Source organism: Canis aureus, chromosome 3, assembly GCF_053574225.1.
Source record: "Canis aureus isolate CA01 chromosome 3, VMU_Caureus_v.1.0, whole genome shotgun sequence".
Taxonomy (NCBI): domain Eukaryota; kingdom Metazoa; phylum Chordata; class Mammalia; order Carnivora; family Canidae; genus Canis; species Canis aureus.
Window position 1 is genome coordinate 71,480,736 of NC_135613.1, and position 288,358 is coordinate 71,769,093.

Genomic DNA, 288,358 nt, shown 5'->3' on the forward strand with positions numbered 1-288,358 from the left:
AGGTGGCTTCAACACCTTACTTGTATGTCCTCAGTCTCATGCAAGAGAAATCCCTGAAGCCCTGGCGGGTCTCCCCAAGAAAGGCTCTGAGATGAGATACGGTGGGAAGACGCTGGGCTTGGGGCCTTAGGTGTTCCAGTGACAGCTTGTGCCCCGCGCCCCCCCCCCCCCCCGGGGAGTTCTTGGCCTTGTCTGAGTCTTGGTTAGCCCCTTCGAAAATGGGGATTCCCACCAACAGGATAGGTGAGAGAATCCTGTAAGAAAGCAGATGGGAAAATGCTTTATAAACCATAAAGTGCTCATGAAAGTTAGCTATTGCTGCTGTGTTCCCTTGTAGCAGTCACCAATGAGAAGCATTTCAAATCAAGATTTCTAATACAAACTAGGGTTTTCTACCTGGGTCATAGAAGCCCACCACAATTTCCGTCCCCAAAAGGCAATAGGGCTGCTAGGGCTTGGATAGCTAGCTCTCGGCTCTCTTGCAGGCATCCACCCTCACTCTCCTCCACACCTGCCAGCTCTAAGACCTTGGATAGTGACCTAATCTCTATGGGTCTCATCTTCCCTAAGCTTTGCTAGCGCTGACATTATTCGCTGGAAGACGGACTCCACTTATCTTCTGTGATCTCTCTCCACCCCTGCATTTCTTTCCCATCCTGCCCGGAAACTTTTTCTCCTCTTCCCTGGGGAATGTACTTTTGCCTTCCGGGATCTTCTCTTTGCTACCCCCCATCCACACACCCCCCTTTTCTCTTTGGTCTTCCCAGGTTTGGACAAGAGAGATCTGTGTCCTTCCTCAAGAGATGTCCCTGCGAGTTCTTCAAGTGGCTGGGAAGGGAAAAGGATCTCATGTATTTTTGGTACCAGAGATAATCAGATAATTGTGCAATTAGCAGTAATTTTATCGCTCCTGTAATTTCCTTTTAACAAGAGCCCCCTTAAAAAAAAATAAGAGGGATTTCTTCCTTTTATTTTTTTTTTTCCCCTTGTGTTGTTTTGTCTGGAGTGTCTGTCATCAGGAGTTTGGTGGGACACCCACGCGCTCTGCTAGGAAGCGGGAGAGAAGGGGAAAGATGCGGGAGCAGCCCTCCGGGGGGGAGAGAATCTGCGGTGGGCGCAGGCCGGGGGAGCGGGCCCGGCGGGCGGGAGGGGGCTCCTCTGGTCCCCAGGGACCGTCTCCCGTCTCTGCACGCCTGTCTCCCCGCGGTGACCCTGCGCTGGGAGGGATGCTCGGGGAAGCCTCCAGAGGCCGGAGGGTGCAGCGGGGCTCACGCGGGACTCGGTGAGCAGGAGGGGGCACCCGCCGCCCTCCTCCCGCCTCGTGGGCTGGGACACAGCGGAGGCCGACACCCCTCGGGTCTCGTGCCAGGTGATTACCCAGCGCACCCCCGGCGATTTCCTCTCCTCCCCCGGGCAGTGCCTGCGGCGCGTTCCCTGATTCGGCCCGGGCTGCGCAGTCGGCGCCGGGCAACCTGCGGGGGCAGCGTCTTCGTGCGCAGGTGCCCGGGACCCTGCAAGGTAAGCGCTCGCCGCCCGCGTCCCCCGCCCCGGGTGCGCACCGCGAGCCCGCGGACCCCCCCCCCCCACCCCGCGTCCCGGGCCCCACGCTGGGTCCGCGGGAGCCGGGGGCTGCGGGGCGCCGCGCCGGGCCAGGGGGAGGGGGAGGGGGAGGAGGGGGAGGAGGGGGAGGAGGGAAGGGGAGGGGGAAGGAGGGAAGGGGAGGGGGCGAGCTCCGGTGCGCGGAGCTCAGACCGCAGCCGCTCTGCGTGCGCTCCCGGGGCCCGGCGTGGAGAGGCTGGCGGGGACCGGGGCGACTTGTGGCAGGAAAGGGGCCACCTCGCCACGGCCCCAGGAGGAGGAGGAGGAGGAGGAGGAGGAGGAGGAGGAGGAGGAGGCCTTTGCGGGACATGGGACCCTCCCGTCCCTTCCCTCCGGTGGAGAGGCGCCTCATTGATGAGCCTTGTCATCATCCTTCAAGTGTAATTTTTTTAAATTGCAAAAATCTTACAGAGCTATTAACCTCAAAAGAGTTTAACATATGGCAGACCGAGTCTCCCTCTTACCCTAATTATAAGGCTTGCAGTAATGGGGCTGTCTTTTAAGTTACAGCTGCTGCGCTTTTGGCTTTCGCTAACATTACATCCTATTAAAGAGCTACATTAAATGCATGCAAATTGCCGGAGCGACCGCGCTCTCCCGACCAATGAGGGGGACGGATTGCAGCCCAGGCGGCGATATCGAGGGTCAGACTCACCCTGCTGCGAGCGCCATATGATCTATCAATCAAACTCCTCTCATTAATTAACTAATTCATTAAATATCTTTATATATGAAGGCCCGGCCAGGCGGAACATTGTGTTGACAGGGACGTCCCGTCAGCACTTAGCCCAACGTGCGCCCCTCCCCTCCCGCACAAATCACCAGATGACTAAGAGAGGTCAACTTCACAGAGTCTGCAGGGATCCCACCCCCTGGTGCCCTCCTTGGGCCTCTCTGTGTCTGATGCCCCCCCGTGTCCCACCTTCTCGTTGTGCACCTGTCCTGCACTCACCAGGCCATGGTTGTCATGAGCGCTCTATGGGTCTGGTGCCTCATCTTCTCTGATCCCCATAGGGGCCCGGGACTGGACCGGCTCTTGCTCATCTCTTACCCCCAGTGCCTAGCACAGAGCCTAACACATGGTAGGTATCCCCAGTGTTTGTGAAATGAAGGAAGACATGCTGTAATGAGTGTTTCCCTCTCTCCAGTACCCCCAAGGAGGCACCTACCTGGCCCTACCAGGTAGGTACCTACCAGGCCCTCCCTTGCAATGCTCTTTGGGTAGACTGGTCACTCTAGGGAGGAGAGGATGGTGAGTGAGCCGGTGGCATCTGTAGAGAGGGGTCGGGGAAGAGAGGAACTCCTGAAGTTCAGAGCTGGTAAGCCATGTAGCCACAATTCACAGCTTCTGAAGCAAACCCTTACCGGAAGAATGAATGTATGCCATTCTATGAACAGCAGAGACGGTTTAGAACCAATAGTGGGCTTGGAATGAATAGTGGGCTTCCTTAGTTCTTTCTACAGACACACACACTTATGTGTATGGGTATATCTATTTGCTGTGTATACATACATAAATGCATATGTATTTCTGTGGAGCAACTGTTACAGAATCATTCTTTTCCTGTATTTATCTCATTCAATATTGACAACTTGGCCAGGTGGTTATTTTTACTTCCAGGCTACAGGAGAAGAAACAGAGGCTCAGAAAGCACGAGTAACTCATCCAAGGTCAAGCAGCAGAGCCCAAATTCAGACGTGGGCTTGCTGGATCCAGGACCAGTGCCCACTGGTGTGTCATCAGCACGTCAGAAAATGCCTCGGGGTGGGGTGGGGGGGATCAGTGGATGCGCTGCTCTCCTGGGGGCCTGCTGTTCCCCTTTGTCCACACAGTTGTCTTTCTCTCCTTGCATTGCAGCAGTCTCTGCACCACTGCCTTCTCTGCCGGGCTGGTAGGTTTTTGCTCTGTTTGGGAAGATGGATGTCACAGCACACCCTGTGATCAAGGCTGCTGGCTCTTGACTGACTCGGAATGATTTTCCATATAGGACACCTAGGGCGGACAGAGCAGGCTGTCTTATAGCAGTGTGTCTGCAAGGATCTGTGCCCTGAGCCACTGGGTACAAGGAATGGGGATGGGATGGGCACCCCCAGGCCGGCTCCTTGGAGAACACTCCCCAAGCGGGCTCTGGCCCCTGTCAGAAAGGGCAGTGGCAGGTGAGGGCTGCAGGGTCAAAATCATAAGGGTCTGTACAGGCGTTAGCTTTAAGTCCTGCTATTCAGCTCATGCAAGTTCCCAACCCACCCAAATGAAATGAGATGTGCAGGCAAACTTCCAAACCCTAGAAATACCAGGGGGAAAACACATGCCCAGATCTTTTATGCTCCTCTCTCCCCGTCTCTCTCCATCTCACTCTCTTGCCCTTCTGAGACATGGGGCTAATGGACTTTAGCTGTTAGCGCCTGTGAGGTTGGGCACCAACCTCGCCGTGGGCCTCTATAGCTTCCTCTGGCCCCCTTGGATCCCAAGAATAGTTTTGGAATGGGGCATGCTGTGCTAATGGGGGTTAATGCTAACCTCGGAATCAATTTTCCCTCCCAGAAGAAAATTCTCCTGGCTTAGGCCGCGCAGACCGTAATAGTGAAAATGGCTCTAGATTTGAAAAATTGGCACGTTGTAGTCCAACAAGGCAATTTTTCAATTGTTCTGTGCGGCTGTGTGCCTCTGGATGCTATGCCGTTTGTGTCCTGGAGCTATAGGATGGAGAACGCTTTCCAGCCAAAAAACAGCTCAGAGGTGGCCTTTACGTCTCCCACACCAGCCTGAATTTGTTTGGCTTTTTTGTTGTTGTTCTTGTTCACTTGCCCACAATCCTTGGAGCTTTGTCCTCTCTACCCTAGCAGCGACCAGAGCTGTTGGATGAGGAAAGAGTGTTGTGGCTCTCTGCAGGACCTCACTCCTGAGGGCAAAGGGCCAGAGGAAGAGGGGTTCATGGGTCTGTGCTCAGGCAGCAAGGAAAAGCCAGCCAGCCCAGGAGCCCAGCTCCCAACCAGCTTTTCCTGGTCAGTGTCATACCAGTGTCCTGGCCTTTCTCAGGCTCAATGATGAGAACCCAGAAGAGGAAATGTCTGTGATCATTGTGCAGGACCCTTGGTTTTGATGAGCTGGGTTACCTCTATTATAAAATGCAAATCATTTTGTCTTGTTTTCATGAACATTACAATGCAAAGCAAGGCATCTTAGAATAAAAATATAGGATATGTATCTCAAATACGAGAACTTCAGGATGGGAGCACTGCAAGGCAGCTTACCAGTTCCTTAGTAAATGTCCTCATTGTACAGATGGGGGGGGATGGAGGTTGCCCAAGGTCACACATCTGGTCGGTGGAGAACATGCTGTCCCGCCGTGTTGGGTAATGATCCACGTTGCCAGGGAATGCCGTGGTCGGCTTTCTTTCTCCTGTGGCCACAGCTCTCGTCTTTCAGATCATTTGCCCTTCCGTGAGTCCTCTTAAGGGTGCGCTTATTTGGTGACTCAAGATCAGAAGCGTGTGACGTGTTGAAATGGAACACGGGACAGGGCTGAACTGAGACCTGGCGGCGGGCTGGTGTCCTACCGCCGGCGGTGCTCCCCTCTCCCCCGCTTCCCACAGCACATCCTGTCATCTCCACCGTGCCGGGGATCACGTGGTCCCCTTACTTCTCCATGCAGCGCAGGCTCCCTTCTGTGGCTTTCCCCGTGGTTCCCCAGGTCTCACGGCCACTTGCCTTCTCACCTGCACTGCCCTGTGTCCTCCCCTCACACCCAGGTAGCCCCTCACACAGACGTTTCTGCATTTCCTTACGTGCATCTTGCCTTTGCTCACCTTCACAGTCCCTGTTTGCCTTTGCACATTCAGTTATCCCCTCCTCCCAGAAGTACACACCTCCCTGGTCCCCATATGCCCACCAGCCACGCTCGCCTCCCATCACCTGGCTAGGTCCAGATTACCCTTCAGGCTCTGGAAATACCAGTTTCTCTTCACTGAACCCCAAGGTCTCTACCAGCCGCTCTTCCTATGAGCTCCTAAAGCACGCCTCGCTTCCCCTGGGCTGTCACTTATGACCCTGTATTGCGATTGCCTGTTGACCAGTTTGAATCTTCCATTAGAATGGGAGCTCCCAGGGGGCGGGGCTGTGCCATGGGGTCACTGTTTTAGGCGGGTGAAGATGGCCCGGCTCAGGGCAGGCCCTCCTTGCGTAGTGGAATGGCTTCTGTAGAAACCGTGCTACTACTGTTAGAACAAGTAACAGCAGCTGATGCTTAGTGAGGCTTTCATGTGCCAGCAACTATGCTAAGTGCTTTCTGTGCATCATCTAATTTATGTTAGTTTCTGTATGAATTGAGTGAGGCGAGAGACAAGGGTTCTAATTCTGGCTCTGCCACCAGCTGACTGTGTGACTTTCCACAATTACCGTGGTTTTCTCATCTTCGGAATAAAGGAGAGAGAAAGGGGGCAGCCCAGACTTAATTTCTCCGTTCTTTTTTTCCCAGGCAAAGAGGGAGCCAAGAGTCAGTCGACGTGGGCCTAGGGGACTCAGGATTCAGAGAACCAGCAGACAGAGGGTCAACTTTCTAGTCTGGGAGCAGGAGGAGAGGGACATGGCTGAGAGGCTGGGAAGGGCAGCGGGTTGCTCTCTCATGCTGTGGTGGAGCTTCCAGATAGAGAAGCCCGCTGCTAGCTGAGTCATTAACGCTGGTCTCCTCGCCGTCACCTCGGGCATTGTCTGATTTAAGTGTAATAGCTTGTTTGGTGGATTTTGCCTTCTATAGAAATCCCCCCAAGAGTGAAGTGCTTCATTCAGCCGGGAGAGCACAGGCCTTTGTGTGCTGATGGCCTGGCCTCGGCTGAACGTGTTTGGAGTTGGTTATCAAAGGGGAGGATAAATTAGAGCTCAGAGCTGAAAGGAGAAGGAAGAGGGGGCCCTTTCATGAGCAGGGCTGAACACTTAGGCAGCTGACTTGGGGCCGAGAAGCCCCAAGGCCAGGCCTCTTGCCTTTTGGCAGGGGTAGTGCTGGAGGCAGGCCTGGCTGGGCTCTGGCAAAGCCCAAGCTCAGACTCAACCAGGCCCCCGCAGCTGGAGGAGGGGTGGCAAGTGAGGTTCCTAACAAAATGGCCTCTGGTACCTGGAAGGCTCGCTGCTTCCCCCGCCCCGGGACCCCCCTCCCCCACCCCGCCCCCCGTGCCACTCACCCTGGTGGCCCTGTTCACATAGTTCATTTATTGAAATCATATTCCGATGGTGCCCAAGGGTCCAAGGGGCCTTGTTAGTCTGTGGGGCCCCATTCCGGGGCTTGGGCCCTCTCTTTATTGACCTATCCCCATGTGCCTCCCTCTTGTCCCCCAGTACTCACAAACAAGCTGGTCCTCAGGATGGTTTTATGGAGTGCACCGATCAGCCAGGAATATGGAGCTCCTGGGCACCCATCCCTCTCCACGGATATGGCTTCTGCTGTCCAGATTCAGAGGCGACACTGGGCACAGCTGTCAGCTGAGTCACAGGCAGGGCAACCTAAATAGGAAATTGCACTGAGTGCTCAGGTTTTTCCTGCAAGAATGCCTCTCTCTGGTTTTTGGTGGGTCTTCTTCTCCATCAGTGACAGGTGCTTGCCACCTGAGATCTAGAGCCACAAGGTCATTCCTCAAGACACCAGAAACCTACCTGACTTCCGTTTGCCCATTGGCGACAACGTCTTATCTGTTTCCGGCAGGAAGGAACCCAAGACACCAAGCTGTAGATTTGTTTGGAGTTACAGACATTTTAAGGGATTGTCTGAGAGTGATGACCCCGCACCCCAGCAAAGCACATAGATTCTCACGCAAACAAAATGCAAATGCATGCACAAAATGCATACCTGCCGTTTAGGGGATGGGGTACTTCTACCCTCCAAATCTATGAATACATCCCACCCTGGCTGCACATTTTACAAAATTCTGAGGTCTGAGCCTTAAACACAGAGACTCTGACTTAATCGGTCCAGGATGGGGTTTGGGTGTTAGTATTTTTTTCTAGAACCCTCTAGGAAATTCTTATGCTGCCAGGATTGAGAATCATCACCTTAGGGCCTCTTAGCAAACCACCCCCCTCAGATTACGAACCCCAGCTGTGGACAGTCAATGCTTGTGCAGAGAGACACATAGGAAGGCGCATGCTGGGGCAGTTGCAGGGAGTGGGTTATACACCATGAGCAGATTTATTATTTTGCCCACTGTGTTTAAAATCCTTTCCTTCTTTCTTCACCCCTTGAGGGGTGCTTCCTTGGTGTTCACTTAAAATAATTTAAGCACACCACAGTGGGAAGGGAGCCTGGTTGCCTTGATGTGCTTCTGTCATTTCAAGGAGCTCAATAAAAATTTAGTTTCGGTGTTCGCTCAATGCAACTTCCACATAGAGGTCTTATGTTGCAAACCAGATTTCTCTTTTCATCTGGTCACCCCCCGGGGAAATTGTGTATTTGAAATTCAAACAATATTTGGGCAAAAAGAATTTCTCATTATATGTGGTGGGGAAGGCCAATGAGAGGAAAGCACTGAGAAATGATTGAGTGACATTTCTATTTGCTGGTTTGACTTTTCCACCAGTGGCAGCCGTGCTTTGGGGCTGCCAGAAAACTCCTGGTGTGGACTGGAAATGCCAGACCCCTGGAAAAAATAATTTGGAAGAGAAAAATGTGAGCAGGCGGTTAGACGTGGGTTTGAAGAGTCAATATGACCTCCAGCTGACATCATCCACACCAGTAAGTGTAAGATGGAATTCTGTGTTTTGCATTAAGGTCTCTCCAGGGAGGAGGTTCCTTGAGTTCTAGACTCTCAAGGTTGAAGGGAACTGAGAAGTCATCTGGATCTTACCATCTTTGGTAAGTGAATCTCCTCTCTGCCATCCTGACACTGGTCAAGCCTTTGAAGTAATTGACACAAAAAGCATTTATCGAACCCCAGCAACGTCTGGCACTTGGCATGGTGTGTACGGGAATTCAGAGACTGATGCTTAATGCCTCCCCTAAAGTGACATTCGGTTTTCTGAGGACCCAAAAAGCCCAAATGGCGGGGAGAAGTGGTAAATGCTGTGCCGTCAGGAAGCAGAGGTGACCTTGGCTGAGAGTCCATTAGGAGTCAGGTACTCTCCCCAGATGACTTTCTTGAATCATTACAACAATTTTGAAAGTAAGTACTATTATCATCACCCTCTTTTTACAGGCAAGGGAACTGATGGTCAGAGAGGTGAATTTGCTTTCTTACGGTGACAGAGAATGAGCATTTTGACCTGGGATGTCTGAACCCAACGCTTTTGCTGTTATAATAATCTGCTTTCCTAAAATAAGGGAACGGGGTTCAGAAAAGGGCAGAATGGCTTTGGGTGGGGGTGGGGTATGGCAGGGAGGGCTTTGGGCAGGTGGAAATGGCTGAGAGAAGATGTGTCCAGAGCACAGGTACCCAGGCTAGACAGTGCTCGGGGAAAGGAGGACCTCCCCTTGGGCTGGAATGCAGTCCTAGGGGGAGACGGAGGAAGGTAGGTGGCCTAGCACAGATTTTTGAAGGCCTGGAAGCTAAGGATTTAGGATCTGTGACAGGACAGGCAGTGGGAAGTCCCTAAGAAGTTTCTGAGGAGAGACAGAGTATAGAGTGATCATTGCTACTCCTGATTTAAGATTAACAGGGGAGCTTCCCAATCCTGGTGCTCATTGCCTAGCTGGGTGATTTGAGCAGATAATTTTATTTCTATGTGCCTCCCTTCCCCCATCTGTGCAATGAGAATGATCAACAGTGGTCACCTCGTGGAGCTGTTGTAAGGATCAAAGAAGTGATGTATAGGGCAGCCCCGGTGGCGCAACGGTTTAGTGCCGCCTGCAGCCTGGGGTGTGATCCTGGAGACCTGGGATCGAGTCCCACGTCGGGCTCCCTGCATGGAGCCTGCTTCTCCCTCTGCCTGTGTCTCTGCCTCTGTCTCTGTTTCTCATGAATAAATAAATAAAATCTTAAAAAAAAAAAAGTAATGTATGTGAAGCGCTTAGGATAATGCCTGGCACACAGGAGGCTCTTCCTGTAGGTTAGATATGGTTTTTACCCTTTGGGGAGGTGATTCTGATAATGGTGTGTGTAGGAAGTGGGGAGAGAGGTGGGCCTGGAGTTTAGCCAGGAGGCCACTGCAGTGGTCCAGGCCAGAGAGTCTAAGGGCTTCACCCTGAGTGGTCAGGGTGGAACTGCAGAGGGGACAAGAACACGAGGGTCAGCATTACTCTGCCTCCCATCGGCGGTGGGGGTGCCCCGGGAAGTGCAGAGAGATCTCTGAGCTGGGAGAGCAAGAGTGCCAGCACAGACCTTGGCCCCAGAGGAGCTGCCGGCCAGTGGGGAAAGATGAGAAATTGATCTTAAGCTTATGTTAACCTGGAGTGAGAAAGCAACCCTGAGAGGGAACAGGGGACCTGGGAGGACAGTCTAGCCTTGCCCTTGGCCTCATTCCGCATGGCTGCTCTGCTTCTTTGCATCCCCATCCCCATGCTGCCCTTGACTCCTCTGTTCCTGCCTCCATCAGCCCTACCTGGGCTCCCCACATGCCTGTGCCCTCTACAGCTGCTGCCCAGGAGCTCGGGGCAGGGGGACCCCGGGTCCCCATAAAAGCAGGCCAGTTTGGGGATCCCTGGGTGGCTCAGCAGTTTGGCGCCTGCCTTTGGCCCAGGGCGCGATCCTGGAGACCCGGTATCGAATCCCACGTCGGGCTCCCGGTGCATGGAGCCTGCTTCTCCCTCTGCCTGTGTCTCTGCCTCTCTCTCTCTCTCTCTCTCTCTCTCCCTGTCTCTCATGAATAAATAAAATCTTAAAAAAAAAAAAAAAAAAGCAGGCCAGTTTGGATGCGTGGGTCTGACACCAGGTCTGATGCTGGCTAGAGGGATGGGTGGGCTGACTCCCCAGGGTGTGTGTTTAGGAGGCAGAGGGAAGGATTTAGGAGATGGTGGTAGGTAGCAAAAGGAAACAATCCTGCCTTAGGAGGAGGAAATAGGTGAGTGACCAGCTGTGCAGCTTTCAGGGTCTTCCCGCTGCCACAAGAATCTCTGCATGTGACATGCAGTGCCCTCCAGTGCGCCCCGAGCCTGCGCCTGTCTGATGCTGCTTGTGTGGCATTGGGAGGGGCGGCGGGTACAGTGACAGGCTGGGAGCGGTGCCGCCGGAGGCAAGGTGGCCTCTGGTGAGTCGAGGGTGCTCTGCCTGGAGCCCCCCATCCCCGGCCCCCCATCCTCCAATGGATCGCATCCTGCCTACCCGCTGCCTTGCTGCCGCCACCACCATTGCCATGGATTCAAGTGGTTCCTGGCCTTGTGCATCAGACATTCAGAGAAAACGAGGCCTGCATGGGGAACGGGGCGTCTTGCAGCAGCATCACCAGCCTGCTGTCAGCCAGGCGCTCTGCCTCTGCAGAGCAGACTCCAGACAGGTTGCTGTGTGTCAGGCCGGGCCTGCCTGGGCTTGGCAGGGGGTCTTGTGGACAGGCACAGTCAATTACCCAGAAAGGTTCCACTTAACTTCCCCAGCTATTTGCAAAGCCTGTCCTGGCCTCCGCGGCCGTGCTGGCCTTGGCCAGAGCTCCATCAGCCTGTGCTGGAGGCAGTTGCCTGACAACCCTGTCCTCAGACGTGTCCAGCGCCACCAGTTCAGGGGCAGGGGTTGGGAGGAGGCAGTGGGTGGGCAGACTCGGGCCCTCGTCAGCTCTGGGGTCACCGGTTCTGGTCCCAGCCAGTGGATTTCCATTTCTGCCCTGCAGACCTCCTGGAATCATCAGTGGAGGCTGCCTCCCCTCCATGTCCACTTTTCTTCTCTGGCAGGCATCCCATGCGCTCTCATCCTTCCCAGTCACTTGTCTAGCCCAGCGGATGATTACAGTCTGGGCTCTGCAGTCACACAGCCGTGGGTTTGAAGCCTGGATCAGCCACATACTGCTGTGTGGCCTCGCATTTCATCTGTGAAATGAAAATTAATAATAATAATAATAATAATAATAATAATAATAATAATAATAAATCTCTCATGAGATAACTACAGGGATCAAAGGAGATATTGGGTGTTAAGTATCCAAAGTACCCAGCACAGGATAAATGCTCAGCTAATATTCTTACCCCCTTCCTCTTCCTCTCTCCTCTTCTTCCCTTCTCTTCCTATTTAATTCTTTAAGAACCTCACTTATCAGGAAGTTGGCTGTTTGTTTCCTCCCTTCTGCTATAGAAACCTGAATTAGCATAAAACCCAGCCTCTAGCCCAGCCTTATCTACCACATCTCTCCATACGGAATTTAGTCTACAATTCCAAAATATATCATGAAGTGAGGCTGTGTTTCCTCCAGCTGCCTAATGCGTGGGTCCAGGACTTTGGGATATTTAAAGTCTTGATGGTTCTACCTGCTTTCCCACTGAAGTTTTGTATTTCCCGGGCATTTCCTCTCTGGGCACCACCCCCAACCAGCCCAGTCATCTCCCAGATGTTTGCTATTGGGCAGAAACATCCAACAGGTGCATGTGGGGCTCAGCAGGTATTACACGATCCTGAGACTTCAGCCTGAAACATGCGTGCTATGGCCGGAAGGCAGAGAACGCTCAGTCATTTGGTCATTAAGTCATTCAACAAACATGGAGTATCCACTATGTGCTGAGGGTCTAAGGCAAAAAGACGCAGCCCGGGCCCTGAGGTGAGCAGTCTGATGGGGAGGTGGAAAAGCATGCGGATGATTGCAATACAACATGCTAAGACCGACGTAGGATAGTGTGGCTGAAAAGGGGTTGGAGAGGCTTGTGTGTCTAAATGGGAAGCCAAGTCTGCACGGCGAGTAGGAGTTAGTTTAGATAATGGGGAAACCCAAACCATCCCCCCAACCTTTGGTGAGCAGCGCTGTAGCTCCGAAGGGAGCAGCTGACCGAGTCCAGTGTAGCCGCCAGGGAGCTTTCCCAGCGTGGACTCGTCTTGCAGCCCGTTCACAGGGCTCTTCGTCCCAGGACCGACCCGCTGCTGCTGGTGACGCGTGGCCAGTGCAGGAGGCTCCCCTTGCGTACATCTCAGGTTTGGGGCGGTGTCCCCCACCCCCTGCCTTGCTCTGGAGGTGGGCTGTGAGGTGGGACTTGCGGATTCCGGGAGCAGTGGCTGCACCCCAGCACTATCCTAATTGTGCCAGACAGAGCTGTTTAAATACCACCAGATAGAATATTACTCAAATTAAAATGAGGCCTTAAATGTCATTATTTGTGTCATTATTAATAGCCCTTAATTGTGTTCTCTAATCATCATGAAATTATGTTAGTATTAATATTCACGTCAAAGCTGCCTAGGGAACTTGGAAGATTTCAGAAAAAAATTATACCATATGTCAGTTCCCATGAATGTGAAGCAAATGCTGGTTTAGAGCTTAGTTGAGGCCGGAGATGAGACGGCGTCCTCGACACCTGGGGGCCGCGACGGACGCCAATGGCCAAGGTCACTTGGTTCCTGCTCCCTGGGTGGTGGCCTCCCGGACCCCTGCACCCAGCGGGACCCCTCGAGGTGTCAGTAGGATCTGTTCTGGGGGACCCTGCGCAGGGCTGGGGCCAGCTGCCCCGGCTGCTCAGGGGATCGGGGTCCACTCGGACTGGCGGGTGTCCGGGGCCTCCTCTCCTCCTCTCCTGGCGGTCTCAGACCTCCTGGGTGTAGACACCACAGGAGAGGACCGCGGCCACCCCGCCTGTCCTCCCGCTCCACCGCCTCGCGGACCTCACCGCGGATTCTGGGCCCGGCCCAGAGGGCCCGTCGTGGCTCGGGGAAGCAGTGCAAAAGGCGTCAGGCTGACTTTCCCAGGGAAACTTCTGCACAAGCAAAAGAACTTTGAGAAAGTGAACTCAGAGACCTGGAATTTGAAAGGAGTGTGTATGGAGTGTCCCTAAAAATCTGGAAACAGGTGAATGGCTCTGTGTCCTCGGGGATGTCTTTCTACTGTAAGGAATAAAATAGCACCATCCGTGTTTCCACGCTTTGCGGACAACCTGTGCTTTGCCCCCCGCCAACCTTGCCGGGGCTTCTTTGGGGGGTGGCGGGGTGGGGGGGACACTACCTCCCAGTGTAAGGACAGCAGTCCCTTCGGATGCTTTCTTTTCTTATCAGAGGCTTCAGGAGTGAGAGCCTCAGTTGGGGAGGAGCAGGATCGTGCCTCTCCTCACGTCAAGCGGGACTCCAGCTCTGCCTCTGCTCACAGTGACACCGGGTATAAGAGGTGGGGTGGTGACAAGGCAGGCGATATTGCCAATTAGACTCTCCCTCCCTGTGGGGATGTGTGGGGCGAGTGCCCTGGGACCCCCAGAGGCATCAGCCTCCTGCTGACATCACTCACTGGCTCCTCTTCATCATTTCTACAACATTCCTTTAGGCTGCCTGCCTAATGCCTCAGTCATCCGCTAATGGAGTCCACGTGACCACGATGTGTCAGACAAATCTGGGGCAACCGCCTCACTCTCTTCCCAGAGCCCTTGGAATTCTCTGGAACTGAGAATATTCAAATGCCTTTCTTGGTGAAACAGCAGGCTTCCAACCCCCCAAATATTATGACTTGAGTTAAATATAACCCAGAGCATGAAAATAACGGCACAACACTGGGCTTGGAGAAGCCACGGAGGGAGCGGCTCATACACAGTCACACTCTCTGTCACCCTGGGGGTGGCGGGCTGTCCACAGGACCCGTGGCCACGCGGGCAGAAGCCCACAGAGACACACGGAGGCCTCAGGGCCTTCTGGGCTGGTGAGTAGCGACGTTAGCCGGGCTGGGCCTTACAGGCGTTGGTTGCTGGATATATTCTCTCTCTCTTCTTCTAATTAGACGTGTGACTTCAAGGATGGGGAGGAACTGTCTTAGCTGTGGTGTGGAAAGGGAGACTTGCCAACTTTGTAAGACGCAGAGGAGGCCAGCGTGCCAGTGGGACACCAGGCCAGCTTGCCGATGCTTATTTCCCAAGCCGGAGGGACGACGCCATGTGCCCTCCGTGGGCACTGGATTGCCTCTCAAGATAACCCAGAAGGAGGGGAGGCTGGGGAGATGCCATGTTTGGGACCCTGAGCCAGGTTCTCCAGCCTGCCTCAGTTTCTCTTGTAACCGCACGCAGAAGTGTTCGGTGAGAACTCAGTGGGTGGTAGATAAGCACCAGGTCATCTGAAAGTCAGACTCTCTGAAGTCCAAACCCAATGATCCCAGTCATCATTGGCCTGGAGCTGGATGTGAACCCGTGACCCTAGAGTAGGATGGTGGACTAGGCCCCCACTCAGGTCCACACTACCAGCCGGTTACCCAGCAACATGGCCACATGGCTGGTCCTCTCTCTTCCACTTTGGGCCAAACAGCAGAGAGCTCAGGCCAGTCCAAGAGAGCGGATAAGTTGGCATCTCCTTTGTGTTACGGACGCGTTCTGCGTGTGGGAGGGTTGACGGCATTCCTTTGGTCCCTGGAAGGCAAGCAGGGCAGATATAATTACCCTCTACTCTGCAGATGAGGAAACTGAGTCTCAGCACAGGTATGAGCCCAAGGCCATATGGCTTACAAGCGACACAAGTGGAGTTGACCCCCAAGTGTTCTGATTGCCAGGGCTGTGTTCTGAATTAGGTACATCCCTCTCCAGCCCCAGCCCGCAGCCCCACGCAGAGGCCGGGTGGGAATTCCGAGGAAAGTCTGGGGGCTGGCTCACTGGCCCATGAATTCTATCAAGACGGCAGCAACAATGTTATTAAGCTCTCTGCCTTTCCCCAAATCTTTGCTTTTTTCCCAGCTCTCTCGCTCAGGCGTGCATGGGAGGAAGTCCAGAGCAATGTGTGGGAAGGTGCGAACGCGAGGTGGTAAGAAGGACTCTGTCCTGTCAGGGTCTTTGCTTTCGTGCTCTATGGTCCTTTTCTTGAAGACAGCGGAAGGAGGCCCTGCTCCTCTGGGGTCTGAGAACAAAACCACAAAGGCACCTCCTCTCCCCACTGTGCCCCCCACCCCATCACCAAATCCTGAGATGCCTTATCCTGAGAGGGAGCTTGGGTGATGATAAGGGGATTCCTACTTCCCCTGGCTGCTGGCCTGAGGGTCTTAGGTGATGACAAGAGCCATGGTGGGATAGCTCCCCTGGACTCACACGCAGAGCTGCCCGCCCTGCTCCCTGCATGAGGAAGTAGACCCCACGAGCTGTTCTGGGGGTGCACAGAGCACCTCCCTCGTCCATCCTGAGACCCACTGTCCAGCTCCCCACCTCTGGGCCCCCCTAATCCTTCCTCCACCCCCATCTTCCGCCGCTACAAAGCCCCTGCTAGAAGTTGACAAAGCTGACTGGCTGTTTAATGTGCCACAGGTGTTGTTGCTAGGCAACCACCCCACTCGGTAGCTCAGACTCTGTCAGCCCAGATCAAACCCCTGGTAGCACTTAACCCCATAACTGCTTACCGCAAATGCTAATTACCCAGGCCCACCGAACAGCAGATTTAACAGTGTTTATTTATTTATCAAGGATTAGGAGGCTGAGTTCTCAGCCAACACTCCTCACCATGGAGCCTTGGGTCAGGCTGCCCCAAGCAGGATGTGGAGGCCTCGGGCTTGTAAGTGTCTTCTTTTCTGGCCATGACCGGTGGACGTAAAATGGCGTGTTGGCCACTTGACTCCACAGGATAGGATTCTCCCTCAACCAGCCAAATGCCTTGACTACTCTCTGGTCTCCAGGGTAGAGGTTGCAGAGCTGGTTCCTACATTGTTGACTACTTCCAGGTTCACGTTCTTGATCCAGAGCCTCATAGTTATGAGTGGAAGTCATTTCTTTGGTGTTGGTACTCAGCAGAGTAGGGGATGATCATCAATTTTTGACAATTCTTCTAATACCTGAGTGTTTTTATGCACTCCTGTTCTCGGGTTTCACTTCCACAGGAGGAGATAACTCACAGTTCTTTAGCTCGACCAGGAATTACGGGAAGCTCTAGACATACATAGATAGATATTTACACTAGATATACATCAAACTCTAGTAGAATTGATCTATTCTGGAGCTGGCCTCCCTGTCTCAGGCTGTGACCACCCCGCCCAACCCATGATAGGTCCTCAGCAACCACTGTTGGATGCATGAACACAACCACGTTTCTAATTATTTCCTAACCCATAGAATAGGGTTGGCAGGAACAAGAGAGACCATCAAGTGCCGGAACAAACTCCTCTGTCCCTTTTTCCCCCCTCTCCCCCAAGAAACTAAACTCTGCCCATAAGCCAACTTGTAGGAGACTCCCCTGTGGCACTGAATCTCCCTTCTGATGGCGAGGTGCCACACAAGTGTAGTCCTGGTTGTGAGGGATAGGTCTAGGCCTACTGGGCCATGGGAGTGGAGCATTCCACATATTCCCAAAAGGCAGTTTCTCCCAAGAGCATGTTGGCATCTCCCTCTAGAGCCCTGGAATAAGTTCCAAAGCATCCCTAACTGCTCTCCTGTCTAGCTAAAATAAAAGTCAGTGAACCCTTCTGTTGCTGAATGTTGTCTAGTTATTTAGGGTTGGAGGGGAAGGGAGACCTGACTTCTACTGAGCACTCATGTTCGTTATTTAGAAACAGATAATTCAACCCCGGAGCCCCATTGTGATGTAGGTACCATGCTCCTCGTGAATGCGTTATGTCAGGTGCCGCACTAGTGCCTACATACTTAACCTTTACTGTAGCTCCAGTATGTAGATCTGTCTCTATCCTGCATGTGAAAAACTGAGGTTCTGAGAGGTGAAATAACCTGCTCAAGTTTGCACAACCAGCAAGGGACACAGCTGGCACTCTGTATCACATGATCTCCTTTGAAAACCACAAGTGGGGGGAGGTTAAATGACTGGCCAGAGACCCCATGGCCAGGGAGTGATGGGACAGAGTTCTCTCATTGCTCTGACTCTAAAGTTCTTTTCATATTTTGACCTCTACAGTTTTTAAGAGTTGTCCTTCCAGTTTCTGTGTTGGATGGTGAAAAATTCATGTGTCTAGCATGGAGGAGGAGTGGGTTCTAGGGAGCAGCAGAAAAGGCTGTATCCTGAAGTCAGATCTCTTGTCTGTCTCTTTCCTGTGGCCTCAGAGGGATCACATTGGAGAGAGCTGAGAGGGGAAGAGAGAGAAAGAAGAGAGATGGGGAGGAAAAGGGGGAGGAAGTGGCAAAGGAGGGAGGGAGGAAGGGAAAGAGAAAGACACGCAGAGAGAAAGATGGAGAGGAAAAGGAGGGGGACAAGGAAGGGAGAGAGAGGAAGAGATGAGATGGAGGGAGAAAGAGAGAGAGAGACAGGGAAAGAGAGATAGGAAAAAGGAGGAGAGGAGGAAGAGGGAGAAAAGAGGCGGCAGGGAACGGGCACACGTGCACATGGACGTGCACACATACACACACGCAGGCCTGCTCCCAAACCCCTATGGCTCCCTGCTTCCCTCCAGCATCTGAGTCAGCAATGCCTTGGCTTTGGGCTAAGCCACGGTTGCCAGCTGGTGGCATTAAGAGTTGGGATTGCCAGTTCGGTCACAGGTGACAGGATTGGGAACATCATCATGGCCCTGGCTCCTTCCCAATAGACCCAATGGGTCATGGAAAACCCCAGTTGGGGAGTGAATTCGGGGGCAAAGAGAGACGCCATATTCCGGGTCCCAGTCCGGAGAGGGGGGTGACGGGCTCGCCTCATGAGTTTAACACTTTCCTGCAAGTGGTTTCTCCATAAAGTATTAATAATGTTCCTATAATTGATACTTCAGGGCAATAACCTCTGACAAAATGGCCCTGATTAGCAGATAATTGAGTGTGTTGGATTGTGTCCTGAGAGAACTGAATGCCAGGCAAGGTCCATTAGCCCATCATAATGACCCCTTTTGCCAGGTATTAGTGTCATTAAGAGCCTGCTCTCTGAAATCAGTCCCTTTATTTAACTCTTTTCCCTAATTATATGGATCATTTTACAAATCAAAGCAAATGTTTGCATACAGCCCTGGTCATGCGGTGGAGTGAGGGGCTGGAGGAACAGGCTGGAATCTCTGAGTGAGTGGAGAGTCCTTGGTGAGGAGGATACTTGTGGTCACGAGGAGTTTCCAGAGGAGATGAGCTCCCTGGGGGAGCTTGCCACCAGGGCTGGCCCACCTTGCCGGCTCAGGTGCTCGTGTGGGGGAACACCTGGATAGGGGGTGCCTTGCCAAGAGAGCTTGCAGGCCACACGTAGGCCAGCACCTGCACACTGAATCCATCTTGGTGAAACATCTGGCTTCCTGGACTCCAGAGAGCCGGATCCTTGACACAGAGGATGCTAGGATGGAACAGGTGGACCCCAGGGTCCAGACGCAGGGCACCCAGAGGACACAGAACACCTGGGTCGATCATCAAGTTATGCTCAGAGCTGGCTCACATCTCTATCTGGAAGCAGGAACCTCTCTGGAAGCGGCCAGGGAGGCCAAGGAAGGTCCACAGCCTCCGATCAGGGAACATGTGGCCACAGTGGCCGCGCGTCCATGCTTACAGCTGGCAGCTAGGTAAGCAGCTACTGCTCCTGGGACTCCCAGGGCCTCAGACTCTGATCAGCCCCCAGGCCACATGCACAGAAGCTGACACAACAGCAGGCTCAGGGGACAGGAAGCTGCTTCTGACCTGTTCTCCCTAGTGCCTTCTCACTCATTAAAAAGTATGGACAGTTTCCCATTTATGTGAGTCCACTCACTGCTTGACACCTGCCCACCCCCCACCCCCCAGCTCTGTACCAAGCTTTTTATCCCAGGGCCTGCTCAGTGTGGGGGAATCAGAAAGCGGTCCCGGTGTCTAGCATGAATTGCTTAGAGATGAGGGGCTGATAGGTTGGTTGTTGGTAGCTAAGAAGGGTATTTTTTTATATATACCAAAGATGAAGCACAAGGGATATCATTTGTCACTGGCAGGCCCCAGAGGTTGCCGAGCTGGGGATAATTTATTTATTTGGCCGAGTGATGGGTGGATTTCCGGAGGAGAGTGAAAGGCCTGCCGTGGGTCCTGGGCTGCGGCGTGTGTGTGGACCGTGTCTCCTATGCCGCCCCCTCTCCACAAAGGCAATGCTCCTTGGGTTTGCTCTCCCTTGTTTTAATCACAGAGGAGCTTGTGCTCCTGTGATTTGCGTTGGGCCCAGTGGATTTCCCAGCGTCGGCCTTGGGTGGAGAGCTGCCAGCCGTGCAGAGAAACCGCCGGGGTTTCTGCCGAGGAAGCAGAATTTCGGTGGTAGAGTGTGACATTCCCCTCTCAAAAATAATACCTTTCATTTAAGGTAGGAGAGAGGGTTTGACGTCCCGTGAAAATATGATTTTCAGCCCGGTTCTGCTTGGGGCCGACTTTTTCTTCAGGGCTTGCATTGCTGAGGCAGGGCAGGGGAGAGAGCCTGGGAGCTGCAGGTGGGAAGAGGCCATCCGGGCACACGATGAAGGAGGCCTCTGAGAGTGGGCCTGTGCGGGTGGGAGCCCTGCTCCCTGGCCGGGGCTCCCTCGGGGGTCCAGTCCAGTTCTGCTCGAGCTCCCAGGAATGCTGCTCCCAGGGAACAAAGTGTGCACCTCACCTCACCAGTCAGAATGCGAACTGAAGCTAGAGTGACATTATGTGTGTTGAGACAAACAAATGAGCAACTATTCTATGTCACAGGCGTTTCTGAGGATTAGCTTAGAACTAACCCGATGGGGCAGCCTGGGTGGCTCAGCGGTTTAGCTCCGCCTTCAGCCCAGGGTGTGATCCTGGAGACCTGGGATGGAGTCCCACGTCAGGCTCCCTGTATGGAGCCTGCTTCTCCCTCTGCCTGTGTCTCTGCCTCTCTCTCTCTCTCTGTGTCTCTCATGAATAAATAAATAAAATATTAAAAAAAAAGAACTAACGCGATGTTCATTGACAGATGTGTCTTGAACATTATACTGCCCAGACCCTGATCTAGGTGCCAGGGGGACCTAGATGAGCAGGATATGGAACCCGCCCTTGAGTAGCTCACGGTGTCCAGGCTGTATGTTGGTGGTGGTGGTGGGCCATGCACAGACACCGAAATGGAAGTGTGGGCTGGGTGTTCTAGGAATGCACAGCAGGAGAGAGAAATAACCCCCTCTGGCAGGGAAGGAAAGGGAAGGCTTTTCTGAAGGTGTAATACTAAAGCTCAGATTTGAGAATTTGTCAGATAAAAAAAAAAAAAAAAAGAACTAAAGCATCACAACAAAGAGCAGCTACATTTATTAGGGATTCCAGTCTAATAATCATAATACCTAATCTTATAGAGCAATTACTGTATGCCAAAACACTTTGCATAATTTATCTCATTTAATCCTTACAGCAACCCTGTGATAGGTATTATTGATACCCCCACTTTCGAGCGGAGGAAATGTAGATTTTGAGGGAATTTGTGGAGATTAAATACTCTGCTGGGACCATGCAAGTTTGTGAGTGTGGGGAATCAAAGCTGAACCCAGACTTCTGAAGTCAGAGCGCATGCTCTTTTACATGCATCCTCCTGACTTTCTACACACTGCCCACATGTAATCCATTTGATCCTCACAACAGCTCAGAGAGGCAGGCATCCTCCTCCTCACTTCCAGGTGAGGAAATTGGGAATGCAGGAGATTTAGAGATCCGCCGTAGAAGAGGTGAAAGAGGCAGAGTGTATTGGGGGAGCTTTCAGAGGTAACTTATGGTTTCCTACAGATCCCCATTCGTACAACCCTGGATCTTTAGAACAATGGCTGTACGTCTCACCATGCTTGTGGCTAAAACATGAAGTTGGGAGTGACAGGTGGAAGGAAGTGAGCTAGGTGATAGGCAGGATAATGGTCCTCCAAGGCTAGCTACCTCCCAATCCCTGGCACCTGTGAATATGCTGAGTTACACGGCAACAGGGTTGCATGTGGAATCAAGGTCGCTGATCAGTTGACCTTGAGATGAAAGATGACCTCGGTTTGTCTAGACGGTCCCAGTGAAATAGGCAGGGTCCATAGAAGTGGAAAGGTGAGGCAGAAGAGAAAGAACTGCAGAAAAGGCATGAGAGAAGGACTCCTCTGATGTTGCTGGCTGCGAGGATGGAGAAATGGGGTCAAACGGAGCAAGTGACTTCTAGAAGCTGGGAAAGGCAAGGAAATAGATTGTTCCTTAAAGCTTGCAGCAAGCAATGCAGCTCTGCCACCATCTTGATTTCAGCCCAGTGAGACTCCTTTGGGACTCCTGAACTCCAAACTATGAGATAACAAATTTGTGTTGTTTTAAGCCACTACATTGGTGGCAACTGGTTTTAGTAGCAGTGGAGTCGGAAAGCAGAATAGGTCAGCCTGAGGATGGCCTTGTATAGTGGACTCATGAGTATGGTTATTGATTAATCCATTTTATTTATAAATTTTATTTTATTTATTTTAATAAATTTTATTTTATTTATTCATGAGAGACACACAGAGAGAGGTAGAGACATAGGTGGAGGGAGAAGCAGGGAGCCTGAGGCAGGATTCGATCATTCGATTCGTCGAATTCGTTGATTCGATTCGTCGTCCCAGAATTGACGCTGGGATCATGACCTGAACCAAAGGCAGATGCTCAGCCACTGAGTCACCCAGGTGCCCTGATTAATCCATTTTAAAAAATGAATAAGGAGACCTCAACTCTGCTGAGTTTGTCTGTGACTCAGAGTATGTCATATGTCAAGATCATATGTTCTTTGTAGAACAAACCCAGAAACAAAAGATCATTGTCACTTGGTCATAAAAACATTGGCACAGTTCAAGATGGTGGGCACATGGTAAGCCAGTTCTCTTGCAGGCTGCATCCGCTCCTCATGGAAGGCATATGGGCCAAGAAGTTATCTTTTCATTGGATTTAATACTTATTGACTGGTGACTTATTATATACCAGATACTGTAAGTGGGAGATACAATGGTGACCAAGCAAATACTCCACCATAGTTGTCATGGAGCTTATGGTTCTGTAGGAGTCAGATATTCAACAAGAAGTCAAAAATAGATATGTAATTATAAATTGTCGTAAGCGCTACAAAACAGAAGAGTAGGGTGTGATGAGACAATACACCAGAGGGCCTTGTTTATATTGGAGGTTTTGTGAACGGTCTCTTGGGAAGTGACATTTAGGCAGAGAACCATGCATAAGAAGGACTTTGTGGGGTAAAGGGTATGAAATGAGCATTTCAGAGAAAGGGAATGGCATGTTTGCAAGTCTGCATGTAAGAGCAAGCACCTTCAAGGACCTCAGAGAAGACAGGTGTGGCTGGAATGTGGTACATGGTGGGGAGCATGGCACAGGATTTCGCTGGAGAGGTGGGCAGGGGCTAGGTTGTGGCCCCTTGAACAACCACTGAGTGGGAGAAGGAGTGGCATGATCTGATCTGCACTTTGGAGAATGTTCTAGAAGACAGAGAAACCATCTGGAGAACAAGAAGGAGGCTGTGGCAGTAGTCTAGGCAAGAGATGATGGTGTCTTTGCTAAGAGTGACAGGGCTAGTGATACCAGGGCAGATCTGCCATTATTTTGAAGATAGGCTCATTCAGATGTGGTGATGGGTCAGATATGGAAGCAGAGGGAGGGGCCAGGAATAATTCCCAGATTTCTGGCAGAAGTGGCTAAATGGATGGAGGTAGAACTTGTCGAAATGCGACAGGTTGGAGGAGGAGAGAGGTTGTCATGAGGGAAAACTCCAGGGGTTTTGTTTTGAATATGTTAAATTTCAGAAGCTGTCGATACCTTTTGAAAGCTGTCATGTAAGCAGTTACACAGATGAAACTGGAGCTCAGCAGTGAGGCCAAGCTCTGGGCTGAAGGGATGTGTCTGTGAAGTCTCATATACAGACCCTAAAGCCATGGGAACAGACGAGGATGGAGTGACACCAGATGAGGCTGGAGAAACTCCAACATTAAAAGTTGACTCTTGCAGGTATAGCTACCCCAGCGAACATGCCATTCACTCCCCAGTGTTTCCCTCCCCACCTAGTACTTGTTCAGTGAAAATGAGAACACCCACGTATGATTTTTCTGTCTTTCCCCTTCCTTCCTACAGCTATAAGTTGGTGGGGCCTTTATGGGTCTCTGAGTGACTGCATGGAACCCGTTCCCTGCAGAGATGTCTTGGATCCAGAGCACAAGATGGAAATAATAGCTTGTTATATTAAGCTACTGAGATCTTCAGGTTGGTTGTTATTGCAGTTTGTTCTCTCCTAACCTTATTAATGCAGTCAGGTAAAGAGACAGCATCGTGTAGTGATTAACAGCATAGAACACAACCCAAAATGTCTGTTTCAATCTTGCCTTTCACTAAGATTTCTAGCTAAGGAAGCTAGGGGAAAGTTGCTCTATGTGTCTTCATGTTCTCCTCTAGCAAATGGAGAAAACAGCCTCTGTATCACAGGACTATTTTGAGAATTGAAATAGTTAAAAATATAAAGCACTTAGAATTGGATAAGTAATAAGGAGTCTATAACACTCATTCAGGAAGGAGGAGGCTGCAAAAAAGCACAGCAACAGAGTTAGGGAAAATGTGAACCAGGACCAGGAGAATGTGACATCACACAAATCACAGGGAGAAGGCCTTCAGGAGGAGGGAGGGTTAACTGGTAGGTGCTGTTGAAGAGAGGCAAGAGGATGGAGACACCGGAGAGTGTACATGAGATTTAGTGACCTGGAGGTCATGGGTGGTCTTAGCGAAAGCATTTTCAGTGATGTGTGTGGTGTGTGGTGGGCGGGTGGGGCTGTGGCAGACACAGTGGAGTGGGCTGACATAAGAAGAAGGGAAAAGCATCTGTATACAAGCTTTTGGGGGCAGCTTGGTTGGGAAGAGACTAAATGGAGAGATAGGAGGGTAGAGGTGGGTATAGGGTCTATGAAGATTTTTGACTTTAAGATGAAGGATTCTAGAGCATAGTCAGAGGGGAAGTTGAAAATTTGACAGTTCGAGGGCAAAGTCAATGCCACAAGCCCTTGAAGTTGTGTTGAGGTAGTGGGGTCAGCAACACAGGTAGAAGGAGTGGCCTCTCCCTCCACTGGGATGGGAGGTGGGCGGACAGGATGGGTGCAGGTGATGGGCACAGGTGCAGGGAATGTGTGGGGTCTGGAGGCACGAAGAAGGGCGGGGCTCTTCTATAAAGCATGGAAGTGCACGGAATGGGAACATTTGCTCCTGCAGTGCTTAAATGGTCGTGTAAGGCTCCGACTGAGAGGTGAGGAGTGGTCCTCAGGAGGGAGGCAGGACGGGAGCTCTGCTGCTGGTGGAGGGTGGGCATCCACTTGGAGATGCATTTGCCGCAAATCTGTGTCTGAAGCTTATACGTTAATTCAAACCCGAGATCCTTCTCTCCTCGGTAGGAAGAGCTAGGACACGGTTCTCTGATAGAACAGGGATCAGCCTGGGACTCTTCAGTGGGGTTTGGTCCTCAGCTTACATTTTCAAACAGGTTTCCCATCTGTGTAGTGTCTCCTGAGCATTTTCTTTGCCTTTCTGATCAGACCCCCTGCCTCATGGGATTTGACCCTCCTGGAATGTCTTCTGCACCCATCTCCTCTTAATGAACCCCAGATCCTTCTAAGCTAACCTCGAGTCCCGGGACTTTGGTGAAGCTTCTCCATCCCTTCATCCACAGTAACCCCCACCCTCTGCCCCCACCATTTGTGTAGTGCCTAGTGTATACCTCCTCCAGCTGTGAGTACCATGGTGGTGGGCATCACTCCCAGGGCCATGTGCTGTGCTCCACATGCCCAGGAGTTGTTCGGTTCACACCTGGGTAGCCACTGCCATGCCGGGGATGTGTCTCCTCAAAAAAAGTCTGGAGGACAGGAACCTTGTCTCACACATCCGTGAGTCCTCTGTGATGTCTCTTCCATAATAGATGTTCACTAAATGCTGCTTGGTGGATTTGCAGCAGTCAGTAGGTGTGAGAAGAGCTCAAAGGTGAGGCTGCCAAGGCTTCACCTGGATTTGTTCTCTAAATGGCAGCATTTTCCTTAAGCTCTGAGCCTGGATTGTAACATCTTCAATTTGAGAGAGGAGTAACTCTATCTGGACCTCCCTCACCCCCAAGGAGTGGGCCAGGAGAGGATTCTTGTGGGCAGGATCTGTGCTGACCTTGGGCAGAAAGGCCTGGGGTGATGGGAGAGGTGAGCAGTGTTAATATGCTCTAGTGCGTTGCTCCGGGCTCGCTAATTGCCAGCAAAGAATGGGAATGGGCAGGCGGATGGAGGCAGAGAAGAAACCTGTTTGTGCAGAGTCAGCAGCAGGATGTGGGTCCCCCTCAGCTGTCAGGCTGAGATCTTGTCCTCTCCGCTGGCTTCCCAGCCGAGATGCTCCCTAGGAGTGCTGTGTGGGCGTGCAGTTTAAAATAACACTGAGTGTCTCGGGTTTGTTTGGCTTTGAATGCGGAGCCCTGGAAATCTGTAGCCAGCATGCCCACCTGGAGCTTGTCTGGGGCCCGGAGTCATCTCCAGGTGAATAAATCGATGCAGGTGAGCTGGGGGAGCTATCCAGCTCTGCCCTGGCTCAGCCCCGACCTTCAGGGACCATGAAGGTCACCCAGTGCAAGCTGCACTACAGGACGCACACTGATGCCAAGGACAAAATCATGTCCGGCAAAAGGCTGATCACCAACTAAAGGACATAATGTGCATCACCCTCTCCTTTGCTTACATTTCTGCCCCGGCCACTGCCTCACTCTTCCTCCTTCACTACCCAGAGCCATTGTTCTCCTGAGGTGGGATCCTGGTAAGAGAGAAATAGGCGTTGTTGCAGCAAGGGAAGACGTCCTCAGTAGTGAGGGGAAAGAGGGAGGAGGCACAGAGTTGGGGCTCAGTGACTTTGCTGCAATGGCCTGGGGAAGGCGCAAGGGGTGGGCTCCGACAGGACTGCTGGCTGTCTGGAAGGGGTTCCTTAAGAAGGGAGCCAAAGGAATCGCTGACTGGGGATTGTAAAACCACCCCGTTAGTTCTTTCAAAGAGAAGTTCTTTCTGCAACTGAGACCCCACTGGGAGTGAGAAGGGCCAGCTCAGCAAGGTTGTGGGGTCAGGCCGTCTCTCCCCAGCCCATTCCCCCTGCTGATGGCTTCCTGAGGCTGCCTCCCTGCCCTGCTCCCCCTGTACCCACAGGTCATCAGGCTGTCTCTTATATTTCTGTTTTAGCTGTCGGGCAGTGCCCGGGCAGGTTCCCTGCCTCCCCGGAGGACTGTTGTGTCCACACTGAAACTGCCTCTGTTCTCCTTGGAGGATCCAGAATATAGGAGAGTGGGCTCTTGGGACAGGGGGGACAGTCACAGGGCGTGGCTGATAGGGAATCACTCAGATTTGGGATGAAGAGGAAAGGGCGTTTGGATCACAGTTGGAAATTGCTTACATTTCTGTCCTTCTCGATCCTTCACACACTTGAAAGGAGCAGAGAATTCTGAACTCGTCTTTTCTGAGAGGCGCTCCTGGTGAACTAGCTGCCAGAGTCTGAGAGCCACAGTTCGTCTGAAGCTTGGAATTCAATTGCCCAACAGTGAGGGGCCTTGAGGGTAGGCTGGGGGAATTCTTTGGGGATTCGTTGCCCATGCTTTTCCCTGCTTCTCCATCCCTGCCCACCTGGGAGCCTGAACTGTGTTTTGACAACGGGGAGCATTCTTTGTGTTCTGACCGTAAGGGGCGATTTGTGGGTACCTTGACCTCACCTCCACCATCACTGGCCCAAAGAACAAAGCAGACAGCAGAGGAGATAGGAGGGGAGATGGGTGTGTCAGAGTGAGGTCAGGAGTGCCTGTTTTCTCTGTTCCTCCCACAAATGACCTCATTCATTATGGAAAAGGTTTAACTGATACGGAGTCATAACGTGCAAGAAGAAACAGCCCAATCGATAGCTCCGGAGCACCTGGGGTGGTGGATTGCTGGGGGTAGTGGGGTGGGGAGGAAGCCGAGGGGAAGGAGGGAGAGTATTTAGAAAGTGATCTGGCTTCAGAAGCAGCTCTGGAGCATCTGTGCTTCTGTTAACCGTGGAACATGAGCATCTAATCCCAATTAACTTCTGCCACCATCTTTAGTCTCCGCTTCTCTGTTCACGCCAGTGACAAGACGTTAGCTGCAGGCAAGGAAGCTGGGAAGACCTCATGTTACCTAGGTGGGAAGAATCAGATGGTCCCTGTGTGCTGGGGCCTTGGTGGTGGTGACGGAAGTGGCAGAAACAGTACTTGGGTTATCATCAAAGGGCTTATCCAGGCCTCCAGCTCTTCCTAATTCAAGCAGAATCTTTGGCCTTTGTCCTCAGGCCGTGTGTAGGGACTATTAACATTTCTGGATGTGGATCCCCCTTCCAAGCACTGTTTATGTACCAGAAAGCCATAGTAGGATCGAGTCTTAATGAGCTGCTCATGTAAGCCAGCGTCTGAGCTTGGGTGATGTCCAAAGGCTGCTTTTCCGGGCCTCAGTTTCCTGGGCCGGACATAGAATTTCAGTAGATGACCTACAGCTGTACTGTCTCATATGGTAGCCACTCGCGCCATGTGGCTATTTGAATTTGAATTAACTGAAATAAAATTTAATTAAAAACTCAGCTCCTCAGTCACATTTCAGATACTCCACAACCCCACGTGGCTAGTGGCGACTGTGTCGGAAAGCGTGGATATGAAATATTGCGGTCACGGGGACCATTTCTATTGGACAGCACCCATCTCTAATGTGGCTTCCTAGCCTGCCATTGCTTTACTCTATAATCGTGTTATTAAGAGGCCCTCAGAATTATTTCCCTGAGTTTCCTCCTCCCACCAGCCACTATTCCGCAACCGCATACACAGCACACACGTGCACACACATGCGCACACGCACAGAGCCCATGCACACTGCTCTCTTCCATCAGGAGAGTGTGGAAAAAGCTGATAGCCTGTGTCAAGGACAACTGCCTAACTGGGTGTTGCTCCTGACTTCTCATGAAATGTTATGGACCTTATGGGATTACGCATTGTATACACATTTCCTGAATGCCCACTACGTGCCAGACATCGTTCGGAGCATTGGTGGAGTGCGCAGTTGGGGGAAGGTCCTTTATTATATACAACTCCTTTGCCTGTAGAGGAGGCACCATCACCAGGAACATCAGCGATCGCCTTTGGCGTCTACTTGCTAGCTGTGCAAAGAGAGCTCTGCAGAGGTGGCCTCGCCCTGGAAGGACTGGCACTGTACAAACCACTCTCTGACTGTATAAATACTTGATAGAAACAACTAGGGAGGCTGTGAAGAGTTAATGGTTGTGGACTGTGGTAAGTACTCGGCTGGAGGCATGGACAGTGTATCCTGGGACAGAGGAGAGGAAGGTGCACCCTCTCGGGCCTCAGTTTCCCCATGTGAATGGAGGGGCAGGGTCCGTTGACCTCCGAGGCCTCTTCACTGCTAAGATGTTCTCTTTCGGGAGTCTCGATGTCTGAGAGCTCGTTAGAGGAAAAGGCTTTCTCTGTGCCAATTTCAGGTTGCACAGGTTTTTCTGTATCTCCCAACGGCGGTGCCCTTTACTTCGTCTAAATCCTGAGGAGGCCTGGAGGCGCCTTCCCTCCCCTGCACCCCTCCCTCCTCCCAGGTTGCACAGCCCCAGCCTACTTCTTGTCATATTTCCTACTGGATCGGGTGTTTAATTAAAATCATAATTAAAATTGATCTCCTCATTAGCATGCACCTGCTCTGCCTCTCATATCCTTGTGTTCCATTATCCACTGAAGATGTCAGGTCTGACAGGCGAGAGCCAGACCCCAGGCCAGCCCTGCCTGATGGGGTTGGCCGATGACAACATCTGGACAGAGAGGACTTTGGTGGAGAAGCTGCATCTGCAGAACAACACACAATTAGCACCAGGTGGGCTCTCCGGGGAGAGGCCAGGCCTTGTGATGGCCTGCAGGCAGCTGGCTAAATCTAGTGGTCCTGTGGGAAGGACACCTTCCTCGTGTGCTTTCCTGGCCCACACACGCGTACGTGCACCCACAAGCACACCTGCAAGGGTGATGTGTGACAAGCCAACAAACTCCTTGCCCAAGAGAATCCAGAAAGTGAAAGACGAGGGGGGCTTCTAATTTCCCTGGGGTGAACCCTGGCTCTGCCCTCAAGGAGCCTCTAGCAGGGCTCTGTTTCCACTGCCTCGGGGACTTGCTGTATTCCAGGCCCCTAAAACAGAACCTGGCATACAGTATGCACTCACTTTAGTTATTGAACATTTGTTAAGTTAAGGAATACCTTTCACTCCTGGAAATCACTAAATGAAATAAGATTTTTCCACAAGGGTGGTGTGGATATGCATGTGATACGAAATGTGATATCCTGCCTGCTGTACCTTTTTGCAAATCCTGTGCAAGGTCCTTATTAAAGGCTAGGTCAAACTGACCTCACATCAAAGGGAAGTTTTTTTTTTTTTTTTGTAAGGATTTTATTTATTTATTCACAAGAGACACAGAAAGAGAGGCAGAGATACAGGCAGAGGGAGAAGCAGGCTCCATGCAGGGAGCCTGATGTGGGACTCAATCCTGGGACTCCAGGATCATGCCCTGGACCAAAGGTGGCACTAAACCGCTGAGCCACCCGGGCTGCCCTCGAAGGGAGTTTTGACCACTGTAGCAGGAATTTAGGCTTTGGGGTTAGATCTCATTTCACATCCCAGAGCTCTGCCTCTCATGGGCTATATGGCCCTGGGTAATTTACCTCTCTCAACCTCAGGTGGCAAATATGCAAAATGGGACTCATGAGGCCTGCCCAATTGGGTGGTCACAAGGAAGAAATGAGGCAATAAGTTCCAGCAACTCATGATTCCCTGTCTTGCTTTTCTTCCTTGTTATTCTAAAACTCTCATTATAACATCCTGCAAGTGCCAGCACCAGGACTTACATTGTCCGTTGGGTTAAGTACATCATGTCTGTCTGTCCAGCATTCTGTATGTGATACTGCACTTGGGAGGGAGGGGGCTCAGCTACGGAGGCCGGGGTGCCAGGGGAAGGCAAGGCCAGGGTGAGGAGGACAGCTGGAGCTCACAGCTGCAGCTGCCCTGAGCTGGCTTTGCAGGAAGAGTGGGGGGAGCCTGACAAGGCCAAGAGAGTTTCCTGAAGTGGGAGGCATGGCCTGAATGTCAGGCTCCTGTGTCTGTACCTCCTCCCACCCAGTGGAGGCCACTGAGAGGGCCTGAGCAGGGGCAGAGCAAGGTGAAGGCTGGTGAGGACCAGCTGGGCTACAGAAGAATGCGTGGAGATCAGCCAAGGAAAAAGAGCCTCCACGCCATGGGGAAGTTCTTCCTCTGGGCTACTTGAATTCCTTCTGCTGGAATCTTAGTTTGTTTTCTCTTCTGCAGTCTTTGGGGGAAGGAGAGAAATGCTAATGACTCTCCTCCATTACCCAGCATTGATTTGTGGGAGGGGAGCTTTGCCATTGCCTGGTCTTCCTTTCCCCGGCGCATCCCTCTGGATGTACTAACAAGGGCTTTACCAGAGATGAATAAGCGCCAAGCAGTCTTAGCTCGCAGCGCTTCTCCAAAATTCCTCCTCCCTCTCCTCTCCCTCCTTCCTCTCCCCGCTGCTCCTCTACCTCACCAGTCCCTGTCCTTGGGGGGCGCTCAGGGCAGAGGTCCCCGTCCTGGGGGAGTCAGTCCCCGCAGCCCTGCCCGGGTGGGCTCACCTCTGCTCCTCCCCGGGAGCCACCAGCAGACAGCCCCGGAGCCCTGGGAAGTCAGGTCAAACGCAGACGATGCAGGAGCAAGAGCCACGGGGAGGCGGGTTGTCCACCAGGGAGGTGATTAGCTCCACGGCGCCTCTAATAATAATCTGCGAGGCTAACAAACAGCACGGAGGAGGAGGCGGCGAGGGCAGGCTGTGTGCCGGCTGCCTCTGTCCTTGTTAAGGTTAGATGAGGAGGGAGCCCTCGGTAATTGCAGACTTCGCCTGATTACTACCAGCTCGCAGCCAGGGAGCCGCGGGAGGCAAGGCCAAGGCTCAGTGAGGAGCCTGGGAGCAGCGAGAGCCTGGGGGGGTAGGGTTTCCCCCTCTGCTCTGGGGACCCAACTTGTGAAAAAAGCCTGGATTCACAAACTCAGTTCGTTCATTGGTCAGTATTGACCGGCTGCCGTGGGTTCTATAGAACATTCAAAGTAGAGCTGAATTTCATTTTTTGAAGGATAGGAGACGAGCCAACAAAGATGACTCTCGGGGCGCCTGGGCAGCTCAGTTGGTGAAGCGTCTGCCTTTGGCTCAGGTCATGATCTCAGGGTCCTGGGATCGAGTCCTGGGATCCGGCTGTCTGCTCAGCAGGGAGTCTGCTCCTCCCTCACCCTCTGCCCTTCCCCCCGTTTGTGCTCACCCTGTGTCAAATATATAGATAAAATCTTTAAAAAAAAAAAAAGATGACTCTCCAGCTATCTCATCAGAAGACTCCCTGCTACCACACACACACACACACACACACACACACACACACAAGCAGTCATGCACAGACACTCTCACCCTCACACACGCTTGGTTCTGAGCCCTCTATGTTAGACACTATAAATATCCAAGGCTCGGAATTAAACTTGAATTTGCACCTCGGGTGAAGGGATGCGGCTGTCCTCACTCTGGCTTCCCTGGCCCCTCTGCTGCTCAAGCCTGTAGCTGGCTGGGGAGGAAGAGAGCACAGGGTGAGGTGGGAGGACCTTTCTCAGTTAGGAGGTGGGTAAGGCCTCTGGGAGCCAGCTGGCTTACCATGAGGGGCAGGAGCAAAGGCAAAATAAAGGCCAGGCTGGGAGCCAGGGGCTGGGAGAGTGAGGACAGGACACCACACCCAACCTCAATGCAAATTCAGGGTTGGATCATGACCAGAGCAAGAACCCTGCTTAGCCTCCTATAGACATGACCAGGTCAAGCCCCATGAGCAGGAGCCGAAATGGCTGAGTAGGGGGATGACATGTAGGCAGTGGATGTTGCCGGATGTTAATACGGGCAAATCTGGAAAATGCAGTTCTCTGAGGCTAGCCTCTGACAGAGAATGAGTGAATCTTACCCCAGTGGATTATAATTTAAAGACCTCAAAGGGGCTCCTAGAAATAAGAAGCTTTAAGGATGATGCTGGAGAGAAATAGGTAGAATTTTCTCCCTGTTGGGTGGAGGTTAGTCTTGTGCAGAAATCGCCTCATCTAACTGCCTCTTGTATCTGGCCAGCACATGGGAACAGCATGACCCTGGGGGTTCTGAACTGCCCCGTCAACTGCTTAGACTTCCCCTTCCTCCCCTCTCTCCCTGGGCAGCCCTCCCTTCTCTGCAGACCTCACTGCTGCCTGCAGCGGCCCGGAACCCATCTCTTTCCTCGGCTTCCAAATCTGACATCGTCTCCAGGATCATTCTTGTGGTAGTAGGACCAGGAGCAGTTCCATTAAATAATAATGACAATGAATGAATGAATGACAATTTATTAGGTTCTTTGTACGTGCCAGGGCCCTGAGCTAAGTGCTTTAAAATGCCTTGTTTCATGTAATCCTTTGAATAATCTCATGAAGGATGATTTAATCTGTTTATGAGACTTTGCACAACTTGCCCAAGGTCTGGAGAGGACTGGGAAGCGGGGAAGGCTTAGTTCGGGCTCTTCCTTCTGAAGTCCCAAGGGTTTAGGGTAGCTTATCCCCCAACCCTCCAGTCCCACCTCTGGCCCGTGCTGGCCAGAGCCTACTTTCTTGGTCTTGGTGCAAAGTACTTCCTTCCCTTGGTCGGATAACCAAAAACCCACCACCAATGATCATATGTGGCTTTTGTCTGTTTCTTATGAAACTAATGAATACAGACTTTGGAGGAAGTGACTTTAATCCTTCAACCCCCCCCTTGTTTTTATAGGGGAAAAAAAAATCTCAGAAAGTATGTTCTGCAAGGACACCAGAATGGGGCATGGGATTCTTTTGTGCAATTGGCCCCCAAGGCGAGAGGTCCCAGGTAGGAGCCTCTCTGGGGAGTCCCTCTCCAGGCTCCATGGCCTGTCCCCCGGGACCCAAGTTCCTTTAATACTTTTCTCCTCACTTCCCAGCCTCTCGCTCTGCTGGCCCTGCCCTGAGAGATCATGAGTCATCACTGGCTCAGAGCAGGTGAAGGCGGGGAGAGGCCGCCAAGCCGGGAACTTCCCCACAGCGCCCTCCTGTTCCCCCTGCGCTGGTTTTCCTAGTTCCCTTTGACAACGGTGGTTATTGCTTATTGAACAGTTGGTGCTGTTCTGATGTCTTACTGCTATCAACTCATTTCATGGTCACATTAATCTGTAGGGTATGTGTTGTGCCCATTTTGCTGATGAGCAAATGGTGGCACAGCAACATCAGTAAGTTGTCCAGGGACACAGCATGGAAGTGTCGGCGATAGGGCACGACCCTCCACAACCCTTGCACAGCTCAGACTCCTACTTCTTGGTACTGGATGCTGGGGACAGTTATACGTGACTTTTGTTTTCTTTTTTTCTTGGCAAGCTGGCCTAGGAAACTTTCTACTATGAATAGCAGCACTCTATATGCCAAGTTCCTAGGAGCTGACGTGCTAATGAGTAGAGCTGTGGCCTGCCTGCCTTTTTGTGTCCCCCTCAGACTTTGAACAAAAGACACGCTCCATGGGTGTTGGGTGGGTGGTTGATTGATTGAGTTTTTTTACCTGCGGGAAGCTCCACTGGCTTCCACAGCTGCTGAGGTCGGAAAAAGGAAGGAGGGGAGGAGGTGTGGCAGTCGGTGTGAATGGGTCCCCCATGGGGGCTGCGCCTTCCCGGAGTGCATGCCTGGCCTCCTCCTCAGGTAGGTATTCAAGGCAGACACTGTGGGTGGCTTGTGCCCCCACCTCTCTTTCCCAGTGGACACCCCGTTCCTCTCTGTGAGCCTGGGAAGCTGGCCGCCCTGGGAGTTCACCTCTAGGATGAGCTGAATTGGCCTTTACTCAAGGAAGATAATCCTTGGGGCCAGCTATGCTTGCTTCTCTCTGCTTCTCTAGGGCTGGGGCTGCCATGGGTGGGAGCCCCCATAGATCTCCTGGGCCCCCAGGCAGCAGGGGTAGAGCCAAGGAGGCTGGGCTCCTGGCCCCCAACCCTGGGAGGGAGGCCGGCCTATGTGCAGAGACACACCGGTTGTTTTTTTCCTTTTTTAAAAAGATTTTATTCATTTATTTGACAGAGAGAGAGCAGAAGCAGACGGAGCAATAAGTTGAGGGAGAGGGGGAAGCAGGCTCCCCACTGAGCAGGGAGCCCAATCTCAGGACCTTAAGATCATGACCTGAGCCAGAGGCAGATGCTCAACCACTGAGCCACCCAGGCGTCCCATAGGGTGGTCCTGACAGGCATCTGGGTTCCACCTCCAGCTTGGGGGTGAGGGGCAGGCCCTCCCCTGCTGCTACCTGTCCAGGTACCCCACCTACTAGAACTCCACCCCCGACCGCCTGCCGTGGGGCAAGCTGGGGAGACCAGGGGCAGACAGAGCTGGGAGGAGGGGGAGGAAGATGTAATGCACCGAGCCGAGAGCACACTTGGGGAAATAAAAGATCTATTTTTTTTTTTCCGTTTGTTCTCAGCAAACATTTGTCATTTAATTTCTTCCTAATTACACAATTACGTAATTATGTAGTATTAGTAAAATAAAGCCTAAAGACGTTTGAGTAAAGAATTACTTAAGTAAATAATGTCTGACTGAAGTAATTATTTCCTGGGTTTTCTTTTTTAAAGTCGAAGTGGATGAAGTTTGTTCAGGCGTTGTTGTGGAGCTGAGTGCGGGTGGGGGCCGCACAGCCAGGGCGGCAGCATCGGGCTCCCCTCGGCCCCCTGGGCTTTAGTCCCTGGTACCCTGGCACCTTCCCCTCTCTCTAGATGGGACTCTGATGGCAGATTCCAGCTCTGTGATTGGCTGCATGGCTGGGGCCCTGGCTTCTGTTTGGAGCCTCCCTGGGCCTGCCAGAAGCCATAGTTCCTACCTTGGTCGGGGGACAGGACGAGGAAGAAGCTCAGGGCAGAAGTGGGTGCTCAGTTACCGAAGGCTGTGCCTTGGCCTCCCCAGCTTGGCGAGCAGCAGCAGCCACACAGGAGGCCACCGGGTCCACAGAGAGACTATGCCAGCTGTCGGATGAAGGACGAGGTCCCAGGACCTGCGTGGTGACGTGGTCGCAGACGTGGAGGCAGTGTTTCAGGCTGCAAAGCAACCTGGAGACCTGACGTGGGCAGGCCCTGGAGTCAGGCCACTGTTGTCCTGGGTGTTTTCTTCTTGGTCTGGAGGGTGCAGAGAAGACAGACATATTCAGGGTTGGCCTTCAGCTCTCCAAAGCCCCCAGGGGCCCGAGCAAGTTCTTTGGTGGACTTGGACCTGGTAGTGTGCTGGAGCGGTGAGGAACCAGTCCTCCTGGAAGAGCTGTCCTGGCCTGGGATTAAGGGTGCCACCCTGCCTCCTGGATGCTGGCCCAGCCCAACCCGGGAGGACAAGAGGCCAGCTCTCAAGCACAGGAACCCACTTGGAATGTGATGATGGAATGACCCAGCACCTTCTGGAATCAGGCCAACCTGTGCCCCCTAAATCACTCTCCTATTCCCATCCTGCCAGAGCTTGCTCACCCTTCAGAGATTCCTTCATTCCATTGATCCTGAAGGCCCTGGACAGGGTAAGTCCTTGACTTCTCAGCTTTTTCCTTAGGGCAGTAGAACCAATATATTCCTCCCCCGGAGCCATTTTGAGTTTCCTGAGGCCTCGTGGTTGCTGCTAAATCCCTCCAAGGCTGAGATACAAGCCCAGAATCCTCAGTATCCACAGAGGTGGTGCGTGTCAGTGAGGGCTGACACCAGCTTGGAAATGCAGCAGGTAAGGATGACTCAGTCTTCTCAAGGGGCCGTGGCTTTGGGCCTTTGATGGGCAGCTCACCTAGACCAGCATGCTGTGGGAAGAGGACAGACACCACAGAAGCTTCTGGAAACTGACTGGAGCCACCAGGACAGAACTGGAAACGATTGCTGACACAATCTTTCAAAAGCCAGTTAAAAACATCAGCTTTTCTTGAGTGCTTTATCTGTTCCCCAAGCAGCAAAACTTTGGCAATATTTAGTAAAATTGAAGATACATTTCCCTGCAATCCAGCAACTCTACTCCAGGCATATGTTTGGGAGAAATGCATATAAGTGCATAAAGAGACATATACCAGAGGAATCATAGCAGCATTGTTTATAATAGCAAAAAAAAAAAAAAAAAAAAAAGAAGAAGAAGAAAAAAGAGAAGAGGAAACAACCTAAATTTCCACCAACGGGAAAATGAATACGTTGTAGAATATTCATCCAATGGAATTCTTTCCAGTAATAAAAGTAAATGAAGTAGAGCTACATGTATCAACATGGGTGATCCTATAAAACACCATGGAGCTAAAAAAGCAAGTTCCAGAAGAATATATATGCTGTGATACCACTTATACAAGCTGTAAACTATGCAAAACCATACTATGTACTGTTTATGAATAATACATAGGAATATAAACACCAAATTCAAGATGGTCAAATGCAAGACAGTAGGAATACAGGGTAGGAAGGGGGGTTTCAAGGGAGGGGATGCACTACATGGGTATCCAACTATGTTGATCATGTTTTATTTATTAGGCTAGGAGGTAGGCACAAGGGTATTTATCATACTATCCTTTAAATTTTTTGAATGCTTGAAATATTTTAAGAAATGTTTTACTGCAAAATAAAAATGTGAAAATCCAAACAACAACCAAAGATCCTGTGGGCTCTCCCCCAGAAATGCCGGAATGTGGGGTGTGTGTGTGTGTGTGTGATGGCAGAGGTGGGGGTGACAGTTGGGGTAAGGGGTGGTGGAGAAGACCTCAAATAGAATAGGCCACAACTGGCTCCTGGGAAGTTTTCTGGGTTGAATACTTATTCAGTAAAGTTCTTCTCTTCATGCAATATTTGCCTACGTAACAAGCTAAATATTCATTGAGTAATTAGCCAGTTCAAATTTGTGGTATGAAAAGACAATTCCTTCTAATTATAGGGATGTCAGTTAAAAGATGCCACACTAGGATGCCATTCACTGCCAAGAGAGCCTTAATAAAATTCTCGCTGTGATTTAGATTCAAAAAGGTAAAAAAAAAAAAAAAAAAAAAAGGACACCATTATTTTTGATAATTAAATATTTACCGGAGCTGAGAAAGTAAGTCACACTAATGTTTCAGGCTAATCAAAAGCTCTTTTTAAAAAAAGTCCCAGTAAAGATATTGTTGCTCTCACAGCTTTGCCGCCGGGTTCTAAGATTTCTGGGCTAAGACCACGGCCAGCTTTCCTGGAGAATCCGCAGCAGGGCTCCGACTTCCTTGCACAGTCCTTTGTGTCATGACTGCAGATCTGTGTCTTTTATAGGGGGCAAAGGGGAGGAGGGATGAGGAGGAAGGGTATGTCATCGGGAACCCAGTTCTCTCTGGAAGGGAAGCTCAGTAACCGCATAACTACTGTGTTAGCTCGTGTGGTGGAAGCTGTGCCCTGACTTGAGATCCAGCTCCCATGCTCCCCAGCTGTGAGATGTTGGGTGAGTTACTTACCTTCTCTCAGTCTCAATTTTGCTTCTGTAAAATGGGGATATTGCATAACGGCCTTACAGAACTGTGGGGAAGATCCAATGAGGTAACAGCTGTGGAAATGATTGGCATGTTGTAAGGTGCCGCACAAATAGAACGCATTATGCAAAATAAAATACCACTATAGATGGCAGTGATATGTGCCGGGAATGGGGAGATAAGGGAAGTGAAACCCATCCCTTCTTAGAGTAGATTCATGGATGTTGTCGACATCTGAGACCTGCCACCCCTTCCTCTGCAGGCAGCGGCCAGCGTGGGAGCCACACTGTCACCCCTCAGCTCCTGGCCTTTCTTAGGTCGTCGTGTGGCCATGACCACAGCTGTTTGGTCCAAGGATAAGGCTCGGCCAATCTGAGTACTTTCCATGAATTTTGCCAAGAACTGAGGAAGCTAGGCAGACCATCTCTGCTTAAAGATGCTCTAAATGGGGAGCATCCTAACTGCAGTGTAGCTGTTGAGATTAGACTTTGCTGCATTTACCTGAACCCCCTTCCCCCTCCCATGCCACAGGGAAACAAAACTAAACAACAAAAAAGTTATTAAATAAAACAAACATATGTGTCCCTCTTATGTAAAGAAGTCCCAGAAGTAGGCAGTGCAGGGCCAGCCAGAGAGCTCCGAGGTCAGTCTCCCATCTGGATCAGACTCCTTGGATGGAGTCAGGGTCTCCATCCTCAGCGCAGTGCCCCCGCCCCCCCAGTCATCTCCGTCTCCCCTGCCAATAAAGGTGCAGGGGTTTTAGTGAACTTATTTGCATGCCAGGCAGTAAGAAGGATTCAAGGGAGGAAAAAAAAAACAACAACAAAAACAATCAAAAACCCTGCCCCTGGGTTTTCAGGACTAACTCTTCTGCTTACCTCTCATTGGCCAGAACTTAGTCACATGGCCAAGCCTAGCTGCAAAGATCGCTGGGAAATGTAGTCTTTTAGCCGGGGCCCGACGCTGCCCAATAAAACCGTAGTTCTGTCACTAAGGAAGAAAGGGAGAAAGGATGTTGGGCGAGGCTACTCCTAATCTCTGCCGCGGGGAGCAATTCCCGCAAAGGGACCAAGTTGTTCTGTTGTAGCATCTCAGCATTTCCCACGGTTTGATTAGTCAGTCTTAGCTCTGATTATAGGAAATATTCAGGATCCTTTTAATAAATTCCTTCTTTTCTTTTATTAAAAAAGTGTCAGTCACAATTGTAAGGGTCCTGATATTCCTGTCCTCCAAGACTCCTTTACAGCTCCTGGTGACACGCGATTTGGGAAATGGAGGACTTTACTGGTATTCAGAGTTTCTTTCTTCTTTCTTTCTTTCTTTCTTTCTTTCTTTCTTTCTTTCTTTCTTTCTTCTTTTTTTCTGTCTTTTTCCTTCTTTCCTTCTTCTTTCTTTCTTTCTTTCTTTCTTTCTTTCTTTCTTTCTTTCTTTCTTCTTTTTCTGTCTTTTTCCTTCTTTCCTTCTTCTTTCTTTCTTTCTTTCTTTCTTTCTTTCTTTCTTTCTTTCTTTCTTCTTTTCTTTCTTCTTTCTTCTTTCTCTTTTTTTTCAGAGCCCTCAGGACGCTGGCAGTGTCACACTAGACCTGGTAGGGAGGGGCACTAGCAGACCTCGGACTCCTGTCTGGGGTCATTTGCCTAACGTGGTGGTGCTTTGTCCTTTGCCTTAAGAGCTGCTCCCTGCTTCCATAGGTCCTTAATCCAAGACTCTGTGGCTCTCCCCTTGGCTCTGAGTCCCAGAACATTGCAGACAACTTGGAATTGTTTCTGCTTCCTCGTTCCTTCCAATGTTGTCTCAAATCCCTGTTGTCTCCCTTCTCGGCTCAGAAGTGCTTGGACGGAACTGGAGCTCCAGTGACTCAAGCTATAAACTGCTTCCTCTCCACCCGCCTGGCAGAGGCCCAGGAGAGGCCTCTAAGAAGTTTTCTGTCTGCCTGATGGTGCCAGGGATCAGCACACCCTTAACTTGGCAAAAAGCAAGGTGGGAATACGGGGGGAGGCTTCCCTTGGCATGTCTCTGGAGAGTCACTTATACCACAGCTCTGGTGACATCTAGCCTGAGGGCTCAGTTGACTTTGAAAGAGCCTGGAGGCAGGTTTTGGGAGGATAGCTAGGCATTCTGTATGTTATTTTTTCAAACCCAACAACTAACTTGAAGCAGAGCTCACCTCCTCCCACCCCTACACCCCATCTCAGGGAGGCTGGAGGTGGAGCTCAGAGCTGATCACGGGATTTGCAAGGGCAGGTCATTGTGGTTAGTTGATGGACATTTGAGAATGCATTTTGTGCTGAGTCGATGGGTAAAAAATACTTCTCTATGAGCTGATTTTATTGCTGCAATGAACCTCATCTCTGTGAGTGAGAAGGTCATCCTCTGTAGCAATCATGTGACTGGGAATCAGAGAAAAGAGGAATAGACAGGCCTCCACAGAAGTAATTTTATATGCCTCTTCCACTATTCCATTAAACCCAATTGCCTAGTAGCTAACCATTTTTGAGCATTCACTACCCGCAAGTACTGTGTTAAGAGCATCATTTTATGTAATGTTCCCAACAACCCTCTAACTCAGTAATGCTTAACAGTCCAGTTTAGCAGATGGGAAGACTGAGGCCCAGAGTCATTCATGAAGTAGACAGAGCCCGGATACAACTTTAGTGTTGGTTTGATTGCCACACCCGTCCTACTCGACAAGCTCTACCACCATCTGCAATGTTTACTGGGGGTTCAGGGTACAACCCCGAGTTGCTGGTTTCTAGATGCCAGCCCCTTCTCAAGGTTGCCATACCCATCTCCTGGGAAACCCATTTCATGCTTCCCTTACTGTGAAGTTCCAGAAGCACATTATCACCACCCAGAGCTAACACTGAACAATTCAATGGAAATATAATGGAAGCCACCTATGCATTTTACATTTTTTAGTAGGCACATTAAAAAAAGAAGAAAAAAAAGAACAGGCACCACTGTAACTCATGCTGTTTGCATGAAATATTTAAATAATCACATTATAGTGGTAGATAGGTACGCAGGAAACAAAATCCTTCAAACTGGATCAATCCATTGACTCCTACGTGATCCGTGATGTGTCCTTAATACTAGAAATGATTCATTTTTCCAATACTCATGCCACAGTACAACAATAATATCTTATGGAACACCATGGCTAAAGCGAAGTGTGGTTCAATCAAAAAAATAAAGGTGTATCTAATGCAGAAATACTTTACATTGCTTCTGCTTTTTAATTTAAATTAAATAATATTTTAAACATTCAGTTCCTTGGCAGCATTGGCCACGTATTCAGTGCTTGATAGCTGCATGTGGCTGCTTCAGATGGCACAGGCCTAGCAAGTCACTAAAATTCCTCATCCTGGGCAAGGAGAAGAATAAATCCCTCTGGAAGGAGATCTCTGTACAGAAGAGAAGCAGAGGCTGGAATGGCATAGGGGCCCAAGGGAAAGGAAAACCACCATCAAGTTTGGAAATAGAATAATATAATGGGAATGGTGCTTTAATGAGATTAATCTGGAAGCATTGAGCAGAATGGGCTGTGGGGGAACAGATTAGAGGCAGGAAGATGACGGGGAGGGGAAGTGGTGAAGCCGCGAACACGAGAGTAGCCAGAAAAGGAAAACAATATGTCTGAGAAACACGGAGAGTGACCATGAGTCAGTGGTTGGCTGCATAAGGGGAACCAAGGGAGAGGCGAGAGTTGGAAGGGCCTGAGATTTTAGCCTCAGACAATAGAAAATGATAATATCACTGACAAAACAGGGAAGTGAGGAGGGGAAGCGAACTGTGGTTGGGGGGGGGGGCGGCTAAGGGGGAGCCTACCGTGAGCTCAGTTTTGCTCCTCCTGCATCTGTGGTGAGCTCTTCAGAGGTCTCCCTCCTTGACTCTCCTCTTCCTTCCTTCTCTGTCTTTCCTTTCTTTCTTCCCATTTTTTTTTGCCTCGCTTCCCCATCCCGTTCTTCTCCTGAGGTAGATGGAGCACCTGCCATGTGCTGGAGGCCAGTGGGTTTACCAGGCACTTCCCAGGCCTGGGGAGGAATCATTGAGAAGGGGGAGTGGGTGCTCCTTCATCCAAGGCAACAAAATAAATGTTGTCTCTCAAACAGCCCCTTTTGCCACTGCTGGGCATAACCATGGGCATTTGGCCTGGTGTCTGGAGTGCAGGGGGAAGCATGAAATGAGGATAAAAATCATTCGTGTTTCCTGGTGTGGGTCAGGTACACATCTTGACATTTATGAAGAGCGTTATTATTTCCCAGCAGACAGGTGTGGGAAATGAGGCATAGAGCCATGACGCGACTTACCTAAGGACACACCACTGAGACGTGGTGGGACAGGATTTCACTCCTACAGGGTGTGTGGGATACCCACTGCGAGCTAGTTGGGTGAAAAGGCCAGTCCCCTTCCCTGTGTTGTGGGCTGGTGTTCGTGTCCTCTGCAGGATCCATCTGTTGAAGCTCTCTACCCACCCCCTAGTGTGATGCTCTTTAGAGGAGGGAAGTTTCGATGAGGTCAGAAGGGTGAGACCCTCCTGATGGGATCAGTGCCCTTGTGAGAAGAGAGAGACTGAGAGATCTTGCCCTCTCCACCACAGGCACCCGGAAAAGGCCCTGTGACCGCACAGCAAGGAGGTGGCCATCTCGCTTATGCCAGGAGGTGGGTTCTCACTAGGAACTGAACCTGCCCACACTTTGATCTTGGACTCCCAGTCTCCAAATCTGTGAGAAAGTAATGTCTGTTGGTTAAGCCCCCCATTTTGTTAAAGCAGCCTGAGCGGACCAAGACATCCCACATCAGGGGTGCATCGCCTCTCCAGAGCTTTCTGAAGGGGAAGCTCTTCACAGAGTGCGTGGCCCCCATGATGCCTCTGCATGGCTTTTCCTTCCACAGGTGGGGTTGGTGGCCAGCAGGCCAGGGAGCTTGTGTGGGGAGCAAAGGACTGATGCCCCTCTTTCTAGGGGAGGGAGATGCAAGATGGGATGGGGTTAGGGGGATATACTCCTCAAGTAGCTTTTCTCATTGTTCATCAAGTGACTGTTCCCAGGGATCTGTTTTTCTGCTCTAAATGCTATGTTTTGATGGTGTTGTTCTAATATAGTCACCCACCTTCAAATACACACCAAGAAAAAAAAAAAAAGACCTTCAAATGAAATAGGAGCTGAGGGAAGCAATGGAGGGAGGAGAAGATGGGAAATATTGCGCTGCTCCTGTACAGCAGCTCAAGGGATTTACTCTGGGCTTTCAGAGCCAAGTGAATATTGCTTATTCATGTGCAATCTAATCCTCCACACGGCCCAGAGGCTGAGGGCAGCAGGGATGACCTGGATGCAGAGGGGCGAGGAGGGGCTGGTGGATCTGTCCCTGAACATGAGCACTGTGGGTCGGAACAGGTGTTGCGTGCTCTGGGAGGGCCAGGGTTGGAAGAAGTCGTCCCTTGCATGGCTTGCATGGGTGCAGGGGTGATGTCAGGAGGAAGTATGGGCTGGAGGTGGGATTGGTGATCAGATACAGGTTCCGAGGGACTGGTGCAGTGTGTGGCTCCAATGTCCAGGGGGATGGAATTGCCAGGCACCCCGCAACAGTGCCCCCCCCCCAAGGACAGCGGAACCACAGATTGATGCACACTCCCAGGCAGAGAATGTCTTAATAACCCACTCAGTGGGTGATGGATCATCAGAGGAGGAGCAGCAGAGCTACGGCTTGGCCACCCCGAAGCTCTGACTTGATAACATGTGATAATTCACTTAGGGGCCCCAGGAAGAAGATTTCCCAACTGCGGCTAACCAGTGTTGAAGACCTGAAAACAGCCACTTGGGACTGCTTTTATGTTCAGCTGTCGGCTTAGAAGCAAATGTCTAAGAGAACCTGGACACGGATCAAACAAATGTGCTGGGAACCGCATGCAATGCACAGATCTGCTATTATACCCTGCTGAGGGCCTGTGTGCCCGGCCTGCTCCCCTCCAGCCACCCGGGAAGAGGGAATCAGAGCAGGGAGGATCTCTCTGAAATATTTGATAGGGCTCCTCCTGCATCTGGCCTGGGCCTGGGGGACAGTTCTAGCATAGAGACATCATGAGCGGTAGGCAGTCATCTTTGTAGTGACTTGAGCGGATAAGGTAAAAGTGGCCCTTTCTTGACCAGTGGAAACAAAAGGGCAGAGGCCTGCTCTCTGGCCACAGGGGCCTTTGACAGTCTAGGTGTGGGGAGCCAGGGTACCCGCACCAGAGACCCCTGTTTTCCATGGGGAAAGGAAGGGATCCCTAGAGCCGCCACACAGAAGAAAAGAAGAGAAGACATCTTGCCAATCCATCCATCTGTCCTTCCTTTTCTCTGCCTCCTGCCAACAAAATAACCTACAGTAGTCTTGTTGAAACCAAACACTGAGTTCACTTGGTGGTGGGGGTGGCATAGGGCTGGGATCCTGTGGAATCCTTTAACAGCACAAGTATAAGAAGAAGAATAGGAACACCAGCAGATGCCATTATGTCTGCCATGCACCAGGCATTGTGCTAAATGCTTTGAGAACAGTCACCTCCTCCTCCGTGAGCTCCTAGTGTTGACATAGACCTCCTCTGACTCACTAATACTTGTAACCACATTCCCTCGGACTGAAGTATCTGGGGACTCTTGCCAAAAATGAACCCAGGTGATCTCTGAGCAGGTGTGTTACCTTGGGTTGGCTTCAGATGAATTATTACTCTGTTGCTACCATTATTAGCTGGCTCATGGCAGGTGGGGAAGAGAAGCAATAAAACAACTGAACAAGGTGAAAGGTGACAAGATACCTGACCAAGAGTTTCGGTACCGCAGCCACACCATGTAGTTCATAAACAGTAGCTTGTCCTGATGGAGGTTTTCTAGGGTGGCAGAAGGACAAAAGGGAGGTAAAACGTCTCAGCTTCCACTTTACATATGGAACAGCTGAGGGTGAGAGGGATAGAGTGGTTGTTCCAGAGTCGTGTAGCAAATGAGTTACAGAGTCAAGATTTGGACCCATGTCCACCTGCCACCACAGCCATGCACGTCTCCTGCTAGACCAAATCCTAACTCAGAAGACGGCATCCACAACATCCAGACCAACAGAGTCCACACTTTATGAGAGATATTGCATTGGGGATGAGTAAGAATAGGAAAGGGGTTTATTGCTGTAATGGAAAGCACCTTTAGAGTTTTGGAGGGTCACTTCCTAAACCAGGTGCTCTTGTCTTTGGATAAAAGTTATAGCTAGGGCAGCCCTGGTGGCTCAGCGGTTTAGCGCCACCTTCAGCCTGGGGTGTGATCCTGGAGACCTGGGATCGAGTCCCACGTTGGGTTCCCTGCATGGAGCCTACTTCTCTCTCTCTCTCTCTCTGCCATGAATAAATAAATAAAATCTTAAAAAAAAAGTTATAGCTATAGCCTCTCAGAGGTAGAAGGGATGCTGGAGGAGATGCCTGATTTCATCCTCTCTTTCTATAGAAGGAAAAGAGGCCCAGACAGAGGAACAGGGTTGTTCAAGGTCACACAGCTAGTAGAAGACATGGTTGAGTCTAGAATTGAGTTTTGACTCTTAGCCTATGCCCCTCCACTGTTTCATGAACATTCTTACATCTTTGGGTTCTTCCCACCATGAAGGACACATGGCAACTCACCCTAGTCTTACTTAGTCTAAAGATGAAACTTTCACGACATATTTTTCTACTCACTCCCTACCTCATCCCCTCCTCCCACCCAGCTAACTGGACAGATGGTTTAGAATCAGCACAATCTACCTGAGGCCAGGAAGGGGGCACCCATTTTCTCAATGCTTAGATTGGGAAGATATTGGTGTTGGTTTTAAAGAAACGTATCCTAAAGATTTACATAAAAGTCTAGTAACAAAGATAGTGTGCTACAGATGAAAAGGTAGACCAGATACACCACCCACCTGAACATAGTACAGGCTAGAATCAGGCCCCCACACATATTGGGCCACCTATTTATGATAAAGAGAACTCTGTAGTATTGTGGGGGAAAGGATGATCTTTTTCCATTAAGTGGTGCTACGTAAACTGGATATCTTTATTGGGGAAAAAAAAAAAGAAATTTTAATCCCTGACTTATGCCAAACAGATACATTTTAGTTTCAAATGAAAAAGGCAAAGTGATAAAAGCTTTTAGAAAAAAGAACTCAAACCATTGGAAGATATCTTCAGGACCCAGGCTAGATAAAGATTTCTTAGGACATAAAAACCCTAAGCATAAGGGGAAAACATTGATTAATTGAACTACATTAAAATTAATTACTTCAATTAATCAAAAACACAAGTTAAGAAAGCAAAAGGGCAAGCCACAGAGTTGGAGAAGATATTTGCAAAACATATATCCATCAAAGGACTTACATCCGGAATATGTGGAGAGCCGTACAAATCAATCAGAAAAAGGCAGACAATTCAAAAAGAAAATGGGCAAAAGACTTGAAATGGCCTTTCTCCAAAGAATATCTCCAAGATCTCCAAGCCATTTGGGTGGCTCAGCGGTTGAGCGTCTACCTTTGGTTCAGGTTGTGATCCTGGAGTCTTGGGATTGAGTCCTGCATCAGGCTCCCCATGGGGAGCCTACTTCTCCCTCTGCCTACGTCTCTGCTCTGCCTCTCTCTCTCTCTCTCTCTCTCTCTCTGTGTCTCATGAATAAATAAAATCTTAAAAAAAAAAAAAAGAAGAAGATCTTCCAGGGACCAATAAACATATAAAAAGGTGTTCAACTCTGGTAATCAGGGGCACATCCATTCAAATCACAGTGAAATATCACCACATTTTCAGCAGAATGGTGAGAATAAAACGGACAATACCAAGTATTGGGGAGGATGGGGAGCATTCAGAACTGTCAAACGCTACTGGTAGGAGAGTGAATTGAAACAACCACTTGGGAAAAGAGTTTGGCAGTACTCACATACGGATGTCATGGCTAGCTTAGACGTGTGTGCATTTACCAAAAGACACACACGTGATGTCCCGAACAGCACGTTAGTTAGGAGCTAAGTGCTGAAACCCATCCAGCTAGCTATCAACAATGGAATGGACAAATAAACCGAGTATATGCACACTCTGGGGGTACTACATAGACGGGAGAGAATGAATGGGAGCCAATGAGAGGCATGAATGCATCTCACAAATACAATGGTGAAGAAAAGAAACCAGACCCAAGAGAGGACCTGCCGTATGATGCCATTTACATGAGAGTCAGAGCCGGTAACGCTAGCCTACAGTGTGACAAGTCAGGTTGGTGGTCACCCCTACCGGGGATAGTGAGTAGGGAGCGGTTGGATGGGGAGCCTCTAGGGGAGGTGGGAGTAGAAACGTTCTGCTCCTTGGTCTAGTTTCCAAACACATGGATGTGTGCATTTGGCGAAGAGGCACTGTTAAACTACAACCAAACATCTTCAGTTTTTTTTTGTTTTTTTTTTTTCTCTTCTAAAGTGGAGAAAAGCGAGGAGGGAGAGAAGCCACGTCTGTCTGTACATGGTTCAGGCCTGCCACCATGCCAGGCTGTCAGGTGAGAACCCAGGTAATCCTCCCAACCCCCCTAGGACGTGGTGGGAACGTCGGTTTTGCAGATGGGAACACAGAGACACAGAGAGAGGAATTGTCCAAGGCCATGCCATTAGCAAGTGCTAGCACCACATTTCACTTAGGCTTGGCATCCGCGTTTGTCCGGAGCTCCTTCTTCTTTCCTCTGCATGGTGGTGCTTTCAGGGAACGAGCACGCGTGTTGGAGCCCGGGAGTCTGGATTTGAATCCTAGCGGTCACTCCCCTAGTGTATGACCTTGGGAGAAACCACCCAATTTGGCCGGTTCCTGATGTTCCCATCTGGGGTTTGGGGAGCTGGGGCTGGGGAGGGGTTGGTAGGGGGAGAAGGTGATGCTGGTGCAGGGCGGTGGTGGTGATCACAAAAGCACTAAGGGAGCCCAGGACCAAGCAGGTGCAGAGTACATGCTGCTTCGCCTAGAGCCGGGCTGGGCATTCCTGCCCTTCCCAGCAGGGCTGTGGAGCTGCAAGCAAAATCCGCCAGGCCCCTCTCCCTGGTGTCACTGTTCTAGTGAAATCAGACGAAAATGATCATCAAGAGCAAGTTTGGTGGAAGAAAGGAGCAATGTTCAGCCTGAGGGCGTGCGTGAAAAGTGGGCAAAAGGCTCTGCTTTGGTGTTGGGGGAGTTTACAGGCGGAACTTATGTAAACACGTTTTCCATTTACTGTTCTGACACCAGCTGGCAGAGCTGAGGCCATTTTCTCCCCTTGAGTTCTCTCCTTGAAGGAGAGGGTGGGACCGTGGAGAAAGAACCCCCCAAACCCACTAGAATCACTTTCTTAAACACAGGGGATCCAGCAACCTCCTTCCACGGCAGAAATGAGTTCAATTTTTTTTTTCAAATTTTTTTTTAAGTCCTCTAAGAATAGTCAGGAAAATGGATGGAAGGTAAATAGCAGCTGTATTTGCTCAACATTATGTCACCTGTCCCCAGGTTTCCTGTGTCTGCTGAGGAATTGGGGGCTTTGGGGTGGGCGGGGGTGGGGACGTGAGTTTAGGTGGTGCCCTTCAGGGCAGGACATGCAGATGGGATTTTATATGAACTTATTATGGTCATGGTCACGTTCTATACGTGAGGCACATGAAAAGAGGTGCCAGTTTCTCGCCTGGCCAAGGTGAACGTGGAAGAGCCGTCCTTCACGTCCACGGCTGAAAACCGGCTCTTCTCCTTGTAAAGGCTTGGACATCACGACGGGGCGGGTGGAGGCAGGTGAGGGCAGGTGAGGTTTAGCAGGGGGGCCTGTGGGGCCCTGAGTCGGAAGCCAGCCCACTGCCTGACTGCCCCCACCCTGCCCCCCCGAAGCTCACCAAAGTCTTCATTTCTCTGTTGCTAAATTGCACACATTGATCTGATGTGTACAAAGTTGCAAAGCAAGTTGGCAGGAGCACTGGAGTGTATCAGGTCTACTAGGGAATAAATATACTTGGGTTTTTAGTTTAAATGTGTTGAGAGTGAGGGAATGGCTTGACAGCCACGGGGAGCCCAGGCGTCTGTTCCCCACCAAACAAGTCCCTTTGTAAGTTGGGGCCTGTCAGTCAACACTGCCCCATGGGTACTTGCCCCTGGGGACAGATGTCCCGGCCCACGCTGCTGGCCTGCCACTGTGCAGAAGAAGTGTGGGCAGGGAGGAGGCCGAGGTGGTTGGCCGTTGGGAGGGCAGGCTTTGAAACACTGCTTTGACCTCTCCCCGATGGAGGTCTGATCCCCAGTGCGTGAGCCTTTCCAAGGGAGAAGGGGAGGGGCGTGTGGGCCTCAGGACAGACCCCGGCCCCAGCTCCGGGCTCTTCACCCCACAGCAACCTGGGGACGGCCCGTCTGCCCTGCTACCTTTTCTAATATTAATATCTTGATTAATTCTAGACCAACTGTTCTTTTTTTTTTTTTTTTCCTTCTTATTTCCTAGGCTTTGCCAACCACCTACTCCTCTCGGAGAGTGACTTTGATTGAAGTTTGAAGTTTTCAGGTTCAGCTGTTTTCTAGTTACTTGTTATTAGAAAATGTAGCAATTTCCCCCCAGTAAAGAGGAAAGAGCCCTTCCTCCCTCCCCTCTTCTTCTCCCCCTCCCCCTGGCACCCCCCCCCCCACGTTTCCTGGTGTGTCATCACTTAAAAAAGGCCTGCGTGATATAGTTATTCATTCTTCTCCATCCTTCTCTCCCCTCGATCTTGGGCTGAGGCCAAAACTTGGGGGAAACAAAGAAGCGGTCATCCGAATAGTCTCCTTCCAAGCCTGAGTGTTTTATTTGTGTGACCGTGGCCCTCCAGGGTGGGGGGGGCACTAGTGGGGAGGTAAGGGGTCGCCGGGGGTGCGCTCAGCCGCCTCCGCTGCACGGGCCGCCCCGTAACCCGTGGCCCCGCACCGAGTGGCCATGAAAGGCCCCCTTGTGCTGGAAGCAGTCCGTCCAGAGGGAGCCTCCTTGGAAGGTAATTGCCTCCTCCCAGGGTCGGCCTGGCTGAAATTTATAGCTTTGCTCAATACGGCGATTGTGTGGCTCCTCGGGCAGCCACGGGGGTGGATTAGTGCCGGGGCACCGGGAGCCCAGGCAGGGCTGGCCCCCAGCCAGAGAGGTCAATGCCCGCCTCCCCCACCCCAGCTCCCACCTTCCAGGCTGTGCCTGGTTTCCGAAGGAGGCTCCAGCGACCTGCACATGCTGGGAAGCTCGGCTCTGGAGGCTGCTCCAGAGATGAGGAGGCCTCAAAGGGAGCACTTGCCTAGAAGGGATGGGTGCAACATGCTGTTCGCTGGAAGAGAGCGGGGTGCTCTCTCCCAGATCAGCTCCACATCACGGAGAGGTCAAGCCAGAGGTTATTCCCAACCTACTGATACCGGGGCTCTCTGCTGCTGATTTATTTTACTGCCATTCACACACACACACACACACACATACACACACGCCAGCAACTCAAAGGCATAATGAAAAAATGATTGGTTTCAGAAAGCTGGGGAGGTCAGAACACAGGCCCGAAGCCTGGAGTTTGCCTGCAGGGTGCACAGAAGCCCAGGTGACCACCACCCCCCCCACCCCGACTGTTGCCCGGCCTTCCTCCTTCCTCCACCATCGCTCTGGTCTTCTGAGAGCAGAGCTGAAGCCACCAGGTGCTGCCTGGAGCAGGCAGCTGAAAGCCTGGTGGCTGGGGCCGGGCTGGGGGAGGTGAGGTGCTGGGGAAGGTGAGGTGTGGGCCCAGGACTGCCACAGGCTTGGGTGGGAGGCCCAGGGAAGGAGCGCTGGCGGGGGGGAGGGAGACAAGGTCCGAGGCTGACCCCCAGAGGGGAAGACTCACTTTAGGTGTAGGGAAGGATGGAAGGCCCCATCCCAGCTCCAGGGGGCCTGCCTCAGAGTGGCCCCCTTGCATGGGGGTGGGGAGAGGCCCCCAGAGGGAGCCCAACCAGTTCAGAGGAGCTCTGGGGGCCCAGAGCTGGCAGGAGCTCAGCCCCTGGTAGGTCTTGCCATTATCAACACATATTTGTCTCCGGACACAATGAGGCTCAAATTAACCAGTCCTGTCTCAAAATTAAAAAGGAAAAACTATAAGCGTTCCCACCGATTCCTGAGTTCTGCTCCGAGCGGCTCAGCTCCCCCAAGGGGAAGTCACAGGGCATTCCCGTCTGGGGGTTCAGGCAGAGGTGGCCTGTACTTGTAAATGCTGTTTCCTGTGGCTGATTTGGGTGTTGTAAGGGGTATATTTGTTAAATTCTAGTCGATTTCCAAGGGGCCCCGTGTTTACTCCATTAGGAAACCAGATAGAGCTAATCAATGCTAGAAGGACTCTAGTTAACTCCTGAGGGAAGGCAAATATAAACAGCAGCATTCAAATCGATGTAAAATGACCCCCACCCCCCGCATTTGGTTAGGGTGGCTGCCAGCAGGCCTGTGCGGCAAGCTCTGGCTGTCAGGGGAGGCAGGCTCCGTCCTCCTTGGAGGGCAGGACTGAACGGGGGACCCCCTGGCCATCAGGGTCCAGCTGCATTCTGGCTGGGTTCAGGTTCCACAGAAGCCGTGGCCTTGGGCAAACTAGGGGCCCTCCCTGGCCCTCAGTCTCTTCATCAGAAAGGCACTCCCTAACATTGAAATGCACTTCTGGTTCATCAGAGGCTTTGAGTATCTTCCTTGATACTCCCCACCTTCTCAGGTGGATATCATTTCACTATTTCCACTCCGCAGATAAAGGAAATGCAATTCAGAGAAATTAAAGGACTTCACTCGGGCCTTAGGCAGGGAGAACAGGAGGGTCTTAAATCCAAGTCTTGTGACCTCAGGTCCCATATGCTTTCCTCTAGGCCCTACCATTCTGTGAAGAACTTCACATAATATTACCTCGGACGATCCATGTAAGCCTGCGAGATAGTTGCTATTGCTACTACCTGTTTACCAATTAAGAAGTAAAATCCCCAGGTTCAGAAAAGAGACCGATCCAAGGTCACATAGATTGTCCGAGTTCCCATCCCTGCTTGCGCAGATCATTATACCTCCCATACCACCATGGTCACAAATTAAGGTCCAGTGCCACTGGATGGAAGGACAGTGAGAAGGAGACATGGAGAGGCTGGGCCTGGGGTGGCCCCAAGGGGAGCCACACTCTCTCCATGCTTTGCTGCTGCCCCACGCTGCCCTCTCCAGCTGAGGAATATCCTTTTCTGGTCTGGAGACAGCCCCACGGGAACAGCAACTGTCCCTTTAGGGCCATCTGCAGAGATGGTTGTGGAGCATCCCAACCAGCATCCTGGAACCCTGGCTGGGCGTCGGATCTGTGGCTCTGTGACCTTGATTAGCTCCCCCAGGCTGAGATGACTTATTTTGCCAGCGGTCAAAGATTGCTCCTGAGGGTGAGTTCACCGTACAGTAAAACTCTGACTGTTATTCCAGCTACTTCTGAGCTTGAGTCCCTTATCTGTGCGGTGGTGGCTAGTTGGATCCAAGTCTCAGGGGGGAGACACTCCCAAGATTAAGGAGAGAACATTTCTCTCCCTCCTTTGGAAAGGGGGGCAGTCAATAGGTATCTCCTTCTCCAACATCATTTCTTTCTGTTCATTTTATACCTTGCATAGGGACACCGGAAGAGTTAGCTAGGGCTCTCTGACTATTATTAATAGTGATTTATTTTTTTAAAGATTTTATTTATTTATTTGAGAGAGAGAGAGAGAGCAAGCAGGGGAAGGGGCAGAGGAGAGGGAGAAGCAGACTCCCCTCTGAGCACGGAGCCGGACATGGGGCTCGATCCCAAGACCTCGAGATCATGACCTGAGCCAAAGGCAGATGCTTAACTGACTGAGCCACCCAGGTACCCTGATTTCTTACTTCTGTAGGTTGTTGCACATGTAGTTTATAGACAGCCTTCCCCCCAACCCCAACGATATCCATCTACTCCTCAGAATCAGTGTGGGGTATGAGATCATTTTAATTCCTGTCCTACAGATGGAGAAGTCCAGACTTAGAAAGTCCAAGTGACTTGTCCGAGGTCATGAACTAGAAAGATGCAGAGTAGAATCTTCCCAGCCCTTAGTCCAGAGCTTTGCTTCCTCAAACTGTCCTTTGGAACCCTTTAAAGGTGTCCTGGGGATCTGCCTCCTTTTTGTAAAAGCACCAGCTGTGGCCTGAGAGGTAATAGGTCTTAGGGAATGCAGGAGGCACTGGGGTTATTCCCGGGATGTAGGGCAAGGCTTCTCACACAGGAGGCTCCTGTCCATGTTTGATGTATAAATGAATGAATGAATAATTAAATAACCAGATCTCCGCTTTCCCAATTCCTAGTCGAACACGCCTCCCAGTACACCTCTCTCATTCCTGCACGTTCATTGATCAGAAAATCTAAAAATCAGTTTTCAGCCTTCAGAGGGCCCTTTGCCCAGAGAAGACATAGCAGCAGTTTGGGAGCAGGGAGGAGAGATTTTCCAGGTGAAGAAATCGAGGCAGGGCTGGGCTTGGTGCACAGGGAGCTGCCCTTGAAGCCTGATGCCCCTGACTTCCTGATCCCTGGGGAGGAGGAGGCCAGAGCCAGCCCCATCCTTCCTGCAGGGCCTGGTGGACACGTCGCCTTTGGCGTCCAGCCAGCGCCCATGCTTCAGAACAGAGGACCACTAAGCAGGAAATGTGGCTGCCTCGTTCAAAACCCCTCCTGAATTTCATTTGTGACAAACCACTCTTCATAAACCCCCGAAATGCCCAGCGTCACCAGGGTGAGGCAAGCAATGCTGCGGAGAGGGGAAAAACAATTAGAAATACAATTAATGTTATAAAAGCCGGTCATAAATATTTGAGTTCTCTCTCCGGAGAGGAGGGACAAGATGACAGCTCACAATTCCTTGTATTGACAAAAGAGGAAACAGTCCATGAAACTGGTCATTTGCCTGGGTATTTTTATCTATCAGATCCAAGAGTCGGAACAAGGGAAGCATGAATGATTGGATTAGCTGCCCGGCCTTTATGTGCTTTTGCAGCATCAGCAATATGCAATTACTGCAGCCCTCAGACAGACGTGGGCATGTACACACAGACACACACGCAGGCCGATGTGGGGTGGACACACTCCCGTGCAGTTGGGCAGACGTGACCCCAGGTTTACATGCTGCCATCCGGCAAGACAGAAGGCCAGATGTAGAGCCCTTCCTCTGCACTCCTGGAGAAGTACGATGGAGCCCAAGGCATCAGATAACATCTCGTCTCCCTCTCAAGGGCCCAATCCCCTCGTGATGCCCTTTGAGTAGGTACCCTTTGCGCCTTGGCCCTTTCCTTCCAAGTGCCCATTTGGTTGTTCCTTGGGTGGTCTTGGCTCTGCAACATGCTGGATGCGGCGAGGCCTGTTCATTTGGCAGCCCCAGCCCCTCCAGTGTCTCGGCTCGCCCTTCCCATTCTCTGCAACTCCCTGCTGCCTCCACGCCTCTGGTGGGACTGGTGTGCAGTAAGCAGGGCAGAGACTTAGCATGGGAATTGCAAGAGCCCTGTGCCTTTTGGGACAAAGGTCCCCCCTTTGCAGGCATATGCAGCCACCTGGAACCTACGCCCACCAGCAGGAAGCACAGCTCCCTTTGCTGGGGGCACCGTGCCAGCGTGGCAGATGGGCATGTGTGTCAGCTGCCAAGGGACCTCAGATAGGATCCAAATAGGTCTGCATTTTTGGAGGGCAGGACATTCTCTCCTTTGCTCCCCTTCTCAATTGCAGGACCAGCTGATGAAACCATCTCTCTACGTGAGGCCTTGGTTCCCGTGTGCATGCATTTCACGTACCCCCATTCTTGGCGCAACTAATGGGGAGCGTGAGAAGATAGATGGGGCCTGCTCGCCTCTTCCAGGCTTCGTGTATACCTACGTCTATTCTGAAGATGGGCACCTCTGTACTGAGAAGCACGAGATCCCCAGATCTGCTTGCTGGGGCGTCGCTTTGGCTTCTCTAACAGTTGATTGCACAGTGTCAGCTTGATTACCCAAAAGTGGTGGGATGCCCACTGCCTCATGGGCAGCTCCTCCTTTGCTGGACAATTTTATTCTGTAATACAAAATCTACATCCAGATTAATTCCAGCTCTGCCCTGAAGCAACCGAGAACAGATCTGTCTTCTCTTCCTGTATGACAGCTCTTCAAATATTTTAAACCAATGCTCACATCCCAGAAGAGCCTTTACTTCTCTAGGCTAAGTATTTCCTGTCCCTTCAATTCCTATAGTCATACCTTGAGTGACATAGGACCCAGATTGCTTGTTAGGATTGTGTAGTGGAGTCTTAAAAAAAAAAAAAAAAAAAAAAAGGTGCTGAATGCAGACACACCTGAGACTGAGTGAGTCGCCTTCGTCCAGTGGGGCGGACCAAATGGAAGCCTGGTGTTCCCAGTCGTAGCTGCTATCTGCTGCATCTCTTCACCCACATGTTTGGATTAAATAGCATTTACGGGACTGTAACGATGTGATAAGGGATCTATCCTTATTAAAAATGGATATTATTTTAAGAATGAAAAAACAGATGCGACCTAGCTTCTGTTGGGTCATACAGCGAGTCTCTGACAGAGCAAGGGTATGAACTTATTATGGCTTTCGGCTGATTCCAAGTCAAGCAGGCTTTCATGACTAGAGATTGAGCAGGGTACTGGAAATGCATGTGATGTGCATAGGTAAGCCTGTATGTTCGTGGTGTAAGGCTATCCAACAGCTCTCAACAGACCACGCCTAGAGAGGGGGTGTGGGCACGGGCAGGTGTGATGGAAGGGGGAATTCCACTCTCTGCTCTCTGCATTCTTTTATTGTTTGAATGTTCTTAAGAATACAACATATCTAAGTAATTCCCATGTATTTGAAATGCAAATAAGATGCTTATGATTTAGACCGTAGCTGTAAATTGGATAAAATTCAATGGGTGAGCTAAAATATACTCAAGAATAAAGAAAAGCCCCCAGTGTGAGAGGCGGTATGGCCTGGTGGCCAAGACCATGGCCACTTAGAGATCTGAGGCCTAGATGCCAGTCTTGGAGCTACACTTTGCTTGCTTGACCTTGGACAAATCCATCGTTCTACTCCTTTATTTACGCATCTGTAAAATGGTAATACTAATTTTTAGTACATATCTTCTAGGTTATGTTTGTCAAGAATAATGAGCTCTTGGATTTTTTTTTTGATTGAAGTATAATTTACATCAGTGTAATGAACCCTTTCTAGCATAGATTTATGAGTTTTGACAAATGCATAAGACCACGAAACCACTCCCACAATAAAGATATAGAACAATTCCATCAAACTCCCCCCCCCCCCCACCAAATTCCCTTGCGTCCTTTGTCATTTGCCCACCTGCAGCCCCTGGCAACCACTGATCTGTCTTTTGTCCTTATAGTTTGCCTTTCCCAGAATATCTTATAAATATAATTATATAGTATATAGCCTTTTGAGTCTGGCTTCTTCACTTAGCATAATATATTTGAGATTCATCCCCATTGTTCAGTAATTCATTCTTTTTTTATTGCTGAGTGAGATTCCATTGCACATGAACTACAGTTTTGTATACCTATTCACTAGAGAAAGAACATTGGGGTTGTTTCCAGTTTGGGTGATTATGAATAAAGTTTCTATAAACAGTCACACACAGGTTTTGTGTGCGCATAAGTTCTTTTTGTATGGTGAATACTTAGACTGGAATTACTAGGTCATATGACAAGTACATATTTAACTTTATAGGAAACCGCCAAACTGTTTTCCAAAATGGCTAGATCGTGTTGCATTCTCACCCACAAAAATAGAGTTCCGGGTGTCCCACATCCTCCCCAGCACTTGGTATTGCCAGGTATTCATTTATTTATTTCTAATTTCAGCCACTCTAATAGGTCTTCGGTGGTATCTGATTGTATTGTGATTTGTATTTCTCCAATGACTAAAAATATTGAATGTCTTTTCATGGGATTGTCTGCCATCTGTGTATCTTTTTTGGTGCAATGTCTGTTGCTCTTTTTTTTTTTTTAATGGATGATTTGTTTTCTTATTGTTGAGTTTTAAATGTTCTTTATGTATTCTAGATTGAAGTCCTGTGTCAGATATGTGTTTTGGAAATATTTTCTCCTAGTCTGTGACTTGTCTTTTAAGTGTTTTGATAGTGCCTTTGAAAGATAAGTTTTTAGTGTTGATAAAATCCAGTTTGTCAATTTTTTCTTTTGTGCATAACAATGTTGGTGTTACCTAAAGCCCAAAGACTTTTCTTTCATATTTCCTTCTAAAGGTTTTGTAGTTGCAGATTTTGCATTTAGGTCTCTGTTCCTTTTGGGTTGCATTTTATATACGGTGTGAGGTAAGATTGAGGGAGGCCTCTCATGTGATGGATGCTGCTGGACTTCTCTGATCCTCCATCTTCTGGTCAGCCAGGTGGTTTGTATTCTTTAAAGACCTTTCACATAATGCCTGTGCTAATATTTACATACCTGCTTAACTAGGCAGGGCATTGGCAACCCAAGAGCTGCACTTCAGGTATTTGAATGCCCTGGGCATTTCTTAGGCTCAAGTAGGATGGAGTTAGTCTTTCTGAGCTACTCAGTAGCTATTTCCCACCATATCACAAAACATGCTTCATGTGTGCAGGCTGCCGGGGGTTGGGAGATGTCTAGTGAAAGATATGCTGGGTCTAGCCCGGTCCTAGATAACTCATGGGTTCTAGTCTTGATGTTTGGTTGGTCATGGTGTTTACTGGCCTGGGGCAGGAGAATTCAGCTGTCCTGGGCCTTGCACTCTTGGTTATGACCATCTGAAGAGAGCTGCCTATCAACCGACATTGACGTTCTGAGAGGTGGATGGTGGGGAGGGGAGTTGAATGTAGTCAGGTCTCTAAGAAAATGTGTGCCAGTGGAGTAAACACAAGAGTCTCTTAGCAATAGCCAGTTTTCCCTCTCCCCCTTGCTGATGATTGTAAAGACTGACAGCAGTCCTACAGCACCTGAAAAATGCCTGTGGTCTACTGTGCCCTCTGTTCTGTCCACTTTTCTCACCAGGTTGTCCCTTTCCCTTCCTGTGTGCCAATATCTCAAGCAGGAAAACAGAGGAGATGAACAAAGTAGTTCAGGCAAAGCTTTGAGGCTTTGAAGTGTGAACTCAGCAAGGGCTCCAGATGTTCGTGTTTCTACCCAAGGCACCAAAACAAGATTTAGATGCCTAAGCTTGGGATGGAAGAAAATAAGATCATTGGAGTCCTTAGCCTGAAGAGATTCTTAGAAAATTATTTTGTCCACATCCTCCAGCCTCTGATCAGAATCTCACATGCATTGTCCCAGATAGAGGAGCCCAAAAGAGATGGTTCCATCTCCCTTGGTTACTATCTCTGGCATTAACCTTGATGTAGGCATCTTGGTATTGGTGCTGGCATTTGGGCAGATGGTATCTGTAAAGACGGTGTTAGTTGGCAGGCAGAGGCAGGCTGTGGAATCAGGAGGAGGCCAGAGATAAGGTGGAGATGGGGATGGCGAGAATGAGAAATGGGAAATCCAAGTGCCTATGCTCTTTAACACCCCAGTGATTCCGAACAGTGAAAGTACATGCTCTGGAGCAGCTCCGAGGTTCTGCTCTTCCCTTGGTCAAATTACTGCATTGCCCTGGGCTGCTGCTTCTCCTTTGTAAAATGGGGAAATAAACCACCACCGCCACCACCACAACTAATTTTTGGGAGTGTCTACTATTTGGCAGGTTCTTTTTTTTTTTGGCAGGTTCTTCATATGTATTTTCTGCTTCCATCCTCCTCACGACAACCTGAGAGAATTATTATCATCCCCACTTTACAGATGAGGAAACAAAGGCACAGTGAGGTTAAGTAAAGTGCCCCAAATCCTACTTCTACTGAACCCCCACAAAGGATGAAATTATGTAAGTGGAGGTGCCACCCACCGTTTCTTTGTTTTACAGGTGATCAGTGCATACCGATGTGAGGATGAAGCCCAGGCTGGCTAATGGGCAGTTACTTAGCTTCACGGGGTTCAACGAAGGGCACAGACTACAGGGAGTTAGGGGCCCTGGGTTCTCCCTCTGGAACATGCTCTAAGTGGCCAACTGATCCAGGAACTAGACTGGCCCTCCCTGGCCCTTCATTTCCTTTATGGAATATAAGGGCTCAGCAGAGATGATTTCTCTGGTTCCTTCTGGTGCTTACCTTCATCGTTTTATGATTCTCATGTATTCATTTTTTTATTCGATGCCTTCACATTCACAAAGGGATATTAGATTGGGCCCAGTCCCTGCGGACTGGCTTCACTGGTCCTGAGGGAAGAAGCAGAAGATACAGAGTCAGATTTCAGTGAAAGGGACAAAATTAAAAGGACTGCTTCCTCCACTTCTTTCTGCAACTCTCTGTCTTATGCATCTTTCAAGACTCTGAGCTCAAGGCCCATATGGCCTGGGAGGCCTTCCAGTACCAGCTTGGTAAATGCACTCCTTTGTAAATATAATCTGTGTGTGCAGCACAGTTTGAGTCGCATTAATTAATTTATTAACGTACTTACTTATATCTGCCTTGTGCCAGAGAGGAGTGATGGTGGCTTACACAGATATATAAAATGGGGTGAGCTGATATACCTTGGAAGCAAATGGGAAGAGGGGATAGAAAAACAAAGGACTATTCCAGGGGATCAAGAGCGAGGCTGATGGAGGCGTACACAGGGCTTGCAGCCCTAAATGCCTACCCTGGTAGGCCCTAATTTCAGCTCCAGGGCATCTGGCAGCCAACCCGGCCAAGGTAAATGGGACAGGCTCACAATTCATCGTGCCTGTAAAATAGGGGAAAGCAAGAAGAAAGGAAGAAGAGAGGGACAAGGCAGGAGAGAAGGAATGGAAGGAAGGATGGAAGAGGAAAAAAGGAAGGAAGACAGTTAAGGAGAAACCCAACATTCCTGGTGCTGTGTGGGCCCGGGGCTTTCCTGAGGGCCTTCCTGTGTGCGCCCCCAGGAGCCGCGTCCTCAGCAACACCATGCAGTACCCGCAGCTCCTCACATCTTTAGGCTGCCCCCTGTCGCGTCATCTGTCAACACAGACCGCACTTCAATTCAGAAAAACAGGGGACCAGAGGGGACACGGTCCAATGGCTAGCTCTCTGCTGACCTGGCTTAATCCTGTGGCCACTGTTAATATTTCTGGAGGGATGGATGGACTGCATACCCTTCAGGCAATCTTCCGTACGCTTTCTTTGTCTCAGCTGGGTTTTTGATGGACACTGCATGGCAGTGAGTTCGAGACTATATTCCCTGCCAAATACCTGAAGTGCAGCTCTTGGGTTGCCAATTAAATACGGACCCATATGCCTTACAAACACACAAACAGTTGGAATCTGCCAACCCTGGGGTAGGGTTGTCATTCTCTTATGAAAATTGATGCGCCTACCCAGAACCTGGACTTGATCAGAGAGCCACCCCCTTGGCTCTGAGCTGAGCTGAAAGAGTCTGCAGGGTGTTTGAGCCCCTCCTTGACCATGTCTGTGCTGTAGGGAAGAGCGACTCCTCCAAGAATGGAGACCCTTGGATGCTGTCATTAAATGCCTAAAATGAGAGGCATTGTCTCCATGATTTCCAAGTTCCCTTCCAGGCGAACATTGCTAATTCCAGAAGGAAAATGCTCCACGGGAGGAGGGCTGTTAAACACTAGAAAATTCTACCATAGGAATGGCCAAATTGCCTGCCTCCGAGATGTAGAAACCCATGCTGTCTGGGGTAAATTGAACAGATCTGCCTGGAGGCAGGGGGGTGGCCAGGATGGCCTCTGGAATGCTTATCAGAATGTTCCAGGTGGTGAGTACTCATGGCTTATCTGTCTGTCTCATGAGTGTGCCCGCCCTGACTTCGGTTACTTGTGTTCACTGGGCACACATCCCCTCCGCGTGGGGAGACACGCGCACGCACGCCCGTCCCCGACGTTGGTCTTACCCCTCCCCGCTTAGCAGCGGTGACATCGGGAGCCCCTTCTGCAGCATCTTTCCTGAGAAATGCATTAGGGCTGCGCAGCATTGCCCTCATAAAAATACAATAAACGGCCCTGCAAGCGGTCCGCAGAGTAATGACTGCAACCCAGTGGCGTTCTTGGAAAGGGCCTCTTCAGAAGGAAAGCCGAGAAGACTTAACAGAAATCTTTGGGGTAATTAGGTTTCTGGAGTACACAAACCTCTTAAATCATTGAGAGTCAGAGAAGACTTGGTCTGTAAATCATACATCATCAGGCCAGGCTGAGCCCGAGGCCTGCCTCCACTGCCCCCTGCCTTACCCCTCCTGAGTGGGCTGGTGGCCATGGGGCAGCCCCACTTTCATGTTGGTGGCAACTTCTGACCCTCCGTGGGGACCCACCCTGACCCACAGAGGAAGACTTTCATTGCTGAGAGGCACAGGGAGGCCGAGGCAGAAAGCTGGTCTTGGTGAGGCCTCACAAGGTGAACGGATCCCTGGCTCCAGATGGATGGCTGCGATGTTTGAACAAAATTTTGTTCAGACTCATGATTCCTTGTCAAGGATGGAAAAGAAAACTTTGCCACCTACTTCCTTCTAACTCCCCAGAGAGCCTTTCCCCACCCTCGCCAGGATGCCGGCCTCAGGAGTGGTTGGGAGCCCAGTAGCCTGCAACGGGGTGCAGAGTGTAGACAGTCCGAGGGACCAGGCCAGGCTGGCTTGCCTGCTTTTCCCAGTGAATCCTCTGGCCCTGCCCTCCAACCTTCCTCACCTCCTCCTGGATGGAGAGGGAAGGGGGACCCTCCTCCCCTGTGCTCCTGGGCCCCCACCCCGCCTCTCCCCCTGGGGGTGCTGGGGGTGGCCAGGCTAAAAGGCCGATTCCCAGCTGCGCTGCCTGGGAGCTGGGTCAGGTGGCAGGGAAGGAGTGGAAAGCAATTGGGGACTTCTGGGGCCTCTGTGGCACGCACGCCTTCAGGGCATTTAGGGAAAGTAGATTAAGAAATCTTTTTCCAGATAAGAGAGGCCTGTAAAGAGGCCGAAGAAAGGGAAAAACACCCCCCTTTGATCACAGGGGATTGTAATTACTCAGATATTGATTGGGATAATAAGTTTGCCAAAACTCCAGAGAAAGAGAGATATTCCTCTAGGTATTTTGCTTTTGCAGGATTTGCTGAGCTCCTCTGTGAAGTCAAAGTCAATTTGAAGGCCTGGCCTTGGCCCTGAAGCCCCCGGAATGGGAGTCGGAGGCCTTTTCCTCCTGTAGCCAGTGCAGTGCACGCCCTGGTGCACTGTCCTCCCTCCCACCTTCCGGGGCTGTCCCCGCCGTCCATATCAGCATGATCATTGCTGTTACTCATAACCCTTGGGGGCTCATTGGGTTGAGTGGCAGCAAGAACTGAAGCTGTTCTCAAAAAAAGAGTGAACCCCTCACCCTGGACTCCAGAATCTTCTGTGGCAGTTTGCTTGTTTCTCGGCTATAAGCCTTCTCTCTGGTTTTCTCTTGCATTATGCCCCCATCATATGTGTGTGTGTGTGTGTGTGTGCACACACACCCACCCAGGCCCACACACGGGTTTGGGCACGACCTCCCTACACACCTCAAGCACATGTCTTTCCTGCGGTGTCCACATGTCCCCATCCATCCCCACCCCACTCGCACAGTGTGTGGGGTCAAGGGCCCTGGCTGTGGGGTCAGATGGACTCAAACTCAAGGCCTGCAATCCTGAGCATGTCCCTTTATCTTTAGGGGTGTCAGAGTTATCTGTAGAATGGGAATACTGGCACACCAACGCCATCTTGCACGGTTGTTGAGAAGAGCAAATGAGATGGTGTAAAACGTTTGGTACAATGCTGCCTTGTTGCAAGCACCCAATGGAAGTGTTGGTCATTGCTTATTAGGCTCCACCGTCCCTCTGAGATTTTTGCACGGATAACTGCTCCTGTAGAAGCTTCTCTCATCATAACTGCAAACCAAGGCTCTTTTTGACCTGCAGGGCCTAACTCAGACCTCAGCTTTGCCCTAACCTGCACCTCCCCCTTTTGCTCCCACTGTGGCCGTATGTACCTCTTAGGGCTGTCACCACGGCTCGCTGTGAATTCTGAAGGCTTGGAAATCGAGGAGGGCAGGGGTGTATGATTTCTTCGTCTTTCAATCTCCCCTGCTTCAATCTAACATAACACTAACCACACCTAATGTATAGTCAGGATGCAACACATTTTGGTTGATCTTTTATAATCATACTGAGCATTTAGTGAGCAATTACTATGGGCCAGCCTCTTTTCATGATCACACTTGATCCTCCTACCAACCTACATTTTATAGATGTGGAAAGTGAGGCTGTGGGCAGATGCAATCCCTGTGTGGTCACACAACTGATGTGTGGCTAGGCGTTGCTCCAAACGTGGGGTGGTCTGTTTCCTCAGCCCACAGTTACCTAGGACGAGGCCGACCCAGCACATCTTTTGATGGACATCTCCCAACCCCCAGGCAGCCTGCACACGGAGCAGCTTCCAGCTCTCAGCGTGCTCCGCGGGAGGAGCAGCAAACAACTACGGAATAGCTTGGAAAGATTGCAACTCCATCCTGCTCGAGTCTAAGAAATGCCCAAGGCAGCAGAGGCCAGCCTAGTTAAGCAGGGATGTAAATATTAGCACAGGCATTACGTGAAAGGTCTTTAAGGACTATAAACTGCCTGGCTGAAGGCAAGGTGGAAGGTCTGTGAAGTCCAGAGGCAGGCACCGTGAGGCCTAGGCTGTGCTGAGGGGCCAGGGCACCGTTGCCTGTCGATGAAGGACCCCTCACATATATCTAGGCCTCCAGAAGGGGAGAAGGGCGGCTCCTATGGAGCATCAGTGTTGGTGGGGACCTGGCATCAGAGCTACGGAAGCGTAGCCTCAGAGTGCAAGCTCACTCCTTTCTCTCCTTCTGGACTGCTGACGCCAACGGGACCCCACCCCTCTCTGATTCTTTCCATGAGCATTATTCCATGCCTGCTCCAGGGCTGCTGGCAGGATGGGCCCTGCGGAAACAAATGGAAACTTGGCACTCCAACCTGGAGGGACTCGCCGTCGGGTGAGGCACAGGACACATAAATCACTCCAATGTGTCATTACAGAGGATATTCAAGTGTTCTGGGAAAAGGGAGGAAGGCTTCAGGGAGGAAGCAGTATAGGGGCTGAGGAGACTTTTAAGGACAGAAGAATTCAGGGAGGTGGCATGTGGTGGGGACACTGAGCAGAGGTCATAGTTTCTTTTCTTTTCTTTTTTTTTAAGATTTTATTTATTTATTTGAGAGAGAGAGAGAGTGAGCACAAGTGTCAGGGGAGAGGGAGAGGGAGAAGCAGACTCCCCGCTGAGCAGAGAGCCTTATGCAGGACTCGATCCCAGGACCTGGAGATCATGACCAGAGCCAAAGGCAGATACTTAACCTACTGAGCCACCCAGGAGCCCCGGAGGTCATAGTTTCATACATGCTCGGAGGCATGAGAGGCTCTGCTCCATCCACGATGGGCTTACGGGAGAGCCCCGGGTGTCTAGGGGTAGGATATGTGAGCAGCTGCAACAGAGAAAATCTGAAAGATATGGTGGGACACAATCGTGAGAAATCAATGAAAGACATGTTGTTGAATCAATCAACAGATTTATTTATTGAGCATCTGCTATGTGCCAAGTATGGAATCTGTCACTGGGACTATCATGGCAAGCAAACCGGAGTCGGTCTCTGTCTCCTACATTGGATGGCCATATGTCCCAGTTTCCTTCTTGTCTTGGAGTAAGTACTACTAAAGCCTCCTTTTACTTTCAGAAACGTTTCTGTTTACACTACCATTTGTGTGGTCATTCATTCTACCTATAGAGCTTCAGTCTAGGGCAGAAAACAGACATTAACAAACAGGCCCTCGGATACAGAACTTTCCGACCGTGCTGGGTGCTGTGAAGGCAGGGCGCAGATGGCACTACGCGTGCCCCGGGGAGCAGCTCCAGCCTCCGGAGGAAGTCTGACTTCTCTCAGGCAACACGAAGACATAGAAGGTTTTTAGGTTGAAAATCTCAGCTTCAGAATTCACAGGATCTCTACATTTGTTGAAGATGTTTCTCTCTCTCTCTCTCTTTTTTTTTTCTCCCTCAGTTAGTCACAGTAAAAAATTGAAAAAAAAAATAACACTTTTCATTACAGAGCATTTCACATCATAAATGAGCCTCCCGGGTATATTTTTCTCATCAGGGAGGCAGAGAGGAAGTGCAAAGCCAGCGAGTCGGCCGAAGCTCGTTTTCCGCCGTCCTTGCTCTTGCCTCAAACCAGCGGCCTGATGATGTGCAAGTTCCTACACCCGGCTGGCCTCGGCTTCATCGTCTCTAAGAAGAGGGGTGGCCTTTCCCGCTTCCACAGAAGGGGGATTGGGAACACTGGAAGCCGGGCGAGTGAGGACACTCGGGGATGCACACAGCAGGCATCCTAAAAGGGAAGCTGTTATTAGATTATCTGAGCTTATGATTGTTTAAGAAAAGGTACCATGCCTGGTGGAGAAATGTATTTAATTAAAAACATAGTAAACTGGGGATAATGTGGAGGTCAGTGGACAATGAAGGCAAAGGCCCATGGGGTTTCAGTCACTCGATGGAAATCAGGTTGAGAACAAAAGTCTCCAGTTGTAACCAGTGCCCCATTGGGGAGGGGATGTTAATAAAGGGGCGTGGGGCAGGGGCTGTGCGTGTGTCAGGCAGGAAGTATGTGGGAAATCTCTGTATCTTCTTCTCTAAAAATTAAAGTCTTAATAGAATTCACAAACAGAACAAACACATACCCACCGTTTCCAGCTGGACCCTGCGTGGGCCTTAAGCACCAGAATCGGCTTGCTGGGCAGCCTGAGAAGAATGGGAGAGAGGTTTCTCGAAGAGTAGATCCTGGAAAACCCACAGTGTCCTGCAAAGCCAGGCCGTGACAGTGGATGCCTGTGACATCAGACAGCGAGGCCTTGACAAGAGTATCTGAGTTCCATCTATTTTTTGCTCTCCCACCTTCCTCTGGCCTGCACGAAACTCCCTCTGCAGGGGGAGGGTGGCTGCTGAGAGCAGTGACACAGTCCCAAAGCCCCAGAGCGGGGACAGGCCAGCTGGGTGGAACGAAGGAACCCGGGGACTGTTCAAGAGGGTGAGGGAGATCCAAACTCTATGGGCCCCTCGATGTTGCAGGATATTCGGATACTCCAAGAGCTAGAAGTGTGTTAACTGCCTCCGTCCAAGTCTGGCCAGTGTCTGGACTGGGAGACCAGACTTCTGGGGTCTGCATCTCATTTTCTTTCTGATTCACCTCTGCTGCTGTTCTGCAGTATATTTTTGGGGGCTGCCATAACAAAAGTACCAGAGCCTGGGAGGCTAAAATGGTAGAAATTTATTTTTTCCCCCATTCTGGAGGCTGGAATGTGAGCTTGAGGTGTGGGCAGGACTATTTCTTCCCTTTGTGCATGTCTGTGTCCTCATCTCCTTCTTTTAAAGAACCAGTCGTATTGAATTAGTGCCCACCCTAATGACCTCCTTTAACCTTAATGATCTTTTTTTTTTTAAGATTTAAAAAAGAATTTATTTATTTATTCATGAGAGACACACAGAGAGAGAAAGAGGCAAAGACATAGGCAAAAGGAGAAGCAGGCTCCATGCAGACAGCCGGATGCAGGACTCGATCCCAGGACCCCCGGGATCAGAACCTGAGCCAAAAGCAGACGCTCAACCACTAAGTCACCCAGGCGTACCTTAATGACCTCTTTAAAGACTCACATCTCTCAATACAGTCACATTCTGAGCGACTGGCAGGTTAGGATTTCAACACATGAATTTTGGGGGGACGTAGTTCAGCCTACAACGTACAGCCAGGCAAGTGGCATCCCTTGGCTGAAGAGGAAAGCAGGTTGGTTGTTGGTTGGCCTAGTGGGGCATCCTTCCTTGGAGAGAAGAAGCACTGAGAGCCCGGTAGTTTTGGGGAAGGAAGCAGGGTAAACCCCTGTCTGAAGACTCCCGGCTTCCCCCAGGTCCACTGGACAATTCACTATTGGTGTGGTTCCCAAACCCCATCCTCTTGCCCCCAACATCCTTCTGTTAGGAAGGGGATCTGTTTTCTGTTTCTGGCTGAGGAATAGGTGTCTTTTCTGAGATCACCTGGGACTGTCCAAATGTATTGGTCTTTTGCCGAAGCTCCTTTACCAGGAAAGGACTCTCAGCCCCGGAAGATCCTGTGCAGAAAGCTCCCCTTCTGTGAGATAAGAGGGCCAAGGAATTTACTGTGTTTCTTTCCTCTTACCCCTTCCTTCCTCTGCAGGCGAAGGCAGGAGACCACACCTGTGTTTGTAATCTCACACACATGCTGAGATCCACAAATGTGTCATTAGCCCACCAGGCTGGCACAGAACAGCTGCATCTGAAGGTGATTTAGCACAGGTAGGTCCCCACTTACGGATGGGCCGGGTTCCAAAGATTTGCTTGTAAGTTGGTTACCATGAAGTGGGAATGTTTTTCCTCTCAGAGAAAAAGTGTTAAATGGAGGGGAAGGTTTTCAGGGAACTCCTTGAAAATCTATTAACTCACACAGAACGAAAGTAGTAAATAAGGCTTCCGTCCCTAGCACCTAAATGCCACACACACCCCAGCAATTCAGTGGGAAAGGGCGTTCTGAGTTCCAACTCTGTGTATCAGGTTGATGCTTTTTCGTCATCCATGAAGCCGTTCTGACAGCAGCCATGTGGAAAGGGGACTTAATCTTAAGGGAGGGAAAGAAGGGGAATATTGGGCCGGGTGCATGTGGACACCACGAAAGCAGGGCATAAAAGGTGCAAAATAGGCACATTTTTCAAAGCATGCACATGTAGTTGACTCTACATACGTCTCACAGTAACCTTGCAAGGTAAGTGTTACGATGTCTGCTCTAGAGCAGTGGAGTGTGGGACCCAGAGATGTCAACGGAGTTCTTCAGGGTCACACAGCAGAGACAGTTGCAGCTTTCAAGAGTGCAACACGTCTCACATCTGCATCTGATGTTCTGGGTCAGTGCCTCTCCAGCTCATCTGTGCCAGAGAATACAGGCCCTGGGTTTTAATGAGTCTGGAAGTCCCTGAATGGTCCACCCTGGCAGGGAGCAAAGGCCTGCTCTTCTTGGGGAGAGGCCACGACCCTGAAAAGGGGTAGGAACAGGGCATCCCGTGCTGCTTTGTGAGGGGCCAGGCAGAGGTTGGGAGTTGGTGGCAGCCCGTGCAGATTGCAGAGATTTTAGGATAAATGGTGATTTTCTTCCTTGGTGATTTCCCAAGGCTACTGAGGCCTGACAATTCTGGCAGGGAAACCAAATTTAAATGAGTCCCTTTTCAAGTCTGCCTGAGGGGTAGGCATTAGTCAGAGAACTAACAACCTCGCCTCACTGTTTCCTGTGCTCTGCGCACTGTGTTAGGGGGTCACGAGGAAACACAGTCATTGTTCCAGAGGTACTTTGTACGTGGACCGGAGAAGGCAAACAAACAAACAGGTCTTGCACAAACTGACAAAGGAAATGCAGAGCGAGCCTGGGTAAATTCCTCTACACTGAGAACAGAACTACAGGGGGGACCTGTGGTCGTCAGAGGAGGGGCAGGTGCACTCACATAAGGCTCCTGGGCCGGTCACGAGGAGCCCCAAGGGATGTGAGAACTGGGAAGGTGTCTGCATATTTGGTCCACCACACGGATTTTCAGATGGGAAGTGGAGACTCAGATGGCTAATGACTGGCCTGAGGATCGAACGGTGAATAAGAGAGTCCAGATCAGAAGTCAGGTGCCCCCTCCAGGGTCTAGTTGCTTTTATAATTACATCTGAAGTGTGGGGGGAAGAACCAGCTGAAAAAGATGTCAGAGGAAGGGAGTAGGGGGAGAGGACTGCATGGACGGGCGTTCACACCGAGCAGAAGTGAGAAATTGGAGGGATAAGGTTATGGAGGTCATGTGATCGAAGACCTCGAAGGCCGAGAAGACTACCTTTGTGTTTTGTGTTTTGTAGGTTTTTTTTTTTTTTTTCATGATTGGCAGTAAGGTCTGGAGGATAGACTCCCTCTAACCATCTTCTAGGGCTTTCTTCTGCTGATATTATTTGTCAAAAGGATTATTCTGCGAAGGCTCCTCCTTAAATCAAAAGCTCAGAGTCTTTTGGCTTTTAGAGTTCACCTGGGATGGGAACCTGGGTCAGAAATTCTGCACTCCCTGCTCCACACTGGAAGGTAGGGCAGAAAGGCCCAGACCTCGAGGGCTCTGCACATGGCCAGAGATAAGGATTCGTTTTGTAACCCGGTCAGAGATAAGGACTTTTGCTGCCCAGAACCGGATCCCTGTTGGCCAGGTCTCAGCCTTCTCCATGTCATCTCGGGCAGGACCCCACCGGGCTCCTTGAAGGGGTGGCCTCGTGTGTGTGGATGCTTGGATGGGGCAGGAACGGGAGGGAGAGGGCAAGGAGCCTGCCGAGGAGGCCAACGGATGCAAGGCTCGCCGCTGATCCGCAGCTTGCTGCCGTTGGGCTGTGGATCCTGCAGAAACAGGACTCCAGCACCAGGGGAGACTGTAAGGGTCAGGAACTACAAATTGTCAACCACAGTGAAGTGAGATGAATCAATCTGCAGTGACCTAATAGACAGGAGGAAAGCCTGCTAACAGGAGGCTCAGAAAAGGCTCCCAGGATGTGCGGGGCCGCAGGAGGTCACGACCAGGCAGCTCTGGCCACTCGGACAGCGGGCTCGGGCAGCTCCGGTCACAGGCTTGTTGGGGTAGAGCCAGGCCAACGGCGGCCCACAGCATTCCCCCGCCCCCTCCCCGCCCCCGCAAAGGTTGGGTCTGAAGGTGGTCCCAGGGAGCAAGTCTTCCTTCTCTACTGTGGTCAAGGACCCTGCAGAGAAAAACATTGCTTTTATTCACATGGCTGTCATTCTTTTCTGGTTATAATACATCTTTTGTTTTTCTTTTCTTTTTTTTTTTTTTAAGATTTTATCTATTTATTTATGAGAGAGAGAGAGAGGCAGAGACATAGGCAGAGGGAGAAACAGGCTCCCTGTGGGACTCGATCCCAGGACCCCAGGATCACGCCCTGAACTGAAGGCAGATGCTCAACCACTGAGCCACCCAGGTGCCTATAATATCTGTTTCTTATTGGAAATATGGAGATATCTATAGAAGGATGTAGGTCAGCAGTCACGATACGCCACCAAAGATAGTTTCTGTTAATATCCCCCCCCCAGGTATACACAGCTTAAAATAAGATTGGAATTATATTATATTTATATTCTTAATGATCTTTGTCATGTAAGATTATATCATGAGCCAATTCCCATCCCACTAAATATTATTCCATAACATGTTCTAAAATACTTGATAGTGTTTAATTCTGCAGACGTATGTGTATTTAGGTGACCAACTATTGCTGGATACTTAGATTATTTGCAGATTTGCATCACTGTGAATACTACCACAGGGAACATCTTTGCATCATGGTAATGTTTGACCACACTCCTGATGATTTCCTTCGGGCACTTTCCTAGAAGTGGAGTCCGTGTTTCCAGGGCTCTTGTTGCACATTGGCTAACACCCCCCACCACCTGGAATGTGATGCCGACTTGCTCTTCCATTCATCAGGAGCTATGACAGTGCCCGTTTCACTGCCCATTTGCCAATAACTATGAGTTACGACATTCTTTTGGATGGAAGGTCATCTCTTCCAAGTCATGCTCCGCTTGCTGCCAGCGCGAGCTTTGAACACGGCAGCTAACTTCTTCATGTTTGCGGGCAGCGCTCACTCAACCCCCACGTGGGGAGAGTCAGAAAACTTAAGAAGCTGGAGGCTGAACCTGATCACCAGGTGCTGGGGAGGGAAAGGAGGGGTCCCACGGATGAGGTGAGACTTAATTCATCCTTCTCCAAAACTCAGAGTGCATTGAACTGCCATGCCAAACCCCTCCTCCCTGAGCTCTTGCCCAGGAATGCTCCCTGGCTGATGAGGAAATGAGAGAACAAAGCAAGCCTACACAAAGGCGGGCTTAGTGCTCTGGAAGGCCAGCGATGTGCAAAGCCCCTGACGCTAAGCAGAGATGAAAACGTTAATGGTAAGACATCCAAAGGAAATGTATTCCATATGTACAGCCCGGCTGGCGGCAGAGGAATACAAATGCACTTGGAGATTAGCAGAGGTGAGCGAGACCAGCAGTTGGACTTCCTTCCCAACACAGTTAGGTCCATTTTAGCTGAAGGTACTGGGGTGCTGAATTTGACCATCTCCTTGACTCTGGTAACAGGTAAACTCCTCAGATGGCAACTTATTTTCAATAATCACAAGAGCCACAATTTATTGGGTGGGCCCAGTAGAGTATGAGGTGTCTACTGTACACTCATGGTACTTGCTTTTATGCAACTCATTGGATCATCTGAACAGGCCTGAGAAGCAGCAACCATCCCTGTATCCCAGATGAGCAAATGGATGCACCATGGGATGAAGTAAGTGGCCTAATTCATCTGACTGGAAGAGCCTGGATCTTAAATCAGGCCTATCGGGTCCATGGCCTATGTTCTTTCCATGGTGACGCCTGAGTAGGGCCTGGTTTTCAGATTCCTGGAGGTGAGGAGATGGGGGTCAGAGGGGCCCTCACAGTTTGGGAGCCTGAGAGACGAGGCCTTGCAGCCATTCTGCAGATTGGCTGTGCTGGCTGACAGAAGACCATGGGCTTCCCATTCTGTCGGCCTCACATTGCTAGTGGTGACCTGCAAAGTAGGGTGGTTATCTTTAGGGTAGAAATGGCTAAAACAGGTTTTAGCATGTCCTTCCGGTGGCCGGTGAGCCAGGGCCTTCAAGACATTCCCAGACACTGCCTTGGTGATGGGTGGGTGGCTGGTATTATAACCTAAGTTTTCCTTCCAGAATCCCTGAAAGACAGGCCCTCAAAGAAATGGCCCCAGTGTCCATGGGAGGGCTATGATTTTCTGCTCATCAGACTCCAGACTGTCCTGGGAGAACTGCTTTTCCTGCATCTGGCACACCTTAAGACTTCTGGTTTGCCTTACACGTACATTCCATAGGTGGCAAGGAATGGAGTAGATGTGGAAGGAACGAGGAGCTCCTCTTAAGGAATCTCTGGGAGGCCTGGAAAATTGTCTAGTGCCTAGCCACCCCTAACTTCCTGTCTCATTAGGGCCTCCTCAAACTCCCCCAAATTGTCCCGCTGCAACATATGTTTTGCTGACCATGGAGAAATCTTAGTGCTGACTTGCTCTTTTGCTGGAAAAACACTGGACAGACAAGAATAGGATTTTTTTTTCTATTTAAAAAACAAAACAAGACAAAAACCAAAGCACAAAGCTTTTAAGTAAAGTGCTAGGGGATTGACTGTTCAGGGCAAAATGGGGAATGGCTATTATCTAAGTGAGAAACTCTGGGTTTGCTAGTCCAGCATGGAATCAGTCTCGGATTCAAGGTGACCCGTCTGTGCTTTTACTCAGTCTTTTTACTCAGATCCTGAGGCTACAAGGTGTGGTGTGCCTAGGGAATAATAATGTTAGCAGCATTTGCTGAGTCCTTCTATGTGTGAGCCACAGGGATTGAGTGCTACATATGTCACCCCATTTAGTTCTCTGGACATTGCCCTGAGGTATCATGCCCATTTTGGAGATGGGGACACTGAGGTTTACAGGGACATGATATTTCATCATGATCATGTTTATTCAAGGCCAGAGCCGGAATTCAAACCAGGCAATCCAAGACCAGAGTACATGCCCTCCACCACCTCCTTCCCTTCCAGGGATCAAGGGCTTCCACTCCAGGAAAGAATATATAATTTTCTTTTCCTTGGTCATCGAGTATTGCAAATAAATAGCCATGACAAGGCCTCTGGGAGGGTTTTTCAAATCAGCTCCATATGATTAAAAAGGATCAATAGGACCCAATCAAACAATCTATTTGTTTTCTTGACTGTCCCTGAGAGGGGACAGGTGGCCCAAGGTATGGCACTGATTTGTCTGCTATGTGTCCCTGCTGCCATCACTGTGTTTGAGCAGGGTTACTCCAATGAGTAGTGTCCACCCTCCTCCCTACCCCACAGTCTAACTGTGAGTAGATTTGAGAGGAAAATCACTGTTTGGCTGAAGTAGGAGGAATCATAAAAACACACTGGGCTTTAGAAATGTAAATATCTGCACAGTTCGATGGATGAGGACGATGGAGAGGTGCCAGAGGAAGCCTGGATGTGAGAATCTGGCAGACAGGGATGGATGTGAAGAAACACGGGAGTGAGAGAAAAGCAGAAGGCAAAAAGCCACATGCATGGGTGGAGAGGGAAACTTTGGGACGGCCATGGGACCGCGAAGCAGCAATTCAGAGGACAGGGAGAGGCGAGCCCAACTGGCCTCTGTAGGCTGGGGGGTAAGGGAGGCACGGCTCCTTGGGCAACACACGCATGGGATGCAGCCAACAGAAAAAAGAAGCTCTGCTTCCTGCATGCCCCAGGCTGCTTGGAGAGGTTTAGGGAAAACTTGTGGAGTCGTTTTTCCCAAGGTGGGGTTCCTGGACCAGCAGCAACAGCATTGCCCGGGAGCAGGTTAGAAATGCACGCTTCACGCCCTACACCAGACCCCCTGAATCAGACACTGCGGGCCCGTCCAACGGTGTGTATTTTAGCAAGCCTTCCAGGTGATCTGATGCACGTGGGAGTTTGAGAACCCCTGGCGCAGAGGGATGGGGAGAAGGAGGCACTGAGGTCAGGAGTACGTGGACGTCTCGCTCAAATGCAGGTGTCAGAGGGGAAGAGATAAAGAACAGTTTCGTTCTAGTGGAAAAGTGGACTGTGCCTGGGGATCACAGAGGTTCATCGGAGGAGAGTGGGAGAGGGGGAGGAGCTACCTGCAGTCGTTCCTGGAACCAGGCGGGATGTGGAGGGAGGCCGAGCAGCCAGCGGAAGGCTCGTGAGCCAAGCTAGTGACAACACAGCCTGTTAGAGGCCAATGACTGGTCTTAATGGTGCCAGAGCTCTAACTGTCAAGTTTCCAGAAACTTGTAGGAGAGTGGGGTGGCGGGGGGAGGTGCTAATGGATGGGGTACTGGGGGGAGTTAAGGCTCCAGTGGGCTTAAGGAGTGGTCTCCACTCTCATTTCCTTGTTGCCGTGGTAGAAACGCAACCAATGGCCAGCAGGCCCAGAGATCCTTTTGTCTGGATGTCACCCTTCTCCTATTTTCTCGGATCCTCCCCTAGACGAAGATTTGAAGAATCCAGGTCTGAACGACTGTAGCTCCTGTATACAGTGTGACCTGCCATTGAAAACAGGGCTCAGGCTTTGGGCAGGAGAAGCCTGCTCAGGGCGGGAAGGCTGCCCACGTGGCCTCAGCCTTTCCGGGCTCTGTGGCCACACAAAGGGTGGATGGGGGTCTCCTCCATCTTCATTGCTTTTCTTTTGTTTTTATTTTATTTCTTTGTCTACTCTTGATATGGGAAAGAGATGGATGGGCTGCGAGCTGGAGACATTTCTGTCTGAACTCTGACATTCTGGTTGTTTTATTTAAGGCCGATGCCTAGCCATGCTGCACTCTGGGACGAGGAGGGACTCCCCCACCATCCCAGAGCTCGGCGGTGGCAGGCCAGGCGGGGGCTTCTCATGTTCACCTGCACTTATTGCTACACAAACCTTCTAATGATCCAGGGAGACTTCTGCTTGGGTAAATAATCATTACTGTACTTACAGTTTTGATAATGTTCATTTTGGGCCTTCTTAATGTAGATTCAAATCTGCTCTGGAGATTGTATTTTAAGAAAAGGCATTTTTGCATGCCTCTCCATTTGGATTAACTGGCTGACCACCTGGAGGCCTCTTAAGGTGGAGACTTGGAGACTTGGAGACTCCTAGTGTTAACAGACAGCATGGGTGGTGGTGGTGGGGTGGCTTCTGTTCTTGTTAATAGATTAGGAGGAACCAGCTAATGAATTTGAGGAGAAAAAAAAAAAAACGACACCCAGTTGAAAGCAATATCCATTAGTGTAGCACACTCAACACAACCATGAATTATTGTGTTGATTGGAGGAGACAAGCCATAAATTTCTCCTATTAAAGTTCTTGACTCACAATATCAGGCAGAGACTAATGACTTAAAAATAATATGGGCAAATGTCATCAGAATACAGATGACCTGGCTGGTAGCCCCAGCAGGGAGCTCCCATCTGATGTCTTGGACAAAGCAGAGTTCATTTTGGAGATGGGGTAGGATGCATACCATCTCGTATGTCATGGGAATGTTTTATTCATTTTATTTATTTTTTAAAGATTTTATTTATTCATTCATGAGAGACACAGAGAGAAAGGCAGAGACACAGGCAGAAGGAGAAATAGGCTCCCTGTGGGGAACTCAAACCCAGGAACGTGGGATCATGACCTGAGCCGAAGGCAGATGCTCAACCCCTGAACCACTCAGTCATCCTGGGAATGTTTTATTTTTAAACAAAAAGAGGTACTCTGGAGACACCTGTATTTTCCTCCAAAAGACAGGTTGGAGATTAAGTGTAAAGCTCCAGGAAGGGAAACTCAGGGAGACCCTCGAGGTGGACTCTGGTCCCCGTCTGCTCTGAGCTGGGATCATCTGCACAAAAGGTTCCAAGCAGGCCAAACCCAGGGAGGAAGGTGGTGAACACATCTGGACACCTGCTGGGGTGGACTTTCCCCCTTTGCTTCTGCTGAGGGCAGGTCTCCTTTCTCTTTCTCTATCTTCATTCCATCTCCATCCACTTCGGAAGTCTTCGACTAGGCTCTGGAGTCCCTCTTTTTTGACTATATATTTTTTTTCTTCTCCGTACATAAGTTCATATATCAAATCCTCTCTCCTTGATCATCCAGGCAGCCATTTGAAGACCATCTGCTCAGCCTTCCTACATCAGCAGCTGGGAGGCGCTGCTTCCCCAGCCCCCCAGGCCACGCCTGTCCTAACACCAAACCCGCTTCCTCCCTCCTTGCCAGTCACCCTCCAGGTGAGCCACCAGAGTGCTCATCCCCAGGCAGGAACCAACTTAATGGCAGAGTCCTACTATTTGTTTCTTTGCATAAATTAATGTTAACTACGCAATAGCTTCCATGTATTCTTTTTGCCAGCATGGGCTTGATTTTTCTAGTAAGAATTCTCACCTCTGTGTTTCTTAACTCATTCTACTCTTGCTCTGTCCCACACCTGCCCCGACATCTGAGTCACCCACAAACTAGCGACACAGAGAAGGCCTTCAGCCAGTGTGTAACCGAGTGAGGCTATGGGGGCGTCCTCTGGGCTGTCTTCCGGAGAACCAGTGAACAGAGCTTCTAGGGATTTGGGGTCCGTCCCGGAGAACACCCAGCCCCAGATGAAGCCCATACTCTTCTTTGTAGGCAGCACTGCTGTCTGGGAAGACGTCTGGCTCTGGCACCGGGCCTGGCTCTCTGAATTGCAACCTTGCTGTCTTAACTACCCCTCCTGCCATGATACCCCAAAAGGGCAGCATGAAACTAGCATTCGGGGAGCATCATCAGATGTTATGCAACCGGCAGTGTTTTATATAAAAATCATGCCCAAGTTCACACTTACCCAAGCTTGCTACAGATGCCACAGTGCCCGGAGGAGGAGGCCAGGCATTAATCCCACACCACCTTTATGGAGGTGAGGCCCTGACTTGGACCCTGACACAGGACAATCTCCCCCTTTTTACTCTGTTCATTCTGTGCTCTGAGGCCTCTTGTAGGAGAATGGAGCACCTAAACACAGTTCTGGGAGGTTCCGTGAGATCATTTTTCTCCTTTTCTTCTCTCCCCACCCCCTCCCCACTTTTTTTTTTATTTTTTATTTTTTATGAACAAGGATGAAAGTAAATGTGAACTCGAAACAATAAGGCACGGGAAAAAAATCACAGAAATAACTTAATTAAGTTTTTAAAGATTTCCATGCTTGAATAAATTAGCCTTCTTGCAAATGTCACAACATTCAGAAAAAAAAATTGTAATCAATGGAGCACAATGCTTTCGTGCTCTTTATTTAAACGAAAGCTCCATTGGTGCGTTTCCTTTACCCCTGCTCCTCCCTGCAGCTGCGGCTCCCTGGCCTTCTCAGCTCCAGGCAAGGGCACCAGACTCGCAAGCACACAGGCAGGCAAGTCAGCAGATCCCGGCCTGCTGCTGGGCAGGAGGGGAGGACCATGGTGAGGGCAGAGGGTGGGAGGACTGAGCTTTTCCTTGGCCAGAGTGAGAGCTTGTGGTTTTGGCTCTCCTGTGAGAGGTAGCAAAATCTAATCCATCTTTGAGGGCTGAGGTGTCCTAGTCTTCGGCCAAAGTGGGGGGCTCGGGAGATCTTTCCTTCAGAGCCAGGATGGGAGTATGATGAGGTTCAGACCCAGCTCCACAGGATGGGGGTAGGGGTGGTTACAGGCTAGTCTCCTCCTCACCCTGCAGTGCGTGGTGCTCACCCCTCTCCCAGGCCCTTCCTCTTTGCCAGGGGAAGGAGATTACAGGAGGCAGGGCAACGGAAAAAGAGGGTGGAGGGGAAGGGGAGGGGCGGGGGGCCCTGCCTGCAGCCACACGGACAGATTTCCACCTCCAGGAGGGCAGACTGCTGGGGTTAATGAGTACGTGCAGCACTGCCTCAGATTTGAGTGGTGAGTGATGTCATGCTGGCTGCCCGGCCCTGCTATAATGCAGCTGTCAGGGCCCCATGGGGAAGACTTGGGGAGAAATACGAGAAGCAGAAAATGCAGCAAAAGGCCCAGTCAAGTGAAGGGAAATGGAATTACAGTAATGCTGAAAGCAGGCACACTGGAGAATTAAAACACTTTGTTTGGGAACCAGATTCTACTCAGCCCGGGTTATTAAATTATTTATTGTTTGCATCTCCAGTAATGGGAGAGAGTGATGGGGGAAACGATCAGCCAGGGCAGGAATTGTTTTAATTACCAGGCACATTCGGGGCCACCCTGGATCAAGCCTGGTGCCCCCGAGCACGGGCCTGAGTGAGGTGGAAACGGGATGTTTCAGTGCTTTAATTAGATTAATCGAGTCCATTTTCCATTAATAACCCTGAGATGGGTTGTACGATGATCCTTCAGACTTACCATGGCAGACACCAGCCCATTTCCCAAGGACTCCACGACTCCAGAATGCTCCACTGTGATGAAGAGGCGGCATGCACACTGATGGATACGGCGGGGACTCTCGTCTGCCAGCACCACTGGGTTTGGAGTGAGGGTGGTGACAGGCCTGCGGGAGGCGGGGAGGGGCCCGGGAAATGGAAGACCCTCTTCCTCCATTTGTTGGCCATGCTCTACCCTTTGGCAGTCTGGGAGTTTGGGAAGGTGGGGGAATGATAATCGGGCCATGCTGGTTTCTGATAGTTGTAACGCATCACATATTGTGATAAGCATGTGACACGTCACCTTCTGTTTGATCTTGGCAATTACCCTACTCAACGAGGTAACCGGGTGTCATGGTTTGTCCAGGGGTGTCCTGACTTATGCCTGTTGTCTCCGAGCAATTGTGAAGGGTGCCCCGTTTTCATGCTCCGAAGGGCCCTTCCTTATTTGGACCACAAATGGTTCTCCCCATTTTGTAGATGAGGTGCTAAGGCTTCAGAGCTTTGCCCAAGTCCTCCCAGCTGGTAAAGTGGCACACAGGGTTTTGTACTGGCTCTGGCCGGATTGCAGAGCTCTTACCTGGTGTGCTCTTCAGCTTCAGGGCTGGTGGAGAAGAGGAGAGGCAGGGAAATGAGGTGGCAGGGGAGATTGCTGTGTTACTGAATTTTCTCGGATAGCTAGCACCATCTAATCTGTCTTTAGGGGCCTAGCGTCTCTGAGTGGGAAGTCAGGGACACCGAGCTTGAGGAAGAAGTTCAAAGATGCCTGATTCACTCAGGGCAGTTGAAGCAAAGGAGCTGCCCTTCTAATTGTGAGCCCCAGGGTGGGCTTGTTCTTAATGCCAATGCCTGGAAACTGTGGTCGAGACTAAGTGTAGTGCTTTGCCACGAGGTGACCCATGCACACCTGGTTTTTCTTCAAGTCCAGTTGTCTGGGCAAAGAGCCAGGAATCTGAGCCTCTGGGTCTAGTCCTTGAACTCTGATCTGAAGCCATGAGGAACAACAATGAGAAAATCACCTTCCCATTGACTCAGTACCCTGCCTGTCACATAGAGTCCCGTCCAGCGTGCTGGGGAATAAGCTCCGTTAACCTGGCCACTGTTTGTCAAGAGGCTGTGGAAGTTGGCACCTGAGAGATGCAAATTGTTATTACCCTGCAAACAGTTGATATAAAGGGCTGGTCTGGAATGTTTTGCTTCCTTAATTAGAGCTGGTCTCTCTTTCCCTGCAAATCTGGGGACTCTCCTGTTATTAATGACCTTTTTGGATCCAAGCCCAGGACTTAGAGATACTGTCTTTGGATCCAGGTAATGAGGCTGCTACTGATCCCGAACAAATGGGTGAAGTTATTTAATAATTACTCTGTACTGTCCATGGGTGACCTTTCATTTGTGGAGATGAGAGGCATCTGTTTATCATCACCCCCACGTGGAAGATTCTGAGATTTTGGGATTGGTTCTGCTGGACAGGATCCATTTTGCTCTCTGCCTTTCTAGAAATGTTTGCCGTGTGAAAAGGTACCACATGCTGCAGTTCGCAAGGGGCAGCAGTTGAGGTGATGGGCTTGGGAGCCTTTTCAGACAGGGTGGAAATACAAATTCTTCTTCGATTGGGGTGAATGATCGTCTCCCAGGGCCAAGAGACCTTTGCATTGGTGAGGTAGGCAATGGTTTCTGGAGGTTAAACCTTTTAAGAGCAGAAGTTGGAGAGGAAATGAGATGCAGATCTCCATGCAAACTTAAGGGCAGACCAGGTCTTTTCTCCTTTATGCACTTAGAGTGCAAAAGTTCTCATGCCCAATTCCAATATGTGTGGTTGTGGGGGCGGGGAGCAGGAGGTGGGGTCCTCCCCACCATCAAGCAGTTGACTCAATTCTGACCTATCTACCTGGAGAGAGTATCAGATCTTATAGGCCAGGGGCTCAGTCCCATAAGACTGCCTTCCCCTACTGCCCTCTTCAGATGCCAATTCCAATTCCAGGCTTGTCACCTATACTTCTGACAAGACCCGCCACATATTGGACGTTCCAACGACCCCCTCCTTGGGTTTGATTAATTTGCTAGAGTAACTCACAGAGCTTGGAGGAACATTTTACTTACTAGATCACTGGTTTACTATAAAACAGTATAATTCAGGAACAGCTAGATGGAAGAGACGCCAAGGACAAGGCTTGGAGAAAAGGCATGGAGCTTCTAGGCTTTCTCTGAGTGCCCCCCTCTCCCCAGACCTCCATGTGCTCACCAATCTGGAAGCTCTCTGAGCCCATCCTTTTGAGTTTTGAATGGAGTCTTCATTTCATAGGCTTGACTGATGAAATCAGTGGCCACTGGCAATTGGATCTCAACTCTAGCCCTTGTCCCCTCCCTGGAGAGCTTGGGGGCATGCGTCAGGGGGAAGTGAAAGTGGAAGTTCTAAGCCTGTATTCTTGTGGTTGGTTCCCCTTCCTTAGGTGAATCTGGGGCTGTGAAAAGTCTCCTCATTAACATAACCAAAACCCCAAGGGTTTTAGGAGCTCTGTGCTAGAAAGGCCATTTCTTATGATAGATCACAACATCACACTGTTCCATGAGGGTGACGTCCCCTGTTCTGGGAAGAGATGTGGTTCGGTAGTCCAGCTCTTCAGCCTGGAGAACCGAACATCATCATGAAGTACATCCTGTGGAGAGTGGAACAGAAGGGCTCAGAGACCTTCCAGGGAAGAGTTCCCCTCTTACTGGGTCTTGAGGGGCCTCTGGAGGACTTGGTGGGGACCGTCATAGAGAAATGATGAGGACTAAAGGCTGGGGAAGGAAGGTAGATCAGTTTGATAAGCACAGAAAGACCCTGTCAAGTGTGGCAGTGTCCTAAAGAACTTGGTTGTGTCCTAGCTCTTCACCTCATTTCTATATTCTTTTAAAAATATCCTTGCTGAATAGCTTCCCCCTCCCCCAGCCCTTGCTTATGCTTCTCCACAGGGAACTCAGTAACACAGTCTCCTAAGGTCTCCACTTCATTTTCAATCATGTTTATATATATATATTTTTAATTATGATAAAAATATGTTCTATAACTTTTGCCCATTGACTGTGCTCAGTTTTGGGCATTGATTTTTTTTTTAAATTCAAAGATATTTATTTATTTGAGAGAGTGAGCAAGTGAAAGAGAGAGAGAGAGAGAGAGAGCATCAGCCGGGGAAGGGGGAGAGGAAGAAGCACACTCCGTGCTGAGCAAGGAGCCCAACATGGAGCTCGATCCCAGGGCCCCAGGGTTATGACCTGAGCCGAAGCCAGATGCTCAACTGACTGAGCCACCCAGGTGTCCCTTAGGCATTGATTTGTTTTCTTCCCTAGGAAGGACTGTCCTACAGGTTTTGGGACAGCCATGCCCACCCAGTGCCTTCTGGCTCAACAACCAGTTTCCTGATATGCTCTTCCAGAGCCCGGGTTCGAGTCCCCTCACCACCCTAGCCCCCCACTTTGATCAAGGCTTGTTTTATTTATCTCTGAATCAGAGAACTGCACGGCACAGTCAAGTCTGGTTGGACCACAAGATGGAGCAGGTCTATCTCCTTTCTTCCCGAAAATATTGTTTTATTAAGGCAACCTAAGAGAGGGAACTTCTTAAAGGGGGTGAGGAGGGCGCTTGGTAGAAGACCTCACAGTCCCTCCCGAAGAGTGGGCAGAAGAGCCCCCAGAGAAAAGTCTCACAAGGCTGGTTCGAGTTCGTGGCCAGGGCGCCAGGGGACAGGAGCACCTGCCTCTGGGGTCCCAGACACACCAGGTTCAGCCACTGGCAGGGAAGACAGTGCACTGGCATCTCAGAGATAGGCTCCAGAGCGCCGGGAATACTTCCCCAGGTCCATGTAAGGGAGATGTGGGACAAAGGTTGGTGGGTACATGTGGGTGCAAAGGTCAGTGGGGCGGTGAAGGTCAAGTAGATCATTGCCTTGGGGACAGGCCCGCGGGATCCTGCCAGCATCAGGGCAGTCCTTGCTGTTTGAGGGGCAGAGTCTTGGTTCCCATATCAGGGGATGCTGGGCCCGCCGGCTCTTTCGCTTGAGTCAAGAGATAATCAGAAAGAAGAATCTCGTCAATTAGAAAGTATGGACTGACAGACTGACGTCACATGGAGGAAGCAAGCTGTGCAGGTGGCTGGGGCCCTTCTTCCTCTTGGATGATCGGGGAAACCAGGGCTGAGGTGGGGCCGGAGGGGTGGGTGGGAGAGCAGCTCTGGGGAGAGGACTCGGGGAGTCATTCTGAACCTTCTCATCAGACCTGGGAGCTGAGAGCTGGGGGGAGAGGACACCGTACTTTCGGACGGAGCCAGCTTCCCCGGATGGGCCTGGACTCCTGCCTCCCGAACACGCACCACACGGACCAACATTTGTTCAGCTTCTGGCTTCCTTGACTTCCTCTGAAGGCAAGCCACACTTGTCTGAGGCACCATCCTTAGTCCACGATGCCTCAGACAGAGGAGGCGTGCACAAAAATGCAAGAGGAAAAAAAAATCATAAAATCATAAAATGGTTTCGGCTCAAGAGAACTTTAGAAATCACCCACGGTTTACTAAAGAGAGAGGACTTTCTTGTTTCATCCCCACTCACCGGATGTCCTCTCTTCCTTCCTTTCTTTCTGTATCTCGGCTCAACAAAGCAATTCCCTGGCACCCTTAACATCCTTTCCCCGTCTCCGTCCGCTGGCCTCACTTGGAAAACCCCAACGACCCGCCAGCTCTGCACCTTTTCAGAAGCAGCTTCGTGCTGCTGGAGAAAACCTGCTTCCCCTTGAAGGAGATGGATGGAACTCCAGGGGAGACACCCCTGACCCCATCCCACATCCATCTCTGGCAATGTGGTTTTTGTGATCTGTAGGCCCTGCCAGGGGCTGCTCTATTTCTGCTGCCCATTTTAGAGGGTTATTTTCTTGAGGACCTCCATGTGGGTGACTTTTGTGCCTCCCACTCTCTGGACTTAGGCTGGGAAGCATCTTAGGGACTGGCTTGATCTGGTACCTTTCAATGTTTTTATCTTTAAGTGGAAAAACTGCTTTTTCCATAGATTCACTATTTGGAAAAGAGGAAGTGGAGCTTCTCTTGCTGAGAAGGTGCTGGGGGGTGGGGTTCCACTGCTGGGGCTTCTGAGGCTGCTCCTGTGCCTGACGGCTTCCACAGAGTCCTTTTGAAATTGCTGACTCAGACTAAGAAGCCTGCTGGTGGAGGTGAGGGCACTGAGGTGAGATGACTTGTCTGAGGTCACACCACAGACCCTTGACCCAGAACGTTTGCTCTGGGGCTCTTTCCCCCAGAGCGTGGCACCTTTTACTCTTTTTTGGCCTCCCTTGCCTGCCTCTGGCTCATGGCAACCTGGGCTATGACCACCATTGTCTCCTGCTGGGCCCCGGGGGGCCCATTCCTCTGGCAGACAGATGAGGGGGGCCCCCCTGGTACCAAACTCCTGTACACACAGACGCAAGACCAGTCCTCCCACCTCTGTCCTTTCTAGGGATTGAAGCCCAAAGCCTCTTACAAAACTGTCTTCTGAGGGCCCCTTGGCTGTCCTGTTTGTAAAACCATTCACAGCCAGCCTTGCCTTTCATTTCCTTAATCTTAAATTGCATCAAAAAGGGAGAGATTAGAGGTAAAACCTCAATAAAAGACTGAACAAAGCCTTCCCCCACATCGGATTCTCACACCTAGCTTTGCCTCGGCCCCCCTCCCTCTTGTCTGACAGACTGAGTGTATGAACCTCTATTTTTTTTTTAAACTTAGATTAAAACACTATTTAGAAAAGGCCCCGCAAGTTTGAAGTCACCTCTGGTTCATACATTAAACATCAAATGTACATTAACTGTGAATTATGGTCATGAAAAGTAAATCCTTTAATACCGTCTTCTATGTTCCACTGCAAAGGCTTAGCATTACTGGCCTCTTTGCAGCTCCGTCAATGGGTGGACTTCTTATTTTGTAGTTCTCGCCACCATGGAGGCTTCCTTCTCCTTTGCACCTGTAAACACACAGCCATGTGAAAAGGTGCAGGGAAGTTGAAGCTCAGAAGCCAAGTTACCTGGGTGGCATGGGAGCCATTTATCCCCAGGGGCTCTGGCTCGTGTGTGGGGCCCCACACTAGCTCTCTTATGACCATTCTGGGCTCAGCTCAATTCTGTTTGCAACACCAAGTTCTGGGGAGCCATCATTGTTAGGAAGGTGTCGGGCTCCTGGGTGGCTCAGTGGTGGAGCCGTTGGCTCCAGTAATGATCCCAGAGTCCTGGGATGGAGTCCTGCATCAGGCTCCCCACAGGGACCTGCTTCTCTCTCAGCCTATGTCTCTGCCTCTCTCTCTCTGTGTCTCTCATGAATAAATAAGTAAAATCCTAAAAAAAGGGGAAGGTGTCTAACTGGTATCTTGATGAAGTTATTGCCCAGAAATCCCGGCAATGGAGACACAGAGTTGCCTTTCCTGAAGAAAAGGCAAGTTTGGAAGCTAGGTATGGGGAAAGCACACCTGGGATTGATAAGTGACCATCGTCCCTGGGTCTTGGGTGGCAGCCGTGCTGTTGTACTGTGGAGTCATCTGATATTCTCCATGGAACCAGGACAAGCCAACCTGACACAGAGCAGGTGGGCGTATATCCAAAATACTCTTATAAGGAGTACCTTTTCCCTTTCAAACTGTAGGAGCTCTCCCCCGGTGGAGCAAAGAGACAAACTAGCTGCAGAGGCTTTTGCTACAATCTGATCTAAAGCCCAGGAGGCCACAAACCTGCCCGAGTTGTGGACAGGCCTTAGCAGGCTTCAAGACAAAATTAGGAGAGTCAGAATGAATTACTTCTTCTCCAACCTGGGTTAAGAGACAAGATTGGGTAGAGATCATGATGCAGAATGGTTTAAAAAGGCACTGAATTGCATTTCAGTGTTTATGCACCTCCAAAGTTTGCACTAAATTGCACAAGTTATTTAAATACATTCTTTAATATTTATGCTTTGTTGTTTTAATAAAGACTTCTATTTTTAAATAAAAATGCATAATTAAGTGGAACAGAATATTTTCTTCTTTGATGTACTTAATCACGCCTCTGGGAAGCTTAAGCTGTTCCAATTATAAAGTCCAGACACTACTGTCTACAGGGTAGCAGCCTGCACGCAGTAGGTCCTCAATAAATATTTAATGATCAGCTATTATATGTCTGACACTGTGCTAAGGTCTGGAGATACAAAGGAGTGAGGGGAAAAAAGACATGGCTCCTACTACAATGGTGCTCATAATATATTGAGAGAGTCAGACATTATTTATACAAATGAGTGCATGCTTACAAGAAAACAGGAGAAATAGGGAGGCTGTCAGATGAAAGCTTATGCCCCCCCAAACCAAGCTTACATTCCAACACGGTGCACAGGTGGAGAGCTCTGGGGGGCTTCCCCAAGGTTGTGATGGGATAAGAGGGGATCGTTGGGTAAAGAGAGAGGGCAAGGGAATCTGAAGCAGAGCCAGTGGGAGGAGCAAGCCTAGTGGTAGGAGGCAGCATGGTGTATTGTGGGGGAATTCAAAGAAGGTGAGGATGAGTGGCCTGGCTATGGCACAGGCTGGGCTGTGGATGAAGGTGCACAGCTAAGCCAACAAAGTGTGAGTCAGGAGTGGAAATCCAGCCCTGCTCCATCTGCCATGCTAGAACCCAAATGAGAAGTTGCATCAGCCCAGGGGTAAGGGCACCTTTCCCAATTGGGCTGCCCAGGAAGGGCATCTTTATCTCACTCCCCCAAGGTGCCCTAAATGCTAACATGGCCATGGAGGCTGGCCCACAGCAAGGGAAGGGAGAGGTGAGACCAGGTAAGGCTGGGAAGGCAGCCAGGGCCAGGTGAAGCAGGCCTTGAAGTCCCTATTCAGAATGTGGGCCTTTATCCTAAGATCAATGAGAAGCTAATGGACGGTTTTAAGTGTGTATGTGTGTGATGAACAGATTTGCATTTTGAAAAGATCACTCTGGTCGAAGTGTGGAAAACTGATTAGAGGGGCACCAGAGTGGAAGGGGGGTATGATTTTGGGCAGAGGATCACGAATTTGGTCTTGGACTACTGAATTTGATGTGTCTTAGAGGCATCATAGTGGAGACACTCAGTGAGCAGTAAGCTCAAACACATTGTATGTACAATCCTTAGGTGGTAGTTGTTGTGACCTCCACTGGTCAGCCACAGGGCATATCATAACTTAGGCCATGGGTCACCAGGGAAAGAGAAGGAACCTAACTACAGGCAGGGTGGGAACTAGTGGAGTCTGGGAACCAGTGGCAAGTCTGGCTTTCAAGTGATGATGTCCCATGGTCCATACCAGTGTCCCAGAGGACAAGGATGAGCTGATCGATGGAGCACAGCACAGGGAGACTCCAGGCAGGGTAACTACCATAGTAAGATTAGTGGCAACACACTGCTTCTACCGGTGGCACTCTGTACATTGCAGCTCTGAGCTGGGCAAAGGACTAGAAGAGAAGTAGAGTGCAGATTTAGAACTGGCCAGAAGCCAGCCACGCTCACCAGGAAGACAGTGTGAGCCCTGGTAGAAAAGATTTGTCTCTGGACTTTGAAAAGCCTCAGGGGGTTTAGCTCTGGGCCTATGGGGTGCCCAGCTTGAGGAAATGAGACCCATTAATTACAAGCCCTCAACTGCAGGTACGTTAGTAAACGCCTGGGCCTAGTCAAAACAGGCTGGGGGATAGGGCAGGTTGGAGTCCATAAGTCGGCTGGAGATAGGGTGGGCTGGAGGTGGCAGGAGCTCATCGTGATAAAATCAGGAGCTTCGTGAATAGAGACCTATGAGCTGTGATAGACACTGTTTCCTCTCTCTTGCTGGCCACTTGCTAGATGCTCTAGTAGCTCTATCAGTTCTGTGTGGAAGGGCAAAGGTGTTAGTGCATGTGTGCGTGCATGCACACACTTTCCGCTCCTTGCCAGGCTGCAGTAAAGTTTGGAGGGATCAAGAAAATGTTATGATCACCTAGTTCAGAAAAGACAAGGCAAAGAAACAGAATCTTAAGCAGTCATTCAATCCAGCTCCTTATCAGCTGGCAGGACTTAAACTCTACTTATGACTATTAATAATAATGCCACGCACTCCTCTAAACATTTTATATGAATCAACTAATTTAATGACCACGATAACCTCATCTTACCCCTGGGAGGTCAGTTATTACCAACCACACTTGAGAGATAAGGGAACCAATGGACAGCTGGGAGGTTAAGCCACTTGTCCAACGTCACAGAACAGTAAGTGTTCGAACCAAGAGTCAAATCCAGACTGTCTACTCCAGGCCTTCATGCCTAATGTCTGTATCATACTGAACACGGTGAGAAAATCTTAAAGTTCTCAAGTGCTGTCTTATAGAAGTGTTTAAAACCCCCTAAATTCTGGATTCTAGGATTCAGTGGGATCAACTCTGCCCTCCTTTCTTCCTAGGCAAACTTGCAGGCCTCGTGAAGGGTAACCAAAGGTGGAGGGGTTGTGGGGATGATTATTCTGATGTCTAAGAAGAGAGCCTTGGAAGGGCAAGCCCCACCTGAGGGAGATGGCATGGCAGCAGGCGAGCCTGGTCATGACCCGGGCTCCCCGGGTCACATCTCACAGTAGGGTCTTGGGTACGGGGCAGCTTCTACTTCTGAATCCCCACCATCAGCCTCCCCAGCACCCAGGAATCAGATATATCTTCACTCATTACTCAAGAGGTAAAAGAAGGTGTGTGTTGCAGCTAACTCTTTAAATAACATCCTTGGGCCTGTAGCACTGCCTCTATTCTTTGCAGAAATCTTGCTCCGTGGTGGATCACAGAGTATTCACACTTACTGTGAGCTGTTTGGAGTGAACGTACAAACTGCTTGGTATGGTGTAAGCTATGAGTCAGTTTACAGGTGCCTAGCTTCGTCATGACATAGGACTTTATCTGGCTTAACATCCAGGTCTGCTTGCTCAGCTCCAACTGGGTTCATTCCAGGCATGCTAGGTAGTCATTTTTTCTACCTTGTTTCCAGAAAGAAACAAAGTTCCTTCTAGTCAGGTTTTTCTCGAGGCCAATCCACTGGGCAGCCATACTCCTGGTATGGCTCAGCGGATGGATCCTGGATCTTGCATCCCCCACCTTGCATTTCCCAAATGCTTATCTTTCCTCTAGCAATTTAACCATGAGCAGCAGCATCTCCCAGTCTGACCTTCAGGTGAAGGTCAAATGACTTTGCTTTGACCTAGAGCAAACAGGCATGCAATGAGGACAAGCGTAAGACTTGGGAGAGAGGTCAATCCCTATGAGGCCACACTGAGGGGCCGACTCAACTGGACCATGAGGGCTTTTGCTCATTCTTTCTTTTCTTTCTTTCTTTTTCTCTCTTTTTTTTTTATTTTATTTGCTCCCTGTTGAGAGAGTTGGGATGAAGGGCGCAGATAAAGCACCTGGCTAGATCCAATCCTTATTTTTTTAAGGAAATATCATTGCCCATGAAAACTCATGTTGCACAAGCAAGGCAAAATCTGTCTGGCTATTGAGAAACCCTTTTTGGAGTTAAGAGCAAGAGGTCCAAAATGGAAAACAAGACCTATCATCACCCACCGAAAATCTTAAGTTGGAAATCTTGGGCTGTATTGGCAACACGGATGGTCACTTTTCCTCCAAACTTCCATTTCCATGAGCTCTTATGTCTTCTCTCTCTTGGATGAATAGGCTCAATCAAAGATTGAGAGTGATGAACTGGAATCAGGTACAGTTTGGGATGTGGCGTAGGAGTCTGGTGCTGTAGACTTCATGTCTACTCTCCATATGAAAGTCAAGGGAAATCCCATGGGGGTAGCCTAAAGTAGGCTCCTTAGATGAACAAAACACAAAATAGCCCAGGGTAGGGGAATAAAGAGCTCCAAGAAGATACTGGAAACCTTCCTCTGAGTTTCTCCCTTCTCTCCTGCCACACCCCAAACCCAGAAGTCCCTGTGAGCTCAAGACAGAAATAAAGAGAATCCCTTCTTCCTCTTTTTCTTATTCGCCCCAGAAAGACTTTGCATTAAAAAAAAACCAACAACCCAAAAAATGAAACAAAACAAAAAACACAAAAAAAGCTCTTCTAAAATTGAGAGAAACTAAAATGGAAATGAAGAAAATCCAAAAATGTATATGCATATGTAAGCTTAAAATACAGGTATTTGTGCACTAAATCATACCCATTATGGGGCGGGGAAGCCCAGCTTCACTCCAGCTTCACTCCATCCTCTTTTTTTTTTTTTTCAATATTTGCCTATTTATTTGAGAGAAACAAAGAGTGGGTATGTGAGTGTGGGGGGAGAGGAAGAGGGAGAGGGAGACAACCCTCAAGCAGACACCCCGCCCACCAGCTCATAGCCAGATGGGGGTGCTTGATCCCTTGACCCTGAGATCATGACCTGAGCCAAAATCAAGAGTCGGACGCTCAATCTACTGAGTCACCCAGGTGCCCCTCCTTCCCCTGTTTTAGGAATATGCCCAGAGTCCCTTTTTTTGTTGTTGTTGTTTCCAGACCATTTCCCTTCCCGTTCTGGGATGAAGTTCTTGTCAGGTAAATGTCTAGAAGGCTCTTAAAGCTGTAAGTGAAAAGGTACGCTGCTGCCCCCTCCCCAAGGAATAGAGGATGCTTTACCTTTCCCGAGGACCCTACCTTACTTGCATGAAATGGGTGTAAATGGTCTGGACACACCATCTGATCTCCACAGGGTAGGGCCAAAAACCTCTTTTCCTAGGGACCCTCCACAAATTCTGGCAAGTGTCCAAGGCACTGTAGAACAAAACAAGAGAAGGTCCAAGCTCATGCTGCTAGTTCAGTTTGTTTCAGCATCTCTTTTTCTGCAGGCATCAGGTACATTACAGACAGGGAAATTGGGTTTCAGAAATAGCACCTGTCTGAGAGCGGCAGGCACCACTCCCCACCCCCGTCCACACCAAATGGTCTTAATTAACTTTGGACACTTCCGCACCTCACACTTTATTTCTGAATGTTATTGAAAGTTGTCAGAACTTGTCTCACTTTTTTCTTTTATTATTAATGTGTAAATACAATGCCTCGGGAGTGTTACTAAAACACAGAATCTAATCCCAGGAGATTAATTTATGAACGCAGCATAGGGTGCAGCTGCATCCTAGTGGCTGCAAATTGATGTTGGTAAGAGCCACAAGCACTGGCCTCTCCAAACCCACAGAGATCCAGGAGGCCAAGGGGGTGGGGTGGGGTGGAGGCAAGCAGGGATGGGGAGGAGAGCTGATTTCTGCTGCTCCAGGACACAAGACCTCGGATTTCTCCGGTGGAGAGGAGAAGAGGAAGGCCATCTTTCTTTCCTGATGGGGCAGTGTCCCTTGCAAGTCTGTCCAGTCATTAGCCAAGTCCATGGGCATCTATTGAGTGTTTATCCTACACAAATCTAAGCTCAGCTCCATGGGAATCAAAACAAGAAAAGAGAGATACTGTTGTGATGATTTTACCTTCCTTGGGAGAGTCAAGCGTAGGCACTTGAAACTATTAGAGAGCAAAACCAGACCCTTAGCAAGCATGGCATTGTGTCCAGCAGATGTCCAATGCATAGGTTCAGTGGGGAGGAGAGTCGGTGTGGGCTGGAGTGATGAGGAAAGTCCTCTGGGGGGCAGGGGTGCTGAGGTGGGGTACCTGACCTCAAGTGAAACCTAGTGAGGTTGATGATGGGGTGCCCAGGGTCCTTTCTTAAGGTCACAGGAGATTTGGCTAATGATGGTCCCGGCGCTATCTTTATTTCCTCAGAGGAGCTGAAGCCAGGCAGCCTGGAGAGAGGATGGGAAGAGTGCGCTTAGTTAGAAGCTGTGCTCTACATAAGCTTGAGAAAACACCGGTCCGTCCCTATCCTGAGGAGCAGCTAGGCACCCTGGCCCAGGGTCACCGACTCCCATCTACCTCCTGGGAGCGCTGAGCACCGAGGAGGCAAGCCTTTGGCATTTGAGAAGCGGTTCTCTTTGGGGAAGGCAGAAGAGGTGGCTGCCCATAGGCAAGGGGACGAGCTGGGGGTAGGGATTACCCGCGGCTTTGGGGGTCCACCTGAGCAAGCTGGGAGCCTGGAATGGGGCAGGTGAGGGGCAGCAGCCAGGCCTTCCATTCTGGGGTTCCGATGATCTGCTGTCTCTTTGGGGGACCAGGAGCAAGTGGGGACACCTGTGCAGAAGGCTGGGGTTCAGCTCCCGCCCACTCCCGGGGTATGCGGGGAGTCCCCAGCCTTCTCTCTCCCCATCCCTTTCCCCAGCTCCCCTCCCGTCTGTGCGCCAGGCTGCTGCCCGGCTGCCAGCCTCCCGGCCGGCCGGTGCTCTCCTCCCCCGGTGGCAGGTGTGTGTGCGCGCCCGTGTGTGTGTGCGCGCGTGTGTGTGCGCGCGCTTGCTCGCAGGGGGCCCCTCCCGGCCGAAGGCGGGCTGAGCAGGGAGTGTTCCCAGCCCTCGGGCTCCACCGCAGGCGCCAGCGCAGAAGGCGGGGGGCAGCCCATGGGCGGGGCCTGGGGGGGCCGACCGCGATGCGGGGACCCGCGGCGGCCCCCCGGATGGGAAGCGCTCTCCTCTCTCGCGTTCCTTCTCCCCCTTTTCTTCAGCGCGTCTCTCCCTCCCTGGGGCCGCCACCAAGCCGGCAGCCCCCGCCGCACCCCGCCAGCCTGGAGTCCCCACCCCCTGGCCTGGCAGGCGCTCGCTCGCAGGGGCCCTGGGGTGGGGAAAGGCTGGCGGGGCCCAGGGCAGGGGGCACCGGGACGCCTGGCCTTGGAGACCCGCACGTTCTAGAAATTCAGAGCCCAGGGAAACCGGGGCCCACCCAGCCCTGCTCTTCAGCGAGTCGTGCATTTCGGTCTGAGTTTCCTCCCCGCGGAGCCGGCCCTGAGTGGGTGTGATCTCCAAGAGGCGCACACGGCTCCGAGTCCGCGCTCCCCGTGTTCCAGAGCTGGGGGACGGGGACCCAGCCCCTCTCTGCCGCCCTCTCCTCTCACCAATCACCTGCGGGGCACCCACTCCCCGACACCCCACCAGGCATAGGCCTGGAGCCCCAGCCACGGCCTGGCCAAAGGGCAGATGGCTGTGGGGTCCGCAGGCTGGTGGGAGTAGCGCCAGGTGGGGACCAGGAGGCACGATGCCGGGGCGCAGTGGGAGCTGAGAAAACACGCAAAGGCAGGATGCACACAGACCAAGAGTCCTTGGTCCCCGTGGCTGCTGGGGAGGTGAGGTTCCGAGCGCAGACCATGAGCCAGGGAGACAGAGGTCGCGGCCCTGGCCGCTCAGCCCCATTAGCTGGGCTGGTGGGAGGCAGCCAGTGCTTTTGAGGGCTCAGACAAGACCAGCGATTGAAAGGCTGCTCTTTGGAGCTGCTGCCAAACTAATCTCAGGCCGGCAGTCCAGGCCTTTCCTTTGGTCTCAGCCCACTCACTGGCTCTGCCCTTCAGAGGAGGCCCTCCGCCCCCTCCTGGGGCTTCGGATTAACCCCTAAAAGCGGAGTTTTGTTTGCAGAGCTTTCTCCAAAGCTGAGGGAGCCTCCAGAGTCTCCTGTTCTTGCTGCTTGTTGACTAGGGGATCCGTGAGGTCAGACGGTGCTGGCAGTGGCTCAGCCCCTGGCCCCAGACACATCCTCGGTCTGGGAGTCTGCCAGGAAGTCTCACATGGCCCAGCCTGGCATCCTTGCCTTCCCCAGCCCCGCAGGGCACAGGCACCCCGGCCCTTTCCTACAGGCTCAGCCCTGCCCGGGTCCAGAGCCTGCCTTAAGCAGGCTAGGTGGGCACCGGCTGTTCCATCTTACTGGCAGGGGCCGTGCTGTGCTTGGATGTCTGCCCATAGATTCAAGATCCAGCCTGGTGAGGGCAGACGCCCTTCCTTTGGCTGTTACTGGAGTGGTCCCATTCGCAGCGCTGGGATCTGCCTCGCTTCGCCAGACAGCCCGCCCGCCTGGGAGCAGAGCTCCAGTGTCACCTGAATAGTTAGTACTGGTCCCCTCTCTGGCCCCTCCCCTCCCATCCCAGGGGGCTGGGCCTGTTCCTCTTGATTTCCCCTGATGCCACTGGCATCATGCTGCGACGGGCCTGACCATCCAGAACCCCAGTTGTACTGGCTCTCAACCTTCGAGGGTCTCTGCTGCCAGCTCCCCACTAATTTGCCCTCCTGCTTCCTCATGGGTACCAATCACACCCTGAATCAAGCCTCAATCCCCCTGCCCCCATGCTCACTGGCTCCATCTACCCCTCTTTTTTTTTTTTTTTTTAAAGATTTTATTTATTTTTTCATGAGAGATAGAGAGAGAAAGAGAGAAAGAGAGAGAGACAGGCAGAGGGAGAAGCAGGCTCCATGCAGGGAGCCTGATGTGGGTGGGTCTCCAGGATCACACCCTGGGCCAAAGAAGGTGATAAACCGCTGACCCACCCAGGGATCCCCTGGTCTGCCCCTCTTATATTCTCCACCCACCCTGCACCCTCTCTTTATCTGCTCCAGCTTGATAGAGAGCAAGGAATCACAGTGAGTTCTACTTTTCCTTCTGTACTCAAGGTGGTTTTAGTATGATGCTTTAGCTGACTGCCACCCGCCCCCCTAGGGGGACAACCTGCCCCCTTCCTGGAGCCCTGACAGACAAGGCTCTTGGTGGTGATTGTGAGATCGAGGGTAACTACACTACTTAAGTGGGTGCTTTCCATGAGCCAGATGTTATTCCAAGGACCAAGGGTAACAGAGATGAAAAGATAAGGATCTATCCACTCCCAGAGATTTTCTTCGTGGTGGGGGACCAAGAAAACCACCGAGATAGGATGTGAGAGAAGCTGCTATCACAGAGGCTGATTCTAGCAGAGGAGGAAGCTTCTGGGAGCATCTTGCCTTAGAGCTCACCAGGTGCGCTGGTCTCTGCCGGTGACACCCCTGAGCAGAGGAACAGTCAGGGGCAGGGAGGTGAAGAACAGAGCTGAGCTGGACACACAGAGCTAGCGTGGCTGAAGGGACCTCCTGAGTAAATAGATTTCCCTTCGTGTGCTTGGTCCTGTGTGGCATCTGGAGGTGACAGAGACCCAGAGTAAAGAATTCTAACAGAAGGCAGATGGAGGGGAGTACTCTAAAGGGCACAAGCCATATATTACTAATATATGGTCACGAAGCTTTCCTATAGTATATATTACTGTCCGATCCACGCTTTCTCATGGGGTAGGATGGGAAATTATTATTTGCAGTGGATGGTTCTAGGTTTGGGCACGTAGCATCCTCTCTGCTCACTTTTTTTTTTTTAATAATAGAATTATAAATTTCTTTTGGGGAAACATCTTTCATGCAACTGTCAGTGCCTTGAATTAGATAAGGCACCCGCCCCCCACCCCCTGCATCCTTCCCTTCCAGGTGAAGTTTGAGAGTCAGGGTTAGACCAGTGATCACATTTCCACCTGGAGGCATGGTGATTGGTTCAAGGATGACCCAAGTCACCCAGTGAGTGTCCAGCTGGGAACTTAGGTGAATTTTGTGGAGGGGAAGAGTAGCTCCTTCTCTATTCATCTGGGGATAGCGAGGATGTGGTTCTGAAGCACCTGCTGCTATTTGCTGCACCAGGTCTTGCATGACATGGAGCTGGGGCAGAGGAAGCGTAGCCAAGGGACGGGAAGAGAGAAACTCTGTCCTGGGGAGTTTCCTGAGTCACCTTCTAGGTGTCTAACACCAGGCTTAGCTCTGGATTTGTCAGTTACATAATCCAATAAATTCCCTCTTGATTTAGGCACTTTGGCTACTGGGGACTTGATCACTTATAACATGTAGCCAAAAGAGAGATAACTGACGTGTGTTTATTGAGCCCCTTTTGTGTGCAAAGCACTGTGTTCCATGCTTCTGATTGTAGCCTCTTATTCGACAGGTGGCTAGTACTGTCTCTATCTTTCCGATGAAGAATCTGAGGATCAGATAGATTGGGACTCTGGAAGTTGGGGAGTGTACTCAGAGACAAAATTTTAGGATGTTCAGGCAGGGTCTTAAAGAGCCCAAGTCTTCAGAAAATCAAGTCTTGGTAAAAAAAAAAGAAACTTCAATCAAATGACAGGTTCCCCTTCTAGAAACTCTGTTCCTTTTTTTTTTTTGCTGTTCTTATGGCCTTCTGGGCTTCTCAAGGTGTGGGAAGAGGCAAGACTCATATTGCAGGCAGATATACAAATTCTGTGGCCTGGTAGATTTGTGGTTGCGTTGGCAAAGCTATAGTTATTCCTGTAAGACATCAGCGTATAGAGACGCCAGGTCACCCAAGCAGGGTGAGGGGCAGGTGCATGACGATGGCGAGCTGCCTGGAGTAATCATGCCAGCCTGCCGAGTCTGATGCGGGTTCCGGTGAGAGCCGGAGAGACTCCTAATTCAGCTCTCGACCTGCCCTGTCCATGCCCGGGGATGCTCTGGGCAGGGGAGAGTTAATGGCCAACCTCCTTCAGAAAAGAAAAAGGCTTTAGTAACAAAACCCAACAGCATGGAGGGAAGAGACGCAAGTTACCAGCCACAGAAGCTTAAAAAGGAACCCACCCACAGCTCCTGCTACAAATGCTTTTAGCCACATGTTAAATCTCCCCGCTAATGGCACCCCCTGTTAAACGAGATATGTCACCCGACCTGAGGAGGCTGACTTGAAAGGCAAATAGTTGGAAGTGATTCCACACGTTATTAGTGAGAGCTGTTCTCACATTTCCGGCAAAAATAATGGAGCTGGGGTCTGAAGAGATGACTAATACCGCCCCATTACTGACCCGAGGCCGGGCATTACATTGTAATCCTGGCCACTCGGCTGGCCCTTCAAGCATATTTTTTGGTGCTTGTCCTCTGGGTGCTTTCTGCTGGATGGCTCTATTCACATCTACTTTGGCTGCCCAGCCCTGTTGAAATGAGGAGGCTTTCCTTCACTGCGCAGCTCTCATCTCCGTGGGGGCCAGGGAGGAAGGGCAGGGGCCACCCAGGGCACAAGTGACCTGCCCCGGTGACTGGGGTTGGTCCCCTGCCTCGCAGGAAGGCTGCATCAAACTTGTCCCAGACATGCAGGAATCCGTCCTGATCCTAATTTCATCTGGGATTTTGTCATCTTCTTTAATAGCCTTTATGGGTATTTTAGAGGCCTTCCTGTCGGGAAATTCTTTGGGTTTAATCTTAAAGCTCTCCTATTAAAATGTTAGCCTGTGTCTCCTTTTTTTCCCCCTTCAATAGCATAGAAGAATATGAGCTTTATAGACTTTAAAGGGAGAATTTAACAAGAGCCAACATTTACTGAGGGCTGGCCATGGGCCAGGCACCGCGTTGGGTGCCTTACAATGCCTTCCTGAGCCCCTTCATCCACACACAGACATGGCCCTGTCCTGGGTCACCGGTGACCTTGATGCTAGTGTACCTGTCTAATGGACATTTTTCTACTTCTTGATTCCTTTAACCTTTAACCTCCTTGAACCTTAATGTTCAATCCTCTTGACCACTGATGTTCACCTGGAGTCTTTCTCCCACATGGTTGCTTCTTCCCACTTTCCTCTGTATGTATCGGCTTCTGGCACCTGCCACATATATGTTGGAGTTCCTTAAGGAGTGGCCCCCCCTTTCTTCTTATTCTGGTTTCTCTCCAAGGTGGCCTTTCCCGTGCCAGTGGCTCCCTTATGAACGTCTGGGCCTCTTCTGTATCCTCCAGAGCTGGATTTCCAGTGGTGGACCTTGGAAGCACCACTTGGCTATCTCAAAGTTGCCTCTAACTCAGCATTTTCAAAATTGAATTCGTTGTCTTCACTCTCAATCCTGGCCTCTTCTACTGTTCTCCATCTCCAGGTCTTGCCATTTACACGAACTCGAACCCTGGAGGAGGTCTCCCCCAGTTTCTGCAACCCTTATCCAACAGATCACCAAGTCCTCGCAGATTTGACTGCCTAATTATTCCTTGATGATTCCTTTGCCTCATCCTCAGGTCAAGGTGCCATCCCTTTCTGCTAGTGACAGCTCCCAAGCTCCCTGAGCCTGTGCTGGTCCCTCCACTCTGTTCACCAGGTGGCTCAAAGCCTTCCCTGCTGCCTTCGGTCCCTTCTGTCCACAGCTGTTCATTGCAAGTGCTCAGTGCAGATTTCCAGAACCATCTTATTGGTGAGGTCGGCCTGGCCTGGAGAAGGAGGGCGCAGGCGCAATAGGCCACACACACTCCTGTGTTCCTCTGTACCTGTTGCCCTGGGTTTTTGTCATCCTAGGTCTGCTGGCTGCTAGGGTCCTCAAAGAACTATGCTGGCTGTCAAATTCTCCTTTTTTTTTGGCAAAAGCTTGACTCCTTTCGTAGATTCGAACCTGATTTATTTGTTCTCTTTAGAGCATTTACTTTCTTGTATATAAATACTGGGCAGTGGGGTTGGAGCTTGCGCTCCGTGTATGGGAGTGGTGACAGCTGCAAGAGCGGGTTTATTTTTAAATAAAAATTGGAAAGTTACGAGGCTCCTGAGGTTTTCTGCATTTTTATTTTTTATTCAAAAAGGAAAAAAAAAAAGGGCAGGGGAGAAAAAAGGATGAGGGGAAACAGAGCCTGTGTCTCTTCTTCCACTTTTCATAGCTCCCTGTTTTCATCTCCTTTGCCCGCTTCCCTTCCCTGGCATTTGGCATCTCTGTAAAGAAAGGAAAGGAGTGATTACTTCTAAGAAGGGAGTGGGGGATCCGTTCAAGCCAAGCATTAGGCATGCAGCCCCTGAGCAAGTCGAATGCATGGTAAAATATTACCTTAATAACATACTCACAGAGAGCTATGTGTAAATGCTAACAGCTGCTTTTGTGATGGCCGTGTTATAAATGATTGCAGCCCTGATCATTAATAATGCATCTGAACAATAACAACTTGATTCCAAGGAAGGAATACAGCCTTTCATTTCTTCCTGGTGCGTGAATTTACTCTCGCCATTGTGTGAAGTGACTGGGCGCTCGAAATGTCGGCCCGCCCTGGGAGGGAGCATGTGAGGCAGTGGGGAGCACTTCACCCCTTTCCTGGCCCCCAGTCAGGTACGGTGGGGCTTCTGGAGGCCACTTACAATTTGTCCTTTGCACAGTGTTGACCTTCCAGCTAGCCCATGCCCTCTAAGCCTCTCCACCACACCCTAGGACCTGATGCATCAAAAACTGCCGCGCTGATGGTGGTTTGAGGGTGGACCCTGTGATACAGCAGGATCCTGGAGGCTTCCTGGCCATCGGGGTTGGTTACTCAAGAATGATTACTTTCCCTTCCATGTGTGAGGCTACTGCTCTGCCTGAAAGACAGAGTCCAAACTCTTCAGTGTGTCATACGAGGAATCTTCGAAGCCCGGCTCCAAACCTTGACCACACCCCTGCCACTCACTCCACCCTCTGTTCTAATTGCTCCAAACTTCTCAGGGGTTCCACAAACATACTGCGCTGTTGACGGCCTCTGTGCCTTGGCGTATACTGTTTTCCCTGTTCTGCCTCCTGAACTCCTATTCACCCTTCAAGATCTTGGTCGAATATGCCCCCATCCTCTACCTCCCCAGGGCAGAGTTAGTTGGTCCATCCTCTGTGAGCTCATGTCTATGGTAACATTTCACACAGGCCGCAACTCTAGCATTAATCATACCACGCACTGTAATACTTTATTTTTATATTAGTTCTCTCTCTGGGATTTGAGCTTATTAAGGGCAAGAAGTATGTGTTAGTATTCTTTATGTCTCCATTCTCTAGCACAGTGCTCAGTAATCATTAAATATTCAATAAATGTTGCACAAAAAAATGAACAACCATTCAATAAATACTTTTCTGTTTTCTTATGTTTGATGATATTCTGGGACTTCGGGTTCTGAGCTGGTGTCAGGTACCACGGCGAAGACACATTTTCACTGAGGATGCCCCCCCTCCCCGAAGCACTGTGATCCTGAGTTGTGGCGGCCCAAGTGTGTTTAACAGTTACTCGTGTCAGTGGGGATGCAGCCCATTGGCCTACCCATCTTCCACGCTACTCACACGCTAGTTGGCCTCTGTCGCCCCTCTCAAATCATGAGGTTCTCATACAATTACTTTGTTCTCTGTATCTCCATCTCTTCTCTGATCCTTAAAGCTCACATAATTTACATACTGGGAAGGGCCTCAGTATACCCAAGATGTGCAACTTGGGTAAGCTACAGCTGCACAGCTCCATATTGTTCAACTCATTTCGGCTTGGCTTCTGCATAGGACCGACCTCTATCATTGTTTCTGGCTCCCCTTCTTGAATACGCTGGTTTCAAGCTCTGATCTGGCTCCGGGGGTTTTCTTTAGTTTCCTTGATCATTGGGAAAATCAGATCCTTTTTCTCTGGACCTTAAGTGCATTCCTCTGCAAAGCCATCAGAACCCAACTGGGCTCCTTCTGCACTGGGGCTTTGGCACTGCAATCAATGAGACCCTCTCTTCTCTGGAAGAAAGACAAGACCCTGTGGTCAGTTCCCTGAAACCACTCCTGTTTTAACTATTTTTCTTGTTTCCCTTTTCTTGCTTTCTGCCTTTTATGACCACACTCTAAAACCACTCTCATCTATTCCTGTTCTAAAACTTCATCACTGTTTCTGAATCTGTGTTTTCTCTACAAGTCCTAATTTTTTACAACTCTGACCTCAGAGCATCACTTACCCCATCTGTTGTTTCTGGCCCTGCTTTCCACCAGAATTACCAATCCAAGGACTCATCTTCCAGACTAATTTCTCTCCTTAGAATTAAAAAAAAAAACTGATCAGAAAACATTTGCACATCCATAGGTTCATGAATTTATGTTATTTATAACTTGCCTTCTTACAAAAAGGATTTAAAACTGTTCACCAAGATGTAAACAATACAGCTAGATGAAGCAAACAAAAACAAGTGGGTTTTTTGGTGTGTGTTTTGTGGTTTTGTTTTGTTTTGTTTTGTTTGTAGGAAGAGGCACAAATTAGCCAGGCGAGGAGGAAGTGGTAGAGCCACAAATGAGGTTCACTGAGGACATGTGAAGTCCAATTGACCTGCTGGTGGTGGCGACGGAGTTCACCATACGCCACCCAATGATCAAGACAAGAGGGGAATGGGATCAGTTACAAAATCCAGTATCCAGGAGACAAAAAACACAACTAAATTTCTCATGGAAACTACAAATGTTTAAGGTACAAAGACTGGAGAAAAATTTGTGCTAAGTCTCAGACTTTGTTTTCCTAACAAAACGGCTTCTCCACAGTAATGGCACACTAAATACCGATGAATGTTTCTTGTACGGACTTGTTCTTATTAGAAAAGTTTAGCAAATTTTAACTTCATGAGAACGTTCAACACATTAGTGTTTGAACTTGGTGCTCCTGGAACTTCCTTTCAAATTGACTTTCTTGGTGTGCTGATGGTGACGAAGCCCAATAAGATGTGGTCTCTGGGGATCCCTGGGTGGCGCAGCGGTTTAGCGCCTGCCTTTGGCCCAGGGCACGATCCTGGAGACCCAGGATCGAATCCCACGTCGGGCTCCCGGTGCATGGAGCCTGCTTCTCCCTCTACCTGTGTCTCAGCCTCTCTCCTCTCTCTGTGTGACTATCATAAATAAAAAAAAAAAAAAAAATTAAAAAAAAAAAAGATGTGGTCTCTGCCCTCAAGAACCTTACACTTTCCTAGGGTAGCTGCTCTCAGATGTGAGTGCCTGGGAGGATCACTGGCATGTGTGCTGAAACCGTAGGTTTCCTGGGCAGGGCTCCAGAGCCTGTACATTTAATAAGCACATTTATGATTCTGATACAGATGCTCCAGGTAAGTACAATGATGACGGGGGATCAAAGCATCGATCGACAGTTCGAGGCACCATGTGCTAGGGATCCTGAAAGGCTCAAAACACAGCATTACAAGGAGCCTCAAATGGTGGAGTAATTGCTTTTGGCAGATGTGTTAAGAGAAGGAGATGGTGGTAGTGTTTGAGCTGAGCTCTGAGTCATGAGTAAGAACAGACACAGGAGAAGTGGGGAGACTTTCAGGCAGGGGGAAAGAGAGGAAGGAAAAACTCAGAAGAGGAAAAGTGCAATGCTTGTTTAAGAAAAAGCAAATAGATCAGAGTGGCTGGAGTATAAGGTCTATGTAGAGGAAATAGTAGGGGCTAGGGCCAGAAAGGTAGGTTGGGGACAAATTACAAAGGGCTTTGAATGCCAGACTGATGAGCGTGAGCTTTACTCAGTAGGCAATGGGGAGTCATTGAAGGCTGTAGAGTCCCACAGTGATGTGATCCAAGTAGTACTTGAGGAAGATTAATTTGGCTGCAGCATATAGAATGGATTAGAGGGCAGGAAGATGACACAGGATTTGGTACATAGAAGGCACTTTATAAATGCTCTTTGAATAAAATGTTTGAATAGAGCAAATAAAGAACTGTTGCAAAAGTCTAGGTGCAAGGTGATAAAGACCTTAAGGGGACTAACAATGACAAATAAAGAGCAAGGGGAGAATGCTGTGACATTAATAAAGAGGTAGTTATGGACCATGGTGCCCTGCCATGTAGGGTGGAGGAAAGACGAGAATCATTGTTTGCTCTGAAGCTTGGAACCTGAGCTACCAGGAGAAGTGTGGGGCCCCTCCATAAACAAGAAAGTCAGAGGAGGCCTTGGGTCAGGTAGTAGATGATGAGTCTTTGAGTTAGGGTTGTGACTCGGAGCTTACAAGACGGATGAGGCCTAGCAATTCTGGTCCCAGAAGCTTCTATGGGAATGTGGGCTCTAAGATAGAATCTTGAGCGGAACCTAAACTTCAGTGTTGGGAGAACAAAAACAAGTCATCCTAGAAGACAAAGAATGGTCATAAAAGTGTGGGGACTAGGCTAGGACAGGGTCTAGAATCCACGTGAGGGGAGCATTTAAAGAAAGCACTGAGGACAGTACTCTGGGCTGCGGGCAGGTGGGGAAAGCCCAGAGCTGAGTGCTCTTTGGGATTTAGTGATGAGGTTGTCAACTGTTGCCCTTGGAAAGAGTAGTTTCAATGAGCAATAGGGGTGTCATTTCAGCTCCATTTGTCAGGCCCCAGATTAGACCAGGGATCCTCAATCCCTACATATATTTTAGAATCTCTCTCTTTTTCTGTCTCTCTTTTTTTTTCTTTTTCTTTTCTTATTTCACCCCCTAAATCCACCTGTTCCTTCCATTGCTGGCTCTTGGCTAGACCTATCTGCTCCTCCTCCTATTCCATATGGCACAAGAAGACACTTAAGAGGCAATTGGCCTTTGGTAAAACCTCAATGACCATGAAATTCCATGACCGAAAGAATGGAAGCAGATGCAGCCCAGAATCCGTTTCTTCTAGGCCAGCTGCCTGCTGCCCTTCTGGCCTGATTCCCTCTATACCCATGTCCTGAATTTAATGCCAGTTGAACAGCTTGTTTTAAGTTTGGCAATCGGCTATATAGTTATATCTCTATATCTGTCAGGACTCTTTGGTCGCAGGTAACAGAGACAACTTGAATTATTTTTTATTAGCAAAGGGAATTTTATTGGCACATGTAATAGGGAGTTCAGTAATTACTGGATTAAGGGACCAGATGATGTCATTGGGATTCTTTCTTTGTATCTACACCCTGCATTTCTCTGCTTGGCTTCATTAATTCCTCCTGCAAAGGCCTTCTCCAGGTGTCCGGGAAGGTGTATACCTCCGGCATCCCCTGACAATGCTCAGACTGGGAAGATTCCCTGGGAAAAAGTCTAACTAGCCAGACATGGCCTGATGCCCATCCTTGAACCATCGCTGTGGCAAAGAACATGAGGAACAATGATTGGCTGGCCCTGGATGGCATCCCTGTCCCTAGGAGGGACCAGCATCCCCCTAGAAGTGCATGACTGACATGGCCAAGAACCAGTTTCCCAAAGGAAGGAGGAATAGGAATGGTGGTGGGGTCAGTTCAAAACAATAGCTGTCCAATTATACTCCAGCTACTTGGCTTACAGCTTCTCTGTCATTCTAGCAAGACTGTGCCTGAATGTCTCACATTCCCATCACTGCCCCAATTAGTGGGCTGAGAGCTAAAGGAAGCAGAATATGAAGCTGCACCCCCCCCAACACCCCCCAACACCCACGTCTCCAGGCTCGCTTTGTGACAGCCATCACCCACCTGGGCAGGTGTCTCCTGGTTTCCAGAGGCCCCGGGCTGGGGTGGCAGGGGAGCCTTAGATCAGGGCAGTGATGGGTTGGCTGAGGCGTGTGGGAGAAGAGGCAGAGCCAGCCCCGGGTGCTGAGCCAGGCGAGATGAAGGTGCTGTAAGGCAGGAGCCCGAGGGCAGATTGCCCACTTGCTGCCTGAATCCGCAGGACGACTCGGGGCTTTCTGAGGGCGTGCGTTGACTTGCTCTGTGACCTTAGGCTAGACACTTAATTGCTCAGGGCTGCTTCCCCTCACTCTCCCATCTGGTGAGCAGAAATACTGATGTGACTGTACTGGAGGAAGCCGCATCTTCCTGAGGATGGGGTGTCGTCTTGGGGCTTGGTGCTATGGAAAATAGTTTCTGGTCCACGCTGCACCCCTAGAAGCTGCTTGCCCCCCCCCCAATCTGCTCGGCAGAAAACAGGTCTCTGAAGGTCTTTGACTTTAGGCTTTCTGATTTCAACCTCCCGAACCATATTGCTCTTGCAGTTGAGCTGGGAAATGGATGACCCTTTTCATACTTATAGTTGAGAATAGGTGTGTGCTTAAAAACATTTGCTTTCAGAGCTGGGATTTATAGTGCCACAGAGACCCTAGGAAGGTGTGGGGGCTTAGGGAGTGGTGGGTGTTTTGGTTTCTGTTTTCCTGGTCCCCTTCTCTCTGGGCTTAGTTCTGGCAACAATCACATGATGCTCTTGGGGAGTGTTCACACAATATAGAACAACCCGTTCGCGTGTCAAGGAGATAGGGAAGACAGGTGGGAATATAGTCAAGTGTAAATCAAACACATGCCTCGGTCTTCACACCCCACCCTGTCAGGCTCTACAGCATGGTTCTCAAACTTTGTGCCTTCCCGACCACCAAGAGGGGTGGGGGAAAAATGCATATCCCAGGGTAGCACCTGCAGAGAATACCAGTCACATCTGGCGAGGGGTGCAGGGGCCTGTGCATGTAGCTCAGGCGATTCTGATATTGACTGGACCAGTTTCTGGGTCCAGGTCAGGTAAGAGGGCTGGGTCAGGTAAGAGGGCTGGGTTCCGGGGTTTCCATCTGTGTTGAAAGGGAATGACTTCACTTTAATCTGCTTGGTACCTTGAGGTTCTAGACGAGATTACATTAGAACAAAGGGTCTCATGATCTCAGTGTAACGTGAAAACCACTGAACAAAAGCAATCTCATCACTTCGACAAATTTAGAGTCAAGGATGTGACCCGGTCGTTCCCAATGCAACTTTGGCCACAGGCAACTCAACAGCTCCAAAGCACGCTTTCCACATTCTTCCCAAAGTCCCCTTCCCGCATGAAGCCTTCCAGGGCTACATCAGAAGGGCAGGGTCTCTGAGACCTCGGGCAGCTGGGTTGTGGAGGAAGCACAGCTGGAGTAGGGTAGAGAAGAGGATGCACCCTCTGAGCACATCCCCCCAACATGTTACCTTGCCGTGAAATTTGCCAAGGTATCATCATCTTGATACGCTGGAGGTCCAGAGGAAACAGTGAAAGCGAGGTTCAGGGAGACCGGAGATCCAATGGGAGTAGAAAGCCCCCTCCCTACCTGTCTCCCTGCTCCCTGGTGCTTTCCCCCTATACTCGCACCTTGGGGTGACTCTGGGCAGTGGGAGTCCGATGCTGGTGCAATGGAACCATGCAAGAAGGTAAAGCAGATGGAGTCCCTCTGGCTTCCATACTTCCCACTTCTCCTAGGCACGGGCATCGCACACGGGCTTTTCGTCAGCAGGATGAAAATATGTTGGGTGAGGTGCTGGTGAGTAAGGGTGGCCCCCCCACCCACCCAGCCCCAGTGCTGGAAAGGCTGGCCCTCTCAATTCCATTTCTCCTTAGTTGAGGGGGGCAGGCATGACGGGAGCTAGGAGCGGAGAGCTCTCATCCTGAGAGCTGTCAGCCTGACCAGAATGGGCATTCATTTTCAGAATAAATAATCAACTCAAAAAATGTACCAAATTCATTTTCAAATTGGCTTGTCAGATACACGTTTGCCCAGGACAAGTCGGTTGAATAAAATGTATCTTGGGGAGCAAGGTGAGCCGGCCTGTCTCATCCCCTTAGGGACATCTTGTAAATAAGGGCCATTCTGGAGGCCGGAAGCAGAGAATTCCCCAGAACAGATTGAATTCTGGCTTTGTCTTAATGAACGTCAATATTTATTACCAAAGGTGTTGTGCTCCTTGGAGTGATAGAGCATTTCACCATTTCAGCTCTTGCCTGTTGCCTTCCCAGGTACGAAAAGCTATATAATTGCTGCTCATAAAGGCGGCAGACAATATTGCCAAGGAAACTCACTCCTGGCTGTGAATCTTCATAATCAAACCCAGCAGAGCTTTGCTTTAGGCTTGCACAGAGTGTCCCTGAGGGCAGGGCCCACCCAGATTTTCTGGTTTTCCTCCTTTGGCAGGCCCCCCGCCAAACACAATCTGGGGAGGCAGGGGCTCTTCCTGGGGCTGGGGACCAGAGCACCGGGCAGCCAGGGCTGGAGAGGCAGAGAAAGGGACAGAAGTTACAGCCCTGACCCTGATGCAGAGCTGAGAGACCGTCACTCATAAATTTGGAAGGGCCCAGCGAGGTTCTTCCGTCCAACCTTCTCCAACCTTCACCTTTGCAAATGAGGAATATGAGGCTCAGAGAGATGGAGCTTGTTTTTGTCAAGGTCATGCAACTCCCAGGTCAGTGCTCTTCACTTTTGGCCACACCATCTCCTGGGGATTAGAGTGAGCTCAAAAGATCTCCCCTGGCTGGCGGCTGGCTGCAAGGGTGAGTGGCTCCCAGTTGGAGAATTTCCTCCACTCCTGGTAGGTCTGGGGCCCCATGCCAAGATGTCTGGCTTCCTGGGGTCTTGTCCAGACAGGACACTTTTCCTAAGCTGATGTAAGCCCATGATCTGCCCTGCCCTTTCCTGAGGAAACCTCTAGATATCAGCTCCAAACTCTGCCCTTCAGCCAAGCCATTCTTGGGGGCAGGAATTGCAGCTGCAGAATCTGTACAAGGAAATGGAGATTCGTTTCAGGTTTTATTCTGAATGAATAATCCACTTGTTTCCAGTAAGACTTTAGCTCTACCGAGGGTAGAGCTAAATCCAAGAAGGGATTTGCAAGGTCAAAGGAAAGCCCGCAATGCCTGAACTCAGGACACGAAGCTAGGCCAAGCTCAGCTTCGGGTTCTACCTCCTTTCCTCCTGCCAACTTGCTAAGGACAGCGATGGCCCCAGGGCAGAGACACAAAATGGGTTTTAGAGAGTGATGTCGTGTGGTTCCCAGACACCAGATCGCTCTGCAGAAACTGCCTGGCTGCTGTTACGGGAGTTGTGCTGGAGAGAATTATAACTTTTGACAATGGACATCTCATCTTGCACAGATGCGTCCTTTATAGAATCTGCCAGCAAGATTACAGAGGCATCACAGTGTAATGGGAAGAGGAGTCAATAATTCTAGGGTTATTGATTGTAACCAGACCCATTCTTCTTTTTTAATTTATATTTTATCCACTTTTTTCAACCTTTTTTTTTTTTTTAAACCCATCCTCACAAAAGCATCTGCTGGATCAGATGTAGTTGATTACATTTTTAAAAATGATAGGAGTAATTTGCTGCCTTGAGGAAGAGTCCAAGACATGGTGGTGTACAGCGAGAGGGGGAGAGGAGTGCTTATAGGGAATGGGGTGAGGAGGAGAGGGGAAAGGAGGGAGCACAGAACAAAGTGGGAGGAGCTTGGTGAAGACACCCCCTTGGACCCTGCATTCCCCAATGCCCCAATCTGGATGAAGACTCCATCAAAGACTTTGATTTCCCACAGTTTTGCAGCTGCACTGAGTCTTATAGTGCATCCTAGAGGATACTTATCCCTCAGAGCCTGCTTCCTCCAGGATATCTTGCCTGATAAGGCAAATGGAGACACTGGGTGGGTTAGGGCAGGTGGTCTGTGCACATTACATGTACATATGCTTACGTGTGTATCTTCATTCCAGGATATTTACGTGCAGGATGCAGCAGTTAACCTAATGTGTGTATTTAATTGTTGGATCTGACTATATAGAGTGAGCTAATAGTAGCTTGAAAACTCTTAAAGAATTGGTTATACATTTTTGATGTCTCCAATATCCCTTTTGATTCTAACCCACTACCTAGGGTAGCATGATAAAGCCAGTGGGCATTTGCTGAATAGTCCTCAGGGAATTAAATGATCACTTGAACATCCTTTTCTTGTAGAAAAGGGACCTGTGACTTCGCAGGTCACCAGAACAGGCACAATGTGAGTTTCTGATTCTGTTCCTAAAATGTCCTATGACTGCTTGTCTTCCACTAGCTTGTCTTCTAGTTGGGATCCCCTGCCCTGTTTCCATTGATCGTAAACTAGATCCTAGGATGTCCAAGTATAGAAGGGGCTTAGAGAATACTTCGTCTAGACCTCTCATTTTCTAGAAGAAACTGGGTCCCAGAAGGATTAACATGACCTGCCTCAGCAAATGGTTTGGGTTAAAATCAGGAGCATATCGGTGCACTCTTCCCATGCAAAATTTGTCTCTTTTCCTCCTATCACTTCATTTTCTTACATGGACAACAGCAAGAACCTGTGGCCTGTTTCTTTCTTCACCTCCCGAGTCTGGACCCGCTGAGTTATAGAAAGTTCTTCTCTTCCATTTTCTTCTAGATGGGTCTGAAAGTAGCTGGGCATTGAAGAAACTGTAAGAGGCAGAAATAGAGCTAGGTTTCATTTTCTCATCTCCCACTGACTTGTTTTGTGTAGGCCTGGACCACTTTTCTCCAGGTGGGGCTGGTGTTGACATTATATGGGTTTTGAGGTCAAGTGAAGAGAGGAAGGAAGGAAGCTCTTTGCATCTGTTTGCTTTTTGGGATAGGCAAAAATATGCCATGAGAATTCTGGATTGTGCTTCCACATCTAGGATGTAGGGAAGATCCCAGAATGGATAAGAAAGAGTAAGGCAAACATCTATTTATTTTTTTCTCATTCTGAGGCTTGAGGGACCAAGGAGACCCACAGAGATGGCCAGGATCCTTGGCTGACCTTGACTTCTTACCTGTCCCTGTCAGCAGCCTCCACTGCCAACCCCTCTGGCTGTTAGCCAGAGGCTTGCAACTGTCTTTTCTTCGTTATCCCTGATCTCTCTGAGGTGATAACATTTGCTTCAGTGAAAGATACGATACTAACCTCTGAGTCAGAAGACTTGAGTTTGAAACTAATCACTTGACTTAGCAGCTATGTGATCTTGGACAAGTCACTTCATTTCTTTAAATCTCAGTTATGGTGTTGGTAAAGCAAGGGGAAAGATGTCCATTTTCTCTACCTTACCAAGGCATTGAGAACCAAGTGTTATGGTGGCATACATTGGAATGTGCCATCTACGTGTAAGACATTCTTAAAAAAAATAAGCTATTTGAGAAGAGAAAAAGACAGTTCAGAGTTCTCACATAACCCTCACCTAGTTATTTCTATTATTAACACCTTATACGAGTATGGTACATTTGTTACAGTTAATGGGCCGATAATGAGAAATTATTATTATGAAATTCACAGTTTCACTTTCCTTCATTTTTACCTAATGTCCTTCTCCAGTGCCTGGATCCCATCCGGGATTTCATATTACAGGTGGTTGTCATGTCTCTCTAGGCTCCTCTTAGCTGTGAACGTTTCTCACACTTGCCTTGTTTTTGACGACCTTGACAATTCTGAGGAGGACGGGCCAGGTATATTGTCAAATGACCCTCCGATGTGATTTGTCTGATGCATGTCTCCTGGGTAGCCTGGATCTCTGGGTTTGGGGAGGAAGATCACAGAGGGAAAGTGCCACTTTCATCACATCACACTAAGGGTGTATCATGGGTGAGCTTTCTATTGCATGTATTGATGTTATTTTATTTTATTTTATTTATTTATTTTTTTTAAGTTTTTTTTTTTTATTTATTTATGATAGTCACAGAGAGAGAAAGAGAGGCAGAGACATAGGCAGAGGGAGAAGCAGGCTCCATGCACCGGGAGCCCGACGTGGGATTCGATCCCGAGTCTCCAGGATCGCGCCCTGGGCCAAAGGCAGGCGCCAAACCGCTGCGCCACCCAGGGATCCCTGATGTTATTTTAGATTTTTACTTTGTCACAACTCTAAACCGGCTGGGGACCCCCGTTTTAGAACCCTCCCTCACTGCGTCTGGGTCACACGGGCCCCCTTGGTGGCTCTGGAATACAAGTCCTGGTAGGGTTTTCCCCTAAAATATGAGAGGTTCTTTCTCTTTAGACCATTGAGCCTGTCTTTCTGGTCACCTGGGTTTGACACTAATGAGCTGCTAATAACACAACCATTACCTATGCAAATGAAGGAAGCGGGCTGGGGCAGGAAGTGCCGGCTCCCTCGGAGTGCTATGTAATCAATCACGTTGCTGTGGTTATTAACCATCTTAAGTGAGGTGCCCTAAGAACTGACCTTCTTGGGTTCCTGGCTTATTTCCATCAACAGCCTGTTTCCCGAGAGACTCCTGGCCTGGAAGGGGTTAATTCGCCTCAGCTCCATAGTAAAGGTACAGTGTGGTGTCAGGGGTTTCAAAGAGTCTAAAACCCTCTATTTGATCATCTGCTGAATCCTGTGGGTATTTGAGATAGTTACTTGCCCTTTCTGTGCCTCAGTTTCTCTTTGGGACACTTATAAGTGATGGCTCTCATAGATTCACTTCTTCCTCGTCAGGACGTGGTCTGGGAAAATGGAACAGATGCAAGTTTCTAGTTTGGACTGCCCCCTCTCACTCTACCTGCTTATCACTGAGGGAGGATGGACAGGGTGATATGTTGGGATTTGTGGCCCCAGAAAAGCCTACAGAGTTGGAGTCATGACAAGGACACAGAAATGGGAGAGTGGATAGGCTGGTTATTGGCAAGGCCATCACCACATGTGTTCTAGTCGTGTGAGAAGCAAAGGGCAGGTGCAATTGGATGGCATACAGAGGAAGAGAACTTCTTACATTAATAAACATTCTAGTTGTTTCTTATAGAAGTATATTTTTTCTCTTTTAAAAAAGATTTTATTTATTCATGAGAGATGCAGAGAGAGAAGTGGAGACATAGGCAGAGGGAGAAGCAGGCTCCCTGTGGGGAGCCCAATATGGCACTTAATCCCATGACCCCAGGATCACTACCTGAGCCAAAGGCAGATGCTCAACTACTGAGCCACCCAGGCATCCCAGAATATATATATTTTTAGAATAAGGATAAATGTGAGGTCATCTCTGAAGAACCCTTAGTCCCCAAGACACATAGCATGCTATGTATTTTTCCCCTAGATACCTCCTAGGATGGCTGCCTGAGAATGGCTTTTACTCCCTTAGCACCAGTCCTAAGAGCACCAAGTAAAGTATGAGGCTCTAATAAATCAGAGTTTTCCTTTTTGAATTCTGAAACAATTGGAAAATGGAGGAATCAGACAGGGATCAATGTATCCGTTTTGTGGGTGGTAAAGTTGCATAGGAAAATAAGGTTTGGATCTGAGGCCTAATGAGGTTTGGCCCTTGGGCTTTCTTTCCTTCCCTCCTGAATTGAAATTTTGTACTCACTCATAGACAGAGAAGTTGAGTGACTGCTGGCCTGCCCAGGTGAACTCGTTACATGGAGAAGACAAGAATGCTTGTGGCCTGTGGCAGACAGATGAGGAGTGAGAAATGAGAGAGGAAAATGCCCATGTCAAGAAGGGGATCAAAGCCTTATTGCCTATATATCTTATTGTGGCTATAGATCTCAAGTCCCTGTGGCTGATATATACTAGGGTGATCTCCACAATTCCCACCCCTGCTCATCCAAAGAGGACAGTGACTTCTTCTAGACCCCTTCTTCCAGTCTCCACATTGGACCTTTTAGGAGAAAAACATTGGTTAAGAAAACAAGCCCATGGATACATCTCTCAAAAACAAACAGTAATTTTCAGGCACAGCTCTCCTGAAATGTAAGTTTAGAAAAGGAAAAAAAAATCCAATCAAATATGTAAATGACTAGGATAAATTACTCTAAATGTGTGATATTAAATAGGACACTTGAAGGCTCAATTTGAAGCATCAACATTTGGATTACTTCATAGCTCCCAGATCTTCCTCAAAAATTTTAGTATGTCCTTGCTTTAGGTTTGCATTTGCAATATGTTTCTTTTGATGATTCTTTTTCCAAACCAAGGAGTACTTTCCTCCAAAAGTTCAATTCCAGTCTCCAATGGATCCCCTTTGTCATATGGTTGGCTATTTGATAGGATGGAGAAAGCCTTCTGTTAGATGTTGGAAGAATGAATTCCAGTTCTTTCTCTACCTCAGACTAGTTGTATTAGCTTTAGAATTCGTTTAATCTTTCTAGAAACTTTATTTTATCTGTAAAAAGAGATAAAATACATGCTGGTGTCTAGCCCTAAGCTTCTCTGCTTACCTAGGAGTTAGGAGACAGGGTGTGATGGGACAGTGATACCAGGTACACAGAAATTTAGCAGCTTTATTCCAAACTCTAATGCATTAGGAGTCAAAACCTTCTCATGCTAGCTATTCTGTTGATGCCTTGGAGGTGATAGATCTGAAAGGGGACAGACATGAACCATTCATTGTAAAGTAGGTAAAGGATGGGATCTGCCCTCCTGGGTGGAGGTGCCGCTGTTCTCCTGTCCAGCCCAATGCTTCAGAATCGTTGCTACGTAGGTAGGGCTCATCAGACTTGCACAAGAAGGCTATTATGGAGGACAGGGCATCTTCGTGCTAACATCGACCCCTCCTTGTTCTAGCCCACCCAATTCTGTGTTTGGGCTGTTCCTTTGCCAAGTATTTTCACGTCACATATAAGTCCTTTTTGTTTGTAGGATTATTTGGTCCTCCTATTTCCTTCTGGTCCCTGGCACTCTGATAGCTGGGGTATGTCCTTTTTCCTCCTTTCTCTACTATCTAGAACTTTCTGAACACCTTTGCTTGGCTTGTGGGGCCATTCTAGTCTGCTCTAGACCTTTTCCCAGTGGGCCCTGCTTTCCTACCTGGCCTCTTGCTTGCCCTCATATCATTCCCCAGGAAGCAACTCCCAAACTGGGGGCAGGGCTGACTGCATCAGGGCCAGGAACTGGGGGTCTGAGATGAGCAGCTGTCTCTCAGGAGTCTGCTTCCCATCCTCCTGTCACGGGCAGTGTCCCCTGGTGCTATGTTGGCACAGGCTGGCTTATGAGAGTACGCACTTCCTACCTGCCTGCCCAGCTGTATTTGCATGTACACATAGTGTGGTGCCAGACAGGCAAGCTCAGAGCCACTTAGGGGGATGATTAGATCCCTCAGTGTGTTTATTTTAGAGTCTGTTGGAGGAATTGCTATCAAATAGAGGGGTTTTTGCCCCTAACCACATGTTTTGGCTGCTATCCAAGTCATTAAAAGAAAAGAAATAGTAACTGTAAGAAATAAGGTGGTGGATGTTTAAGGGGCGTAGTTACTACTTCCTCCTCTTCTCCAGTTGTTAGACTTCGAAAGGAAGGTAGAGGTTGCACGTCTTCTACTTGTTGAGTTCTTTACTATCCTACTTTGTGTATTATCCCCTCTCTCAGTACTTTCTTTCACCCCTGTTCTTCCTGGAAACCTCAGGTCCATACCAGACTCCTCCTCTTCCATTCCTCTATCAACAGTTAATCACTCTGTAAACCTTACTTATTGTCTTCATACTATTCTCATAAGTTGAGACAATCACTTTTGTTTTCCCAGTAAGACATGCAGCTCAGAGACACAGAAGTCTTGCTGAGGTCAGAGGGCTGGTAGGTGGGAGAGCAAGGTTCCTCCCTGGGTTTGTCTTAGTCTATAGCCCATGGGCAACTCTAGAGCCAGCAAGCATTAGGCATGCCCTGGAGCAGGGTGGTGCTGCCTGATGGACAATAAGCCGTGGTCTTTACTCAAGGACATTGGAATACAGCTCGGGGATTGCACACAAGAGAAGAGGAGAGTCAGGAAGGACTTGCTGGAAGAGGCAACTTCTGAATGAGTCACAAAGGTTGGCTAGAGGTTGGCCAGTTCAACTAGAGGGAAAGAGGGCTCTGGTGGAAGGGTGGACAGAGGAAGAGCAAGGAGGGGAACTGCAGGCTCCTCTGTCTGGAGTGGCCCAGGGGCATTGGGAAGGCTGCGGGAAATCGTACACCAAGTGGGGTGTCTTAGCCTGTTCCTGAAGCAAGAGGGAGCTTCTGAAGTTTGAGTGGGGGAAGAGATGGAATTGGAGACGTGTCTTAAAAAACAGACTGGCAAGATTGTGAAGTGTGTTGAGTGTGTGTGTGTGAGTGTGTATATTTGCTTAAAAAAAAAAACCGAAACCAAACGCTAAGACATGGAGACCAATTAAGAGGCTTTTCGAACAGATTAGAGAAAAAGCGACAAAGCCTGGACCGAGGCGACAGAATGGGGGACTTGAGACGGGGTGGGTTTGACAAATAGCTGTGGGAGGCAATAGACCAGACACAGAGTTGAATTAACCGGTGGGGGGCAGGGGGTGAGCAGAAGAGAGGTGTTGGGGAAGACGATGAATTTTCTAGTTAAATAACTTGGGTGAATGATGGTGCTGCTAACTCAGATAAGGAATGTGCGAGCAGAATAATGAGGTCAGTTTGGGACACGTTGGTGGAGAGCAGCACGCGGGTGTTGGGAACAGCCACTGCATGATGAGGGGACAGAGGATGTCAGAAGAGAAAGGGGGTGTCCCAGGACATGATCAGGGCCCAGGCTGGTACCCTGGCCAGCCAGTCCAGGTGAGCCCTGGAGAAGCCCCAGCACCATCTGCAAAGCTAGCCTGCATTCCCGGTTTTCCAGTCACACCGGTGTCCCTCTCTGCTTGTCATGAGTCAGGCACTGATGGCCTTAGTGATGCTGGGGATTTATCAGTGAGTGGAAAAAGATAATTGACCACCATCTCACCTCGCCTCGCCTCAGCTGATGGAGAGAAATCTAACTGCTTCATTCCACTGTAATTTCATATAATTCTCCATCTTTTTTCTCCTGAGTTTTTACTTGGAAGTTTACACAAGTGATTGATGATTTGCTATCAAATATAAAAAAAGAGGCTAAAATATCATTGGACAGTTTAACAGCCTTTAAAATATAATGGTCTCTCTGGCTGGATGTCCACAGTAGCTGTAGGAGCCCCGAAGGTCAAGCTTTAATGAACTGGGGAGAATTAGGGAAGGAAAGTGGAAGTGATCCACGCTCCACGCTGGCTCCACAGTCCACTGACCTTGGGGGAGGAAGGCACTCATGATTTATGGAACCCCGCTGGGGAGCTTCTGGGGCTGGCCTGGTTGCCAGCACCCTGGCTCATGAGGCTGTTTGCTGGGGTCTGCGCCTTGGTTGTAGTCTCAAGATCACCCCGGGCTCAGCCTCTTTGCAGGGATCTCTCCCACCTTCTGCCTCAGGAAAAGCCTGCCTCTGACCCTGTCCAGAGAGCTCGAATGTTGCTCCTACTAACATTTTTGTGCCCTGGGACCCCCTGACTTGCTCACTGTATCCCTCTTGCTCCATTCGTGGAAGTTGAACTAGCCACGTGGCCTCCTTTGTGTGTCTATCTCTGAGCATGTCATTTGACATGGCAGGTGGGGTGGGGAGGGGCAGCTATCTTCTCTACGTCAACCTACTTACACATTCTTCCAGGTCCTAACCTACATACACCATCTCATCTGGATCCCTCTGCAACCTTTGGGGTAATTATAATGCCCACTTACAGATGAGGAAGCTGTGATTCAGAAGATGCTGGTAGGTGGCTGCTAAAATGGCTGCTATTCATGTCTGTACGCAGTCCCCTCCCCAGGAGCGTGGCCAAGCCCAGTGACTTGCTTCTAATGAATGGAGTGATGGGATGTCACTTCTGAGGTGAGGTTATTAGAAGACTGGAACTTCCATCTTCTTCTCTTGCTGGCTCATTCCAAGAGAAGTCTTCTACTGAGGTAGGAGCCGCCTTACGGAGAGGTCCAAGTGGCAAGGAACTGAGGGAGGCCTCCAGCCAACAGCCTGGGAGGAACGAGCATCCTGTCAACAGTCAGGTGAGTGAACTTAGGAACACACTCTCCTTGCTGAAGCCGGGGGAGGACTGAAGCCCCAGCCGTCACCCGTCACCGTGATGGTCACCTGAATGGAGGGCCTAGTTCAGATGCACCTGGATTCCTCACTCACAGAAACTGCATGACAATAAATGTGTGTGGCTTTAAGCCGCTTAAGTGTTGGGAGTATTTTGCTATGCAGCAACAGATAATCAGAATTGTCAAGTACGTTATGCAAAACAGTTAATAAATGGCAGCATTCAGTCTCAAACTTGGGACTGCTTGATTTTAAAATGCCATGATCTTTTCATGATATTGTATTGGTTTTTTGTTTTTTCTTTTTAAAGAAGATTGACAAGTGCCCGTAGCTCCAGGAGGAGCTAGACTGTAGAGGTAAATTAAGTCCGTTGGACAGTGGGATCCTGAGATAAGCAGAGGGCCAGGCTCTCACGGAGAAACCATGCATTCTATCTCTACCTGCTGGTGGCCCCTCCGGTGGAGCTGCAGCGTGACTGCCCTTCCCCCCTGAAAGGTCTTTCCCATTAAACAGATTGCACTTAGGAACATCTGCCCAGGAGCACTCCAGCTGATTTGAGCATCTTTGCTTTTAATTTTTGGTACCTTTCTGAGGGAAAGAGAAAAATAAGGTTAGTTTCCTGAAGTGTAATTGTTTCGGGCAGTTATTTATTAATGAAAAGGAACAACATGTCAACAAGCCCCGGGTTTAGCTGTAGAACTAATGTTAGCCAAGGCGCAGGTTTTAAGATAGGTAAGCCTGCTGTCAATCTGCATTTGTCCAGCTCCATGATCACCTATTAATTACTTGCGTTCTGGTCCTAGCTGGGGGACGGTCTTTGCTTCCTCCCCACTGAGGGCTGCTGAGCTCCAAGGGCAGGGAAACACCCTCTCTGATGCGGTTCTTCTTATAGAGTTTGGGGGCCTTGGAGAGAAATCTGAAGACTCACTCTAGGCCTGTGCCCCAGGATGGTGGAGGAATAAGGTCGCCTAAACAGCCTCCTTTGTTGAAGATGTGAAGTACGGAACTTTGACTGGGGTTATTGGTGAGTTGTGTGAATTTGGTCAACTTGGAGTTATATTCATCATAGACAGTACCCAAGGGAACAAAGTGATTTACCTGATGAATCCCCTTGACTAGAAATTAGAAAGGTGTATGTCAGGGATGCTTGTGGCAAAATTTCTTTTCAGTGAAAATTTCAACAAAAATTCCTGCCTAATAGTAGTTTAAACTCATGAAGGCCTTAATGATTCCTTTACTGGATGGGTCCATGGCTCTATGTTGTTGCCAAAGGGCTGGGCACTCCACCATCCATGGTATGTTGGTTTACTGCCCTCATGCTTACTGTTTCATTGCCACGAAATGGTTAACAGCTCCTCACTCAAGATAGGAAGAAAGAAGGAAGGGACTTCATAAGCTGTATCTGTCCATTTTTATCTTGGAAAGCACTTTTTTTTCCCCAGAAGCTACTGTCCAAAATTGGTTATATGGCCACTCATATTGTATGGTGATCCACGAAAGTATGGATATATCCTTTAAAAAAAATCATCAGTAGCAGGAACAGGGCAAGAGAGAATAGGCTTAGAAATGGCTAAGTTAGGGATACCTGAGTGGCTCAGTGGTTGAGCGGCTGCCTTCCATCAGGTCGTGATCCTGGGGTCCTGGGATCTAGTTCTGCATCAGGCTCCCCACAGGGAACCTGCTTCTCCTTCTGCTTATGTCTCTGCCTCTCTGTGTCTCTCATGAATAAATAAATAAAATCTTAAAAAAAAAAAAAAGAAATGGTTAAGTTAGCTAATCAATAGGTTTTCCGAAGAGAATCAGAAGCACAGATGTTAGAGCAGGGAGGGCCTCAGAGATGGACCTGTGTAGCCCCAGAGAGGTTATTGTTTATCTGAAGTCACAAATTAAGTGGCCGTGCCTATTGCGCTTAGAAGGAGGCATAAATGGATTACTTCCATGTTTCACATGGATTATGAGGTATTGGAGGAAAACTCTCCTAAATAGAATAGCCTGGAAACCTAGGATTTCAAAACATATCTGTAGTTGCTCTCTAAATAGTTATGTGGTTTTCTAGGATATAGAGATAAATGAAGTTACAGAGATAAAAAGGAAAATGGAGGGTATCGACTATTTGGGTTTGTCTGTTTTGTGACTACAGAGGTTTAAGATGACCAAGCTCCCTGGGACTCGTACCATCTCTTCACTATACAGCCACAAAACATCATACAGTGTGAACGTGCCAAGGGGGCCAAGATGGCTAAGGGGGTTAATTCAGGCCCAGCAGCAAATATTTGGTGTGTGCCCACACTTTGCCCAGTACCAAATTAGGGCCTGTAGTAGATATCCAGTAAGTGCAATTCAATTCAACTCAACATGACCCGGCAATCATCTACAGAGTGTGCTTGTTCTGGGCATGATAAATACATAAAGATAAATAAACGATGCTTTCCCTCCAAGCGCTCACTCATAGGAGGGACTACAACATGAACAATTCACTAAAACATGATGAAATACTTACTCTAATACAGACATGAACCAAAAGCAATGGAAGCTCCGTGGACAGAAACATGGAGGAGAACTTTGAACAGCCATTCATCCCACAGCACAACAGAACAGAAAAAAGAGATCGATGGTGTGATGCCATCCAACTCTCTAGAATGGAGAAAGTGATAGGCCAGGCAATCCAGGGTGGTAGATATGAGAAGTTCGGACAAGACTGTGTAAGCTAAGAGAAGGCAGCACCAGGCCTGGATTGGCTCCAAGAAGACCTGGAGTTGTGGACCTTGCACGAGGACCAGGATAAGGGTCCATGGAGGAAGAATACTTGGAGGGATTGGTAGGAATCAAGCCAAGATAAGGAGGTGGGAACATGCATGATTTATTTGGAAGCCTGACCTCATTCAAAAAAGCCCATAGGCAACCTCTTTCTTCTCTTCAAGCTCCCAGTCACCCAGCTCCAAAGGGCTTTCTTACATGGTTGTAAAACAGATATGTTCTTGGCCAAAGAAGCCCACCCTTTAAATATATTCTTACAACAGAGGCAGAGTGATCAGCAAACACTCGAGACTTGAAGGCTGGAGGTGATCGGTGGCCCATTTTAACCCTGATCCCAAATCTGGTGATTCGTAACAGACTGATTCTAACCACGTCCCACCCAGCCCACCCCCCACCCCAGAAGGATAGATTAGAACACAGAAAGTTAAGAATTTTTCCAAGCACAGGAAAAATGCCATTGTCATTCCCTGTGGCCTCTACCTCTAAAGAATTGTTCAAAATTCGATGTCCATATCCTTTTCTATGTTATCTCTAGATTTCTCCTTTCAAGGCATTTCAAGATAAAAGAAGCTCAAGAAAAGTTCCAGATAAAGATGCAGGAAGCTGAAGGAATCAATACCATTTATTGAGTGCTTACTAAGTGCCAGGCACTGTTCTAAATGCTTTGCAGGAGAAGTTTACTTAACAGGGAGAAGGTCCTGCTGCCAGGACTACTGTGCCCCCAGTGACTGCAGCACAGAAAAAGTGGGCTGGCAGGATGCAAGAAGGTATCTGTGCAAACACAGCTCTTAATAATAGTCAGGAAGACATGTGCCCATTGGGCCCATTTCAATGACTTCATCCATTCTGCTCCACCTCCTGTCTCTGCCCCCGTAACTATTTTGACATTTGTTCACATACTAGCCAGGGGTTTCCTGTCCCTACTACCTCTGTGTAGGCTTCAGCTTGATGAACCACCACTTATACCCATTTTTCTGAAAAGTTCTTCTTTGGGCAAGCGGTACTGCTCATTGAGTTTCTGAGCAGAGCTGCTGTTGGGGCCAAGGTATGGTACAGGGAAGAAGCCCATCTGCAAGTACAGGATAGGAGGTCTCCAGCACAATTTCTGATTGACTTAATGGCATGTTGGAGGAATGATAGCCTCACTCCACCTAAAGAGAAACCTCTGCATGTCATCAACAATCATACAAACTAGGCGCTTAAAATGAGATTAGGTCGAAGCACAACCAATCAAAGTTGGAGTCTCCATTGCTCTATGACTTCATTTAAAGCTTCAGAGCCAGCAGGAAGAAGAAAGAAATCAATATTACATTTTCTTCATCATCAATTTCACTTTTTGCTAAATGAAAATGCTTTTATTCCCTCCCTGGTTCCTTCCACCATGGAAGACATTCTTTGTCCCCACCTTCCCACCTCTACGCCCATCCTGTTATGCCAGCTGAGCTCGTGCAAAAAACTCCATGTAGGACAGTGCTGCACGTTTGCTTTTTTGTACCGAGCGCTTAAGAGTATTGCAGAAGGTGTCATCTTAATTCACCAAAGATTTGTGAGTACAAGAGTCCTCGCTCAGCAGGCCTTCCTGCTGCTGCTGGGCTTTGACCACGGTCTGTGCGGTGCAACTACTGGCTGCTCCAAGTTTTGTAGATGGAGAGTCGATAGTGCACTTACTCCCCACAGCTCTCCAGGGCTCAAGGGCACATCCCAATTCAATGCCCCGAGCCAGGCTGTAGCACCAGACCCTGTAGAAGGGAGTTTGATAGACGAGATGAGCCCATCTTGAATTCATTTGTGGGCTTTGGTTACAGATGATGGTTACCTCCTCGGAAGATATTCTCATCTGCTCAGTTACAGAAGACCCGAAAAGCTTTTGCTGAACAACACAGTGGCCTCCATCCCAAAGCACAGCAGTGACCTTCAAGGGCTCTCGACCACTGCATTGGCTCTAAGATGGTCCCAATCCGGGCCCCGACTCACTCTGCAATATTTGGAAAGAGAGGAAGAAACAAAAATATGCAACAGAGGAAGGAAAAATAATACAGCTCCACGGGCTGGAAACTCATTTCCTGAGGAGCAGGAGCACATCGCACGCTCTCTGGGACTCACCGAGCTCCAGGAAGCTCGACCAGTCACTTAATAAGTCATTGAGGACGTGTGGTTTAATTAACTCGCCCAAAATTCCTCCTTTCCCTTTCTCACTTTTGCTATTAATATTTTTCGATATCTGATAATGCAGTGTAGTTAATTCTTTCTGGCTTTATAATGAACACTGCCATAATGAAAAAGGTTAGCAGTGCTTCAGGCAGCTTTTAATTATCCAGCCGAGCAGGTAAAAGCACTTTATTCTTCTCTTTTTTTCCCCTTACTTAGCAATTAATGGAGGAGCTCAGTGGCACTTACTGTATCTTTTTTGTTTTCTAATGGATGATGCAGCACAGAGCGGGGAGGCCTTACTGTACCCCTGTTACTACCTAGTGCAAACGTCGGAGGCTGCTCTGCTGCATTTCAGGCCTCTGGCTTGTGGGGCAGAAGCGCTTCTGCTGCTGGCTGAAGGCTCCTCTAATTAAAAAGCCGAGTTACCTGGAGTTGTTGTTACCAATTCCCTGTCTTGCTGTTTTCTTGCTTTGCATCTGCACCCGGAACCCCCCAAAATGCTTTTATAGCCCAGCTGGCCTGGCTTTATGGTAGACATTTTCCTGGTTCTGCTTAATTGGGCCATCTTCCTTCTGTTTCCCCCCTCCCTCCACTAACAAGAGCCTTGGGATTGTTCTCCTTACTTTGCAGACAAGGAAACTGAGGCCCAAAAAAGTTGTCTGCTTGGCTGAAAGCCCTTACTTCCGTTCTGATGATGCCATCATGAAGCTAATTGTAAACACTACCTTATGAGGGAAGAATTTAAAAATGATGAGAGCTTCTTCCAAGTTTACAGATCCATCAAGTCACAGGGAGCAGATTTTTATTGGGGTTGAGATTATTTGCATGATTCCTCTTCATTCTACAAAAAAGTTGTTCAGGGAGCATTTAACTTTTTTTTTTTTTTTTCTTTTTCTGTGAATTGAGAGAAGTTGACTGTCCCGCAGTCTGCATATGCAGATCTCTTTAGAGGGGCCAGAGCAAGTTTTATAAGAGCCCCTGGGCCTCCTGAAGAGGAAGGGATAGAGACCCCATGCCATCCCTTAGATCTGAAGTGGGGACAGTCTCAAGATGTCCCTGTGGTCCTGGGCAAAATCTGTCTGAAGGAAGGGAGCCTAGAAGCACCAGGCGGGAATATACAAAGGATGAGGACAATCAGAGCTAGTGATCTGGGGTTGACCCCAAACTGGGTTTCTGGAGTGGACCGGTCATTACACGTGCCCAGTGATGTACACTGGGAATGATGGCATCTGATAAACTAAAAGAGATCACTATTAGGGCGAGAACACTTTTAAAGGTGGTTTATGATGTGACACCCATCACTCGGGGGGTACTTGTCTCATTATCTCTATTCTACAATATCTCTTTAGGGACAAGCTTCAAGAAAAAGGGAGATAACAGGAAAATTTTGTAGCATCACTTATAGCCAGTGTTCAATACATTCGCTTCCCCCCACATTCTAGGTTCACAAACTTCTGGCCAGATAAAATCTCACTGATGCCACCGTGGCAATAGGATTTGAACATTGAACTTGTCAGATCCTTGCTACACCCCATAAAGTTCTGGTTACTGGTGGCCCCCATCATGTGATCTTAACTAAGTTGAGGTTAAAATATGACTCCCTTTTACTGCCAGTGCAGACTTCAAGCAGTAGCACTGACAATGTTGGATATGGAAACTTGCTTGCAGGCAGCAAGCAATGCTCGGATCTCCAAATCCGCCAGGGTCAGCAGCCATCTAAGTTTTAGGGAGAATTCTAGAACCTCACGTTCCAGTACAGATCCCACTGTGACCTCATGTCCACAGGACTGTAAAACCAGTCTTTGGCTACCACCGTGATGAGGCTGGTGGAGAGATCCCACATTCCAGTCTTCCACTTGGCATTTGGGGGCAAGTCTGTCCCCACTGGCTTCTGTGTCTCAGAGGTTCTTGGACTATGTGGGGAAGGGCTGGTAGCTTGAGGATGATATGCTGGCTTTTCTGTGAAGTACTCAAGTTGATGAAATCTGTCAAAACACTTCCTTTGTATTTGAAAAGCACTTTGAAGTTTTCAAAACAATAACAGAACCATATCACACCTGATTCACATAACACTTTCAAGTGTCGTGAAAATACTCCCCATTTTACAGATGAAAAAGTCAAAGCGACAGAGGTCACCTCCCTCTTTAGAGCAGTGTTTCTCAAGGAAAGGTGATTGTGCCCCCCAGGGAATATTTGGAAATGTCTGGAGATATTTTAACTCCTGGGTGACTGGGGAGACGCAGTGCTACTGGCATCTAGTGGGTAGAGGCCAGAGATGCTGTTGAACATCCTATAATGCACAAGACAGCCCCCACCTTCCAAGACAAAGAATTATCTAGCCTAAAATATTGATAGCTTGGAGCTCGAGAAATCCCGATCTAAGGGCATGCAGCTAATGGATGGAAGATTTTTAAAATGGTTGTCACACTACAGTTCATGATCACATCTGCCATTTGTTGAACGTTTACCGAGTACCGTTCTAAGTGCTTCACACCCATCAGCTCAATCCTCAAAACAATCCTGAGTGGCAAGGATTATTACTCTACTTTCAAATGAGAAGACTGAGACTCAGAGGCACCAAATACATTGTCAATGCGCATGAGGCAGAATGAGCTATAAAAGCAGTGTCGTCCCACTTCTGGACTTTGTTTCCACTTCTCCGCCAGGCTCCCTGCAGCATAATACAGACAGGACACTCCCTGTCTGACCAGCACCAAGTCCAGAATGACTATTCCTTACAGATTTAAATGATCAGAAGCCTCAGGCCCCCGGATCATCAGAGAAAGTGAGTTTGGAGAACATCATCTCTTCCTTGTTCTCTCCAGGGCACAAATTCAAGATTCAGGGTTGTTCAACGACCTCAGAATTTCTATATGTTGACATATGCTCCTCCCCTCTTGTACCTATGGCACAATCCTCAACGTGCATGCACATCATTCATTCACTTATTCACATACTCACCCTAAAATATTTATCAGGGGTTAAAGACACCAAGAGGAAAGAAATGTCTTCTGTCTCGATTTCCAAGTTACTGATAGTCTGTTGGGTCAAAAAGGCCTAAAAAAACCCATTATATTACAATGTGGATGGTGTAGGGATGGAGATACAACCAAGTAGTCAGAGGAGCATAGGAGAGTGGACCCTCCCCAGCCTCGGGGATTGAAAGGCTCCCAGGAAGTCACTGCTGAGTGAGATCTTAAAGACTGAGATGGAATTCACCAAATACAGATGGGGAGAAGAGATGTCTCAAAGACTTAGAGCTCCGTGGCAAAATGTAGGTAGTCTCGGTTACTGGCCATGCCAAGAACAAAGCAGGGGACAGAGGTGGAAAAGCAGGCTGCAGCCTGAAAGAGGGGTTATAAATGCTAGGCAGGAGAGGAATGCACTTTAATTTTCAGGTTACAAACCCTTAGGGAGAGCTGTTGACTCCGAGGGACTCCCGGCAGGAGGCAGGGAAGTCAGCTGTGAGGTTGCAGCAGGAGTTCAGGCAGAGGAACTAGGGATGGGGAAGGAGGATGGATTAAAGTCAGTAGGAGGGGGTGGCCCGGGTGGCTCAGTGGTTTAGCGCCACCTTCAGCCCAGGGTGTGATCCTGGAGACCCGGGATCGAGTCCCACGTCAGGCTCCCTGCATGGAGCCTGCTTCTCCCTCTGCCTGTGTCTCTGCTTCTCTCTCTCTCTCTCTCTCTTTCTGTCTTGAATAAATAAAATCTTAAAAAAAAAAATAAAGTCAGCAGGAGGGGAGGTAAACTCAGCAGAACTGGGTTCTGGGTCTGGCATGAGCAGTCTGTGGGACATTTGGCAGATCCATGGTCACACAGGTCTGAACTTGGAGGGAGAGAAATGGGCTGGAGACACAGATTTGGGCATCATCAGCAGAGAAGTCAGAGCTGCAACAGGGAAATCAGTTGCATGGATGGGCCTAAGTACCCTCCCCAGTCCCTCAGTCTGGGGTCAAAGTGTGGGGCAGATGCACAAACATGGCTGTTGGGAGCCCACCCACATATGAGGACATTTAAAGATGATAGGATGACCTCTTAAAAAGTCATTGAAAAAAAAAAAAGGTCATTGCAAGCTGAACAAACAGCTCCAAGAAGGCAGCTGCCCCTTGGCCATGGAGCTTGACATTCCTACTCAGGATAAACACCATTCATAGGCTCAGTGGGCAGCTGTCTTTTCCCCCTCCCATTATGAAAAGAGTGTCTGTCGTTTGGGATGTGAAGTCAATGGCTCACCAACCTTACAGTCTTCTCTGGCTTAGACTTGAACTATTTCTCATCTAGATTAATATTCACTCCGGGGCCATGAACCCATGGGAGACTCTACCTGGAATCCAGACTTCCGTCCAAGACTGAAGGTCATTGGCTTTCCCACAGTTTTCCTCTTTATGATGGGTCACAGTCCTTCCTAGGTGGCAGGATATGTGCACGTACACAGTCACATACTCACACATGACTGGGAACATGCAAACACAAACACCCCCCTCCCCCAGCTCGTACTGCACATACTTGGAGTCAGAAAAACAAATCCTTCCATATCAACACCTGGCATCTGGTATAAAATAAATCCAGACTTAGTAATTATCCTAGGACTTTGCAGCAGTTTCTTCTGACCAGTGTTGAAGGCTGGTGCCAGTCACCATAACTAGGTGTGAATTAACGCAACAGCATCCATGCTGCAGAGCCTCCTGGGCTTGTGTTTGAGACACAGGGCTGTGTTTTAGAGCCGTGGATAAAGTTCATTAATAGGTGTGAGCACAGTTCTCAAAGGGCAGTTCTGCGGTATTTCCAGTCACTGTTCAGAATTCTCATTAGCCAATTACCCTGCTCCCGTCCTTCTAGCTCCTGCGGTAATGTGTATCTTAAGGCCCCTGGTAAGACACAGCATGTTTTAAATATACCTTAATGTATTGGAAATGCACGAGTCCCCTTCGGGTTTATATATCTTAACCACTGGCCAATTTTGCAAAGTTATAAATAAATGTTACAGGCATCAGCTGCAGTAGTAGAATCAGCTGGGGATATTTAAAAGCCAGTCTAAAATCTAACTTACCTCTAAATCTGATATAAAGCAGGGTAAGCAAAGCAGGTAGGAATATGCAGATAATTTCTGAATAATAAAATCAACAACCTTGACATATGAAGTGAGATTGAGCGGGAACAGGGTTGGGGAGGGGGGGATCAGCTTGGTTGAATTGGCAAGTATTTCTGTGCAAGTGGCTGTGGGCTGGGCATTATGGGGACACAGAATGCAGAGAATTATGGTTCTGGCCATCAGAGGGTTTATCAACACGCACATGGTGACGAGACAAAGTTACAGGTAATAGAGAGGTTGAGGAGAGTGACACCGTGGAAGAAAATGTTATGCGGGCCAAGTTGGGAGGATTCAGAAAAGAGTTCCTTGAAGAGGTGGCAATTGATGGACTTTGAAAAATGGGTATGATTTCACAAGCAGAGATTGGACACGCGAAGTGCTGAGAGTAAGAGCATGCACAGAAGCAGGGAGCTGGGGAAACACGGGCATTTTAGGACCCGGCAGGTAGTCCAGGTAGGTGGGAGTAGTTGGTGCATGCAGGGAAGCAATGAGAAATAAGGCTGGCAGGGTAGGGAGGGATCAAATTATTTAAGGCTTTGAATGCTAAGGTAAGGAGGGTTTTTGTGTGTGTGTGTGTGTGTGTGTGTGTTTTTAGCTAATTTAGTAGGAAATGGAGAGTTAATACAAAGCTTTTGAGTAGAGAAAGAATAAGGTTAGAGTTACATTTCAGGAGGACTTATTTGGCAGCAGGGTATATACAGGACAAGAACAGAGACATACAGGGATTGAGGAGACCAGTTGGGGAGTTACTGAAATAAAACAGAGAGAGGGGAGGAAGATCTGAACTGGAGTGTGAGTGGTGGGACTGCAGAGGGGATAGTGCCCCTGAGAGGTAGTAGGAAGGAAAATGAGCACGCAGGATCCCAGGCGTCTGACAGATATGGTGCGTGAGTACTGGAGGCCATTCATGGAGGCAGTGTCCAAGATGGCGCCACCATTGTCAGCCCCGCCCGGTGACTAGCACCATGGCCAAGCCATGAGCATAATGGAATTAAGGCTGCTGCAGAGATGAACTGACATGGGGTGGGGAGCAGAATGGATGGGAAGGATGAGTGAGAGTTCTAGGAGATCTTCCAGTGATGAAAGACTGGGAACTCCAGCTAAAAGCCTGAGTCTAGAGATAGGTATTTTCCAGATTAAGAGAGTCCATGAGATCAGTAAGGGAGGGAGAGTAGAGCCAAAGGAGAAGAGGGCCAAGGACAGCTCTTGGAGACACCATGTTTAGGAAGTCCCTTCATTGTAACTCCTGTAGATGGGGATCTCTTGACCAGCATTTGGAATATCCAGTCACTTTCAAGATCTGATGTTGCCATTGTTCTTTCAGCACAGGACAAGAGAAGGTATGAAATGAGGAAGCCAGAGCCTGCAGAGAGGTCAAGACACGTTCCAGAATGAGAGCACCAGGAGGTTGGGAGGGGGAGGGTGGAGTAGCAGTGGAGGAGGGGAGGGGTTGAGCGTCATTCCTCTCTGGCAAGCTATTCTGTGGGGTCCTAGGAGTCAGTCTAAAGATATTCCCCATCCCCAGGGGAGGAGAGACAGGTCAGTTGACATGGCATGTGAAACAAGGTTCTTGAAGGTGATGCTAGCCAGTCAGGGCTCAATCAGAGAAGTAAGCCATCAGGAGTTGTGCGTGTGGGCACGTGCATATGCATATATGTATACATGCACGCACATACTCCTACACACATGTATTTGCACAGATGCATATGTATGTTTTAGCTCCACATCTCTCTCTACCCATGTACCCAAGTGATTTTCTGCAGGAATTGGGCCTTACACACTGTGGCAACTCTGTGGTCTTTCATCAGATGCTGTAGCCTGAAGTCCATGGGGAGGCAGTCATGTAGGGAAGAAATTGTAAAGTGGGGAGAGAAAGGACGAACTGATCCCCCAAGGACAGCTGGGACCCACAGGAGTGGACAGGAACCCACCTATTCTTGCTGCCTCTGGTTTTGACCAAATAGGTCTATGGAAGTGAATGAAGGTGGCACCTTCCATCATTCAGTGAGAAGCACAACTGGCCCAGGAGTCAGAGGGGCTGGGATTGGGATGAGGATGGGGACCTGGAGGAAGGCCAAGCTGGTGCCCAGCATCAAGGGGAGGTGGCAGCAGATACGTGACAACACGTATGAGCTACAACAGCTCCTGCCCCAAGCCTTCTGGAAACACAATGGCTGCTACTGTACTTCTGCCCTCCATTTATTGCAGGAAAGCATCTCTTATGGCTTTTCTTGACCAGAAACATACAGGGCAGGAGTTTTGAGAAATGCAGTTGGTTTGGCCTAACTGATTTGATACATAGAAAGTCACCACTGCCAAGGGAGAAGGGGAGGGAGGAGGAAGAGGGAGGAGGAGCAGGGTTAGGAGACCAGACTCCAATCTGCCAGACTATCAGTCTGGAGGTGGACTGCAGACACCCTGAGATCCAGGTGTATCTCCCGTTGACCTTGTTCTCTTCCACCGCATGTAAGGATAGGCTATTGAGTACCTGATAGTCTTCGAAGCACTGTACTGTTCTACCTGCATATGTATTTTATCTGTTATTCAGTAACCCCTAAATACAGAGTGTTATTATTCCCATTTTACTGATCAAGAAACTGAGGCTTTGGTGGTTAAGCAACAGGTTCTACGCAGCTAGAAATAAAGCATCCTGACTTCCCAACAGAGTGCCCGGCACACAGTAGGCTTTCAATATATTGTCATTCAACAGATGAGTGGGTTTATGGAGGGGCGACGGAAGAGTGGACAGATGGTTCCACAGATGGTGACTGGGCGGGGACACGATAGACCTAAGGTGTCTGGAGGAAATAGGGAGGTTGGGAGAGAGAGGGGTGGGGGAGAAGCGAGATAGAGGTGCGTACAGAGCCAGGCTGATGCTGTGTGTGCTCATCTTGATAGGGAAGGGGGGGTGCGGTGAGAGGGGAAGCCAGACAACTGCTGAGACCAGCGTTCCTTTGCCACTGAATTAATCCATAGGCTTTTCCATGAAAGACTGTGCTTCCGGTGGATCATCATTTGTATTGCTTCCCCGGACCCCCGTGTTAGCAGTGACCCGAGGATCAGGCGCCTGATTACGAAATGTGCTTTCGTGAGCACCTGGCCGGGAGTGGCAGCGTGTCATCTCCACCCCCATGCAGTGACACTGCGTGCCCAGCCTTTTCCCAGGTTCAGTTCTTCATCCCGGGCCTGAGGTTTGACCAGAGGAATATTAGCCCATGTCTTTGCCCCTCGGGTACCTTAGAGCGATTAGCCCTGAATGCAGGGGTTGTACCCCTTAGATATAGGCGTAGACCCCGGGCCCTTCTAGGTCGTTTCTGGAGATATGCTTGGTCTTCGGATGCAGGCCTCACCAGAGCCCTTGCTTGGCAGCCTGCCTCTCCTGGTAGGGGAAGTGGTCGTTCGGAGTGGGAGCCAGTCTCGGAGACAGTTTGTCTGCCTGCCTTCTAAAGCTTCCTGTGTATTGGAAATGAAGAGCTCCCATCCACACCCTCCCTCCCCCTTGGTAGGCTGCTCTCTGCCCTCCCTGTGAGGTTCCAGGGGTCTGTGACATTATCCGCTAACTCCCATGGGAGGCTCTGGACCACAGCGGTGAGTCCTGAGAATGATGAGTCTGCAGGAAGGGAGGGTGCCCCAGACAGTGGGGCTGCTGAGCCACTGTGATTGGCTGGCCTGGACAGCCCCTGCGGGCAGGGGAGCCAGGCCTGGGCCGGGGGCCCCGGGGGGGCTCCCAGGGTCTGAGCACCCTTGGAGAGGGCCCCAGCACTGGCAGGCCCATTTACCATCCCTAAGAGCTGGGAGCTGTCATTTGCATGTCAGCATTCTCCAGAGCTGTGGACTCCAGAGTCTTAGAAATCCTCCTGGCGGCTGAGCATCCCACCGGCCACAATTAACCTGTTCAATACTAGGTCAGCAACTTTGCAGAGAATGTTTGCTGATGGCATTCTACTAGATGCACTGGCACTGTTGACTCTGGTCCACAGAAAGCCTGACACGTCCCTTGTGGCAGAAGAAAGCTAGGAGCAAACTCTGCCTGCATCACAGAATCCTTAGGCTGAGTGTGACATTTAGAGGTCACCTGGTCCATCCCTGTGCCTACAGGCAGGCCTGGACATAAACCAGCCCAGACAGATGAGAATCTGTTCTCTCTCTCTGCCTTCAAAAACCTAAGGACATTTCTTGTATACCCTTAGTATCTAATAACCCTCAACCCTGAGACAGTGCCTCCCTAGAGCTCATCTGTATTCCAGTGGTTCTCTGATTCCTATCTCAGTGGAGATGGGAGGTACAACCCTCCGTATGCTGTATACAGTGGGTGCCGCGGCGCGCTCCTATGGGCTTCTCTGAAGCCACTGTGCATCGCTCTTCCAACGCAGGGATCAGAGACATCACGTTGGTAGCTTGCAGTCAGCCACGTACAAGGATTTACACCACAGGAATAGGAAAATACTACAGATCAGGGATTTTTTCCACCCACCCAGAGAACCAGTTGTTCAACGTTAACCGGCACAGAACCAGTTGTATACAGCGATGCTACTCCATAGAACTTGGGTAACAATGATTCTCTGGACACTTCGGGTAAGTGCCTTCAGGTGAAGCTCGCTCACTGGAAGGACTGTCATTTCCCTGAGAGCAGAGGCTGTGACTTGCATTTCCCCACGGCACAGGGCTTTTTACCAGCAGCTACGTGGCGACTGCATGCCTAAGGGACGAAGGACACATATCAAATCATCGGCCGAGTGACTCCAGGTTTTCATTGTCTTGGGCCTAATGCACTCATGCTGCTCGAGTCAGATTGGCCAGACAGGAGATATATTTATCCGAATTGACTTCAGAGTCATACAATTTAATTCAAGCAGGATTTATGAAACGTCTACTCGGTGTCCACCCCTTCCTAGGCTCTGGAGCCAGGGAGAAGGAGATGTTTATGAGCAGCAGCAGCCCATCCCTCCTATTCTCAAATAACTTACACTTTGATTGGGAAGATACGCACACAAGCGGACAGTTAGAAATCAATAGGAATATCCTTGAAGGCTTGTGCTTGATGGATTTGGGGGTGGTCATAAAACGCAGCAGTAAGAACACGGGACGCTGGGCTCAGGTTGCCTCTGTTCAAAGTTCAGACCACCCGTTAGTAGTTACATGACCTTGGAAAGGTTGCTTCACAACCCCCGACCCTGCACCCGGGTGGCCACTCAGGTCCTTCATTCGAAAGGTATAATGAGACCTGGCTCATAGGGTAGTAATCAGAGTCCGTCTGTTCCTATTTAGAAAGCACTTAGCACATTGCCTGGGATTTAGCGAGAATAAAATATATAGTCATTATTTTTATCTTATAGTCTAATTGCCTCCTTTTAAAAAAATGAAGACATCGAGGCCCAGGAGTGGGGAAGATGACTATTCCCCTGAGATCAGCAGCAGTGACTAAGTTTGTTGTGTAGGGGAAGGTACACGCTACAGTGACAAATATATCCCAGAACCTGGATGCCTTGACACAATGAATGTGACGGTCTGTGCAAAGTCAGATGTACATCAGGTAACCCTGCTCCCGTCGTCTCTAAGGCCACCTCGGCGGGGACAGACAGAGTGGAAGACATGTGCCAGTTCCTCACCGCTTTGGCCAGAATGAGTCACATCGCCCCTGCCCCAGAGTGGCCGGGGGTGCCGCCCGATGCGAGGTTACTTGGTGAGCACAGCGCATCACGCTAACAACACAGATCTCCAAGGTGGTTCACGATTAAGTGCTTAGTAGTAGATGGCTGCTCCGTGTGGACTGGAGAAGGGGCAGGTAAGAAAGGATAAAAGGCTGAGCATCGTTTGTTGGAGGACTAGTACCAGCTCAGCACCTAGCACTGGGACAAGACCTAAAGGACAGGTAGGACCAGGAGCAGGGGAGAGGATGGGTACCCCCTTAAAGCAGCATGTCCTGCGCTGGGGATCCTGCCGTCACCCACCACGGTCACCAGGGGTCAGGGTGGAGGCAGAAGGAGGACGTCACTGTGGTCAGCGGCAATTCCCCAGACCTCTGGCTCCTGCGGCCGCCTCTCCCTCTTGCTCTCACCTTGCAGGAACCGCTGCGGAGCTCAGCTCTGGAATAAGTGTTTCCCGGTGGAGCACGGTGTGGTGGAAAGCGGACTGCACGCAGCATCAACAGATGCAGGATTCCTGTTCCCCCTTATGCTGCTCACTCCTGTGCGACTTTGCACAGATGCTCCACCTCTCTGGGGCTGCAGTCCTCGATGGTGAAGCAAGGAGTTCCCTCAGGCCCTTTAGGGCTCCAAGCCTCTCCCAACCAGCATTTATAGGATTTATTTGGGGTAATATCTTTGGAGGGCTAGTCTGGGACTCTCCTCTGAGGAAAGATTCAGGGAGGAGAGGATTTCTCCAGGGCTATGGCAGCTTAGAGGCCAACAGGATGGATCATGGTACATGCAAATCTTTGGTGAGGGGCCAAGCTTACATCAGAACGGAGCCGGGATGAGGAAGCAGCCCCAGAAGCTGGGCCTGGCCTCATCAATCTCAGCACTGACTTATCAATCAGTCAGTTCAATCAGCTGCAACACTTTTTTTTCTTTGGGAAATAAATAAAGAAGAAGGCAAGAGATACCACCCAACGAGGAAACCCCAGAGCAAGAGTGGATAGGCAGTCACACTGCCGCTGAGTCCCCGAGCTGGACTCTGATGAATGGAGCAGGCCGTCTTTGACAAATCAGGTACCTCAATCCAGTGGGTTTAGGCTCTTGTTTTCTAAATGGGAACTTAATGCCGTTCACTCATTCATAGGTAGGATGCTGTGTCAGAAAGTTAATATAGAAATCTGTTATTTACAAGGGTCTCCACGTTTGTTTTTTGCAAAACAAACTTATAAATCATACACATCTCAGAGAGGAACTTTTCTGACATAAATTGTCACCCTCTTCCTATAAATCTCACATTTGCAATCATTCCTGATTCGTGAGACCACCCCCATTTGGGGCGGGGTAGGGTCTGGGAGTGCTGGGAGCCAGGAGGAGAGTGTGGGGACCACAGCAGTAACTGCTTCCTCATTTTGCCTTGGACTCCTTTTATTTATTTATTTTATAGTCTATCTGGCTCTGGGAATACATTGATTAAAAAAAAATAAAGTTTCATGTCAATAAGATATGCAAGGATTCTGGAGCTGGTTTATGAAGCCAGTTTTCTAGATGGCTCCCAGGGGGCACCTGGACCTCCGCATCCATGCAGAGCTGTCATCCCACATCAGCCTTTGGGGTGCCTCCCGCCCACAGGGGCACACACAGGGGCCTCAAGCCACTTCAGATCTGGGCTACTTGCTGACGTCTCTGCCTAGGGTGAGCTCCTTCTTCTCCTGAAAAGGCCAGAGACACCCCCTACCCCCACTCAGTCCCTCTCCTTCTGTCTCTATTCCTTTAAAGAGCCATCTCCTCCAGGAAGTCTTCTTTAACTAGAATTTCATATTGCTAGACACATTAGGGTTTATGTTAGCAAATGACAACAGGAACAATGAAGCAGACACTCCATCAGAGGATGAAATAACAAAGATCCCTAAAGCTCCTGTCTTTAGGGATCACTTCCTGCCCATCTGTAGAGATCTTCCTGGACTTACAATGGGGTTATGCCCCAATAAACGCATCATACGTTGAAAATATCATTAAGCCGAAACGCATTTGATACACCTAATCTATTAAGCATAGCTTAGCCTTGCCCACCTTAGACGTGCTCAGAACACCAACATTAGCCGGTAGTTGGCCAGCATCGTCCAGGCACAGCCTAGTTTACAGTAGTGTTGAATAGCTCACGTAATTGATTGAACACTCTACAGAGAGTGAAGAACAATGGTTGTAGGGGTGCAGCATGGCTGTCGGCGTATCGGTGTTTACTCTCCTGATGGGGTGGCTGCCTGGGAGCTCTGACACTGCCCAGCATCACAAGACAGGATCCGACTGCAGAGCGCTAGCTAGCCCAGGGAAAGATCAAACTTCAAAATTCAAAGAATGATTTCTACTGAATGCGTATCTCTTGCGCACCATCATAAAGCTGAACCATCTTAAGCCGGGGGCTGTCTGTAGACGGGGACTTCTGAGTCTATGCAGAGGAAGTTGGGACTTGGAATACTGCTATGTCTCAGGAGATGGGGGGCCCAGCCGACTGGCCCCCGGTACAGGCTGCTCCTCCTTCACTGGCCACTAGCAGGCACTAGACCTCTTAAGCTCCTCTTAAGCCCCAAAAGGGCTTTCATTGGCTTCTCCCCTACCTGACCTGCCCAAGTCCAGGCTGTCCCTGAGAGCCACCAGCACTGGGAAGGACACAGCCTCCTCCAGAGCCTTCTGTGCCCAGGCAGACTTTTTCATGAGGGCATTTGCCTCAATGTCTTCACTGCGGAGTTGAAGTGGTTTCATTTTTAGCTACGGGGATGCCTACCTTAACACACTAAATAGATTTCTGGTTGGTTGCAAGTAATATGAAAGAGAGAGAGAGAGAGAGAGAGAGAGAGAGAGAAATCCTCTTTTAAAAGCATGGAGAGAGTTTCTATTTAAAGCAATCTTATGATAAATCCTTTTGCAAAGAATTCTTTGGTCCTGAGCAACAGATTGGCAGTTCAATCATTCTGCTGGACACTTCCACCCAGGTAACAATAATAATGCCAGTAGTACCGGCTGATTGGCTGCTTATTGTGTGCCGTCTGTGTGTGTGTGTGTGTGTGTGTGTGTGTATCTGTATGTATACATATCATTTTCCTGCCGCAAACCTATGAATCCTATCATACCCCCATTTAACAGATAAAGAGATTGAGGCATAGAAAAATAAAGTAACACAACTAGTAGGTGACAAAAGTCCAGATGGCTTGCTAGAAGCTCAAAGTCCATGTGCCTAAGACCGAAATTGTCATATTCATCCTCAGTCTATTTGGGTTTGGCTTTTCCTTCCTTTTGTGTCTTGCACGAATCTCCCAATTTTTAAAAAATATTTTATTTTATTTTATTTTATTTTATTTTATTTTATTTTATTTTGAGAGAGAGTAAGAGGAAAGGCAGATGGAAAGGGAGAGGTAGACTCTCAGCTGAGCAGGGAGCCTGATGCTGGGCTCAATCCTAGAATCCTGGGATCATGACCTGAGCAGAAAGAAGATGCTTAACCTACTGAGCCACCCAGGTGCCCCCACAACTCTCTCAATCACAGGCAGAGCTAAGCCTTAGAGCACGGCTTTTCTCTGCCCCCTCCTTTCCTGGTCTGCTCACTCAACTCAGTTGTCGAGTCCCATTGTCTTGACCACCATTCCACTCCTCGTCTCTTCCCTGTTGCCTTGGTCCTCCTCTGCTCCCCTCACCACCCCACAAGTACCTCTTTTGTATTCTCCTGCCGTAGCTGAACATCCAGTGTCTCCTTGTGTTGTGCTCACTCTGCCTCCTGTTTGCCAGACTGACCTTCCTAAAGCACTAGACTCCACATACTGTGTCCCCTCCTTGGAACTGTTGGGGAGATCCTCTGCCACAGATGAAGCCCAGCCTCTTGCCCTGGCATGCACGGTCCTCCAGGCTGTCCTCGACCTCCTTCTCCATGCCTCTCCGAGCCCATGGAGTCTTTGCCCTGCACGCCCCACCCCTACTTCTACCCCCTCTGTTCGGGCAGTAGCCGCCCACCACTCTCCTCTCTCCCTTTGTTGACATTGTCCCTGCCAGAAGAAACAGACCCCTCACCTGTTCTTCCAGACAACCCTCTCGTTCTCTGGAAGACCCACCACTTTCTGCCCTGAATTCTAAACTTGATCTACATTTTGTTTCCCTTCACCTGCTACTTAGAGGCTGAGATCTGACTTATTCAATTCAACCACATGCTCTGTGCATTCTAACGGATCCCTTAGATTTCTAGGAGCAGAGCTTGAAAAGCCTTATTTTAAATGCAAAGAGATTGCTGGTCAGAATGTGAAATGATTTTCTCAAACTCCACGAACCCATTCTGGTGCTCTAGCCAGCCACACACAGGCCGCCGCATCTTCCTTCACTACACAGGAGCTTCCTGAAGTGCCTCCTCTCAGGCGGTAGTCTATGCTGTTCTTTGACCCTGTGGGATCACCAGTCTTCTTTCTACTCTGGTTGACCCACTAATCCTTGCTCAGGGTTTATCTGCGCCCCCATGGGAGAGACAGGCAGATTGTCCAGGGTCATCTCCAGATTCCCTGGCAATGGACAGACTACAAACTCCTTTTCTCCAGCAGAAGAGGTTGGGCTTAAACTCACCTTCTCTGGGCAGATGCGTCTCCAGAAGCATAACTCCATGGTCTAGCCACACTGCCTTGACCCGCAGGACCCACGAGCCTTCTTTGGCTGGCTTTGACTTGTCCGTTTCTCCAATAAAGGCTGCTCCTTCAGCCCTGCTATGTGACATTATAATGTCTACCTTTCTTGGCAGTGAGATGCAATCAGCAGGCCCATGACTGGGGAGTCTTCAGGGTCAAAACAAAACTCCTTCTCTCTTCCCTTTTGAATTTGTCCATCTCCAAAAGGACCACTGGCCTTCCAGGATGCCTCCTGCAGGTCCCTTTCTGAGCGTTGCCCTCCGATCACCAGAGACCTTCAGGAGACAGCTTTCCAGAGTGAAGGTGACCTCAATGGGCCAGGAGAAGCCTCCAGCTGACACACCCATCTCTCCTCTCAAACACCCCTCACTAGAGCACTTCCCACTCTACAGAGTTGGCTACTTCCATATTCTCAATCATAGCATAATCACTGAAAAAGCAGGGACAGTACTTATTCTAAGTACTTCTATTGTACTTACTGTACAATAGAATAGTCTGAAGTCATTACAATGGCCTATAAAGCCCCACTGACTTGGCTATTACCCCTTCCCTCTCACCTCTCTGACCTCACTCTTCCTCTGCTATCCCTTGCTTATCCTCGCTCTGCTCCAGATTTTTGCCATTTTCCAAGTGTCCTAGGCCCACTGCAGCCTCAGGATCTCCACACTTGCTGTTCCACCTACTTAAACACACTTCCCCCAGATATCTTCAGGGTTTGCTGCCTTCCTTCCTACTGGGCTTCTGTCAAACATCACTCTTAACATAAGGCCATTTCAGATCAATCATTAAAAATACCACCAAACATACTCCCTGCTCCACTTAATTTCTTTTTCTCTTAGGTGCTTACCCATTGACATGCTATGTATTTTACTTAAATATTTTTTCTTTCTCTCTACTAGAGTGCAGGCTTTTTGAAGGCAAGAATTTTTGTCTGTTTCCTTCACTGCCCTACCCTTGATGCCCAGAACAGTGCCTGGCACATAGTGGGTATTGAATCAACATTTGTCAAATAAATGTACAAGTCACACTAAGAATTAAGGCAGGCACCAGGTCTCATTTCTGTCTCGGCTTATTTTTCCAGGGGTTTATGGAACTGGATGTTCAAGACTCGCCACAGAAGCCTGGAGTTAGTGTTTGTAATCTTGTTCACTTTGGTTTCCTTTCATTTCTTACTAAACCACCTAAATAAGCCTGTATGATTAAGAAGTGCCTTCCTTCCCAGCATCACTTAGTACAGAAAAATATTTATTTGGGTCTGATGTTGGCAATACATCAAAATCCAATAATCATACCATAGTGCAAATGCATTGAGGGGTGTGAGATCCATAACCTAATAACATGTAATCTGCACATCCGGATCACAAAAGCGAATCTATAATTTCATCTTATTTATTTTCTTAAAATGTGACAATCCCACATGTGGCTTGAAATGAAGGAAGTTGGGACAAACAGAAATGTGGGAAATTGGGATCCCTGGGTGGCGCAGCGGTTTGGCGCCTGCCTTTGGCCCAGGGCGCGATCCTGGAGACCCGGGATCGAATCCCACGTCGGGCTCCCAGTGCATGGAGCCTGCTTCTCCCTCTGCCTGTGTCTCTGCCTCTCTCTCTCTCTCTCTCTCTGTGTGACTATCATAAATAAATAAAAATTAAAAAAAAAAAAAAAAAAGAAATGTGGGAAATTAATGAGCTGCATCAACAAAGTCTTGGGGATTTCTCCTTGGCCCGTGCTTGGAAGATAGGCCTGAGCAATTTCCCCTTTTACTGCAGCAGTATCTCATCTGCATTCGGGAGAGAGACCCCCGACCCTGTAAACATATTCGCAGGCCTATCTCTTTATGAGTGTATAAAATTTCCCACAGTGTGCACCTCCTGGGTCTTGGGAACCAGTTTATTGGCATGAGCTGTTTTGAGCCTTGGGTTGGGTGGCCCATGTGTGAGAAAGCTCTAGCATGGTCTGCACCATGTGGAGGGTGGGGGGCAGTCTGGGAGATGCGAAGGGGAAGCAGACTTTTCTTACTGAACAGGGGGCAGGAGCCTGCAGAAATGAAGTAATGCAAAGCAATTCCAAGGGCCTGTGGGCTATGGTCCCAGGGTTAGGACTGGACAGACCCGAACCTACCCCATGGGTCTTTAGGCCTCAGAGGAAACTTTTTTTTTAAAGATTTTATTTATTTATTCATGAGAGACACAGAGAGAGGTAGAGACACAAGGAGAAGAAGAAGCAGGCTTCCTGCAGGGAGCCTGATGTAGGACTCGATCCCAGTACTCCAGGATCACAACCTGAGGCAAAGGCAGATGCTGAACCACTGAGCCACCCAGTGCCCCGCCCCAGGAGAAACTCAACCTGTCTCTCCCCCAAGGGTTCAGCTCCATCTTGTCACTGTTCTGAGTTTCCTCTCCCTTGACGAGGGACTTCATGTTAAAGGCAACAATGACCATTGTTTACTGATATGTGGCAGACATTTTCTAGCACTATCTCATTAACCCACAAGGCAGGTGTGCAGTCCCAGATTTGTCTAGGAGGAGCCGTAGAGTCAAAGAGCTTAAGTGATGAAGAAAAGAAGTGTTGAAGCTGTGATGTGAGCCTACACTTATGTGGGTCCCAAGACTTTGCTTCCTCTACTTCATTGTGTTAGAGTCACCACACTTGTCATCAGTACTGTCTTTAGCCCTATGCAGCCAGGCTCTGGGTTCCATGCTTAGAGGGTTCCAGCACTGGCCTTCATCCTGTCCTACTGTCTCCACATCTTTGGTACCCACAGGACATGACCACCCGGATCTCACACTCTTTGTTCGACACCAAGTTCTGAGTCCTCAGGGGGGTCCAGATTTCCTCCTTAAATAGTCCTGATCCCATTTCTGGGGGCTCACAGTCCTTTTTTCCAGTATCTGTTGGTGCCCACCCTTTGGCTCAGGGGTAGCCAAACACTAGCATTTTGAAGGTAGGGCAAGTGAATGGAGCTTGGACACATGGTCTGGGGTCTTCACACACATGCACACAAGGCTTCTTACTGTATAGGCTGGAACCAGGTGTGGGAGGAGAAGATTAGTGCTTCCTCTGTACTCTTGCTTGCAAGGCCCACACATGCCATGTTTGTTTTTTCACCGTCATGGCGCCCTGAGCAGTACAGCCTCTGCACAGTGGTCATGGCATCCATTCCATCCTGGGAGAGTCAGCTCAAGGAGATTGGAAGAGTAGAGGGTGAGGAAGAATTCACAGGTGGCAATCCCCATGTGTGTCCTCCGACCCTCTCTCTGCCCTGAGCTCTGTCCCTTGCCTGCCCTGGTCTACCATGCTCCTGGTGGCTCCGCCTCTTTCCCAGAATGCGTCATGCACAAATGCTGAAAATAACCTAAATTTCATGGATGAGCTCATTGTCCCCTGGCCCTTCTATCCCACCTCTAGTTAAGCTCACCCGATAGACATATTCCCGACAATATGGTGAGCTCACAATCTTTCTCCAGGGGCAGGTCGTGTCCTTTCTATTATTTGCTGGTCAGATGACAGGGGAAGGTGGCAGCTGAGGGAAAGACTGTCTGCAGTAACCAAACATTGAGCATCTTCTCATTGCCTTCTTCTCGCCAGCCATCCCCTACTAGATCCACAATGATCCGGACTTTCATGAAGCCATAGCACCTCATTGTAAAGAGATCCTCTGAATCCCAGAGCATGTCTCTCTTGGAATGGAAGACATTATTCAGTGTGTGGGGCGTGGAGCTACATTCAAAATCAGTTTACAACTCAGGCTTTCCCCCAGGGACCTCCCTCCTACCTCTCCACCTGCACCTTCCACCAAACCCCTAGTTGAACTCAGCCCCAGCTAGACTGGTTTCTTCACAGATTGATCCACATACAATCTGTGTCTTGCTTGTACCATTTTCCTTGCTGTGAATGGCCATTCTTATTTCTCTCATGTTGCGTGTATTTTGCCCATTTCTCAAAGCTCTTGTCAGTTGGAAGTCATACCATTTGAAGTGTGGCTGGAGAAACTATAGTTTTTAGTCAAGGAAAGAGGACAAGGAAGACATCAAAGTTGATGTGAAACAGCAGAATTGTTCCTGGAAGAGGTGGCAGGTCCAGTGCATGTGACCCCAGGAGGCAAAATCAGAGCCACCAGGGAAACAGTTCAATTCAACAGAAGAAAGATTCTCCAGACAGTGAAAGAAACCAAAATATGGAACAGAATGACTTGAATAGTATCAAGTTTCTGGGCAGGTCATTCACCAGGGGGTTGTTCTTTGGGACTGATGAAAACAAAATGTAATCGCCCAGACTGGTCTACATGATTTTGAAGGTCCCTTGAGCCTTGAAATCCAAAGGTTTCTAGTGTCACCTCCTCTGGAAGTTCTTTTTTAATCACTGCTAGCTTCAGAAAGATTCATTTCTCTGGACAACTTAGAACTGAGACTCCCATGTTTAGTCCTTATTAGTAGTTACCTTTTCTATCATTAATTACCCTAAGTAGATGAAAAACTCCTTGAAGTTAGGGACCATTTCTTAGATAGTTGTTCCTCCTGAATATAGTAGGGTAGTTCAATTAATGTGTCTCCTTAAAATGATCACCTTTTCTGATTGTAAAAATATATTCATGCTCATTAAGGAGAGTTCAGAAACTATAAAATATCAAGAAGACTACCAAAATGATCCATAATCTCATCATCTAGGAATAACCACTGATAAACATGTTCGCATACTTCCTCCTCGTCGCTAACACATATTCACTTTTCGAAACGAGGAGGACAAACTTATGGGGGAACTTTATATTTTTCAAACTCAAAGGCAAGTGGTAACTGAGAAGCCCAGTCAGACCTCTCTCTGGGATGGCATAGCGGTGTGGTCTGGAACTTTCTGCTGTGGGTACCTCCTCTGAAGCAGGGGAAGAGAGGAGCTCTGAGAACACCCTGGGCTGCTGTCTATTCCAGGTGAAGCGCCCAGAAGGCTCTCAGTCATTTTTGTGGCCTGTGCTTCCCTTCTGATCCCTAAGATGTTCCTCATGGTCAAATGCGCTCTCATTCTCCACGGTTACCAGAGGGTCTCCGCGGGAAGAATTAGCCTGGCTGGAGATGTGTGTGTGTGTGTGTGTGTGTGTGTATGTGTGCGCGAGCGCGTGCACGCGTGTTTTCCTTTCTCTCTAACTCACTGAGAGCTTGGCAAGGCCAGGAGAGAGGCGCCTGATTATTTTTAGCCCCTTGTTCCTCGGAATGGATTGTGCATAACAAAAGAATGCTAATGCTCAGTGTCTTTATGAAAGCACTCGAGTTCATCAGCTTTGCAAAGAAGTGAAATTAAATCAAGATTTAATTGGGATATGCATGTTTTATTCATGCTACTAACCACAGGAGAAGCCAGCAAGCTGAAGGTAAAAAAGAGGGAAAAAAATCTTTTGAAAAGTTGTTTCTCTCTGATTAAATAGAGATAGTTTCCAACTTCAAAGGAAGCAGGCCTTTAATGTATTTTAAATGCTCAACTACGCTTGGCCTGGCCAACTCTGCTGCTGGTGGGTGACAGCAGACTGGGCATGCCCTGCTCCTGCCTTCATGTCTGGCCTCTAGAAACAGCTCTGTGGCTCCTGGTCCTACCTTCTGAGGCCCTGCAAAAGGCTGTCCCAGAACCCTGGGGAGAGGTGGGTTCAGCTCAGAGGATCTAGAGTTACCCCTTGAGGGTGTGCAGCCCCAACCACCAGAGTCTGAAGGACAAATAACACCAGAGAATAAGACTTTCCTCCTTCACTAGACATTTCTTCCCTGGACAGGGACACATTGAGTACCTAGCAGGAGCCGTGTCAGGTACAAAGATAAAGTGGTTCTAGCCTGAGCTTCTTGCACCTAACAATATAGGACAAGAGATTAAACAAAGACCTTAAATAACATGGAAAAAGAGAGAGGAGGCAAAGGTTGCCGGAAAGCTTGCAGATGCTTTGAGAGATCAAAGAAAGGGGTAACTCCACAGCGAGAGTGAAGAGAGCTTTAGGGAGGAGGTGGGGTTTGAGTCGGGTTAGAGGAACGTCTAGAATGTCTGTGTGTGCAGATGGGGAGAAAATGCTCCAAGCAGGGCAAATAAGTCAAGCTGGTGGAGATGGAAAGTTTGAAGGATGCTTCAGAGTAGACAAAGTGTCTGATGGGCTATGGCTTGGGAGGTGTGTGGTGTACGAGTGGGAGAATCTGGGGGTACAGTTTGGAACAAAAGCACACGGGGAGTCTTAAATTCAGGCTGAACAGTTTTTACAATGAAAGGAGTGGCTCCAGTTTAATGGATAGATGGCTCTTCAGAATCATAAATTAAGGACCCATAGAATTGGAAGAGATTCTCAGGATCCTCTGGTCCAAGGTTGGCCCCTCCTGTGGCTCACTGCCTCCTGTGACTGCCAGACATCTTTCAAGCATCTTGGCGCTCTTTTCTTTTGAAATCAGAAGGAAGCTTACAGTCTTTTTTTGCGGGGGTAGGGGGAGAAAACTGGTTGCCACTGCTGGATCCTGGCCATCTGAATTTTTTCCCTGCCATTTTTTGGCATTTTATACCCCAAAAGTATTTGCATGAAGTGGCTTTGGACAGGTTGTTTTAGCTGTCCATAAAAATAGACTAGGTTATTTGGCTTTAATTACCCATTGAGAAAAAAACTACAAGTCCCCTTAAAGTATCAAATAGATAACAAGATAGCACAGAATTAGCAAGAAAGTTAATTAAGGGAAAACGAGAGGTAAAGGCAACATAGAAAAGATTTTTGCTTTAAGAGCTTTGGCCAGTTTGGGGAGTTTTGAACCTTTGTTTGAAGTCCTTATGGATGAAAGATGACAGGAATCAAAATCCAAGATTGTACAAGGTTTGAAGTCTAATAGGTAACATGTTCCACAACAAGCTGGTATAAATATGAACTGAAGGAATCCAGCCTTCTTACAGATTTGCAGTCCTGTTTCCCATCTCCTGGGTGGTTCAGGGAGCCTCAGGGCCTGAACTTGGTATGGGATGGCCCTATACTGGTAGATTCATGGCACTTGGAAGGAGCAATGCAAACAAATTGTCTCCACTTTGTCATGGCCTCAAATATTACAAATAATTATTTAAATATTTATAATTATTTAAAGTCTAACAGGTATCATAAAATCAGAGATAGCCATGTCACTGTAATGGGTGCAAAAATGAGAAACAAAAAGCAATAGAAACGTATCTACAGGGACTTTAGTATTAAAATGATCAGATACACATTATACAGCAACGGTGCTCACTCTGGGTTGCAGCTTGAATTTCCAGGGAAGCTAGGATGACTGTGACATTGACATTAGAGTTTAGAAGCCTTGTTGGGCATCAACACCTGATAGGGGAAGGGAAGAAAGCAGAACTAGGAAGAGAGAGAAGTCAGGCTGGTCACCACAGCCTCAACCAATGCAGGGGGAGCTCTGAAACTGGGATGGCACATCAGAGACACCCTGAGTTGGATATAGGGGGTTAGGTCTTTAAATTCTCATGACAACCAGTCTTAAGCTATGGAAGGAACCTCTTTCCAACTAAGGCAAGTTTCAAAGAGACTGTCAGATAGGTAGTTTCTTATTGGCTGAGTTAGTCATTCCTTATTTCTGAAAGACAGAAGGATACTGCAGCACAGCATCCATGGCACTGTTTAAGGAAATAATAAAGAAATGTGAGTAACATTTGTGTGAGCAGGAAATGATAAAGATTGACTCATTAGATTTTTTTTAGTTTTATTTATTTTTATTTTTAATTTTTTAAGATTTTATCTATGTATTTATTTTTTTAAATTTATTTTTATTGGTGTTCAATTTACCAACATACAGAATAACCCCCAGTGCCCGTCACCCATTCACTCCCACCCCCCGCACTCCTCCCCTTTTATCACCCCTAGTTCGTTTCCCAGAGTTAGCAGTCTTTACGTTCTGTCTCCCTTTCTGATATTTCCCACACATTTCTTCTCCCTTCCCTTATATTCCCTTTCACTATTATTTATATTCCCCAAATGAATGAGAACATATAATGTTTGTCCTTCTCCGACTGACTTACTTCACTCAGCATAATACCCTCCAGTTCCATCCGTGTTGAAGAAAATGGTGGGTATTTGTCATTTCTAATAGCTGAGTAATATTCCATTGTATACATAAACCACATCTTCTTCATCCACTCATCTTTCGATGGACACCGAGGCTCCTTCCACAGTTTGGCTATTGTGGCCATTGCTGGTATAAACATCAGGGTGCAGGTGTCCTGGCATTTCATTGCATCTGTATCTTTAGGGTAAATCCCCAACAGTACAATTGCTGGGTCGTAGGGCAGGTCTATTTTTAACTCTTTGAGGAACCTCCACACAGTTTTCCAGAGTGGCTGCACCAGTTCACATTCCCACCAACAGTGTAAGAGGGTTCCATTTTCTCCACATCCTCTCCAACATTTGTGGTTTCCTGCCTTGTTAATTTGCCCCATTCTCACTGGTGTGAGGTGGTATCTCATTGTAGTTTTGATTTGTATTTCCCTGATGGCAAGTGATGGGGAGCATTTTCCCATGTGCTTGTTGGCCATGTCTATGTTAGTTTTTTATTTATTTATTTATTTATTTATTTATTTATTTATTTATTTATTTGACAGAGCACAAGCAGGGAAGGGGCAGAGAGAGAGAGAGAGAGAGAGAGAGGGAGAAGCAGACTCCCCACAAAGCAGGGAGCTCAATCCCAGGACCTTGAGATCATGACCTGACCTGAGGGCAGATGCTTAATCGACTAAGCCACCCCGGTGCCCCAGACTTTATTATTCTTTTTAAGAACTTCTATGGTACCTGAGTGGAGCAGTGGGTTAAGTATTTACTATTGGTTTTAGCTCAGGTTATGATCTCAGAGTTGTGAAATTGAGCTTTACAACAGGCCCTGTGCTCAGTGCAGAGTCTGCTTAAAGTTTCTCTCTTCTTCTCCCTCTGTACCTCCTGCTCTCTCTCTCTCTAAAATAAATAAATCTTTAAAAAAACTTCTGAAAATGAAAAATCCAACAGGCAACATTAGAAATCCAAAGAATGAATTTACCTGTGGATTAAACAAAGTTAAAGAAAGAATTAATAAATTGGAAAATATGCTAGAAGAAAAGCTATGCCTATGTATGTCATGAAAAGACAAGATAAGTACAAAATGCAGAAAAGTGGTTAAGTGATATACAGGATAGAAGGATGATAATATGAATCTCAAGAGAGAGAGAAGAAATAGAGCAGAAATAATATGTGAAGACATGATGGATAAAAAATTTCAGGACCAATGAATGTTGTGAATCCACAATTCAAAAATTAATAAATATTGAATGTACAAAACAATAACAATGCAGTCTTGTAGCTTAAGTTTAAAAACTATAGAATTAATGGAGTGATGGTGTGCTAAGATCTTTGCATTGTCCAATATATAGGTTATGATATTCACATTTGGCTTTGAAAATTTAAGGACACATCTTGCATTCTTCAGAAGCTATTGATCATGACTCAGCACAGGAAAACAGAGGAAAAGCATTTCAAGAAGAAAATAATTTCCATGATAATATTCTTTGCTATATTAAATCTATTTTGTGTGATATTAATATAAGCACTCCAGTTTTCTTGTAACCAGTGGTAGCATAGTATATCTTTCCCTATCCTTTTATTTTATATAAAATTTACTATCCATTCATGATAATAAGAAAACTCTTAGCAAAGTAGAAATGGAGGAGAACCTCTTTCTTTTGATAAAATGTATTTACCAAAACTTAGAGCAAACATCATATTTAATGGTGAAGCTCTGAAAGCTTTCCTTTTGAGAGCAAGAACAACAGAAGAAACTATGCAACCTTCACTTCCATCAGTTCACATTGATTAGAGGTTTTAGCCAGCACAAAAAGAACCTTCCCTCTTCCTGCCCCCCAAAACTGACTAAGAAGGGAAAAAATCCATCGTTTAAAAATGATATAATTATGCACATAAAAAATATTCTTACTCCTCCCAAAAACCCATAGATACATTTTAAAATCGAATAAGAGAGTTTAAACAAGTTTGCTGGCTGCAAAATAAATATAAAATATTTTTCAGAATATTTACACCACATGTATGAAGACTTACTATAAAGATATGATACCTAAGAATGTGCTGTGTTGGTGCAGGGATAATAAAACACAGCAGTGACTTAGAATAGCAAGCCAAGCAATAGACTCTTGATACAGCACAGAGGTGAGCACCACAGAGCATTACATAAAAGACACACTTTTCAAAAATGGTGCCAAGACAATTGAATATCCATATGAGAGAAAAAGAAATTAGATATCTGTCTCACATCATACACTAAAATCAATTTCAGATAGATTAAAGACCTGGTTATGAAGTCAAAATTATATTGCCTTCTGGAACTTCAGTTCCAGAACAAGATACTATAGATTGACTTTTCCCTGCTCCTCCTCTCCAAATATAACTAAATACCCAGAAATTATTAAACAGAAAATAATAAAAAGAACTCCGAAAGCTAGAAAGAAAAAGGCAGACTGGCTAGAGACCCTGAGACTTGAGGAGTGACAATGTGGTGAGATTCCTGGGTTTTCTTTTTATTTCTCATATACCCTTGAACTGGGCACCAGAGAAGCCTACAACCTAGAACCACTTCTAAGTGTATACAGAAAAAGAAAAAGAAAAAGAAAAAGAAAAAAGAAAAGGAAAGCTTTATTTCTTTGGCAAAGGACCAAGGAAAGAAAAACCCAAGAGATACCTAATAAGGAAGGTCAATCTCTACTCCATATATGGGAACCCAGCAGTGACACCAGTGAAAAGAGCCACCTCAACCCCTTCTCCACAATTAGGACCCTGGTGGGTGTTTCCATTTGTTTGCAAAGCATCAGAAAATCACCAGACCATCCAGCCCCTGCTCTGTAAACCAGTCTCAGTGTGTGGTCTAAGCCCTAGACAGTCCTATTCCCCACTGCATAGTGGGGCCTGGTGGGTTATTCATTCAACAGTGAATCCTTGTGTCTCTCTGCCTTCAACCTAGTGGCAAAAGACACCCAGACCAAGAGTTTTTCTCTTCACCAAATGTCTCCCAATAACAGCAGGTGGCTTGAGGAAATACCTTCTGCCACTCCAGACAATACTAGGCACTCAGCAAGTGTCCTAACAGCATTAGAAGAAACAAAACAAGCCAAAATAACATTACAAGGACTCTGAGAGCTAAACTTTCATTAGAACTAAAGCCACAAAAGTAGGACAGAACCCGTATGCTAAACTTTAAAAGGGTCACTTTCTGCTAAAATAAATTTGGATAGGATCAAGAGTCCCTTAGCATAATAGTCAGAATGACTGGAATACAACAAAAATGATTCTTCATACTAAGCAATCTGCAGAAGCACAACTTGAAAGAGAAAAGACAATCAACAGATGCTAATCCCAAGATATTGGAATTATCTGACAAGAATTTTAAAGCAACTCCCATAAAACTGCTCCAATAATCAATTATAAATTATCTTGAAGTAATAAAAAAGAAAATCTCAGCAAAGAAATAAATAGAAGTTATAAAAAAGAACCAAACAGAAATGATAAAACTCAAAAATACAATAACTTAAAAAAAAAAAAACCTTGCTAGATGGAATCAAATACAGAGTGGAGATGACAAAGCACAGAATCCATGAACTTGAAGACAAATCAATAGAATTTGTTCAATCTGAACACTCAAGAGAGAATAGACTGAAAAAGAAGAATAGTTTCAGGGATTTATATAACAAATAACGAACATTCATATTATTGGAGTTCCAGGAGAAATAATGGCTGACAACTTTCCAAATTGGTGAGAGAGAAAAACCTACGGATCCATGAAGCTGAGGGAACCCCAAATATGATAAACCAAAAGGAATACATAAAAGACATGTCATAATTAATGAAGAAGAAAACTAATGAAGAAGAAAAAATATTAAAAAGAGCCAGAGAGAAATGACACATTATCTATAAAAGACCACCAATTTGAATGGGAGAGGATATGTCATTTTTCAGTTCTGAAAGAAAAGAAGTGTCAACCTTGAGTCTGGTGACAGCAAGTTTGGTTTTGTTGTTTGTTTGTTTGTAGACATAGACAAGCTTATTTTAAAATGTTTATGGAAAGAGAAAGGGTCTAGAGTAGCCAAAACAATTTTCAAAAAGAAGAATAAAGTGGGAGAGATCCTCTCTCTGATGTTAAGTCTTACTATATGACTAGGGTGTTCAAGAAATGTGATACTTACTATATGACTAGGGTGTTCAAGAAATGTGGTTCAAGAAATGTAGTACTATAGGCACTAGATCAATATCACAGAATAGAGAGTCCAGAAGTAGATCCACACAAATATGTCCAACCAGTTGTTAACAAAGCAAAAGCAACTAATAGAAAAAGGATAGCTTTTTCCATAAATGGTGCTAGAGCTATCCTCCACATAAAATGGAGCATGACTTAAGCCACACATCTTATGTACAAATATCAACTCAAAATGGATCATGGACCAAATTTTAGGAAAAAAACAAAGTAGAAAACTTTCAGTAAAGAGTTCTTAGACTTGATATCAAGAGAAAAATCTGAAAAAGAAAAGGATAATCAATTGACCTCATTAAAATTAAAAACTTTTGCTCTGCAAAAACTCTATTAAGCGGACAAAAAGATAAGTCAGACTGGAGGAAAATATTTGGGAACCACATGGCTAACAAAGGACTTATATCCAGAATACATAAATAACTATCAAAACTGGAAATTAAAAGAAATCCAGTTAGAAAATGGACAAAATACATCAACAGACATTTAATTAAAGACAATATATAGGTGACAAATAAGAACACTATGTCAGACATCATTATCCACCACAGAAATGCAAATTAAAACAGTTAGATAGCACTACACACCTATCAAAATGGCTAAAGCAAATAATAGTAACAACACCAAATCCTGGCACAGATGTAGAGAAACTGGTTCACACCTATATTGCTGGTGGGAATGTAAAATGGTACAACCACTTTGGAAAATAATTTGGAATTTCCTTTAAAAAAATAGACTTACATGGGACCCAACAAGTGTACACTTGGGCATTGATTCTAGGGAACGGAAAACTCATTTTCACACAGAAGCTTGTACAAGAATATTCAGAGCAGCTTTATCTGGAATAGCCCCCACTCTAGGAACTACTCAATGTCCCTTGCGAAGTGGAAGATTAAATAAGCTGTGGTACATTTATATCATGGGTTACTACTCAGCAGTGAAAAAGAGTGAACTCTTACTATAGCATCTTAGATGAACCTCAAGGAAATTATGTTGAGTTTAAAAAGCCACTGTTAAAAGAATATGTACTGTGTAATTCCATTCATATCGCATTCACGAAGTAGCATTCTTAGAGAGACAGAGAACAGATTAGTGGTTGCCCGGAGACAAGGACGGAGGGGGAGGGGGTAGCTGCAAAGGGGTGGCGCTGAGGAGTCTTGGGATGATGACACAGTTCTGTCTACTGATTGTGGTGATTATCCCGTGGAGCTACACTTGTGTTAACACTGCATAGAGTGACACAACACACATCTACGTTTGCATAGGTACATATATGGGTGCGTGCAATGCTGGTGCAACCGGAGTATGTTGTGCAGATGGTAGCAATGTCAATTTCCTGGTTGCAAATATTGAACTCTAGCCATGCAAGATGCTAGTATTGGAAGAGAAGATGCCGGGTGAAGGATGCATGGGACTTCCCCATACATTTTTTAACACCTTCTTGTGACTGTAATTATTTCAAAGTAAAAAGTTTTAAAAATTATATTGCTCTTAGACGACAAAACAGAATACCCTTATGACCTCTAAGTAGGAAAGAATTTTTTTAATGAGATACAAAAAGCACGAGGTATAAAAGACATTTCCTTAGCGTTTCATCTAACTCAGACTCCCGTGGCACATAATATCATTTTTTTTAATTGTGAAATCTCATCTTGAAATTATTTTCTAGGTTGGCTCCTAGAGTACTTACGCTTATCCAAATTTTCCTTTTGTCTCTTGGACTTCTTTATTCATTTGATAAACACATACTGAGCTCTTATTATGCTCCAGGAACTCCTTTTGGTGAGAGATATAATAGTGAACAAGACAGATTTTTTTTTTCAAATTGATAAGCTTTCTATCCTGACAGGGCTTACAGTTTAGTGCTAGTTGGTGAATGAAAAGACAAAAAAAAAAGTGTAAGTAAATAAATTAAAAATGGCATGTCAGTGATGAGCGTGATGTAAAAAAAATCGCAGTTGGGCAATAAGATGCTGGGCAGAGAAAAAATGGGCAGTTTTAAGTAGGATGGTCATGGAGGTCTTCACAGAGGAATCTTTGAACAAAGGATTGAAGAAGACTGTACCATGAGGCTATCTGGGGGAAGAATGCTCAGAAGGAACGAGCAAGAAGAAGTCTCCAAGGAGAGTATATGCCTGGCCAGCGCGGGTACAAGCAACTGGCCACAGCACACATTCCCAGACCCTGCCCCTTATCCGCCGAATTACAAACTCTAGAGGTGGGACCAGCAATCTGTGTTTTCAAGACCCTGCAGGTGATTCTGCCCTGGTTTAAGAAACACTGCTCTAAATGATGTGCAAACCGTCTGAGAGCCTTGAGAGCAAAATAATGACACAATCTCATTTACCTCTTGGCTTCTCTGTTGGAAATACTTCATCAGGAGAGCAAGCATGGACTTGGGCTCACTGGTCAGAAGGCTGTGGAGATGATCCACTGGAGAGATGACAGTCTAGGGCCATAGTGGTGGAGCTGGGAGGGGGTTGCAATCACAGATTCCCAAAGGCTCCTCTCCATGGGAATTGTCTTCTTTGGAGCTGGGTCACATAGTTTCACACGTAACTCCCACAGAGAAGATGCTCAGATGCATGAGTTCACACATTGCAAGAGCTCTGGGATATTTTGTAAGGAAATACCACCACACTCTCACTCGGTGGAATTATTCTGCCTACTTTGGGATCTGTGGTATATAAACTTAAACTGATTTATTCTTGAAGAAGTTTAAAATTTCCATTTCTGGACTCCCTTATACCTCATAGGGACTCATCAATCCCCTCTGTCTAGGAATAAGGTCACTCTGACTCCAAAGCCCGTTAAAAAAAATATTTTGTCATCTATTATCCCAAGAGCTGAAGCCCCAGCTAGGATGACAAGTCTGTCATTTTTTTTTCAGGGGTGAGGTGTGCTTTCCCGAGGATGGCCGGACCTGGTGTGCATGGGATCACTATAGCCAGTGAACTGGCAAGCCCGTGGTTGGTTCAGTTACAAGTGTTGACAGTGACAGGTGATGAGGATGGAATGGATGTTTATAAGAATTACATGCATCTCTGAGTGTTTATTTATTTGATCTTTTGGAAATTAATCTTAGAGTTTCTACAACATGTAATGCTAAACACATGTCACTGATTTTGAACTTAATACAGTGCATGGAAATGTTTATAAGAATTAGAGGCACTTCAGAGTCTGTCACGGGGATAGACTGTTGACACAATCTGCTTATGCTGTCTGAAAATTGTTTTCAGTCACGGACAGCTATATGTTGCTCTTTTAAGAGTTCAAGGACTGAAATCTTTATTGTTGTGTCTAAGAAGAATGAAATTGTTAATTGTGTGTACCATAAAATACGTGAATAAATAAACAGAGTATGTTAATATTTTACTGTAACTGTTAGGATTTGCTAGAACACCATTCATTACATTGGGTACAACAACTAGTAGATTCTATTTCTCACGTCAAGTCCTATTGATTGCTAATGACTGTTGGAGCTCCGTGAGAATTCAAAGACTGAGTTTGGTTATAGAAAGAAAGGGACATGTTTAGTGAGAACTGTCTGCTCTTGGTGGGGGTGTCATGGAGGGATGTGGCTCTGGAGCCCCACAGTGTCCAACACTTCCACGGAAGCAAAAAGAAATCAATTTTATTAAGATAAATTCAGAATTCCCGAAACTAGATGTCCCTGTCAGCTGGCCACTCTGAACGTGCTCATTCTCTACTGTGCACTCTGCACATGCCCCACTGTTTCTCTAGTTGCTATTGTATCTGTATAAAATACTCTGTCTCCACCTGCCCCCTTATTCTATTTGGGTCTCAGGGTCCTTATGATCTGTCTCCACCTGCCCCACATGCATATTATACCCCATAGGTCTTCTGTGCCTTTCATTTCAGTTAGTCTGGCTTCCTTATTATCCCACACAGAAATAATGATAATTTTGTCTCTGAACACTTGCTGAGAGCGACCACCCAGGTTAAAATGTCCACCTCTTTGTCTATTCCATTTCTATCCATCTTTTAAAAGATCCATTTTTTAAGTCTACCAGTCCTCTGTAGACTATGGAGTCTTTTCTGATTACCCTAACCCCTCTCCCCTGACACTCCTATTCTTGATTTCCTAGAAACTTTGGGTTAACAGTGGAAGACAGAACCACAATATCTTACTTAAAGCAAAAAAAAAAAAAATGGATGAAATATTGAGAATTGAGTAGTATTGAAAAGTCTGGAGGAGCATACTCTAGACTGGGTTTCTAGAAAGATTTGTAAAATATTGCAGGATTTATCCACCTTGGAAGCTGCTTCCTATGCCTAATCTTAAAGGTATAAGGAATTGAGATTAAACCCTAGAACATTAGGTATTAGGGACATGCCATTTTAGGGAAAGTGCAGGAATTCAGAATGTTACCACCATTATAAATGTGATCTCAAGAGTCACATCAATCCTACTAGAGCACACTGGAAAAAACAAACAAACAAACAAACAAACAAACAAACAAACAAAAGCAAGAGGACATCCTGTGCCAGACGTCTTGGCATCCAAGAAGCTAGTGACCCTAGATTCTGGAATATGCTGCATAAATGCCATACCTCACCGCCCTATTTGCCAGCAGAAGACTGCAGATGCCTGTAAAGGGGTCTCTCCTCTGCCTTCTAGATCTTGCATGAGGAGACATAATTGTTTGAACCTAAATCTTAAAATCCAGCTGAAAGAGCCCAGGAAATGCAGTCCTTAGTACTCTACCATCTACAATACAGGAAGGCACACCGGAGAGGGCGGGATGGACACTTATCTGCCACATTTGTCACGTTCATCACAAATTACTATATTTAAAAGTTGCAAATCCAGTCCTGCCATTTCCCTGTTTAAAACCACTCATTGCCTCTTAATAGCCTACAGCATGAAGCCCTAACTCCTTAGCACGGCATAGAAGGCTCTCTGCTGCTCTCTATTGTGGAGGACAGCCTGTAATGTAGTAGCAGGACTGCGGGGGAATTCAGAGTCATGGGTGATTTTCTATGTATTCATCTGACTTTTTTTTTTTTAAGAAGATGGTGATGGAAATGAAACTGTTTTCATCTCCCCCTTAACTTCCCCAATTTAAACAACCTAGCAACTAGAATATCACAACCAAAGGGCCATGGCAAAAATCTATAATAAAAGTTGAAATCAAGGAATCCTGATGAACATTAGAGTGAGCAGGGAGGTCAGAGGAGTCATAGCTCAAAACAGTGTGATGTAAGAAAGCCATGGTTTTGATTCCTTTGCCAAACAACAGAGGGGGGGAACTCTAGTGGCCTGAAGCTAGAAAAACCATCCTAGTCATCCCTCCATAAAAAGCCCTACTTCACATTTGTATGTAGGGTTTTCTGATACTGTAGGACACATTCTGCGAACGGATGCACGAAATAAACCGAGTTTAAGCACACATGCTCACGGACACAGTTCAAAATGAAGGTGGCTTGGTGCTGACCTGCAAGTGAGCTTGGAGGGGCCACCCTTCAGGCTTGGGGGGCATGCTACCTCTATGCTGCTGCTGGAAAATAAACGCTGAACATGGATTTTGCTTTTTGCCTTTATGGTGAAAGCACAACACTTCTTCGGATTTCTTTCGGTTGGCGAAAGCAGGTACTGATGTAGAAGCAAAGTGGCCTAATGCCAACTTTTAAGAAGTGTGGATACCTACATCTACCCTTTTCTTTGGCTGGTTATGACACTGCAGTTCGTTTTTAGAACTTCCTTGGTCTGTGACCCATTTCATACATCCCTTGACCTTAATGAGCACCCCCAGGAGTGGGGATTCTGTTTGGGGTGCAGTGATGCTTTTGCCCCATGTCTTCATTTCTGAAGAATTGGACCTGTTGGCCCTGCCTGTAAAGACCTTCACAAACTTTCACCGCTGCTGCTGAAGCCACACCAGAGGTGTCTCAGGAGAGCCCTTACATCGATCCCTGTCTCTTCCCTGTTCCCCTTTTGCAGTAGTGACCTTATTGTATTTTGATACTGAGGATTAACCGTCCCAGCTAACAGTGCAAAATTATTTTTTTTCTGTCTTCTCCCCAGGAGCGCGAGAATCCCAAAATATCCAGGAGGCAATCACAACCTCTGATTCGGTGGCATAATGTTTGTCTTTCTTCATGGAAACAGTCCTCCATTGAGAGGCAATGTAGCATAGTGGGCAGGAGAACCGAACTTAGGCCGCATGTGTTGGAATACCAGCATTTACATCTCTGCACTCGGTCTCCTAATGCTCAAAATGTGGACAGTACAGCACTTTACTCACAGAGTTGTTATGAGCACTGACAACTCTAATAACTGTGGATTATTCCATGGAAATCACACAACACTACGCCTGGCACATGGGTGTTTGTTATTAGCTACTACCACTGAATGCTAAACTAAATAATCAAGAAGATCACTAGATGGAACTGTGGGCCTTGCACAACCCCTCCTCACTCCAAGCTCAGGCACTGTCACTTGTCCTCTGGACTGAGGATTACATTAGTGGGGGAAATAGCGTCATGCAAGGCTTGCTTATTCAAAACCCAATGTAGTCCAATCTCCCAAGATTATTCCACAACTAGCACTGGTTTTTACAAAAGTCCATATCCTCTGTTTTATCAGGCCATCTATTTCTGGAAGATGGTGGGATGATAGGACAATGAATCCCATAGGTATTGGCCCTTTGTCTTCATCCTTTTCTGCAAGTTATTTGATAAGAAATAATGTGTGGACTGTTGTGATGACGTTTAAGGCATTATTTACATCACAGATGATAGGTGACAAAATCATGTTGAGAAAAAAGACGAGGGATCCCTGGGTGGCGCAGCGGTTTGGCGCCTGCCTTTGGCCCAGGGCGCGATCCTGGAGATCCAGGATCGAATCCCACGTCGGCTCCCGGTGCATGGAGCCTGCTTCTCCCTCGGCCTGTGTCTCTGCCTCTCTCTCTCTCTCTGTGACTATCATAAATAAAAAAAATAAAAAAATAAAAAAAAAAAGAGAAAAAAGAAGAAAATCCTGATCCAGAGTAACTTTCACTTCCAATAGGGGGCTGGTGGCAGTAAATCAGTGTCCTTTCATAATGGAAGGGTGAGTGATCAATCCACCAACACGAGGTCACCTTGAAATATAATACTCTATCATATGACAGGGTTGTTGGTCGTTGATTCTGCAAATTGATGAGGAAAAGTCCTTATACTTGTTTGTTCTTGTCAGCTTCAGTTTACATAGTTACATGGATCCCGTGTTTCATGTGTGAAATACTACTATTATACTGTTCACTTATTTGGAACATAGACTACGCTCTGAAAAGAATCCCAACACAGACTTGCTTTGCTCATGAGAATTCAAGCAATGTTTTAATTTTCAATTGCTTCCATGAAAAATTTACCACAAATTTGATGTCTTAAGACAACACAAATTTATAATCTTACAGCTCTGTAGGTCAGTAGACTGACACGGATCTCATGTCACTAAAATAAGTGTCAGTAGGGCTGCATTTCTTTCTAGAGGCTCTGGGGAGAATCTGTTTCCTCGCTCATTCAAGTTGTTGACAGAATTCAATTCCTTGAGGTTGTAGGAACGAGGTGCTCACTTCCTTGCTGGTAGTCAGCTGAGGGCTGTTCTGGGCATTTAGAGGCCCTTACAGTTTCTTAGCTCTTGCCCCAATTTATCCATCTTCAAACCCAGCATTGTGGATTGAGTTCCTTCTACACTTTTAATCTCTTCTGCCTCTTTTGTTGTATCTCTTAGACTCTTCATCCTTAAAATATTCTCCACTTTTAAGGACTCGTTTGATTAGGTCAGGTCTACTAAGATAATATAGGATAATCTTCTCATGTCAAGATCCCAAACCTTGATCACATCTGCAAAGTACTTTTTGCTAAGTAACATAATGTATTTGCGAGCATCAGGGTTTAAGGCATGGGCATCTCTGAAGGGCAGTCATTTTGTCTACCACAAGCAGGCACTGGAAAGACAATGGTTAGAGAAAAAGCTGACAGATGTTTATCTCATTCTCTGCACTAGGGAACTTCGATGGCTAGTTACATGGGACAATATTATACCAACCCTCAGATTTTGCTCCTTCCAAATCCCTAACTATTTGGCTAAACTATTAACAAGCACCCACATCCTTAACTCAGTCCATCTCTCTTTTCAGGCAAAGTGGAAAATGAGATGTACCAATCAAAGGCAAGTTAAGACATTTTTGAGAAAGTCATGAGGTATGTACTTGCCCCATCAACTGAAAGAAAATTGCTTCTAGCATCCTCCATTTGTTGGAAATTGCAGAGAAAAAAAAAGCATTTGTCAGATTAGTAACTCCATACTCAATACTGAGGGCTGTACTGATTTGTTCTAATAAGGAAACCATGAAAGGAAAAGCACCTGCAGTTAGAGTTATACATTTTTAAGCTCACAACATCCACTGCCAGGGTTCATCTATCCTTGGCAGGATAAGACCAAAGAACCAAATGGGTCTGTGAATTGTAATCATCAATCTTGCATTTTTCCAGGTATTTGATGGTGACACTGATTTCCATGATTTTCCTAGGATGTGGTTTCTTTTTTTTTTTTTAATTTTTATTTATTTATGATAGTCACACACAGAGAGAGAGAGAGGCAGAGACACAGGCAGAGGGAGAAGCAGGCTCCATGCACCGGGAGCCCGATGTGGGATTCGATTCCGAGTCTCAAGGATTGCGCCCTGGGCCAAAGGCAGGCGCCTAACCGCTGCGCCACCCAGGGATCCCTAGGATGTGGTTTCTATTTTGATGCATTACTTCGGTAGGATGCAGACAATGTAGAGACTCTATCTTTGAACTTGAGTTTAGGAATGAAGGGGTGAAGGGTCATGACCACCATAACATGAAGTAAGACCTCTGCTTACTCAGTTATAGTCATAAAAGGAGACTTTTGTAGGTCTAGCCAAGAAAGTAATGCTCACAAATATTCTACGTGGTCCATCCATTCTCCTGTCCCTTGTAGCTAAGAGCTGCCACGTGACCAGATGTGTTCAATGGGCTGTGAGCAGAAGTTAACATGTTTAACTTCTAGATGAAGCCTAGAAGAGCAGGTATTAGTTCCCCATGTAGTCTCTTTCCTTACCATGGGAACTGTGAAATCAGATTACAGGAATGAAGCTGACTTCGTCTCTAAGTCACTGCATGATCAATAGCCCTAGAGAGTCACTCAGGTTTGTACCAGACTTTGTGTAAATGAGAAATAAACTTTTTTAAGTGCTAAGCCACTGACACTTGGGGGTCATTTTATTAGCACAGCATATCCCAATTCATTAGGGATCCAATCTGTACAGTCAAAGGACCCCATAAGCAATCAACCACCATCAATGATCTTGAGGATTAGACTGTTCTGTTTACCATGATGATACTTCTTTCTGTTATGGTAATCAAGTTCATTCTGGCCCTGCCAGTTAAGTTCTCTGCTTGTTTTTTTCCTATCCTGGAATGTTTCTATCATGTGAAAACCAAGGAGCCCATTTTAACTACAGCACCTTTTTTTTTTTTTTTTTTACCATCTCTGGACTATTCAGAAGAGCCACCGAAATGTTTCTCAAAGATGCCATCATTTCCTTCACTAAGATCTACCTCAAAGTTTCAGTGAGGGGAGATTTTTCTGGGCCCTCTCTAGCAATTTAGGGAGTGGGTAATGCATTGTGATTAATCTGCTTTGATTTCCTACCCTTCCAAATTAAAGTTCCTTTATCTATCTTAGGCCAAAATGTTTCTGGCACCTCAATTTTATTTAGTGAGGGTCAACACTGAACACAGGTACATATTAACCAATTACTATTGGAGCATATTCACCTATTACTATTGGCTCAAACTATTAGAGCCCATACCAACAAGCACATAGATATTGGGATGTCTGGTAAATTCCTCCGTATTGAAAATTTAGTCCAATATAAAGTTGTGTTTTGTCCGGTTTGATGAAGACCCTCTAAATTCATTCTCACACAAGTTCCAAAGACTTTTGCAGATATAAATTAAGAAAGTCCTGCAATTTTTGGGGGATAAAGTTCTTTGATTTGATTTAGTGTTTTTTCCTTAGAATGTACTGGGATCTAATTTAATTACATGTTGGGAAAAAAGAAGGGATTGTGGGTAGAGGTAGAGACGGTAGATCAAAACGGAAATTGGCTTATTATTTTAAAGGAACTTTCTTGGATGTGGGCACAGGAAGGTTGTTTCCATGGATGTGGGAAGCTCAGTGACATAGGAGTCTTGGGCACCAAGATGCCTCCAAATTCTACCACATGCATATAATCCAGGGCTCGAATGTCCTCTTCATTCTTGAGTAGGGGCCCAACCAAAGGGACAAGTTGGTTAATTCAACAGAGGCCATAATTTGGCAATCTGAAGATGGAAAAAAGATCTTTCTAATAAAGCTGGTTTTCACTTATCTGAATTCTAAAGATGTGACCAAAAAGAGATAGTTTCATACCCCTTATAGAATGCCTGAGACTTCAGAGGTTTTGGTGCATTGTTTTCTTTAAAAACAAAAACAAAACAAACAGCCCTCCTGCCTCCCCCCCCCCACCAAAAAAAAAAAACATTGAATGCCAAGACATATAACTTGCTTATGCTATCCTGGAATGCTTATGCTATAGTCCTTGAATTCGCAGGGACACTCTCCGGGGCCTTGTCCTCCATGAGCACTTTATTCCAGATGACTAAAGCTAATCCTTCAATTAACTATTTTGCTACTGGGTGCCATAAACTAGAAATGAAATGTATCCTGGAGTAGTAACAGATCTCCCATTGCCTTCTGCTTCATCTAGGCTACGTATCAAATCCAAGCTGGGGATGTATCAATTACAAGGTGCCTACCATGTGCTGGGCACTGCTCTAAGGGGTTTTCATGTATAAGCTCTTTAAGCATTAAAACAACCCAATGTGGGATGCCTGGGTGACACAGCAGTTGAGCGTCTGCCTTCGGCTCAGGGCATGATCCCGGGATCCAGGATCAAGTCCCTCATTGGGCTCCCTGCAAGGAGGAGCCTGCTTCTCCCTCTGCCTATGTCTCTGCCTCTCTCTCTGTATGCCTCTCATGAATAAATAAATAAATCTTAAAACAAACAAACAAAACAACCAAATGAGAATGGCACCATGAATCATCCACACTTAAAAATGAGGAACTGATACACAAAGAAGCTAGTTCACACAGCTTGTGAATGGCAAAGCTGGAGATTCAAATCCAGGTAGTGTAGCTTCACAGCTATGTTTTTAACTACTGTGTTTTGCTGCCTCTCAATTTGAAAGTGGGATTCTTATCAGTTGGTATTCTTTCGTTTTCAAGAAATAGGAACTAATTTTCGCTATCTTAACAAAATGATGTTTTATTAGAAAGTTGTCAGAATTGACAGAAGCAGGCTAGAATAACAAACAAGAATTGAGGTCCCTATAGTGGACCAAGGAGAAGGAAGCACAATAACCATTCTGTAGGGAAAGTCTGGCCAGGACAAGTTGTTGTTGTCACTACTGCTACATCACTGCTAACTTCATGAAAACATTTAAACTTCTCCACCATCATATTGCCACTCACTCAAATGTCAAATTCCAGGACAGAAGCCTCTGAGTTGCTGAGCCTGTTCATTTGCCAGTGCTGTGGCTGCCAAGGAGTAGACAGAAGGAGGATTGGATCTTTGTGGCTTCCCGGTGGGAGAGAGGTGAAGCCCGGCTTTACAATGAAACTAAATACAATAAGGGAATCTCACAATGTAGTAAAGAGGTTGCTTGGCAGACATTAAAATGCTAACCGTTCACTCTACTTGTAAAGATCTAAAAGCATTGGGACCCTGCAGTCTCATTGGTGTCTGAATATGCAAGAAAGCAAGGAACAGATATGGTTCGGTCTTCCCATCCTCCAAATCTTTCCCAACTTCATTATATAGTTGAATAGACTTCAGTAAAGAGAGGAAAACCAACTATCCCCATCCCTGCCCCAGAAACACAGCAGGCTAGATGCAAATTCTAGGCTCAGTCCATTTAATGAGGCTATTTTTTCCAATGACTTGGCAAACCCAAGACACACCCTAGACTATTCTAAGCTTAGAGCTTCTTCTTACATCCCTCTGTGGTATTGGTTGCCCACACCTCCAGTTGTCCCAAGTCCAAAACCACCAAACTCAGCCCATCTGGCTTTCAGATAAAATCTGATGCCCTGGAGTCAACAAGAAGCTCTTAAGAAGTCCTGGGCTTCCCAAGATGTCAAAGTACTCCAACTCCCTAGATTCCTTGCACTCTCTTCCCTCCATTTCAATAAACCTGGTAGCGCCATCAACACGGGTGAGGCTATAGGCAGTTAAAATAGAAAAATAATTGAGACGGTTCTGTTCTTATTTCTTTCTACCATTGTCTTAGACAACTCTTGCCCAATACCTCTGGCTACTCACAGCTCTGGTCCAGTTATTATCAGAAGTGAAATCAACACCTGTGCCTATAGAAGAAGCTTTGCCTGTAAGAAGCTGATAAAAGAACTCTGTCTGTCAATCTATCTTTCTGGTACCCAACAATGGCTGTGGGAATGGGGTTTATGAAACCTATACCAGCTTACTAAACTAATGGACAGAGTTCTTCAACCATAAATATTGGTCAAAAGTCACAAGATACATGATAAGGTCTATGAATGAAGGTTCAACATAAACAAGCAGAACTGACCATCGATGAAACAGAAATGATCAAAGGAGTGGAACAGAACTTTCTATACATGGGAGATGTCATTGAAACCATAAAACAATGCAATCAAAAGCCAAAAAGAGGGGGCGTACCTGGGTGGCACAGTCCGTTAAGCAATTGACTCTCGATTTTGGATCAGGTCATGATCTCAATATCATGAGATGGAACTGCATGTTGGACTCTGAACTCAGTGGGGAGTCTTGAGGATTCTCTCTCTCTCTCTCTCTCCTTCTGCCCCTACTAAGCCACTTTCTCTGTCTCTAAAATAAATAAATAAATCTTTAAAAAAATAAAAAAAGGAGGTGCTTGGGTGGCTCAGGTTAAGCATCTGCCTTTGGCTCAGGTCATGATCCCAGGGTCCTGGAATCAAGCCCCAGGTCAGTGTCCCTGCTCAGTGGGGAGTCTTCTTCTCCCTCTGCCACTCTCCCTGCTTATCCTCTCTCTGTTTCTCTGTCAAATAAATAAATAAAATCTTTAAAAAATAAACCAAAAGAGGAAACTAGGAAATCTATATTATTATTCTTAACTTAGAAAAATCAACAAACTACTTAATGATAAAATGGATACAGTTCCTCTGGACACAGGAAACCATTAATCTGCTCTTAGTAGATAAATTTTCTCTGTTATCTTATATCAGTTTGTGTCTGACTTTTTCTGCTCAGCATAATATCTTTGAGATCATTTATATTGTGCCTATCAGAAGTTTGTTCCTTTTTATTGCTGAGTAGTATCCCATTGTATAAACATACTATGATAATTTACCTATTGATAGGCACTTAGCATACTTTCCTTTTTCCTCTTATGAATAAAACAGCTATAAACATTCATGGACAAACTTTCTCATGAAGATGTGTTTCATTTCTCTTATATAAACACATAGCAGTGCATTACATTTACTGTGCTTCCTATGTGTCAGGAATTAGATCACTTACTTTCACATAAACCATCTCATCTAACTCTCTCCAGCTGCTCAGTGCAATCCCTGACACTGGGACTTCTATTGGTGGCACTCAGCTGATCCTCTTCCCACCACACTCGCCGTATCTTTTTCTCCAACAACACGCAAGTCCCAGACTCCCTGGGCCACCCTAACTCTGCTCCAACAAAAAGAGCCACTTTGACATTGGCCTATTCCAGGGCAGGAGTAGAAACCAGAGGAGTGCGGGGCGCTGCCTGGGAGGATAGAGGTGTGCGGGCTGCGTGCCCAGTGCAATTAGAGGCGGATTAAGATGGAAACAGTGTGGGGGCCAGGCGTGATGTGTTTTTGCCGTCTTGTCTGGGATTAGTAGTAATATATCTGCTGGCATGATGGACACATCTGCTTTCGTTTATTCTGAGCCCTGTCAGGCTCACAGGCCTGGATTAAAGCAAAATCATGCTGAGTGAACATTGCTAATTTAGCTCCTTATTTCCCTCTCTTTTTCTTCCCCATCTTCAAATTTTAACGTGAATGCGATGAGAAGCCATTGCCTTCCGACATGATGTCTTGGGAAAGGAGCCTCTAATTCCTGTATCTTGAAGAGGAGGAGAGACAAGAGGAGATGAAGGAGCCTGAGCCAGAAGATGAAGCCTGGAGGTCAGGGGTATGTTTGGGAGGGAAGAAGAGGAGCAGGGAGAGAGAAAAACTGTGGGAGGGAGTAGAGGAAATGTGGATTTCCAGGGCACTGCCCAGGATGCATAGCTCTGGAACATTCCCCATTAAGCAACCAGCACCCATCTCCTCCAACAACACAGCAAAAAAATCCTTGCATATCGTAGTTCAGAGCCTTTTTCTACCTCCCAGAGGATCAAGCTTTTCTTCCCTGGTGCCCTCTGTCTTTGGGGCTAGCAGCTGGCGTCCTGGGCCTCCTCACTGCCTGGACCACTTCCCAGGCAAATGTGCTTCAAGGCAAGGGGAGCTCCTTTCGAGGCGGAGCTGCACAGAGGTGTGCCACTTCAAGTACACCTGTCTCTTATCTGATGGCAGGGTCTCAGCTAGTTCGTTTGCTGTGTTTCACACCCAGGCTGTTCCTTTGGTTACCTCCATCATTGCTTGCTGGCTGCTCAAGTTCTGCTTCTCAACTGTGAGTCAAAGGGTTCCCTTCTCAGCCTCTGGAATCCCATCTTAGAAATTGTCTTTCCTTGGTTTCAGCCCAGAGCCAATTTATCAAAGTCATGTCTTCAGGCACTTTTTTGTTGGTCAGGATAAGATCTTCAGATTTCCCCTCTGTCTACTGTAGTTTTTTTTTTTTTTTTTTTTTTTTTCTCAATGATACACTCCTTTCTGCTGTCCTTGGGCACTTACCAGTTTGTGGATGGTTCATTCTGCCAGTTTCTCTCCAGTTTCTTATATTTTTCTCAACTTCCTTCTCCTTTTAACATAGGAAAAGATGGCACCTTCTTTGTTAACCAAGAAAAAACATAACAGAAACATTTTTTGGAAGCATTATGGACAGAGGTAGAAATAATAACTAAGATCTGGGATGCCAGATGAAGGGAATTAAGGTATGAACGATATTTACAAGAGAAATAAAATCAAGCTGAACATCATCATCATCAACGTGATGTCTTGGAAAAAAAGGAGGAGTTGGCAGGGATTAGGCCAAGGTCAGGAGCCCTGGATGAGAAGTGGAGCCCAGCCCAAACCAAAAAGTTGGTGGGGGGAGGGATGGCAGGGGGTAGGCTTCAGAGTCCTAAAGATAGGGGCTGAGGGGTTACATGTCTTTTGCTCTCTCCACGGCAGGGATGTCTCAGATGGCTGTTGGCCTTCTCCCCATGCCAATCTAACAGAGCAGGGGCCATGTCCTGGGACAGTCCCTCTGGCTACTGCTCTACTCCATCTCCAGAAAATAAAAGGCACTTGCAAAGGGCTAAATCAAATTCACCTTCAGAACCAGCAGAATCTGGCTAATAGAATTTCAAGCTCCCGCACCCCCCTGCCCCCAGAGCTCTCCACCTTCTTGCTGATGTCTCAAATTCTTTTAACAAGGGAAAAAGTCTTTCACGCCACAATTAGGGATAAAAGACATAAAATATAAACGCCTGGCTGAGCTCCAGTTGGAGAATAATCAATCAATCCTTGGAATATAAATTACTAATATCAGATTCTTTCCTGGTATGATACAGGGAAGAGGGTTAAAAGAGCAGACTATATTGACACCTGAAATGGGGGTTGCCAAGGAGATGGGAGCCAAGAAGGGAGCAATCCCTTCTAGGTATACAATACTTTAAGGTTTGAAGTGTGGGTGTGTGTGTATGTGTGCACATGTGGGTGTGGTGTGTGCACTTTATCAGTTGCTGTTCACAACTCTGGGAGGCAAGCATTTGTCTCTTACCCTCATGCCTAAGAAGAAACTGGGCTTAGACATGTCAAATAGCCATTCCCAGGGCCACTGGCTGCTAAGCTGTAGATCTTCAGTTTGTACAGAACTTCCTCAACTTATAGCTGGGGTTGTATCTTGGTAAACCTATCACCAGTCGAAAACATCATAAATTGAAATCACATTTAGTACACCTAACCTACCGAACATATGGCTCAGCCTAGCCTATCTTGAATGTGTGCAGAACTCTTACATCAGCCTACAGTTGAGCAAAATCATCGAACAGGAATCCTATTTTATAACGAAGTGTTGAATAGCTCATGTATTTGATTGACTGATGTACTGAAAATGGCAAACAGCATGGTGCGTGGGTGCAGAATGGTTGTCAGTGGGTCAGTCATGAACCCTTGTGACTGCATGGTTCACTGGTGCTGCCTGCATCACAACATAGGGCAGTACCACATATTGTTAGCCCAGAAAAAGATCACAATTTAAAATTCGAAGTATGGTTTCTACTGAATCCATATTGATTTCACACCATTATAAAGTTGGAAAATTTTAAGTTGAACCATCATAAGTTGGAGACTGTCTGTACTTGAACCTAAGGTTCTGACTGCAAGCCCAGTGATTTTTTAAAATACACCAAACGCTACAGAAAGAAACTGGCAACAAAAGAAATATCCTACAAACTTTTACAATTTTGCCTTGGCTGAGACTTGTTTACTTTCAAATGGGGGAGGATGCGTGCATTGGTAGATGGAGTAATTTTAGGATGGAGCTGCCAAAGCAAGCAGCCTGCTTTGCATGATTTATGAAGACTTAAAAAAAATGAGGTTGAGTGTTGACTTTGTGAAACAGGAGCTTCATTTTCTGGGAATTTGCTATTTGAAGTACCTCCCCTATTTTTGTTAATTTTTCCTCTCCTCACAAAACCCCATTAACCTTCCCTTCCCAATCTACATTGATGGTCCGGGGCTTAAACTATATTTAGTTTAGTGTTTATATTTAGGTTTATTTTTCTTTAATTTTTTAAAAAATTGAAGTCTAACACTTACACAGAAATATATACAAAACATGTAACTATAGCTCCATAAATTATCATAAAACAAACCCCATGAAGCCATCGCCCAAACCAAGAGGTAAAACACCTCTAGCACTCCAAAAGGCCCCTTTCCTGTCTCCTCCTCCTATTGTCATTATCCTTTGTCTCCTCTCAAAAGATTACTCCTATCCTGGCTTCTAAGATTATTGATTAGTACTGCCCATTTTTGGACTTCATGTAAGCAGAATTGTACTTGACTTATTTTGATCGGTGTTATATATGTAGGATTCACTCACGTTAGTGTATTCAGCTATCGTCTATTTTTCAGGGCTGAATAGTGTACCATCGTACGAATACACAGATGCATTTATCTAGGCTACTGTTGGTAGCATTTGGATGGCTTCCAGTTTGGAAGCATCATGAATAACGTCACTGTGAACATCCTCACGTGTGTACTTTGATGCATATGTGCATATTTCTTCGAGCTATATACTTGGGACCGAAACTGCCTTGTCATAGACTTTAAGTTTAGGAGCTAGTACAAAGCTGTTTTCTAAGTAATCATACCAATGTACAGTCCCACAGACGATATATGAGTGTTCTAGTTGCTCGACATCCTCACCAACACTTGTTATTGCCAATCTTTGTCATTTTAATTATTCTGGTGGGTGTGTAGTAGTGTCTCATTGGGTTTTAGTCTTTATTTCCTTGACTACTAATAAGGTTGTAGGTCAAGTGGCCATTTTTAAATTAAGTACCTTTCTCACCCATTTTCCTATTGAATTCTCTCTCTCTTTTTTATTGACTTGTAAGAGTTTTTTTGTTGTTTTCTTTTGTTTTGTTTTGTTTTGTTTTAAATATATTTTGGATTGAATCCCTTGTCAGTTTATATGGATTACACCGAACTTCTCTGAGTGGGAAATAATCAGGGAGGGAGACAGAACATGAGAGACTTCTAACTCTGGGAAATGAACTAGGGGTGATGGAAGGGGAGGTGGGCAGGGGGTGGGGGTGATTGGGTGACAGGCGCTGAGGGGGGCATTGACGGGATGAGCACTGGGTGTTATTCTATATGTTGGCAAATTGAACACCAATAAAAAATAAATTTATAAAAAAAGCAAATAACTTCTCTGGCTTTGTGCCTGCCTTTTTCCTCTTAATGAATCTTTTGAATAGAAGTTTCTAACTTTGATATAGTCCACTTTATCAGTCTTTTCCTTCATGGTTAGTGTTTTTGAATTCTTTTATTTTTTTTATTTTTTTTATTTTTATTTTTTTTATTGGTGTTCAATTTACCAACATACAGAATAACCCCCAGTGCCCGTCACCCATTCACTCCCACCCCCCGCCCTCCTCCCCTTCCAACACCCCTAGTTCGTTTCCCAGAGTTAGCAGTCTTTACGTTCTGTCTCCCTTTCTGATATTTCCCACACATTTCTTCCCCCTTCCCTTATATTCCCTTTCACTATTATTTATATTCCCCAAATGAATGAGAACATATAATGTTTGTCCTTCTCCGACTGGCTTACTTCACTCAGCATAATACCCTCCAGTTCCATCCACGTTGAAGCAAATGGTGGGTATTTGTCATTTCTAATAGCTGAGTAATATTCCATTGTATACATAAACCACATCTTCTTTATCCATTCATCTTTCGTTGGACACCGAGGCTCCTTCCACAGTTTGGCTATCGTGGCCATTGCTGCTATAAACATCGGGGTGCAGGTGTCCCGGTGTTTCACTGCATCTGTATCTTTGGGGTAAAAGATACAGATGCAGTGTTTTTGAATTCTTTTAAAGAATTATTATTTTTTTTAAAATCCCAGGTTCATAGAGATAATGTCCTATATGGAAGCTATGTGGTGTTGTCTTTTATTTTTAGATATCCAAAACACCTGAGGTTGGTTTTCGTATATGCTGTGATATAGAGGTCAAGTTTTATTGTGTTCCATATGAACATGCAAGTGCTCCAACACCATTTATAGAAGAGACGGCCCTATCTCCACTATCCTGGAACGTTAGACCCAGCGTCCATTTGCATGGTATCTTCTGGACTCTGCTTCTGCTTCATTGGTCTCTTTGACTATCTTTGTGCTAATATCACACTGCCTTAATTATTGTAGCTTAATGATACGTCCTTCTACCTTTTTGTCCTTTGTTAAGAATGTCAGCTTCTTGACCTTTTGCGCTTCCATATAAATTTTGAATAAGATTTTCAATTTCAAAAAGGGAAAAACGGAAGTAAGGAAAATTCATTGACATTTTGATTGGGATTAAATTGAATATATAGCTAAACTGGGGATAATTAATATCTTTGCAATATTTAATTTCCAATCCTTAAAAATTGCACACACATGCGATTTTTTTCCAGTAATATTTTACAGGGCATTTGTTTGCTTTGTTTTTGTTTTTGGTGTATGTGCAGAAGTTTTTCATATCTTTTATTAGATTTATTCCTAGGTATTTTATATTTGCTGATGTTATTATGAATGTGTTATAATTATCTAAAGAACAATCTGTATTCTAATTCTTCCTTGACATTATGTAAACCTACTCGATTTTTGTATCTTGACCTTATATCCAGCAGCCTCGCTGAATCATTTAGAAATTCTGATTACTAAAAAAAATAAAAAATAAAAAATAAAAATTCTGATTACTTATCTGTGTATTCTTTTGGATTTTCTGCATACAAAATAATAATATATGCAAATGTTGACAATTTTATTTATCTCATTACATTTGTTCCTTTTTTTTATTGCGCTGGCTAGAATTTGTAGTACAACTTTGAACAAATGGTATATCCTTGTCTTTTTTCCCTCTTCAAAGTCTTCAAAGGGAAAGCTTCAATATTCTCCATTAAGAATGATGTTTGGGGATCCCTGGGTGGCGCAGAGGTTTGGCGCCTGCCTTTGGCCCAGGGCGCGATCCTGGAGACCCGGGATCGAATCCCACGTCGGGCTCCCGGTGCATGGAGCCTGCTTCTCCCTCTGCCTGTGTCTCTGCCTCTCTCTCTCTCTCTGTGTGTGACTATCATAAATAAATAAAAATTAAAAAAAAAAAAAGAATGATGTTTGTTGGGACACCTGGGTGGCTCAGTCAGCTAAGCACCTACCTTCTGCTCAGGTCATGATCTCAGGGTATCCACGTGAGCCCCGTATTGGGTACCCTACTCAGTGAGGAATCTGCCTCTCCCTCTCTCTCTGTCCTTCCCCCCTGTTCGTGCTCTCTTTCTCTCTCAAATAAATAAAGAATTAAAAAAAAAAGAATGATGTTTGCAGACCCATCAACACAGAGAACACACTGATGGATGCCACAGATAAAGGGGGGTATGGGCAAATGGGTGAAAAGGAGTGGGAGGTGCAGGCTTCCAGTTATGGAGTGATGATACATGAAAGATACAGCACAGGGAATATAGTCAATGGCATAATAATAACATTATAAAAAATGATGTTTTCTGTTTTTTATAGTTACTTTTATCATAAAATATCTCATTTCCATTTGCTTAGAGCTTTTATCATCAATAGGTGTTGGATTTTATTAATTGTTCTTTCTACTTCTATTAAGGGGATCTTAGATTTCTTCTTTATTCTGTTAATATTCTGGACTAAATTGTTTTCAAATATTAAGCTAAGCTTGCATTTTTGTAACAAATTTGACTCCCTCTTAATGGTCTCCAAAACATATTCCTGAATTCTGTTTGATGATATTATGTTGAAGATGATATGATGCTAGGATTTTTATACCTAGGTTTGTGAGTGAGATTGGTTTAGACTTTTCTCTCTATATAATAACCTCCTCAGCTTTTGGTGTTAATGTTTACTAACCCCTTAAATGAGGTGGAGAGTATTCCTTCTTAAAATCTCTGGAAAAGTTTTCGTAAAACAACTGCTATTTCTTTCTTAAATTTGGCAGATTCTACTACAGAAGGCATCTAGGCCTGAAGCGTGTGTGTATGTGTGTGTGCGCATGTTTGTGCGTGTGTGTGCATGTGTATGCGTGAACATTTTTAACAACAGACTTGATTTCTCCATCAGAGGTAGAACTATTTCTATTGTCTCTTTCTCCTTGTGTTGGTTTTAGTAAATAAATTGTGTGGTTTTTTTTAAAGAAATATGCTCATTACACTTACAGTTTCAAATATATTGGTATAAAGTTCTTTATAATAGCTTCATGTTCGATTGGTTCTATAGAATCTGTAGTCATGGGATCCCTGGGTGGCGCAGCGGTTTGGCGCCTGCCTTTGGCCCAGGGCGCGATCCTGGAGACCCGGGATCGAATCCCACATCGGGCTCCCTGCATGGAGCCTGCTTCTCCCTCTGCCTATGTCTCTGCCTCTCTCTCTCTCTCTGTGTGACTATCATGAATAAATAAATAAAATCTTAAAAAAAAAAAAAAAAAGAATCTGTAGTCATATCACCTCTTCATTCCAAATATCAAATACTTGTTCCTTGTCAGAAGAAGTGGATTTTCTCAGATCCCGCGGTCTCATGGATGTAGAAATGTTGAAGCAGATGTCTTTCAACTGTGTTATTACTCCCAGCACCTGGTTCTAACCACCTACCGTCACCCTTAGACACCAACTCCAAGCTAAGAAAAGCAGAGGGAGTCTCCCTACGTTCTATGGCCATGTCACCAAGCTCTCATTTCTACAACTGTTGTTAGGTTGATTTTTAGGCTGAAATTCTTTACACTTTAACTTTTTATTTAAGTACAATACGCCTGTACAAAAGTGTACATATCATATAATTTAATGAATTCTCAGAAGCACACATGTAATTAGCACACACATATTAAAAAACAAAACATTCCTGCAAGTCCTCCCCATACTTCCTTTTAGTTATACTTAGGAGGGCAACCACTACGCAGACTTCAAAGAGCATAGGCTGATTTTTCTTCATAGAAATATCTGTCTTCTTTCATGCAACACGATGTCCTTGAAAAAAAATAATGTCCTTGAGAATCATTCCTATTATTGCATGTAGTAGTAGAATCCTCATTCTTGTGGCTATGTAATATTGGACCATAATTTATGTTAATGGACCATAATTTATTTATTTTACTTTTGATGGGCATTGGGATACTTTCCAGATTGGTACGATTACAAACAGTTCTACTATGAACACTCCTGTGCATATCTTTTGGTGAACATATGCACGCATTTCTCTTGGGTTTATACTTAGGGGTGAAACTGCTAAGTCATATGGTTTGCATATGTTCCCAGCAGGGTAAACAACATACTGCCAAAAAGTTTTAAAAGTGATTCTATGAATTTATTCTTTACAAGCAATGTATGAGAGTTACATTTGTTCTATATCCATGCCAACGTGCAATGCTTTCTGTCTTTTTTATTTGTACCATTTGGCTACGTGTGTGCCATGGCATTACATTGTGATTTTAAAAGGGACTTTCCGGCTGTCTAATGAAGTTGGGCGTCTCTTCGGATGTTTAATGGCTACTTGGATATCTTCTTCTGTGTTTATTCAAGGCTTTTGCTCATTTTTCTATCGGGTTAATATTTATTTTTTATCGTTATAAAAATAACGTATGTTCAAGAGAGAAGATGTGGAAAACACAGAAGAGCTTAAAAACAAAATTTTTAAAAATCACCTATGATTCCATTAATATTTAAATAACCAAATATTTCAAATTCTTTTTTAAAGAAGATTTTATTTTTTCATGAGAGACACAGAGGGAGAAGCCTGCTCCCCATGGGGAGCCTGATGCAGAACTTGATCCCAGGCCCCGAGATCATTACCTGAGCCAAAGGCAGACACTCAATCACTGAGTCACCCAGGTTCCCCTAAATATTTCTAATTCTACTACATTATGGCATGTACTATGGTGGTTATAGCTATAAAGTGGTTATAAAATAGTATAGTAGTTATGTTTGTATTGTTCAAAACAATCACATTGCCCCCCATCCCTCCCATTTGGAGGGGCTTCCAAAATATACACATTGGAATTAGAGGGAAGTCTTTTGAAAATGTTCAACTTTCAAGGGAGTTGAGGATATTAGGTCCCCTGATCTCACACCTGATCAGAGGGGCCCCATGAGCTGGTCACAGACCCGGGCCCACCCAGGCTTTTTGGGGATGGTGATCAGAAGAAAACCCAGCTGGGGGATCGTTTGTGCTCAGTCTGTTCTCTTGAGGCTTGTGGTATCCATACCCTCTCTTTTGCCTGAGCGAGACACCAAGTCAACTCCTACTTCTTTATTTCAAGAAACTAAATTTCTACCAAATTGAAACCTCTTCTTCCCCACTGCTGGTTCCCTAATTTGAGCCTTATCTGTCTTCTGAATTATTCCCATCCCTCTTGACTGACACTGTTGCCTCTATTCTTATCCTGCTCTCCACCTCCCGCCCCAGGCCAGCCCATTCTTTATATGGTAGGCAGCTATTCTGAAGTGCAAGTCTAACCATGTCACCCCCCCCACACACACACACAGACTGCTTATAAGGGGCTTCTCTGTGATCCCATCAAAGCCAACCCCTTCATGTCATTCCTGTGGGCCCCTTGATCTGGTCCCAGTTTCCTCTTGCCCTAGCTCCTGCCACTGACAGATTATAGACTTCCAGCTTCCGAGCCTTGGTTCAAAGTCCCTCTGCTTGAAATGTCCTCACCTGGCTTCTCTGCCTTGGCAAAATCCTGTGCACATTTTCAAGGCCTGGGTCAGGTGCCATCCTGAGCGTCTAGGAAGACGGGATTAATCTGCTTTCTCCCAGCTGGCTGTACAAACCACTCAGCTCACGGATTACTCTAATCTCTTTGTCACCCATGTCACACAATGCATTCCTCAAATCTTTATCTCTTGCATCCTGAGGGCTTGGCACAAGATCCGTCATATAATAGGTGCTTAATAAACACCGAAGTAATGCCTAAGGGAATTAATAAAGGGTAGAAAGACAAGAAAAGAAAACATCTGTTAAGAACTTGTCATGGACCAGACACTTCACCTGTTATCTCTTTTAAACTTCCCAATGGGCCCTATGAATTCGGTAGTGCTACCCCGAATGAGGAAATGAGGAAATGAGGAAATTGGGGTGGCTCAGTGGTTGAGTGTCTGCCTTCAGCTCAGGTCGTGATCCTGGGGTCCTGGGATCAAGGGATCCTCAATCAGGATCTCTTGATCGAGTCCTGCATCAGGTTCCCCTGCAGGGGGCCTGCTTCTCTCTCTGCCTAAGTCTGTGCCTCTCTCTCTCTCTCTCTCAATCTGTGTCTATCATGAATAAATAAATAAAACCTACCAAAAAAAAAAAGATAAAGGAAATTAAGGCAAAGGGAAATTTAATAGTAGTTTCAAGGTTACACAGCCAACAAATGGCAGAATTGGGATTTAACTCTAAGTCCTGGAACACACCTGGTTGCCGAGCCTTAAACAGGTTATTGTACTAGTGATCGATAATGGTAATGATAACGTCATGACTGTGCTAATAAAATGGTCACAGCCCTTTGCACGAGGGTGTCATGGTCACTTCACAAAGCGCTCTCCTGGCCCTTACTGTTCCTTGGGCCTCAGCGTAAACACGCGAAGTTGACAGAGTCATCTTCCGGCTTCTAACTGATGAAGAAAATGAAGTTTGTGGATTCAAGGGCCTTGCCTAAGGTCACCGTCTTAGCGAGCCAGCGGCAGGGGTGTAAGCGAAAGCCAGGCCCGCTGGCCCCAGGGCCAGCAGGGGACGGCGAGCAGGACGGAATCCCAAAGAAAGGAGGGCTTTGAAATAATAAGCAGGCTGCGAAGCTGGCAAACCTCCTTTCCGTTGCGGGCGCAGGGCTGCTTGCAGCCAGAGCAGCTTCTGGGAGGTGGAGAGGGAATCGCAGGCCGAAGCTCTGCACCGTGCTGGAAGGTGGGGAATTCTTCGCGGGAGAGCCATTGTTGGCCTTGGCAAGAAGAAAATAATAATCGAGGAAAAAAAAAAATCAAAGGACGATGTGCGGCACGTGCGGACGTTTCACAAAGCCCCGCGGAGCCCAGAGCAGGCGGGCGCCGCAGAGCTGTCCTGGGCCGCTGCCCCGAGTGGGCCGCCCCCGGGGAGCCCCCGAGCCACTGCCCACCGGGCCCGCCGGGGGGGATGTCCAGGCCCCGGGAAGCAAAGGATAAAACCGCACAAAGTCTCTGGGAGCCTCATTATTCAAACAGTTCCAGAAGCAGCGAGAGGACAGCGGTGACTTTGGGAGAAGCACAATCTTATCTCCAGGGTGAATAGGACCATTTGTTGTTTATGTCCAGGAAAGCAGGGCGGCACAAAAAGCGCAGGAGAACTCAGACGAGAAGGGCGCCAAAAGCCAGCAGCTGATCTAAAAATCCTCTGCAGAAACAATGGCTTCTCCCGGGATGAGCTGCAGCCCCTTCTGGAAACAAAAGCTCTCGCGGAGGAAATTGGTCTTTTGTGGTTCTGGCAAGAAGCAACCCAGATAAAGCTAGCCGGGCCTGACCCTCTCCCTTCAAGCAGAGGAGACGCACAAGTCGTCAGGAAGTAGGAGCAGTGTGGCGAGGCTTCTGAAACTTCCATCGGATCTTGCAGTCCCCCCAGATGCTCCGCGGAGACCTCCAGTCCGAGGCCCCAGGCCGGTGACCCGCCACTGCGTCCCCTCGCAGTGTCCCTCTGTAGCCTGTGGTCTGCCCCTCTCTTGTTCCAGCCAAAACCCAAAGCCGCTGCTGGGCCTGGAGGCCTCTGAAGTTTTTCTGACAATTTCTGAGCTTGGGCTATAAATAAAAACAGGCCTGGGACTTTGAAGCGAGCCCAAGCCACGGCCTTACTTGAACCGGTCTGGCCTTCTCGCCCTGCAGGCCAAAGCCCCCGGATTTCAGTAAGAGCACAGCTGGACACGAAGCAGGCTGCCGGCCAGCAGCTGCCCCTTGTGCTAGATCATCGGGGTCCCTCAGATGGCTTGGTTCCCCGGGACCTGAGCCCAGGGAGCAATTTAAGCTGACTCTGCAGAGTTATTTTTTATGGTAGTTTGCACATTTGTATTTGGGTGGGACCTGGGAGGGGTAATTTGGTTACAAGATGGGCCTGGGGAATTTGTCTTGAGAATATGTTTGGATAGTCAAGGGAGTTGTTTGGATTTCGATTACAGGTTTCATTGGGGTGGTCCGTGGGGAGAAGTGATGGAGAAGGCTGGAGGGCGGAGGCCACCAGAGCCTCCCCAAGCCACCCTTCTGCAGTTGTTGCTAGCAAGGAACACATCAGTGGCAGGGACGAGGATCATACCCAGGAGCAGACTAGAATTAATTCTACCCACAGTCTTGAGGGGGAAAACCAGCCAGGCTATTCCTAAGGCTCGCATTGGGAAGGGCGCGGGCGCCTCCAGCATAAGATGGTCTGTGATGACCTAGACCAGCTGTGGCAAGGGAGAGAATCACTCCCCAGAGCTGCTGCCGCAGGTCCCTGTGTGCAGTGCTGATGGGGAAGAGAAGCCACAACGGGCAGGGACTGCAGCTAGGCGTGCCCGACTGGCATGTGCACAAGCAGCAAGACGGTGACCAGACTTAATCTATCAGGTAGGTTAACCATAACCAACACACAGCTTATTCTTTGGAGCTAGCCAGGTGCTTCCACATATCTCCTCTTCTATAGTTCTTCCACCAAGAACGTGAGATCAGTGATATTAATAAAAACTACTCTTTCTGAGTACCTGCTGTGTGCGAGGCCCAGTGCTCAGTGCTTTGTACAACAGGATTTATAGCATAGAGGTCTATGGACCCCCAGACTGGGGTCTCTGTGAAATGTTGAAATTCCAGAAACACGTTACATTTATGCATGACTGGACTGTTTTTCTGGAGTGAAAGGCCATGACTTTCATCCAGTACTTAAAGGCATTTAGAAATCATAAAATGTTCAGAACCACTGCTTTAGAAGTAAGATTTTAGGTTCTGTGTCGGTTTGATACGAGGGTCATTCCCCATGCTGGCAGGTTTGATACCTTATCCCTGTCCTCTCTTTGCACTTTGCAAATACCGTCACTGGAACAATGATAAAATCCTATTGTATTTTAAAGGGCTTTTGTTGAATCCCACTGCCCCCCAATCCTTCACTAGATATAAACCCTTCGAGGGCAGGCATTGTGTCTTACTCACAATTTTATCTCTGGTCCATAGGTTAAGTTCTAATGCTTGCTAATTTTAATTAGTAATTAAAAAATTTTTTTTTGCACGCATGCATGCATGAGTATAAAGCCCCCGTATAGTAAACATTGGTTCAAGTAGGTGAATGTGTAAGAGTGTGTGTGTGTGTGTGTGTGTGGCACCTCCCTGAGGTGCAGTGCAGGGTGTGTGTATGGAGACACTCGGGGCTTGTTTGCAGGAAGGCAGAGGCAGGCTGAGTGTTGGGCGCAGAGCCAAAAGGAGCCAGGTTCTCACGTCCTGGTGGCACTCGGATTTGGCTCTGGCCTGGAACATCTCCTGTGTGCCTCTCCCTGCCAGGACCCCTGTGCCTTCACTTTCTATGGCATCTATTAATGATAAAAGTCCCCGTGGTTTATAATTACCAGTTTGACAAGTTCAGGAGTTCTCTGTTAATTATTATAATTAGCTTTCACTCAGCGAGGCTTCGGGAGTTTAACAACAATATTAACAACAGGAGGACGACGATCAGGAATTGACTACAAAGAATTGACTGGAAAGACTTCCTTCTGCTGTCAGGGAAACTTATTAATGAAGGCAAAGCCTGCACAGCAGCTCCCCTCTGTCTGCCTTCACTCAGCGATTGGGTCTAAATCTACCTTGGGGAATTGGAAACAACAGTTGCAGCCAGTGTGCGTAAACCCCAAGTTTAAAATCAACCAGAGAAGAAGGAAGAAGCCACTAGACCGACAGCTATGGGCTACTCCTTGACCAGAAATTGAGCACAGGCAGCAGCCAGGGAGGAAAGTGTGAACCAAGCCTGCCAGCCATGGCCCCAGACCTGGCTCTCAGGGTGTGAGACACGCAGGAGGAATTGGAGGCCGATGGAGGCAGGGAAGGCCGAGCCGGTCACTGGGAGCTGCCAGCCTGTCCTGCAGCTGTGAAGCAGATGGTCATTTTTCCTGCCCGTCTCTCAACATGTCTAATTCCACAGTATTCCCCATGTTCCGGCTCTCAGCTGGCCTTAACTGGGCTCTTGACCTCCTCTCCATTTTCCAACAGCACTCCAGATCCACCCGGTTACCCTTTCTGAAGGACAGCTCCGAGGCCTGCCATCCTCACCTCTAAAGTCTTCAATGGCTCCTAGTGGCTCATCAAGTGCAGTATGGAATCCTCATTTTGGCACCCAAGTCTACCCAGCCTGGGCCAAACTGGTCTTTCCAGCACTGTTTTCTACTAATCATTCTACTCGTTCTTGGCTGGGACAATAAATACCCACCAGGAGCCCCCTCAGTGTCAGACAGGGTTTCGGATGCTGCAGCTTCAAAAGCCAGGAGGGTGGACGAGTTCTTGCCCTCATGCAGTTTTAATTCTAGCAAGGAACTCAGAAAATAAACCCATAAGCTAGTAAATAGTACCATCCAAGGAAATGAGGAGCTCTCCATCATCATCATAACCAAAAACAGGGTAAAGGCATAGAGGATGAAGGGGACGGCCTTTCCAGGAGGTGACCTTGAGGCAAGAACTGCAGGATGAGGAGCTGGTTTCCTGGAGAGCATTCCAACCAGAGGGAGGGCAGGTGCAGAATCTCCAGGCAGGGACAAGTTGACACATGTGAGCACACAAGGAAGGCCAGAGGAAGGGCCAAGTGATCGGGGCTGAGGGGCTATTGTCTGAGAGGTTGGCAGATGTAGATCACCAGACCCTGCTGAGCCATGGGAGGAGTTTGGCCTTTATTTCGAACGTGGTCAGAAGCCCTCTGGAAGGTTCACGCAGATTCTTCTCCTTTGGGTACGATGGACTCCTGCTGAGCTGAGCATCCCAGCCTCTGTCGTCTCCTGCTGGGCATAGCTTTTCCAACAGGAACCGAGGCTCTTGATCTTGTGAGAATAATGCCCCTTCAAGTTTATTTTTCTTTGACAAACCCTCAGCCCTTATTTGTGCTATCGGGTGGGAGTGGATGATCTTGGCTGGGCTCACCTGGCTCACCGGGACTCCAGATTTCAGATGGTACTTCAGCACTGCTCTTTGTGTCTTCATTCTGGTGCCAGCCGATGGCCAAGTGCTTCCCTGCTTCCCAGGGCATGCTCTTCTTAGAGCGGGTCATAGAACACTTAGAGGCAAGCCAAGTCCGTGGAAGGGAAGGGCGGCTCAGGGTTAATAATTCGACCTACTACACATTTTCATTACATTTGCATTTTTGCAAGTCTCTTGAAAACATTGAAGTGGCTCTATTGGTGGAAATTCTAGGTACCTGTGTGAAGTACTCTGGGTCTCAGAAAAGGCATTTTTATGTCCCTTAAATCCTTTCTTAGATAGCCACAGGCCCACGGAACAGTATCCCCTCAGCAGCAAAGCAGGAAGGGAGGAAACAAATATTTATTCGGCACATACTATGGGCCAGGCATAATGACTGCTCTTTGACGAAGTTACATCAACTTGAGGTTAAGCAGGTGCTTTTCCAATCCCTCTCACTCTCACCCTCCCGTGAACATCAAGGAATAAAAAAGAAGAAACTCATGGAGATAAAGGAAGCAAAAAAAGTCGGATGGTGAAGCAAAGACCGAGAGATATCCATGATCGTTGGGAAAATGGGAAGGAGACTGGAGTGTTAATGATAAAGCAGACCAAGAATTTGAGTGTCTTGTGTGCAGACCTGGAAGTCTTCAGGTGCTGGGAATATCAGAGTCTTCAGCGGCATGTCTCAGGGCTGCGGCTGTAAGAACGAAGACTGGGTGGAAGTCTGTTCAGGAGCACCTGGACCCCCCGATTTTCTTCTCCATTCTGTGCAACCAAATGATGGCATATCCCCCAAACTGGCAGGAAGGTTTACTACCTGGAGAAATGCAGTGAGGAAAGATCTAGAGGGAGGAACAGGAGACTCAGGTGAGGGTAAAGGGAAGGAGATGCATTAGGTAAAAAGATACCACTTAAAAGTACCTTCTGAGTTCCTCCACTGTTACCCCTCTCCGCCCCTTCACTGCACCAGCCCGGCAAGGGTCCTCTAGGTGGGCGGTGTGAGGGAGGGTGTTCTCTGGAGAAGACCACCTCCAGAGAAAGGACCTATTGATGCTGACATTTGGGAATCCTCAAACACCTGTCAGGGCCCTCTCCTACAGACCAGTGGATCCCAATGGCTCATGAGCCCTAGTGCATGGAATTCCCAGTCGGGTGTTTGTGCCTCATTCTCAAGGGTCACCAAGGATCACCAGACATTTGGAGAAATCATGAAGGCAGTGCCTGAGCTATCAGGGAAACCAAATTCTAAGGAAAAGAAAGCAACATGGGAATAGAGAAAAACAAGAGAAAAAAAAAATCCCTGTAAAAATCTGTGATAAGAGAAGATATACATGCAAGAAGGAAGAATGGGATGCTCTTCTTCTTCTTCTTCTTCTACTTCTTCTTCTTTTTTTTTTTTTTTGAAAGAACAATGAGGTAACAGGAAAGAGCTCTTGAGAGTTAAAGATATTGAGACCAGAACTAACTACCCAATTAAATCAGTCAATGAAAGATTGGTGAAGGGGTTGTGTCTCTCTCAGGAAGTGAAAGCAAAAGACAAAGGGACATGGCGTGCAAGAGAAAAAAACAAGCATATTCGAAGTGACTGTGTTTTCCTGAGTCATTAGAAGAACTGTATCAGGAAGGTACAATTTCCCCTATTTTACCAAAGGCAGACTGAGACTCTGCAGTTTAAAAGACCTTACCACGCACAGTGAAATGGCAAAACTAGGATCAAACCCATGTCTTCTTTTGTTTAAATTTTTTTTTATCTTTTTATTTTCTTTTACATTTTTAATTTTCTTACATTTTTAATTTAAATTCAATTTGCCAACATATAGTATAACACCCAGTGCTCATCCCATCAAGTGCCCTCCTCAGTGCCCATCACCCCTTCCCCCCCCACCTCCCCTGAACCCATGTCTTCTGAGTCCAAAGCCACATGGTTTCCACTCAGCTGTGCCCTGAGAAGAGCAGACTCAGCAGAGCTTGGCTAGAAGATGTGGGGTGTGGAAGAGCTGGGAATGCAGCCTGTGATAACTACAAGACACATGCTTTCCATCTTCAAAAGCTTTTTGTGACGATGCATGAGAGAGAGATCACATATACTGTACGGGGCCTCAAAACCGGGTTCTTTTCTCTCTAATCTGCAATGGTCCTGAAATCCCAGTATTATTTGTACTTAAAGTCATGAGCATTTGAAACTCTAAGTTGTCTATATATCAGCCTTAGTGGGACATATTCATCAAGTGGCGGTCAGAGGAGGCGGTTAGACATCAGACCATTCACCCAGACCATCAGGCCATGTCATACACCACAAATCAGGGGAGTTCGTGGGGTCATAGGGACCCTATCTAGTAACAACCGGGACTGGCTGGGCTCCTGGTTAAGGGACCTCAGCTCAGCTGCTGGGCATGCACAGGGGAAAGAGACACAACATCCAAGCACCAGCAGATCTGTTTCCCAGGAGAAAAGAGAAGGGAAAGATGGAGAGGCAGGGGCCTCAGGTTGATCAAGGAGGGTTGGGAGCCAGCCATAACTCCAACTGTCTTATTTACCTTCCAGGCCACCGTGGGGATCAAATGTAATGTGGTTGTGAAAATGAATCACAAGCACTTCATACTGCAGAGGATGGTTCCAGTGAAGACCCATATGGCAACCACCCAATGATCCAGGCCTTCCCCTCCATAAACTCGCCCACTGATCCCTCTCCCCTGATCCATAGTGATGCTCAAGAGAAGCCCCCATGGCCACAAGCCTGACCTTCTCTATTCCCACCCCCTGCCCCTGCCTCTTAGTACATTGCGCCTGTGGTAACATGCTGCAACCTGCCCAGCTACAACCAAAAAGGAAGAAAGAAAAGAAATACAGAGATTTAAATGAAAAAAAAAAAAAAACCCAAAAGACAAAAACCATATCCTGCACCTTTTGCTCAGAAATGGCATAACCTGGGAGGTCTTAAGACACAGTGATTAACTTTCTCTGAAAGCCAGCGCACCTGGGAATACACTGCGAGACACAATAGGCTGAACAAATATTAGACAAATATCGCTTTTCTGCATTGCCCACTTTGCTGGAGATGAATGGATTGACTTCTCAAACACTACAAGAGTCAACCAGCCAGCCTGGATTCAAAATCAACATGGCTCGCCTCTCTTGCCTTTCCACCCCTCCCTCCTTTTTAAATTTCTACAGCAAATGTATACAAAATATTTATCTAAAATAGAGGCACTCAGAAAAGCAAGCTGTGCAAATAATTAATGATCTGTAGCCATTGTGTGCCTGACGCGGGAGGCCCCAGTGTCTGTTATTTCGGGGGCTGGCATCCACGTTGGCCTTAACCTGGACTTGCAAGGCTGAACCCCTCAAGGGAAGTTCGTGGCACTGTCCTGGCTCCAAGGTGATGCTGTGTGGAGTCCTTCGACCCCTCCAGGCAGGGATAAGGTGACAGGGGCGGGGTGAGGAGCTGCAGATTGAAGACAATCAGAGAGAGCACAGAGGCATGCACTCTCCCAAGAATGAGCTAGGCACGTGGAAGTAGGTTCAGGTCAAATGTGAGGAGGCATTTTCTGGTGGACACTCCTTGAATCTGAAATAAAGTGGATAAAGGTTGTAGAAAGACTTCTTGCTTATTAACAGTTGAGGAAATGAGGCCCAGAGAGGTGAAGGGTCTTCTCTGGTGTCACACAGCAAGGGAGCGGTGAGGCTGGGCTTGCAGGCTTGCCCTGAGCCATAGCCTGCCTGGCTTGCTCCTTCTGGGCTCAGAGGCCGCCAAGCCCCCAGCACAGGCTGGTCATGCTGTGACAGACTGGGCACCTGGGTCGTGAGCATCCTTGTGGCCCGGACTCCCAGACTAATGCTCCACCTCCAGCCTGACTTCACCCTTTGCTTGTCCCTGTGTGTGGAAGTGCTAGCTACTTCCACACAGTCACTCAGTGCCCCAGTCCCGCTCTTACACAGAATTGGTATCTTTTCCCTCCCCACCGCCCAAGGCAGAGACCCCAGCATGTCTCTCTGATGAGTCTGTTTGCATTAGAACAAAATGGGCGGAAGTCAGATTTTCTCATGGCTCCAGGCCCCATATGATGGTGGACACTAGGATGTGACATTCTCATTTTTCCTGCAGAAGGAAGAGGGATTTTTATCTTCTCTCTGGAAGAGGCAATGACAGGAAAGCCACAGCAGCCAGGGCTGGGAGACAGACCGTGGTTTCTCATCATTAGAAAAATTAAAGTATACAGACAGAAATGTGGTTTTGCTTCATAACTGTATCCTGTCAACTAAATATTTCATTTAGACCTAATGCCTGAGCCAAATGAGAATCTCGAGCAAAACTGCACTATTAGAATACACTTAATTATTGATTCAGCCAGGCAAAAAATAAAAAAATAAAGAAACCGGGCGGTGCTCTAATTCCTCTTATCAAGCATCTTGAGTGCTAATATGCACTTGAACAGCTGCTATTATCCTGGGGAGCCCACTGCCTTCAGCTGCAAAATGTACAACTTCACACTAGCCACATGGAGCCAGACTGAAGGCAATGGAAACACGTCCTCTCTTTTCAGCCTCCTTTTGTCAGGGAGGGGTGGGGGCAGAGGTCTCGGGGCTGCACCAAGGGTGGACCCTCCCCCTGCACTTCTTTCTAACCTCCCACCTCATAATGTGGAAGATACCAGATTGTTTCACTGTTTCCCACCCTGGAAACTAGATGTTCACAAAATATCATTCTTGTGCTATTTAAATATCTTGAATGTCCTCTTTTTTGTTTTTTTGTTTTTTGTTTTTTGTTTTTTTTTTATAGCAAGGCCAATGGTTTATGATCCTAGCACTAAAAGGGAACCCAGGCATCCACTGATTTTACCCTCTCATTTAGCCATTGAGAGAGTCATTGAGACTCTAGAGGCTGCAGTGACATGCTCAAGGTCGCATCGTGTTGATGGGAATGACAGAATGAAAACTTGAGTTTCATCTAAAATATATTTTTTTGGTTGGGGGGGACAGGAGAACAATAGAGGAGTCGGAGGGGGAGCAGGGAAGTGCCTTCACCATGGTAGGCATGCCTGTGGCTGGGAGATGTGATGTGATTGACACACCTCTAGCCCTTCGGAATGGCCAACCTTGTCATTTTGCCCAGGACGGAGGAGAACTCCCAGCTAACGGGGCCAGTTGGTCACCCGACTCCCTTTGTCCACGCAGCTCCTTCTATCTGGGTTGCAATTTCTTGCTTCTGTCTGTGCACATCCTTCTTCATTCAAGTCCCACCCCTTCCACAGAGATTTACCTAGCCATTCTTCCTTCTTTAAAATTTCATTGCAGTTGCAGTCCCTGCCCAGTCCCCCGTGTGTGTGTGTGTGTGTGTGTGTGTGTGTGTGTACGGCGAAGTGGCATTGGCCAATTTTCTTTATTCGTTTATGTGCATCACAGGGGGATCTCAGCAAAGAGTCGGGAAGCAGCTTTTCCACCAGCACTGATCTTTCTGCAACACAAAGTCAATGACCACAACTCCTCCCAGACCTTCTGCCCTTTCTTCTTCGTGTATATCCTCCCTTGGTCTCTCCTCCCATGTAACTCTCTTTCATATGGTCCCTTGCTTTCCTTGCCAGGCTTCAAACTGGATACAGCATCTTGAAGGCAGACTGGCCGAGCGTGGTTGTTGCCATGAGCCTGGGAGGCTCCCTGACCAGTGCTGACAAGCTTTATTGTGCGTCCGTGGCAGAGGGAGGAGGCTGGGGAGGATGGGGCACAGTGTCTTTCAGGCCTGGCTGTCAGGGACCCAGCTTTTCTCAGGGAAATCCCCACCTCCTGGTCACCAGCAGGGCCTGTGATCACCGGCCTCACCCTGACACTAGTCTTGGCTGCCTGGGGAGTCCCACAACTTCTCTGTGTGCTAATGTCAAAGAAAATGCCCACGGACGCCAGAGGGGCACACAAAGCAACACCGACAGTTTGTGTGTTCAGGACAAGCCTGGAGAGTCAAAGGACAGCAAATAGGAAATTGATGGCTTGGGACGACTGCACTGAGCAATTAGGACTGGGGGCCTGTCCTGGTCTGTGGCTGCTTGGCTAGTAGGAGCTGTGGCCGGATTTGTGTTCTCGCGTGGCTCTTGAGAGACGCTGTGTTCCTGGGGAAATGTGGAGGCAGGCAGGGGGGTGGGAGGATGCTAAGTCGATTGCAAAAATGGCTGCAGTGTTTTTGCCTCCTGCCCCCATACCTCTTGCAATGGGACTTTGCAGCTCTTCCCATCACAAGGGAGTCTTGTTTTCTTATCCCTTAAATCTGCACTGGTTTCTGTCCTTGTTTGCCAATAAAATGCAGCAGGGGTGACAGTGTGCCAGTTCCAAGCCTAGAACCCAAGAGCTGTTGCATGCTTCTGCCCATCCCTCTGCATTTTGGAGGAGGCATTGCCCTGTGTAAAGCCCGAGCTGGCCTGCAGGATGACGATGACACATGGTTGCCACAGCCAGAAGTCACCAACCAGACACAACCGTGAGGCATCCTACCCACCGGCTGGCCACGGTCACAACAGTGACCCCAGTCAGGATCAGCCGAGCCTGACCCAAAGCCACAGGACCATCCAGGGGACTTACCAATTTGTAAGCAATAATCTACGTTGATTGTTTTAAGCCATTGAATTCTTGGGTAGTTGGCCATGTGGCAGGACTTAAGAGATTGTAAGGGTACAGAGAAGAGGCACAGCTTCCTAGATCTTAACAGAGTTAGCAAGAATCCGGTTCTGGATTGCATAATAGACTCTCCATAACCAGGACTCTTTCTTTCTCAGGAGGTTCTGGTAGTGGCAGAGGCTTTCTCCCCATTTCCCTGGCTCCCCTCTCCCCTACACATACCAAGCTCTAACCTGGCTGAGCTCCCTGTAACAGTTAGACTGTGGCCTTGACTTCTATTCTCTCCCGTTCCTGGTACCTTGTCTTTTTTCCCACCTCCTAATTCCTATCCCAGCCTCATGCTTCAACTTGCCCATCATGTCCATCTGTGTACCTCATCTGTGTTCTCTAGCTCTCTTTATCTCCAACATTTGCCACATTGTACAGAGATCTGAATGCCCCTTCTCCCTTCAAGGGTCATTATTCCCCGATGCAAAAAATACGAACGGCCTAGGTCCTAAGTTGGACACATTAAATCATGACATCTATATGTTTAAAAAACAGACATCTGGTTTTTAAATCTCAGACATCTATATGTTTAAAAACCAAGGTGATTCTACTATGTGGTCAGGACTGAAAAGGACATCAGGTCCAGTCTATTTGGGAAGAGGTATGTTTGAGGGGAGGGGACTCCCTGGCAGCACATCTGCAGCAACTCCTCCATTCGCTCTAAGCTCTACTTGAGCCTGGAACTCCCGGGTTGCTCTCTTCTCTTGGTACCAGGTTCTGCTGGCATTCTGGTCTCAACCGAGAAGCAATGTGAAAAACATGAGGGTTTTTTTTGTTGTCCTGTCCAACAGTGTGCACAAAACCACAAAGAAATGCTACTTTCATAGAACATTTGACCAAAGGAGTATAAGGCAAGGTAGCAAAGGGCTTAGAATGAATTCTAGCAAGTTCTTGGGATGGTCCCACCACCGTCAACTCCTCTGACCTATGCCTCTTTGCAGTGATGCATTTGGTTTTCCTGATTGATATCCACTCTTGCCTCTTTATCCTTCCCACTGGGGTTGCCACTTTATAACCCAGAGCAATCCTTTGATTCACCCCTCCTGGCAAGCCAGTCTCTGGGGCCTGACTTTTTGTTGCATGCGGTCCGTCAAGGTGTATTGCTAAACAGAAGACAGCTCTTGACTTTCAGGAATTCTGGAATTCTGCCTCAAGCTTTAACATAAGAGTTAATTTTTTTTTTCCCTCTGCTACCTGTAATTTTTCCTGTTTACTTGTCTGTCTGCCCAGTGGACATTGCGCAACACAGGGATTGGTTCCACACAAGCATGTTCTCCAATGTGTTCTTGGGGCCAAGCACAGACATGGAGGAGGCACTCAATAAATAATTGTTGGATGAATGATGCATACATAAAGAATACCAGGGATCTTATGGTCCAGTATAAAGCTGGGGCAAAGAGTGTGCCTGAGCCCGACAGGAAGGGAAAACCTTAAAGAGTGGGGGGGAGAACCCTTGAAGAATGTTAGGATCAAAAATTGGGGAAGTGCAGTTCAGTTGCTAAATATATTAGGAGAAAGTTTGAAACAAAGAGGCCAAAGAGCCCTAAGGTGAATAGCCTAGAATGAAGTAGGGGTGGGAGCAAGGGTGAGAGCAGGACAAGGCACGAGACAGGGCAAGGAACCGGAGGATCTGTAGATCACAGGGACAACTGCCATGGGGCAGGGGGCAGGGGGTTCCTAGAGCACAGATGAGGAGGCAATGGCTGTGGTGCCCCCCCATTCATTATTTCAGGATCATTTCCCTCTCCCTCGGTACAAACTTGGATGTGTACACTTGCACGCACAGGATCACACACACTTATGTATGGACCGCTGGGTTCAGACTTTTAAGATCAGGTATGAAAATGCCAGCAACTTCCAAATACAGAGGATGATAAGAACATTATTGTCTCTTTTAAGGAAGACATGATGGGTTGCTTCCCAGGACTGATCTTTAGAGTCAGAGGCCAGAACACTGGCTCCACCTCTCAGCATTCGTAGGGCCTTGGCTTCCTCTGGTCAAATATCAGCATCTAATGCATAAGCTTGACAGGACCATAAAATAAAATAAAATGTGTAGAGCACTTAGCACAGTCCCTGGTGCTCAATCAAATAAAGCTACTACTGACTCTGTCCGATGCTTTGCTAGGCTAGACAGCCACGAAGAATAAGGCTGTATTCATAAGTGTTGGTGGGTAAAGACACATGAGAATATTATACTTGCTGTCTAATGTTAGGAGGTAGCCATTGGGGTTTATCCAAATACCTAAAACCTTGATCCTTTAAGGAACTGGTTAACCTGATCCCAGAGAAAGAAAACGCACCACCTTTATGAGCTGCCCCCTAGAAAATCATCTATGGGGCAGCTCATTCAGCCATATCCAGGTTTTCTTTGGAGATTTTCCCACCGTCCAAAAACCAATGAGGTCTGACCTTGCAAGATGGGATGAGCTCCCAGCCCAGAGCAGTGTGACTCAGACTAGAGCTCATTCATAACCCAGGCACAAACAGACCTGTTAGCGACATTGCTGCGGGCGGGCTATTACTTACAATATAGTTAGTGTCGCTTAACCAAAATGGATGGGATACAGTTTGGGAGAAGAGCCCTCAATCTGACCAAGAGGAAAATAAGTTACGGCAGTGGTAGGCTGGGCTAGGGAAGCAGGGGGCCAGGGATTGCTGTTGAAGTCAATAAAATTGTTTTCCATTTCTTTTTTTTTCCATCAGCATCCAAGATCAAAGTCCCCAGAAAAGGATCTGGTGCAGGGTGAAAACTTTGCTTGGAGAAAAGTGGACAAGGCTGCAGTGAAAGTGAGAAAGAGTACCAGGGGTTAGGGACAGTGGGTGCATGGTCATGGGAAGAAGCAGTGCAAGATGTAGCAATTTGGAGATTTCTCTAAGGCCTTATGCCCACATAGCTCGTCTAGCTGTGCACCTGAACGGTCTCCTCTGCAGTCTTCAAGCTTCAGACCATCCCTCCCTAAAAACCATCAAAGACAACCCTGGCTGTCCCTGCTGAGATTTATTTAAACTGTCAAGTCCTAAACCCAAACATGATTTCTTTTCCCTTATGGAGTTCTTTTGCCCATAGGGACCACCTACGAATTCTAAAAAGATACAGGTAGATAAAATTTCCATTCTCAGCTGACCTTGTCCTCTTCCTACAGTCCTTGGAGATCATCAGGAATGTAAAAGGCATAAGAAAGCTTCTCTGAGTCTTTGCTCCTTAGAAGTGTTTTGTGGCCCGTCCCCAGATAGAACACCCCAATGCACCCTGGAATTCTAGTGCCCAGCTTGAGTCCCACCTCCCCAGTGATGTCTTCCATGAACTATTCTGACCCATGCTGCCTTCTCTTGCACTTGTGAGGGAGGTAGTCATTATAGAGCTTGAAAGTATGGACTTGAGTGAGAGAAAGGGGCTCCAACCCAAGGTATGTAAACTTCGAGTTGTGTGTACTTACTTACCCTTTAAGTCTCTGCTGCTTGCTATAAAATGGCTTAATCAGGGGATCCCTGGGTGGCTCAGTGGTTCAGCGCCTGCCTTTGGCCCAGGGTGTGATCCTGGAGTCCCAGGATCGAGTCCCGCATCAGGCTCCCGGCACGGAGCCTGCTTCTCCCTCTGCCTGTGTCTCTGCCTCTCTGTCTATATGTATCATGAATAAATAAATAAAATCTTTTAAAAAAATGGCTTAATCATAGTATTTAATTCAGTGGATGGTTGTTCTTATTGAGCAAATGTATAGAAAGTATAGCACCATGGACACTCACTAAAGAGTGTTCTTTTTCTTTATTTCTTTGCTTTCAGAATTGGTAAGCTTCAGAGAAGTCTCTTCTAGGAATCAAATGATTGGAGTTTTCATGCCAACTTCATCACTACACAACAGGGTGGCCTTGGCTGGGTCATTTTATCTCCAATCTCTTAACTTTCTAACCGATAAAAGTGGGATAAGAATGTCACAGATTTGCTCTGAGGATGAAAAGATAAAATGGGTGGGAAGATTCTTTAAAAGGCATTGTGGTGCAGGATATTAAAAATTGGCAGGTGTCTACTGAGAGTTTTTAGTAAGCGTAGACAACCAACACTATCTCCTTTCTCTTCTCCTCTCTACTTCCTTCTTTTCTTCTCTATTGCTTTGGGGCCAATCCCTTGAACCTTTCACAAAAGAACTGTTTAAATGTCAATGGGATTCAGTGCATGTTTGATTAAGAAAAGGTAAGCTAGATGGTATTCAGAATGGGCCAAGGGAAGCCCCAGTCTTTGGGCTTATGATAAAAATCAGCCCATACTTTCAATCTGAAATAATTATAAGTGAGGAATACCCACAAGCAGAGAAATAACCACTAGCCTGAGAAATATAAAGCCGGTCCTCTCAATGCTTATCTTCCCAAAGCAATCACTAGAGATGCATTTGGAAGCCATGAGAGTTTCAGGCCCATTATATTCTGACTACCTTCCTGTTGATGCCCGCTATTATTTCAAATACAGCGTTGGTACTGAACACAATTACCCTGATGTGTATGGACAGTTCAGTGCACAATACGTTGGGATTATTAACTCTATTACTCAGGACTACATTTCTATTAATGTTACATTAGTTTTGTTGAAAGTCATGTACCGTACTATGACATAATGAGCTTACAGTCAACTAATCCCCTATGACTTTGTTTCACGTGAATTTCTGGAAAACCATGGCTTCTCCCATTCTGTACTTGCACAAAAACTTTTGGATCTAAGGGTGAGATCTTAAATGTAGCTCTGATAAATTTCATCGTGTGTATTCTAATCCATCCTTCTGCCTGCCTTCTGAATATAGATTTTGTCATCCCAAGTTATTAGCTATCCTTCCCAGCTGGGTGCCATCTGCAACTTTGATAAGCAAACTTTTCCTACAATTTAGGCAGACTTGGTGATGGTCATATTTCAGCAGACTACTGTTCTGCATATACTTTTGTTAAAATGAGCTTGTATCCTTTTGCACATATTATTCAATGATAGGAAAATTAGTAGGCCAGTCAACTTATGGATGAACTACAACCTGCAAACAAGACTACATGTAAAAACTTCAAATTGATTCTGTTTTACTTTTTGTATTTCTCCTAAAAGTTGGAAGGAAACACCAGGAAATTGCTCTTTGGTGCTGGTTAATATTTTTTTTGTTGTTGTTCTTATTCAAAGACTAATAGATAAGATGCCTAATAGGCATATCAACCTTCAGATATCCAAAGCAAAACTCGTTTTCCCACTCAACTCAGCTCTTTCCATAGTCTGCTCCATCTCAGAAAGTGATGATTCCATTCTTCTAGTTGCTTGGTCTGTAAAAGTTTGGTGTCATCTTCGACTTGTTTTTTGCTCTCCTATCCCAAATTCAAGTCAACAGCAAATCAATTTGTCTCAATTGTTTGAAGGTATCTAGGACCTGATCACTTTTCATCCCCACAACTGCCACAACCCTGTCCAAGTTGCCACCATCTCTTGCCTGGGTTACTGCAATAATTTCTTCACTTCCATCTTATTTTTCATTAGTCTATCCAGCAACCAAAGAGATCTTTCAGAAACACAAGTCCAATCTGGGCATTCATCTGCTTCAAACCCTCAGTGGTTCCTGGCTCATTCAGGATAAAGTCCAAATGATCTACAATGGTCCATAGCATCCTAAATAACCAGGTCCCTCTGATCTTGAAGATCCTATTCCAGTATTCTCCTTCATTTGCTCAGAACATCTCAAGCAAGAACTTTTTCTGTCCTGTGTTTTCCCTTCTGGAATGTTCCTTTTCTAGTTATCTGCAGGGCTCACTCTCTCATTTCCTTCAGGTCTTATGTCACCTTCTTGACAAGCCCTTCTCTGACCATCCTATGTAGAATAACATAGCCCCTCCACCCCACATATTTTTCCATTTTTATTCTATTACAATTTTTTTGATGGGATGTAGTACAACCTGGCATAGGATACATTGGTTTCTGGCTTATTATCTATCTCCTCCCACTAGGATATAAATTCTATGATGAGGATAAGGGCTTTGTTTAGTTCACTGCCATACTCCAGTACCTAGAACATGCCTAGCATATAAAAAATTCCCAATAAATATTTGTGGAATGAACAAGCAGATGGCATTGACATAGACATAAAGTTATCTCTCTGGGCTCAGTTCCAGCTATAATATGATGTATGTTTAGTGGATTTCAAACTCTGCCCACCCCTCCAAGCAAGGGACCACTTCACTTCAGTGGATTCCTAAGCAGAAATTGACAATTTCAACTGGAAATGCTGCACTTTTGATTATATTAAGTAACTATATTCAAGTGAGCTCTTTGGGTTGAAATGAGGGTTGAAAACCAAAGACTCAAACACTGAGTTCACTCCAAAGTTCCCTCAAGGAGAAAGTTTGAAAAGCCATAAAGCCAAAATATTCTATAACTTGATCACTAGGATGACAAAGGGTGCTGGATTTCATTACTAAGAATAATTGTGGTTATTGTCATTTATAGGGTCTTTAAAGGGGGAAGCAATTATTTTTTAACCTTTATTTGCATTCAGTTTTCCTTTCCCCTAACACTGAAGTGAGGGATGGACCAGATGATCTCCAAAAGTCCTGTTTCAGGATGGAGATTGTATGACAAAATGTACAGCTGGTCCTGCCATATTGGGCGCTCCTGCCTGAGATAGGAGAGAGGAGCCAGGGAAGTCAGGGAAAGGCGAAACTGAAATTTCTAATGTGACTCAACCCATTGCTGAAATAGAGGAACATCAAGTCTTCAAAGTGAACTGCAGATTCAATTAGAAATTTCACTGAAATTTCAAATTACAACCATTTCCCCCCTTAAACGACAGAATTATATGGCATCGCAGAGCAACTGACAGGTAATTTGGGAAACTAAAGGTTTTTTTGGACTCTGTAGTTAATGGAGAGTTTAGCACCAATTCCTGTGTAATTTGCACTTCTGAGAAGCAGAATTATTATAAAGTCAGACATCTCCAGCACTTTCAACTCTTGGATCTGCCAGGCTCTAAGATGACCAGGGATGTAGCAGGACTGAGGTCAGAGGTTGCCATTTCAATATCTGAGGCTGCCCGGCTCCCCCAAACTGGCATTTGAACTGAAGAGTCGAAAATTGGAGGTGACATTCAGAAGTCTCTGAAAATTATAACCCTGACTTCCTCCTTGAAAAGCTTATCTGAATCCTAGCTTATCCTTTGATGAGGTTACTGAAAAAGCACTCTGCTCTGAGCTCTTGAAAGATAACAGTCAGCACAAGTGAGGCCCGACTGTATCCCTTGGGGGGAAATAGTGGCAGATGTAACAAGCCCAGGGATGCTAATTAAATGGTCTGGGCGCTTTTGGGGGATGCGAGAGTCTGTCCCCTCAACCTCTCTCCCTGGGCTCCTCCGAGGAGTGATGCCCTGAGTGCATGGGGCCCCGTTAATAGAGGGGCCCCCCACTTCTGCCCCAAGAAGAAGGCATTTGTGCCTAAAATGGGGTCGCTCAGGAGAGCATGGCCTTCCCCCTACTCCTCAGGGGGCTGTTCTGCTTGTCTTTCTGCCAATCGAGGAGGAGAGCCATGGCTCCTGGGTTACCTCCTCCCCAAGGTATCACATGGGTCTCAGGGGTCCTAAAGACAAAAGCATCGTTAATGCTCGAATCAATGTTCCTGACTCCTTTGAGGATAGTCCCTGATTACTGCCACCCGCCTTGGTGTACCCTTTTCCTGACTGCCGCACAGCTTCAGGTCTTTCACGCTTGTTTTGTTTTGGGTTTTTGGTTTTGTTGTTGTTGTTTTGTTGTTTTGTTTTTCACACTTATTTTGGCCTTTCTCATGATTATTCAAATGTTTGCTTGCAGATACCGGAACTTTCCAGCTTTGTGGCAAGATCCGTGAAAGACAGGGCCCCCGTGTTACACTTTTACTGTTCCCAAAGCTCTTTGAATGTTGCTGGGGAGAAGGTAGGTACTCATTAAATACCTGGTTAGTTTGGCAAGTATTTGGTGAGTGCGTTCTCTTTGTATGGCGTGGCCATGTGACTTTGAACAGGTCCGTTTACCCTGGGAACTTCAGTTTCTTTACCTGCCTCGAAGGGATAGGAAAAACCAGCTTTGACGATTTTATAGCATAGTTGTTACGAAGATTAAAGGATTAAATTAATGCCTTTGGTTGCTGGTCATATTATTTTTGATCATAAGCACATAGGATTTAGCTTAGACTTTTAAATACCTCTCTGTGCCTTGTTTTTTATAATAATTTATAATTTTAAAATGTATTTATTGTTAAGTAAAGATGCAACAAGGGCACCTGAGTGGCTCAGTAGTTGAGCGTCTGCCTTTGGCCAGGTCCTGATCCCAGGGTCCTGGGATCAAGTTCCGCATCGGGCTCTCCACGGGGAGCCTGCTTCTCTTTCTGCCTTTGTCTCTGCCTCTCTTTCTGTGTGTCTCATGAATAAATAAATAAAATCTTAGAAAAAAAATACACAAAGAGTACCCACTGTGGCACAGTAGTGTACTATCTGGAATGGAAGGCTGACCCTGGGCCAGAGCCTGTGCCTTTCAGTCTTATACCTCAGTGAGAGAGATAAGGTTAGCAGACAATGAACATACACAATAAATGTTTCCTTATGTAAAGGATGATATATATATATATATATATATATATATATATATATATGCATATGATGTATATAATCTATTAAGTTATATCAATTATTACCAGGCAGTGTATTTGAGTTGCATTAATTCTGCAAATATGTATCTATATGATTCAAAAATGTCAAATAAACCAAAAAGAATGTGTCTCCTTACCTTGTAAAACACAGATCAACTCGATTTATAGGTGATTTTTCTATATTAAAATAAGCAGTTGTTTTGGGAACAAACAGAAATACTTTTCTTATATACCAAGCCAGTATCTATATAAGAAAATGTTTTTTTTTAAAGATTTTATTAATTTATTTGAGACAGAGAGCACAAGCAAGGGGGAGAGAGAGGGAGAAGCAGACTCCCTGCTGAGCAGGGAGCCCAATGCAGGACTCCATCCCAGGACCCTGGGATCATGGCCTGAGCCAAAGGCAGATAGATGCTTAACTGACTGAGCCACCCAGGTGCCCATGAAAGGATGGTTTTAAGAGACCCACAGCCTAGTTCACAGGTAAAAGGGTAAAGTGGACAGCTCAAGTGACGCCCCAGACCCAAACCCCAGCCCTGAAACAAAACCACTGGTTGTCTCAGAAGAGTGTTGCATCAGATGACCCACTGACTGCGCAGTCACAGAGGTTCCATGCTGAGGAAAGGCATGGGGGATGGGAGGCAGCATGAAGGCTTGTTCTGGAGCAAAGACTCCTCTGAGCTGAGAGTCCAAGTTGAGCAGTAAACAATCATTGACTTTGCAAACAGTGCGTTCTTTCCCAAACCAAAGAGTAATCTTCTTGTGTGCACAGTGTGGAAAGGACAGTTGGTCCCAGGATGGTCTTTTCAGCCACGGCCGCACACACCGATAACAGTTATTGTCAGTGCTACCATTCTCTAAAATAAATGACAGATAAATAGTAATCTGGGTAGCACACACACAGATGCACGATCTTCATAAAGTCCTTGTGGAATATAAAAATTTAATAACCCAGGTCATAGATATGGTGGGAAAAATCTGTGAGTAGTGTGTTAAGACAAATGAACTAAAGTCTGTGGCCTCTGTACCATTCATCCATTCATTCACATTGCATAAGTGTTGATCCCTCTGTGTATATTATCAACCTTGTTCTTCCTCAAATGCCTAGAAGAGTGTCTGGAAATAGTAGGCATCGACAAATTAATTTTATTATTTTTCTTTTTTCTTTTTTTTAAAGATTTATTTGTATTTATTTATGATAGAAGAGAGAGAGTGAGAGAGGCAGAGACACAGGCAGAGGGAGAAGCAGGCTCCACGCCGGAAGCCCGATGCGGAACTCGATCCCGGGACTCCAGGATCATGCCCTGGGCCAAAGGCAGGCGCGAAACAGCTGAGCCATCCAGGGATCCCCCAAATTAATTTTATAATAGTGTACCTAAATGTTGCAAAACTAGCAAAAACCAATTGGATTGGCCATTTCTTTTCCTTTCTTTAGAAGGTTAGTTCATGGAACAAATTTTTTCTGTTTTATTCACTGATGTAGTCTGAGTGCCTAGAACAGTGTGTACATACAACAGGCACCCAGTTAATATTTGTTCAGTGAATGATTGAATAAAAGCTTATGGAGTGAGAGAAATGATTTCAAGTCATTGTTAACAAACAAGGCAGCTTCTGTACTAGTTGAGCTGAGATGCATACTAGCTATGCAAGGCCAAATCAGTCCCTTATTCCTTTGCTCTTTGTTTACTTATTTATTCATTCATCCAAACAGAAACTATTTAGCATTGACTATGTTCAAGTGATAGGAGGCACAGAGTCACAGCACAGGAGACCCAAAGATGGACAAGAAAGCCTCTCCGCCATTAGAGAAACCATACTATGTTCATGCCACAAAGACTAGCGTGAACAAATATAACTGGATAAGACTTGAGCTTCTAGAAAGATAGCTCCTCACATTTCCTAAATACTGAGATTCCACAATTTGATGATGAAAGTGTTGATTTCAGGTAGTTTCTATGATACATACAGCCTGAAGCTACTACGATTTCGAAGTTCAACACTTCTAACGGCAAACGTTTGTGAAATAGGAGTATTTAAGTGAATTGCTATCTGAAGCTAGATGATCATTGAGTTGCCCTGAGAAGGTTCTGAGAAGCCTTCAGATCATTGGGTCAGATGATGTCTTCTGCATTTTTTTCTTCTTCAAGGTAAAGAAAGTTTAACACGTTCGTGTTTACAGCATAAAAACTTGAAATTTTTCTTGTGCTTCCTCCTTATCACTAAACTTGAAAGATACATATGATATTTAAGGAAACATATTTATGGATTTAAATGTGCAGTTTGTAGAGCCATTAAAGACAGATAGATATTTGTTGGAAGATTACCGCATATTTAAAAATTGTTGCTTATTAAGATCTACAAACTTTAATGGTAAGACACAAGTTAAAAAAAAAACCCACAAAATTTTTCAAAATAGATTAGAAAATAGGAAACGTTTCATGAAACTACTGAGATACTAATTGAGTTTATGGCTATTATTAAAAATTGAATAATTATTTAAATTGTACTCACTCTATTTCTACACACAGTGGTCTCATGGGCAGCTGAACTCCAGGAGGGCGTGGCCCCAGCACGTAGCCATCCCATAGAGCAGGTCTTATATGTACCTTCTCTCTGCTAAGTCACCATGATTCTGCTGCTAAACCAGGGAAGAGGTATACATGTATAAGACTAGCCAGGCTAGTCTTGGAGATGGTGACAGACGTAACTTAAAGTCACAGAAGTTACTTTTAGCAGAATAATCCCTTCTGTTTATATGGACCTTAGTTTCCAAAGCATGATTCTCATATATCATCTCATTAGCTCTTTTAGAGTACCTGGTGTTCTTTTTTTTTTTTTTTTCCACTCATTTTATTGAAGAGGCCACCGAGTCTTTAAGTGGGAATGTCACTTGCTCAAGGTAACATCATAGTGGAACCCGTGGTAGAACCAGACTGTATTTTTCCATCTACACCATGATGCTCACTGTGTTGGATACTCTGAGTGTGGGCACCAAGGGTCCTTGCTCTGCATGGAGTGAAGTTCCCACTTCCAAAGCTGGGAAAATAAAATAATGCCATCGTTATGCTCTAAGAGCCTCCTCAACACCAGCAGAGACAATATTTCTCTTGCTCACTAGTGTGGCATGGACCCACTGGGTCCCAGCAGTCCAGTCAGCAGACGCCTGGGAGAGAGGTGCACCATCTCTTATGCTTGTCAACTTCATGAATGGATTGAGGTATCAAAAGAAGACAGCCTCAGGGAGACTTTGGGCCACAGCCAGGACCAAAGGCATAAATTGAAGGGGCAGATGAGGTCGGGAGATACGTGCTCTGCCTCAGTTATCTAGAGGAATGCCCAGTGTAGTATTTCTGCCCCAAATCATACCAGGTAGAGCTACTTTGGGGTAACCTGGTCTGTGCCATTCATCTTTTGTACAGGGTCCCCTCCAAGGCCACTGAGGGCAGATTGTCTAGAGGCTTTTTACATGGAGTCAGAAATCTTGGATTCAAGTCCAATCCTACCCTACATAACTATATAGTCTTGGGCAGATATCACAAAGTATCTGAAAAATGGAGATAAAATGTTACACCCCCATCTACATCACTGGCTTTTTTTTTTTAAGATTTTATTTATTTGTTCACGAGAGACGAGAGAGAGAGAGAGAGAGAGAGAGAGAGAGAGGGAGGAACACAGGCAGAGGGAGAAGCAGGCTCCATGCAGGGAGCCTGATGTGGGATTCAATCCTGGGACTCCAGGACCAAGCCCTGGGCCGAAGGCAGGCACTAAACCGCTGACCTACCCAGGGATCCCCACCTCACTGGCTTTTAAAGAGGATACAATAAAATAGCATTTATGAGAATTCCTTGTGAATATCCATATACTACAAAAACATGAGAATTTTCTCTGAAGCAGAAGCCCATGGCAAGTTGTCCCCAACTAGCCCCGATCCGTTTGGGGTCTACTGTCCCTGCCCTCACCACTGGCCAGAAGATGGGCAGTAATCTAGCTAGATTTGTGCTGAGAGCAGCACTTTTGAGCTCCCCAGTGCTGGTTCATAGCTAGGTCTAGGACCAAGTGCAGCACATTACAGGGAGACAGATTTGGGCTTCACATTAATTAGTATAAAAATAACCAAGTTAGGAGCACCTTGCTGGCTCAGTTGGTTAAGCATCAGCCTTTGGCTCAGGTCATGATCCTGGAGTCCTGGGATGGAGCCCTACATCGGGTTCCCTGCTCAGTGGGGAGTCTGCTTCTCTCTCTTCCTCTGCCCCTCTGTCTGCTCATGCTCCCTCCCTCTCTTTCTGTCAAATAAATAAATAAAATATAAAAATAACCAATACATATTGGATGTCTGCTCTGTGTGAAGTCCTTTGCTAAGGTCTTTGCCTATACAAACTTATTTAATGTGTTAGACAAGGTCACAGTCAAGCATTTGATAAATATTTATTGAACATGTACAACGTATCATGTTCTAAAATATGAGACCAACCACAAAAGTGAAAAGACGTAGGTTCTGTCCCCAAGAGGCCCATGGTCTGGGGGAGAGACAGCCATACAACTGCAATATAATGTATTAAAAATATTTAATGGGAATATATTTTAACAGGTTAGGGGGATAGAAGACCCCGGTTTACTAGATGTCAGGCAAGGTCAAAAGAGGTGGCCCCTCCTGAAAGACACGTTTGTGACCAAGGCTAGAGCTGCTCATCTGTGCAACATTGTCAGATAAGTGCCCCTCGATCAGTAGGAAAATAAATATTGCTCTGTACCATGTGGGCTAAATTAGCTGCTCCAGGGGCCAGATAATGGCACAAATATGCTTGTGCAAAGCAGGATATTATAACGTATATCATAAGCTGTAGTGATATTTTTGCTGCTCATGAAAAACAAGATAATGCCCATAAAAATAAGATATTATGACAAAATCGGTATTAATTACTAGGAGCCAAAGTGCACCGCTTGAGGCTGTAAAACTTTTAATATTCCAGAAGAAAGCAGTTCAAGGAACAGGCTAACCATGATCGCTTAATCGCTTGGCAGCTTCCCAGCCTGTCTTGGTGAACAACGGCGCAGAGGCAGCAGAATCAGCCCCAAACAAATAGCCCCATGAAGCGTTGCTAATTTGGCTGAGATTACGGGGTGGGGCAACTAGGGGCTGAGAGTAGAAAAGTGCCCTCTTTGCAATTTACCCTCTTACTAATGATGAACGGGGCTCAGCGGAAAGCTCCTGGGTTAGCCTCTTTGGGGCTTTTGAGCTGCAATAGGCCATTGGCTCCTCAAGACTGAGTTTTCCAGTTGCCGTTGATACAGATGAACTAGAACAGGTCCTTGGTGGGGTGGGAGATTGTGCAGTCTTCCCTGCCTCTGCCCTGCTTCTGGCTGTAAACACAGCCGTGTGCATGAGCACACGCATGCACACACACGTTCGTTACACACAGCTTCCACCTTATGTAAAGGTTAGAAATCTCACTGCTTCTATTCCCACACTTTGAATGTGAGACCAATCTGATGACAGCCTCTCATGTGCCATAAACGAAATAGAAACATATGCACATGCGGTGATAAAACAGATCTGAAATGACATCCCTGCCGCCTGTTGGGTGGCAGCTGAAATCAGATATCTTAATGTATGATATTATGGGAATTACCCACATTAAGATAAAATATCTGGATTTAAGTAACTGTCGTTTGCTCTGAATTAACTTGCAGATTGAACTCAGAAAAAAAAAAAAAAAAAGAAAAGAAAAGAAAAGAAAAGAAAGAAAAAGGAGACCGAATTGGGTTAAGGGATTCATTTCACAGCCATGGTACCCAGCTGCTACTCTAAGGGTGACACCGTGCAGGAATGCAGATGGGAACAGAGGCTGCTTTATCCCTGAGTCTTGAGCTCTTAGCAGAGGCTCCAGTATATAGTAGGTGAGTGAGTGATGCGGTGTGGTGATTCCTTTCTCAACCACCAAGTACACCCTCCATTCCTTCTACTTCCTCTTTCCTTCCCATGTACATTTCACATCAGTGCAAACCTCTACCCCCCTCACCTGGTGGGAGCCTATACTGCACCACCAGCAGCAGGAACCAGTCCAGGAAAGTTCCTTCTCTAAAAGAGCTTTGTAAGACTTTGAGTCTGTGCTATTCCTAGTTGCTAGGAGTCCCTTTCCTGGCAGCGTCCTTTGCAGGATATGGATGCAGGTCTGAATAGGAGGATTGAGGTGCTTTTGTAAACTAGTGTAGGGGCAGCAAGCACAAGCATCTCCAAGGATTCTCTCTATTGTTTGGCAAAGGACTTCGGTCTCCTGGGATGACAATCTGGCATTGCTCCCCCTGGGGCTTCAGAATGGACTTGGGACCACCTCCCACTACCTGGCAGACATTCACTATTGCAGCATTTGGCCCTGTGCTCCTTCCTGGGTGTCTTACATCCCCTTGGGAAAGACAGGTAGGGGCTTCCCATTCCTCGGCAATGTCCTTCACCCTCACCAATTCCACCAGGTTTACCTGGATGGGCCAGAGAAGAGTAATCCGTGGTTAAGGAGTAAGGTATCCCAAAGGGCCCAAATGATTGTGTTTTCCAGGATGGGCAAGTCCTTTGAGATGTGAAGATCTAAGTTGAGATTGACCTTTGAGTCTTTTAGACATTTATTCGTTATATCTACTGGGGGTCTGGTGCTGTGAGATGTTGGGGAGGGCTGGGAGCCCAGCAGGGATCAAAGAAGCAAAAGAAATGATCCTCATTCACAGGAGTTAGTGTGTGAGACATAAAGCTATATGTATGTGATACATATATAGCAGGTTGTAAATAAATGGTAGAGGTGAGAGATCAAACAAGGAGGAGAGAGAGAGGGAAAGAGAGAACTGGTAGACAGAGGAGGTCAGGGAAGAACTCATGGAGGGGGAAGTCTTGATGATTAGGTTGGATCAAAGCGTGGTTGGAAGGGGCCAATGGGAAGGAGGAGAAGATGTTCATGTGGAGGTTTGATATATCATGGAATTGATACAGGGCAGGACTAATTGACCAATGAATCAGAATAGAGGGCTAGCACGGCCCCTCTCACATGTAGAACCTTAATAGCTGGCAGTGGCCTTGCAGTTCACTGGGAAGAGGAGGGGCGAGCTGGCATTGGGCTGGGACTCTCGCCTGTGCTTATGAAAAACACGTGAAACTGGATGCTAATGCACAAACTGTAAAATTAATTTCCTCATAAACTAAAGACTTAAATGTGAAAGGCCAAACTTTAAGGCTTTCAGAAGTAAATAAAAGAGGCTATCTTTGTGACTGCAAGATGTGGAAGATTTCTTAAACAAAAAGCATTCATAATGAATTAAAGAACTGATAAATTTAACTGCGTTAAAATTAAGAATGCATGTTGGCCAAAACAATGGCATAAAGAAAGCGCAAAGACAAACCACAGATGGAAAGAATATATTTGCAACAAATAAATTCAGTAAGGGATTAACACCCCAAATACAAAGAATTCAGAAAAATCATTAAGGAAAAGATGAATAGTCCAACAGTTAAATGGGGGGCGGGGGAGGGGAAGACATGAGAAAGCATCCCATAGTAAAGAGGATCAGGATTGGCAAAGGGTCAGGAACTGAGTGGAAGCCAGGCAGGTTGAAGGCATAGGAGGGGACAGGGACCAAAATGTAGACATGTGGCTGGAGACTCTGCATTTTTTCCCACCACTACCTCAGGGAAGCTCTACTTTTAAGAGAGAGAGTAGGCTCAGAGATTAGCTACAACTTCCACTCTTTGAAACTCCCTCCAATAAATAGCCTTGTGCTAGAAGCTCGAGTGTCATCTGCCACTGGGAGGTGACACACAATGATATGCCAGGACACACGCCTCCAACCAGCAATCCTCATCGTGGGCCCTTCTGTAATAGATCTGCAGGCTTGGGTTTTAATGTAAAGCAGAAGGAGGTGGGATTTGGTTGGATGTAGCAGTCGCCTCCATTCATCACTGTGGCTCCTCCCTACAGTGTGGGGTTCCCTGTAATTTTTCGCTGGAAATAACAGGAAGGTGGCTGATAAAGCCCTCTCCTTTGGCTCACGCAGCCAGCACCGCTGGGCAGAGGCTGCTCTTCAAGAAAATTTTTCAAAGGCCCCGTTGCCTTGAGATGCTGTGCACTATTTCTGTGGGCTCTTAAACAGAATAATTCATTAGTCAGTGAATAACAATCAATATCACATTCCGACAATTACACACTGACTCTGTTTACCCAGTGGACCCTCTCTGATAATATTATTTATGATCCTAAATAACTCTATCGGTGTTCAATAGAGCTGGGGGGGCCTCTGGGACCAGGACACAATCGAATCATGAAGACATATGGTTTTCTCGGCCCTGAAAATGTTCAGAGGCACTTCGTTCATGGGAGTCTTGGAGTCCTCGCTTCCCTGATCTGTTCTCCAGCTTCCCTAGCAGGGCCTGCAGGAGAGGCCTCTTCTTTGGGATAGGGATGCTGTGCCATGTGAGGGAGATGGGGCTGCCAAGGGAATTTACTGTGGCTATTTTAGGATTGTCCAAAGTGAACATGAATAGTTTAGTGGATTTTGGACTAGAGCGGCAATTGGGATGTCACGAGGCTTTGCCTGTAGGAGAGTATGGAACAAATGTGTCCATCTCTGCAGGGCTGCAGAGAGAAGGTGAGGAGAGTGTGAGGCGTGTGTGTGTGCATACATGTGTGTGCCTACGTGTGTGTGCATACGTGTGTGTGTATGTGTGAATGCCTGTGTGCTTAGATAGGAATCCATAGTAGGAGGAGGGCTTAGGTGAGAAGCAGAGGATTTGTGAGGCCTGAGGGTCCCACAGATTGGGGTTCCAGAGGAAAGTGAGACTATGCACTTAAAAACACATCTCTTCATTATTTGACTTTTTACAATGAACATGCATTATTTATGTAAATAATAAATATATAGATGACAACCCTCCCGTGCCCTTCTTGGTCTCACTGTCTCCCTCTTTCTACCTCCTCCTGCATCCTTCTCTCTTGTTCTCTCTCTTACATGTGCACACACGCACGTGTGTGCATACACACAAGATTCAAGAAGCAGCATCAAGACAGGCATTGATGCAATCACTTTGTGATAACCACAGGCTAGAATGACATGAAAACGGAGTGTTCCTCAGAGCACACTCTGAGCCCACTTGGCAGAAAGGTATGTGAAGGCAGAGGGTCAAGGAGGGCCAAGAGTGGAATTTTTTTAAGGTTTTATTTACTTATTCATGAGAGACACAGAGAGATAGAGAGAGAGAGAGACAGAGAGACAGAGAGGCGGAGACAGGCAGAGGGAGAAGCAGGCTCCATGCAGGGAGCCCAAAGTGGGACTCGATCCTGGGACCTCGGGATCATGCCCTGAGCCAAAGGCAGATGCTCAACTGCTGAGCCACCCAGGCATCCTCAAGAGTGGAATTTTGAAGTGGATCACTGAAATCCTATCACTGACCTCTCTCTCCTGAGGATAGTAGACTGGACATGGGGAGGGCTGTGACTTTCAGGAAAGGAAGCGCCTTGTCCAGGACCCCCCAGGCACCTGCATGGGCTCTGATACCTGACTGGTAGGGAAGTTTCCAGAGCTGAAAGAAAGAGCCCAGCTTTCTGAGGCTGTGACAGCCTTGCAAAGGACAGTCCTTGGACAGGTGCCAGCACCTGGCAGTCACATTTGAAAACTGCCCTTTCCAAACGTTCTCCATAACAACCCTGAGAGCTGGACAGAGAAGGCATTGCCACCCCCATGCACCAGATGAGGTGACCAGAAGTTCTAGGCAGGTGTGCCTGGTTCTGGTGCCAGGAGCTCCAGCCTCCCCATCCAACAGTCTCTACACCAGCCCTGTAGCTTTCCTACCCATCTGACCCATGCGGCCAATGGCCAGAGGTGGCTGTCTGTGTGCAGGTCTGCACTGAAGGGTAATCTAGAGCAAAGGACTCAAAAAGCAGAAATCCCTTGCAGAATGTGGGGGAGATGCCCTTCGATTCTGGCCTCAGTCCTCCAGTTGGTCCGCTGTGGGCCAAAGGTCTTCACTGCACAGAAGTCTCACAGATGCTCCAACCGTACTCACTTCCTTCCCTCTTTCTTTTTTTTTTTTTTAATATTTATTTATTTATGATAGTCACAGAGAGAGAGAGAGAGGCAGAGACACAGGCAGAGGGAGAAGCAGGCTCCATGCACCGGGAGCCCAATGTGGGATTCGATCCCGGGTCTCCAGGATCGAGCCCTGGGCCAAAGGCAGGCGGCAAACCGCTGCGCCACCCAGGGATCCCACCTTCCCTCTTTCTATAATTCTCTCCATTGCTTCCTTCTGTCCTCAAATATTACGGAACACCTGCCATGCTCAGACACTCTGTTAGGAGTTTTAGGAGATAAAGAGGACACTTGTCTGCATGAGGCTTACAGTCTAGAGGCCCAAGAGATGTGCCCACCATAACCACTCTGCAAGTCAGGTCGGGAAATTCCATACAGGAGGCACCGATCAAGCTCTATGGGATTGTAGCCTGTACTTTGTACAGGCTTAAGGTGTGATATGGAACCACAAAGCAGTTTTGCTTCGTTTCCCCCTGCCCACTTATGTTTATTCAAGGGAGGTGTTCTTCTACCCCTGGATATAGACTTGGACAGATCCATGACTTCGGTACACACTTTCAGTCCTAGAAAGTTCAATGACACTTTTTTAAAAGATTTATCTATTTGAGAGAGACACAGAGAGACAGAGATAGCATGTGAGTATGAGTGGAGGAGGGCAGAAGGAGAGGGAGAGAGAATCCTCCGGCAGACTCCCCGCTGAGCACAGAGACCACCTCAGGGCTGATCTCACATGACCTTGAGATCACGACCTGAGCAGAAACCAAGAGACGGAGGCCTACCCGACTGAGCACCCCTCAATGACACTTTAGGTAATGCTTAGGCTCAGCTCAGAGTCAGACTGCCCAATGCCATGTGGCGGACAAAGCTTCCCAGTTCATTCAGAGTGGCAGCACTGTCCCCTCTGCCCAGTCAGCGCCCACAGCAGATGTCCCCCTGCCTGCCGTCACTGGGAAGAGGTCAAGTCTCCTTCCCCACCCTCCCAGTCCTGTTTATGACTGTAGAACTGGGTGGGGGCGGGACAGAAGAGAGGTGAGTGGGGCAGGAAAGTCTTCCTTGATGGACCTGTCATGGCTCAAGGGAGTATCTGATACTCTATCACCTCAGGTTCTGGGTCCTGGCTTGGGAGGTTAGAGAAGAGAAAGGTTGATTTTGATTGAGGAGATTTAGAGATGTGAATGTGTGGGCTGTGCTGACATTCCAGGTGGAGGCAGAAGCAGGGGCATTTCTGGAGGAGTGCCATCACATCCTTGTGCATTAGAGGGCAAAGGTCATGGGTTCTGGGCTGCTGGGTGCACACACCCGTGGGAATCCTGTTGCACCTGCACGAGACCATCCCTGGCTGTCCTTTCCCCTCAGCTACCATGACACTTTGCCCTTGGCCTCGGCAGCACCCGGGCCGGAACAGGACTCTGTTTGGGACAGCTGTGCCGAGGACTTCATGTTGTCGTGTTAGAACTTCCGCCTGAGACTGAGCCAAATGAGAAAACGGGGAGCAGCTCCCTCCACTCTCTGATTCTGTGCATTTGGATTTAACTTGAGTAGTTTGGACTTTCTTTGGACTTTAATTCAGAGAGGCGAGCAACTTTGATTTCGGACTTTAATCTCTGTGGGATTTTAATCTCTAAATTTTCCCGGGGAATTTGATAACGGAAAGGGTTTATATCCAAATTTGGGGCATCTTATTTTGGCATTTATTATTAAAGAATCTTTATGCATTTTTTATTAGCTCTTTATGCATTTTATTATTGAAGTATCTTCACACTGCTATTAAATCTCATTACAGAGCCTCTGATGAGTTTATTGGACTATGTGGCTGGACATAAATTTGAGTTGGAAAGAGAATAAGCTCTGAACTTTCAGCCTTGGGTACAGCAGGGCTTTGGGGTTGATTGAACGCACATACTGTTCTGACCCATTGCAGGGCCTCGTGGGGGCAAAATTGACACTGTCTTATAATCGTCCCAGGAAGATACATGAAGGGAGCAGAGGTTGGGGCTGGCTGAGCAGGCTCAGGTAGCTGGGACAGCTCATTCCCCACTCCTGGTTGGGGGGTGCGCAACCCCCCACATGGTTGACCAGAAGCTTAAAAGTTAAGCCCAGTTGGTTAGGAAAAACGAAACACTGAGGCACGCTTTCCGCCTTGTTCTCTGGTTTCCACATGGAGGGGCTTCCCTGGAGTGACACTCCTGCCCCTTGCTGCCTCTCTTCTTCACCCTCCAAGGAGGAGTGATCTGTCACTTATGAGTTTATGTGTGACCCCCTTTCTTCCTCCCCTAGTCCTGTCTTCGGGGATGTCTGCTTTCAGAGGACGTAAAATCTGCTGTCACCACGTAGTAAGACAGTAGGGCAGACCATGCCTTCATCAGGGACTCCTAACATTTTGGAGAATCAGGTCATCTTATGGGTATGAAGCAAGTCACTTTGGTCAGACACAGCCATACCCTCCCATTTAATGTGATCAGAATAAAGGTGACATTTGGATCTCCATTTCTCTGGCTCTCGGTCTATCTCTGAAGTGGTTCTGGACCCGGAAAGGGAGAAAGCAGTGTTACATATTTGCCCCCCCCCCACCAACCTGCAAAGTAACCCCTTTGGACCAATAGCCAAGTGATTTCTCAGCTGTGAACTAACAGTTTTCTTTTGGAATGAATCGTGTGCTTTCAATTTTCCACTTCAAAAACACACACTTCAGCAGAAGTCACTTTGCAGCAAATGAAAGAAGGAATTTCCCGGGGGAAGAGAGGAGTTTGATACTTAGCCGAGGGCAGAGGGTATGACTTAGGGGCATCTATTTTTCCCAACTGTGAAGTCACCAGGAGGTCCTTTTGATGTCATTGTCCTCACAGCCAATAAGGGAGTGGTTTGCAAAATGCTAACGATTAAGCAGGGCTCGGGGATGAATGGCAACCCACTGTCCATGGGGCCTGGGCAGAACCCGTGTGGTCAGAGTGTCTGGCTCACAAGGGAGGGAGGGGGTCAGGGGTCGGTCGTATTGTGACTTTCTGAGAGCGTCTGCTGCGTGGGGCCTCAGACAGAAGCGGGGCTATTAAGACGGTGTGTGCTATAGTGGGCCCACTGAGACCACTAAACGCCTCGCTGCCTCGCTCCAGTTACTACCCCCTCCTCCCCCTCCTCCCCCTCCTCCCCCTCCTCCCCACCACCCTGTCTCTAGCCCTCCCCCTCTTCATCACTATTAGCAGGGACTGAGCACTTCACTAGGTGCGGGGCACTGTGCCTGCTAGTCCTTCTCCTGCCTCATCTTCGCACTACGGCCCCCAGAAGTAGAAAGCAATCTCACCCCTCATCTCTGATGGGTAAACTGAGGCTGAAAGAAGAGAAGCCAATAGACAGTAGAATCTGAATTCCGGTTCAGACCAGCGTGACTCCAGCATCTGTGCCCTTGGCAAGTACGCTATGCAGTGCAGATGCTCACCTCGTGTCCTCTTGGATGCTTCCAGTGACGCGATGCTCACTAGCCCCTAATCTCCGACTGTTCACCTGGAGCCATGCAGGACGGTCTGGGAATCCGAGAATGGCACGTGTGACCGAGGCAGGGCCCGGTTAATGCTCTGCAGCCGAGCAGGGAGATGGGGCTGGTGCCACGTGGAAGACTGACCCGTGGAGATGGCACCTCACTGAACGCAGTGAGGCTTGAAGCGGGTGTGCTGTGAGCGGCCCGGCCTCGCCCTCCTGAGGGGGGCACCCCGAGGGCCACCCCGCACCCACTGGGCAACCTGGCACTCCCCCTCTCTGCGTGCCGTGGCCTTCCGTGGGGGCCACGAGCTACACGCTGAGGCTTTGCTTCCTGCTCCGGGAGCCTCGCTGCTCCCACATGCTGTTTGCAATGTTTTACATCTACCTCGGCAAACCTGCCAGGCGTTCTGGCTGGATGATGCTGTTCACATTCTGAATGCTCGTGTTTACCCACCTCTCTGCTGAACAAATTTACAAGGTAAACATTTGGGGACATCTCAGAGATTAAAAAAAAAAAAAATCACAACACAAAACCAACACAAATGTGTTGTCCTCCCCAACCCCTTATTCCTAACTAATAAATCATAAGATAGAATTAACCTAGATTCAAGCTCTTGCCACTGGATCAATGTTGAGATCCTGCCTCCACCCCATTCTCATCCCCAGGCTTTCCCCTAACTCTTATTAGAAGCCTTGCTGTTCCCAGATGTGTTGGTACACAGAACATGAGATGTTGGGTCACTCAGATCTGGCTTCAAATCCTAACTCGGCCTCATGTTAGCTGTGTGATCATGGGCAAGTGACTTGCCCTCTTTGGGTTTGTTTTCCCATGGGAAGCGAATACCCCCCCACCCTTTGCACTGCTGTGGTGACTTTAGACCAAATACCCGGGACATGGGTAGTTTGGGTAGTTGGTTGACCATTCCGGGATTTCATCCTTTCAATCTTGGCCAGTTCAGTGATCAGTGATTTTCATCAGTTGCAATCAGATAATGGAGTGACGGGTCAGGGGTGGGACTAGCTCAAACCAGACATGGAGCTACCTTGGGCACGGCTCTGCCATTTGTGTGTGTTGTGCCTCTGTCTGTTGAGCAGAGATCATTCTGCTGCCTCTTAGCAGAGGGATGCGAGGCTGAGATGGGAAGATGCGGGGAGGTGCTCAAAGGTCTGCTGAAAGGTTCAGTAGCCCCTTACAACCCCCAGTGTGTCTACGGCAGTGGGTCACCCCAAACCTCCCTTAATAGCCACTGGCATCTCCCATATAAAGGTCCTGTCTCTTGGGGTGTTGATCACATGCTCATGCTCTGGCCGCAGCAGACCTCTGCAGCTTCATTTCCGGGCCCCCTCTCTCATCCCAGGGACCACAAATGCACTGCGCCCAGTTGCTCCTTGGATCATCTACCCCCTTCTTGGAATGCCCCCCACTGAGCCTCCCCTATCCCAACATTGCCTCACCATGTCAACTCCAGTTCACCCCCAAATCTTCCTTTGAAGTGTTCCCTGTGCCCTGTGGCTCTTCCTAACTCCCCTCCCTTCACTCCTCTTTCTGCTCCTGGGACAGCCAGCAAAGCCTCCACCACGGCACCCCTATTTCCATGCCAGCCTCCCCGTGTCCCCAGTGTCCAGCACAGCACCAGACAAAAGACAGGCAGTAGTAATAAACATTTGTTGTCGAATCACATTCAGAGCTGTGCACTGCTCCCTCTCATCCTCCCTCCCTCCCCACAGTGCACCCTTGGCCTTCCCTTCCTTCCCTCCTTTCTCGTTCTCTCCTCCTCCCTCTCCTCCCTGTCCCGTCACTGTCCCTGCAGTCCCCTCATTGAACTTTTCTGAGCAGTAACAAGGCCAGAGATACCTCGCAAAGCGAGCACACCACCTGCAAATAATCAAGACTTGCCACCATTCTTTTAGGACAGCACTATTTTGGGGATACCATTTATCTCCCCTTCTTCCCACATGTCCAGCCCCGGGGTGGGTCGTGGAGGGGACAAAGCCAGCTCCTCTAATTTGGTGGCATCCAGTGCAGAGCCAAGCAGCCAACATCCCCCCTCCCGCCCCTCTCACCTCTGCAGGCAGCTGTGGGCAAACAAGTCAGTCTTCATTAAGACAAGGCGCACCTGTTACCTGAGCGAACTCTGCCCTCGTCCCTGGTGGCAATTAGTCCGGCTCTGGCTGGTTTGCTTCCCCCCTCTCTCCACGAGACGTTCTCAGTGTACAGGCGATCAGAATCTCCTACCCAGGGGTCCCGCTGGCCGTTATTATATGGCTGCCCTGCCATCCCTGCCTCTAAAGCACCCCTTGGAGAGGAATTTTAATGTGTGTGGAAGACAGCAGCAGACGTGCGGAGGGGGGCACGGGGAGCCACGGCCTCAGGTATCTGGGCAGGTGAAGGGGGCCTACACCGGATTGTTTTAAACTTCAAAGAGGCAGCTTCAGGAACCCTGCATTTATTTATTCCATATTGCCAGTAAAGATGAGGATGGAATGACAATGCCCAGTTCTCGGAGGGCCAGTCTGGTGTGGAACCAGCTGCCTGCGTGGGGGGGCTCTGGGTGGAGGAGAAGGGGAGAAGGGGAAATGTGCTCCGTGAGGTCAGCATGTCCCACCCCTGCCTCCAGAGGCTTCTGATCCATGGAGGCCTTTCTTTCCTTTCTTCAAGCACAGACAGGAATGCGCAGGGTCCAACCGCAGTCATTTGCACCCAGCCCTGGTTCTGTCCGTGGCCTGGAGGGCATTTTTGTTGTCTGTCTGTCCGGTCCCATGCAAGCCAGTGACTCTGCTTGCAGCCTTCTGTTTCAGCCGAAAGTGGAGAGAAGGGCTGTAGAATGATCGAGAACAGACAACCCTCCGAGGGGCACTCACGTTGATTTGCATATCTCCTAGGTACAGGATGTTACCTTTGATCATTTCATCCTCCTGGTACCCCGAAGAAGTGGGTACATGCTCCCCCTTTACAGATGTGGTAACTAAGACCCAGAGACAGATGGAGCAGCCGTGAGCAGCGGAGCCTCTCTGCCCGGACCGCAGGCTACTGCAGGAAGCCCAGCTGAGCACCACCCCTCCCTCGGACCTCACTCCTCCACCCTCCACCCTCCTCATCTGGGTGCCCCCGAGCTCTGCCCAAACTTGTGCCCAGACCCAAGACCCTTGACTTCTCCTGACTCCACACAGCAGCCTCATGGGCCTGACGCCCTAGGAAGGAAGCCAGGAGGTGGTGCCTGTCTTGGCCCGGCCCGTGGCTGCGAATGAGTGCCTGGGTAGCCCAAAGGGTGCCCTCCCCTCTCCCAGAACATCTGTCAGCCCGAGCATCCTCCCCCACTGCGTAGATGGTCAGTATTCAAGGTCAGAGGTAGAGCTAGGGCTTCTGTGGTACAGAGGAGAGGGACCCACTCCTCCGCTGTACCTTCTTAAACTCAGGGGCGTCCTAGTCTCCTCACCCTGCAGAAAGCCCTACTCTGGCCCACCAGCTCCTCCTGCAGCTCCATTTGCCCCTGGATGAGGCCGGGCCCTGATTCCATTCCCTAAAGCCTCTGAGGCTGGGCCTGCCCCTCCATGCACAGTTCACACCAAGTGCCTACCCAGGTCTGGTCTATCTCCCTCCCTTCCAGAACTCATCCCCAGTTGATGGTTGCCCTCTCTGTCCTGACTTCCTCTTCTTGCTAGTTGTGCTTCTAGAATCGACCTCCTCTGCTCCCGCTTTGACAAAAGCGCAAAGACAATTTAAGGAAGAATAGACGGTCTTTTCAACAAATTATTTTGAAACAATGGAACATTCACATGCAAGAAAGTGAAGTTCCACCTACATTACACAGCTCATACAAAAAAATAACTTAAAATGGGTCACATATCTAAGTGTAAAACATGCAATAATGAAACTTTTAGAAGAAAGCATTGGAAAAAGTCCTCATAATCACGATTACACAGAGTTCTTAGACATAATACCCAAAGCGTGGTCCACCAAAAGCATGATGAACTAGTATACATCAAAATTAAAAGCATTCATGCTTTAAAAGACAGCATTAAGAAAGTGAAAAAAGCCTCACACAATAAAAGAAAATATACGCTAATAATATATGAGACTGTGTACAGAATATATAAAGAACTCTTTCAACTCAGTAATAGATAACCTAATTTAAAAATGGGGGGATCCCTGGGTGGCACAGCGGTTTGGTGCCTGCCTTTGGCCCAGGGCGCGATCCTGGGGACCCGGGATCGAGTCCCACATCAGGCTCTCGGTGCATGGAGCCTGCTTCTCCCTCTGCCTATGTCTCTGCCTCTCTCTCTCTCTCTCTGTGACTATCATAAGTAAATAAAAATTTAAAAAAAATAAAAATAAAAATGGGCAAAGGATTTGAATCCGCAGCCTGGGGAATGCCTTCAGTTATCCTAACCCCACGGGAAGCAGGCTCTTCAGGTTGGAGTCCCAGCTCCCATCATACTTCTACTTGTGTGGCTGTCATGAGTCACTCAGTCTCTCCCAGACTCAGTTTCCTCACCTGGGAAGTAAGAATCTCAACGTTGATGTCACAGAATAGCAGAGTGAGAGGGGGCATATGTGAACCTCGGGAACCTGAGTTCGCATCCTGGCCCTGCCACAACTAGCCGGGTTCTCCTGGACAGGATTTTTTTGGTGGTGATGTTGGTTTTCACTAAGCCTTTCTTTCTAAAGAAGTATTATTACATTTTATTTTTTTAAGCTCCTTTTCTGAAACTTTATTTTTAATGACCAAACAACATGTACTACTGCAGAAGAATGGGAAATTTATTTATTTATTTATTTATTTATTTATTTATTTATTTATTTATAATTTTATTTATTTATTCATGAGAGACACACACACACAGAGAAAGAGGCACAGACACAGGCAGAAGGAGAAGCAGGCCCCATGCAGGGAGCCTGACATGGGACTCCATCCCGGGTCTCCAGGACCATACCTGGGACTGAAGGTGTCACTAAGCCACTCAGCCACCCGGGCTGCCCAAGAATGGAAAATTTAGACAAGAAACACAAAATCACCCCTATTCTAATACATACAAACAAGCACTGTGAACATTTTGGAGTGATTATGTTCAGCTTTGCTATATTTGTGCATACATCCAAATGCCCATAGCCATGTATCTAAATACAATCAAACATTTTTAAAGTGCGATGGTACATATATCTTTTTACGCTCGTGGCAAAATGCACTTAACAAAATTCACCATCTTAATCATTTTTAAGCACGCAGGTCAGTAGTTCAGTACTGTTAAGTATCTTCACATTATTGTGCAACAGATCTTCAGAACGTCTTCATCTTGCAAACAAACTCTATGCCCATCAGAACCCTCGTGCACTGTGGGTGGGAATGCAAATTGGTGCAGCCACTGTGGAAAACAGTATGGAGTTTCCTCAAAAATAAATAAATAAATAAATAAATAAATAAATAAATAAATAAATACAGAACTACCCTATAATCCAGTAATCCCACTTGTGGGTATTTATCTAGAGAAAACCAAAACACTAATTCAAAAGGATCTGGGTGCCTTCCTGTTCATTGCAGCATGTTTATGATGCCCAAGACACAGAAGTCGCCCAAGTGTCCATACGTAAACGGATGGATGAAGAAGATGTGCTACATACACACTGTAGAATATTACTCAGCCATAAAAAGAATGAGATTGAGACATTTGCAACAACATGATTAGACCTCCAGGGTATTATGCTAAGTGAAATATGTCAGACAGAGGAAGATAAATATTGTATTCTCTCACTTACATGTGGAATTTAAAACAATAACCTCAAAAGCAAAAAAACAAGTTCCTAGATGTAGAGAACAGATTGGTGGTCTCCAGAGGCAGAGGATGGACTGGGCAAATGGATGAAAGGGGTCAAAAGGTATAAATTTCCAGATATAAAATAAATAAGTCCTGGGATGTCATGGGCAGCGTGGTCATTATAATTATTAATACTGTAGTGCATATTTGGAAGTCGATGAGAGAGGAGGTCTTAAAAGTTCTCATCACAAGAAAAAAAAGCTCTGTAACCATGTATGGTGATGGATGTTAACTAGACTTGTTGTGGTGGCCATTTCACAATATGTATAAATATCAAATCATTATGCTGTACACCTGAAACTCATATAATGTTAGATGTCAACTATATCTCATAAAAAAATGATTTTTCAGGATGCCGCCTGGGTGGCTCAGTGGTTGAGCGTCTGCCTTGGGCTCAGGGTGTGCTCCCAGAGTCCCAGGATCAAGCCCCACATCGGGCTCCCTGCATGGAGCTTGCTTCTCCCTCTGCCTGTGTCTCTGCCTCTCTCTCTGTGTGTCTTTTATGAATAAATAAATGAAATCTTTTTTAAAAAATGATTTTTCAACAAAACTCCGTTAAGCTTTATACCCATTAAACAATTCCTATTTCTTCCCACCCCCTGGTAACCCCTATTCTGTTTTCTGTTTCTATGAATTACTTATTCTAAGTACCTTATATGAGTGGGATCATATAATATTTATCCTTTTGTGTCTGGCTTCTTTCACTGAGCACGATGTCTTCAATATTCATCCATATTACAGCCTGTGTCGGAATTCCCTTCCTTTTTAAGATGAATAATATTCTACTGTATGCAATTGGGCAGGGTTTTAAACATCTCACCTCAGCTTCTCCATCTGTAAAATGGGGCAAATAGTAGTAGCCACCTCATGGGGCTGTTGTTGCAATCACATCAGCTAATACATGCCCCATGCTTAGAAGAACGCCTGGCACATCATAAAACCAATCGCGTAATGTTCCTTATTATTCCTGTTATTGCTGTTGTCATTTTATCTCAGTTCTCCCAAAGGACAGAGTTTCCTGGACTCAATAATAGCAATTACTATTTACAGAGCACCTTCTGTGTTCCAAGCATGTGCCAAATAGCTTACATTAATGATCTCATTTACTCCTCAAGAAACTTATGACACAGTATTATTTTCTCTGTGTTTCAGAAGACTTCACTGGAGCTCAGAGATCTTCATTAGCCTAGGGATATGGAGCTGTGTGAGTGGTCAGGTTGCCACTCAAAGTCAGAGCCATCTGATCCCCAAGTCCCCCCCACCCCCGACCGGCCACTGTGCGCATCACCTCCCAGAGGAACCTGCTCTTAGGTGACCCAGCTTTGCTTCCTGCCAGGTGAGGCAGTGGCACCTCCTCTGTGGCTGTTAACTGTCCCAAGTTCCCAGCGTGAAAGGCAGAAAATGGGCAGGAGGGAAGCCTGTCTCCTCCGTCGCCCTCACCCCTGTCTCTCCTGCACCTGCAGGTCCTCGCTTGCATCCCAAAGCTGCCGGGTGGAGGCCAGAGGCTGACAGCAGGAAGGAGAGCTGCCCCATGGGATTTTTAGCAAGCTGGGAAGGACTTTGGAGCAGGGCGCCTTGGGCTTCCTTCATATCACAGAATCAAAGCTCAGAGAGGATTGGTTGGCATCCATCCATGTCCATCATACGACCCTACCCATCGGTCTGTGGCATTAGAGATAAATGAGGTGGCGATTGCCCCATTACCACAGGGTTTAAGCAGTTTTAACTAGACGGACAGGCTTTAGCAGGGTCTTATGGGGGGAGCCCTTCTGGGCCTGTTACAGCCTGGTGCTCTGAGGCTGGAAGAGTTTCTGTGGTTTCAGTACCTGGGAGAAGAGCTACGGGGACCTCCCACACCCGGGGAGGCTCCCAGTACCAGTCGATGCATCATTTATATCCACCTCCGAAACCCATGCCAGCCGTTCTGAGGAAGACAAGCTGAAATGGAGTTTTTGTTTTCCTGAATGTTGTCACTCTTATCCCATGCTCCCTGGGCTTTCTCACATATACCTTTCATTGGCCCAAATCCCCAAGAACAGAAAGAGACAGCAGAAAGCCAAGAGCCTTTCCACCCAAACAGGCTGTGTGTGTGTGTGTGTGTGTGTGTGTGTATGCACACCATAGAGGGAGACGGCTCTTGGCTACCTCTCCTGGTCCTCCAGCCCCTTGCCCTGAATAACCTGGTTTAATGGGAGTTGGCACTGTCCTGCCTTTAGACAAGACCCAGTTTCTGCAATTTGGGGGATTCAAAGAGAGAGAAGTCTACTGGCTCGTAGCTGGGGAGTGACCAAAGCAGACCAGTGGCAGCGTGGTGAGTGAGGTTCCTGTACTTTGGAACCATTGTTGAATGGCCAGCTCGGTCATGTATTGGCCTTAGAAATCCGAGCAGACCCCTTGAACTCGGTGAGCCTTCTTTCCTCAGGCCCTAAAGTAATAAGAACTATAGAACAATAAGGCAATTACAGCAGAACCACTTCTGCAAAGATGTGATAAGGTCAACTGGACAGCAAAGTGAAAGCACTCCGTAGACCATGCACGCCATACATGGAGGTGAGGTTCTTATGCTGGAGCCAGCAGCCAGGAGTCTCAGAGGGCAGCATGCAGGAGGGGACTCAGGGAGACCCACACGACTCCCTGTCCTGCCCATTAGCTGTGGGCCTGAACTGTGGACTCTCCAGGGGTTAGAAGAAGCTCAGGGATGACTGCCTGTGACAAGGTAGTACAAAGAGGGTTTGGTGACCAATTAAATGGCCATTGTCTCCCCATCTTGGATTGGTGGGACTTCGCGATGAATGCTCACAGAACCTTATAACCTTCCAGTGTCTCAAATTCCTTATCTGAGAAGTATGGTAGTGGTCCTGCCCCATGTAGCTCATAGGATCCAACAGACTTGAAAAGCCTGCGGTGTCACTGGGTGCTGGATGGGCTTTCAGGCTCACCCGGGTGAGCTCCTATATGCTGGCGTGCATGGTGTCACTGTGAACCCGGGCTGCCAGGTGATTCTTTTCAGCACTGGCCCCCATCCTGCCCCCAGCACGTGGCCAGGCCTGGGTTCCCTGGGTCCTACAGGAAACACTTTCTTACTGAAGGAGAAAAACAGATCTGTTTCCTGGTGGGGAAACAGGTTGTGTGGACCTGGGAGCCCAGCCCTTCTGTCTTCAGTCCCTAAGAATACTAGTGGGGAGCTGGGACCAGGCATCTCACTCACATCCTTGTCCTTTAAACAGCTCTGCTATCTCAGGTGTTTGTCTCCGCTCAGCCCAGGCTCGAGACACCTGGAGTGAAGAAGGTTTCAGGATGACCCCAGCCCCCACTATCTACCTTCTGACTGCAGGTGCAAGAGAGACTCCCCAGGGAGAATTGCCCAGGTGAACCCAGGCAAACCCCAGATTTGTGAGCAAAATAAATTATCATTATCATTTTAAGGTGCTATTCTGAGTGGTTTGTTACACAGCCATAGATGACCAGGGCAGAAAAGTCGCTTCTCAGTAGTTACTGTGAGAAGTAGTTGAGAAGGCCTATGACACTATCCTGGCAGTGAATGCCACCTCCCTTCCCCTCATCCTTCAGCCTTCTTTGGGTTCCTTCACCAATTGAGTTGTCTTCAAACAGAAACCATGTACACCCCAGCTGATAGCCATCTCAGTGAAGCCATGAAAAGGAGGGCAGAGGATCTGAGCCTTCCACATGCAACCTGTGGGCTCCAGGCCCACAGAGCTGCTGCACGTGATGCTGTGCCCTGGACGCCTCCCCGCCTTGGCACACATAGACGGTGAATTATTGGCCTCCCGAGTTATTCAAGAAAAGGAGCCCAGGGAGCTTATGCAGGGCATGCTCTGTTGCTGACCTGGATCCCTTCATTGGCAAATACTCACTGGGGCCACACTATGCTGGGTTTTCCTTAGCCTGTAAGTTTTGTGATGGCAAAGGCTTTAGCTTTATTTTATTATTCTGTGTATTCTCTGAATTTCATGTCTCCATAAGAGAAAAGAATGCATATTAGGGTATAGTGATAACCATGGACCTTTCCAAGGGAAGACAAGGGGGACATAAAGGGATGCAAGGCAAGGGAGAAGGAAGGAAGGAGGGAAGGGAGAGGGGAGGGAGGGAGATAAAAGAGAGAGAGAGAGAAAAAAAAGAAGGAAAACAGAAGAGGAGAGAGAGAGAAAAGAGAAAGACCGAGAGGAAAGAAAAAATGAAAGAGAGGGAAGAAAGGCTTCGGCTGAAGGCAAAATGCAACATGCACAAAGACGTCAGTCTTGTGCTGTTGTTGCCCTCGGCCTCGTCCTGAAGCTGGGAGAGCTGGAGGCTCCAGTCTCTAGATCTGCCCAGCTCTCTTTGTGCCAGCGTTGGCCTTGCACACACAGCTCTTGCCTGTAGCTCAACACCCCGAGCTCCTTAAATAGCTCTGAACCGCACTGAGTGGTGGATAAACATTTGTTTCACAGCTCACAAAGCAGAGCTGCTGGCTACCGGCAGGTTTGATGTAATGAGTTCCATTCTGGACCCCAGGGAGCATTTAGAATGGGCTCTTCTTTGCCCAGGCTGCCAGTCAAGCTGGTACCGGGGAGGGGGAAGAGAAAACACAGCACTAATCTCTTCCCCACCATCCCTGTCCAGACCTGGAATCCCCAGAAGCCAAACTGTTCCGTTCTCCTGGGATAGGATTGGGGAGCAGGGTGCCAGAAAGAGTGGCTGGGGCACCTCCTCTCTGCATCCTCAGGAAATGACCTGGTTTCATGAGCAGTCCAGAAAACAGCCCTGCTCGGGAGCTGCAAACTGCTGGCACTTGACAGTCCATCCCTCTCTGCTTGCCCTACGGGGCCTTCTGTGGCCGGAGGGTTTGATTTGGAAAACAGGAAGCAGGGGTGGGACAGCCTGCCACACCACCCTGTGTTGGCAGCCACCTTCCTTGACCGCTGCTCTGCACCATCCAGAAGGGGCCCAGAAACTTCTGCCGGCCTCGGTACTCAGAGAGACGTGGGATCCGCTAGGAGCCACAGTGTCCTACAGTGTGACCCACGTCCCTATGACAGGGTGGTCAGGAGGTGGGTGGGAAGAAGTGGCTGATTCTCCTCTTCATTCTCCCTTTCCTCCCCAACTGCCCACTTCAGGACAATATGACACGCTGCCAGAAGGAGCTGAGGACCAGTTGATATGATGAATAAATGGTAATTATGTTGTTGGCCTTTCAGCACTTCCTTCGTGGATATTAATAGCCATTAATGCCCTGCTGCTTTGTGCGGCCCCCGGAGCCTGACAGCCGGAGCACCGGGGCAGGTCACTGCCCCGGCCCCCTCATGGAACCACTCCCCCCTGCCCGGCTTCATTTGCTTCCAAGGTTCAGGAAGGAAATGAACTAGCAAAGACAGTGGGTGGAAAATTAGAAGTGGAGAAAACAAATCCAAGGGGAAGTGATTTGGTTTTTCAGCCAAATTGGTTGTTGAATTGGCTTCTTGGACTGTGATGATTGGGATCTCCTAGGGGTCATCTTGTTCCTTCCCCAGACTCTAGGCAAGAGTCACCATGGAAGTTTATATCCTTTTCTAAAGTTACCGGGGCTGAAGAAATTGGTAAATGAGCTCAGAAGCAGACTTGAATTTTCCCACTAATACACGTTAGGTGGCAAGAACAGGATGAATCAGGCTTAAGTAGCAGAGGTTTAGACAGAAGTGGATTCCCTGGATCTTGCTGCTCTTTGTATCAGCAGCTTGGTTTCCTGAGAGACCATGAGCTGTAGAATCAGCAACCAGGGGTAACAAGACGGCTCTGTGTCCTGGACTAGGGGGTGAGGAGGAGGGGGCCACCTTTGGGTTAGAAGGCTCCCTTTTATAATTGTGTGATTTGAGCAAATTACGTACCTCTTCTGAGGCTCAATTTCCTCATGAGAAAAAAAAATATTTCTAGAACAAGCCAGTAGGTAATAAATATTAAACACTAGTCCTTCTCCGGCGATGTGTTGGGCTGGTTTGTACCAGTTCATCAGCCAATGGTGTACCTAAATAGATCTCTTCCCAGATTTGAGATCGGTGACATCACATCGGTAGCTTGAAATTGGCCATGGCGGGAGTATTTACACCACGGAAATTGGCACTTCTCCCTTAGGAGAGCTGATTGTTCAACATCTGTCAGCACATGGCTGTTTCTGTCCCATTTCAGCTGTCTGGAGTCACACGGTCTTAGAGCGTGTCCTCAGGTTCCCGAAAGCCGCAAGCCAGCCCTTTGGATGATCAATGTGCCTCCCTTCCACCACAACAAACTGCTCGCTTCTAGCAGGGCTTGTCAACATCTCCTGGAGGCCCTATTAGAAAGCTGCACCTCCTTGATCTATTCAGTACCAAGAGGCAATTGTCAAGGAAGTTGATTGTAGTCCAAATCCAGGTATCAATTCAAAATGTTTTTACCTCAGACAACCACGTACGATCAATCAGTAATGTAATCCTCTGTTGGTAGAACACAAAAACAAAGCCCCACCTTGCCTCTTAAACACAGCATCATTAGTCTTAGGATAAACTATAAATTGATGCATAGAGCAAGCAGCCGGAGCTGCGTCCCAGGGAATAGGAGCAGATGAAATAGCAGTACTTTATGGTGAATGACAAATCATTGCTCGTTCTGTTCCCTATCAAGTGGAACACCATTAATCACGTGGTGAATGCGCTGGGTTCTAAGACAAATAGGACACCAGGAACAGATGCTATGGCTGGGACCGCTGGCCTGGGCAGAGCTGTGCTTTTTTGCTTTTCCTGGGAGACGGAGATGAGACCAATTCAGTTTCGGTACGGTCCTGTCCTTCATTCCAGTTTATAAGGGTGAGTGAGGCAAGGAATCCCATCAATTATAGTGTCCTTGAGGATAGGGAACTTCATCTTTTTCATGTTATACAAAGTCCTGTCTGAACAGCAAGAGAAGAGCCATGCTCCCAACCAAGAGAGAAGGAGCAAAGGACTGATGCCTTGTTTTCTGATTTCAGGAAGTCACTGAAGTCCTGCTGGTCCCATATAGTGACTCCTCATCCCTGGGCCTGCCATGGTACTCCCAACCCCTTAAATCACTCTTTTATTTTGAGGTATTATGTCCAAAATGGTTACATTACACATCTGGGTCCCAGCATGATGAGCCACTATCCTACCACATAATCAGCACTCAAAATCTATTTGTTGAGTGGATAAATGTAAGAGTGGATGCACGATAATGTAGGGCAGGTAAGTTTGACTGGAAGGAGAGAAGTAGGAAAGGAGTGAAGGGTGAAGTTGTAAAAGGAACATTATAGCAGGTGATCCTGCTTTGAGGGATAGGAGACTGGATTAAGTGATCCAAAATGAAGGACAGTAGTAGTAGAGGAAAGGTAGGAGGTCCTAAAGTTAATATCCACTTCCTTTCCCATTTTTCCCAGCACTGGCCCTTGTTGATTTTTAAGCAAAGTACACTGACAGCAATAAATATTGAAGTGTCTCTCTATCTTAATGAAAACACGAGGCAAGGAGGAAAAGTTAGTTGGTTGTGATTCACCGCAGCTCATAAATAATCCCACAGGCCCTATTTCTGGCCCTCTGCCATTCATAGGGCTGGGGAGCTAAGGAGCAATGGAATTTTTCTGACTGCTGATTTAATTAAGTGTGGCTAGACTGTGACAGAGGCTGGCTCGGCTCAAAGCCAAAGAATCAGGTGAATTGGCCATGTCATTGATGGGCAGGTCAGGCCCCTTGTTCGGCTAAAACAGCCAGTGTTTTGGGATATCCGAAACCTCTGGATAACAGTTGACTCTGCTAAGATGCCAGAAGACACCAGTGATTTGGTTATTACCCATCTCGGTAGTGACAACATACTGGTTAACGGGGTCTGTCTGACAGTCTGGGGTAGCTACAACTTTAGCAATACCAACTATTGGCATTGTGTAGTCAAAGCAGTGTTTGATTGAGGTTTGAAGTCTTTTTTCCTTTCTCCTGGTTGTTGTGGACATAAAGCTGACACAGCTTAGGGGCAGTGTGGAAACAGTTGGCATGTTTCCTTCATGAAGTTTTCACCTCTGCCATCTGGAATGAGGAAAAGATGTCCTTCCTTCTGCCAGCACCACCCACCTTCCCCAAGCTGAGGTCTACACAATGCTCACCCACACATCAGGAACAGCTGTCTCAGGCAGAAGGCAGTTGACTCCAGGTGGGCGCTCAGCGAGAGGCCAGGTGAGATAATGAGCAACAGTAAAGTCCTTTTTAGGGAGGTGGGAGTCTATCGCAGGGTGAGTCTGTTGGCATATGCCAGGCCTTAAGTGGCTTGTAACATTTGTTCTTCTGTGCAGCTTGTTTCTCAGTGTGGGACCAGATCTGCTCTTCCTCCTCTCTTCTTTTCCTGACTTCTTTCCTGCCTTCATTTACACTGTGTTTGATGCCATAGGAGAGTCAGAGATGGGGTAGCTATAACCCCTACCCTCAAGGACCCGGTCACCCTGTACTCAAGAAGGAAGTCATGCCCAAAGGAACCACACTGCTAATAATAAAAATAAAAATAAAAATAAAAATACTACTACTAATAATAATAATAATGAGGAGGAGGAGGAGGAGGAAATACAAACCATGAGAGATTAAGGATTTGAAGATTCAAGAGAAGGAGTGTAGATGTTCTCTTGGGCTTCATGGAGGAAGTAAGTAGCAATCATGAGCCTGGAAAGACAAGTAAGGTTAGGACTGATATGATGCCTGGAGCAGTGAGGAGATCTATCAAATTATAGGCAGGGAGAAAGAAAAGAACAAAGATGTAATTGAAGAAAATAGGGCAGCATGGTTGAAATACTCAAAGATCCTTCCAGAGAGAAGATACAAACCAAAGGACAAATAAGAATAACATTTTGCCGCGATGACATAGAGTCGGAGCAAAAATAACATTGGATGCCAGGTTTAGGAGGTTGGACACACTTTGGACATCTGTTGGGATTTATTATCAGGTTAATGGTGTTGAAACTAATCTTTAGGAAAATAATCTGACTTCAGTTGTATGGTAGTTTGGAATAAGGGGAAATAAGCCACAGAGATGAAAGTTAATACAATATGAGACAGTCCAAGAGATTGAAAACATGGCGAGGATCATCAGGGTGAGAAAGCAATGAGGAAGCAATGTAGAAAAGCATGTCTGGTTAGGATCAATAGGGCAGGGATCTAAAAACTGCCCACTAAAAGGAGAAGAGCTTAAAATTACTCTGCAGTTTGGTACTTTGATATTAGGTTAAGTCGACAGGACAAAGGATGCCAATGATGTTGATCTCCCCTTGAGCTAACTCTGCTTGCAGCACAGATGTGGTCAAGAGTCCCACGTGGCCTGAAACTCACTTTGCACTCTACCTGCATCTCACCTCAAGGGTTCCCTGTGTTTCTTTCCATCAGTGTCCTAAGGTCTTCTCCAAAACCTAGAAGCTTGCTTGGTTTGCCTACAGGAGTAGCCAAAGTGTGTGTGGGACGGGGAAGGGATAGAATGCCATGGGAAACTCTCAACCAATGGGCAGTGGGGTCAATGTTGTGCCCTCAGGCCTTCTGAGGAAACATTCTGACTACTTCTCAGAAGGATCCAGCAGAATGGAGTCTGTACTGTCCACAACACTGATCCTGTCAGTGCTCCCTCACACAGATGCTTCTGCATCCCTGTCTTCTCCCTGGTCCCTCACTCCTGCCTCCTGGGATTGCCTCCCACATAAATCATCCTCACCCACTCCATGTCTCAAGCTTTGTTCTGTGGATAATCTGAGACAGACATATCCCGTATAAGGTGGGCGGTGGACATTCAGGTGCTTTCCCTAAGACAAATGTAAATGTGACTCCAGAACTCTAGAGAGAGGCTGGGGGTTGAGATAGATTTAGGAGCCATCAGTGTGGGCAGGGTGATTGAAATCAGGGAAGCAAATGCAATTGTCCAGGGAGGAAATGGGGGGTGGGGGCGGGGGTGGGGGGCAGGAAAAGGAAAGATAGCACACCTTGGAGAATTGTCCATTAGCAAGGGATAAGGATGAAAGGAAGTGGAGAGCCAGCACAGAAATTGAAAGTTCATGCATCTGGCACCTGGAAAGGCTTTAAAAAATACCAGCATCTCACCACGGAGTTGATGATTTAGAATCTTCAGGGACGGGGGCTTCTCTCTCAGTTAGACTGACAGACTGGGAAAAGAAGGAACAGAGATCATTTGATAGCTTGAGGCAACAAAGTAGGGAGGTGGTGTCTTTAAGTGCAGAAGAGATGTAGAGGGAATATATCCCAGGTAGAGGGAATTAAGCCAGTGGGAAGGAAGATATTAAAGATGCAAGAGAAAGGGAATAGTATATGGAGAGGGACTCAAGGGAGGAGAAGAGATCGAGAACACGAGTGGGGTCAAGAGAGTTTAGTTTTAATAAGGAGAATTCATTCATCCAACCATTCACCAGGCATGGGTTTGGTCCCTGCCGTATGATCAGGCTTTGCGCTAGGATCTTGGCATCAAGAGGAGGGCAAGGCACAGCCACTCCCCTGTAGGAGTGAGGAGGGGGAATGAAAGAATCCCTGGAAATGGGCTAGGTTCTTTTTTGTTTTGTTTTTAAAGATTTTATTTATTTATTTATGGGAGACACAGACACACAGAGAGAGGCAGAGACACAGGCAGAGGGAGAAGCAGGCTCCATGCAGGGAGCCCGATGCGGGACTCCATCCCATGAGCCAAAGGCAGACGCTCAATCGGTGAACCACCCAGGCATCCCTGGGTTAGGTTCTAGAAAGGAAACATTTATGATGGAAAGGAAAGAAATGCTCCTGCTTTAAGTAGCGCCTCTATCTGCTTACCCACTGGTTTTGGTAAACTGAAAGGGGTCACCTCCCAGGGCTCAGCTGTTTCACCTTTTCCCACCCCTCCAGTGAGCTGTTGCAATGATCCAAGGAGAGAGATGCCATGTGGCAGTACGTAGCACAGTGATGAGTGCGTCCTAGGCCTTCCAAGCTCAGTTTTCTTTCTTCCCAAGGCAAAGCACAATAGTACCCCGTAGAGGAAGACATGTTTTACTCTGTCCCAAGGACCAAGTAAAGCTTTTAAGAGAAGCTATTATTCAGACTAGCTTAGAGCTGAGGGAGGGGAAAGGCAGTGGAAGATTCATGAATAATCGAAGCTAAGAACAGGGCCCTGGGGAGGATCAGCCTGATGGCTTGATCTTCCAATAAAACAGAAAGCAATGCTGTCCTTGGAGGGTGTTATGGCCTGAACTGCCCACCCCCACCACCACATTCATATGTTGACATCCTAACCCCAGTACTTCAGAATGTGACTGTTGGGTGACAAGTCCTCTATAAGGAGGTAACTAGGGTAAAATGAGGTCATATGGGTGGGCCCTCATCTGACCAGGTCTTTGTACAGAGAAAAAGGTGGGTCACAGACATCCTCTGGAATAAGATGGCCATGCACAAGCCAACGGGGAGAGGCCTTCAAAGAAACCAACCCTGCTGAGAACTTGATCCTGGGCTTCTGGTCTCCAAGACCTGGAGGGATACACTTCTGTTGTTCAAGCCATGCATTCGTGCAGTTACACAGTAGGGTGAGGATTCAGGGACAGATTAGAGAGTAAGAGTGTTTTGGAAGAGCCATAATGGGAAAGTCAATGAAAGGTGAATGAACGGGCTCCTAAAGAGTAGCTGGCCCAGCTAACTAAGGATGAGTTTATGATTCTGCCCCAACCTCCCAAACAGCATTTGGTAAGACAGTCCATAAAATGGGGCTGTGTTGGGGTTCTGGCACCCAGAGGCTCCTGAGGCTGGAGAGCGGGGACTTCCTGAGTGGCGGTGAACAGGTGCAGTGGCTGGCCTGGGACACAGCCCCGGAGGAGGCAGGTGAGGCTGATGAGGACACATAGACCGGGACGTAAAGGAAGAGTCTGGAATGGGAGGAGAACCGGGTAATCACAGGGGAGGGAGTGGGAGGCAGGAAAGGACAGAGCTTGGGCACAGAAGCGCAGCCAGCTTGGGGGTACACTTGTGGTCTAAACACTTCTCTTGAGATGGCACATTCTACTTCCCATCACCCTACCCACCCTGACATGCAGGCCGGAAGCCAGGGCTGGCCTGAAGGAGTTCAGGCCGTGTCATGTGAGGACTGAGTCAGACCCAACGGTGGCCAAGTGCCACGTGGACAGTTAGGGTAAGGATGTTTGCCAGCTTCCTGTGGTCCGTGTTTTAACAGCAATGCTCTTTGGCAAAGCAGAAGTCCTGGCTTGCAGACCCTCCTTGTCTGGCGGGCGGGCGTATCTCCTCACCATGAGGATGGATATGCGAGACTTTGGACCCTTAATATCTTACCTAAAATGATTATGCTCCATTGGAGCTAGGACCTATGTCTCTTAATTCCCAGTTAGGGCCAACTACAACGTTCTCACACTACTAGCAAGTGCATGGCAGTGAGCGTGCTGGTGTCCTCCTTCCACAGAGGGACATGGTTTAAGAGTCATCTCCCCAACCCCTTTCTGGAAAGAAGCCTTAAAGCCTGTGGATCAGCAGGTACCCCTTGACCAGATGTAGGCAGGGAAGGGTACGGGCCACATGGTAGGCTCTCCTCTTAGACTCTAGAGTGCTAAGGCCTGGTGCTAAGGCCACAAATCATCCCTCTGTGCTTGGAGGAGACTGGAAAGAAACCGGAATGTTCTATCTCAGAAAGTCAGTGGCCTTGCCCATGTTCTGCTCAATCTCTGCTTAGGCGATTTTCTAGACCATTCTTAAAGCTATTCATAGATTCCGGTTAGTCGTGCCCTCCACCTAGCCGAGAGCCCGGCACCAAGTAGGCACTCAGCACATTTGCTGAGTGACTGGCTGCACAGAAGCCTTCCCACCCAGAGGTTCTGACACCCTCATACCTACTGCCACACGTGCACCCCTCGCAGTGGGCTTAGCCGAGGGCTCCCGTTCCCCAGCCGCCTTCCCACGCCCCGGCCTGCCTCATGTGTGGTGACGTCCACCGCACCGCGAGCAATTGGCTGCCAGTAATAAAGCATCAAGTCTGAGAAGCTTTTATTCATGAAATAGAGAAGATGTAAAAGAGCGTTCGTCGTACCGTCTCTGGCACCTCGCTTGGACTTCAGTTTGCTTTCTGAGTAGGGAAGCGATGGGTAGAGTCAGAGCCGGATTACAGGGCATGGTGCTTCGCCTCCGTTCAGGCAGCAGGTGTGTTTTGAGTATGTGGCTCTCATCTAAGCGTCCTGACCTATGGGGGTGGGGGGTTTGGGGAACAAGTATGAGACTTGCTGTTGGAACAGTCATTCCTCCACGTGGGATAGAGGGCCAGACCTTCAGCTTCCTCCTTGCCAGGCTGAAGACTCACAGACTCGCCCAGCCACTGGACATTCCAGCGCACTCCTGAAGAACATTTTAATTGTCTGAGTGGGTCTCCGAGGACCTGCCCCCATTAGCATGAGAGTGATTCCTGAAGGTTGCCCAAACATAGCAAATGCAGCTGTGTCCTAACAACACGGTGCCGGGGACCCCTGAACCATGTCTCTCTCCATAGCCTCGGCTATTTCAAAGAGATCATTAACAAGGTGGAATTGGGTGCCTCCAGGGTCACCGCACAATATACATTGTTACTGTCTTTTAATGGACTTTCCCCAGACACAGTGATTCTTAAAGTGCAGCGTCGGCAGCTGCAAACGCCCGGCTGAGCCGCGCTGTCTGCGAAGAGATCGCCGGCCTTCCAGTCCTGCCAGAGCAGATCTGAGCTTGGGCAGATGGATCGGCCTTGGAGAGAGGAGGAGGGGAAACGGGCTTCGGCGGGGGTGGGGGGGGTGGGGGGGGCACCAGCAGAGAAGCGAGGCAGCCCTCGGAGGTCTCTGTTATTGATTTAGCGTGAGGACTCAAAGTGGCAGGCGGGCAGGTGGCAGGGGCTGGCGGGCGGGGAAGACAGGTGTAGGCAGTCGTGGGCAGTGATTAGCCTGGGTGTTACAGATGTGGCTAGGGGTGTCAGCTGCTGCTGATTAGCATGGGTGCTTCTGAGGGGCGTGGCATCAGATGGTGGTGACAGAATGCAGATGTGAGAGGCCCCCCGCCCCTGCTTCCACACCCCTTCAAACTCCTTCTACTCTTCCAAGCATGTGCCTCCACCTTCACCTTGCCTCCACCTTCACCTTCACCTCCACCTTCACCTTCACCTTCACCTCTGTGCTGCCACTACCCCCTTCCCAACGTTTCTCTCTAGGCCTGGGGCAGGGATATGCAGAGTGCTCTCCCCTACTCTTCATCTCAGCCAGTTTCTGCCATGATCACACAGACCAAGCCCCCTCTGACACCAGGCAAGACAAAACCTGCATAATCTCTAAGCACGATCATGCTCGTCCGCGTGAGCAACATACCTGGTGGCAGAGCACGTTCGTAGTGCACCTTCTTTGCTTGCTCCTTTTTTAAAAATCTGCGAATGATTTTTTTTAAAAAAGATTTTTATTGAAGTAGAGTAGACACAAAAAGTCAACATACTAGTGCCACTCCCACTGGATCAAGAAACAGATCATTCACAGCACTCCAAAAGCTGTCCTTAGTCTCTTTCTGGTCGCGAACTGTGCTGCAGTCTTCCTCTCCAAAAGCTGCCACTGGACTTCAATGACCATAGATTGGTTTTGGATGTATAGGAATTTTATATGAATGGACCCATACCTAATGTGTTGTGTCCTAGCCAGCTCTTTTTTTCCCCATGTTTGTATGCAACTGTTTATTCCTTTTCATGGCTGTATACTATTCCACTGGCCAAGTTATTCCCAATTCTCTATTCCACTATTAGAAAACATTTGAATTATTTATGGATTTTGGTTACTATGAATAATGATGTCCTAATCATTTTAACAGATATTTTGTTGTATCTGTATGTATCCATTTCTGTAAACTTGCGATGAAGTTGTTAGACTCAGAGAGCACAGGTGTGCTCACCTGTAGTAAAGACTGTTAAGCAGAAAGTATTTTGCAAATCAAACGTTTTTCCATGCTTTGGCCCTGATATCATGTGACTGGACCTCTCTTATACCAGAGAGGCCCAGGAGCTCATGGGAAACCTGTCACCAACCACAGCCACCTGTCTCAGACGTTCTGTTTAACTACTCAGCTGCTCCCCAATTTTGACATTTGGTTTCCCTTATTCATCTACTCTTTTGCTGTAGTCCTTGTGAACTCTGGCTCCCTATAACCATTTCTGACCTTCCTTGCTTCAGTGATCCCTTTGGATATGCTTCTGTGACTCACTGGCCAGTTGTTCTGCCCAATTAAACTCTTGACTGCACTCCCACCCCCAAACCACAGAGTTCTGGTTTTGGCTCCACAGAACTCATTCAGGCCAGCCCTGGCTTCTGGCCTGCATGTTAGAGTGGGTAGGGCGATCGGAAGTAGAGCTTGCCATCTGAAGAAGAGAAGCAAGTGAACTGTAAGACAGGAAGATCAATGAAATTGGCTTTTTTCATTATTAATGGGCCCAATTTGTCCTGGGTTAGTGGCTATGTACAAAATTTCAGGGTGCCCAGCCCTTTGAGCTTCCCTGTGTCCCGACCAGATTTCTTTGCCATAGTGAGTGTGTGCATGTGCGTGTGGGCACGTGTGTGCATGCATGCACATGGACGTGACGTGTCTCTGGCTCCCAGCATCTGTGATTTCCATGTCTGCAAGCAAATGCTTGCAACCAGAAGGAAGATGTGATGGAAAGCTGTCACATGGCTGGCAGTGGGCAGTGAGTCAGCCCAGCTCCTCCACAGCCACCTCACCAGAGTAGAGGAAACAGGAACCACCACACTTGGCAACTCGATCTGTGTCCGCATGATTGGAAACAATCTGTGAAGTGAGTCAGATCCGTTGAGAAAACAATTAAGTCAGTGGGAAAAGAAAATCAGTAGAGCTGGTTATTTGGCATGGTGGAAGAAAGCAGCCCATTGTTTGGTCACATTTGTCGTTTTCCAGCTGGTCGCTGTGACACTATCTGAAGCTGGGCATGCCCTACCCAAGTGCCTCTAATGGTTTTGACCCAGACTCTTTCTACACAGCTCTAAAACTATCCAGCAAGCTACTCCACAGAGTTAAATAATCAACTATTTGACTTGCTAGTAATTCTGTCCTCGGGGCCATTTTAGGGGGATCCCACTGAAAATCATGGCAGATATTTTTGGGGCGAGATAGGGCTTGGGAGATGCCCCACCACTTCTGGTGAGTTCTATGTCTGAGGACTGAGGGGCTTCAGGCAGCTCTAGATAATATGTGGCCACTGGTGATGTGAGGCAGGGACAGGGGTCGGATGAAGTGCAAAGCTGTGAAATCCAGAGATGATCTCTCCAAATCATGCTGGCTGTTTTTGTTTTCACCTAAGACTGTTGAGTGAGTGACCCCAAAAGAAACAAACTTCTAATTCTAGCTTCTTGGAGATCATCAGCCCAGCTCCCAGGTTTTAAAGGTGAGGAAAAGGAGGCCCAGGGAGGTAGAAGGACATACACAGGGTGACACCGTAAATAGTGCGTGTTCACTTAGCTAAATTCAACTGCACCCGGCTGTCTCTAGCTAAGGTGCTGATGAACCAGGAGACCCAGACACAATACAGGAACTGGTGATGGAAATATTGAAAAGGAATGGGATAGGAAGTAGAATTCTCTCTTAAAAGCTAGGATGCTTCTCTGAATCCTTTTTTGGGCACCTTTCCTGTATCCAGCTGCTGGTTACCTGCAAGAGCTCTCATCAATCTCCAAAGAACAGCAGTGTCCAAAAGTAGGGGAACGTGCATGATGTGGCTTTGGCTGGAGTGTATTTATGACCTGAAGTGGGCTCTAATTGTGCAGATATTCCCATAAATGTTATTTTATTAAGTTGAGCTACAGTAAATCTGTCATCTCCATAAGTAACACCACAGTGAGCCTGTAGGTAAGCTCAGAATACTGCCGTGAGCCATGCTGGGCTATTAGCTTCAGCCCAATGTTGTTATCTGTGCAGTTACAGCATCTCAGGGGCAAAACTCAGGCATTGGCTTTACAAGATTTGGTTCCTCACGGATGCCCTTGGCTCCCAAAGACAGCAGATATGGTTGCAAAAATGGGGGCAAGAAAACCAGAGAATCCTGAACGTTTGCTTCCTCTGGACTGTTTGGAGATGGGACAGGCCAACAGAGAGAGCTGGAACAGGGAGTTGAGCATCTTGGGTTCTATTGCTTCTCTTATGAATGGCTGAGTCTCAGGAAAATCAGTTGGTGTGCTGGGCCTCACATCCACCATCTTTTAATTGGCTCAGGCATGGATGCCCTTCCACTCAAGCAAGGCACATTGTTGAGATCTCAGAGCGAAAGCAATAATCATGAATCATATCTATTAGTTGGTCTGATATCTTCTGACCATTCTGGAAGGGGCAACAACACTGCCTGCAGGGGATCCGTAATCCACTATCTCCTTCTCCTGGGGGAAGAAAGGAAAGGGGATTAATGATGTCTCCGCCTGAAGAGAAATTTATAACAAGTTGATATCCAAACACTTTGTTCATGACTCATTGTCTACTTGTGGTGTAGAAGCCAGACGCATAAACATAGCCCTCCTGAGCATATTAGGAATTTTCCAGAGCTGACAACATTTAAGAACGATCAGATTTCACCATCGTCATTGCATCTCAGAACTGATCATAGGCTACCAGTTCTGGGGGCAGACCTGAGTGTTCGGGGGACGCCGCCTTTGAAAGGACAGAATTGGGAGGCATTCGCTTTAGCACTCAGGATTGAATTAGTTGTTATTCATTACAGGAAATCACATTTCATAGTTCCTAAGAATAAGGCAAACGTTTTTAAGATTCGGTTCCATATTCAATAGAATCTCTTTCCTCAGCCTCTTCAAAGCCTCTCTGTAATGTTCCTCCCCGACTCCCAATTTTTAAAAAAATTTTTTATTAACCTGAGGAGAAAATGAACTGAGTTTAAAGAAGGATGTTGGGGCGGGGGGGAGGGTGGTTTGCAAGTCAGGGTTTAGAGACCCAGTGAAAATGTGCTTGAAATAGGGGGCCACAAACCGGGGTCAGCAGACATTAAATTACAGACATGTCCATGGTTTGTCCGGATTGGTTAGAGCATGTTTCTTTGCAACAATAAAAAACAAGAGACATTAACAAGCAAAGATGTTAGATGGAATTAAGTAGCATTCTGACGATGAAAGGGGAAATTAAAGGGCTAACCTTCCCCTGCCCAGGCAGTTTACCCAGTCAATAAAAATATAAGCCCGTCTTTCCCACCCTCCTGCCGTCAATGGGAGAAAGCGACTGATGGACCAGAAGCTGGGGGGCTGCTGTATGCCCTTGTGCAGCTGCCCTCCCGGGAGCCTCCTGACGGCTTCGGGTGACTAAATGGCCAGCCAGGCACATACATTTCGGCTGCGAATCTAGCGCATCTTGGTGGTTCCCTGATGCCTCCCTGATGCCGGCAGTGCCATATATCACCGCCATTCCACAGGCGCGCCACCCAGATAGCATCCGTAGGATTGTAAACAGAATGATTCACAAACCGGTGGCAGCAGCTAAAAGCAGTGCAGTTTGCGACCCCAAGCGCGATGCCAAGATTCTAAATGGGATGTTGCAGCAACAAAGATTCTAAAACACAAGTGTGTCACCGGGGCATTCATAGGGTGGCATGACCTGTAACTGACAAGGCACCTGCCGTCGTTGCTCCCCGGGCATGGCATCCTTGCATTCCCCTGGGCCTCCTCCCGTTGCCTTGCTGCCGTGTATTTGCATTCACATGGGTGTAGGGAACGGGTATTTTGCAGAAATCATCCCGGAGTGGAGTCTGATTCCCACAGGCCTTTGCAGCCGGCTCTAACAGAATGATTTCCAATACTCAGTTTCTGAGAATTCTGACCATGATATGCAGACCATGGCAGCTCTTAATGACAATAATATCATGTCACTTTTTTCATGGCATTTAACAGTTTACAAAGTGCTTTCACATACATTATCACATTTAATCCCAGTGAGGTCGATAGTGTCCCCTTCATTCTATTGGCAGCTTGGTATAACGGAAAGCATGCTGGACCCAGGCGGATGTAAGTTCAAATCCTGGCAATGGCTCCCACCAGCTATCCAACCACAAATGATGTGCTTCTCTTCTTCCAGTATCCTTTTCCTCATCTATAAAATGGGGAGTCATTTCTATCACCTGTAAGATGAGGTATGTGGTAAAAATTAAGCAGCATATATAAAAACACACTGTGTAGGGCCCCATGCATAGCAGCACTGGATAATCGTTAGTTCCCATCCACTTACAGAAGAAAATGAGGCTTGAGAAGTTAAGGGAATTGCTCAAAGTAACAACTAGTAAGCGGCAGAGCAGACTTCATTTATTTTACAAACATTATTGAACACCTACTATATGCTAGGGCCTTAGGCACAGGAAAGTGGATAAGACTTAATTCTAGTTCTCGAAATGTTCACAGTAGAGTGCCAGAGCCAAAATGTAAATAATCAATTACAATCTAGTGTGATCTGAGAGGCAAAATGTATTTGGGGAATGTCCTAAAGCCAGGGGTGCGCCCAGGTGTCTACACAGAAGTGAGTCTGAAGAAGAGGACCTTTCAGAGGAAGCAGCCACAGAGTTAAACCTGCTGCAGATGCTGCAGCGAAGAGGGGACACAAGGGACAGGCAAGAGGGAGAGGGGAGGCTTCAAGGAAGCGGAGGTACGCAGAGGCAGAGGTGTTGGCAGGGGAGGCTGCAAGGTGTGCACCTTTATCCGGTCAGCACCCGAGGGATCCCACGGGATGACTTCCCATGAGGAACCAACATGGTCACATTTGCATTTTTGAGATCAAGGCAGCAATGTGGAAGATCGGCTGCAGGAGGGAGATAATGGAAGCAGTAGTTCAATGAGAGATAATGAGGCTGTGAACTAAGAAAGTGGCAGAGCAGACAGTTTTGAGAGGCGTAGCGGATGCAGAATTGACAGGACGAGGCAATTGATTAGATGTCGAGGCATAAGAGAAAGAGGAGTCAGGAAGGACTCCCAGGTTATTAGCTTGGATGGCGGGGTGAATGGGTGGGCCCCCTGACACAGAGGGGAGTGGGCTTGAAGGGACAATAATGAGTTCCTTTGGACTTGCTGTTTCTAGCAGACCCAGGGACGCCTAGGAGGAGATGTGCAGTAGAGGGCTGTGAGTCTGGAGCCTGGGGGAGGATGGGGGTGCCATGCACTGATCCAGGGGTCCCTGGCTTTTAGATGATGGTTAAAGCCGGACTTAGGCTAAGAACACAGAATAGGAAGAAAAGAGGGTCACTGAGAGCTCTAGGAAATGCCAACACTTTGGTGCTAGAATGAGGACTATCAGAGAGGCGGAAATTCCAGGAGAAAGAGGCGGGGTTTAAGAGTCCCAGGGAGACAAGCACCTTATGATGGTGCAAGTAGAGGTGGGTATCAAAGACCACCTGGGACCAAAGAAGATGGAGACTGGAACGTGCCTGTCATGTGAGAAGGTCACGTTGGCAACTTATTTTAAGAAGAACCTTTCAACTTTCTGTTACTGTAGCTTAGAGTAAGAAAAATATTTTATTTTGTTTTTTTTTCTTCAAGATTTTATTTATTTATTCATGAGACACAGAGAGAGAGGCAGAGACATAGGCAGAGGGAGAAGCAGGCTCCCTGTGGGGAGCCCAATGCAGGACTCGATCCCAGGACCCTGGGATCATGACCTGAGCCAAAAGCAGAGGCTCAACCACTGGGCCACCCAGGTGCCCCAAGAAAAATATTTTATATTGTGACCTGAGACAAAGATTTCATGACCAGTACTCATTCTCTGATATTTCATACTCCTATGCCATTCTCTTCTATTCCATCCCATTCCATATTGAATGCTGTTTGGTACTCACGAAATTTGCCTTATGGCCAAATAGTAAGCTACAAGCTGAAGTTTGAAAAAGCATTGCTTTCGAGAGATATAATTTTCCTAGAAGAAAATTATGTGAAGAGAAATGTGGAACAATGGAAAGAACACTGGATTTTGAATGAAGACACCTGATTCACAGCATGACTCAGCTACGTATTGGCTGTGTGACCTTCGATGTGACCATTAACCTCTATGTGTCTCTTTCATTATCTGTAAAATTCACATAATACATCAGTAGTAAAGGGATCTTCTGGGGGATCAAACAAGATAAAATAGATGAATGCAAAGAGAGTATATCTAGAATAGTCTTGGAAAAACTGGGACTTTGTAGTCCCAAAGAGAGAGCAGGATAATGTATTATGTGTCCCAGTTGGTTCTAGCTCTCTTACCTGAGTTCAGGACCATAATACTGCAGAACATACCAAGAACCAGAATGGAACCAAAAGAAAAATATTAATCAGGCAAAATTGGTGGTATTGCTACAACATCTAAAAAATACTTTTGTTCTTATATTTTTGTAGCCATTTTGGTTTTTTAAATTTATATCCAGAGTCCAGTAGAAGACTTCTTTCCTTTTTTTTTTTTTTTTTTTTTTTTTTTTTTTTGATAATAGTCACACAGAGAGAGAGAGAGAGGCAGAGACATAGGCAGAGGGAGAAGCAGGCTCCATGCACCAGGAGCCCGACGTGGGACTCGATCCTGGATCTCCAGGATCGCGCCCTGGGCCAAAGGCAGGCGCCAAACCACTGTGCCACCCAGGGTTCCCAGGACTTATTTCAATAAGAGAAGAGACAATACAAGCAGGTCTTCTGACCACAATGTGAAATGACAACAGACAAAACCGCAGGCAAAAATAGAAAAACGGAATCCTTTAATATAGGCAATAATCTTTACAAACTTAGGTAGGCCTGCTGGTATCCCTGTATTAAGGCATAAAACAATAATTGATTTTTATGATTCACTCAACAAACTGCTATATTTGAATACCTAACATATGCATTGACTTAGATGTAAGGAAGACAAAGATGACCAAGGCGCCATTTCTGACCTCTAAAAGTGTACAAGCAGGTAGTTGAGCAAACACATGAATAGAAAATTCCAATTAAATGATAAAAAGAGAGATGCATTTGAGCATAATAAGGTATGAATACACTGTGAGAGAAAAGAAGAGCAGCTAGCTCCATTTCGAGCTCAGGGAATGCTCCTCGAAGGTCGTCTTGCCCAGGACAAGTCTTGATGTAATGGGTTTTTTTTAAGATTTATTTATTTATTCATGATAGACACACACACACACACACACACACACACACATAGAGGCAGAGACACAGGCAGAGGGAGAAGCAGACTCCACACCGGGAGCCTGATGCGGGACTCGATCCCGAGACCCCAGAATCACGCCCTGGGCCAAAGGCAGGCACTAAACCACTGAGCCACCCAGGGATCCCAATGTAAGGGTTAACAAAGGAAGATAGGAAAGGCATTTAAACATTTCAGAAGACAGAATGGTCTGAGAGCCACGAAACTATTTCTGGAGTATAAAAAGGCAACCACAAGCCAGACCATAGAGGTAGGAATGGTCTCAAGCCCTGAGAGTCTTCCCTACCAAGTCAAGGTGCTAAGGGTATACTGCATTGGACGTGGAAGCTGCTGATGGGGGCTGATTGTTCTGGAAGCCTATGGAGAGGAAATGAAGAGTAGGTCAGGGACATACATTTGGGGACAATTGCAGTGATCCATGAGAGACATGTTGAGGGCCAGAGAAGCAGTAATAGAGAAGGAAAAGAGGAGTTCAATTTGAGAAATAGTTTGGATGCTGAGTTTAGATGTGGGGGCTGAGGCCAGGGAACAGATAGTTGATTTGGGGGACAGAGAAATGAGTAATGCTGCCCTATACACCCAACAACATTGTCATCCTCAAACTCTGCGTGCAGTATGGAACAATTAAAACAAGTCTACAGGCACTGTGACACAGGTAGGAGATGCAAGTGTTGAGGGAGAGGCACAGATGTCTGGCTCTGAGAGTCAGAAGAAAGAAACACAAATTCCAACTGAGTGATTCACACAAGGTTTCATGGAAGAAGAGGCCTTCAAGGTGGGCTTGGAAAGATGGAAAATATTTTGCCATGGGGCTCCTGGGTGGCTCAGTGGTCAAGCGTCTGCTTTTGGCTCAGGTTGTGATCCTGGGGTTTTGGGATGGAGTCCTGCATCGGGCTCCCCATAGGAAGCCTGCTTCTTCCTCTTCCTGTGTCTCTGCTTCTCTCTGTGTCTCTCACGAACAAATAAATAAAATCTTAAAAAAATATATTTTGCTTTGAGTTCATAAGAGGAAAGGGCTTCTCCGGTGGAAGGAGCATCCTGAACAGTCACTGGGATGGAGAATGGTGTAGCCTCGGAACAATAACACAGGCTCTGGAGGTCACACAAGCCTGGGCTCACATCATGTTCTAGTCCTAGAATTAGGAGCAAGTTACTTTGTTCCACTGAGCCTCTGATCCTCCTTTGTAAAATAGTTGTAATTATCCTTTATCTTATGGTTGTCGTATTTAATGAAATAATGTATTTAACTGTGCTTGCCTCAAAGCAAACCATCAGTACAGTTAGCTATTATCCTGTTAGCAGGACAGCAATGGGGAGTGGGGACTGTGACAGGATTTGCCATGTAAAAGGGAATGCAAATGACACAAAACAAAGTGAAGGGCGTGAAGGTGGGTCAGAGAGCCTGGGAAAGATCATGGAAGATTTTCAATGTTAGACTAAGGAATTTGGTCTTGACTGAGTTGGCAGCTGGGAGCCACTGAGAGGATTCATGAATAGGGCTGAAGAGTTGAGCTGTGTTGATTGAGATTAATAAGCAGCTATATGAGAGATTGTTTGGAGGAACACGGGGCTGAAATCATGACAATCATCTATGAAATGATTACAAGAGTTCAGGTGAGAGGTAATGAAGGTCCTCACTTGTGTACCATTAGTAAGAATGAAGAAAAGATATTAAACTTGAGGGAATGTGTTGAGGTAAAGAAGGGGAAATATCAGATATCCAAGTTTCTGATCGTGGTTACTGAAGGAGGGCTAACAAATATTGGGACAGGAATGATGGGAGTCGGGAAATAGACCAAATGGTGGCTTTCAGTTTCAGAGATTGCTAATTATCCCAATGATCATCTTCCTCTATGCAGTACGATGGCTAGCCAGCTAGAGAATTCATCTCCCAGTCTCCCTTGCAACAGGTGCCGCCACTTGATTAAGTTTTGACCAATGGGATATGAGCAGAGTGATGTGGGCCAATCCCTTAAAAATAGCCACTCGTTTTCCATTCCCTCTCCTGAAGGTCTCCATAGGAATGTGGTAGTGAGGAGCCAGCCTATCCTATGTGGGAAGGAAAAGCAGAAGAGAATGATGGCAGGTCACCAGGAGAAATATTTTCCCATGATGACGAGCGGCCAACCATGCCAAATCCTGCAGAGGTAGGGGAAGGTAAAGGCACAGAATCTGTGGGGATTAGAGTATGTTTAGGACAGGAAACAATCAAGAAAAACCCAAATTATGTTCAAAATACTGTGCACAAGAAGGCCAGGAATTGTATAATAAATGTGAAGCATTCAATCTAAAATTATTTTTTTAAACGTCTAAAGCAAATAATATATGTCTAAACGTCCCCCCTCTGGAAGGTGCAGTTTAATCCTCCTGGTCCCTCAGTATGGCTGGACTTAGTGACAGGGCTTCCAAAGAATAGAATGCAGAATGGGGGAAAAAAATAGTGACTCTAGAGTGGAGAAACCTGGCGAATACCACCCACCTTACCCAAATGGCCAAGGTCAACTACATCAGTGATAAGTCACATGGATATAATGCGCCCTCGTGTGATGTGTTGACAAGGGCAATTCAGCTCTGTGGTGGTCTCTCCCAAAACCCATCACCCCAGCCTAGAATTGAAGCAAACATCAGACAAACTCAAATTGAGAGACATTCTACAAAATACCTGACCAGTATCTTCAAAACGGTCAAGGCCATGGAAAGCAAGGAAAGACCGAAAAAGTGTCACAGACCAGCTACCAAGGAGACCTGATGATTTGATGTCATGTGGATCGTGGACAGGATCCTGGGCATTACTGAAAAAACAGGGGTAATCTAAATAAAGTCCAGAGGTTAGTTAACAGTACCAATGTACCTTCTTAGTTTTCTTAGTTTTGACAAATCTACCTCAGTGATATAAGATGTTAAAATAGGGGGAGCTAGGTGAAGGATCACCTCTCTATATACTTAACTCTCTTTGTAGCTTTTCTGTAAATCTAAAATCATTTCAACATACAAAATTTTGTGTGTGTATGTGTGTGTGTGGGGGTGTTTGGTTAGTTTTTTAAGGTGTAAGGCTAGGGCAGAGCTAGGTCCCTACTAGGACTAAGTAAGCTGGAAATATAAAGCATCTGGTCGCCCACTGCCGCACCCTTCGCCTCCTCCTCCCCCACCCCGAAAATTTTTCCATTAGTCCATTATTACAGTACAATGGCATGTTCAATTTCACACTGTGTGTGACATTCCATGCCAACTAGAATAGTTAATGCAACTTTACATTTATGACTCTGCTTGGGTGTGAATTATTGTGTTTATGAAAATCTCCATATTAATGTCTGATTGTAAATCATTCTGCCGTTTCCTTTATTAATAGTTCAATTCCCACTATTCACTGCTGCAAGCCATTCGAATTACTGCAACTGTACAGGAAAGGGGCTGCTTCCCATTTGTTTACCGTCTAGGTTTAACCATCGTGGGCTTTGCTTTAAAGACCCCGTCCTCTCAATTGTTCAAGCCAGGTATTTTTGTTGGGGTTTGCTGTGGAGGTCAGGTGGCTTCTCCGAGGGGTGGCATTTGTCAACTCTCTGTTTCTGGAGTCCCCTGCTCTTGAGAAATACGGGGGGGGGGGAGAGGGGGAAGGGGACCTGGGCACAGATCCTGGTGTTGGTTCAAACCTTGGCCGTGTTACGTACGTACATATGAGCTGTGGGAGCTTTTTGGTCTCTCTGGGCCCCTACTTCCCCCTCTAAAGTGGGAATCATAACCCGGAGTTTTTCGAGTTGGAATGAAAATTACACGTGATGTTGTTAGTAAAGTTGTTAGTGCAGCTTCTGGCAGACGGGAAGCCCTCCGTGGTCTTTTCGTGACGGTAATTACGCTAACAATAATGCTAATATTAATAGTGGGTATAGTTGAAAGAATTTAGGGCTGGCAGCCGGAGCGTCTCAGGTATAGTTCCAGTTTGTGTATGACTAGAGCGCTGATGTTGGGAAAGTCACTTCAGATCTCTGGCTGTTTCCCCAGGTATAAAATGAAGGAGCTGCCTTTCTTAAGCATCTCTTCCCCGGGGACAGTAATTCTAGGCTCTGTGCATAGAACAAATAGTCATCCCTAAAGAGTGTGCTCACCTTCATTCCTTGTTCCTTTTTCCATCCTTCCCCCAACCTCAGTCCTGGCTCCTGGGGTCAGACAGCCCAGCTGGAGCTTACAGAATATTCGGGAAGGGGCTTTGCGGTCTCAGGCTTCCTCACGCAACAGCTCAGATCAGACCCCCTACCCCAGCCCCCTTCCTGGCAGGAGGGGAAATATGAAATCTCAGCAGGCACGGAGGTTTTTTATGTTTCTGTAAATCATTAAAGTGGCCAATATTTTCCTTTGCTGCACTGCTCCCACCTCACAATATTTTTTTTTCCTGCAGTGAAATCCATTCCCCCAGCCTGGAAATGTGGTCACTTTATAGAAAATCTTTAGCTTGTACCAGCACAAATGGATGGGTCTTATTTCCTGTCTGCAGTTCATGGTGTTGCAAAGGCATTGCCAAAAACTATTGACTGAGACATAAAAGCAAAAAAATGGATGGAAATGAATGTAAGCACGTTCCCATGTACATTTACAAACACACAGATCCGAACATGATCAAGTCCATACTCACAGGAAGAGGTTCCCCAAAGGGACATCCTCATTCACACAACTCAACCCCCTGCCCTGCCCGTGCTCCGAATGCACCCTGCGCTCTGGAGGAGGGAGGGGAGGGGAAGACCAGGCAATGCGATTTAGGGACTGGGGGAGGACCTCGGACCCCAGCATGCCTCCCCGATCCCTGTGCAGTGATGCTGGAAATGACACCCTTAAGGTCCATCCATTTTGTAATTTTAGAAGGAGAGAAGAACATTCAGAATGCTCCAGGAGTCTCTTGTGCTGAAATGATACTTCGTAAAAACTATTGCACCTTGCAACTTAAGAATGAGTTCTGGGGGGTACACGTAATGTCACACGTGATTTTCACAGACTTCCAAGGGAACTGTTACCACCCCCATTTCACTGAATATGCTGGGGTCTGCAGGGACGAGGTGGTTCATTCAATATCACCCAGTTAGAAAGGGGGGCAGCCGGGACCCCAGCACGGTCTCCTGAATTCCTGAATTCAGTCCCCATGTTCTTTCTACTCTGTCCCATTGCTGCCTGGTGGGGCTCTGAAACGGGTGATCGACCCCAGCAGCTCAGCTTCCTTCCCATCCCAAGGCTTCTTGTCCCTGAGAGGCAGGGACCAGGAGACATGGACAGAGCAGGGGGCGTACTACTCCCACTCCCCGCTAGTAGTGGTAGGGGTGCATATGTCACCACTTTCCTCACCCGCCTGCAGAGCCCAGCGGAGTCCTTGGGCCTCTGTGCTCAGCAATGTCCAGTCTCCCTGCCCCATGTCACCTGTTTGTGCCCCATTTCCTTATCTTTAGAAAGGGAGTCATAATACTGATCTCACAGAGGTACCTGGGGATCACCGAGGCATACAATGCAGAAAGGCCTTTCATTTCTTCCTTCTTCCTCTTCCCTTCCCTCTGTTCTCCTCGCCCTCCTCCCTTCCCTCCCCTCCTCCTCTTCTCCCTCTCCCGCCCTCCTCCATCCATCCTCCTTTCTCACTCTCCCTCCTCCTCTCCCTCCTCTTCTCCCTTGTTTCCAGCATCATGGCTCAGGGATCGGGGAGGCATGCTGGGGACCGAGGTCCTCCCCCGTCCCTATTTCACTCCTTCCCTCCTCCCTTCCCTCTGTCCTCTTCTCCCTCCTCCCCACCCTCCTCCCCTCCCTTTCCTCCCTCCTTCCTCCCCTTCTTCCCTCCCGTCCCTCCCTCCTTTCTTCCCTCCTTTCTCTCCTCCCTTCCTTCCTTTCTTCTTTCCTTCCTTCCTTCCTTCCTTCCTTCCTTCCTTCCTTCCTTCCTTCCGTTCCTCCCACTTGTCATCCTTAAAGACATCCTTAAAGATCCTTAAGGATCTTTAAAGGATCCCTAAAGATCCCCCCTTCTGTCCATGCCCTATTTGGTAACTTTGGACCCAAATCTCCTGAATGACCTCACTGGAGGAGCTCCATCCACCCACTGGTCCCTCAACCCTACTACCTCCCCTTCCTCCACAGAACGCATGGCTCTTTTCCTCCAGACAACGTTGTCCACGGGCTGCTTGAGGCCCTCATGGCCAGAGGGCTGCAGGCCAGGCCAGCCCCAGTTACGCTCAGTCAAACTGAGGGCCCCCGGACATCGTCATCTACGGCGGAATCCACACTCCAGCCCGCCTGCCCTCTGCGCCCAGCAGACCCTCAGGAGGCCCTCCGGCCAAGGTCAGCTGCAGGCTCACACTGCCCGAGCTGCCGCCCCAGTGCCCCCCAGCACGAACAGAGGGGACACCTAGCGCCTGGACACAAACAACCCCTCTAGAGATGCAGGGCTCAGAGCCAATGCTGTGAGGACAATGAGATCCCCTCTCATGGGAGGGAAGGGCGGCTGGGCCCCTGGCACCGTGACCCCCCCCATCTTGGGCCTGGGTGCCACCTCGGCCCTTGGCCCAAAGTGCGGGTGAGTTTGAATCATCCCCGCCTCCCGGGGGCTCCTGCCCCCACCGCTCACCCTTCCCCAGACGGCATGAACTCTGGAGACTAGGGCCCAGGGCTGTTTTCTCTTTGGTCCCCCTTAGATGTTGTGTTTGCTGAGCGAATTGCTTCCCCCCAGCTCGGGCTCGGGCTCCCAGCTGCCGCCGCCCCGGCTCGCCCGCGCCGATTAGCGATTAGCGGGGCCAGCCGGGCGCGGGCAGGTTTGTCTGTGCTCCTCGGTGTGCGTTTCTTTTTTTAAACATGATCAATACCCTCTCCGGCTGGGCTCCCTCGCACACTCCCTATTGTTCTCCTGTTTGCATTGTGCCCGAGTCCTGCTCAAGGACTCAGGGAGCCTCAGAAGACGCGCTTTTCCCTGCGGCTGGCGCGCAGCCTGAGCCCGGGAGAGCCCGCTCGGCAGATGTGGCTCGACCTTCCCCTGCTCCCCTGCCTGCGGCTTGGAGCAATTTTCAGTAGTTGGGGACCACGGCCTGGGAGGCCCAAGTGGATGCCGGACGCCTGGGTAAAGACGAGAGATTGCTGGGTGACTCCCAGCAGGTCCCTTGCCCTCTCTGGGCCCCTATGTCCTTGTTCGGGAAGGGAGGAGTCCATTTGTGGCCCTGGTGTGAGTACCCTAGCCCTGGAATTCTCAGAGGTCTGAAAAGGACCTCCTGAGATGTGGGCCCTCCTGGTGGAAGGGAAACGAGGAAAACGTGCTCATCAGCAGGACCTCCCTTGCTCCTCATCACAATCCTGAAGGTGGGCCATGCGACCTTTCCTGGGTGGGCACCCAGAGAGGCCTCAACCCGACAGGGGCAGGCTTAAGGCCTGACCCTCACCTCTGGCTGGTCCTGCCTTCCCCACGGCCCTCTGGGGTCCACTTGCTTATTTTGCATAGGAGACATCGGGGAAGAAAATTCTCTGACCTTCTCCCTTCTCCCACTGTCATCCAGCTATGGTGACTGGGTATGCCCCGGGTGCAGAAGCTGAAAAATGTCCTCAGCATGTTTTTGTTTTATATATACATATATGTATATTTAATAAACAGATGCTCGTTCAAATAAGCTTTTGCTAGCAACTCATTCTGGAGTTCAGAGTTTTTCTGCTGCCTTCTTCATATTAAAAGTCTTCTGAAAATCTCTGATGGACCAAGTGCTGGAGAGATTTTCCCATTTCTATCCAAGGTAATAATTCTTTTTTTCTCTATTCTCAAAAAGAAAAGCGAAAGTAATAATTTCTCCTTTTTATTAAGAACTTAGCACCTGCCAGATATTGGCACATAACATGAGCTGTTTTGCTAATTCATATGATGTGCTTATGTCATCCTCATTTTATGAAGCTCAGAGTGGTTAAGGAATTTGTCCAAGGTCACACAGGGAGTGAGCAGAACTTGGGAACACAGAACCAAGCCCTGGCCTCTCTGGCCTCAAAGCCCCTTTGCTCTTGGATCTTCTCCTGGATGTCCTGTTTCAATGCCACAACCCTGACTCCTGAGACATTCATCACATCTGATGGCAACATGAAAGGGGCACTATCCTCAATGTCAAGTCCTGGTTTCCAGCCCCAACTCTATGGCCGTGAGACAAACACACACATACCCAAGACGACAACAACAACAAAAACCCAAAACCCCAAAACCCAGTAAGCTCTCCAAGCTGCTGTTCTCTACTTCACAAAGTTCCCATGAAGATGAAATAAGATAATGATCATGAAAATGCTTTGAAAACTATAAAGCCCTCTAGGAATATCCAATATGGTATTTTAATCTGACACTGGCCGAGACCAAGAACCACATTAACTCTCTGTACGTGGATAAGCATCCATCCCTCACCCCTTAGTAAGGCCTGCGGGTCCCCAGGGTGGGCCCTGCTGCCCCCCTGGTGCTGGGGTGTGAGCAGGGAAGCCCCCGCCCCTCCCTCTCCCCTCCCTCTCCCCCACCCCCACCCCACTGGCCTCTGCAGCAATCTGCAGCTCCCTCACTCCTGAGGCTCCCTCTGGACTTACAGGAGGCTGGAGTGGCTGAGTCAGCTGCATTTTCTCCATCTCAGGGCTCCCTTAAACCTGTTACTGAAATTGGCTCCGTGGTACCCGCAGGTTTGCTTGCCATCCTGCAGGTCCCCTGGGGTGGCCCCATTAATCACATTTGCTCTCTCTCCTCCGTCTGGCTGGCTCGGAGGACAGCAGGTAGGTGCGCAGAGCCTCGGTGTAGGTTGTGTGAGAGTCTGTTTGTCCCCTGGGAGCACAGGGACTAAGTTCTCCTGCAATAAAAGTGAGTTAGTTGCTGCCTTCCTGATAACCGTAATCCATCCCCCTTCTTCCAAGGAAGTGGCAGGCCCCCAGGGTGACGTGTCCCCGTGGCTGGGAGAAATCAGCTCTTTCAGGCCTTCCCTCACTGAGCAAGCTCTAGAGCGGTCCCGCGGCAGCCTGCCAGGCTTCTCTTCTGTTCCCTGGCTCCAGGGCTCCTCGAAATGGGCCAGGTGGGCTCCAGAGCCTGAGACACACCCTGCCCTGCTCTGCTGGGGAGCTGGCCTCCTCAGAGGTGGGATTTCAGGGGGTTCCACCCACCACAGCTCTTCCCGCAGAGGAGCCTGAGAGTGTCCCCCCGGGGGGCCTGGGGGCACAGCCCCGAGCAGCCCTGCCACACACACAACGCTTCTTTGAAGTCCTCCGTTTTATCTCAGGAAATCGTGTGAATTTTGCATTCCATTCCAGAATCTGTATCTGTTTGTTTTAACCTAAAAATGTTTAACCCCAAATCTTTGAGTAAAATGGGTGCCCCAGGAAGATAAGACTTGTTTGCGTCTTTACTCCACCTCATTTGTCACTGCACATGCCAGGTGCACGGGCAGGGAGTTAGAGAAGCATATGCAGTAATGCAGCAGGACCCCTCCCAGCCTTCTGAAAAAGACCCCGCATGTCTGTGTGCTGAGCTCTCCAGTCTTCTGTCCGGACCCTAGGGTGACAGGGAGAATGGAAGGACTGGGAGCCACAAGGGCCACACCAATCCACAGTATCCCACTGCTCCGGGACTGTTGAGTGTTTGTTGAATGAATACTTCTGGCCTTGGCTCCAGCCTCCCATGGAGAATCAAATCCTCATCAGACAGAGAGAGCTTTCCCCTGAGCTCCAGCCCTGCCCCAGTAGGCTATGAAGGTAAGAGCACCAACATTTTTCTTAGTTGCCCGCATGCCACGTACATCTGCCTCGGAGAGTGGAAAAAAGTGGCTTCTTTATAAGCCCTAGTAGATATGAGGTTTAGGGGAGAACAGTAGTGTTTTCCAATTCCAATTGTCTCGAGGAAAGGCCAGTCATGAAGAACACGGATATGGGATTGAATGGAGAGAAGAAGAGTGAGGAGAACTGATTCGGCCCCAGGGGAAGCCTTTTTGGATGATCAAGGGGATCCCGCCCCGATTGGACAAATAGGGCTAGCAGGTCCCGGGAGGAAGTCCCCAGAAGCCAGACACCTCCACGTAGAATGATTTCAAGGTGCATCTTTCCTAGAGGGCACGGTCTGGACGGGGCGACGTGCTATAGCCTCCACCAGCTACCCCCCTTCTCTATCCACTACAGTCCCCAGAAGGTAGCACTACAGGCGAGATAAATTATGGGACGCAAAGGCGCGACCTGATATAATATTTGCAGTATTTCTTAGACAGACAAGGGAAACATCCAGCTCTGTGATTTCGCTTGATACAACAAAGCCAAACCTTTATCACACAAGCATACGCGGAAGCCAGGAGTGAGAGAGCTGTAAACATCTCAGAGCAGCTCAGCAGACAGCCCCGTATGGAGACACATTTCAATGGGGGTGGCAGGGGTGGGGAGGGAGGCTGGAGCTTGCCAAGTCACAGTGCTCTGATTTGCAGGGAGCGTAGTGTGGATATTTCAAATCATTTCTTTTTCATTACTACCTAATCTCCCAGCTGTTCTCCGAGCGCTGGCTCAAATGCGGGGAAACAGTCAGCCCCAAATGTAAAAGCCACAGGGCTCCTTTAAATTAGGTTGTCTTGCAACATTGGTGTGTCATGTCAACCCAAACTCCTGTACAGCTTCTGGGACAAGGGAATTTGGTGTGATGATGAATTTAAAGGAAAATGAGCCATTTTTATGAAGGCCACTCACAATTAAGGATGGCTTGGGCTCTGGTCTTATTTGAAGAACCAGAAGTCCTTGAGGGAGGTTATTTCCCAGCTAGAGACCCCGATCCTTTTTGTCTCTCCTGGCTGCGGGGTCTCAAGCCACCACGAGTATATGAACATCGGGGAAAGGGAACCGACATCCGACGCCAGAGTCCCGGATGAAACTGTATTCTATTCATATTAATCGAATGCTGTGTTGAGAATTGGTACATTTGCCTGTTCGTGCAGATGAACTCACTTAGCCCCACAAAGCATAGGGTGTTGGCTCCATTTTTGTCAGATGTGAGAACTGAGGTTGGGAGGGCTGTCGTCACTTGCATGAGGTTTCCACACTTAAAAGTCGTGCATCAGGATTTAAACAAGGGTTTCTAATGCCCAAACTTGGGCTTTTCTACTCTACCACTCTACAAGGAGGCCTTGAGCTACACTCATGTGTTCATTTATTCCTTTACTTATACATTCAGCTAATAGGCATTGAGCATCTGGGGACACCAAGATGCCAGAGGCTAGGGACATAAAGAGGACCCGGACAAGGTCTCTGCACTAAGAGGTTCCAGAATCTAGTGGAGCTCACCATCTAGTCTTGAAATATTTATCCAACAAATATTTAACACTTAGAACAAACAGCTGGCTGGAGTGTGCATACTTTTCAAGCAGTTGGCGTCGTGTCTGGTCATTGTTATTGCTATTGTTTTACGAGTGGGTGGCGGCCTCTGCACCCACATGCAAAAAACAAGGCAGACGGCTGGTCCATACCTGGGAAGGGCCTCATCCAAGATTCATTCAGTGTGGAGCGAGGCCCAGATATTGAAGCTCCGCAGAAGCTCTACAGGTGATTCATCCCACTGCCACCTGAGAATGACTGAAACCCAAAGCTTGGGGGAAACGTATTCCCTTGTGATCTAAATATAATTTTGCTTTTCTGGTTTTTAATCTATCATTTTGGGCCCTCATTAATTTTGGAAAATTAATTTTGGAAAAATTAATGAAGAACGTTTTTTTTTTGCTTTTCACTTATGATTTCTTGGATTGTTACATTAAACAGACCCTTGGTCTGATGCCAGACCTTCGCTGGGTAATACTGCACATGGGCCAGTGGTTGTGAATCACTCCTTTGACACCACCGTCATTGAATTGGTTTGACATTGAGCTCCTTCCCTGCCCATAGCCATCTGGAAGGCACTGTCCAAAAGACCTCATCCTTGGTCTCCCATTGCTTCTGGAAACCTCACTGATGCTGCTTCCCCAGACTCTTCCTCCTGCTGTTGTGTCCATACGGTAGTGCCAAACCTTTGCTTTGGCTCTGACGCCTGCTCTTCATCCCCTGCCTCATTCTCTTCCATGCTCCCCTGTCCCACTCCCACCTGCTGAGCCCGATCCAGTGACCCGTGACCACCAGCGCCAGTTGGAACCTTCTCCCTTCGGCCCTGCTTCTTCAAACCCCAGGCTCAGCTTAACTCATGGGAGGATCAGAAACTTCTAAGATCAGAATAATGATGAAAAGAAAGGAAAGGAAAGGGGATAGTTGCAACAGTATTCTCTTTTCTTACCCCATCCACACACATTTTTGTGCTTAGGACTGATAATTCACCCTCAGCCCTTACCATCCTCCTCCTCTTCATGCTCCTTCCTCTCCTTTTTTTTTAATTCTACCCCTCATTTAACCCAAGACAGGGAATCATCCAGGAAAAAAAAAAAAAAAGCAGATAATCTGAGCCAAATTACTTTGTCTAATTCTTTCATCTTGAATACAACAAAAGTGAAGCCCAAAATGGGGAGTGCATTTTCCAAAGGCACACAGCTTCGCAGTGCCATTGGCTAGGACTGGAGCCCAGAGTCATCTTTCCGAGGTACAAAGGAGAAGACCATGTGTTTGTGTCAAGGCCCATGGTGAACACACACCTCCAGATGGCCGGGGATGTCAACTCCCTGCTCCAGCCACTGAGCCTAATGCCAGGACAACTTCTCTGGTAGATAGAATCAAGTAGAAGGCAACAAGTTCCGTGACGGGTCAGGTCTGCGGTGCAGCCAGGCAGGCAGTCGAGTGTCGGTCGGGCAGCCAGGGGGTCATTAGCATTCAGGAAATATGACAAGCCTCTGCTCCCTGTCTGCCGCTGTGCATCATGTGTTGCTTTACACGACAGGAGTGGCCCTGGCTGCAGAAGGGAATCAAAGGGAGAGCCATTCCTGCAGCTGCAGGTTAATAGTGGACGAATTACACACTTGGAAAACAGTTTTCCCCTCGATGCATTATCTGGACCATTTCAAAGCCCTTTGTCTGGGCTAAGCCAGCTGCGGGCGATGTTTGCAGGCTAGGGACTTGCAGAAAAGATGTATTTTCTGACAGAGAGAAGGTCACCCAGGCAGAGGCCATTACAATGTGCTGCGGTCGGGTCGGAATTTCCCGGATCCCGATCGATGTGGTCTCAGGGCATTACTCAAGCATTGGGATTAGAGCGCCGGCCAAGAAAATGCTCTTCAAATTGGACGACAAGTCACACGCCATGGAAAGTCACTCTCTCGTTTACCCTCAATCCTTCAGTGCGAAGCCGAGGCCTCAGTGGTCAGCCAGACTTCGGGAGGTCAGAATAGGAAACTCTACAGATGGGGGTACCGGAAGGAGAGCTTTGATGTGGGGGAAGCGGAGTCCAGGGACCTCCTGGCTGGTAGGGGGGTACTCTGGACTCACTGATGACCCTGAATGGGTCACTTGGTGTTCTGTATCTCAGTTTACTCTTCTATAAAGTGGGACTAATGATACTCACTCATAGGCATCTTTGGGACTTGATGCATTAGACACACAAGATATAAAACTCTGGAAACTTAAAAATGGTATTTTTTTATTTTACCCCATTGTCTTTTGGACATAATTTTTGGAAACAAAAGCTCTTCTTCATCAAGCCCCTTAGAGGCATGCAGACGGGAACAGAATGGGTTATAATCAGTCTACCCAGCAACCTCGCCAAATTTAGTATGAGCAAAAAGAATGCAGGCCAAGCTCAAAACTATGAGCATTACTTCCAGTTGGTCATTCCCAAGGCACAGGGCCAGTCTTGGGAATCCATCCATCTCTTGTCCATTCCATCTGCTTTGAGCTGTGTGTTCCGAATGCAGGCTGACCCCAAAATCCAGCCCTGATTTTAGGTGGTAGTGAAGTTGGGCTAACCTACCCGTAAGGTTTCTTGATTTCAAAATGCTATAAACCTGTGCTTTTGTGACTTGAAATTAGACTCTTGATCATATAGATGCAATGAGCTGCATCTGCTCCAGGAGATTTGGAATCGACTGGCTCATTTAACACCTTACAAAACACACTTAGGCCCCAGAGAATGTTTTGCTCTGTCCAGGGTTTCTATCCACAGGGACGTGGGGACAGTGGGGGATAGGTGAGAAGTGCCTCTATTATCACATCTTGACAGAGAGTAATCTGTCCATCAGGACCCTGCGTCCCTAAGTTGAACATATTGGGCTCCTCCTGCCCATAGCATGAGACAAGTGCCATGATTGACACCTCCATGGTCCCACCCCAGCTTGCTCCTTGTTGGGCAGCTGCCTCTGGTTCTGTGATTCCAATCACCCATTCACGGATCTGGCCTTTGCTCTTGATGGTCACATCTAATCTACCCAAGCCTTGGACCTTTGCTCTCCTTGAAGACCTCTGTCTCAGAGTCATTCTATCAGATCTGTCCTCCCAATCTATCACCTTGGTGGTGATAAGAGGGGTGTGGACGTCCGTGCCCACTGTTTATCCAGCACAAGTCATTCTGCCATTGTCTTCTGTGATGCTGAGACCCTGAGACAGGAAGTGAGCTCCTTGGATTCTGGATGTCATGACACCATCACATCACATCACAGGATATTCTAAGGAAAAGTCCTTAGATTTTACCCCATTATCAGGAGACCCTTTCCTCTGATGAACTACCACACAAAACCATGATACATACACGAGCTTTTCAAGAGGTGAGGGCTTCTCTGGTCGAAGCAAGACTCCTGAGCCCCACCCATTTCCCCAGCAATTGCTGGCTCCTTAGAGTCCTACTTCCTCCACCGAGCCCTACCTGAAAACCAGTGATAGAACCTACTCTCTTGATTTTGCACATGAGGAAACAGAGGCACAGAGAGGTGAAGTGACTGTTGGCTGAGTCACACAGCTGTGAGTGGCAGTGCTGGGATTTGCACCAGGGATGCTCCCTGCCTAAGTCCACACACATTGCCCACATTCCCTCCTTAGCTTCATCGTCCTCATTCTCATTGTCATTATTGTCATCGACCACAATAAACGTGATCTGTTAACCCTGCTTCCTGTCGCACCTGTTGGCAACTTTGCCAGAGCCTGCTGTGGCATCTGTCCCAGTGACAGCGGATGTGGTGACCCGCGTGGGAAGCCACGGGACTGAGAGGCAGAGACCTGCCCTAGCTCCTGGTTCCGCTTTGGAATAACTGCATGCTCCTTTTGGGCCTCCTTGTCCTCATCTGTGAAGTGGGAGGAGGACCCTCTACTTCCAAGATTTGTTTTGAGAATCCAGTGGAGGTGGGCATCCTTTGAAGGACTTAGCACTGTGTTCTGCACACTGTGGCGCCCCCACTACAGGCCTTCAGTTTGGATGGGAGGCCTGCAGGGAACCAGTTTGAGGAGCTTCTGCTTTGCCTGTATAGAGTGAGCATTTCCATCAAAATAAACTCAGCTTCTTTGCTCTGCACTGAGGTTGCTTTCTTTGGCTGTTTCTGTGGCCCTCACTGAAAAAAATAAATAAATAAACATGAGCTGGGGTGAGAGGTTGGGGAAGGGATGTGGCAAAAGACAAAGAAAGAGAGAGGGAGATTGATTTCTGGGCAGAATTTATACCTTTTTGGCTTTTTCAAAGGTAAATGAATAGATTGTTGTTGTTTTTCTGCCTGCCGCTGAGAGTATACGTGCGCCTCTGTTATGTATAGACCCTTTTAAAGGCTTCTGGAAGCAATCCCTAACATTTTCTATAGGTGCAGACAGATAATTGAATGCTTTCAAAGACCACTGTGAGGCAGGGAAAGTTCAATTTTGCTGTGTGCCATTGCCTGCATTGACTGAGCGCGCCGTGTGTGTGTTTTCCTGGGGAAGTTGAATTTCTTTTCTGGTTTTCTTTCCACTACTGCCCCTTCACCCCTGTCCCCCCATCTCTGATGAAGCACTTAGACAGAGGACAAGAAACAATATATATTCGCCCCAAAGTCACAGCAAATAAACACAGCAAAAGCTCCCAGCCACTTCTCTGGCTGCCAATGAAACGCGTTGCCTCTTCGCTCCCGGGCCTGACGGACAGGGGGGCCTTTCTGCTTGGCTATTATTAGAGCTGCCGTGCAGAAGCCCAGGCAGCTCTGGGCGATGGGGGGTTCTTGTTTTAATTTGTTGCCTGTGCAGGCAGAACAAAGTGACATAGGGAGAAAGGATGGGGGGATTCCCTCCTGCTGCTAGTTCTCTCTAGGCTAGCCATCATGTGCGTGAGTGTGAGTGTGTGTGTGCGTGCAGGGGCTGAGGCCTGCATGTGCCTGCTGGGCAGAACAAGAATATGCTGCATCCAGGCAGTAAAAGGTCCCTTTTAGGGCATGAAGGAGAGACGCAGAAGGGTTTTGAGGTGAGGAAGTAAAGAAAGCCCACCCCTTCCAGATCCCTGGCAAATGCGATTAACGTCCACCATCAATCTTCACAGACGATGCCCACCTTGGTTGTCACGGCTACCCTTTCTCTTTGTAGATAAAAAGACTGAGGCTCAGAGATATTCAGTGAGTCACCCAAAGTCTAATTCAACTGGCTCTAATTTCAGTGCAATTTCTATTATATCGGGCGTGCCCACGGTTTGTAGGGTGGAGCAGAAAGAAAATCTCTTGGGGCTTCAAATCCAGGCACTTGGGAAGATTCCACAAGCTTCTTCCATCTGGAAGATGGGTGCAGGGCAGCAGACACAGCACCCTCTTAAGCAGAGGTTTAAGGAAAGGATGTCCCATATGTTCCCATGGCATCACTGTTTGTCTGCAATACTAGCTCCACTCAGGGAGAGAGGAAGGGAGAGAGGACCCACTGTGTGCCAGACACTGGTCCAAGAGCCCATGTGCATATTTCTCTTAACCTCAGTCTCCAAGTCAGAGAATGTAGCACCTGCTCCAGGTCACCAACCAGTAAGGGACCAGGCAGGGATTCTAACCCTTAAGCCAAGTGGCTTCATCTTCTCCAGTCATATGAGCAGGAAAATGTGCCTTCTCGAGTTCAAGGCACAGCATGTGGCCTGGTCCCATTGCTGCTCCATTCAATTGGACTGAGATGGCACTTGTTCCCAGCTGCATTTCTATGTCCCAAGCAGCACATTGGAATACTCAAAAAGCGCTCTTTCCTGGCTTTGCTGTGGTCAATTTTGTTTTCCCCAACTTGGAATGCAAACTCCCCAAAACAAATCCCGAGGGCCAAGAAGTTTAAATTTACTTCTTACCCTTCACCCACAGCCTCTAGCAACCACATATTGAACACTCATTATATTATACACTATGCTGAGTCTCCATGTGTGTTATGTAATCCTCACATTAGACTCAGGACTAAGGGGGATTGTTACTGCTGTTTTACAGATGGGGATCTTGAGCCTCAGTCATGTTGCATAAATGATCCAAGATCAAACACATAGAAAGTATTCGAACCACATCAGAACCCAATGCCCATGCTCCACTTACTGTTTAATGCTTCCCTGTGTATACGTGCAAATTCCTTTCTCCTTTACTTCTGCACCTCATTATGCCCTACCCCAGTGATCAGAGGCATTTAGTACTAGCATGCCCTTTCCTGGTTCCCACCGGCAGAATTTGTCAAATCTGCAATGAGGCTGTGCTGTATAATCCTGGGGATTGGGATCTGTCAGTCCCCAGTGTTTGGAGAGTTATGAAGGGAGCCTCCCTTGGTCTACTTGTTGTCACCTTCGAAGGCAGTAAGGGTTAAGAGCTTGAGCTCTGAAAATAGAAGGACTGGGTTGGAATCCTAGATCTACCACCTAGTGTGTGACCTTGGGTAGGATAATCAACTCTCTAAGACTTGGTTTCCTCATCTATGTTATGGGGATAATGGTAGCATGTGCCTCATGCAGTTATTATATGAATCAAGCGAGCTATATATATGGAAGTCTTATAACAGTACAAACATTGAATATTACTATTAACATATAGAATCATAGGTTTTATATCTAGAAGGAACTTAAAAGCTACCTAGTTGGCCTAACATCCTATCTTTGGGCAAGTAGAGGATTTGTAATCATAAGACCTCAATTTAAAATCCCAGATCTACCACTTACTACTGGTATCTATCACTTTGGACAACTTGTTCAATTTCTTTGAGCTTCAGTTTCTTCAAGCATAAGAAAAGGGTTATAATGATATCTGCTTATTTCATAGAATCGATCCTCCCACAGGGGATCAAGTGAAGGGATGTAATAAAAGGGTAGATGGACTTTTATGTTAATATTTTTTTAATATTACCTGAAGACAAGTAAGACCCAGAGAGGTGAAATGGTTTATCCCAGGAAAAATAGCTCACTTATCAAGATGGTATCAGTAACTAAACAACTTGTGGGTAAGTTTCTACCATCATGCCATCGGATTTGAACTATTGGCATTTACCAACAACTTGGGGCTGTCCTTAGGTAAATGAAGACTAAGACCAGGCAGGAACTGTCAAAACAAAACAAAACAAAACAAAAAATGGGGTATCATGGTGCCAAATGGCAGACAGAAGGAAGAACCAGGAGCCCACACAAGTTCAGACTCTCACTGGGACAAGAACAAGCATACAGGCTACATCAACCAGAGGTAGGCACCATATGGTCCAGTGTTAGGGGAAAACATCATTTATCTCATTCTGACCCCAACTGAAGAATAGGGAAGGATCACTCGCTTTCTAAGTTCCTTGTAGGGGATGTTTATGGCATTGTCTGCCCAGTTCTGCCTTTGAGGGCACTGCCCATTCCCTAGTACCTAGCAGCTACCACCCTCATACCTAATACAAGAGCAACGGTTTAATATACATGGTCAGCCTCCCCAGCCTCAGCTGAGAGGTCTAGGGATAAGCAATTGACTCAGCCTGGCCAATTAGATCTCTGTTGAGATTTTTAAATTTCACACTCAGGCTGAAGCTTTAAGGCCAAAGGGGTTTCCAAGTCTGTTTTCTACCATGTGGGAAAAGCTTGTGAGCCATGAGAGTGAAGAATAATGCTAAGACTCAAGTTAATACAGAAAAAAAAAAAAAAAAAAAAGGATAAAGTGAGGCCTGATGGCTTTCAAAACCATCCCTCCAGGTGTTCTTGAGACACAAATACAGTCCTGACCATGCATTGCTTTTCTCATAATGAATTACCATTCTGCTGAAGCTAGTTCCAGTTATGTTTTGCTTTTTTTTTTTCAATCAAAGCCAACCCAATACTTCTATCAACTAGTAAAAATGCGCTCAATGGTCTTCTTCTCAGGGCTCTAACATAAGATCTTGGTGACAAGGGGTGAATCAGTGGGCCATTTGTAATCTACCCATGCAGACTGACTCTCATTTCTGAGGCCATCCCTTGCCTTTAGACTCAGCTTTGACACCTTGCCTCCTCCTCCCCACAGAGCTCCTTTCTTTATTCAAACTGATTCTAGCAGTTCAGATGATCGATCCTCGCATATATCCAGGCACATCTGAATTTACAGGGTACACATAGCTTAGTTTTCATAAAATTAAGCTGAAATAAAGTAAGCTTTGGTCTATGCCTTTTGGTGGTCTTGGGAAAGTCCTTGAATTCAGACCTTTCAGTGATGTTGAGGTTCTTGAATATAAGCCCTCATTGCTTCTGCTCTATGACAGCCCCTCCCCTTTAGGATCTACTAAATCTTCTCTCTACCTACCATTTCATTCTAATGAGAGATGGTCTTGGGAAGCAATGACTCTCTTTTGTGCTACAAGGTAAGTATATTTTAATGCAGTGATTTTTCACTCAGGGTGTTGGGGAGGAGGAAGTGATGTATTTAAAATTTCTGGGGAGCATGAGCCTGTGTAGTTAGAAAATGCATATACAATGAATCAGTTGTTTTCATAATATAAAGCATAGAACAAGCTCAGTGTAATAGTATTGCGTGGTTTGGGATATATAGATGATAGAATGAGAATACATTGGGGCACAGATTTTAATGCAAAAAGATGGGGGATCACTCCATTTTCTTTACCATTTTTAATAAGGCTTAACTTATACGGAGTAATGAGTGCAGTTAATAAGCATACAGCCCAGTAAATTTTTACATGTGTATACACTGTGTAACCACAACTCAGATCAAGATTTAGTACACTTCCAATATCCCAAAAGGCTTCCTCATATCTCCTCCCAAACAGTAGATCATGACCAACCACCCTTCAAGGATAACCAATCACCGTACTTAGGGTTGGCATGTCTTGGAACTTCCTACAAATGTAATCACACAATATATATTTGTTTGTGTCTGGATTCCTTGGTTTCACCTTACATCCATGAGATCGACCCATGTTGTGTGAATAGTACCTCATCCTTTATCCTTACTGTCTGGCACCAATGTGATGGAATCATCGTGTAGTCATACTATACAGTTTATTTATCTATTCTACTATTGATGGACATTAGGTTGTTTTAGTTCAGGCCTATTAGAAATCAGGTTGCCATGGACTTTCTTATACATGTCTGGGTAGACATGAGCCCTCTTTTTGGTTGGGTATATATCCAGACAATTCATAGAACACAGGTATGTTCAGCTTTAGTAGAATCTGCTGAAAGGTTTTCCAAAGAGTTTATATGCACTGCACAATTTTTAAGGATTTAGTTCATCAGACAGTCGTTGAGCAACTACGATAGGCCAGGCGATCTACTAGGCATCGGGCACACGGAAGAAAACAAGTCTCATCCATGACCCAGAACAGCTAAAAGCCCGATCACCCTACCAATGGATGATTCTATGCCATCTAGTACACGATGGCATCTAGTACATGATAGCATGAGGTCACAGGTGGCCTTTGGGGGCTCTAGGGTTGGCTTCCCGATTTCAGATGACCTCACAAGAGGGCTTAGCCAGATGAGGAAGAGCTGGTATTTGAGGGAGAGGCTGCAGAGGAGTGTCCACTGGTCCTTGCAGAGGTAAGCCTTGCAGGTCCTTCCCAGCTGAGTGTCCCCTGATGGAGTGGCCAGGCTCAGCGAACAAACAGCTGCCAACATGAGCAATGATTTAAAGGAGAAGCTTGAGACGTCGGGGAGATGAATACCACTGACTCCACTGCCATCCTGGAAGCGATCCATCTGGGTGGCCTGGCAAAGAGGGGTATAAATCCCCAGCTGGCGAGGGCAAGCAGGGCTCCAGGGGGAGGAACAGGACGTGATGGCAACTTCCAGGGCTGCCTCTGGCCGGGCAGGAGCTAGAGCTTCAAGAAGTGTCAGTTTGGCAGCATCCCCAGAGGCGAGTTTTGTAGTGAGGGTCCCTCCTCTCCTGAGATGTGCATTCCCAAGAGGGAGACCCTCCTGGTCATTTGCCGTGTTTGTTCTGCATTCTATGTCCCTGCAGGAGGCTTCTCTTAAAGGACGGTCTGCCTTTCCTTCTTTCCAGCATGAATCTTGCCGCTCCTGGAGTTTAGCTCCAATGATGCATTTTTCAACCAAAAGGGGGAAGATTGGGGTTTGAAATGCATCCACACTCCTATCCTCTAAATCTTCCATTGACCACCCTTCAGCAGCAGCCTGAAGCCCAGATGGTTATGGACCTGTGACGTGAGCAGGAACAGAACGCTGAGTGGGAACAGCAAAGCGAGCGAGTGAATGGGAGATTTTTATGAGTGAAATTTGCTCACGAGCTTCTTTAATAATCTTATTCATCTTTCTGTCAAAGCCGTCACATTAATGTAGTGGGGAGAGACTTAGAGGAGATGAATTAAGACTTAAATACACAAAATGACTTGGGGAATATTTAAATACAATACATTTTATTTTGGTGCAGCATCCTTCCTTGGAGTTGCTCACTCATGACTCTTGCCAGGCACACACAGCCTGCGAATCATCAAGCCCCTCCCTCCCAGTGCTTCATTCACACCAGCATTGGCTGTGCACCTAGGATGGTGAGCTCATGTCCTCTAAACAGGGCGCATCCACAATAGCCTGGGAATCGGGAGACCTGGGTGCCGGTTCCGGCTAGGATGAGCTACTTTTCCTTCGGGGGCTTGTTTCTTCAAGGGGAAAATGAGAGGCTTTTCACTCTGAATTTCAGAGGATGCAGACAATCCTCAGGACCATTGCAGAACAGAGGGGAGCCTGGGATGCAGAGGTCTGGACCGCCTCCCATCTCTCCATAACAGTTCATTGCTCTATTTTTGCATATTGGCAGCCATTTCATTTGAACCATTTCATTTGAAATAAGAACACTTTGACTTTAAAAAAGGAAGAGTTCATGAACTTGTTCATTCATTTATTTTTGCATTCATTCATTGCAATGACTGGGGATAGAGCACCTTCACTGGGTCAGGCACTGTGTCAAGCACTCAGAATATATCAATGAGCAAAGCAGACATGGCTCCTGTCCTCCTCCTGCTTATCATCATCCAGCCCAACACTTACATTCCCTGGTGGTACTGCTCAAAGTAGAGTGTGTGTAGCCAGGATTAAGCAAAGAAGTCTTCCTGGAAGAGGTGGGCTTTGAAAGCCATCTGCTTCTCCATTTGCATGTACACTGGGCTGCTAGGCACACAGAGCTAGTTTCTCCCTCATGGGACAGAGAGGATCAACCTTGGCTTTGGCTGTAGAGAGGGTAAAGTGAGGGCATCTAACAAAAGGCAAAAATCAGAGTCAAGAACAGCCCAGGCAAGGACTCCATCTATCTCCCCACTGCCTGGGCCTGAGCCAGGACCTGGAGATTTGGGGAGATTGGGGTCCTATCCCCTTATCCCACTCACCATCACCCCAAGCCCTACCATTGCCACCATCCTCAACTTGTTCTCCTATCTGTCCCCTTCCTCTGTTGAGGATGAAAGGGTTGCCTTCTGGGATCAGAGACTGTACCAGCCTGCCAGGCTCTGTTCACCATTCTCTGAGCCACTCTCTCTCAGACCATACACAAAAGATCTTCACTGACAGTCCTCCAAATTCCACCCGCAGAGAGTGTTGCTCCCCATGACAGGGTCAGAGACATGCCTCAGCCTGACCCAGGTGAGCATGTCATATGGAGCATGAAGAGAAAACCATTAATTGGGTGTCAAGGAACTACTGGTCAGTATTTTGCTCATCTTTTAAAGCAATTTTTTTGGGGCATGCATCCCATGTAGGGTTACCTTCTTTTGGGTTCTAGAAAAAGAAACGTGTCAGGCTATTGAGAATCTTGCAAGAACACAGGAGTTCAACTTTATGAAAAGACTGGCCTGGGAGTTGCCTTGGAGTCCCCTGGGAGACAACCAAGCTTCTGTTCCTTGGCCACTGAGTCACACTTGTAGTAGTAGGCACTGTATCAACCTAGGGTCCCCCACTATGACACCAAGCTACTCCTGGTTTTTTGTTCATTAGACTTCTTCCACCTCCAAATCATTCTCTGTATCTTTAACATTCAGAATCTTGAGGGATATTCTGACTGGTTTGATTAGTTGTCATCCAGGACTGGCCAGCTTGGAAGGTTTAGAAGCCTGACCACCACACAGGCGATAGCTGGCTACCCTTGGGGTCCAAGGCCCTTTCTGGTCCATTAGCTGTGGTGACAGGGCTGAGTTGGGTAGCCTGAGGCACAGAGACCATGCATAAGAGACCGTTCAGGCAGGGCTCTGACTATAGGCAGACAAGGCTGAGGTTCCCGAGACTGAGCCACTACAGCAGGCAGTCACCTGCTTTTCTCCCCAAGACAGGAGGGAAACAAGAAGGTGGACCAGTGGAGGGATCTCAGGATGGACTGGGGCATTTGGAATTTGAGGCTCTCAGAAACCAGCTCTATGTGGCCTCAAAGCAGCTTTTACAGAGAATGAACCAGAACCTCTTCAAAGAGAATGCCTTTTTTCCTGCCAAACACAGCAGCCAGCAGTGATGACCCAGAATGCAGGTATCAGAGTGATGAACTTAGGAGGTGAGCACACTCAGAATCTCCCTCTTTCCCAGGCCTGCAGGAGAAAGGCTAGGCTCCCAGTCCAGAAGAGTTGAGGACAGAGCTAGCAGCTTCATGCCCAGCCAGCAGACTCATGATTTCTTGAGTCCTTTACCATCACACTAGGGAAGCATTCCAGGGAGCACACTGGGATTCAGAAAGCTCCCTAGGAAAGCCAGATTGCCAACCCATCTCCCTCTCCTTTGCACTGAGTAGGGTAGATCTTGCCATTGTCAAGTCCATTCCCAAACCTTTCGCTCCATAGGACCCGAGGCTAGACTGCAGGGAAATGTACTGACCATGGCAGGGAGATTTTCCTTAGTGGAAGAAATGGCTGCATGCTGAGCCATCCATACTCTCTTGTTGGGACTCCTTTGCCTCTAAGGAGAGTGTTCATAATTCAAGTGGGCTAGGGAGCAAGTAGTGGGTCATGCAAGAGCTGCCTCCTAGGGTTGAAATTGCATGAATGCTAAATATAGGCAAACCGGAAACTTCTGTTTTCTCCTTATCTTCCCCAAAGAAGCCAAGAGCATCTGGCAGGACTATAGGCCATTCAATTAAAGGTTCAAGAATAGGAACGGGGTCTTTACAGGGGCTGCTGGCTTCCCAGACCATTGAGGGGCTGTTCCACCCAGAAGCACAAAAGACATGAGGTGACTCATGAAATGCCAGGCCCAGAGCCACAGGATCCCCTCCCCCTGAAACTGGTTTCTATCCAATAAGAGTTGGAGGTGGTCTTGGGCCAGAATACAGTGTCAACAACTTTGTTCTGTATAACCAAGACAACTTCACCAGCATGCTGAGAGTATGCATCTGATTCCCAGGCCTTATGATATTTGGCTTTTTTTTTTAAAGATTTTATGTATTTATTCATGAAAGACACACAGAGAGGCAGAGACACAGGCAAAGGGAGATGCAAGATCCTCACAGGGACCCTGATGTGGGACTCAATTCCGGACCCAAGGATCATGCCCTGAGCCAAAGGCAGATGCTCAACCACTGAGGCACCCAGGCATCTCAGGCCTTATGATATTTGTAATTATATTCTGTCATCCAAACCCCATTTCTAGGCTCATAGAAGGAATCTCTCAACCTTTGAAAACAAGAACAGGAAAGCAAAAACAGGCACATTGACCTTTGAAAGGGCTCATCTCATTATGGCCTGCCTCCTTGCCTCTGCTTATCCATACCACAGCAACATGAAAGAATCCAACATCATGATTCCTAGAATTATTGAGCCCCAGACAGATGGCAGCCAGCAGTGATGACAGGGTAAATTCAAGTGGTTCCTGGAGGCTTTCTTAGGCAGCAGACAATTCATATGAAAGCATTTTGTAAAATACTTATTGACACTGAAGCTATTACTTAATTATTAATATTATTATTGTCGTGATTGTTAGCAAGATGGCACTATTGCTACTCTCAAAGAATTGACAGTAGGAACGTGCTTCAAAGAGTACAGTCCCCTCAGAGACAGCTCTCTTGCAGAGGTGTCTATTCTTAATTCCACTGATGCTTGTCTTCTGAGAGCACACAGAGGTCCCTCTCCAAAAGGTATATTTCCTCCCTTGAGTTCAGAGGCTCCTACCTGGTTCGACTTTTCATTCTAGAGATAAGATATAATACAGGTAAATTTATGTTTGGGGATAAAATATAAATTTATATATATGTTTTAGGTTTAAAGGGTCTTATCTTCTGACCCACTCTCCATGACCATCCCATGAACCCATGTCCTTGGTCTTCTAGAAAATTAGATCCTAAATGGTGACCTGACATGGAGCACCTTCCATCTATGGAGCTTCGGGACGTGAAAAGGGCTGTGGGCCCAGAATGAGGAGATCGGGTTAATTCTTGATGTGCTCCTTATCAGCTCTTTGCCTTGGCAAACACTTCATACTTTCAATTTCCTTAAAAGGTATAGAACAATTGTGTTGGTCCATTTGGGCTGCTATCACCATGGGCTGGATCACTTATAAACAACAGGACTTTATTTTTCACAGTTCTGGAAGCTGGGAAATCCAAGGTCAGGGTGTCAGCAGGTTTGGTGTCTATGAAAGCCCACATTCTGGTTCAGTAGATGGCTATGTTCTCACTATGTCCTCCTGTGGTTTGAGGGTGAGGGAGTTCTCTGGTATCTCTTCTATAAGGGAACCAATTCCATTCATGAAGTCTCCACCCTTCTGACCTAATCACCTCCCAAAGGCCCTACTTCCCAACATCATCATATTTGGGATTAGGTCTCAACCTCTGAATTGGGAGGGATACATTGAGTGTAGAGCAAACATATAACCTATTGTTAAAGTATTGGTGAGAGGACCAAGCAAAGTAATGGTTATACCCTCCCAGGGCCCTGAGCCTACAAAGGGCTTAGTTAATAGTAGTTGAATCAGACTTGAAGGGAGCTATCCACACAGAGTAGGTAGGATTCTGGGGGGAGGTTGATGGCAACTCATTCTCAATAGGTTCAGGGCAAAGAACGGACAACTACACACTGTGTTTAGACCCTAGGCAACCACAAATAAAGGGAAATCCAGCTAGAAGCCCAGCCGTAAGGCTTGTCAAATCCTAACATGTGAATTCTGAACAAATCAACAACATTCTTCCGTGGATTCATTAAAACAAACAACCCCTCTTATTTATCAATGCTATTCACCCCAAGTGAAGATGACAACAATCAATTAAATAAACAAATCAAGTTTAAAAAAGCTTAACTCAAGGCAGACGTGATTAATTTCCTCATCATTGATTGACATTAACTATATTAGCCAGCTTTGCTATGGTAACAAACAACCCCTAAAATCTTAATGGCTTATAACCACAAGCATTTATTTCTTGTTCACAGAACATGTCGGCAGCTGTGGATACGTTCCATGTGTCTTCTCATTCCGGGACTCAGGCTGAAATGGCAGCCCCTAATTTGGGACCGGCTCTTCTGACAATAGAAAGAACCAAACAAGAGAACTGGTTGACCATGCCCTACCCTCTTCTAGCCTCTGAACGAACATTCTGAGGGTCCAAGTAAGTCATGTGGTCAAGCCTGACAATGGGGGGATGGCACACAGGGCTGAGGGGGTGACTAAATTACATTCCATCTTCTGAAGGCCACAGTAAGTCAGAGGTACACAGGCAAGGGAGCATGGTGGTCTTAGGGGAAGGGAATGAGTGTGTGAAAGATCCCACCCACTGCAGTGAGCATTGACCCTCTCCTTCCCTTTACACACTTTGATTTAGATAGCATCGCATTTAGAGGCTATCCTGTACTCTGTTCGTTTCACATACCTGGTGCTTTCACTGGGAGGGGTGGGGGGTAGCTTATAGTGTGGGCTCTGTTCCTAGGGGATGCCTGTGCCTCTGGGAATCCCTCCATCCACCCCTTTCATCCTTCCTGCCGGCTTTCTTTGTGTCTGCCCTACACCTCATGACTTCCCTCCTTCTCAGCCTGGGCTCACAGAAATGACCCTTCCTGGGACAAGAGAGCAGACCCCGAGCTACTTTGGTAACCTCGTTGGACCCTGTGCCAAAGCTGGACCCTCCCCCAACCCCAAAGCACCCACAGGCCCCTGAGCTGGCCCCCCAGCAGCACTCCAGCCCCCCTTCTAGATTGGCACCTGAAAAACAGAATTTCTGCTTCAGGTAATGCAGCTGCTCCTCTCTGAATAATGCATGCCGTGCACCACACCGGACCAAGGACAAGTGGCTGAGAAATTGGGGAGCTTTCATTTGATTTCATTATTTTGCGTTTAGACCCAAGCATTTGCTGCTGTCAGGCATTTCAAAGAGGACAAGACAACAAGGTGTTCTGAGACAAGCAGGGAAGGTCAATCATCCGTGGGGGCTGAAGGGACTGCAGCGGGGACACAGGGCAGGGACAGCCATCCTGGCAGGCACAGGGCCCCAAAAGGGGGTAATGTGGCCTAGAGTGCCCGTGGGGTTTCGGGATATCCAAAAGCCCAAGTCAACTGACTTTCCGGGAGATGCTTCTAGGAGGTTGAGCACTAACGTCTCCTCACAAGTCCATTCTCAGCGGAGGAGAGCAGGACACATGGGGAGCTCAGCTATGGAAACAACGATTAGAATCCGAGTCCAGAGCAAAGGATGGTCATCAGTAGAGCAAATGGTCTCCGATGTGGGGAACTTGACTCCAAAAAACAAATACAGTTCGAGGCAATGAATTAGCCCAGTGAAAGTCAAATGGCAAAGCCAAGCTACCCATCCTCAGAACCACCCCCAGCCTGCTCCTTCCTGGTTTGGGTTTCCCATTGGACCAGTTTCAGGAAGATTGCCTTAACCAGCCTCCCCTGCCAACCCTGCACCCCCCCACACATCGCCCCACATCCCTACCCCCGGCACTGCATTCGTGCTCTGCTCTACCCTCTGTTCTGCCTGCTGAGCCCAGATTATTTCCCACCTCCCCACCTTTGCTCACCTCCACGCCACCCTCCTCTCCCCACTCCCCTCCACCCAGCCAGCCACTCACCAGCCTTAAAGGACCAGTGCATGCCCTCCTGCTATTTAATACTTAAGTCCACATTGATCTCTCAATTCCTACAATTACCTCCATTAATGGCCAGTTTGGATGATTAATACAAATAATAACACACAATTTCAGAGCATTTTCTCCTTGGTCTCAGAGTCACACTTCTCAGAATAGTGAGCGCATTCACGGGAGCCACAGAGGTCAGTCTGGGGGCAAGAAAAAGCTGAGTAGGTGGTTGAGCCCTACGCCCACCCCACCCCTCCAAAAACAGCAGCTCAGCTATCATCTCTGTTTTATCTTAAAGTTGCACATACAACTTTTCTTTTTAAAGAGGATTACACTATTGATTTGGAAACCACAGCATTTTTTCCTTCCATCCCCACAAGCTTGTGGGGCACATAGGACTAAGTGTTATCACCCATATATTACAGTCGAGGAATCTGAGGCTCAGAGAGGCCCAGGTTGAGGGAGAGTCCAGGCTTCTGTCGCCCGACTAAATCCAGTGTGTCTACAGTGCACACTTGGAAGTGGCTTATCTCTGACTCACTTGTTAGCCTTCCTCCATGAGCAGAAAATGTATTTGAACATTTAACCCCTGTTTATCCTGCTCGCCTCCTGTCGGAGCGCGGCTGTGGGTGCACAGTAGGCATGTACTACTTTCCTCACCGTGAGTGGCCACCTGCCCTAGGCTTGGCCGAAGGTTCGAGGCCTGCCATCATAGACCAGTGTCTCCAGCAGAACGACGTGCCGCGAGCCGAGCCGTTTACAAGGCTGTCCTAGATACCTGGGCGTTTTATGTAATCAAAGGGATACTTTCTAGCTCCCTTTCTCTTGCTGTTGACATGGTTACAAAATCTTATTATTAGCCCGGAGGATGGGGTAATAGGACACGACATTCATATTGTCGCTGTTTTAAAGAGCCACAGTTACCTCCTGGAGAACAATGTGTGTGTTGTAGTGATAACACCGCTGGTTGTCGGATGCAGCCTGTGCTGTCTGCCTCTCTGGCCACACTTCCTCCGGTCTGGAAGGAAGATTGGGGTGGGGGGGTCCTTTCTTCTCGGCCTCCCCCAGCCCCTGGCCACACTTCGACGATACAGCACCATTCCTGCCACCACCGTGACCCCAGGAGGAGTCACAAGAGGACCACCTTCAGGTAAGAGGAAGGACAGAAGCCGTGGGCTGACACACAAAGGGGGAGAGAAAAAAAAAAAAAGATAAATCGAGGTAAAATTGTTTCCAAATTGAATGTTTTTCACTATTTTCAGTGTGGTGTCTGCAGTGCTCCAAGATGCTTTCCTCTCGGGGGCTTCAGAAAAGCTGTAAATAGAATGAATTGCTTTTAGGGACACACTCTGATAGTTCACTTCTCAAGAAAATATATGCTAATGCATGTAGACTATCATTATTGGGGAGACCTATGTACCGACTCTTTTATGTCTATGAAGAGCGGATTTCTGATTGCTAGCATTTTGCCAAAGTCTTTGTCATTCGTGGGCTGAATATCTAGCAGGAAGAGGCGGATCAGCTACAACTACATGCTGTGTCTCGCCTGGGCCAGGGTTGGAGGGGGGTCTTGGTTTGCCCAAGAGAAGTTTCTTATAAAGCAAGAAGCAGAGAAAGCACATCTTTGTCCAAGGATCCAAACAAAAGCCAAGCCAGCCGGTACTCACTCACCTGCAATCCTGGGACTTCAGGGTGGTTGAGAGGCAGGGAGGCCCCCCAGGGAAGTGAGGGGGTGCCAACTTGGTTCAGCCGCGCGTGTGATGCTACACCCAGCCAGAGGGTAGCAGCACCTTCCACGTGCCCTCGGAGCTGTCTCTTGGGACCATTTTGGGAGGAGGGTCCCCTTGCCCAGCCAGCCTCTTCCGCATTCTCTTCTGCTGTTGAGAAAGTGGGTGGGACTGCACTCCACTTTGTGAGGAGCACTACCAACACATGAGATACCAAACAGAGCTTCTCCTGTGTAAGAGGTCAGACTCCGGAGCGCACACACGCCCGCGCTCTGCTGGAGGTCCTGGGCTCTGCAGCCAGCTGCATTTAGGATTCATAAATCCCTTTGCACACTCCAGCACATACCGCCACCAAAGGAATTTCACTTTTTATCATCTGCATTCAAATGGAACAAAGTGCAAAACTGTGGACAAGGAAGAAGAAGGAAGAGCAGGAGGAGAAGGGAGAGGTTCTGATAGCAAGTCTGATGCTCTGAGTGGTGTGTGTTTGGTAGCTGCTATAGCTCCATCTATGTGTTCTTCCAGCCTTTCCCTGGCTCCATTTCACCTATAGCCAGTTGGGGAAATACCAGTTGGCTTAGGGTGCCTTGGTCAATGACACTTAAAAAATGTTTAATTGGGTGCCTGTCAAGGCGGGTATCAACTTTAGATATATGATGACCTAAAGTCCCTTGAGGGTTTCTAGGGAGCTGGAATATTTTGAGCTCCAACTTGGGTCATAAGCAATAGACCCAGTTGCCTCTGGGAACCAGGCTGGGGAGCCTGAAGGTACCAGGCTGGAGCATGATGGCCCAGCCTAAAGTGGGTGGCAAATACTCAGTTTCATCTGGTTATTGTCAAGTCAAAATGGTCAAATCTCCAAATTTGCCAAAAGAAACCAGAAACATATCTCTTTTCTCTTTAAATATGAAACCTGGTTTTCAAGTGCTGACAGTGAATTTAAAAAATTAAATACCCGGGACACCTGGGTAGCTCAGCAGTGAGCATCTGCCTTTGGCTCAGGGCGTGATCCTGGGGCCCAGGATTGAGTCCCACATTGGGGTCCTTGCAGGGAGCCTGCTTCTCCCTCTGCCTATGTCTCTGCCTCTCTCTCTCTCTCTCTCTCTCTGTCGTGAATAAATAAATAAAATCCTTAAAAAAATTTAATACTCTACTGTCCTATTATAACAGGATATGCCATACATCAATTCTACCTTAACTACTTTGGTTTATCAAATACTTTCCTCCTTTGATTGCTTGAAATCTTACGACCTGTGTGCCATACATTTTCAGGTCTGATTTTCTTGACTTGTTCTCTAGCTTTGCATTGTTTGCTCAGCAAGACTATATGTATTTCAAGGGCAGAGGCATGTCTTTTTTCCCAATTGTTCCCAGCTATCAGTAGATCCTCAGCAATTTTTAGTGAGTTGTAACCTCCCTATTCCATGAAGGATTTGAAGAATCTGACACAAATACATTCTACAGAAAAATAAAATAACCAAGAGCACCCAGGGTGAGTACTTGGACTTGATCTTGTCAAGGGTGCCTCTTGGTACTTGTGTGAGTTTTCTCGGGATTAACGTCCTTCTTGCATTGTGTGGGGAACCCAGAGGGTCGACTGGGAGCCTGGCATGTGGGAAAAGCTCACAAATTGTTTGTGGAGTGAACAAAGGACAAAGGAAGTAGAACGGCCTTGGGAAAGAAGTTCTGGGAGGACGAGAGATCAGAACGTAAGATCCAAGCTCAACTTGGAGCCGGGGCAGGATAGTGAATGGTAGTCCCTCTACTGAGACTCTTTTGGTTGACAGAAATGCAGCTAACACTGGTTTAGGCAAAGAAGAAGAATGTACTGGAAGGATATTGACATAATATTATCCAAGCCACAAAGAAGAAATTCACTTGGATCCACAGGAAAATCTGAACCAGATATATTATCCCCAGTGTCTGTGCATTTTGTCCCCTCTTGGAGCTTGAGCTTTATTTTCTCCCTCAGCAATCAGCTTCCTCCACACATTAGGGAACAGAGCAACCAACCATCTCTGTGCTTCACATCTAACAGCTTCCACTCCTAGAGGAATAGCTTCATATTCTTTTTCATAGCAAGATTAAAACCCTGGGGAAGGACTCTTAATGTTCTCTGCAGAGCCATCCCAGTCAATCATGACATCCATAGCAGAGGGTCGCCATGAGTGGCCTGACTTCGGTCAGATACCCACACACGGAGTGACAACACAGCAGCTTTGACTCACACCACAAGGTTGGTTTTGAGAGAGGAACATTGCCCAGAAGATGAAGCCTCTTCCTGGAAGAAGGGAAGGATGCTAGCAGATCAAATGTTCCTTGGAATTTATACAGCACTTGGCTACATGTGGCTCCGTATATGTATCATCTCATTTTATTTGTGCCTCACAAAACTCTGTATAGAGTGTATGGTGTTTATAACTGTTTCCATTTTACTGATGGAAAAAATGAGGTTCAGGGAAATGAACCAATTCAAACAAGGTCACATAGCTTCTAAATGACCAGTCCAGGACTCCCATCTTTATTGATTGGCCAATCGGCTTTTATTTCAATACCAATACTCCTTCCCCTATACAGGAGGGGAGTAGGAAGGTTGTAAGTTTTCCAGAAAAATAATCTCTTACTGTAAAATTGTGTTTTCCTGAATGATATAAAGCCCTGGCTGGTCAACTCCTTGGTGGTTGTTCCTCAGGATTCCCTGAGATACAACAGCCTACCTCAATGGCTGTGTCTGCTTAACTTAGGGATTTTATTGTCTACTCAATATCCATATCCAAAGACTCTGGCCCCATCCCTGTCCCATCCTTGGTTGTCTAATTGTGGGTGTTTTTTTTTTTATTTGTATTGATTTGAGAGAGACAGAGAGAGAAAGGGAGAGAGAGAGAGAGAGCAGGAGAAGGGGCAGAGGGAGAAGCAGACTCCACATTGAGCAGGGAGCCCAACACAGGGCTCAATTGCAGGACGTTGGGATCATGACCTGAGCTGAAGGCAAGTGCTTAACTGACTGAACCACTCAGATGCCCCAAATTTGGAGTCTTTAAAGGTTCTTCTACCTTGTGAAATGCTTAGAGTCCTCTGATCCAGAAGTAGTATTGTTTATAGGGAAACAGAAACAGGAAAAAGGAATAAAATCCATCCAGAATCCATCTAGTGCAAACTGAAACAAAGAAGACCATCCCCATTGCTGCAGTTGGGAGCAGCTGCAGTCACCTTTGGCAGGCGGCGCAACCCTACAGTGAGTGGTGAGACTATGGCAGCTGGTTATTTGGCATCTTCCATCCAAAGATGATGAGAGACAGAGACATCCTCAGCTAGATCACCACTAGACTCACCAAGTCTCATGGCCTCTTCTGCTTTTGAGGCAAATCAGGAGTATGCATCTTTCTTTCATCCTGCATGTCAATGCCCAGAGAAGTACTGGGTCGAATTGATTTGAGTTGGATCAGCTAGGTCCTGTGTCCAAGCCGTCTTGCTGAAAGTAGTAAGTACCACATACTAGAAAGAAAGAATTACTCTTGACACGAGGATTATAACGCTGCCAGAAGCATCAATAATCTATTAAAGATGTGGGATAATATAACACTAATTATCAATTGAGGGCACCCATCACAAGGAGAAGGCAAGTGAGGTTTCGATTTCCCTTTCTGGATGAACCCTATCCCTCCATCCCACAACGATTTGCTGTTCCCTGGGTTTGGCCTCATGCATAATTCAGTGATCCGTGTGGCAGGAAAACATTTAGAAAACTTCTTTTGCCTTCCCCAGGAGGCTGGGGCAAAGGTGGCTTACAGCTATTCATCCATGCAAGGAAAGCTATCTCTGTGGCAGCCTGCTGGAAGAGACGGGGGCCATGGCCTCTCTCATTCCCATTTGGTGACTTGCCTAAGGGTGACATAACGAATTACTGTGACCCAGTCAGAAGAAAAATACAGATTGGATGAGATAAACTGATGCTACCCCAATCTTTCCTGTGGTCCTGGTGGTGAGGAGCTCTTCCTGCCTTGGAGCTTCTGCTTTATGTTGCTGATGAAAGTAAAGGCATGGAGTTCTCTGGGGTGTTACAGAGAAACATCAATGAATTGGATCATTCCTAATTTTACCCATTTATTAATCCTAAAAATTTTAACGAGCATCTACTATGTTCTAGGCACTGTATTCGTTCCCACGAAGGCAAAGAAAAATACTCGGAGTGTACTCGGAAGCACAAACACATATACAGACTATTACACTTTGTATTTCTGATGCCTGAAGTGTTGGAAGCATTTGTTCTTTTTATCCATTCACCAGAAAGATCTTCCTTGAGCACCAGTTATGTGCCTGGGCCTGCAGTAGATACTGGGCAGCAATGAAAAAGACAACGTTTCTACTGAGGACGGTGAACAATAGACAAATACATGGGCTACATGCACAATGGAGTTACAGATCAAAATAAGTGCTCAGAAGGAAAGAATGGGTGATATCATAGAAAGTGACTGGGGTGGGGGATAACTTCAGATAAAAAGGTCTCTCTGAAGAGGTGATATCTAAGCTGAAATGTATAGATTAGAAGAAGCCAGTCATGCCAAGAGATAAACAAGAAGAGAGTTGGCAGCAGTGGCGTGCTGGTAAATGTTTTACAGCCGGCTCTCTGGGGGAAAAGAAAGCCTTCATTTATAGTGTTTGCCAGTTTCCATGGTGTAAATACTCCCATATTGCCAATTTCAAGCTGCCAACATGAAATGGCTGTATGCAGAATTGGGAAGACATGTGTGCAGCACGTCCCCACCAGCCAGAGCAAGCTGCCCTCAGCACACCCCAGTCCAGTTACCTGGCCTTGCCAAAGGGCAAGTAGAAAATGGGTCCTGGCCAATGTTAAGGGATCTAGTCTCAAACTGATGGGGCTAGAGAGAGTTCTCTGGGGCTGTAGACTGAGGATTGGGGATTGCTTCATTCAGATACAACTACCAAATACATGGATGGCACACCCCACAGTTAAATGCAAGAAGCACTACACTTGATCCTTCTTAAAATGACCCCATCTAATTTATTTTTTAGAGATTTTATTTATTTATTTATTTATTTATTTATTTATTTATTTGAGAGAATGACAGAGAGAGAAGCAGATTCCCTGCTCAGCAGGGAGCCCAATCAATGCAGAGCTCTACCCCAGAACTCTGAGATCACGATCTGAGCCGAAGGCAGGCACTTAACCAACTGAGCCACCCAGGTGCCCCAAATGGTCTCATTTTAAAATGAAATACTTCCATGCCACCTGCCCGGATACATCTACTTAATTTAATAAATGCAATTTAATGTGTGCATCGGCGGGTGGATGGATAAGGCATGGTGTCGGGAGTACAAAAAAAATGGCACATGCAGGGTCTCTGCCCTCATGTCAATTACAGACTGATGGAACAAAAAGGAAACAGGTGGAGAAAACTAATATTTTTACCATTAATAAAATTCAGAGGAGCCAGGAGGGGGAAAACATGAAAAGAGTATATGTATTTTCTGTGTTATAAAGAATAGATTTTTATAGTTTGCTATGGCTCAGAATTTTTCTGAAGGATAGACTACTGGGACAGATGGACTGGATGAGTGGTCTTGTTCCGTCCAGGCCAGGAAAATGTCATCTGATAAGAATTGGTCTCATTGCTCTTTTAGTGAACACATTGCCTTCCCATCAAGGAGGCTTTGAGAGGCACTCCAGAGGTCAACGTATAGATTTTGGCCATAGACACTTGCAAGAATCAAGAATCTAGAACCCAGCGAGATAGGTGACATCAGAAAATCGTCATTCCCTAAAATGCCACAATACCCACAGACCAAATGGGAGTAGATATTACCACTTTCTACTTGAATGCAGACCCTATAATATATAACATGAAATCTATCTAAAAGGGATTGTTTTCTCTGATTGGTGTTTGGGGGATGGTCCCTGATGGTAAGTACAGTTCTTTGTAGGGCTGACCGGTAATCATTCAGTGTCTGGCCTTTTCAAACTGCTTTGTCAGGGGCTCTGCAAAGATGTATTGATTTACCTTGTGTCAACAATGAAGAGTTTGAGATTCTGGCAGGAAAACCAGATGGAGAAATCCAACAAAGTTGCAAACCTGGGACCAAAGCTCAGGGAAGAAGTCTGAGCTGGTTACGTACCCAGCAGAGGTAGTCGGACCCCCTGGGAGAGAGATTATTTCTTGAATTCTAAGTGAAGGAATAATAGCTGGAAAAGGAAGAGCGTGTGTAGGAATGTTGCTGCTAGGGGCAGGAAGGGGATTCAAAGAGGCAACTGGATAAGATATGTTGATTTCCAAAAGACGAATGAAGAGAAAATCATGAAAATAAAGAGTTTCACAAAGAAGGACATGGTCAGCAGATTCAATTGTAGCCAAGGAAAGATCATTGAAACAAGTGATCAAGATGTCATTAGTCACCTTTATGACAGCAGTTTCACGGATATCTGCACAGTGTTTTTCAGTGTGTCTGTGTGTGTGCGTGCACACGTGTGCATGTGTGGGATGGAGAGTGTCTTCCTTAAATATTAGCTCATTTGACACTCATAACAAAATGAGATGAAGACAATGATAGTAAATAGCTGATCCTGAATCCGGGCCCCGGTTTTCTGACTCCAAATCTCATCCTCTTTCTGCTCTATTGGGCAGCATCCCTCAAGAGAACACCTTGTGACCAAAGGTGTACCGCAAAGAAGCTGTGAGGTTCAAGGATGTGGTCATGGTCAAGACCAGCGAGAGTAAAGCATTCTCTTTAAAAGTTCGGGTGGTAAAGAGAAGCTGAGTAGTAATTGGATGGACTTTTTTTTTTTTTTTTTTGGTTCCAGATTAAAAAGAATTTTAAATGTGTTGGGTGGGGGAAGGAAGGACTGGCTATGAAAAGGATGGAGCGATGTCCCAGAAGAGGGAGAAGAGACATGGGATTAAGAACACATGTGGAGGGTGCCTGGGTGGCTCTGGTTGAGTGTCTGCCTTTGGATCAGGTTGTGATCCTAGGGTTCTGGGATTGAGTGGTACATCAGGTTCCTGCATGGAGCCTACTTCTCCCTCTGCCTATGCCTCTGCCTCTCTCTCTATGTGTCTCATGAATAAATAAATAAAATCATTTAAAAAAAAGAACACATGTGGAGGGGCATGTCTTGGCACATCACTTTGACAGTGGAGAGGCAGAAGAGATTACGAGCTGGAGAAGGGAGAGCGTGAGGAAGACTCCACTGCTGGGTGAGGACATGGTGGGATCATCCATGAGGCTAAGAGGGAGCACCTGTGGAACTGAGCGATCGAGGAGACGGGAAAGGGGAATTGAGGCTGCCGTGGCTCTTGATGACCTCCTGTTGCCAGACGGTCTCCCCAGTCACGTCTCCTGGGGTGGGGAGGACCCAGAGACTTCCTAGCCCAGGGTAGCCATGGTGTGGCCCAGGCAGTCCTTCTCTGGGAATAACTGGGACATAACCTGAACAACCCCACACTCGGTACAGTTCTGACCTCCTTGGCTTCATGGCCAGGAACTTCAACAGCTGAACAACAGCAAGTCACGCTGCTTTTTCCGAACTCACTGGGACCAAAACCATAGTAAAATCACGGAATTTCAAGTGTTGGAAAGGTTACCTGGTCTAATCTTTGAATTCCCTTCATAACAATTGCACCAAGTGCTCTGCTCGATCATTTCCTGTAATAAGGAACTTGCTACTTCTTGAGGCTGCCTGTTCCACTTTTAAGCATGTCTAATTGATATAAAATTCTTTCTTATATTTGTCTTAGATCTTACTTCTGGGCAATGCGGAACACCGAAATAAATTGGCCAATTCCTGTCCCCCTAGGAGTGGTCGTCAAAGATTTGAAGAGAGCCATTGTGTCACCCTACATTCTCTGTGCTTCGGGGCAAGCAAATCAAATCCTTCCTATTACTTCTGGGCTAGTGACAGTCCCATTCCTCTTCCCCTGGACACACCCCAGAAACTGATGACTGCAGGTATGCCTCAGCTGAGCCTACCTGCTATCTCTTTACCCTTCTGCCTGGGGCTCTGATCCCCTTAGACCTGACCAGAGTCTGTATGCTTCCAGTTTATCTTCTCTCAGATTCAGTCTGAATGTCACTGTCAGCCTAACCATCCTAAAACATGATTTTTAACAGGTCGCTTCCCTTATCAGAGAAACTGCAGTGGTTCTCTACTGAGATGACTGAGATGAAGTCCAGATCTGGCATTAACCACCCTCCCAAATGAAGGCATTTCAGTATTTCTCCAAGTTCGTCTCTGTTCGGAATATTCCCCTCCAACCAGTTTCCCTCATTCACTTTTCCATGCTCTTATCTATTTATTCATTAAAGAAACAATTAGTAAATGTCAGCGATGTGCCAGGCACTATGACAGGTTATGAGAAGACAAATATGATAGAGACATGGCCCTTGACAGGAAGGAGTTGGCAGCCTGGTGAGGAAGATGTATGTGCATAAGCCATTCATGTTATCAAATATGGCCCAAAAAATCACTAGATAGCACACCAAACATGCGCACTGGTAACAGGGGAGGGCATGATCCACCCTGCATAGAATGGATTAGAAAGGACTTGAACAGAGGATGATGCCCAAGGATAAGTGGAAGTGTGGACGGGTAATAAGGAAAGCCAACATATTATGGATAGAAGAAACAGGATCTGAAAGGCCATATTCTAGAAGCTTCAAGTTGTCTACCATTTTAATAGCGTGGAAATATGGAAAAGGTGGGAGAAAGCAGCGGTGAGCTGGCACATTTTTAACTATCAGTTCTTTGGGGTGGAGGGAATCCTTTTTCTGTAGCCTTTGCTTGTTTCTATGTTGTAAATAATCCCATCGTGGCTGATTTCAAAGTACCAAATGTGACATCACTGAACACAGAGCTAGGGGAAAAAATTGTCTTCTCTTGACTCTCTCGTGCCAGTAGGAAATAGACAAGGACATAATCAGGAAAGGCTTTTATATGTCAAGGAATCAGGATTTTTGTCCTGTGAGTGACGAGGAGGCACTAAAGGGCTTTAGGCTTTCATTTCTTTTTCTTGCTTTATTGTACTGATGAGGGTCTCTGGCACAAAGTTTAATAGGAGTGGTGAGAGTAGGCATCCTGGTCTTTTTCCTGATCTCTTGCTATAGGTTTTTCATAGCTGTCCCTTTTGTTCCTAGCTTGCTTAGAATTTTTATCATGAATAAATATTGAGTTTTGTCAATTTTTCTATGCAGATAAACATGATGAAATGTTTTTCTTCTTTAATCTGTTGAGTGGTAAATTACATTGATTAATTTATGAATGCTCAACCAACCTTGTATCTTTGTATCCTGCGATAACCCCCTCTTGGTAGATGTATTTTTACATATTTGAGATCAATTTGCTATTATTTTATTAAGAAATTTTATATCCATGTTCATGGCAGGGACATTGATCTGTAGTTTCTATGTCTTGTAGTGTTTTTACCTGGTTTTAATATCAGGGAAATGCTGACCTTACAAAATTATTTGGGGAGTGTCCTCTATTCTTACATTTTCTGGAAGAGTTTGTGCAGAATTGTGGAATTTTTTTTCTTAAATGTTTACTAGAATTCGACAGTGAAACCATCTGGTCCTGGGGGTTTCTTTATTGGGACTTTTGTAAATAAAATTGTAATTTCTTTTCTATATTTATTTTAAATAAATATTTATATTTATTTATAAATATATATTTATATATATTTATATTTATTTTCTTTCTTTATTATTTTTTAAATTTGACCTCAACTATGGTATATTATTAACATATGGTATATTATTAGTTTTAGAGGTAGAGTTCACTGATTCATCAGTCTTATATAACACCCAGTACTCATTATATCACATGCCTTCCTTAACGTCCATCACCTAGTTACTCTATCCCCCATCCTCTTCCCCTCCAGCAACTCTCAGTTTGTTTTCAACCCTCAGTCAGCAACCCTCTGGTTTCCAGTTGAGCATGGAAACCAGAGTCTCTTATGGTTTGTCTTCATCTCTGATTCTTGTCTTGTTTTGTTTTTCCCTCCCTTCCTCTATGATCCTCTGTTTTGTTTCTTAAATTCCACATATGAGTGAGATCATATGATAGCTGTCTTTTTCTGATTGACTTATTTTGCTCAGCATAATATCCTCTAGTTCTATCCACATCATTGCAAATGGCAAGGTTTCATTTTTTGATCGCTGAGTAATATTCCATTGTGTGTGTGTGTGTGTGTGTGTGTGTATGTGTGTGTGTGTGTGTGTGACATCTTGGCTCTTTACATAGCTTGGCTGTTGTGGACATTGCCACTATAAACATTGGGGTACAAGTGCCCCTTCAAATTACTACATTTGTATCTTGGAGTAAATACCTAATAGTAAGATACCTAGGAATTTAACCTAACCAAAGAGGCAAAGGATCTGTATTCTGAAAACGATAGAACATTCATGAAAGAAATTGAGGAAGACACAAAGAAATAGAAAAACATTTCATACTCATGGATTAGAAGAACAAATATTGTTAAAATGTTAATTCTACCCAAGGAAATCTATACATTCAAGATAATCCCTATCAAAATACCATCTACTTTTTTCATAGAGTTGGAACAAATAATCCTAAAATCCTAAAATTTGCGTGGAACCAGAAAAGACCCCCCCAAAAATATCTGGGGGCATCACAATGTCAGACTTCAAGCTCTATTACAAAGCTATAATCAACAAGATAGTACGGTACCAGCACAAAAATAGATGCATAGATCAGTGGAACAGAATAGAGAAGCCAGAAATGGACCCTTAAATCTATGGTCAACTAATCTTTGACAAAGCAGGAAAGAATTTCCAATGGAAAAAAGATAGTCTTTTCAACAAATGGTATTGGGAAAATTGGACATCCACATGCAGAAGAATGAAACTAGACCATTTCTTTACACCATACACAAAAATAGACTCAAAATGGATGAAAGACCTAAATGTGAAACAAGAATCCATCCAAATCCCAGAGGAGAACACAGGCAGCAACCCCTGTGACCTTGGCCACAGCAACTTCTTGCTAGACACGTCTCCAAAGGCAAGGAAAACAAAGGCAAAAATGAACTATTGGGACTTCATCAAGATAAAAAAACTTTTGCACAGCAAAAGAAATAGCTGACAAAACCAAAAGACAGCCAATAGAATGGGAGAAGATATTTACAAATGTCTTATCAGATAAAGGGCTAGTATCTAAAATCTATCAAGAACTTATCAAATTCAATACCCAAAGAATAAATAATCCAATCAAGAAATGGGCAGAAGGCATGAACAGATCTTTCTCCAAAGAAGACATAGAGATGGCCAACAGATACACGAAAAACTGTTCAACGTCACTCAACATCAGGAAAGCACAAATCAAAACCACAGTGAGATATCACCTCACACCAGTCAGAATGGCTAAAATAAGCAAGTCAGGAAATGACAGATGCTGGTGAGGATGGGGAGAAGGGGGAATCTCTTATACTATTGGTTCGCAAGCTGGTGTAGCCACTCTAGAAAATAATATGGAGGTTCCTCAAAAAATTGAAAATAGAGCCTACCCTACGACCTAGCAATTGCACTACTAGGTATTTACCCTAAAATTGTAACTTCTTAATTAAATATAGAGCTATTTAGATGATTTATTCTTAAGTGGACTTTATTAAGTTTATGAATTTCATGTAATATGCCGATTTCTTCTAAGTTTTCAAATGTATTGACATACTGTAGTTCACATATGCCTTTATTATCTTTTTAATGTCTGTAGGCTCTGCATATGTTTCCTCTTTCCTTTGTGCTACTGTTCATTTGTATCTTTTGTTCTTGATCAAGTGTGGCTAGAAGCTTATTAATTTTATTGATTTTTTTCAAAGGACTGTGGTTTCATTTTATTTTTTCCCTCTATTGTTTTTTTCTGCTTTAAATTCTGTTTATTCCCGCTCTTGTCATTATTCTTTCCTTTTTTTCTGTTCACTTTTTTCAATTTTATCTTCTATTTTGGGTTTCCTAAAATGAAAATTTTGACAATTTACTTGAGATTTTTTTGTATTGTCTAATAGAAATGTTTAATGCTATAAATTACTCCTCTGATCACTTGCTTTATCTCCATTCCACAAATTATATTGTAATTTTTATTAAACAACAACAAAAAAGAACAACTGCAAATTTTCCTTGTGACTTCTCTTTTGGTACATCAGGCATTTAGATGTTACTTAATTTTCTAATATTTGGGGATTTCCCAGATACCTTTCTGTCTCTTACTTCCATTTTAATTCTATTGTGGTCAGAGAACATACTTATGATTGTAATTCTTTTATATTATTTGTTTTTATTATTTTAATGGTCTTTTTTTAATGACCACTTTATGTTCACTTGTAAAACATATGTATTCTGTTGTTGAGAAAAGTGTTGTATAAATGTCAATTAGGTGATGCTGGTTAATAACGTTGCTTAGGACATCTATCCCCACTGATTTTCTGTCTATTTGTTCTGTTAATTAATGAGAGAATTGTTAAAGTCTTTGACAATAATTATGGATTTCCCTCTTTTCCCTTTTCAGTTCTGTCAGTTTTTGCTTCATGTATTTTGAAATATATTATGAGATGCATAACCATTTGGAATTATTATACCTTCTTGAAATTTGACCCCTTCATCATTATGAAACCTCTCTCTTTGATCCCTATAACATCCCTTGTTCCAGGGTCTACTTTGTCTGATAGTAGGAGGGGCACCCTGGCTTTCTTACAATAATTGTTTTCATCATACATATTTTTCCATTCTTGAATTTTCACTTCTCCGTGTCTTTATACTTCGGTTGGGTTTCTTGTAAACAGCATATAATTTGATCACACTTTATTATCCAGCCTCACAATCTCTGACTTTTAATTGGAAATTTCTTTTTTAGATTTTTCTGTAGTTTTTTTCTTTTTTTTTTTTGAAGTATAATTAACATGCAGTGTTATGTTAATTTCACATGTACCATATAGTGATTCAACAATTCATGACTCCCTGCGCATCACAGTAAGTGTGCTCTTAATCCCCATTGTTATTTCTCTCCTCCCTTCACCGACCTCCCCTCTAACCATCAGTTTGTTCTCTGTAGTTAAGAGTTTTGTCTCTTTTTCTCTTTGTTCGTTTTGTTTCTTAAATTCCACATGTGAATGAAATCATATGTTTAAACCATTTACTTTTAATGTGTTTATTTGTATGGTTTAGATCCACCATATTGCCTTTTGTTTTCAATTTGTTCCATCTGTTTTTTGTTACGTCTTCCACTATTCAAACTTTTTTTAAAGTTTTAATTTTTGCTTGAGTGCTTCTAATGGTTCCATTTTATCTCCTATAGCGGAGTATTAGCTGTATTTCTTTGTTTTATTTTTAATGTTTGTATCGTGATTTACAACATACATCTTTGACTTACCATAAGCTACCTATGGTGCTATTTACTATGTCACATATAAGAAAGGATCTAGAATCTTGAACATTTATGGGAATCTTGTTTCTCTCCTTCCATTCTTTGCACTTTCGTCATTACGTATTTTAATTTTATGTGTTATAAATCTCAAAACTATTTTTTCTGTAAATAATCAATAATCTTTAAGTAAAAAAAAATTTATACTTGCCTCTATATTTGCTATTTCCAACACTCTACATTTCCTCATGTAAATCTCTTTCCCTTTACTGTCATTTTTCTTTTGGATCTGTTTCTCTTGACTCATTTTTCTCCTTCCATTTGTGGACTACATACTCATGCTTATTCATATGTCTACCAGGTTTTTTTTTAATATTTTCTTTATTTATTCATGAGAGACACAGAGAGAGGCAGAGACATAGGCAGAGGAAAAAGCAGCCTCCATGCAGGGAGCCCAATGTGGGACTCAATCCCAGGACTCTCGGATCATGAACAGAGCCGAAGGCAAGTGCTCAATCACTGAGCCACGCAGGTGCCCCTGTCTACCGGTTTTTAATTGAATATTGGAAATAGTGAATTTTATATTGCTGGGTACTAGATTTTGTTATATTCCTTTAAAAATATTGGTCTTTATTTTGGCAGGCAATGCAGTTACTTGTGAGTCAGTCTGATCTTTTCAAGATTTGTTTTTTGAGACTTTTAAAGACCAGATCTAGAGGAAACTCCTCTAGACTTAGTTTATCCACCTAGTAAAACATAACCCTTTCTGTGTCTCTACTAAAGTTTGTGTGTACACAACAAAGTCTCTCCCTTCTGGCTAATGGGAACTCAGACAGTGCTTGGCTTTGTGTAAGCTCTGTAAATTGTTCTTGGTTGATGGTTCCCAATAATTGTTCTTTTCCCAGGAGCTGTCCTTTTTCCAACCTTACAGAGTTTCACCCTAGACATGTAAAGAGTGGTTTTCAGCTAATAATTCAGGGGAATTCCTAGGTTGATTTCTGGAGCTCTTTACCTCCACAGCTTTCTCTCTCTGACACTCAGCCTCACAAACTCTTGCCAGCCCAGTCTCACTGGACTCTGGTACCTCCCTTTTCAATTTAGTTAGACCATCAGACTGTTTTGGTTCTCCTCCCCACTGTCCAGAAATTGCTTCATTGCAGAGGGCCAGGGTGATTATAGGGTCCACTTGTATTATTCTCCTTCCCTCAGGGACCTTTTGTTCAAGGTCAGGGAAATGCTTCCCATATCTTGTCTAGTCCTGGGTGCTGACCCTGGGAAGCCAAATCTGGACTCTCTTACTCCTTCACAGCCAGAACGGAAGTTGCCAGAGTACAGGTTCATATTTCACTTTACTGGATGTATTGCCCAATTAATTTCAATCTATACTCCCTTAGGAGTGTTTAAAAGTTACTTCATCCCTCACTGGTTATTTTTGTAAATTGAATAGATGTCATGTAACGTCTGACTTTTTAAGTTTCTATTTCCTCATTACTAGTGAGGATAAGCACCTTTAGTTTTATGTTTTTTGAATATAAATTTTCCCTGTTTATATGCTTTGACAATGGTGACTATATTTCCATACTTACCTGCGATAGTCCCAGGCTTTATTACAGAGTTCATAAACAGCATTACATGTAGAATATTTATTGTGCTTCCCGATATTTGATTTAATTATACTTTTCATTGTTTTGTTCTTCCCCAGACTTTCCTGCTTTCTCTTGCTTTCTATTTGATTGATTGCATTTCTTTTTAATTTCCTTCTTTTATGTGTTATGTCTCTCTCACTCTCTCTCTCTCTCTTTTTTTTTTTTTACTGTGTGGTTAGCTTTAAATTTTTAACATGCCTGCTGACTTGAAAAATCTAAAGTTAATCAATAATTCTACCCTTTTCCTGAACAAAACAGGAAAGTTTAAACATTTTAACTCCAAACTATGATGCTCCAATTGTTTTTACTTGATATTATAGTCCACCATTTTACTTTCCACCTTGTTTGTGTAACCCCCCAATCAGGTGTTTTTGTTATTATTTTATATAATTTGTTTCTGCGTCCTTATCCACATGTTCACCTCTTCCTTTATTCACCAATATTTTTTATATCTTACTCTTTCTTTTTGGTTTCAAGTCATCTCTATAATTTTTCTCTCAGGATTATTTGGGCTACAAAATCTTTTCATCTCTACCTTTCCGTATATATCTTTAGTTTTTCTTCACTTCTGAATGATAGTTCAGATCAAGATGGAATCCAAGGTTGGCAATGATTTTTCCTCAGCATTTCAAAGACACATTCCATTATCTCCCGGCTGAAATACTGCTGTTGAGAAGTCTGCTGCCCAAATACCTACTGCTTCTCTGTAGTAAACCCTCTTCTCTTTGACTTTCATATTTGGCAGTTTCACTGTGCTGCCTTTAGTGATGTATTTATCTTTAATTATTCTGTTTGACCATGATGACTTTTTAATATGAATAATCATTTGTCATCAGTTCTGGACAACTTTTGTCTTTGCAATCTCTCAGTACTTTCCTTCTAGAGCTCCTATTAGACATTTATTTACTGTGGGCTTGTCATTCCATTCCCTTCACATTTTTCATATTTTCATTTTTCCCCATGTCATATTCTCCTCTGATTAAAGTCTCTTGGTCCATTTTTCTAATCCGTTTATTGTCTTTTCTCCTGTTTCTGGTAGGTTTCCATTGAGTTTTTAGTTGCAAAGTCTGTATTTCTCATTTCTACATGGTTCGTTTAAAAACCTGTTTGTTCTGCTTTCATACTGCTTTATGAATATAAGTTAGAATCTATATTACTTTTTAAAGGTTGTTATTTATTTTAAAGAGATTTATTCTACATTATCTTCCAGATTGCCATTCTATTATGTCAAGTTTCTGATGCTGAAGTAGTCTTGTCAGTGGTGGTTGCTGATTTCCACTCATATCCATATCCCTGTGTCTCCCTCTGATTTCCCTAGTTCTTAGCTTCCTCTTTCATTTTTCCTTTTTTGAGTGTTTAGTTGTGCATTTATAATATTTGTTTTTAAATATGAAGCATTTATAGCTGCTTCTAGTGGGAAGATTTCCAGGTTATAAAGATTTACCATCAAAAAAAAAAAAAAAAAGATTTACCATCTTGCCAAGACCACAAGTCTCAACTCTTCTTTCTCAATGATCATGCTTCCCAACATATAGGTAAGACGAAAGCAAAGAATGTTATATTGTCTTAACTGAGTCACTTCTATCTGCAAACTTCCAAACTTGGTGACAACTATCTCCATGGATCTCTGATTTTATTTTTAGTAAAGTTGTTTTAGTTGTGGGCTTCAAAATCAAACAAAATTTGAAACAGAAGTATTTAACCTTTGGTGGGGGGTGGATTACTCCAAAAACATAGGGCGTCTTAAGGACATTAAGGAAAAGGAATAGCTGAGCCAGCCACAAGGTGGGCTCGAAAGCTGTAAAATACCCAAGCAAGACTCACTCTGAATGTATGGCCTCACCTCTCTATATACATCTGCATTATTCTTCTCTACTTTCTTTCAGCTTGGCATTCCCTGCTTCACAAGCACATGGCCAAATATGGCTATGAGTATACAGATTGACCAGCTCACCAGCTTTCTATTCCTTTATTCATGGGACCAGTTCAGACTGAAACTGGTCTCTTGGTCTCTTTTCTTAACTCCTGTGGGAGATGTTCAGCTTGGTTCTGTTTGATCATGAGTGTATATCGGCCCTCTTCCCTATGGACAAAGGATCAGGACCATATAATATAAAGACAGTTTCCAAACCTGTGTCAAGTAGTAGTCAAAGAACAAGGATTGGGAAGACACCTCAAAAGATAGTTACTATATCTCTAAGCAGAAATGCTACTCTTTGCATCATTTCTCACAAAGTGACCTGAAGGCTCACAGATAACAACAATTAAGAGAACAGGAAAGACGTCTCAGCAGATTCTGTGAGCCTCAAATTATCCTGGGGCATTTCCCATGACAAGAAGAATAATTATCTAGAAACAGAAATGGGGAAGTAGCAGAAAGTTGACCTTCAAGTCCCTACCTTGTCTAGATGCTACAGGTTGAGTGGAAAATAAGAACCTTCCATTGAGAGAACTGCAAAGAACTCCATAGTCTCCAAGGGATCAAGTTTTTATTACAGCCAGAATATAGAGCATTGGCAATGAAGTTGAACATACAGGAATTTTTTTTTTTAATTAATGCTGTAGGCCTGGAAGGGTTACAGGTGAAAGTATCAGGGAAAAGTTCAATAGTGAGTGGCAGCTGGTGAGTAAGGGTGGGAGGTGCAGGGCTGTGTGAAGAGAATCCATGGGTGCACATGAGCTGAGACTTAGCAGGAGGCAGAGACCAGCCCTCCAGTGAGGGCTGTCTACCTGTCAGGTCTGGCCAATGTGCTCTAGGGTGATTGGGCTTCAGCACCTTTGAGTATTTCTTATATGTTCCACACCTTCTCTCTTTCCTATTCTGTTCTTCCTGTTGTTATCGGCCCATCCTTTAAGATCCAGTTCATTCCTCTTTCTCTCAACAGGCCCTCCAGGAGCACTAGAATCTGCAGCAGCCTTCCCACCACCTGTGGCCCCTCTAGTTTACCCCATTCATTTGGGGATCATCTATGGACCACCTTGTGCTATTGTCTCAAGCTGTTATCTATTTCCTATATCATTTAACTGCCCATGGTTTACGGTTTTGTTTCACCAGTGAGACTGGAAGCTCCATGAGGGAGGAATGCAGTTCTGCAGTTCTTGGTATCTGCTGCTGCACCGTGGATGGTGTTCCTCCAATAGTAGGTGTTTAATATGCATTTATACTGACTACCAGCATTCTTGTTTAAGACCTTCAGCACATCATTCTGGGATGTGTTCAGTTTACCTAATGGTAAACTATAGATAACAACATTCACTCTCCACTTGCTTATTTTGGCTCTCAGTAGATATTTCTTGAACACCTACTCTGTGTAAGGATGAATTTGTGGCGTGAAAGCTTATTAACAGGATCACTAAAAGCATCAAATAAGATAATGGACTTAAAAATGCCATGAAAATCAGGAAGCACTTAGGAATAGCGTTATTTAAACATTCACATTTAGACATTGGAACATTAATCAAATGATTTTATAAGCTCCCTCCTGAGTTCCCATAGCACTCTGACTACACAGTACCTATATTATAGCACTTATCACATTGTATTGTAGTTATTTGTGTATGTTTCCATCTCTGCCCCAGACTGAGTCTCAACATGGAGTCCCAGCACTTAGCACAGTGCCTGCCACAGAATAGGTCTCAGCAAATATTTTAAGTAAATTAATGAATGAAAGAGAATCAGCATCCATTCATTCTCAGCCTATAAGAATATGTTCAGATAATAAGCATACAGATAAGAATTCTGTCCTAAGATTCTTGTGGAGAGGGTTACAAATGGAAAAAAAAAAAAGAAGAAGTATAGATTTTGCCCGGAAGGAGCTTATAAATGGAACTGAGAAGCAGAGCACATGCATATGAAAATGCCTGAAGATGATTTATCAAATTACCTAAAAGCAGTTGTATTTTTAAACTATGACACAGGCATGATGGATTTCACAAGAATGGTAAGCAGCAGGAGGGGTTAATCAAGAGGAGCTTTTTGGAGAAGCAGGGAATTATTTAGGGAGGCATTGGCAATATAAACAAAATTCACAGTCTGTCACTTTATGGATGGAGGAGGAGAGTGGACACTTTTTGCAAGGGCCTTTGAGAGCTCCGGAGCCATGGTGTTTCCAGGAGTTGTGCTGTCCCTCTGTTGGCCACAAGCATGCATACACACTCGCACATCCCTGTGGCTTCAGGGGTGGAGTAATGGACTTAAAGTGCTTCCCCTCCCTGGAGGGGAATCCTCTCTCCTCAAGTGCTTTCTTTCTTTGCTTTCACGTCAACCCTTTGAAGGTAGCAGCTTTCCAGCTCTCAAGAGCTCTCTCCCAGGATTGGACTCATACCGCAAGTGCCCCCATTTCCAGGATGTAACACGGAACCCATTCAATTATGATTCTTTGTTCCAATGCCTTTGATCATCTTAGGAACAGGAAATTTGAGTAGATTGGCAGAGGGCAGAGCCAGGGTGACAATTGTTTACCTTACTCGAGGTTGGAGGTGGAAAGCACAGGCTCCTGCTATTGGGTGGAGGGGGATTGTGTGGGGTGGGGCAAACAGATGACTTATTACCCAGTGCACAGTCCACCCCTCCAACAGAATCCAGAAATACAGCCCCAGAGCTCACAACAGGTATCCTACACTCATCGATTCAACAAATGTTTATTGTACTCCTACAACGTGCTAGCCATTATTCTAGGTGCTGGGAATAGAGCTGCCATCAAGAGATAAAATTTACTAGTTTCATGGATATGATGTTTAAGGGAGAAAAAAAGAAAATCAGCAAGTTAACTTTATACAGGATAATGTATAGATGCTATTAAGAGACAGCAGTGATGTCCTAGAGAGGGCTCACCGAAGATCTCCCTGAAGTTGCAGTATTTGAATGAAGAGCTAAAGAATAATGAGGAGCCAGCAGTGGAAAGAACTCAGGAGAGCATTTTCCAGGCATAGAGAAAAGCAAGTGCTGAGGCAGGAACAAAACTGGAGACTCCAAGACATGTATATGCACACGCTTGCACACACACTCCCACATACATGTTCACACACATGTGTGTACACACACATACTGATCTTTGCATAGGAAGCAAGAATGTTGGAAGAATCAAGAAAGAAGGGATCCCTGGGTGGCGCAGCGGTTTGGCGCCTGCCTTTGGCCCAGGGCGCGATCCTGAAGACCGAGGATCGAATCCCATGTCGGGCTCCCGGTGCGTGGAGCCTGCTTCTCCCTCTGCCTGTGTCTCTGCCTCTCTCTCTCTCTCTCTCTCTCTGTTACTATCATAAATAAATAAAAATTTATAAAAAAAAAATTAAAAAAAAAAGAATCAAGAAAGAAGTCAGCAAAGGCCAATTCTTCAGGCTGAGTAACTTATGGCAAAACATTGGGATTTGATTGTGAATGCAACAGGAAGCCACTGAAACACTTAGGACCTCCTGAGGAAAGGTTTCGTATCTAGCCTGTGTTGTGGGAGATGGCAGCTGCTGTGCCATGTCTAGGAGTGGTAAAACTTCCTGTATGACCCCAAACCTTTTGCCTCTCCTAAAACATGGAACTTGCCTTGTGGAGAGATTGTCCACCTTCCTCAAAGGCTGCTTTAAGATATGTCAAGCTGGAAAGCCCACAAAGTTGAAGCTACTTCTTTTTTGTGGCCTCCTAAAAACCGAGGCCAATGAGTGTATAGAAAACCCATCAAAAGTCTTTATATCACCAGGGACCGCAAAAAAATCATTGAGGTCATCTTGGAATTCCTCAGGCATGCCAGTGCTTCTTCTACATAGAAATATTTCCTAATAAATATCTTGTCTTGTTGATACATTCTGTTGTGTTCTATCCCTGGGAACTATCATCAGTCCAAACTCTTCACCCTTCATCAGTCCAAACACTTATCCCTGTTTTCTTCCCATAAACAGAGAATGTTTGATCAAGAGGCATCTTAGATGATATTGGATCCAATCTACTTGGTTTACAAATGAGAAACCTGAAGTTCAGAGAGGGCAAGTGACTTGAAAAAAATCACATTATTCCGATCTTTGAGTCTTGGTCTTATCTCCTTCTAGTACCTGGCTAGCATGAAGAAAGACAAATTTAGGTAAATTATACTGGCATCTTGATGCAGAAAGAAATCCTCCACATGAAAGAGCCAATTCAAAGTTTGCCAACATTGAAGAATCTGAGAAGTGAAGACGGGATGGTTATGATTCACTGGACATCCCCTCAAACCCCAAAATCTGTAACTCAGAACCTCTAAAATAAGGAGGAGAGTGCTCAAGGATGCTGAAAATCTCATCAACATTTTTGTATCTGCAGGAAATTTCAGGTAAAATATCCTGGGGTGGGGATTAAGTGCTTGCTTTTAATTCATGGGAGCCAAGTGGTTCACTTTGGGGCCAGAGAAGACAGGTGCAGGGCAGAGGTGGGCCGGCTCTGTGTGAGGGGTGAAGGGGATGGGCCCTGGTAATCCAATATCCTCTTGGCACCACTCTGCGCTCCAATCCAAATCCATCACTGCAAATGAACCAGGTGACAGGATTAAATATCCCCTAATTGCAGTCCCCCGGGAGGGGCTATGCCAGCTGTCTCTTCCACATGCCTAGCCCAGCAGATGGGAGATCAGATACCAAAGGGTCACTTCTGAGAGCCCAGAAGGCAGTCTGGGTCCTGGCCACCTGGGCCGAGTGGAAGGAGGAACAGAGGGCACATTGGGGTGCTCTAATGGGTCTGAAAAACAGAATATTTAGTACTGTCTGGGCCCTCAGCATTTTTGTAGTAAGTTCTGCACTATTCCAATGCTGCTACATATTTATCCTCCTCATTCACCAGGACAGGATTTGGATTGTTGTACCTTCTCCTGCCCTCTGGAACTCACCACTAACAATGGATTTCTGTTACTGAAAACCAGATACCCTAAGGGCATGCAGAAGTCGGCCTCCTGTTAGTCCTATCTCTGGGCCAAATTCCTCCTCATTGAACACTCAGAGGCAAGAGTATCTTGTCTTTCTTCCCAGGACTCTCAGGAAAGAGACTCTACAGGTTTGCTTGGCTGTATATTCTAGTAACCTGGGCTCCAATGAAGGACAGGTGCTCCCAATGCACTGAGCACCAAGCAAGAAGAAATGGAAATTCCATTTGGGCTTAAGAAATGGACTTGAGTGCTAAGTCATAGCTTCTAGCCTAAGGATGCTGTCTGGGGATTCTCCGCTGGCTGGACTGAGAAAGCCCATAGTAGGTGGAAGGGCAAGGTGGCTTCTGGAAGGCCCCCAGCTCTTCTCCTCTAAGGCCTTTTCACTTGAGAAGCTCTGCCACTATCTTGCCTCAAGACTACTCTCCCCAAAATTAGCTCGCATCAAAGAGCGCTGGGTAGTTAGTCTGTGGGAATAAGAGGCATTTTCATTTAGCTGAAATCATGATATTGCAAAATCAGCAAGAGCAGGTACAAGCCGAGAATAGCTCTCTATCCAGGGATGGCAAGACTGCAAGGCAAAATGAAGGCTTGCATGACGAACCTCACTGATGATTGGGCGAAAGGCAGGGATAGTCATTGCAAGGGCCACTCAGAGTCCACAGTGAGAGGACTGCATAAGGCTCTGGTGACCTTTGAAACAACATGATTGTTGAAAATGACAAGACCTCAGCAGAGAGGCTGGGACTCAGGTCCATGCTCCCCGGTGAAGCAAGCGAACTCCCAGCTCATCAGCCCCAGCACTTAGAAGAGGATCTGCTGCCTGGTTCAGCCCTAATGGGTCATCTTTCTTTTTTTATGCATTCACTTAACAAATACACTTTTAAAAAAATGAACCTACTATGTTTTTAGAAATACATTAAGAGCAAAGATAATTAAGACCAATGCTGTTCTTGCCCTTAGGGATGATATGTCTGTTGACCTAGGAGAGTCACTGCATTGCTCTGAACTGCACCATCACCATTCATCAAATGGAAGTGGTGACACCTATCCCAGGTCCTTTGTAGGTTGCTGAAAGGTGCACATGTGTTGACTATGGGATAACTGCTCTGGCAAATCTCTTTTGCAGGAACCATAAATGTGAGCAGAAATGAATAGGTATTGCTTTAGCCTAGAGAACAATGTGTGTAAGTCACCAGGGAGCTAACGTAGACCTCCTTCCCTTTCTTCCTTGGTCTTACTCAAGCTCTAAACAGAGACTTAGTCTAAAGGGAACCATTTCATGCTTGATGATAAATGGGATTTCCAAGTGGTCCTCTGGGCCAACGACAGGAGGCCCACAGTCCAGGATGCCAAACAAACCAGGTTATTTTGGAGTGAATCAGAAGCAGAACTGTAGTCTGAGAACAAAGGACTTGGCCCATTTCTGCATCTGCACTGTGGTCACAGACCTGCTGAACACATCAGTTCTTAGTTGTGTCCCAATTTTAGGAAAATCAGGAATCTAGAATCTCAATATTAATTGTCTCCTGTTCCTGAAAACTAAGCGTGGTTGAAGGAAAGTGGCTCCTGTAGTGGTGACTTCTGGCTAATAGCGTGTTACCATATGGTCAGTGGACCCAACTGTTGGAATTATCCGGGAAATTTGTCAAAATGCAGACACCCAACGTCTACCATGAACACTTCCAATTTTGAAGGCTTGGGTAGGACCTCAGAAATGACTCTGATAATCAGAAAGCTTGACAACCTCATATATAGACAGTCCACACAGACCCATATCTTGTCTGTTTTTATATATACTCAGGACAGAGCACAGAATAGACACAATACATATTTAGTGACTGAGTAAATGAATTCATTAAAATATTTTCAAATACATTCAAGGAAAAAGCAATGTATGGCAGAGGTCAGGCATTTTTTAGGATTGGAAGCCTTCTAGGAACTAGTTATAGCTGATGGTCTTCCTGGCTCTATTCTCAGGATATAAAACTGAGAAACCTACAGTTGACCCTTTTGAGCTTTTTGTTAGGTTAGTTTTGAATAAACAGAGCTTTGCTCCCACTGCCATAAAATAGAACTGGATGAAAGAATGGTTTATCTTGGTTCGTCTCTCACTGTATTTTATTACTATTATTTCATTATCAGTAATAACAATAATAATAAATGCTTTTGCTTGCATTTTTCTCATTTCCTCATTAGGGATCTTATGAAAGAGATTGGGAGTTTATTATTCCCACTATACAAATAAAAAAACCTAATGCCTGAAGAGGTCATATATCTCATCTTCCCTGCATTCACCCAATTGGAAAATGGCAACATCAGACTGCTGACTTGGAATCCGAGGTTCTTCGTACCATACCAAGCATCTGAAAACCACTGCAGATCTGAATCCAGTGACCTCCCTGACATGTCTTTATAAATATGAAAACAGAGTGACTAGAATCACTCACAAAGCACCAGGATATATTCCTTTACCAAAGAATCTCATTTTACAAAACAGCTCTTCATTTTATGTAGGATCATTAAGAGATTGAGTAAGATAGATAATGTAAAGGATCACTCCCTGCTAATTGAAATGCAGGCAAATCATCTCTGAAATATAACGTAAGCTAATAGGAGAAAGGAATTTGCTCTAAAATAATCTGGTGTCTATACGACTTTTCAGGAGTATACCCCTCACAAGAAAGTCAGGTAAACGTGTGTGCTTATATCTCTGACTTCTGAACTAGAAATAAATGGAC

General features: G+C 47.1%; 3 long non-coding RNA genes across 17 annotated transcripts; 1 reads left to right on the forward strand and 2 right to left on the reverse strand.

Annotated features, from left to right (window-relative positions):
* The first annotated feature begins 1,117 nt into the window (after positions 1 to 1,117).
* Positions 1,118 to 151,161, forward strand: LOC144311305 (uncharacterized). Of its 5 annotated transcripts, XR_013376869.1 has the most exons (7): positions 1,118 to 1,518; positions 8,355 to 8,438; positions 47,498 to 47,573; positions 67,295 to 67,413; positions 114,946 to 115,189; positions 116,116 to 116,247; positions 150,677 to 151,161. It is a non-coding gene; the product is annotated as an uncharacterized LOC144311305 (long non-coding RNA). The 5 variants fall into 5 exon arrangements; XR_013376870.1 differs by lacking the exons at positions 67,295 to 67,413; positions 114,946 to 115,189; positions 116,116 to 116,247; positions 150,677 to 151,161 and adding exons at positions 42,653 to 42,714; positions 49,512 to 49,863 and having other exon boundaries at positions 1,121 to 1,518; XR_013376867.1 differs by lacking the exons at positions 67,295 to 67,413; positions 114,946 to 115,189; positions 116,116 to 116,247; positions 150,677 to 151,161 and adding exons at positions 49,512 to 49,571; positions 54,766 to 57,224 and having other exon boundaries at positions 1,125 to 1,518.
* Positions 33,908 to 39,398, reverse strand: LOC144311304 (uncharacterized). The gene is made up of 4 exons (XR_013376865.1): positions 38,934 to 39,398; positions 38,041 to 38,129; positions 36,074 to 36,390; positions 33,908 to 35,734 (listed from the first exon to the last, which is right to left on the reverse strand). It is a non-coding gene; the product is annotated as an uncharacterized LOC144311304 (long non-coding RNA).
* On the reverse strand, positions 97,558 to 120,977 carry LOC144311303 (uncharacterized). 11 transcript variants are annotated; one of them, XR_013376857.1, is made up of 12 exons: positions 120,857 to 120,977; positions 119,797 to 119,955; positions 116,809 to 116,963; positions 115,664 to 115,811; positions 114,872 to 115,157; positions 110,727 to 110,804; positions 109,791 to 109,872; positions 108,728 to 108,940; positions 107,723 to 107,852; positions 99,672 to 99,747; positions 99,245 to 99,456; positions 97,558 to 97,670 (listed from the first exon to the last, which is right to left on the reverse strand). It is a non-coding gene; the product is annotated as an uncharacterized LOC144311303 (long non-coding RNA). The 11 variants fall into 11 exon arrangements; XR_013376863.1 differs by lacking the exons at positions 97,558 to 97,670; positions 99,245 to 99,456; positions 99,672 to 99,747 and adding exons at positions 105,113 to 106,152; positions 110,461 to 110,567; XR_013376860.1 differs by lacking the exons at positions 97,558 to 97,670; positions 99,245 to 99,456; positions 99,672 to 99,747 and adding exons at positions 105,113 to 106,152; positions 111,580 to 111,720.
* Positions 151,162 to 288,358: the final 137,197 nt, after the last annotated feature.